This window comes from Fringilla coelebs, assembly GCF_963513975.1.
Source record: "Fringilla coelebs genome assembly, chromosome: 3".
Classification (NCBI taxonomy): Eukaryota; Metazoa; Chordata; class Aves; order Passeriformes; family Fringillidae; genus Fringilla; species Fringilla coelebs.
In genome coordinates this window covers 93,520,238-93,805,581 of record NC_140030.1, presented here as the reverse complement: position 1 = coordinate 93,805,581, position 285,344 = coordinate 93,520,238, and the positions used below count along the sequence as shown (strand labels likewise).

At 39.8% G+C, this 285,344-nt stretch overlaps 3 protein-coding genes across 4 annotated transcripts in view; 1 reads left to right on the top strand and 2 right to left on the bottom strand.

Annotated features, from left to right (window-relative positions):
* Positions 1-45,125, top strand: part of USH2A (usherin) — a gene marked incomplete at its 3' end in the record, with an annotated part of 372,555 nt that extends 327,430 nt beyond the window's left edge. The window contains exons 61-72 of the mRNA XM_084203202.1: positions 12,815-13,042; positions 14,067-15,583; positions 16,583-16,901; positions 28,593-28,802; positions 29,973-30,211; positions 30,781-30,998; positions 32,962-33,138; positions 34,749-34,832; positions 36,267-36,511; positions 38,128-38,199; positions 38,672-38,902; positions 45,036-45,125. Of these exons, the coding sequence (XP_084059328.1) occupies positions 12,815-13,042; positions 14,067-15,583; positions 16,583-16,901; positions 28,593-28,802; positions 29,973-30,211; positions 30,781-30,998; positions 32,962-33,138; positions 34,749-34,832; positions 36,267-36,511; positions 38,128-38,199; positions 38,672-38,902; positions 45,036-45,125 (3,630 nt within the window). The remainder of the gene's footprint in view (positions 1-12,814; positions 13,043-14,066; positions 15,584-16,582; positions 16,902-28,592; positions 28,803-29,972; positions 30,212-30,780; positions 30,999-32,961; positions 33,139-34,748; positions 34,833-36,266; positions 36,512-38,127; positions 38,200-38,671; positions 38,903-45,035) is intronic.
* Positions 45,126-46,104: 979 nt separating this feature from the next.
* Positions 46,105-71,086, bottom strand: KCTD3 (potassium channel tetramerization domain containing 3). Of its 2 annotated transcripts, none has more exons than XM_084202417.1 (18): positions 70,736-71,086; positions 67,219-67,272; positions 65,814-65,859; positions 64,883-64,956; positions 64,394-64,452; positions 64,121-64,201; positions 63,408-63,542; positions 62,457-62,547; positions 60,260-60,450; positions 56,327-56,442; positions 53,086-53,173; positions 52,845-52,961; positions 51,698-51,868; positions 50,383-50,538; positions 49,312-49,408; positions 47,849-48,033; positions 47,605-47,743; positions 46,105-47,278 (listed from the first exon to the last, which is right to left on the bottom strand). In XM_084202417.1, the coding sequence occupies exons 1-18, from the start codon at positions 70,807-70,809 to the stop codon at positions 46,696-46,698; spliced, it is 2,457 nt and encodes an 818-aa protein (XP_084058543.1). In that variant the 5' UTR covers positions 70,810-71,086; the 3' UTR covers positions 46,105-46,695. The 2 variants fall into 2 exon arrangements, with proteins under 2 accessions (XP_084058543.1, XP_084058544.1); XM_084202418.1 differs by having other exon boundaries at positions 63,435-63,542.
* Positions 71,087-156,545: 85,459 nt separating this feature from the next.
* KCNK2 (potassium two pore domain channel subfamily K member 2) lies at positions 156,546-261,039 on the bottom strand (the record flags this gene model as incomplete). The annotated part of the gene is made up of 7 exons (XM_084202013.1): positions 260,913-261,039; positions 229,916-230,226; positions 215,582-215,699; positions 181,862-182,022; positions 179,287-179,473; positions 171,105-171,244; positions 156,546-156,863 (listed from the first exon to the last, which is right to left on the bottom strand). Exons 1-7 carry the CDS (start codon positions 260,944-260,946, stop codon positions 156,546-156,548), a joined length of 1,269 nt encoding a protein of 422 aa, XP_084058139.1. The 5' UTR covers positions 260,947-261,039.
* Between the last annotated feature and the right edge of the window lie 24,305 nt (positions 261,040-285,344).

The following is a 285,344-nucleotide window of genomic DNA, read 5'->3' as shown; positions in this document are numbered from 1 at the left end:
CATGTTACAGCTTTTAGCATATCAAATATCACCTGTTACGCCTCTGGCACCTTTAGGCTGCTCTACTCCTACTACCCAAACTGTGGAAGCTGTTCCTTCCTCCCTTCTTTTCCCTTCACCAGCCCTCCTTCCTAAGAGCACAGTTTGATGATACAGTAAGCAGGAATTTCCATCCTGAGGGTCTAGTAGAAAATGACTTCTGTGTTTTTCAGATTTTTGTTAGGAACTTGTTTCTGTTTCCAGATACTCTGGGGGTCCTGCAGTCCTTACAACAGGCAGGACTCTGCTTCAGTCAGGTAATGTCCTTTAAAGGTCTTGTATTAATGGGGGCTGTGTGGCTACACAGGCAAAGCTTTGGGAGACAGCCACATAGATGTTCACTTAACACATCCTATGGCTGGTTCAAGAGCAGCAGCTGGACCTGCAGTACAACCTTCTCATGCCCTTTGACTCTGCAGCTGTAGCTGCCTTCTTTGAACTAATCTATGGCTGTTCCACCTTCCTCTTTTATGGTAGCATGTCTGTCTTCTAAACAGTTCTTTGCCCACACCACCCTAAGATGGAGATGATGTGACTGCTGGGGATTGATCCAGCCCAGGGAGACCCCTGGAGTGTGTTGTCTGTATGCCAAAAGGACACTGAGGAATAGTGTATTCACAATGGGAAGATGTACAGAGGTCCCAGTACCTAGTTAATGTACTGGGGCATAGCACAGATCATTACTTGTTTTGGTTCTGAGTTTTGCTCCAAGTGTTTTTCTAAGTCCATTTTCTGCAGGTTTGAATGCATCAATTTATTTTTTTCTGATCCACAGCAGAGTTCCTAGTGTGAGACAAATATTCCATTCAGTGTGGAGATGCTACTCTCGTGGCTGCAAAAAAAGACACCAAGTTTACAATTGTCCCATAAGATCAGAATTGCAAATGCACCTTTAATCTTGCAAGAGAGTGGGGGAAGTGGACTCCTAGCAGTAATAAATTTTCTGTATTTTTGCTATAAAGAAAACTTTACACTGCACAAACAAAATAAATGAAACTTTGCAGAGCTCTTACATTTCAACAGGCTTTAAAAAGGAATTAATGAGAAGTCAGAAGACATCTTCTCCCAGATGAAGTATTATTCTTGTCATTATGGTATAATAAAATTATTTTTTATTGTTTTCTCTTCAGGGGTTCAAGACAGATGATAATTTAGATTTTCTCTAATACTAGTCTGTGCTAGAAATACTAGACCCATGCTGTACCAATAGATCATGAGATTTATATTCTAGTTGTAGCTTAAGACAGTGACATATTTAAGTGCTGTGCTTAATGTTACTGGGAAGTCCAGGTCTAAAAAGACTAAATAGAGACCCTGAGAGCAAATGGGAAAGAAAACATCACCTTTTTCCACCAGGTAACAAAATAGTTTGAGCTCTAGTTGCCCTGATGTCAGATACAGTACTGCCTTTGAGAAAAATCAGAGTTGAGAACATGTGGCTTTTAAAATAAGATATTTTTGGGACAAAAATTTGCAATAGATCTTTATGATGCTGCAGTTTTTCTCTTTTTTGGTCCTGCATAGAAGCATCACAACACCTTGACTTGCTTTTTAAACAAACCACTGTATTGATATTTGGTTTGAGGGTATTAATGGCAATTTTAAACCACTTGAGTAACACTTTGTTCTCGACTAACATGATCTCATACTGAAGATCATGTCCAACATGCTGGCCTGTGCATGGAAATCAAGAAGACGTTTGCTTCAGATTAACTAAAGCAAATCCCTGTTCTGGTTGGATGCCCTCTACATTCACCATGTAGTTTTGTTCTTCTGCTTATGAAGACCCTGATCCAGCATCCTTGAAAAGGCAAATGGAAGCTTACATTGATTTTAAAGTCTTTTGAAACTGCTGCAGTTCAACTTCTGAAGCTATGAATGGTTTTGTGTTTTGTTTTAAGAAACAAGAAAGAGCAAACCTGTATGGTCTGTTGCTGTGTGCTGATTGAAAATGCTGTTACTGCCTTTATTTCTCTTTGAGTCTTAAGTGAATTTAAGAAAAAAACAAATCGCAGCTGTGAATTCTCTACACTTTGGATGGCACCTGTAGGCTAGTCTGTCTAATCTGTCATGAGAGAGAGTGTGGCTTCTCCAACAGGCCATTCAAAACAGAGGTTAGGATTCAACATCAGACTTTCCCTTTGGAGAGACCTCCTTCCCTCTGTGCAGAGTGCAGAGAGGAACTGAGGATAGTAGCTACACAAGATTTGGGTCATAATGTAGGAGAACATTGTGGCTCTTTTCCAGAGTGCCTATCCTCATATTTGGGCACTTAAGTACATTTGCAAGTCTGTCCCAAAACGACTAAATTGTGGTAATTTCTCCTTGGATTGCTCATTTATAACATGCATACATGCAGCTAATCAATAGACGAGACAGTGAAACTGGTGGATTTACAACTTAATATGCTGGCGTCAATAATGGGCTGAAAAGACATTTTCAATCCAAAAATCAGCACAGTGTGTTCTTTACTAAGCTTATGTGATCTATTTTAGTTCCTCAAGTAACTTAAATATCCAAGGAAAATACAGAATCCAAACTAAACTTGTTATGCTTCAGTTTTCAAGTAATATTTCAGTATTTACATATTTCATCTCTTCCCTAACTAATCCATCTGGCTGGTGAAAGCCACAAGCAGCTCAGACTCTTCTCTTTTGGCAGGAGTTTTGCACTGAGATGCCCAACCCACACTAGGAGGGACTAATGAAAGGACATGATGAAAGTCTCTGTTTTATTTAGGCATTAGTGTTTCAGTGTGAAGCTTAGCTAGCTGCTTTCCTTGTTCCCACTGCAGCAGACATAGCTGTCTGCTGTTCTGTGTATGTATATGAATTCAGTGTTCACCTGACAGCATAGAAAATGGGAATGGGCAGTCTGCAGACACAGCTTCATACGCTGTGTCAAGGTGAGTTTCTTTCCAAGAGTGTGCCCTGTAAGCTGAAAGTAGAGGGAATTGTACCCAGGTGATCCTAGGAGGATCTGGATGTTCATCCATCCACTTTCATTTTGGCTTACCTGGTTTCAAGTCTTTAAAACCTGAAAGCAGATTCTCTTCCAGTTACTCTACCAAAGTCCATTACCACTCTTTATTCTTGTTTTCTTTTCAAGCCTTTTCTGACTGTGGAGTTGATTCCGAGCCTTCATATGGCAAGACCCAGCTGCTAAGGGACATGGAAAGACAGAACTTGTTCTTTGTCAAACACTCTTATTTTCATCAACAGGGCAGTCCATGGCAGCTGGAGTGGGAAAACAAAATCTGTGTTCCTTTTTACCATGGGGACTTTTCAGGCTACTCATTGGGGCTCTCCAGTAGCTCATACAACCACCAGGGGCAGGGATCCCCTGCAGCAATCCCCTACTCCAAAACTAGGGGAACATTCCATAAAGATCTGGAAGGAAAGTCTCAGATGTCTGCTCAACCTCTCAGTATTTTGATGGGAAGCTGTGCTTTGCTGAGGAATATGTCCCTGAGTGTACATCAAAATGTGTGTCTGATCAATATCCCCTGCTAATAATTCAGAAAATAGGTTGAACTTCCCTCCAGGCACAGAAAAGAGAGAAGTCATCCCTCCCTGCATAAACAGTGTGCTTCTGGCCTTCTGCTGGTGCCTGCTCTGTACAAAAAGGTGCAGAGCAAATCCCCTTTCCCTGGCTTATACTGGCATAATTGGGCTGCACCTTTCCCAAATGGCTGCCTGCACACTTTGCTTTACTTTCAGCCAGTCTCTGCTTGGAGAGCAGGTATCTTCATGTAGAAAGTGTAGAGCATTGAGGAAAGGAATGGAAAACCTGGTGAAGAAAAAAAGTCTTTTGAGAGATTGGGGTTTGTACTTTTTGGCCCTTAATTTTTTTCAAATACCAAGTTCATTTTAAAGGTGAGTTTTTAAGTTCAGTCACATACTCAGACTAAACGCTGGCCTTTATAATGTAGCTCCAAGTAAATTGTTTGTGCTTACCTTTTAATGTCTCTCAGAAGTGATTACATACAGAGCAGGCAAAGTTGGAATGAAGAGCTAGGACTGCTCAGTACAGGGCAGAGAAAATGAATAAAAAATAGGAAGTAAAAACCTTTTAGTCTCCTTTAAAATGCTGCTTTTATTTCCCATTGTGTTGGCAGAAAGCAGGGATTTAAAGCTGTGAATTGCCTGGAGGCTGTGCTATCTTCCTCTACTTAGCAGCAGTTAGAACTGCTCTTTTTTTGCATGTATTGGGTGAGAGAGACAAGGACTCAGAATGATTGAGAAAAGGGAATAAACTAAGCTTGCATTTAACAATAATATAACACATCTATTGTACCTGTGTAAAATGGGATCTAAACCAATAACTATAGTTTCCTGAAGCTGCACACAGGAACACAGGGGGATATCCTGAGACTTAATTAATTAATGTTTGTAACATGATGTGAGATCCTATGATGAAAAGTCATATATAACAGCAACAACTGAGCACAACTGACATTCAGTGGCATTTTCAAGGAAACTGATGTGGGAGTTCACCTGCAATCTGTGTTAAGATTCAAACTGCCCTTGTACAAGTCCCCTTAAAGATTTTCTTCAAACTCTTTTTTTCTCTTTACCTTTCCCTGTTATGGCTGTTGAGCTGTGCAAAGGCAAAAACTGAAAATAATTGCTTTCATAGAGGAAAACCAAGGAGTCTTTCCTCTCTGTCTTCAATTCACCAAAACTACAGCCAAAGTCTCTTTTCAAATTTTACCAAAAAGAGAAATTTTGAGATACTGCACCCAGGTAATTTTAAGATCAGGTGGAAAAGGTTTTAGAGTGTTCAGAGCTACTTTTCCTCACGTTATCATACATGTTGTTATTTGGAAGGACATGAAGAAGGTCTCTCATGGACTACATATTTGAAGTCAAAAATGTAATAGGGGCAATGTGAATTCACGTAAAACAAAACTTCAGATGAAACCAAAAACCAAGATATTTGGTCATGACAAAAGTACACTCTTTCTGCAACAAAGTAAAACTGTGTGCCATAAGATACCTTGAGTTGAGAAGTTCATGGACATAAATTACCCATTTTTATGGATAAGAAAAACATTTATGGTTTCATTACATAGTTTTATAAAGCTCCTACCACTCTGGACAGTATTAGGGAAAAAAAAAATTGAGCCTAAGAAGACTGATGTGGCAGTCCAGATTTTGTTTGTTCTGATTCTGGCCATCAGCCAAAATATCAAATGGAAAATACGGTTTATGGCATTAGGAAAAAATATAACATTAACCCCCTAATGCTCCATATTAAGGATGTACCCCCTACCATTTGCAGGTTTGAGCCCTTAGGCTCTAGCTGCTGTTTGACAGCAGCAGTGGTTTTTTTTTCCTCTTGCCATGTCTACAGACTATGGAATAAATGCATGAGAGAAACCCCACTCCTAAATGTTAACAAACAGTGGATGGAAAGTCATTGCTCATCAGGAGCCCTGCATGTGGTACTTATGTTAAACATAATCTTGGAGTTCAGCTGGGTGAGTGCACCTAGTAATGAAGAGGCACAAACTCCAACCAAGCTTTTTACCTTCCCTGAAGGTGTTTTTCTACCCCAAATTGTAAAGCTCCACCTGAAAGATGCTTCATTCGTATTCCCCTTGTGACCGAGGCAAATTGCAGGTTCTGCACTCCCTGATGTGTTTATGCAGATTCCCCATTATGTGGTGGGTGAGTTTGGAGCGGCACACAAATCTCCCAGCTCAATTCTGTAGGGTTTGGCATTGCTTTAATATCGTGCTGCACTTTACATACCATGAAGTCTTTGCTGATGAAGCTGCTCTCTCCTCTCTCACTCCCACCAGCTCTCCACAAAGCACGCCCCACACAGCTAAAGATCAGGACATACACATTTTTCCAAGGGTGACACATAACTGGTTTTTGTTGTGATTCAAGTATCTTATGTTATGCTCTATTTTGTCTCAAATAGTACTATCTTTTTCTTTGAGATGTAGCCTGTCCTATTTTGAAGAGAAACTTAGTCTAGTTGTTCATATTCAACATGATTATTGAATGCAAAAGTACCATTTGGGATAAGTAGTGATGTCAGCTTTGAACTGAGTAAACCCAAAGAAACTGTCCCATCATCTATCCAGTTTATAAAAAGAGCTATTTCTTTCCTTCTACCTCACTTTCTAGCTGTGAGGAGTAATAAACATAGTTTAAAGTGGAAAAATATGGGTGGAAAAATAAGGTGAAAAACTATGGTTTATTATACAGTAAGTCTTGTGAGTGTTGTTAGAGATAAAATATTCATGTTAGGAAAACATGTCAACATTGTCCTCTAGATGGTGCCTATAGTGGAGTGTCATGTCATTGATATTTTGGTTTATTTGATTTATTTAGTCATGCAGAAAGAAATCTTTTTTTGGCTTTCAATATTTCTTAGTAGAAATTAGACAAATACAAATGGAAATAAATTTTTGAGAAGGTGCCATTTGGTGATGTTTGATGAATTTTAAAGAAATAATTATGAGAGAACAGAGAAAACAAGAGAAAAGCAAAAAATAGGGGAGGGGAGGAAGAGAATCTCACTGAAATAGCAATGTTGACTTTGCCCAAAGAGGATTTTTTAAGGTTTTACCATCAAAAGTGTAACATCGTTGGTGTTTTAAAAGTGTACTGCTACCCACAGGCCAACTTGATTTTATTTGATTTCATTTTAATGTGCAATGCATCCTAGTCTTCTTTATGTTGCTTTACTTTCAAGTCAGAGCTGGGGATTCAGATGCCTGGTGAGACTGCAGCAGGTCCCAGGTATGCCAGGAAAGAAAACTGTCTACTGTAAAAATAGGCAACAACTCCACGAGACAGATTCAGCTACATGCAATCCACATGGCCTGCCAGGAAGGAGGAAAATGAATTGCAATGTAGTAATTTTCTATCAGGTATTAATTGTTGTTATTTGCAGGTTATTTTGAATTTAGATTACTGCTGTTTTTAAAGGTTTCTTCCTGGTCCAGTCCACAAGCCCACATAGGACACTTGGCACAGAAAATGATTCAGTTATGGGGCAAGTGAAACAGGGTGTGCACATTAGGGTTTTTATTAACAATGCTGCTAAAATGGTGCTGTTAGGAAAGGATAATTGGGTCACAGCGGAGAGAAAAGTTGTGTTCTCTGGTGTTGATGGCAAAACTACAGCTTGTCTCAAAAATAAAGTACAAGAATATTCTTAAAGTTGAAAAAAAAAAAAAAAGTATTTTGCCAGGATTCTCAAGGAAACAATATTTATATGATCATGTAATCAATGTTTATGTTTTCATAAGAAGCTATTTTATGTGCTTTACTTTGTGGGCTCAATTTATTCTAATCCAATCCATTTTTAAACTAAAATTTCCTATATTTATTTATAGAAAAGCAGACTCAAATATAATGAATTTTTGAATGTCATTTCCTAGCCACTGTAGAAGAAAAGACTGCATTGATCCATCTCAGGGCTGGGAAAGGAAGTGTGTCCTTTCATCCCAACAAAAGACAATTTAGATGAACATGCCCTGGGCAAAAATGTTTAATAAAAGACTATCTGGATTTACAAACTTAAAATTTTTATTTCAATATTTGTCTAGTTTTATTCTTTGGTTTTTTATCTGCCATAAAAATTATTACCTATGTACATTTTGCTGCTATTGAAAGCCTGTTGGGTCATATCAAATAATCAAATCATTATTTAAAATTAAATATATGTGTTGAAAGGCAATTTTAAAATTCTGAAATGAGATGCAAAGTTCTTAAAATGTAAAATTTGAAGAGTGAAATTTACCAAAAAAATGTAATGAAAAATCAAATATTTTTTTTAATAAAATTGGAAGGAAAATAAGTAGTGCAACGTTAATTTCTGGTAAAAATGGAAATTCTGGTTACCTGTAGGCAAGATAATTTCTGGTTAAATGAATAACATGTTGGTTTCTGTTTGACTAACCTTTAAGATTTTTCAGTACTACCATGGGAATAATTTATATTCCAGTCCGCACTGCTACAGGAATAGACTCATAGATTACCTGTGTATCCATAAGTTATATCCTTGTGAATCTGAGCATAAGGCTTTAGGAATAGAGTAGATTTTTTAAATGGAAAAGACAGCGTGTGCATGATATAAGCCTGAGGAGGAAGGCAGCCCAAAGGACAAGATAGTGTTTGCATGTGAATATGAGCTCAGTGCAATGTTTAGAGGGAAGGCAGGGGCTAGGAATTGTCTGGGAAATAAGAGTGAACATCAGAGTCAAGGCAGAAGTGCTCCCAGTGCTTTGCAGAAAATGGCAAAGAGTCTGGATTAGGCAGGGAGCTGGATAAGACAAGAATGGCAGAGGTGAGGATAAACTGAGTATCTATAAACTCCCAAGCATTCCCCCTTGCTTCTGTCGTGTGTGGAGGAATCTATTTGATTTCCTTGATGGAGAATTTGAAAATTTTAGTCAGACAATGGTTAGATTGATGTTCTGGCTGTCAGGAGACCATAGCTTTCTCCTCCCTTGTCCAGGGAGAATTCCCCATCTCTGCCTCCTGACAAGGGGATGTTCTACTGAACTGCCTTCCCATTGTTTATGTCCATGGGTTATGAAAGAGCTGGTTTGGATCCCTGTGCCACTAGTACAATTAGCAGTGTGATAGTGTCTGATGCCACTGGGTTTAGTTAGAGGCTACAGAAAGAATGAGCTAGCTTTTTATTCAGCTATTCAAGATACCTGCCAAGCAGAAATTATGGTACAAAGAGAAGATAGGGAGGGAGAAGAAACCAGAGTGTAACCTTAACATGACTGGTGGTGACTTGCTGAGCTTTGATGATTACCCCTGAAGAAGGGACAGATACTCAAACTGCCTGTTGGGCTTCAGTGGTTCAGAGATCTTCTGATGTGTCTGTCACAGCTTGAACTCATTCCCTGAGACCTAGGCAACTGGGTAAGCTGGCCTGCCTTGAAAGAAGAGGAAAAGCCCAGAGTGACACCCCTGGAAGAGCTGCTTCATCAGATCGATAGATTCAAAGATGACTAGGTTGTGTAGTTGTATGCAGTTTAAACATTTGTGCAGGGAGTCCACCCGTGCAGAGTATTATTGACAGCTACAGATCAATGCTAATTTTTGATCATTTTCAACCTACAAAGACCTCTTGACCCTGTTGCCACCTTAGGGGCACTTCAAGTAGTCAAAAGCAATCACAGTAGGCAGTGTAAAATCATCAGACCCTTGAAGGCTGCACAGCCTTGCCTGGGAGGAGGACCAAGAGGTAGTGAGGAAGGCAGGCACCTTGCATTATGGATGCCACTGCCTTTGAATGGCATGAAAGACTATGCTAATTTGTTTCCAGATTTTAAGTGACTTCTGTGTTCATGAATTAAAAAATAAACAAACAGAAAAGGCAATCTGAAGCAAATCTTGATGAATGCATTATTCATGATTCGTGTTCTCTCGTTTTATGTTTGGAAAAATGTGTTAAAACAAGGTTTTATTTTAAATAACTTTTATCCTAATTTACAGTGAGAAGAATGGAATTAGTGGAGGAGTGTATTTGTTGCTGTTAACAGCTTGTGCTGCCACTGGCAGCATGTGAAGCACTTTACAGAGCAAAAACAAAGGTCCTGCCTGGAGTAGTGGTGGTGCTGCTAGAGCTGTACCAGGGGAGGAGACCAGGCTACCAAAAGCAAGGACAGTGCCAAAGGCTGGGCTCTGGGCTACAGGGTGTGATCTAGTCACAGTGGCTTGTCACAACCTCCCTCCTCTGTCAGGTGTCCCTCTCTGTAGTGCTTACAAGGAAAGAATGAAGGGGACACAGAGGATCAATGTGAGACTGCACACACTTAAATGTTTGCTGGAATATTCTTAATTTAATGACTGATGGAGTGTGAATGTTTCACAGTTGGGGACAGAGAAAGGAGGGCATGGGCTTGAAGTCCATTGGATTTCATGGTCAGCCAGTCTACGAACATCTTAATGTTCACATTAAAATTTTATTTTGTTGGCTTTCTTTTAATGGTGAATGAAATCTGGACTGTTAGCACATGTAAACATGGGAAATATGAGTTTATAACGTTGCAGAGGAAGACTGGGAGAATATTCTGGACAATGATTTTTTTCCTGCATCTGTTTAAGGCTGTGTCGCTGCCCACTGAAGCAAAAGTTACAGTGCTATCAGTGCAAGGTATATTTTACAATTTATATTTGACCATTCCAGCAGGACAGTATTTCTAGGCTGAAAATGTCATGGGAGGACATAAAGTGATTCTTGAAATGAATCACCGAGTCTGCCATCCATACTCTTTTCAGCATCAGCCTTTGAGCTGAGCAAATTCACGGCTGGCAATGGCAGCAGTGCAGGGGGAGAAAGTGTGGCTCTGTATTCTGGGAGTACGTCCCCTGAGCTTACTTCAAAACCAAACAAAACAAAAATACATGTAAACCGTTTGCTCTTCAAGAAGTATCTGTAGGAGCCAGGGATAAAAGTCATCCCTGGAAGGAATGGTTTAGCAGTCTCCAGAGAACATGATGAACTGCAGGCAAGGAAATCCCTCCATCCTTGTTTCATTTCAAAGTGTAGTGAGGATTGTAAATAATTAAATCTTGGGGTTTAGTGAGAAAATGGTAGAGAGTGATGAAAAATATGCCAGTTTTCTGTTTAAAGATAGAAATCTGGTGTTTTGTAGCCTTGCTGTCACAAAAAACCCACCCGATGATGCAGCTCATTAAAAAACAGAGCAATTGCTTTTTGTCTGATGTTTTTAATAATGTGTTTGTACCTTCAGAGAGCCTCTGTGTAGCAGTTCAGGGGCAGTAATTTAATGTTGCATGCTCCCTTCCTCCCATCCCCACCCCCGAACCATGGAATGTAAATTTTAGGCTTTTAAAAGTTCTGTTTTGAAAACCTAATAGATAACTGTCCTCATAAAAACTATTAATACAGACTACATCCAATTGTAAAGCTAATTTTAATCATGTTTTGTGCCAACATAATTTCTGATGCCAGATTTTTATGCTAAGCATGAGCCTCGATTTAAACGTGGTTCTTTAACCTGCAGTTCATAATTTTGCAGTCAGCTGTATAGGTTTTTTGGCTATGGCAGTTTAAACGCTTCCACTTTCAAGGATCTAAGCCATAAATGTTTATTAAAAGAATCTATAATGAAATCAGGTTTGTTATTTTTTTAATGGCTGCCTTGAGTATGTTGGATGACTGAACGCACGTTGTTAATCATTAAGTACTCATGTTACAAAAAGTGTTTGATAGTATTGCCATCTAGGGGCTGAATGAAATTCTCCATACCGAAATAAACTGTAATTGAACAGGTGCTGCTATTGACAATATACATATGTTTTTGCTTTATAGCCCACATGCTTTCCATGTTTCTTATGACAAAAGATATCTCTAAATGTCCCACAGCAGCCAGAGCTTTTTTATATATAATCTGTTCGAGGTGATTGCTATTTGCATTTCAGCTTATGCTTTTTTGGCAGTGATGACTGGGAATTCCTAACAAAGAATTATACTTTTTTGCATTATTAATCTTGCTAGTGTTTGCCCTGTTTAACAGAAAAAAGGAATCATTTATCAGAAAAGTATGTTTATAATCTGTACTTGTGGCATCTTCAGATTTAATATTCATAATGGTCATTCGAATGCTGTGCTATATTTATCTAAAAGACTAACTCATTGTTTTGAGGAAATAACTATTTAAATATTTATGATCTAACTTTTAATATTTAAAAAAAGAAATTAATATTTCTTTAAAATTTGTTTCTGAGTCTGATAGCTTAACAAATGTTTAAATATTAAACAATTGGAAATGTTAGCATTTAGCAACTTAATATGACTTACTGACACAGGGAAATTGACTTCAGCTCTTTCGATCACATGAAGGCAACTGAATCCCTGCACTCCCTTTCTTGTGGTCTATATAATTCATGCCAAAGTACAGGTAAAAATGAGATTAATATATCAGGATCAGCTGAACTCCTTTTTTCTTTGTTCCTCTGATCTGACACATCTGCACAGTCTCCTGCTGGAACATGTTACTCCGGTTCTTTGTTGGTCACTGTGCCTTTTGTGACTGTTCAGAACAATTCCATGGCTGTTTTGCCTTCCTGCCTAGATCAGATTTGTGCTGAGGCTCTCCTTGCCCAAGCAGTGTCAGGTCTGTGTCAGAAGCTGTCTGGGGTGAGCTGGGATGCCAGTAGCCCCCTCCTGGCCATGGCTGATGTCCATCAGCCTGCATCCCCACCATGCCCCTCTGCTGAGCTGTGCTCTGGTGTGGTAGCAGGTCAGCCCCGGTCCTCTCAGCCCTGGCTGAGCCCGGTGGGATTCACAAAAAGTTTATTCAGATTACCATGGCCTGAGTAGCTAGAGCAGGACAGCATGCCTATGAAATGTCACATGTACACACAAGATGTGTAAGATTTCTGTAGAGGCAGGCATCACTTGTGTACCACAGGTTTTTACATGTTTGAGTCCAATTCCAGGAAGTTTCATCCTCGCTGAGCAAGCTCAGACACATGCTGAATGAACTGTAAGTTGTGTCCTAGCTGAGATTCAGACTGTGGAGGACTCCCAAGGAATTCACTCCAAAGGCTCCATCATAATTATAGATGATTTTTTTTAAACCATAAGAATTTCTTCTTGAGGCTCAGTCATAAAATACCACCAAAAAAATTCCTAGTAACCAGATGGGGTGTTCTGCAAAGCAGTCAGAAGTGACCCAGAGCTGAGGCCTCATTTTCCAAGTGACATAAACCACAGATGCTGATTACTTTTTTAACTAACTCAAACATCTGTATTCTTGCTTCAGGGAACAAAGCATCAGGCTCATTTATTTGGATTGAAACCTTTCACAACATATCGTATTCATGTCGTAGCTGTAAACAACGCCGGGCAGGTTTCAAGCCCCTGGACATCTGTGCGCACTTTGGAAGCTTCACCCAGTGGCCTGAGCAACTTCACAGTGGAAAAGAAAGAAAATGGCAGGGCTCTGCTGCTAAAATGGTCAGAGCCCTCCCAACCCAATGGCATGATTAAGGTAATATTCATCTTGACAGTTCACTGGATTAAAAAACAGAAGGGAAATGCTGAATATCAAATTAAAACTCTTTTTTTTTCTGAAAAAGGCCCAATGTAATGCATTATAGTTTAAAGAAAGATGGAAGTCTGATATTACCCCAAGACACTCTGTGAGTTCTCTGTGCTTGTCATTATATTAAAATGAATAATAACATTCTTGTGCTATTCTGTGACTGTAAATTTTCATGTACACTGAACCAAATTGTTCATTTAATGCATAGAAAGCTGCACAAAAGCTTGTAATATTACTCATTGTGAAATTGGACATGACCAAAATGTGTTTGTAGAAAACCTGGGTTTAATAGAATGTTGTTCTGAAATTTGGGACGTCTTAGCTCAATGGTTTCAACTGAATGTAAACCTTTACCTGCAAGGTTTGCAACCAGATGGGTTTATTTGGCAGTTTTTCCCTTAAGTGATATTCTTTAGAGTTAGTCTGTGAGAAGCTTTCTGCTGGCCTGTGAGAGCCTTGCAATGAAACTTGATAACAATCAAATATAATGAAAACTGTCACTAAGTGATTTATTACTGCATTCAAAATGAAAAAAATCATGAAAATTTGATCAAAACATTCCTTTTGTACCCATGATCTGTTTGTGAGTTGATTGTTACTAGCAAGAATAAGTTTCTGAATCATTGGTTAATAGTCCTTTCCCTATTGTGAACATTAAGGGTCTCATCTACTGGTTATTGATAAAAATTGTTTTGTTTTGTTTTGTTTTGTTTTGTTTTGTTTTGTTTTCCTTTGCCTTCCTTTCCTTTCCTTTCCTTTCCTTTTCCTTTTCCTTTTCCTTTTCCTTTTCCTTTTCCTTTTCCTTTTCCTTTTCCTTTTCCTTTTCCTTTTCCTTTTCCTTTTCCTTTTCCTTTTCCTTTTCCTTTTCCTTTTCCTTTTCCTTTTCCTTTTCCTTTTCCTTCCTTTTCCTTTTCCTTCCCTCCCTCCTTCCTTGCCTGCCTGCCTTTCTGTTTCTTCCCTAACTCACCAGACCTACAATGTTTTCAGTGATGACCACCTGGAGTACAGTGGTTTATCTCGCCAGTTCCTCTTCCGGCGCCTCGAGCCGTACACCCTGTACACACTCGTGCTGGAGGCGTGCAATGCAGCAGGCTGCACTCGCTCTCCACCCCAGCCAGTCAGGACAGATGAAGCTCCCCCAGTGTCCCAGATGGCACCTGTAATCCAGGCAGTGAATGCCACCAACATTGAACTGAGCTGGTTGCAGCCAATTAATCCGAATGGAAAAATAATTCGCTATGAAGTTATTCACAAACGCACAGAAGAGACTGTTGCAGGGCACGGAGCAACAACAGAAGATGAGAAAATTGTTTTCACAGAATATAACACTGAAAGCAATACATTCACCTATAATGATAAAGGTTTACAGCCATGGACAAGGTATGAATATAAAATACGCACCTGGAATGCAGCAGGCTACGCTGACAGCTCCTGGACAATGGCAGAGACTAGTCAAACTGCCCCAAAAGGTCTTGCTGTCCCCAGTTTATCTGTGGTGTCAGCCAACCCCCATAAAGTGCTCATATCCTGGACGCCCCCAGCACAGCCCAATGGCATTCTCCAGTCATACAGGCTGCTGAAGAATGATGTTCTTTATCCTTTCAGCTTTGACGCTGCTACTCTCAGCTACGTGGATGAGGACTTGCTGCCCTACACGGTGTACAGCTATGCAGTGGTTGCCTGTACCATGGGGGGCTGCTCTACCAGTGAGCCAGCTGCAATACGGACACTGGAAGCAGCTCCTGCCTTGGTGGACCCCCCATCTCTGCAGGCTGTCAGTGCCACTCAAATCAGTGCATCCTGGGCACCTCCCCAAATACAAAATGGAGATATCACCAAGTACATATTGAAATTAGGCAATGAAGAGTATAATCCTGGCAACAGCTTGCAAATGCTGGTCTCTAACCTGCAGCCTTACACGCAGTACGATTTTGCATTGGTGGCCTGTACTGCTGGGGGCTGCACCTCTAGCACACCACAGTCTGTGATCACCATGGAGGCTCCACCATTAAATATGGAAGCTCCCAGGCTGCTGGTCATGGGCTCGGAGTCCATTGAAATCACATGGAAACTCCCAGATAAGCCCAATGGCAAAATCACAAGCTATGACCTAAGGAGGGATGGTGTGCTTGTTTACTCCGGTCTGGAAACTCGGTATCTTGATTTCACCCTGATGCCAGGCATGGAGTACAGCTACACTGTCACAGCAAATAACAGCCAGGGCAGTGTCACCAGTCCCTCAGCTCAGATAAAAACCAACCCCTCTGCTCCATCTGGGATGTTGCCTCCTAGGTTGCAGGCATGGTCTTCCAGTGAGATTTTGGTGGCCTGGGATCCTCCTATCAAAGTAAATGGTGAAATTAGAAACTACACCATCTCACTCCACAAGCCTGGGGAAACGGGAAAGAAGACTTTTGACTTTGATGCATCTCATGTTTCCTTTCTGAGACGGTCATACATAGTGGCACAGCTACAGCCCTACAGCAGGTAAGTCTGGAAGAACCCAGTTGTTGGGTAAATGTTGTGGGGTGGTGCAGTGGGCTGGCAGGCAGCTCAGACATCTTGCTCAAACAGATAGTCAGACCCATGGTGTTTTTTCCTAAAAAGTAAATAATAAAACAAGGATTTTTTTCTTTCGAATTTTAAGTAACACCAACTTTATACCATCTTGATGAAGTGCATAGTGTTCACTTAGATTGTAATTTATAGAAGGGGTAATTCAGCACTCTGCTATAGGCTCCAAAACCTGCAATCTTGTACTGGTGTAGTATTCACATGGTGTCTGCTATGGAGAATAAATAGGACTTTAGTTGACAAAATTCAGGGTGGGGAGACCAAAGTCATGGTCATAGACCATTCACAGGGTAGTTGAGCTGAAATCAATGGATCACGTTTGAACCCTTGAGCTGGAAACAAGGGTTTCCACTTTGTGATCACTTTGTGATTAAGTGAAAGCTAAGTAAGAAAGGGTACCAGACTCTGCTACAGAAATGCACTTGATACTGAAGTAATATCTTCCTCACTAATTCTTGATTATTTACCTGACCTTTCCTTATATATTTGTGTAGGCATAATTTGTGTGTGTTACATGGTTGATAAGTTTGTCTACTATTTACATATAACTAATCTAAATCCAAAGAGAGTAATAGAGGAGCTCTACAGTTCTCAAATGACATCCAAATCATCTCTTACAATGAATCATCATTTTGGTTTATATAATCAAAATAAAAATTATTTTGATCACTTGACTCCTGCAGATGTTAACTGCTCTGAAAAAACCACACCCAAATAAAAACTCAGAAGACAGTGTTCTTCCTCTTTGCCACACAAGGCACAGCCCACATAACCCGTGTGTTAATGCAAACTGCGTGCCTATTAAACATTCCAAAGACCGGGAGAAATGAAGAGATCCGCCCGATCTCACGCAGGGTTTATATTTGTGTCTGCGGCGTTTTAATCACCTTGCTCCCCTTTGCGTTCCCCAAGGTACGAAGTGCAGCTCCAGGCTTGCACGGAGCTGGGCTGTGCCTCCAGTGAGTGGGCATCGGCGCGGACGCTGGAGGCGCCGCCGGCAGCGCAGCCGGCCCCTCTCATTGAAATACAAACAGCCCGCGGCTTCCAGTCCACTGCTTCCATCCTCTGGAGCGGCCCCAAGCAGCCAAACGGGAAGATTTTGTACTATGAACTTTACAGGAGGCGAACAACTGAAGCCCACATAAATTTAGACCTCTCGCTGGTTTACAATGGTTCTTCAACCTCCTTCAAAGATGACAAGTTGCTGCCTTACACAGAGTACGAATATCAGGTGGGAATTGAAGCTATTTAGCAGCTCTGATTATGATTTCAGTACACTTTGAGAACCTTACTTTACACTTACAATGAACAAACACATCTCAATTCGAATGTTCATAGCATTGTGGAACGCAGATGATTATTGTGAATGCATTTGAAAGGCTTGAGAAGCTGAAAATAATTCCATTCAAGCAATATATTCATTCAGCATTTGTTTACCTTAGCAGTAGGTGCCTGTGTATCTTATATGTTAAATGTTTCTGTACCCTCCAGAGCCTCTGCAAGTCTCTTGTTTTGGGAAATTCTAGCTCTTAAAAGGCAGCTTTTTTCCCATTATTTTTTCTTTCTTTTTCAATCCTCCCCAATCTATTATGAATTACTTTTAATTTAGATCTTAGAATATCTTTAGATCTTAGAGCAGTTTACATCCAAAGGGACTGTTATGTCTTTATATTAGTCATTAGAATGACAAGGACATTTTTTTGGTGGTTCAAAAGTGAATTTGCTGTTGATGGTTGGTTTTCTCATTTTGTTTAATATATACCTGAAACAGTGCATTCCACCTCTTGAGCAAGGTGGAGCAATCTTTCTTTTACAGGTTCATTGGCTTTATAGAATCACAAGATAATTCAGGTTGGAAGGGCTCTCAGGAGGCCATCCAGCCCAACTTGCTGCCCAAAGCAGGGTCAGTAAAGAGGTCAGATGACGTTTTGCAGGGCTTTATGCAGTTGCATCTTGAAAACCTTTGGGGAGAAGATTATAACCTTGCAGTCTGCTCCACTGCCTGACTGTCCTCATTGCAAAAAAGTTTTTTTTGTTATGTTCAGTGTGAGCCTTTTTTGCTTGAACTTCCACCTATTTTCTCTTGTCCCCTGCCAACATATAGCATAGTAAAGAAACAGGCTCCACCCCCTCATTAGCCTGCTGGGCAACTGCAATCAAGTCCCTTCAAAGCCATCTCTTCCCCAGGCTGAACAAGCCCAAGTCCCACAGCTTCTCTTTACAGGCACTTTTCCAACCCCCTGATTACCTTGGTGGCCTTCCACTGAACTCACTCTCCAATTTATCAATATCTTTCTGTTATTTGGGGGCCAAAACAAAACAGACACTAAATAAAGGCAGGTAATCATTTCCTTTAATTGTCTAGCTGGGCTCTTGTGAAACAGCTCAGGATGCTGGCCATCTTTGGTGCCAGATTACTCTGCTGGCTTGTGTTCAGCTTTCTACCCTTAGGTCCTTTGAAGCAGAGGTGCTCCCTAGTTGGTCAGTAATGCTGACCCTGTGATGCTGCAAGAAGTTATTCCTCCCCAAAAGCAGGACTTTCCATCTGTCTTGCTGAAACTCTCATTCTCTAGGGCCTCCTGACTGGCAGATCTGTCCTTCAGCATATCAACTGCTCTCTCCAGTTTTGTGTCACCTGCAGGTTTAATGAGAGCACACTGTATAGATCAGGTTCTTTGGTAGCTTTGCTCCACTGCTATTGCTTTCTCCTTTTAAGTAGCCAGGAACCATGAAGAATTAAACCTAAAAATTTGCTTTATCACATTAGTCTATCCAGCTGCTGCATGCACACGTGTCATAGACTCATCAAGTCATGCAGTTTGGAAGGGACATCCAGAAGGCATCCAGCCTAACTCCCTGCTTGAGGCAGGTCCAGATAGATCAGGCTCTCAGAGCTGTGTCCAGCTGAGTTTTGGATCAAGTTCTCTATCCTTGCAGATGCAAGGAGGGAGATTGTACAGCCTGTGTCAGCAGAACTATTGTTAGACCAGATTTCCTTGCTGCTTTAGGCAGGATCTATGGGGAATGGGAATGCAAGTGCAGATGGGGCTGAGTAGACAGTAAGCATTGGTAGCAGACCCAAACCACACTTTTTAGGAATCTTTCTTAGATGAGGAAAAACTCTCCAAGCTGGACGTTGTAGATATTGGCTATAGGATGTTCTCAGCTGGGCTAACTTTAATTATCTCGGTCAGAAGCTGTTTTTTGGGAAGTGGATAACACAGAGACTTTTTTCAGCCAACATTTTTAATGACTTTTCAGTGACAGATAAAAAAAAAAAGAAACCTCTTGATCGGATTCCTGTGATTTATTGTGCTGTATTCAAGACTTAGCTTTTTATCTTGGTTCTGCTCCATAACTAGGCTGAGCTTTTGATTGGAACTCTATATAATTTTTGGGTTTTTTCACCAGTGGCCATTTATTTCACCATGAGATGTTTTTCAATGCATGTGTTTGTCTTCTGTTTAAGTCACTTGCAGCAGTCCTCTGGGATGTATTCTGAGCTTCTCCATTGTTGACAATTTATATCTTGCCTGTGAGACAAGTTATTCATAAGTATAGGGCTTGGCTTTTGCCATTATGCTGATGAAACCCAGATTTATATTTCACTTAAACTGGGTATTGATTCTCCTGTCTCTGTATTTGAGGCTTGTTTGCTGGACATAAAACTTTAAATGCAACTGAATTTCCTCCAGCAGAATGCAGTTAAAATCAAAGTGCTGTGCCGGGACTCTCTCCAGCATTTTTGGAGATACTGAGATTTAGTTCAATGCTCTAATAGCTTCTTTGGACCTGAAATCAGGACTTCTGAATCTGGACTTTTGGGGAATTTTTTCATTGGGTTTTGTTAGTTTATTTTGTTGTTTTTAATTTGTTTGTGTTCCTGGAAACTTCAGCTGAACATTAGGTTTTATAAAACCAGGTGCAGAAGTTGCACTTCCAGAAATGATGATGTGAGTTTGTAAAGCTCATGCTGACAGAAAGGACTATGCCCCCAAGCTGCTTAGGTCACTGTTCTTCAAGGAAGCACGTTTATACTTGAAAGGGCCAGTTCTGCATGAGCTAGTTTGCAGTGGGGTCTTAAGTGGCATACAGTGCCTATTTCCATACTTCGAAACAATAAGATCTTTGAAATTCCCTCTGTTGGCCTAGCTGTACATTTAGATACTTGCATCTTCTAGAGCATGTTTTAGGTATTTGTTGGAATTCTGCCTGATATCCCCAACTCTATTAACCATGTACTACTGTGTGATCTCCTGAAAATCCCCCTGATTAAAAAAGACATTATCTCTCATGAGGCCAAATGAATTTGCAAGTGCAATCCTTTGTTTCCTGGAATATTTCTGAAACAGGAGTGTATAGGCCCTCCTTGGGAAGTTGTGTGCAGTGTTACCATATAGCATCCTATATGGAGACAAACCTGTTTTTCTTAGCTAAGGGGAAGCTCTTCTGGGCAGAGACTTGTGGCATTTAGTGCAAAGCAGAGCTGTCACAGTATGGTGTGATTTCCATGCAAATGCAGTATCACTCCTCCACAATTACACTTAATTGTGTTCTTAAAACTGCTTCTTTAGATTAATGGCTTAATGTCTTCCTGGTTTAGGACACATCCTTATTTCTATTTGGCAGGCACAGAACATGTAAAAGACAGAAAATTACAATTGTCTCTCTTCAGAAAGGTTTATGGCTCCCTGCAGAGGTTTATTCTCCAAGAGGACTATGCAATGTGCCAAGACAGGGCTGCAGTGCTGGAGGTGTCTGCCTCTGACCACTGTAAGAGGCACAGCATCCCTCCTGTGTGTGGGGAGTCCTTCTCACCCTCCTGTTACTGCAGCCAGCTGAAGGGTCTAGGAAGTACCTCAAGACACACCAGGGTAAATATGTATTGGGTCCTCTGAAAGAGAAAACAAATAATATTCTGACTTTTGAGAGATAAAGAGAAAAAAAATGGGCGCAAAGTCATGAAGACTAAGGAAGGACCAACTCCATGGGGTGTAGAATATGTTGGCCCTTGTGGTCACTTTCCAATGCTAGGAAGGACCCTTGGTTTACCAGCCTGTCTGTCACATTATTGGCTGAGCTCCAGCCTTTGCTGATTAGTTGCTGACAAACAGGTCAGTGACTTCTGCAGTTTAATATCAGGTAAAACTGGTTTCTGGTTGACCAGTGATGGATAGTTACCCATTTGTAATAGCCCTCATATCTGACTCCTCTTCATTCTTTAAATTCCCCATTTGTTCCCATCTCTCTGACAGAAAGATGCACTGCAAGGCAGTGACATTAAAAGTAGTTCTTTCTTCCATTCCCTTCTTGTTATTTTGTTTGTAAGACTGTTTTTTCTTACGAGGCTTCTGCTTCCAATTAAAGAGAATTTCTCATACTACATCTGCATTAGACTACCACACTTGACCTCAGCTTCTGAAACGTAAAGCAGGCATAATTATGTTGTTTCACTGATGCTGTGACAGTATCTACTCTAGATATCCTTTTGCAGAATAAAATACTTCCTTTCCCCTAGTAGAAAAGGGCCATTTGAAACAATGTAATTTTGTTCATTAAGCCCCACCTCAGGCAGTGTGTTTCTCTTGTCAACATAATCTTAAATTCAAGTGTGTTTATGCAATAAAACCTTGAATTTAGTTTTTCATTAAATTAAATATGGATATTAGACTGGATTTGTTGGCGTCCAGGTTTACCAGTGAGACTCTTACGGTGCCACTCATGCAGGACCCTTCTCAGTAAATTTTGGTTCCGACATATTCAAAACCATGGCAAGCTATCCTTTAAAAAGACATTAGTGTTAGTACCAGGGGAAAATATACTCCAGGGCTGTAGATATTTCCTTGATATGATTTCCTTGATTGTATCTTTTTATTTATGAGGCATAATTTATGACTGCTGAAAAGCAAACTAAAATGAGTGATGACTAACTGCAGCCAAAGTAATAAATCAGAAGCAAAGAAAGAAGTGGTGATTTTGATCGAATCTATTGAATTAGCTGTTGCCCTTAGCCATTACAGGTATTGGAAAGACCTTTTAATATCTGCTTATCTCTCTCATGGGAACTTGGTAACTATCTCATTATATACCCATAGGAAACAAATTATTTAATTTTCTATCTTTTAGAGTTAAACCTTTTTACATCTCTCATTAATTACTGGCATTATACTATGTTATATGGAATGAGCTTCCTTTAAAATTTGGTAATTTTTTTTAAGTCCCAAAGTTTTTGCCTATTGTCTTTCCCTTTTCCAGAATGGGTTTAGTAGTTTTATTATTAGCATTAGAACAGTGGAGATGAATTGCAATGTTAAGAGGTTCTAATTAACACAGTACTAGAAATGTGGATCTGAAATCTATCCCATTATATGTTTATGACCTCCATAAGGATAGTAACAATGTTGAAGAGGGAAAAGTATGGGGCAATCTGAGAAGGGGCAATCAGGAAGCACACATTTGATTACTAACTTCTTGTTCCCCTGCTCATGAATGTGATGCTTTCTTTTACCTTGCCTTTGCTCTGTCCATCATAAACTGCACCCACTTTTTCAACTCTCTGCTTTGCTAACACCTGCCTGATACTGAAGTGCCCAGATGTGAATACATTATCCTAATGCTGCACGCTAGATTTTGGTAGATAAGCTTTGTGCTCTGAGCTCTGCTGACATCACATAAGTAACTCCAAATTAGCCAGCCAGTACGACAGTCAGTTCACAAAGACTTGTTAAGGATGCTGCAATTGATGGTGAGAGGGAGGTTCTTTGGTTTTCTTTCATTTCAACAAGCCAAGATTGTGGTCTCTTCGATTGTCTTGAAGGTTGCTGTTTGAACATAACCAAAAATTGAGGGCTGTGTTTCTGCCTTTGCTGATGTCAGATCTTATATGACCCTAAAATATCTTACTATATTGGAAAAGAATGACGCCGTGAAAACTCTGCATTTATTTAAGTGTAAGGCTAGAAATGGATCAAATCTAAGAAATCCAAAGCAAAGTCTCAAAGTAGTGCTGGGTCTTTGAGGTCTCCATGAAACAGCTTTAGAAAGAGAGGAGCAGTACAAACTGCTCTGCTACCGTTTGTCTCTCAGGGCACGTGCCAAGCAGTGCCAGCATTGAATTCTTTTTGGAAAGACCAGCAGTCAGAGGTGTGTAGAGTCTTTGCTTACCAGAAGAGCAGAGATCCGAGTTGTAGCTGACTCTTACACGCAGAAGTAGAGTGTATGTGCATGTGTGAAAGGGCTGGCTTGGTCTGACCTTGTGGTTCCCAGAACCCACAGCCCTCCATAGCTCCCTGCAGCTCTGAGCAGTGCTCAAAGACAGGGAGAGGTGGTGACTTACTAATGAGACTTTTTCTAAGGCAAAAGGCTGTTTTCTGAGTGTCTGAAGGAAGTTGGTGCAAGCTGCTGACTCATTCAGAGCTGAGCTCTTGTCCCATCACACAGACACCTGTGATGGACCGTAGAATAAGTGCAGTGCAAAGTGGCACAAAGCACAGTGTCTGTTGGATATGGAGGGAGCCAGAAGCCACTACTGGCTCCAATCAGCTCTTTGGCTTGCTCTCTTGCAAGCAGGAAGGGTGAGAAGCATCTGGCCTCTGTGCTATGCATGGTAACCCAGCTCTTCCTGGCCTGGGAAGTCAGGAGCAGCTCAGGACTGCTGCCTTCATTGAGGCGAGCTGCCCCCAGCACCCTTCTGCCAGGTGAGATCTCTGCAGTAAGGGACAGTTTCACATTCTCCACAGGCTGTTCACTGCCTGAGGGTTGCCTTTGCAGGAGTTTGAGTTCAAAACAAAGTTTCCTTGATACAAAAATGGGGTTTCAAGAGTGTTATAGCAGATGAATCTGTGTGGTTCAGGGATGGAAGTCATCTCATGGGCTTCTTCCACTGTCAGCATCTACAGTAATAACATCATTATTCTGTATCTATGCCCAAGGTGATTCTGGAGCCCTTGTTTCTGCCCTTAGTGCAGAAGTTGTTAGCTCTCCTAAGCCTGAACAGGCTCACTGTGGTAAGGTGACTCTTCTTAGAATGTCCTGTCCTTTTCCTCGTAAGTTTTGCCCCTTCTTGCCCCTTCGATGAACCTCGAGCTTATCCTGTGATCATTTTGAGTGACTGATCACAGGTTTCTTCCAGGAACAGGGATCTATGAAGGCTCGGTTTATGACCAAAAAAACCCCCAAGCTTAGTTACCTGTAACTGGAATTCTTCAGTTATCTGAATATATGCTCTCTAGAGAGTTTTCTCCTCTCTCTTCTCTCTCTGGCTCCACTTCAAAGTGCAGTCTGAGCCAGGGGGCCAGCAGATTGATAAAACATTAATTAGTAACCCTTGGTAGCTGATTTCAGAGCCCTCTCCTGGTTTTTTTGGGACAGTGCAGCCTTTAACAGCAGCACATCTTTTGGCAGGGGGCTGAGCCATGCACCATGATGTCAGACTTAATGCTTTTTGAGGCAGAATATTCAGAAAGTCAAGATATAAGAAACTTTTCTTGGCTTTCTGCTCTTTCTGCTTTGCCATTTAATACATCCCTAAGATGTGATTGCTTCTTGTTTGCTCCATGTGGTCTTTCGTAATTGTAAGAAGGTAATGCTGCCTGTTAGGCTCTTTATATTTCTGTATGAATGTGATTCAGTGATGCTGTTACCACAATTTATAAAGATTGTTTGTGACCCCAAAAATCTTTTTACAAAAGCCTAAATATAAAATTTCAGTTTAACCAGGTTTGCCAGGCAACAGCTTTCATCCATGACTGTTTAGTGGTGACTTCTTGAGATGCCATGACCTCTGATTTTAAAGACACTGCTCATTGTGGTTTCTGTTGCCATGCTGCCCCATTTTTTCCTGCAAAGTGGCTAAACACCAGCATTTCCATCTGCAGTCAGTTCTGTGGATTTACTGCCCCAGGTTTCCAAACACTGACCAGGATTTACTTGGACAGCGATTCTCACAGGGAAATATTTTTATAACCATCCATCCTTTTACAGATGGTTGAGCAGAAGCAAAGGGAGTTAAGGGACTCCAGCTTAGGTCAGTGTAAATCTGGAATTCAGATCCTCAGAAGTCCTGTTCAGCTGTCACAGCTGTCTCAGAAGCTGGCATTACAGACTCACAGACACCAAGGGGGTTTCTGCTGGACACATGTCTTGGCAGGCTGAGTAGCTGCTGTCTGTCTAGAAGGCATGCTCAGACCATGTCTGTCTGTCAGCCCACACAAACATGGCCATGACCTCGGCCTTTTTTTCCAGACAGTCGGGCACGTGGCGTGGTGTGGATGTCACCTCCACCTCGACCTCTACAGGGAAGCGTCCCAAGAACAGAGGGGTCATCCATGTGGCCATTCCCGCTCCAGAGGGGCAGCAGGCCCGACTGCCTCTGGTGGAGCATGTGATTGAACCTCAATTACCCGGCTCCTGAAGGAGTCCTTGAACCACTTAGCTGTAGCATGGAAGAGATGAGCACAGAGCCACAGAATCTCCTCAGTTTGAAGGGGACCCACAAGGATCACTGAGTCCAACTCCTGGCCCTGCACAGGTCACCCCAGTAGTCACACCATGTGCCTGAGATCATTGTCCAAATGCTCCCTGAACTCTCTCTGGCTTGGTGCTGTGACTACTTTCCTGGGGAGCCTGCTCCAGTGCCCAGCCACCCTCTGGGTGAAGAGCATGTTCCTGATATCTGACCTAAAGCTCCCCTGACACCACTTTGTTCCCTTGGGTCATGTCACTGGTCACCAGAAAGCAGAGATTGGTGCCTGCCCCTTTGCTGCCCCTCACAAGGAAGCTGCAGGCCACAGTTCTGTGTCCCTTAAGTCTCTTCTTGGCTGCACTGGATTGGGACTGTTCTTACAAGATTATTATTAAAACCCCAGACCGCACTAATGCCCCCAGACCTGGCAATGGGGTGACAATAAACTGCTATGTATGAGGACAGCACCTTCAGCTCAGGAAGGGTGCTTGGAAGGGTGCTCAGGTACAAGAGGCCTTGTCACATTGTTCTCAGCCAGAAAAGGAGATGAAAATGCATCAGGAGCCAGGCAAGGAGTATCTGCCTGTCACTGTCACCCCCCTGCTCACACAAGCAGGATGTTCCTTCCTCAGCTGGGCTCCCAACCCATAACTGGTGTCTGATAGAGACCACTGCAGTGGTGAGGAGGGAAGGCAGCAGTGCTTTTCCAACAACATTGCTGTTGCTTTTCTGGTTTCAGCCCATTCCCAGGCTCAAGGGAACCAGAGACTCATATGCACATCAGGTTCCCATTATTCTGTGCACAGTTTTCAGGGCAGGATTGTCTTTGTCTCTATTTAAGCATCCAGTAATTAATGCAGCTGTGGAAGTGGAAGTCGGCACTGGGACAAGAGATGGCCTCCCCACTGTCATTATCCTACTTTTCTCTCTTTCCCAGGAGTAACTGCTCTGACAGTAGAAACATTCAGAAATTCCAAGCCTTCTGTTTTGCTCTTCCTCTGAAATGCACATCAGTCCTGCACAAAATATAAGACCAAATAAGATAATGGGGAACAGAGGGTCCCAGGGTCAGAGAGACTCGTCTCTGCTATAAATCTCCTAGTTCTGTGGCACAAGAGGACCACACACTGCTTGGGATGGGGAAGAAATCCTCACTCTGTTCTGTGACAATGGCCTTTTCTGGCTCTTGGCCCTTTCCTAGTAACAGGAAGATGCTCCTTGGGGAAGTGATCACAGTGCCAAGCCTGAAAGAGTTCAAGAAGCATTTGAACTCTTGGGCGCATGGTGTGACTCTTGGGAATGGTCCTGGGCATGGCCAGGAGTTGGACTCAATGATTCCTGTGGATCCCTTCCAGCTCAGCTTATTCTGCGATTCTGTGAATTAAAGCTTCTCCTGAAAGAGGAGGTGTGGGACCTACAATAGGTGAGGGATTGGTGAAGGGAGGAGTCTCCATCCAACCTCGGTGAAGTGTTTGCTTCCCAAATGAGTTGCATCCCTCTCTCCTCCAAAATTCCTTGGCAATTCTATTCTGAAGCTGAATTCCTTTGCTACAAAGGAAGGCTCTGTTCCTAACTGATCACCTTCACTGTAGCTGTGAGCAGCTTGCTCAGCAGGTCAGGCCCGGCACTGTTACGCTCCGTGCTCATTAAGGCCACAGCCTGGATGTAACTGGAGCATTTGAGCCCAGGCAAGCACTGAGCCAGTGCCAGTGCCACACTCAGAGCTGCTCTTTCCATGTGGGTTTTATTCTTTCCAAAAAAAAAAAAATGACCCTTGAAATGAACGACTGTGGGTAAATCTTTGTAGCAGCTGGAACTGAACTGAGATACGGGGTTTGACCTACTGCAGTAAAGTGAACAGTTTGACTTTATGAATAGTTCACAACAGAGATGTATTACTGATTCCACTGAAATGAAAGTGCTTTGGCTGAGCTTTTTATTGCAGGGCGTCATCTGTACTTAGGATGGTTCTGTACGTTACTGATGGAATCAGGCAGGATCTTTGGGTTTGTAATTGGCAGAACCTCAACCTTCAAAGCCACTTTAGTTGTTTTTATCCATTTTCCTTCTCCAGGCTCCTTGAAAATGTCCTGTGTTCTTGGAAATTGTTATGGCAAGCTGGAAGGATTCAGGGTCAATTTTGAAGGCCTCTTACTTTTAAACTTCCAGGTTTTTTTCAAGATATAATCCCACCATTCCCTTGCCCAGGACCAGTGCCCAAAGTAGATCACATAAGAATGTGTTTTACTGTAGTTAGAACTGCTCAACATGAAAGCTTACTAAGGAATACTTACACTAAAAATCGCTCAGACAGTCCTCTTGTATTGCCATTTAGATCTATCATTCTGATTGATCACTGTGTGGTTGGCTAATATTGAGTCTAATTTAACCCTATATGCTCATGCATCCATCTATTCTGTCTATTGTTCCTGACATTCTACAAATTACTTACTCATGCAAATGATGACCTAAGGCAACCTTTTATGATATTCGTGTTTAATTATACAAATGCTTTTTGATAAATAAGATTATACATCCTTCCATATGTTTATTCAGTCCTTGATGAAAGCAAAATTTAATTTTCATGCAGATTTGTTGGAGAGTGTGTTTAATAAGTGCTGAGTTTTATGTAGTCTGCAGATCACTCTGGTTTTGGGTAGCTGACAAAATCAGTAGGCATAGTTTATAGAGACATGTGGGTTTTAATCAGGCCTAATTCAAGCTGCTAATTTTTGAGATTTTGGAACTGAAGTCATTGCCTTTGTGCTCATGCAATAAAGCAAATGTTGTTGTGAAAATAAATGAGATGCTGAATTAACACACTTCAGTGGGCTTTATTTATATTACAAGTTATTGAAAATATTGCCAAATAACTGATAGATTAATATTTTTAGGAGAGGGATGTTCCTGTAAAGCTCACTGGTTCTAAAGAGTAACTTGAGTTTGGCTTGTGTGATTCAGTCAAGGTGAATGCAACTTTTAAGTGTCACCCAAGGCCAGGTTGAATTCATCCAGACAACCTGCATACATGAAGATAATGTGCAGAAGGGAGAAATTGTCAGGACCAGATATAAGTATCTTTGTTCAGATGTCTTTGAAAACACTGCTCTTGTTGATTGCAGCTCCTCCAGGAGTGCTCTTGGCATGGTGTGACACAGACAGTGGTAGGAATTCAGGGTGTGGGGATCAGGTATGAAGAAGACGTGGGAGCACACACTGCCTGAGACATGACTTTTGCTTCTTTTCCCTAATTGTGGCAGTGGAAAATATTCCACCCTTCTGTTAAAAAAAGCACTGGGTGAACACAGGTGCTGACTGGCCATCAAGGGGCATTTTCCAGGAGTGCCATTACGCCGTGTTCCACCCAGTGTCAGTAGAGCTGCAGTAGCCCCTCTGGCTAACAGCAGATGTTTTGTAGGCTTGATTTCTTTGCTGACAGTTTGCTGTTTTGTGTGCAAGGTGTGGTCAGTGAACTCGGTGGGCCGGACGCCGAGCAGCTGGTCCCGCTGCCGGACAGGCCCTGCCCCTCCCGAGGGCCTGGGAGCTCCCCTCTTCAACACCGTGGCGTCCACTGTGGCTGTGGTGAGCATCAGCCCCCCTCTTAAGCCTAACGGGGTGGTCAGTATCTACAGGCTGTTTTCTAATGGTACCAGAGGGACTGATGTGGTGGTGAGTATTGTCAGCACTTTTTCTGTACTTGCACTTGTATTTTCTAGCTTTACCAATTTTGTTATTACAAGCTGCTGCTGTTGGTCACAGACTGCCTTCCTCTCCTGGCCTCCCATAGTTAGCTGCTCTGCAATGTACTGTCCTGTCCGTGAGTTTAAGCTGTCTACTGATTTCACATTACCCATTTATTCCTTCCAGTGCACTTGGCTGTGTCTGTGTCTGATTCAGCCAACTCGTCCCATTGGTGCCTGCATGGCCTTCCTTTTCCATTCCCTCACACCTGCCATGCTGCTGGCTTGGCTCTGCCTCTGCCTCTGGCATCAAGAAGTACCAAGTGCTTCCCTTTGCTTGCTTGACTCTCTTCTTATTTTTTGCTGAACTCTGCTGAATCACATGCTGCCAAATGAGAGCAGATGTTGCCCCTTGTTGGTGTTTTCTACATATTTTTATTTCTTTGGCTTCAAAAAAGCTATACCAACAAATGACTACAGCAGAAAGGTGAAGTGGCAGTTCCTGTGAGCAGTTTCAGAGCAGGGCACTGATTCCTTTGCCAGAGCTGCCAGGTCTCCCTTGCTGAGCTTAGGAAAGTTTTCTAACAGGCTCACCCAGCACAACATCTGTTGAATGCAGAACAGCATCATGTTGGCTCTTGACTGAGATGTTCCTACCAGAGAGCACATTCTCCTGTCTGGGAGTCACCTGACCCACCAGACACTTTGGTGTCATGCTGCCCAGCACAGTTTCTTGGATCCACATTGAGGAAACTGATGAGATATGCATGATTATTTGCTAGCACTTTTATCATGGAACTGTTTTCCACATTAATTTATTTTCTGCTTCAGTGCCACTTATCGCAGAGTCTTCCTTTAATGGCTTTCAGCTTCCCTGTTGCTGAGAATGACATTTGCAGTCGATGTACAGTGGTCACAGCTCAACTAAAGATGTCCTGAGGCCACTGATGGCATAGTCTTTTCCTTTGAAGAGTGTCCTTTAACTTCATAATGGGAGAAAAACACTAAGTTCCTATTACACAACAGCTGCATTAGTGTCAGACTACAGAACATGCAGAATCTTCTGCCCATCTTCTTCTGGGCTTAATTCACCTCCATAACTCTTATTTAGTACTTGTGGTGCTTGAAGCTGTGACACGTTCCCTCTTAATTTTTCCAGCTGTCAGAAGGGACTGCCACCCAGCAGACAATACATGGGCTAAAACCTTTCACCACGTACTCCATTGGTGTGGAGGCCTGCACCTGCTTCAATTGTTGCAGCAAAGGACCCATGGCTGAGTTCACCACGCAGCCAGCTCCGCCCTCAGAGCAGCCTCCGCCGCAGATCCGCACCGTGACCTCCAGGAACGCCTCTTTCCAGTGGAGCGCCCCTCAGTCACCCAACGGCATTGTCACCAGGTAGGAGCTGCCACCAGCTGAACCTGCACACCTTGGCTGGAGCTAGTGCCAGAACAATGTGAGCTGGAATTCCATGGCTGAGGGCACCGAACAGTTGTGGCAGTCACCCTCCTTCCTTGTCATGCTGGTGGTGGCATTCCCTGTAGCCTGAACACCTTCTGGAAAGTTTTTACATACAGTGATTGCTTTTCTCCTGAGCAGGGTACTGGGGAGGATAAAGGTGGAGAGGATGAGCTGTTGTGAGTGGAGATGATTGTCTGACAGCTGTGGTTGTGTAATGAAATAGTTGTGAGTTCAACTGGCAGTGATGAGAGAGCTGCAATCTAGAGTTACTTAGGCAAAAATCCTGACTTGCAGAAGAGGGCAGCAAGGTAACAGGTGTCAACAGTGAGTGTGACTTACCACCACAATTGCCCAGTTACCTGACAGTTAGGACCAAAATCTCCAAGAGAAAAACTGGGATCAGGTCTATTTTCTTCTCCAGCAGCCAGACAGACAGCAGTTAGGACAAAATGTGGGATTGGCTTATATATATATGTCCTTCATCAAAATCTCAACTTTGTTCTCAGTTATGAGCTCCATGTGTACGTGGCATGTCCTCTGAACCTACAGCCAGCAGTGAAGGCTTGCAGTCCTGGCCCAACTGAGGTGAAGTACACAGGGAAAGGACAGAGTGCCAACGTGTCCAACCTGGAGCCTTACACAACTTACAACCTGCGAGTTGTGTCCTACAACTCTGTTGGCAGTAGCGCCTCCGAATGGATCGGATTCACTACAGAAAAGGAGCGTGAGTATGAGAAATGGTTGACTGACCAGTCATTCCTGTTTCTGAGAGCCAAATTACTTCCTCACCTCTGGGAGAGAGGACATCCCCACAAACCTCTTCTTCCCTGTCCCTGGTCACTGTGTCTCTGTGAACATTCATTGAAATTCTGCTCTGGGGCTTAACTGTTCATTCCTTCAAAAATATTTCTTTGCTCATCATCTGATGTCACATCCTCTATCTTGAGAGCCTGGAAACCTTTTATTTTACTGAAAATGGGCAGCAAAGCTGCAGAACATAAAATGTTCAAGTATTACCAGAAGGCTGATGTGTAGTAATAAATATACTGCCATAAATAATCCCTTGGAAAAGTGGAGATCTTGAGAGAGACCTGGTGATTGTTTCAGGAACAATCTTATTGTCCTAATTCATGCCACACTTCTGCTAGGACTCATAAAAGTTTTCTTTGGATACCAGCTGAATGACTGTATGCTTGTGAATACTGAAGTAAGAATTTGTTGCTGTCCAACTACTGCAGGCATTGCTTTAAGGCCATGTGGTGGTATGCATGGAAATTAAACATGCAGGACCTGTGCCTACAGGCAGAATAGATTTTGCCATCAAAACTGAATTTGTAGTAGTCTAACATCAGCTTTTATTAAAAAGATCTATAGTGTTGTAGCCAGAGTCATTCTATAACAGATGAGATGGGCATTTCATCTCAGTCTGTCAGGTCAGGGCAAAGACGATGTTCACTTTTTATCTCGTGTCAGGATTTCAGAATCACCTTTCTAAAAATCCCTTTTGCATCATTTGATAGTTCTGCCAAGTAATTACTCAAAATCTGTAATCTGATACATTCTTAACTGAAAATTTCAGGTGGAACAAGCCCAGGGTTTTTTTTAATGTTACCACTGAAAAAAAAACCTACACCAAAAACAAAGGAAAAACAAAAACCCCAAAAAGACAACCAACCAACCAACAAAACAAACAAAAGAAAGATCCCTTATGTCCAAAGCTGTGTCTTATTAAATTGCAAGTTAAAAGGCTGGAAAATGATTATGAACTTTTAAATGAAGAACATTCATAAGGAACTGGTGAGACACATAGAACAAAAGGATTTGAAAGCAATTTTTAATCTCCCACCCGCTAGGTCCAAAGTCCTCTTCTTTCAGTCTTGCTTTTCTTGCCTTGTTGACCTCTTCACACCAGGTTTCCAGAGTCCCTCTGACTGCCTCCTTCCTTGAGTCTTTCTGACTGCTTCCTCTTGCCTCGAAGGCTTGCTTTAGTGACAGTGGGCAATTAGCAGCAAAGTGCAGCTGGACAAACAGCTTTCTTGTGAACAAAACAGCAAATACGGGGCAGATGGCTTAATGGCATCACTGCAAGAAAGGACCACCTCAAACTTAAATGAAGTTTTTTGTCAGCAAGCTGTTGAGCCCAACTGATGAACTCTTTCTCCCTGAAGTGAGTTCTGGGTTTCTTTTCTGCCTGCCTGCCATCTGTTCTCACTTTTCTGAAACCCCATGTTTTCATGTATGCGCATGTGTTTAAGATGATCTCAGCAATTTCTTGGGGCTTGCAAAAGAACCCTCTTCATAGCAGCTCCCACAGCCCAGCCTGCTGCAGTCAGGCTTGCACAACCTCCTGTGTCCTCTGCCTTAAGCTGGAACTTAATTTATAGGGTTTTAGTATCAGTAAATACACATACACAATGGCAAAGGGAGGGAGTTCAATATTTGATTTCAGGATGTATCTCTGCTTTCTCAGTGCAGCGGCTGGCATGCTACGCAGCTTTTTATTTTCTCCTTGTATCTTCCCTAATCATACACATGGATATGAGAGAGAGGGGGAGTGCATGTGGCAGAGAGCTTGTATTCTGGAGAATCTCTTTCTCTAGGCTGTATAACTAACCAAATCACTTCTAGCCTATTGGCTAGAAATTCACAGAATTCACAGAATTGAGCTCTTTTTCCTTGTTCTGCAGCACCTCGGTACATGGCTCCATTCTCTGTGGTCAGCAATTTATCCACCATCCACATTGACTGGAGCCACACCTTCGTGCTGAACGGGCGCCTGAAGGAGTACGCGCTGACGGAGAGCGGGCAGCGCATCTACAGCGGCTTCGACACCGAGCTCTACTTGCCAAGGACATCTGACAAAAGTCAGTTTCCACAGCTTCATCTCTGGGAGAGTCTGTTGAGTGAAATTAATAGTGTTGTATGCTGAACTTTTGCCGCGGTGCAGGATTTCTTCAGCACGACTAGTTCCCGACACCGACAGCGAGAGTGGGCCGCCCCAAGAAAGCTGTCAAATCTGGGTGCAGCTGTAGGGCACAGCTGCTCTACGGCACAGGTGGACTGCATTGGGGATAGGACTGCACTGAGGGAAGGGACAAGGAACAGGAAGAGGTCTTCTGTATGTTTTCCAAAGGAGTTTGTTCCCTGGAGGGTCAAGGACAGAAAGACACTGACTCAAAGACATACATCAATTTATAAATGGGGGAGGTCCCAGGGGAGGATGCAATCTTTAACCAACTGGGAGAAACTGGGGATGGAACACAAGGTGGGGAATACAATGTTTAAACCAATAGGGGACTACAGGGGAGGAGAATAACTTAAACAAACCAATGGGGTTTCAAAGGATACAACATTGATAGGGAAGTTTCTAGAGAAAGGGGCAGGCTTGGGGAGGGATTGACATTCAATGGGAGGAGGAACAGGAACAAAAGGGCAGGTCTTTGGGGAGATGGACAACTAGGGCAAAACCCAACAATACAGGGGGGAAAGGAACAAATTCATTCCTAATAAAATATGCTACAAAAGAACAAAATAGGAAGGATTATAAAACTGACTACTAGAACTGCATTACATTCAAAAACGCACACTGCAACAATCTTTAAAAAAAAATTCTCTGTTTCAATCCCAAGCTGAGACCAAAGGAGCATACAGCCACTCCAAAAAGTATCTAAGCAAATCCTTGGAAAAAAGTCCATAGACCTAAGCTTTCTCTTAAGCATTACACCTGACTGGGTGAGACTGTTTTGGTTCACAATGACCATCAAGTTTTCCCAAGTCCTGAAGCTCTGCTGCAAATCCATCCTTCAGGGCTACAGTCAGGGAAATGCATAGAAGTCTTCAGTTTCAGGAAAGACTGGAGCTTGAATTTTCATTTGAAATTAAGTCAGTAGGTCTTGGAACCTGCCATGTTTTAGAAATTTGCAGTCTTTAAAATAAAAGGAAATTATCAAAAGGGGCAAAAATGGAGAAGAAAAAGCAGCAAGCAAAATGTTTTCTGTTTTTCTGTTTTGATGACGTTGGAATGTCGTATATCAAAGAATTTTTTATTTTTTGTCTTACTGATTATTGCAATGGTGCTAATGCTTTATTTGTTTTAATTCAAATGTTCTTAATATGTTTGTTTTAGCCATGAATGAAGTATGAGGGATTTAGGACAAAGTGATGAAAAAATTGAAAGTTGCCAGTTACATTTGAAAAGGAAGAATTTAGTAGCAAAAGAGGAACGTAATTTGTAGCAACATCATGGTGATGATTGCTTATGATCTGCCATGATTCATAGTTTAGAATTTCAATACCAATGTGTAAAGAATTGTGAAGCTCTGATATGGGACTCAGGTGTATTATGATGGGTTATGTGCTATTCCTGCCTTGTTTGTTTAGACCTGGCTGTTTGCTGGTAAATAATGGTGAAAAAGCAGCACCTAAATAATTTTTATTTCTGCTGCTGACAGTATTTTCTAATTTTTTTGCTCAGCCTTTTTGTTTCAAGTGACCTGCATCACTGATGAAGGGAGTGCCATGACACCAGTTATCAAGTACAACGCTGGAGAGGGAGTTGGTAAATACATGAAGAAATTTCCTAGCACCTGTTCATTTGATGTGTTTGTGCTTGAAATTTGGTATTAGTGCATGCCAGGCAGGATGGCATCTTACTGCAGGAGCTTCCTTAGTGCCTTGTTTATGAGGTATCTAGGTACTGTGCTTTTTTTGCCATGTATGGATTTCTGTTCTTTACATCACAGAATTATTGAGTCCTTTAGTTTGCAAAGGACCTTTAAGATCATTGAGTCCAACGCCATAGAAACATAAAATGGTTGGGTTGGAACAGACTTTAAAGATCATCTACTTCCAACCCCCTGCCATGCAGGGCAACTTCCACTAGACCTGATTGCTCAAAGCCCCATTCTGCCTGGCCTTGAACACCACCAGGGGTCGGACAATTCTCATGGTTAGCTTCAGATCCTTTCCTTAGATATGTAATATTCTTTCTTTTATTTTTACCTATATATTGCTCCAAAATGTTGTGCTTTTTTCTGCTAAGTTTCTTGTTTGAGCTATTTCTAACTGAATTAATTAAATGGTTTCATTAAGTTATTTTTTATGTGGCATCTTGTTCAGCCTTTTAAAATAAATCTGCCTTATATTTGCAATTTGTCTTTACTCCGCATTTCCCTTATATCCCTTTTCATGCTTTCACTCCATTGTCCTGCAGAATTTCAGGCAAGGCTGCCTTAAAGGCATTATAAAGTGTTCCCAGTTGCTCTACATCCACCACCTTCCACCCTCCGCCCCTTTGTTCTTTTGATTGCTGCTTTTACCCAGAGTCTATTGAAAACTTGAATGGCACCGTGGGCAACTTGCAGAGGAGGCTTGCAAGCAAAGGTGTTGAAAATTCCTTGGCCAAGAGTTTGGTTGTACATGTCGGATTCCAAATAACCAGGAAATACTGTCACTGAGATTTCTTACACTTTTGTTGTGTATAAGCAAAGCCAACCGACTTGCTTGTTTTCTAGCAGGTGGGGGAAAGAAATGGTGAAATGTTTCATGTTGCTTGCTTGTGTATTAATGTATTAAAGCCTTCCTCCGTCTCTTTTGTTAACTGCACAGTTGTTCCGGAGAGAATGTCCTCTATCTGTACCGCTCTGAAATTACTGTAGTAATTTCCACTCTTCAAGGTTACTTGGAGAACCCTTTTTTCCTCACATTCCACCACCACCACCTCCTTTCGGAAGAGCTGCTGATGCAGTGGTGATTTCCAGCCTAAGCAGCAATGCCAGAGCTTTAAGCAGGGTCTCTTGAGGGTAGTAAGTTTTTTATTGCAGCCCGCTAGCATATTGAACCATTATGCCACCTTGAACATAAGTGCAAATAAGCACATGACGACAAAATTACTTAAATTTCTGCCTAATTTATTAGCGAGGAAAGGGATGGCATATTGTTAAATGCTTCTTGAAATAATTGTCCCTTTCTCCCCTAATCCCTCTTTTTACAGGTCTGATCTTGACAACACCTGGAGAGAAGGACAAAGCAGAGTCCAAACGTGCAAAATTCTACAACGAGTTGTGGTTTGCAGTGCTGATGGTAGTTCTAGGCTTGATTCTCTTGGCGATTCTTCTCTCCTTAATTCTTCAGAGGAAGGTTCACAAGCAACCCTATGCACGAGACAGGCCTCCTTTAGTTCCACTCCAGAAAAGAACATCACCAATGAGTGTGTATTCATCCGGTGAAACCCATCCGGTATGTTTGGAAAAATGCAACCAGTGTGTATCCACGATACCTGCCCTGTCAAACAACACACAGACTTTTTCTTCCTCCTTCCAACAGTTTGTTGCACACTTGGTTACCAAATGGAGGCTGTTTGGTGTAGGGAAAGGACTGTCTGGTCCCATGTGGGCCATATCTGTGGGGGCACAGAGAGCGAGGTTACAAGAGCTTAGTCCAAACAGAGCCCTGGGATGCCTGGTCTGCAGGCTCTGAAATGCTTCTGATGCCTAAGACAAACTTTGGATCTGGAGTCACAGAAAATGCAAAGCCATTGCTGTCACCTCATGTTAGCTGACATCTGCAGTAGAGCTGAGAAGTCTTTGGCATGCTGTGAGAAGGTAGATGATAAAATGTGCTTTTCAGGGGAACCTTTCATGTGTGCCCAGCTGCCTGCTGTGGATGGCTAACCAGGATCAATCTGACAGTCTTTGTCAGGTATCCAGGAGATGTGCCTGCAAAGAACAAGACTTAGGGAGAGGCTTTATATCTTGCCAGTATCCATCTACCACCCAGCTGGACGGCTCTAGGACAAGCTGCATGCCAGGAAGGTTTGGAGTAATCAGGGAAAAAGCTAGGGAACTTCACAAAATGCACATGTGCGTTTGTGCGTGTGGACCCACAGTGGGACCATCAGAGCGGTGGGAGCAGGGCTGCTGGGAAGTGATAAAGAGGAAGGCTTTTTTCATCCTGAGAAGTTATAACTCTGAAAAAGAATACATAAAAAACATGTTCCGTCATGTAGCAGAGTAGTAGCGCTATCCTACCCCTTGAGAAAGCAAAACAAAAGGAATATGGCAGTTGTTATGGGATTGAGAATGGGAGCAGCCATGCCTTCCATTTTCATGCTTCTTCCAGGCACAGGCCGTGAGGTGATTCTTCCTGTCACTTCTCAGCTTCTTTTTCCTGTGAGCGCTATCAAGCAGCATAGTGACTCCTGCATCCTTCACGCATTCTGTTTCTTCTTGTCTCAGTGCCAAGACACTGCATCTGTGCCTCAACCAAGAAGCTCTTGGAAACAATGGGATTTCCAGTGTGCCCCTTCTCCTGGCAAAGGCTAAGAGCATAAGAAACTTTTTTTTCTTGGTCTCATGGTTTTGATTCCTTTTCCTCTACAGTCTGTCGTCTTGTGTTATTCCTCTTGACTTTAAAACGTCTTTGCTGTTGGCATGCCTGCACAATTTCTTTTCATGTTCCTGCTTTTTCTTTTCTTTTCTTTTTCTTTTTCTTTTTTTTTACTTTTTTTTTCTTTTTCTTCTTCCAGCAGCTCATGGACTTGATAGAAAGGAAGATTTTTAGTGCAGCAATTGAAGGACTGATCTGAGAAGTTAGGACAGAGCTACTAAGGAGCAGCAAAATTGCTTGTTTTACAATTGTTAGTGAGGTTGTGGCAAGCAGTGCTGGCTGCACACACAGTACTTGACCACTTGAAAATTAAATAGTGCCTGGTCTTTGCCAGCTCCCCTACTCCCCCACATCCTGCTGCACTGCTCTCCCTCACAGAGCTGCAGCTAAGTCACACCCTCTGTCAGGTACACCTGCACTGCAGCTTGCCCTGCCCTAATGCTTTTCCTCCCTCTCTTTAATCTCAGTTTGAAACTATTGCTGACACGTCCGATTCATCAAGCAGCGTCACTCTCAAAAGATACACGATGCACCTTGAGGTACAGTCCTCAGCTTGCAGAGTGGCCACACGTGTGGTGTGTCAGATGACCCAAGCATGCACAAAGGCATCTGACACTGCGTGTTTCTCCTGGCGGGTTATGATTTTTCCCCTGGTTATGAAAAGATCTGCAAACATCCTCTTGCTGTGCAAGTCTAGGCTATCATTCTGGTAATCAAAAATCTTTGGACTTCTGCTTGTTGGTACTTTAAAAAAAATTAGGAAGAAGAAAAGAGAAAAAATGGGGAAAATTTTGGTTTATCATTGGTGGGGTTTTTGTTTGTTTGTTTCTAATTATATGATCGTTCTACAGGAGGGAAAAGTCTGGGCTTTTTTCTTCTGTTTATAACTGCATGATTTTGAGGCACGGTTTTCTCTGTTCTCTTCCACTCCTGCTTTGGTTTTGTTCGGCTAAATTATTTAAAACCATGCCCTTAATTTTTTTTATTTATTACTTTGTGTCTACCTCACAGGGACTGGCAGATACAAAAATCCCAGGGGCTGGTTCTCCCACGAGCAGCCGCAGTTTCCGTCTGGCCGCTGGGGGGAGGAGGCCGAGTCAGGGCCAGCTGAGCCGCCCGTACTCCCCCGCCTCTCTGCATCGCAGTGTCAGCCAGCTGCTCAACCTCTATGACAAGAAGACTTTTGATGAATCACCTTGGGATGCCATCCTGCACAACCATCGCACTCCTGGCCGTGGCTTGGTAAGGGCTCCTGCTCCCCTGGGATGCTGCTGGCGTCACCTGCTAGAGATTTGTCTGTTCTGTTGGAGTCATGAGACAGTCTAAATGTCATGACTTCCTGGAGATACGGCCAAAAGGCCTAGAAGGACATGGCCATAGCTTAGATCCTCAAAATTCTTCAAGTCGACTGTGCTCTTCTAGAGTTGCAGGTGATCACACACTGCTCTTGCGGGATACAAGTGATCCATGTGCATCTCTGTGGTTTCCATTGAACCATTGACTGCATGATTACCAAGGAAATGCACCTCAAAGGATTCCCTTCTATTTGGTGCTTTTTCCTTTCCATGCAATTCAGCAAAGGTACAAGTCTGAGGTGGGATGTCTTGGCATCCTATGCACATGTAGAGCCAGAGGCAAGAGCTTGTGTTCTATTGACTCCTGTTCTGTTAACTGGGACTCAGGTGCTGATGAGATCTGCTCTCTGTTCTCTGCTCAGTCACCATGCAGAGATTTTGTGAATGCTCAGATCTCCTGGCATGTGTGACAAATTGATTCAAACTCTGCCCACATGGGACTAGAATAAGGTTGGGGGGCAGGCAAAGTATTTCTCTTTTAATATAGGACAGAACTAGACAGTGTCATCAACAGGGATCTGAACACACAGATACAAGGCATGATTTTAAAGCCAAGGACAGTGATGACCTCCCTTCCTCTTTGTCACCAGGAAACTGGCTTTTTAACTTCCAACCTTCCTTTCCCTTCCAACCAAATGCATGAGAAGGGCTTCAGTGGTCAGTGAGACATGAATTTGCTTCCTAAAAGATATGAAAATTAAGGTTCCTAAAAAGAACACAGAATGAAGGACCTATGAGGTAGTAACAAAATTAGATGGTTAGTGAGTGCAAGTTAGTGAGTGGATGTGGTCTAAAATGCAAATGAACTGGAGGACAGTCTGGCACATAAATCTAAGTAGCTTCCTCAGACTTTTACCTTCAGTACACCAAACAGCTGGAAGGGCTGGAACATACAGGCTTACCACAGAGTAGGGGTGTTGGTTAGGGGTTGGTTAGGAGGGGTGTTCCATCACTGTCAAACCCACTTCGACCCCAAGAGCAGCACCAAGGAGGCCAACAGGGTAGTGATAACTCTAGGCAAAACCCCTCTAGGTACAGCTTAACCTCCAGCCTGCACTGGAGCTCTGCAGCTCATGGACTTGCCAATTCATGAGCCTTGCCATTTTCTCAGAGCTATCAAATCCTTGTGATTTAATTCCCTGGGGACTAGCAATTCACCCAGGGTGCCCCTTCCTGTGATCTCATTAGCCAAAAGAACAGCTTCCTGCTGCTCAGAGGTAGCTCTTGCTCTAGCCACTTATCTTAGTTTAGGTTGCAAACCCTCCTATGTGCACGTTAGAATGAGTTTAAAAATACTCCAGTGAGTTTCAGGAGTGGCAAAAGCCAGAAAACAAAAATTTTCATTTCCTTTTGGAGGCAGACAACCCTCACGGCATGAGCTCAGCTGCTTTATCAAGTCAGCAGCTCCTCTGTCCATCAACCTCACATTAGAGGTGTACAGAACAAATACAAAAAATGTATTTGTTTTGGTTTAGGGTAAATTCAAGAGAAAAATTTTAAAGGGGGTTTTTTAGAAAGTAGATTTAGGTTTTTGGTTTTTTTAAATTAGTTTGGGAAAAGATATTTTGGAGAAAAGTGGAAAAATTGCTTATTTAATAGTAAAGTATTTATTAGTATAAAAAATTAATAATAAATTTTTTTGTTGCTTTAAAAGAGATTATAAATTTTGAAAGTTTTTTGTGGGTTGTAGTTTGGTTTATTTAGTTTTTTATTTGTTTTTTTGGTGTTGGAAATGTTTTAGTTTAGGTTTGGCTTGGTGAGTTGGTGTTTTTTTGGGGTGTTTAGTTTAGAGTAGGTTTAAATAGTTTTAAGAAAAGGAAAAAATATAGTTTAGGGAATTTTTTTGTTTTAGTAAAGGAGAGTTTTGTTTTGTTATTTGCACTGTAGATAATATAATTTAGGAGTTGGAATGTGGAGGAGTGAGTGCAGTTTTTGAAAATAAATTGCGTGGGGTATTTGGTTTGGTTTCTTTGTTTTTAGAATTAGTTTAAAAGATGTAAAATTTATTTTTGGGTTAAATAGATGAATGGGGTATGATTTAATATTCTAAAGTTATTTTAGGAGATTTTGTTTTTATTTTTATACTGTTAATTATTAAAATTAATATATTTAATTAAAATATATATTATATATACTATATAGAATATTTAGCTATATATTGATATTGGTAGTAATACTTAGTAAATAGTGATATTTATATATAGTTTTTACTTAATAATTAGATTTTTTTGGGGATGCATATGTTGTTCAATTTTTTTGTCTTAGTTATTATGTGTAATTTGGGTTTTGAGTAAAGATAATTTTATGAATGGCTCTGTTTGTATTTGAGGTAGAATTGATTTAAACTTTTTTTAAAATAAATTTTTGATATGCGTTATTGGGATTTAGTTTTTGTTTATTGTATATACGGGTTTAGATTGGGTAGGGTTTGGTTGGTGGAATTTTGAGCGTTAATTAATTAGGTGGTTTTTGTTAATATTTTAAAATTTTAAAAGATTTTTTATTTATTGTTTTTAAGGTTGTTTTTAATAGTTTATTGTATATTTTAAATTTTGTTTGTAGTTGGTATATGGTAGGGGTTATGGTATATTTATTTAATGTCATGATTTTTAGTTTAGATGTTAATATGATTGGTTTTGAAATCAGTTTTGTTGTTTGATTCAATTATTTGAGGGGTATTATATTTTTAAAGGACTTATTTTTAATGTTTAGGGTGGTGTTATGGGCTGCAGTGTGAGGTATAGGGTAGGGTTTTAGTTATTTTGTGGTGGTTTTGATTATTGGGAGTATATAGAGTTTATTGTGGGATGTTTGGGGAAGTGTGATGTGGTTACTTTATAAGGTTTTTTATGTTTATATTTGGATTATTGTATATATTACAGAGATTTTAATTGTTTGGTTTGTTTGGTGGTAGAATATGTTTTATAGTTATAGATAATTTGAGCAATATTGTTTATGTTAAATTTATTTTTTGGTTTTATATTTAATTATAGGAGGTATTTTTTGAGGATTTGAGGTATTATGGGTTTATTGAGTTAATAATTTTTTTGTGTTGTTAATTTAAGTTTTTGATTTTTTTAAATTTGTTTTGGTGTTTTTATTAGTTTGATTTTTAGGGATATGGGTATTTATATGGTGGACTTTTATAGATAGTTTTTTATTTTAGTAGTGATTTTTTTTATTTTTTAGTAATTAAAATTGGGGTTTTTTCATGTTAATTAGGTTTTTTTGTTATTTTTATCAAGTATTGCTTATTAGTTATGAATTAATGTAGAGGTAGAGTTTTGGGGTTTTTTTAATAATATTTAAGATTAATTGAAAGATTTTGAGTTTAGTAAGTTGGTTTGATTTTATTTTTTTAGTAGTTTTTGTAATTTGTTGTGTGGGGTTTTATATAGTTTTATTTTTATAATGTGATAAGAATTTTGTTTTATTTTTATAATGTAATAAAATTATTATATCAATAAGAATCCATTATCTTTATAATGTGATAGGAATTATTTGCACTCTTTTAGTAAAAAGAGTGCAATGTGATTTTTTTTGTTGATGGTTGGTTGTATGGTGGAGTTTTTTTAGTTTGTGTTATTTCTTTGGAATTTTTTTTTTTGTTTATGAGAATAAAGTTTTTATATTTAGGTTAATTTGTAATTATTTTTAAAAGCTTAGGGTGATTTAGTATTTTAATATGGGTGTGTTGTGTGATGAGTGTAATTTATTTGTTTTATGTGGTGTTGGTATACTGGGTAGAGGGAATTTTTGTTTTGAATATTTATTTTAGTATTGGCAGTTGGAGTATTAGGAGGAGTTGTATTTTGATGTTGATTATTTTTGAGGTGGTTTGGATTTTTTTATAGGTTGTTAATTTTTTTTTTTTCTTGGAGTGTACTTGGTTTTACATTTTTTGTAATTTTGGTTTTAGAATTTTAATGGTTGTTTTTGAGTTTTATTAGGTATTTTTGTTAAAGGTTTTAGGATAGATTCTGGGTTTTGGTTGTAAAGTAGAGCATGTTTTTTATATTTGGTTTTGATTTGACTGGGTTAAGGGTTATTGTATGAGCAATTTTTTGTTTGATTTGGGTAAAGGTTTGTTGTTGTTTAGGGTTTAATTGGAAAGTAGGTTTTTTGTGGGTGGTTAGGTAGAGAGGGTTTATAATTTGGTTATATTTAGGAATATGTATTTTCTAAAACTATATCTGTTTAGGAAAGTTTGTGGGTTGTTTTTATTGGTTGGTGGAGCTGTGAGTTTGTTGACGTTGGTGGGAATTTGATGTTGTTTATTTTGTTATTTTTAAGAATTTGATTTTTTAAAGTTTTTAAATGTTTATTTTTTGATGGTGAAATTGGTGTTTTTTGGAGAACCTGGATAATTTTTTAAATATTTTTGTTGTTGTGTTTTTTTATATGATGTTATTGATGTATTGATGCTTTGGAGTTTTAATTTTTTTTGTGTAGTTTGGATTTGTTTATGATAGATGGTGGGATTGTGTTTTTATTTTTGAGGTAGTTAGTTTTAGGTGTATTGTATATTTTTCATTGTAAAAATTGTGTGTTAGGGATAAAATTTGAGTTATTTTTGGATAAGAGACTAAATTTAGGGATTAGAAAGGTATTAAAAATTCTTGAAAGTTTAGGGATTACAAATATATGAAGGGTTTTTTTTGAGAGATTATGATTTTAAGTAATATAGTTATTGATTGCTTTATATTATTATAGAGTAAGTTTAATTAAAATGTAGTTAGTATAAGGTTTTTTTTTTGGATTATGTGTTGAGTGTTAAAAAATGTATTGGCAATATATTACTTTGTTATTTTGGATTTTAATTTGGAGTTTTAGTATGTTTGGTAGGGTAGTGCTTAGTGGTGGAGTTACTTTATTTAAGGTATGGTAGTCTACAGGTAAGTTTTAATTTTTAGATTTGTATACAGGCTAAAGTGTGTTGAAGGGTGAGTGGGTTTCATTGATTTTTTTTTTTTTTTTTGCTTTTAGTTTATGGATTATTTTGTGGATGGGGATTATGGCAGTTTGAGCTGTTTTGTACTGTTGGCAGTGCAACTGGTATTTGTTGTTTTTTTATTTTTAGGAGTTTTATTGTAGATGGGTTTTTTGATAGTTTAGGTAAGGTATTTTAATTGCTTAATGCTCTTTGTTTTTATAGCCCTATCTCAAACACTTACTTGAGGTTTTTTTGGGCTTTTGAAATACTTACTTTGGAGGAAGTCTTTGCCTAAAATGCATGGGGCTTCTGGGCTAGTTACAGTAGGGTGTTTCTTTTATTCATTTTCAGTTAGGGTTGTGTCAGTACATTGCTTTACATTGCCCTGAACAAACCCAGGACTCTGCTCCTGTGTTGCTCAGCTACTCTCTTGCAAAAAAACCTCCTGCAATGTTTTTGAGTCAGTTCTTTCTCTTTATTACACGCAGTAGTTTAGGAATAGTGGTTTCAAAGTTTGGTTCACCCTTTTGTCCAGCCTGCAAATCAATCTAGTGAGTGGCTGTAGTGGCCCAGGACACAACCTGCAGTAACACTGCTAGTGCCCTCCTTATGATATGGAAATGGTTTATTTCTCTCCTGCTTTCAACTTTCTCCTAATGCAGGAGTGCAAGTGGAAAGTCAGACACTCCCTTGGAGGCTTGAAGAACAGAATTTTACCCAGATCATGTGTGATGGGGTTGTTACACAAAACAAAAATGTAAATGTGTTTTTTCTTTTCATGGCTCCAAGTTCCCCAGTACACTGTAACAAACACTATATTATTGACCATTTGTCAGATATATAGAGTAATTGAAGGCATTGATTGTGGGGGTTTTTTTAACTTACTGCTTATTGTGAAAATCTAATTGTCTTGGATTCAGGTGCTTGAATGGTTTAGGCTCTTATCTCATCCTGGGAGGAAAGGTAAGACATTAGAAAGCACTTATTTATCTATTTTAGAACCAGTTTTAGTGGTTAGGAAGAAAGAGAAATGAGAAAATCACCTTTAGTCTGATGCTGATATGCTTCTTTTTTCTCTTCCTTACAGTATGTAGATGAAGAAGATCTTGTCAATGTCATCAAAGGCTTCAGCACCGTCACCAAAGAGCACACCACATTCACTGACACCCACCTCTAAAGAACAAAACCAGCTTTTCTAGAAAATGGAAGTGGGTAACTTGCCAAAAGCAGCCTGCATGGCCTTTGCAGGCAGGGATAGGGCTGCTGTTTCCCCACCCCTTGCTCTGGAGTTAATAGATAAAACTGGTTTTTGGGAGGGGATTGGGGAGGGAGGGTAAGTTGGCCTTTTTTTCAACATCCCTTTCACTGTATAGTAAAAACTGTGTGCTAGCACTGACACCTCAGAAAGGTAAGAGAATAGATTAACAATCCCTCAGTCATACAGTAGTAGAAGACTGTGAAGGTAGAGGCTCCCATCTTTGTCTCTCATCCAGCTTTCCAGGCTGAGGGGGGTTGTAGGGGCAGGGGAGGGAGGGAGGGGGGCAGGGCAGCATGTTTGGTAAGGAAGTCTTTTACATGTCCAAAAACCAGCATGTGGCTAAAAGGGGCCTGCATGGCCGGCTGTCCATGTTTTCTCCTGGCCTGACAGAGCTCCACCACAAAACTGTGTTCATGCGCAGGTGAATAAACAGCACTGAAGGAATTCTTAAGAAGTTGTTGTAGCCTTTGTGTTCTCTCACTCCCTCTTCCCCTCCCTCTCAGCTCAAGTTAAAAAACCTAACAAAACAGGTCATTAATAAATGCTGAACTCCAAGCACGCTTTTTCACTTGCTGTCACATCCTTCCTTTCTGCTTATGTATTACTAATCCACAGGCAATAAAACTTGTTCACCATCCACAGTAAACTAGGTGCAAACAGCAAGCAGCCAGTGTGACACAGGTATGAAATACCATGTCAAGGCACTTGTAATTGAGAATTATTACACCATGACAGTAAACCTACTCCCATATTCATCTCTGTCCTTTTTCCAGAGAAAGTGACAAAGAAGCCCTCAAGAGACTGCCAGCTGTATGTATTCTGCCAAGCATATTTTTATGCATTCTCTCAGTCACAATCAGCAAAATCCATCATCTTATACCACACATTTTCAGAAAGTACAAGCAACACTCCTCTGGCAATTTATTTAGACTAAGAGGCAAAATCATATGCTTTTTGGATAGCTTTCTTCTTAACCTGCACAAAACATTTCAGATATCAGACAGCAGCATGAAGAGCAAGGATCCCATTCATTAAACAAGACTACAGAGGCAGCTCTGTGAATTAGGCAAAATCCACCCAAGACAGCAGCAGTGCTGTAGAACAATGTGCAGCTGCATCTAAAGGGTGTCCTCTGCTCAGCCACCAAGTTTTCCTTTAGCACTGTCCCTTTCCCCAAAACAGAAATAATGACAACATATCACATGCCTGACCACATTTACGCAAGAATGCACAACAATACTTTGGACCAAGTACCGTACTACATTTTGGAGCATTACATAAAGCCACACATTGATGTGGACAACCCTTCAAAGCTTTGGCAGCAGCTAGGAACTTTCTCATAATCTTACAAGTTTTATTCTGAATAGAATAAAACAGAATATTTATATGAGAACAAAATCCCACTCAAGAAACAGCCCACACCATGTAACATCATGCCTGCTACCAGCCAGAGGGCACCTGCACCTTGTTTTTGCCACCAGACACATTTTCACAAGCCATAGTCTTGGCAGGATGAGTCATTCTTCCGGTGTCGTGGTGAAGCAGCTGTTTTTGTAGGTGATGGAGAAGCTGCACCAGGTAACTCAGGCCCACCTTCAGCAAGGACTGGTGCCGAGGCCAGGAGAGGCACTTTCTTTCTTCCCAGGAAACCAGCTCCTTCAAATCCCATTTTCTTTTTGCTTTCTGCTTTGGTTTCATTCTCTTCTTCTGGTCCTCTTCTTTTGAGATCCAGAGAATTCTCTGGCAGGCGGTGAACCTCTGTACTGCAACACCCACCTGCATCTGTCGCGCCTGTGCCTCGCACTTCAAGTGTTGTTGATTGGACTGCCTTCCTCTCAGCTGCACTGCCCTCAGCTGTTGCCTTCCTGGCCTCTGTCTGGCTTGAATTCCCATTTGCAGCAGCTGCCTTTTCCGTTGGGCTTTTGCTGGATAAGTTAAAAGCCTGGAAGTCCCGGTAGCTGTGAAAGCTCTCTGTCCGCCTTGCTCTTGCCAAGAGGGGGCTTTCTCTGTATGGCCGCACAGAACCATACGTGGCCGTTTCGTGGATTGTTTCATGGTGCTGCAATTGGAGGCTTCAGAAAATACAAGAGCAGATGTTAGGCTGCAGCCAGTTCTTCTGTACACCATTGCTCCCACCTACTGCAATTAGCACTACAATAGCAATACACTCATCACAGCCACCACACAAAGGCTTCCAGATCACTTCAGACTCTCAGAGGATACTTAGGTCTGCACAGATACAAACCAGTAGAAATCAAGGAGTATGTGTGTGTAGTTTAAGCCACTTAAGGCATGAATTCAGAGGCTTAGCTACAGCCTTCAATTCACCAAACCTGTTTGCCTACTTGAAAAGCAAAACCTTTGGTGTCTGCAGCTGGTACCACCCTTGGTGACTTACCTGGAATTAGACTCCCGAAGCCGGTTTGGCTGAACAACTGAGGTGGCAGGACTGATGTTGGGTGTGGCACAGCGAGATGTACTCAAGTCACACTGGTCAAGCAGCTTGAGCAGCTCTTCCTCTGTTGGGCCACCAACATCTGCAAGAGAGAGGACTCTTAGAGGCCAAGTCCTTTTACTGCAGTCAGGCACATCTGAGGACACGAAAAAGAACCACAGCACAGTCCTGGCCTAACACAACCTACCTTTGTCTTCACTCTTATTAACCATGTCCATAGCTGTGGTCAGGTCCCACATCTGGATGCTGCCATTGGAATGTCCAGTGAAGAGGTAGCGGCGTGGCCGGGAGCCCATCCTGCTGGATCCTTCACATTCTCGCACAGTAAATGACGAGATGGTAGTGCAGTCAACTGCCTGGATCTCACAGATCCTGCAGGAAGAGAAATCCCACGTTACCTGCACCTGGCAGAGTTTGGCCCCTGAAGTCAGTACTGGTTCATTCATTTTCTGAGAAGGCACCAAACTTGCCATCAGAAAAAGAGCTTTTCTCCAGATGAAATTCCTTCCCCTGCATGACTGGCACACTGCTCAGCTGCAGACAATCCCTTCCCACCCCCAGTCCATCTGCACTCTAACTGATTGTTTATTAGGCAGCCCCCACATATTCTATGTCCGTTTGCTATTTGCAATGATAAGAAAGCTAAGGCTCTCACAACAATGACAGAAACCAATCCTTTCACATGCTAGACACTCTAGGAAACTAACCCGCAGAAACAGCCCATTTAACCACAAAAGTTATACAAAAAAGATATACAAAAAATTCCAAAGATGATATAGCTATAATGTAGATGTTATCTATAAAGATAACTTTTGTCATATCGCAATTGCAATTTCACTTGTCATGGCAGACCTCCATTGCTTTTTTCCCCTTTATTTTGGAAGCTTATGAGGAGTGATAAGAAGAAAAGGACTCCCAAAACTAAGCTGCTCATGCTCTGGGTAATTTGTTTTACTGGCACTTTGTAGTGAACTTTTCACCCAAGCAGTGCCAAAATAAGTCATAGTGTTGAGGCATTAATGTTTTCATCCAGATTCAAAGTTATTAGGCAAGAGTTGCAAAAATGAAGCATAGAACTGAGATGCATTGTCTTTTCTGATCTCTTGTCATCTTCCTAGCCTAAGAGGAACAAAAGCAGCTGGGGATTTGACAACATGTTTTTTACTATGTTGGCAGCAATGTTAGTAGAATATTATGAAGTCAAGCCTAAGAAAATAATTGAATAGATGACCTACAAAACAGTACCTCCATTTTAAAGGTTCTAATATCTTCAAGGCCAAGTGCAAAGAAAGAGAAACCCATTTGTGAGCAGCATAATCCCTGCCACCAACAACTTCAGCATTGGTTTTGAAATTAAATGTTAAATGGTACCATGGTTGAGAGTCACATATTCTGTAGAAGCACAGAAATGTTTGTTTTTTGAGCTCCATCATGAAGAGAGTCTCTCATATCAGACTTCTCAAAAAGCCTTTGAGGTTATAGTAATTGTTAGGTAACAGTTCTGTTACTGGCACACAGAGTTCAGTCAGAGCTGTCAAGCATAGTAGAAGGCTGTTATGTGCAACTGCATGCACTCAGCATGGAGCAGGGAGACATCACCACCCAAACAGCCCTAGTCCTGCCTCTTTCTCACTTAAAACATGGATGTACCTTTTCCCAGTTGAAGACAGCCTTACAAACAGCTTATTTGTAATGGGAACAACTTTCTGGATAAACACCTGTTGATCATCACGTTCACCAAAAGGTCCTAGAAGAAAAAAAGGAAAGATTACTTGTTTGTTTCAATCCTCTCAACTTTCCCCCCAAACAGTTCTGAAGACCCAGACTCATATGATTATGACCACTGCAATTTTAAAGTATCAGGAGCAGGAAGCCAAAGATGACCAGTAGCTAGCAAAAGCCATCCAATGGTTAGCAGTCTCTACAGATCCAAATCAGTTTTTGTTGTTCTAAGGGACACACATTCTTAAGTTTGTTGTGTGTTCCTGGAGGAATTACTATGTCAGCACAAACCCTACGTTAGGTCTCTATAATAACAGTAAGTAATTCGTTATTTTGCAGCTCCTACATGTCTAAAGGCTTAATCAGATTTCTTGCAACTGACCCCAGCCTGTGTTCACAGGGCACCCTATTCATCAAAGGTTCATTTGCAAGGCTCAGACCACCAAGGAATCTAAACTACCTGTCTACCCATATTTACCAACACACATTCCTTCATACCTTGCTACAGCAATGTGCTAGCACCCTTTGCTTCTGCAGTTGCAAGGCTTCAGTGAACTTTGTCACCACTTCAAAGTCATTTAAGAATTTTTTCCATGCTTTGTTTAACTCCAGCTGAACAGTGAACTAGAATTTGCAGTAGACCAAATGTTTGCTATGCTCATCTGCTTAATACAGTCTCCTGTGCTTTCTCTCATTCTCTAGTTAAATCAGAATTGAAATGTTACATCAGTTTGTTCAAGGGAGAAGTATAGTATCTGTGTTCTGAACACTTTTTTGTCTCTTTTTCTGTCATTCAGAGTAAGTCCTTTAAGTGTACTCACTCTCTACAGCCTAAATAATAACCCAAGTGAATCTTACAGATCCTTGCCATCGTTTCAAAGGGAGAGCAGTGCATAAGAGCTCACACCCATCATCTTGCATGTTATAGGGCTGAAGGTCTGTTAAACCATTATAAGACTAGTGAAGGTACAGGCACAGCACAAACCAGAGACATCCTACCAATGTCATTTCCAGAGCAGTAACTGCCATGACTCTCTGCTTCCTCCAGGGATAAGATTTTGAATGATGCAAGAGGGGTTGAGCCTGGCTGAGTTGAAATCATACCCCGGAACCGAGTCACAGTCCATGTCCGGACATGGTTGTTATCAGCACAAACTAGAAAGGAAAAGATGTGCATTTACAAGGGATGACAAAACATTTAGATAAACTTCTCTAATGATCATCTCTATGATAGTTTTTCCAAGACTGAGCCATCATCAATTTAGTCAATGTGAGGTCACACAGCATCTCCAGACAATTTTCTAACAGTCTACAAATTCTTGCTGATGTCCTATTTTCTAATAGTTTTGTTTCTTCACTCAGAAATTCAAAAAACTGAGATAGGTGCAACACCAAACTAAGGTCTGGTCTAGCAGCCATAGCCTACAGCCCCTCTCAATCCCCTGTGTGCAGATGCTATGACAAGATGTCATGAGAGCAGCCTGGCAGCAGAACCCTCCTCACACAACAGCCCTATTCCATTGAATTCATTCATTAACTCAGTTTTGTATATAGAGATGTGCCCTCTCCTGGTACTGAGGATTTAGCAGCAACTTTCAGGGGAACAGATGACCTCTGGGCTGTTTATTTGCAGTATAATTGGATAACATGTTTCTGTTCCTTTTTTTTAAATAACGGGATAGCAGCAGGATGTAAACCAGTTCTCTGCCATGGCCTGGCCGCTGGATTCCAGATGAAATAGGTTTTTACAGAGGAAGGAGTGACTGCATCTTCTCTGCAAGTAAGACACGTTCCTAAGCATAAGACCAGGACAAGAAGAATAGCACAACAGACACTGGGAGACTGCAGAGAAAAGAGACAGAGACAGCCCTTTGAAGTCACAGGAAGGCTTTTTCTAGGGCCAGGAGGAGATGGTGCACATTTTGCTGCAGCCCAGAAGGCTCCTTAAAGGCTGTTAAAAGAAAACTAATGCTGAAGGACCTGCACACGGCAATAAAAGTTGACATAGATACATTTGTTTACAAGCCCTTTTATTTCTACAAATGACAACCTTGGAATAAGACACAAATGAAAGAGTGAGTTGTTCTAGTATGTGGTCAAATAAAACTTGAGCCTTTCAACTGCTAAAGGCTTTGAAGGAAGCTTACTTTAAGAAAGAGGATCCAAGCAAATCTAGCCCTTCCCTTATCCCCAGATCTGTCCAATTCATTTCCATTACATGTGGGAATCACGCAAGTTATAGAGCACAGCATACAAATACTGCATTGCTCAGGAGGAGGGGAGAACCACCAATACCCATCTGTGCACGCCTTACCTGACACGAGGTGTTTCTCTGAGAGCATAATCTTTGTGACAGGGCTTCGATGAACCGTGAAGGTCTGAAAGAGCTGAGGGCCAGACCCAACAGTCTCAGGGTGCTGCACAATCACCCTCACTGCTCCAGAGCTGGTGCCATATGCAATCTCAATCCAATTGCCACTTACACCTACAACAAGAGCACAGTTGTTCCCCCAGGAATAAAAGCTAGGCGTACTGGGGGCCAGGGAAGGAGACAGCAGAAAACAGTATTTCCAAGCTTCCACAGTAAGAAAGCTATGGTTTTTAAACACTGTTTACTCATTATTTTCCCATAAACACTATGCAACTAAAATGACCCCAGGTTTGTTGGATTCCATACTACATGCTTCAACATTGTCTTAACAAAAGCCTTTTTTCCCATTGTCTCCTCCCTTCTGAAAGAAGAAATGGATGGAGTCATACAGTCAGAATATTTTGGCACTCCTCACAGTGCTATGGTCTATAGGTGCCATGTAACATTTATTTTTCTGCTTTAGTTGGAGACAAATGGGAAAGCAAAGCAAAACAGAAAGAATTACGGTTTAAAAAGTCACTGTGGTATCCATATTATTATGTGAAAGTAACCACTTTCTCCCAGTCTGGGCTCTTTTGAGTTTTACTTTGCTTTGGGTTTTTGTTGTTGCTATTGTTTCTCTTTTTAATTTAAAAGAGAACTGCACCATAATTAAAAAAGCATCATCAAGCTGCTGGAAATGTTTCTTAGCTGATTGGTTATTAAGCCAGACACAACAGCAGGGTTGTGTCTTCCCCTTGCCCAGTTCAGCACCAACTATTTCAGCAAATACAATTCATAACCTAAGTGCCTCTCTGGTGCAAAAAACTTAAAACCTACGAAGATACATTAGGCAGAAGCATTAATATAGGAATACATGTAAGTATATGTACCTACTTATACAGATTAGAGGAGTAAGGGAAAACAGCTATGCCTAGTGTTCATCATTCATTTGAAGATGATAAATGAAGAAAAATTCCTTCTTTATGTCAAGGCCTACCTTTAACCCTGCTAAGCATCAAGGAAAAGGAAATAGGAGAAGTCCATTTAGAACACAGGAAAGCACATTTCTAACAAACTCTCAGTGAAGAAACAGTGGTAGAATACTGACTTGTTTTAGGTGTGAGGTAGACACTGAGAGCTGTTATAGCATCATTGGAGGGATCATGGTACAATTCTGTCACAAGAAGGTCATTGTCTTTCATTCGAAGTGGGAATTTCTGCATGTCTGTGGGGAGGAGACATTTACTCTCATTAGACAGAGTTGTTCCGATGCAACTTAAGTCAGCTAAAGAGTGTAACAAAAAAACAGTAGCACCTCCTTTTTATTTCACCTTGCTCCCATTTCTTACCTATATAGTAGATAGAACCATTGTTACAGCCCAGCAGCAGGAAAGACCCAGCAGTATCATAGCTTGTGATAGGAACAACATCCTGAACCTAGCAGAAACAGAAAGGAAAAAATAATCAAATCAAGAATTTAGGTTGTTACTTAGTTTCCAGACATTTTTGGTGTATTTTGTTGAACACCATTTGAGTTTGGTACTGGACTCAAGCTATTGTGCACACGCTTGCATGTACAATGGCATTCTTGAAGTACTGCATATTCCTCTACCAAACTGGATCTGAAGTCCTGGAGTTCAGCAAACAAATCAGCACAACTGCTCTGCAAGATCCTTCTCTGTGTGAAGGAACAAAGCTTCGAGAGTTGCATCTAAACCATATCTTCAAAAGTAGATCTTTTCCCATATACCAGTGAGTGTGTTTCACCCTTTCTGTCCTTTCCCTTCTTCCATTTCTGACAAGAGATTTCTGGACCAACGAACTAGGTGTTACCTCTCTATGCCTTCTTTTATCCCAAGTTTTGTCCCTCTGCCTCTAGCAGATATATAATGAGGGGTAAAAATTATTGTTCCATTACAATTTCTCACTTCCAACACATAATGACACCAAGCAAACTGGAAGACAGCCCTGTCATATTTTACCTACTGATCTACAACTCAAGGTGAGGGATTACATGTGCCCTTTCTTTGCCCTCTAGGGTTAAAAGGAGTGCATATTCCTCCAAGTGGGACAGAAATTTCAAGCAAAGAAAAAGTTTAGCTTCTGCTAGGTAAAGTGTCTTATTTCAAACAATTAATTTTTGCTTTAGCACTGAGGAGGAAAAAGCCAAAAGCCATTTTATCCAGAGCACTCAAACATGTACAGTGTCATGGTATTTGTCGTGTACTCTATGTTTCAGTCAGTTCACTTAATAGACCTTGAATACTAATTAATGGACATTTCAGCCTAAGTTCTCATTTCTCTCTGACCAGCATCATCCTTCTAATTGCTACAGACACTTGAAAAATCATTTGCAAAATACTTACAATGAATCAGCTGGATAAAAGCAAAACAAACCAACCAAAGAAACTTCCCCACATCCCAAAGAGCTTGGACTCTAAACCAGTACCCCTTCCTAACTTAAGGATGGTCTGTAAGCCCCTAGATAGAAAAGATAAAATCTTTTCTTCTGCAACAGAAAGAATTGCTTAGTGTTCCTAGATAGGAACACTAGAGGTGACTCAGCAGCTGCCATCTGCCAAGATGTGAACTTTCATTAGGAAACAGAGCAATCCTGTACAACAGGCACTGGTAAAGCATAGCCAGTGAGAATCCTCACTTTGCCTAGTAGGATTTTCTGTCCCACTCTACTGCTTTACATTACCTTTTACTCCATAGCACTTAATAATCTGCTTCCTTTAAGCTCTCCTTTGCTAAGAATTCCATTACTAATGTATCTAGCATCCACACCCTCCTTCTAGCATGCAACTGAAACACTGCCAGAGGAATAAGTACTAGGGAAACCACACCACCCGTCTGCTCAAATCTCCAAGAAGGGAAGATGCAAGAACCAATAAGATGCAGAGATTAGAATCACATCTTCAGGGTGTAATACATCAGAGATCACAACACAAGGAAGAATAGATTTGCACAAATAAAAGTAGACCTTAGAAAGACATCAGCCTGAAAGAAGATGAAGTTGTTGCTCTGAAATGGAGCATCAGCACACTGTTCTACATAAACCTCTCACTGAAGCAAGTATGATTGCATCCTAAGTCCAGAGCTGTGGGCAACTCATAGAAAGCAGTCAGTCAAATATCAGATATTGTCATTAGCAATTTCAAGATCAACCCTGCCACTTTACATCTTTATGGGGTTCTTCAAGAAAAGAATATGGTCTAAAGGCATATTAAGATCTACAGGAAGACATTTGTGGGTTGTTTTTTTTTTTTTTTTTAAGCAAAGGAGCCCAAGATACAGAAAGCACCTTGAAATGGTATTGGTTTGGGTATTTTGTTTGTTTGGTTGGTTTTATGTCAGTGGGTTTTGTTAGTTTTGTGTTTTGTTGACTTTGCTTGTTTGTTTATAAAAAGAGCTATTCTCATCCCCTTGAAAAAAAACCATCCAAAATGTTTAATAGACAATATAGACCGGTGTGTATATATATAGACAATACAGACTGGTATATAAGCCTCTCGAAGATTTCATACTCTTCATAAAGAAATGCTTCCACCAAAGGAATAGTCAGTCAAACTGAGGAACTATTCAGGTGATCAGAAATATTTCTGTGGCTCCTCCAGAAATAAAGATGATGAATGGGATATCAGATTTTATTTCTTATGACTTGCTCCTTTAGAAAATACTGTTAAACACCAGCTTGCCACCTAGCATTAAGTTGTTCCTTAACAGAAGATATTGAAAGGCATCAGTAGAACTTTAAATAATGTTTTGTTTAAATCAAGGCCATACTAACCTGTCTGTCTCTGATGCAGAAGCAGTTATCCCACACCTATTATCTATGTTATTTGTTACCAGTACTGTCACTTAAGAGTCAAATCAGAACTTAGTCAGCAAACAGTGCAGCAGCCTCAGGTCAGTTCTGCCTCTTGAGATTTGCAAGACATTTTTGGGATTTTCAGTGCATCCAGGTTTTGTGCTACAAAGGTGTACATCCAGCTGCATTACAAGCTTTGTTATTTGAATGCTCAACTGTTTCTCAGACTCATACTGACTCCATGGATCTCTCTATTTAATGTGCATTCTTACAACAGGAATCAGTGCAGCCAGAAGCAACTACACACAAGACAGGCATCATTAAAGTACAGTCATGTATTTCTGTTGACAAACAGTCTCCTATTGTAAGGCAGCTTTGAAGATCCTCAGATACCAGCCTGCCTTCTTGTTTTCTTTCAGATGGTCCAGAAATTGCTGTCACACATTCCCCACGATTTTATTTCCTATGATGCTAGTGAACTTTTTACAAAGTTAGCAATCCATAAAGAAGTTTAAATACACTGGTACTTGACATTTATTTCCCCAAATTACACCACATCCTTTCATTTGAAAGCCTAAAAAGCATGCTTCTTAGCAACACCAAACAAGGCAACATTCTGCTCACAGGCACAATATCTAGGTGATAAACTCCATAACACAAGTTCAGGCTGAAAACCCTGTGTTGAGCATTTCTCACATGCTTTTAAATGATTTTATTCTCTTTTTACTAGAAAGGCATTCCAGCTTGTATAAAGTGATGTGGAACATTGAACAGACCTGCCAGTGCTGAGTCACAGCATTCCATACTCCAACTTTCCCTGTATGGCTTGTAGCCACCAGCTGGTTGCCAATGAAGAAGAGAGCGTCTACAGGCACTCCAAGACTGAACACTCCTGCAAAAAATAAAGAGGCTGTGAAGTTCATCTAAAATAAAGAGAAAAACACAGTAACAATGGAATCTCTCCATTATTATCAAATCACATTTAGTCCAGTAGCAAGTAAAAACTGGGTTTGCAGTGTGCTAGGTGAGGCACCACGCATGCAGCAAACTGGGTTCCAATGAACGGCAGTGTGGTGTCATCTCTGCTAATACCATCGTTGTTTGGAAAGGAGAAAAGAGGCAAAAGAAGTTAAAAGAGCCCTTATGAAATATACATTTTCCTACAGCCATCAGGTTCTCAAATGGTTTTAAAATAAATTTAAAAATTATATTACAGCGAACAGGAGTTTTTGTTGTTTTGTGGGTTTTTAGTTAGCTGTGACTATGAAGCCTCATTTAAGAAGCAGTAATTTCATGGGTTTTGCAAATTTGTGCCATACTTGTTTGCAATTACCTGTTAAGATATTACAAATTCTTGATGCCTTTTCTTTTTGTAAGTCCAGTCAAGTAAAACTATTTTGAAAATGGATTTCAGGAACTAAATATGACTACAAGGCTTCAGCCTTCTTCTTTGGAAAAGACCGAACAACTCAAAAGTGACCATATTTGAATACATTCTAATTTCTCTTTTAGTAGAAATACTTGAACTGAGAAAAATAAGCAGCCTGCAAAAGCCTGCTTCTTCCTTTTCATTCCCAGATCTTTTATTTGGTTGCAGTCCATAAGCAGAGAGTACAGGCTAACAGGCTCTTAAAACTTGAAGCTATACAGGGAAGCAGTTTCACCAATCGTCACATACTATTCCAATGTGGAAGATAAAACCTACCAGCAAATAAATGCTGGCCTTCCAAGTAAAGGAAATATGCCATTAAGAACATTTCACTTAATAAAAATCAGCACAGTGAGCTCTTGACAGGCATTGATGTCTGTGGTTGTAGTTGACCTTAACATCTGAGGCCTTCCACAAAATTGATCCTTTGAGCTTCCAAGTCTCATCATAGATCCAACATGAATAATTTTAATTGAATGTGGACTTGGATAGCATACCACAGTTTGTACTACTTATTGGCCATGCATTTAAAAGCTACAGCACACTCAAAAGGTCTGAGGTAATTTCCAAGTTTGCCAGCTATGAAGTCCAGCAAACTGGCCCGGTAATTAACTTGGGTTGTAAATAATTCTGGGCTATGTTTTTCTGCCTGGTAAGTACAAAAATACTGGGGATACATTACAACACCAAAGTGTCAAGCTTCATTCGCAAATTTCCTATTGCATCCTGCTCACTCTATATATTTATATTACTGCTCACTAATATACCTTAACTGCAGCAGATTGATGTTGTCAAAACAAGAGTATCCAATAGCTGGAAAATTCCTCAACATTGTTTAGGACAAATTCAAATGAACAGACTGTCATTGCCACACAAGTATCAGCCCTCTGTAACATCAAAGAAGGAATCTGAGGAAGTTGTTTTAATTATGGTGCTAAACCATTTTCCAGGGCAAAGTACAATCATTCAATGCAGATAAGATTCAGCAGTACAGGGCACATGAAAAAGGCAATAATAAAAAATCCACAGAAACAACTAGAATTGATTACTCCAGAGAAGGACGAGGTTCAAGGAAATCAAGGAAGACAGCTTGAATGGGCTGGAGGAATTTGAAGTGTCAGTCCTGCTTAGGCTCAACAATCTTGAGACTTGTCCACAGGAGAGACAACACTATATGTAATGACAGGCTCTTGTCCTAAGGGTCCCTCTCAGTAAAATAGTGCTTACAGCAGCAAGCCAGCAGCAGTGTCTTATGTAAGTAATATGGAAAGGGAAGAAAGCGCTCTGGGAGAGCTCTATCACAGAGATGCCAGCCCACACAATTTGCTGGGGATGGTGTTGCCAGGCTCCAGCAACTGTTTGGAACAAGTAGTTTCTTTCACAAGATGACAGCAATGTACTGTATCTCAAACACAAAGCAGCACTGCGAGCATTTGTCTCTACAAGGAAACAAAACAGCTATGTTCACGTTATAGCTATTAAACACAAGCAGTTTTTTAAACCAATCAACATGACCTATTATCCAAAAGAACAGCAGTACATTTTGGTCAAAGTCACTCTGACTGGGAATTTCATCCTGCAGGCACTTTCTGTCTGCTTCCCCCCTCCTCCTGCCCCAAGTGGCAATTACTCTGTTTCACAGTGTCACTTGAATGCAGTACAGCCTGGTTAGCAAAAGTCCTTGCTTCAGTTTTGTTGCCATTTTCAGTCATAGTCTAAGCTATCAGAACTTTATGATTCTGGCATATTTTAGAATTTTTATTTGAACTAAAAGTCCACTTATGTTTTTTTGTGTCTCTTTGCACTTGATTAAAAAAAAAAATCTAAGATGCTGCTTCTTGTATCTAACTGCAAATCCCAAGGTAACACAAGCAGCTAACTGAAACCTGAAAAGGCAGGAGGAATGTAATGGCAGCGTGCTTAAAGCAATGCCTGTTACAGGAGTACAGCTGTCACACCAACTCTTCCCTGTCCTTAAGATTGAGTCAACGGGAGCAAAGGAGAAGAAAAGGCTTCTCAGATCTGATAATTACTCACTGCATTTAGTGGAGATAATTTCATAGTCAACTCTTAGACACACCTTTTGTGGTTTTTTTAAAAATACAATGGAATCTCCTTTTCCATTTTGCTGACCATGATTATATATAAGAACTCTTAAGAGTCACAAGTAAAAGAGCAGTACACAGCTCACACAAGACCTTTGCCTTTCCCCATCTTCAAATATGACTTAGTGTTGTCACACATTCATGCAGGCAAAAAAAATGCAACATACATTAACATAGCTAGAAATTGCCTGAGAATCTGTCAAATAAGCTCTTCTTTAAAGGCACATGGGTCAAAACTTGAATTCGGTAATTTTGACTTTAATTAATGGCTACCATAATTCTCAAGGCTTCAACTCTGGAAATACATCTAATAATAAATTAGCTCAGCATTAAGTTTCAGAGAAAAGTGCTCACATAACCAGACTGCTGTCATACTTTGTTAGCAGTATCTACTGCCAGAGGAAACAGACATTACTGGCATAGCAGTGGTTATTCAAACACCAGGGATTAGGCTGGAGGAACTTCCAAATACTGTTCCCTTCAGTGCCTCCCAAATTTGCCCTATATTTGAACAGCAATGACTCAGACAAGCCATCAGATAGTACCAGGGAATATTTACTTCAGGAAATGTCTTGCTGTTTCTAAAGTTTACAATTGTATCCTTCAGTGCCAAGGTGCATAAGGAGTAATTCCTGTATGCTTAAAGGAATAGTGTGGGCTTTTTTTCCTACCCTGACACCCAAGTTATAAACTCAAGAAATTTTCATCTTCCAGACTCCATTTATGAACCACATTTGACAGAGAACTGAAGTATTTTTGTCATCTCTATGCAAAAATGTGGCTTTAACAACGCAAAGAAAAGGAAAGAGCAGAATCACTTTGTATCTGTAGGTTTCCACCTCCAAAGCTTAGTTCCTCTGTGTTAAGGCCTAGATTCAAATGCAAGTCTAGGGAAATCCTAAACTCTTAATTTGAATTTATACACAGAAACCTCAAACTGAACACTAAGTATTGGTTACTCAGTGCTCTTTTATTCTCCATCTCTTTGACTTTGAGACAGGATTCCTGGTGCAGAACTGAAAGAAGTTAAAACACTCTAACAGGTTGCTGCATTACAGCTTGTTTTTTCAATCTGTGAAAGGGAAATCACACATACCTCAGAACAAGGTCTCAGACTTCCTTCTAGTTAAACACACACACACAGAAGAAAAAACAAAACAGGTAATGATAGGTACCAATTTCACTGCCACTACCACCATCTTGAATGCTCCACAAGATAATGCTACTCTCCGAGGCCACTGCAACCATCTTGTCCTTGTCTCCATGAGGTCCTCCAACCACCTTGGCATTGAGAGCTACCCGCTCAATGGTCCAGTCCAGATAGGGACTGGTGAACACCTGCTGCCACCCAGATGACTCTTTGATTCTGGAGGGGCAAAGGGGAGAACAGGGAGCAGATGTCAGAGATTCAGGAACAGACAGCCCAGGCTAATCCTGAACCAGTGTGGATGATTCAGTTTTACAGTCTAAACCACAAACTTCAAATTCTAGTTAAGAACTACAGTCTACAAAGCTGCATTTTTTCACATTTTGAAGGCTGATATTGCATATTATTTCAGTGCTTTGCAGCTGCTGGGCTTTTTCTTAATATAAGCACATATGATATGAAAGTTATAAGATGAAGCCAAAAAGCTTGGGCTAACAAACACTAGATAATGAGGTTCAGTGTAAGACTTTAGAAGAAAACTCTATTAATCTCCTTATATATCATGCAAGAAACCAAATCATGCTTTAGCATGATTTGCATGGTGTAGGCACAATTTATCTTACTTAAATTCAGGCAATAATTTAGATACTTTGCAATGGAGCTAAAGCAGACTAGATCTCTGCAGTCAAGTTACAGAAAATTAAAAGCAAAAAGATATGTGTACTTTTTAGCATTGTTGCCATTATTTCACTTCAGTGTTGCATCCTGCCTGGAGCTGAAGCACCCACCCATGCAACATGCAGAAGTTGTAGTGAATAGATTTAAGAGCACAATTGCAACAGCAAGATTTTGAATGCAACCAAGACATTCTCACAAACCTTATGATCAAATTTTAAAAGATTTTTGTCATACTTCAACATTTAAAAAAAAATATTATCTTTAAGATGCCCTGTACTTTGCTCTAGAAGAATGGAGGAGGGAAAATTCCAACATTGTCTTCCTAGAGGTCCTTCAAGTTTTGGAAGAAAAAAAAGAATACAAGACTGCTACCTTGAGTCTCTGTGAAGAAAAGCAGCACTTTAAACTGGCATGTTGACCTGCACCCTCTCTCACCAGCCACTCAAGTCTGACATGGTTTATCAAAAGCATCACTCATGACATAATTTCAATGGCAAAAAGTCTTGTTAAGTAGTTTACCAGTAGTTAAGAAGGAAAGAGGCAGAATCTTTCAAAAATGACCTAGCAACCAAGGAAACAGTCAGAGATAAAATCCTAAAAAGGGACAATAAGCACAAAACCAATTGCCAATCATTGCCTCTTTCTCTGTCAGACAAAAACATTAAGCAGAGCAAGGGAATCCCCATTTAATACAAATTAAAGCCAAAAAAATTGCAGTAGTGAATATAAGTTAGATGTGATTAAAGTTACAAAGTTTAAGCAACTGAGTTAGTATTCTAAAGAGTGAATAAGCAGCAAAGTATGGCTTTAGCTTGGCAGTAAGCAGAAAGAAGCTGTTTACATTACATTCTTCTCCCCTCTTTTTCTGAGCCACAGTATGACAGCCATGTTAGATTGGTCTGGGCAACAGCTCTTGTTAAAACATTACTTTCCATCCAAAAGACAGCCACCAATTAAATCAAGACTATGAGATGTGAACTAAAGACAGCTTCTGTAATGTGGAGCTGTTGCTTATCTTCACCTGATCTTAAAAAATAGCCAGTTTGTTTTCAAGACATTGAAGACATTTCTCAGCAATCCAAGTGAAGCAGCAAGTGTTTAACAGATCTGCTCAGCTAAAAAAAACCTGAAGACAAGGTAGCAAAATTATGTAGCAAAAATTCATTAATTTTCAGCTGATAAAAAAATTATGTAGCAAAAAATTCATAACTTCAGCTGTTTCAGCTTCCTTGACAGTGTAACATCACAGATTGTTTCCAAACTAACAGCAGGAAAATTTTTAAAATTAATTTTCCATTGAAAAGCTTGCTTTAAAACAGTTGTATTGGAGTCAATTTGCAACTTTCCCAACAGTATCAATAAGTGATATCAAAGCAAAATTTGAGTTCCTATCAAGCTTTTTATTTTCACCAGAAAAAGCGCAGCAACTCACATTTATAGGATGAGACTGAATGCATTTATCTACTGCTATTTCAGAGTAAGCATTTGGCTTTGCTCTTCACCAACAATAATGATTTTTTTCAGCTTCCTGTAAACTCTATTCCTACCTGTAGCAAACAGCAAAATGGGCATAGGCAGCTACTATCCAATTGTGGTGGCCAGCTACTATTAGGACTTTGCGTGGGTCCACAGGAAATCCTAAAAACAACAAAGCAGAAGTCAGGCAAGTGACGAGTATCAGATGAGCAGCGACATCTATAACAGGATAGAGCTCTCTGCTAGGATGTGCAACAGAAACTTTGATAATTAAGTTTTCAAGAATCATTTTCAGCAAGATTCTAGTTCGCACTATTGCTCCTCACAGCTTTGGTATGCTACAGAACTAATGCTTGTAGAATGTACCTTTTACCTCCTTTTACCCAGGACTGCCTGCTTCCAAACCTCTAGCAGCTCACTAAGAATCAGCAATTCATATCCTTCTTTTATATTACATAGACTTTAACATAGTCTAGATTTTCCTAACAGCGCTATGATTTACAGGATTATGACAGAAATACGACACTTCTAACAGCATCATTTTGCTTGCAAAGTCAAAAGCTGGAAAATGACAGAATTCAGGTCTATCTCACTTACAATTTTTCTCTGCAGACTACCTTTACTCTAAAAACTTGACTCTTTCAGGGCAAATGAGGCACCAAGAACAAGGAAGAGGTAGAAGAGCAGGAATTAGGCCCTGAAAAAAGACCAAAGAGACAGTGGCCACTCTGGTTTTTATTATGGTTTTAGTACAGTATAAGGCATTTGTCTTCATGCAGTCTTAGCCATGCTAAGACTGCATGAAGAACTTTGATTTGCCTTTCTCTCAAGCCTGGCACCTGGACTGTGAAGCAGAGAGCCTTCAATACTCTATAGGGAGTAATCTTTAACTAAGTATTCAACAATTTTAACCAGGCAAACACAGAATAGCAGATATAAACCAGATACAGCCACACAGTTCTTATTTCCCAGGGAAAAGCATCTTTGCAATTCGCTTTGGTTTTAAAACTGACACTCCTCACCTAGTCTGACTGTACTTTCCCCCGTACCAGCAAGTGTAGGCTGGACACCACCTCCGTGCATCTCACTCTCACTCTGACCCGTCCTGATGTCAGTCGGTGGCCCAGTAGTATTATTTATCTTACGGCTGGGAATGCCTATTAAAAAAAAAACAAACTGGTTTGTGTCCCTCTTTAAACTTTAGCAGTATAACAGACATTAGTTCACTTTAGAAATACAGGTTAACACTTGTGCATTTTGATGAAAATTTCATTTGTCTGCTACAAGAAACAGGCAATGCTGTAACACTGAAATAGGAAATGCTTTTGCTCTCTATGTTGGCATTCACCATCTAAGGAATTACCTTCAGAAAACCTGTCAATAATTGGCAAGATATCCTTTCGACTTCAGGTTAATACATGAAATGTGTTTATCTCTACAGGGAATTTTAAAAGTCTAACAGGTACTCATGTTGGTAAAGGAAAGCTCATTAGTGGTGATTTGTCACTAGGCAATAGGACACCCAAGGTAACTCTACCTTCAGAAAGAAGAAAGCACCCCATGCTGATGACACTAAATTGAAAGGCTCCTGAAGAGCCTCTGGTCTAGTCTACAACCAAACACAGCCTGCCACCCCCTGCCCAGTATTCTAAACTTGCTGTTTGTTACAGCACAGAGATCAAAGTCCTAGGTTTAAATCACAGCAAACAACATCAGACCATGAATACAAGAATACCTGGAGGAGGTAGGTAGCCATGAAAAAGGACACTGCCACAAGATGAGCGTTCCAGTTCTTCACATAGTAGCAATCTTCTCACTAAGGAGGAAACCCAGATATGACCACAGCTTTCACTTCCTCGGAAGCGTTACATTATCTCAAATGTTCTTCCATTTTTAAAAACTTTTACTTTGCAAATCTTCAGGGTCACAACTACCCGGGATTTGTCAGTAGACCATTACTACAATAATAATTATAAGAGGAGCTCACATTAAGAAAAAATAATGTTACCTAAAGGAGTGATTCCATAGAATTCAGCTTCGTGCCTGAGAACATTAATACTCACTCCCCTACAGAAATAGGAAAAAAACCAAAAACCAACAAGAACAAAGTGAGCCAATACTTTGAATATGAATGCTTGCATACAACTGGATATTACAAATCTAAATATCAGGCTACCTAACAGTTTATAGAATTACCACAAAATGCATTCAACATGTTGATGTTTGAGATTTCAAAGTGATCTTAATTTGAGTCAATTTTCATTAAAATAAAGATATAGAAACAATAAAGAAATATACTGCAAGAAGTGGTCTACATAACAAGAATCTACTAAGAAAACAATGTCACCATTTCTGTTTCCACCATGACATACATATACTCTAGGCCTGGCCCAACATCTCTGAGGGAGATGAGCCACATATCAGACACCCAACTAGATGAGTAAGATGAAATATTCATCTCTTGAACACACACTTTGGATTGCAATGAACTTCTTACCGTAAGTCTAACTCCTTTGTGCGAAGAAAATTTAAAATGGGTGCAAATGCTGCTGGATCTCGATCAATAAATATCTGCAAAGAAAAATTTCTGTCCTTGAGTAGTGTTATGGAGCAACCATCAACTAAAGTGCTATTTTATGCTGAATGTGGGGAAGAGGAGTTGAAGATGAGGAAGTGAGCCGACAAACAAAACTCAAAAGTTTTTGAGCATCTTCTTCTCATTATTCTACTGCCCACTAATTAAACATTCCTATAGGACGTATACACAAACACCATTGCAAATAGATGGCACTGAATAAATCTGTTCTTTAGGTTCTAGTCTCCACAAAGGACAATGGATGCTTTCACTTTCTAGCATGTGTTCAATATGCAGTAACTGTAATAAGATCTTAAGACAGGTTTTGACTTTTTTAAGTTCAATTACCACCAAAACTACCTCTACACTTTTAGCAAAGTACTGTGTGCCTAATTATTGCTGGACAAAGAGTACTGTAACTATAGTTTCCTGTTTAAGAATACCATACCCACAGACTGAAATGGCCGTGGCTACATGTTTTTGCCAAAAAAAAAAAAGTGACATTTCCACGCTGGATTACTCAACTACACATGCAATGCCTGTCTAATGAAAATCACACCTCGCTGCAATACAGCAATTAGCATTTGCTCTCTTTAAGAAAAGCAGAGTTGCTGTTTCTGCATTACCTGTATAATGCATAATTAGCATAGAAGTATAAACATTGTTTCAAGCTAAGGGAAACTGAACAAAGATGAGAAGCAAGAAAGCCAGAGGTTGCACTCATTTTCAGTGAAAGTTTAGCCTGACTCAGGCAGTGTAATTCCATTAGCACCCACAGTGAAAATGCTTTAGGAGAGAACCTAACCAAAAGCATAACATTGAATTAATGAGTTACAGCACGTTCATTACTCACAGCACCAGTTTCATCCTTTAGTGTTGAAATTCTTCCGCTCAGCAAACTGAAAAACAGGAAATCTTCATCAGATGTCCCCCAGAAATGCACTGACACAAACATAGTGTAGGAACACTCTGGGTCAGTTAGCTCTCTTTGGTTACTTTCTGGTAACACAGAAAGTTTATCAGAGCAAACAAAACAGCTAGAATGCTGGAGGAGTGAAATATCTCTCCTGGACGAAGGAGAAGTGTATGCACACCTAAGGATGCATCATAAGGGCCTTCAGATTTCCAAAGAAAATGGACACAAGACCTAGCCTGAAAGGATGTAAAAGTTTTCCCAGGCCCTTAGAGGGCTGTGTAGTTTGTTAAAATCTAGTTAAATTGGTAAAAGCTGCTGAAGCAAAAATGATGAGTAAACAACCCAGTCTGTAAGTACAAAAGTGGCGTGGGTTCATTTTTACACAATTCTACTTCAAAGTTCTTCTCCCATCAGATCAAAGTACTTTTTCTCCAGACCAATATAAAACACAATGTCAAAATCTCATTTTACAGGTAAGATGGACACCAACAGCTTTCACTTAATTATGGACGACAATTATCTGAGATTTTCCAGTATTGGATAACTTCCGGAACAACCTCCTTAGCATATTTTGTGTTGAGGGACTGAGGAGTAGCATGAGACTTCCTCCTTGTGCCTTTCCTTGTATGCCTCAAAGAAGGTGACATTTCCCTGGCATTTCATTTATCTGAACATTTCAGTAAAATAGGAACAGGAAATGCTGCATATGTCAGCTGCTAGGCTTTTATTGGGAAAGACATCTAGAATATAAAAATTAAATGTAAGGAAGAAAAATTGCCAACATTCAGGTCTTCCTCTGTGGCTTTAGGATTAACTGGGGTCATAGGGGTACAGCAGCTGCAGAACAAAATACAAACCTACAGAACTAGTAATGGCACTGATGTAAATAGAGGATATTCAATAATTCAACAGCTTCTGCATCACAAGTCAAAACCCTCAAAACTTTGAGGTGACTCAGAGTAGAGCAATAACTCAAAAAAGGCGCAGACCAAACAAAACCAAAAACGTTAAAGGCACTGCTAATGCATATGGCCAGTAAGATCACAAGTGGTAACAGAGTCACAGTCAGTGGCATGCCCCTTTCCTGCAGAACTGGAGGTTATTTCCACAATACTCCATCTGAAAAGTGACAGCTCCTCAGCACATAGAAGCTGCCATGGCTACACTCAAGCAAGAAGATGCCTCTTGGGCAACAGCTTACTTCAAATGAATCTGTCCTATGGCTTGAGATGAGGGAAAAAGCACTAATACTATTTACAACATAAATTAAGAACTGAGAACATTTTTTTTTTTAATGACTGTTAATTTGTGTTTGTTGAATGTGATGATATATTACAAATACCTGGAAAAAAATGAGTCTGGAATCCACATCAGTGTTTGTCTTGATGTGCTGAACCTATGAAAACAAAGTTACAAGTTCAGAATCAATTGTAAAATTGAAAGCAAGACTCCTTTATCTAAAATTCCTTGATTTGCCCTACAAAGCTAATATCAAACAGGTTTGGGAAGTCTGAGATGTTTAAAATACCTGCAACAAGTCAGAAGTTACAGACTCTTTGCACAGATTGTCCTAAAGCATGAAGCAAGACCATCTGGAGACCACACAAGTAACATTCCTTATATGTTTGTAACACACTGTCCCAAACATCCTGTATTTCCTGGTTCCCACACTTCAACATTAATGCTTGCAAAAAACCTTCCACAAAACTCAAACACTGCTCCACACACAAAACCCTAACAGTAAAATATATACTTATCATCAGTGCGCTGTATTTGTCAATGACTGCATGCTACTCTGCTGCTTAGGACTGAAAGGGTGCTGCATTATGCACTGCAAAAGACTACAGTGAGGTTCAACTTAATATTTGGTAGGAACATGAATTATTTGCCATTTTGGTATTTGGGCCCCTCTTGGGGAGGAGGGAGGGGTAATAACAATAACAGTTAAAAGAAAAAAGCATTATTTACCCTGAATCATATTGTGAAATAATACAAATTATAATATTATTTATGATGCCAGACAATACTTTACATAATAAATAACTATGGATCATTTTATACTACTTCTGATTTAACATGAAGGAAGACAACTGAACTGGCAGCTTGGACAATGAGCTCATGCTCTGCATCACTCACTGGCTGCATATACCCTCTTACTAGTGCCATGACTAAAAAAACCTCTGGTGACCTCTTCATTAATGGAAAACAAAAAGGATATGCAAAAGTAAAATTCCATTGCAACTTGCCATCTAGTACATGATTACAAAATACAAAATTTTTTGAATAAAAATACTTAGTCATACTTTATATAATTTTCACAGCTAGTATTTTCCAGGTTTGCAGGGGGGAAATAAAAGTAAACAAACCCCATTACTTTATGCCCGCAAAGAGGCAGAAACACGGAGGCTATGTGGAACTATATAAAACATGGATTGTGCATCTGCTCACTGCAAACAATGGCAAATCTGTTCTTAACAGAAAAGCTACAGTGTCAGTATGCACAAAGCATGCACAAAGCCTTTTTAAAAAAGAATAAAAAACACTCCTCTAATATACTTCTAAGTAGTTTTGCTCAGCTTATCAGTAATACAGGTCACTACCTCTGTCTAAGAGTATGAGATGATCCATTTAACTATATTACAGCATGTGAAAACAATGAATTTCATTAATTCTATCCAGAATTAATCCAGACACTGCTTGTTACTATAGGGATTGATGCAGCATCACCATCATCCTCTTTCAATTTTATCAGCGTGTTCAGACAGCCCCAGGATTTCCTGTCTATAATTTAGCACTATGGTACCAGCTTAGCAAGCAATAGCTCATACTAACATATACTTTAGAACTTTCAACACATAGGCATTAATCTATGTAAACAACCAGACAGAGTCCTCCTTTCCAGATGCAGAAAGAAGCTTAGCCAGCAACATTTACATGCACTGGTGTATCTGCAGCTCCATGCAGCAGTCAGACAGGCCTCATAAAAGGAAAACTAGGCAAACCCAGGGCAAAATCCTCAAAAGACCCTTAGCATATACCAGTTTAAATTATTTGAAAGAAAATATAGGCAACTGGAAACAGATGTGACAAGTGAAAGCTACAAAACAACAATTTTCAAAGTCTATTTTCCTCGCAGAGTTACATTATAACCAGAGAGAGATACAGAGTCAAAAGAATTCACCCAATTTGATACAGTAATTTCTGTGAACATTAACTTCAACAAGACTTACACTCACAGGAAAGGAACTCACTGAAGTTGTGACCAGGGAGTGACAGAGCCATCACACACAACAGAGAAGTCCTGACCGTCCCAGGGGGCAGTGGGGACCTCGTGTCTGAGCATGGAAAAGCTGGGGTCTCTGTAGTACGTGCTCCACAGTATAACTTGTGTCAGAAATAGAGGAGAGTGCTCATTTCCTCCTCTTTCTAGTGAGAGTAATGAGAACTACTAAAGAGGAGGAAACATGTACAGTACCCTACTCTTACCCACTTGCTGTGCACATCATCCACTCCATCATCAGCTAAGAGTCACCTGCCTTTGCAAACTGAAAAACACGGCTCAGGTGTAGTTTTCAAAGGACATCATGGGTACTACAAGGGAAGCTGAGCTTGCAAAAGACCAAAACTTCTCACACAGAAGTACTACAGTGCAGAGTCTCTCCATTTAAGGGGAAATATCCATGCACACATTTCCTTTTACTTATATCCAAACGTTGACTAATTTGCCTCATTCTTCCCACCTCTCTGTATAGGCAAGCCCTCTGAGGGTGTGTATTTCTTCCCTGATTAGTGCCCTTTCCATAATTCTCTCTTCTCTGCAGAGGCATTTAATAAGGAAAGCAGCTTTAAGCTTCCACAGGTAATAAAATCCTAAAAGTTAAACTGGCCTGTAATTTCAGATACAGAGTTCACTGAAGAACCTTATGCAGCATAACATGAAATCTCGTCCAAGCCTACATCAAAGTTATCCTGAAAGTAGTATTACAGGTGAGTTTCTCCTGTCTAAGTTACAAGCAGTTTCTCTGGGTTGAACCAGGTTCTTAAAGTCTTACTAAAGCAAAGGAATTCTGCATCGATTTCTATGGCACTCCGGTTTAAGAAAGGCTGCAGCACACAATTTAGTTACCAGATCAAGCCCATGCTCTGAGTAATGCAAGAAAATTCTTAAAATAGCAGTAGTAGTTCTTACTACTTATAGCTGTCTCCACGTTGTGCATGATACTTGGGAAAACACATTACTTCAGTTTCCACGAGCTACAGTAATCTGAATGATTTCATGCCTGAGCATTTTGACAGGAATGTTTGCACTGTTTATCACGCAGATTCTGACTATAGCTGTCCCACAATTCTCTGCCTCAGCCTGCCAAAACCTCTAATCCGCCAGCTTCCACACTTCCAGCGTACATCTGAAAACAATACAGCTCTTTATTCTCGTTGATGCCAGCAGTATCACATCAGCGATTTTAATATCTTACTCTCTGAGGCTGCTACACAGACTGTTCACTAGAAGCCTACGGATGTGACGGCAAAGCAAAGCTTCTATCCCCGAAGAAGCAGCATTCCAGGAGTCTCTAAGCTGTCTGTAGAGCCGGCTGTCCTGGCGGACACGCGGAGCTGCCAACCCGCCCCGTGTCCGCCTCGGCCACCCCCGGCCCGCAGAGCGCTGGGTGAACGCTCATCCCGGCCGTGCCGGGGCAGCGCCGGCGCGCAGAGCCCCGCGGGGCAGTCCCAGGCGGGCCGGCACCGCCGCCCTGCCGGCCCGGGCCGGCCGAACCCCGCTACGGCCGGCGGGCCCCGGCAGGGCCGCCGGGCGCTGCCCCTCGCCCGGCACGCCGGCCCGGCCCGGCCCGGCCGCTCACCTGGTGCCGCCCACGTTGAGCTGGATGATCTCCCCGCTCCCGGCGCCGGCGAAGCCGCCGCCGTTCCCCGCCATCTTCCCCGCCGCCTGCTCCAGCCGGCGCCCGCCGCCGCCTCCCGCCGGGACCTCGCGGTCGGGGGAAGCAGCGGCGGAGCCGGGCGAAGGCGGCGGGGAAGGAGGCGGCGCGGGATCGCCCAGCGGCGGCCGGGGCAGGGTCGGCGGCAGGCCGGGCTGCGGCCCCACGGGCTCCCGGCGCTCAGGCGCGGCCAGGGGCGGAACGGGCCATGGCAGCACCGGCAGGAGGAGCGGGGCCGGCGCGGGCCGAAGGGCCGCGGAGCCGTGGCGGAAGGCGGGCGGTGCGGGAGGCGGGGCCGGGCCGGCTGCGGCGGGAGGAGCCGGCAGCGCCCGAGGGCAGAGACGCGCCCGGAAGGGGCCGGCAGGGCCCGCCCGGCCCGGCAGCCGCGTCACGCCCGGGGCACAGGGGCCGCGGCAGCGGCGTTGTCGTCTGGGGCTGTTCTAAAGGAACGGGGAGCCCCCAGCGACCCCCGCCTAAAATAAAGAGAAGGGCAACGGAGCCGGTGAAGGATCTGGGAGCGCGAGTCCTGTGAGGAGCAGCTGAGGGAGCGCGGTGGTCTAGCCTGGAGAAAAGGAGGCTCAGGGTGACCTTATGGCTCTGTGCAGGTCCCTGAAAGCAGGGCGTAGCCAGGTGGGGTCGGTCTCTTTCAGGCCGCCAGTGACAGGAGAAGAGGCCACAGCCTCAGGCTGCAGCAGGGGAGGTTAAGGTTGGACCTTAGGATGAATTCCATCACAGAAGGGGTGATCAGACATTGGAATGGACTGTTCAGGGAGGTGGTGGAGTCACCATCCTCAAAGGTGTTCAAGGAAAGACTGGATGTAGCACTTGGTGCCTTGCTTTAGTTGACGGGGTGGTGCTCAGTCACGAGTTGGACTTTTCCAACCTAATTCTGTGAAAGCCATGACTAGAGTGAGATCTTACTTGGCCTTGCATCCTCCTACCGACAGGCACCCCAGGCTTAGGAGCTCAGGCCCCTGGTAAATGTCAATTCTGTATGAGAGAGGCATGGAAAAAGAAAGTTCCTAGAAAACTCAATGAGAAGGCAGTGAGCAGACTGTAGAGTTTAAAGCCTGATGGTTGCAGCCTGCAGTCATCAATCAAATTCACCAATTAAAGGACAAAAATATTAGACATGACATATCCAAGCCGACAATGCAAGCTTTTCAGGAAAAAAATCCATCACATCACCCCATGAAGAAAAATTGAGGTGGAAATAAAAGATAGTGCGGTTAGTAAAGGAAGTCATAAAATCATGGTTTATATTTTTGAGGGCAGGCTTTATGATCAATTCCTACACTCAAACAAGGAAAAGAATAAGCATTCATGAGCCTAAATTTTCAGTGAAATTTGCCCCAGACATTGAAAAACCACAGGGAGGATCCAGGCTCTGTTTAAACCTAATGTTTTTCCATGGGACTGAATGGATAGACTTCAAGCATGCTCAAAAATTGTGTTTTGAAAACACTGTTAGCCTAGAAGTAAACTGCTTGAAGTTACCTGGCTGCTTCCTCACTTACATACCTTGGAAATTAAAGGTTTGTTCCTCTGGTCATATTGTAGAGCCAAACTGACAAAGGCTATGAAGATGCCCTTGTCAGACCCTGGAGTTTTTTGGAGGAATGACTTCTCTTCCACAAGACCCTTGTCCCAGAGCAATAAGCTGTGCTGGCTGTCCGGAGCTGTGTTCAACCAGCATAGTGTGTAAAAGTCAAATACTTCTGTAATGCATTCTGAATATGTTCTGAATATGTTAGTGCAGCTGCTTCTGTGGGGTGTTTTGCCCTATAGCCCAAGAGAAAAGGAAAATTAAAGAGCACCTGAACGTGTCACCAAGCCCCAGGCCTTCATGCTTTCTGTGTGCTTTGGAGTCTGGCTCTAGCTTGCATTTCTTCTTGAGTTCAAGAAGAGACATGCGTTCAGATTTCTGCTGAGTTGTCCTCTTCTTTCATGGAAATTATAATAATTGGAAGTAATAAATGTTCTGGTGCGCTATCAGGCACAGAAGGAGATTGAGCTTCTCTTACGTCCTGCTGGAGTCCTCTAACCATTAAAATACTGGATAAAAGAGTGGGAAGGGATATTTCTTTTCTTGTTGTTGGGAGGAAGACTGACACTCCCTACTTCAAGCCCTCAGCTTGGCTCCTAAACCATGTTTGCCTCACAATGTCTAAATACCATGAAATTTTAGTTTTGCTTTTTCTTAAATAAAACTTCACCATCACTGACATTTGTCACTCAGTTAATGAAAGTCCATCTGGCAAGAAGTAATGCAAGAAAATCAGCTGTGCATTGATGCATTCTCTCACAGCTGCAGTCCTCCAATGCTTCCAGTAGATGCCTCTATTGTTATTAAACTTCCAAAATGTAATTCCTGTTTAGTCCAACCATTCAAGGCATGTTATCAAGATCTTTTCTCTTGATATTGCAGCTCAAGTACATGATTTGCAATCACTAAAAAAATCCTTAAACCTATTTTAAAGCACACATCACGTCAGCTTTATACAATATTAATATACAAAGCAACTGTGATCTTCTAATTAATTCATAACCCTCTCCCAGCAACCAGGCATAGAAGGGTCACACGTGGACCCATACAGAAAAAGTAGACATCAGAATAAAATATATGTACTTCTGAGTAATGATTGTACAGTTTTGGAAATAAGGAGGCCCGTGCAATGGGTTATTTGCTCTCTGGTGGGGCACACTGAAATTCAATTTCTTTAATTGCAATAATTCAAACTAAGGGTACAAGGAAGGATTTCTTACCCTCTTTTTTTACTTGGGTGTTAGTGCAGTTTTCTTGGGAAGCACCCTGTATCCTGGCTAAGAAGCTTGTTATTCTGTTCAAAAGAAGGCAAATTCTGATGTATAAATTGGATTAAGACACACCCCCCCAGTGGTACCCATGCCCTTAAAGCTCCTTAAAATAAAAGGCTAGGGAGGAATTGCTACTCTTTGGCAAGTTTGCCAGGTACCTGTTTTGCTAAGATATTAACTGAGAAGCAATGTGGCTCCCCAAGAAGCCAAGGGAAGTTTGGTAGTAAATTCCTTCTCTGCCTCCTAAGTAGACTGGGAGATTTTCTCACGAAACCTGAGACCTTTGTGACAGGGATCTTGTCTCTATAGCTTCCTGTAAATGGTCAGTCTTGATTGCCAGTGTTACACAATAACAATGCCAAATAAAAACATTTCTACCATCTGCTCTAAAGGGAGGAGCCTTGGAACCTCCCTAGCAGAGTCACTCTGGAAAATGATGCCATGAGTCACCAGGAACAATGGTTCATGCATGCTCAGTTTTTCCTCAGCTTTGCTTACAATCGCTTTGCTTGAAGGGCCTAAAGTTTGAAGGGAATTCACATGGTGGCTGCATCCAGTAAAGAGTGCTAGAATAACTTTAAATAGGCCACAGGGGAGAGAGGAAGCTCATGGGATTAGGTGGAGTATGCATTTCTTCATTCCTGAACATATGGTTGTTGCTTGCAAATTAGGAAACAAGCTTTATTTTCAGCATCCAGATGCAGTGCTGCTCAGTGGGTGGCTACCAAGGACGTTCCCTTTGCCCAGAGCAGCTCCACCCCACAGCTGAATAAAAGGGATGTTAGCAGAAATGTCTATAAAGGCCTCCTTTTCCCATCTTAAAATAGAATGAAAGGAAGGAGATGATCCAGAATCAGGTCAGAAGGAGCTTCCTAGAAGGGGAAGAAAGATTCATCAGTGTTCTGTAAAGAACTATGTATCTGAGTGTGCTGAATTCCTGGAAAATTATTAAAATCTTCATTTTCAGAAAAAAAAAAAAAAGAAAAAAAAATGAAAAAGAAAGACTTAATATCTTTGGGTTCAGTAATTTAGGGGAGATTTTTATTTTGGCCCCACACAGCTTTTGTTCTCAGTTACCAAGTGTGGGATGTCCAGTACTCCTGCTACAGAGCACTACTGAGTTCTGCTCTCCATCTGACTGCCAAGACTACATGCCACTCAACAGCTTTTCAGCACTTGATATGTTCCTCTGCTAAATAATAAAAAAAAAAAAATTCAATTCTACCATCTTTTTGAAAAGTTCCTCTTCTTTATAGTAGTCTACACAAATTTTCTATGCAAGTAAGTGTTAAATTAATCACAACCTAATAATTTTCAATATATTCTGGTGGGGCTGGGTGAGCTGAGACAGTAAATTCACAAGTGATTTTGCTAATACATGCAGTGTCCACAGCGTGGGGCTGTTTGCTAGTACATGTCTGTTGTGAAAGCCCAGGCTTTTTTGCTTTCAGGGCAGTGGAAGAACACCACTGCTGCAGATTCTGGTTTGATTTGAAAACCCCTTGAAGTTTGTGTGCAATGGATGCATTTGTATTCATCATTTAAGTCATTCAGCTTCAGTTTTCTGCATTTCTGTATGGAGTCGTATTCTGTTAATGATCTGGATGTAGTTAGTAATCAAATATCTTCCCCAAGACTGCAGTCTATCCTAGACAGACAGGGTTAGATTGTAGTAAAGGGGCAGAGCTTCATTGATGTTGGACTGCTGTGCATTAAGCATCCCAGTTCTTCAGTCAGTGTTTGTAAGAGCCACAGAGAGGATTGAGCAACATGAGGCTTTTTAAAGAGCAAAACACAAATGTTGAATATAAATATATCATATATATCTGTGAAAAACTTGATAAGCTCCGTTATGTTGTTCTCTTTATGCTCCTTCTGTCATTTTTCAGCCCATCAAGGTCGATTATGCTCAAGCATTTTAACACTTGTTTTGTGGTTCCTTGTTTCAATTGCAACAGTTGAAGTGTTAGGGACAGACACTTCATATTCTGTATGTGAAGTTGATACTGGAACACCAAAAAGCTTTTTGCCTTCTGTGAGCTAAAAGAACTGCTGTCATTTGGTCTAAACTACCAACAAGTAACTCTCTGTAACACCTTCCTCCTCAGTTTGACTCTTTCCCTATGTTTGTAATAGATCTGGATGTCTCTCTGAAAGGCTGATGGCAGCCATTGGAATGCAAGCCACTGCATCAGCAGGTGATCTGTCTAGATTTTAATTACCTCTCCATGTGAAATTTATGCCATCTCTGTGATACCTTCTTGTCCACATTAATTTTACAGCCGTCAGATTGCCTCCTAATGAAGAAATGTTGAAGTGGCTGTTCAGCTGGGTATTTGTGGGCTGATCTACTCACTGCTATTGAAAAACCAAAGTCTCATACCATGCAACAGCACAAGGGGGCACAAGTTTTCAGAATATTCTTGTCTGGTTTTCATTGCTAGCTTTGCTTGAAGGAAGAGATACCTGCTAATTCCTAGAAGTCCTTCCAGCTTGATCCTCTGTATACTCACCCAGTTGATGGGTACTTAAACTGAGATATCCAGAAAGCTCACCTGTGAGCAAGGTGCCCTGAACTTACCTTGCCTCATTTACTGCAAAGAGTTCAAAACTGTGCTGCTTCCATTTTTACTCGCTGATTTTTTGAAATTACACATATCTATGTGAACACCTTGGTGAAGCTCTTTTTGAAGGTTCAAAATACAAATTTAAACATCAACACCAATCAATTCTTCATCACTGTTAATATTTTATATGGTACCACCTATAATGTCAGCACCTTGCCTAAGTGACTGTCAACCAACACTTAGCAAAACATATGTGAGTGTATGTATATGTGTGTATATATATATATATATACACTTCATGCTTCTTTATACATGGGTAAAGGAAAAGTAATTTTACCCAATATTTTATTTACAATAATTTTAATAGCTAATTTAGTGCCTGAATTTTTTGTCTCTGGAGTGGAAGTCTGCTCTTGCCTGTTCTGCCCAAAATTGTTAGAGGAGGAGGATTGTTTGTACTCCCTGTACATGAGAGCTTTTTAATTATGTCGGCTGCCACCTGCATATTCTGCTTTTCCTTGAGTGAACAAATATAACTTAATTTCCTTTTTCAAAGGTGTGTTCAGTGACAGGTTCTTTGATTTACATCATTTTAGCAGAATAAACCTCTGAACAAAAAGCGAATTAAGCCATGCTTATGGCTGTTTTACCAAAAAGAGTTTGAGCAGTCATTTGAGCAGAGCAGTGGAGCTGGAGCACAGCAATCAGCTCACACAGCCCGACCATCCTTGCTGTTGGTGCATAGGCTGCATGAGCAGACAGGGAGGTGCACTGACAAGTGGCTGAACAGCCAAGCCCAGGGGATGGTGATCAGTGGCATGAAGTCTGACTGAAGACCAATTCAAAAGACATTTGGATATGTCCCAGAGCAACCAGCCATAGCTGGCCCTGAACAGGGGGGCTGGACCAGATCATCTCCAGAGATCCCTTCCAACCTCAACCACTCTGTGATTCTCTGAATATGGCTGTGTATTTTAAGAATGGCTTCGGCTTTTCAAACCACAGAGAAGTGTGGTTTCAGAGCTTCCTTTGGTGGCTGGTGGACTTCCTTACCATTCTTTATGACAATGCATCTTCCTAACACACATTTTAAAATCATTATCCTAAATAATGAGGTTTAGGTAATGTTGACACTATTAAAACCTTCCATACAATTAAAAAGAGAATGTGGCTTTTTCTGTAGTAGCCAGGTACAGCATCCCTAATTTCACCTTACCAGATTCTGTTCCTTTCAGGATGATGTTCTCTAGTTGCTTATCATATTGCCGGTCTTCAGGCATTTAGGCTGAAATTTTCCAGGTTGTGTTTTTTCCATGGTCTCTGTTTGGAAACTGAGAACACTGACAATTGTTCTGGATATATAAAGTAGGGAGGAAAGATCTCATTTTAGAGAGGCTAACAATTCTTGGGTTTACTTGAAATATTTAAGCATGACTTCAAATTTGTCAAGATAATCTTCTTTTAATATGGGGGAATATAATCTAATGAACAGGCACTGAAATTTGACCAAGGTAAAAACCTAAATCCAAGCTGTTCAAAAACCAACCTAAACTTTAAAGCATACTCTGAGAAACATCACTTGGAAAGACTTGTCAAATTTAAAAATGTCCTTAGCACATTATTATTGGACCAATAGATATTTCAATGCATTTTAAACAAATTTCCATTTATGAAGCAACTATTCCTTTCTTCCTCCTGAAATAAAGTATAATTAAGAGTCTTCCAGGGAGGAAATGGGAAGCAGTGATTAGACCTTTACATGCAGGTAGAGAATTTATCCCCAGCTGCTGTGCCACACAGCTGCTTCTTCCAAACAGGCCTGACTGGTCCATAAGAAGTAAAAAGACCCAGAGCAAAGAGAGGGGGGAGAGCCAAACTTTTGCAGGCCACCTGGAAGACTACTGACAATTTTACCTTTTCTTTATGTGTTCTTCCTATTCTCATCTTCACTGATGATGATTTCCAATGGTGGGGTTATTTCATTGTGTGATATGATTTCCTTTGTCTCTCATATCTCAGAGTTGCATGGCAGAAACCTCTGTTATTTTGGCATGGTTCATTAGCAGTATGTGAAACAACAGGAATGTAAAATACAAAATCCACTTCTAACAATGTATAAAGTAAAAGGCAAAACTGCATTATTTTCACACCTTGCCAGAACAATTTTTTCTTACCACAGAAGCAATTAGTGTTACATCATCTTTCTTTTCATATTACAGTCACAGTGCTTGACTCAGGAAAGGTAATTTTCTGTTTTCTGTGTTACCATTACATACACACATGAAGTCGTATTCATGGAAAAAAAAAAAAACTAATTTTGAACAAAACTTCTGAAATCTCTTGAGAAGCTTGAAATGAATAATAAAGAAACCACTCACCACTTCTTGAAATGGACTCATTACAATGAAGATTGCCAATATTTTTTTCTTTTCATGTTTCTGGAAAAAATAAATCCCTAGAAATGCTGCAAAGATAAAAAGAGTCTTCCATAGCGTATTTCAACTTTGCACAGCAGAACTAAGACTTCTGTTAAAAATCTATTAAAACATTATCTTAGCTAATATTACTAGAGGGACAAAAAATATTAACTATGGAAGGTTTTTCATTACACAGAAGTCTCCAGCCATGGCTCAGACAGAGACCATTACTGTCATTTCACATTTATATCAATTAGTGTTCTATCCTTACCTTGCCTACTGCTTTTCAACTTGTCATCAGATATTGAAATAGAAATGTGGAAGATTTCCTTGGGGGTATGGTTTAGGGAGGCAGAGAAAGTAATTTAGAGAAGATGTTTGAGGGAATGAGTTGTGAAAGAGGGGAAGCCACATTTGGGAGAAGGTATAACAGTTAATATTGAAAGCTCCCTGGTTTAAGTCAGTATTAAAAAAAACAACTGAAGGGATCTCTCCAACTTTGGTGATAGCAATAAGAATACAAAGACATAAACTAGCAAATAAAAGAAAAGATGACTGTTCTCATGTGCTGCCTGTGATCCAAGTAAACAGAAGAAAACGCATTTGAAATATAACAAAGACATAAAAAATAATTTTTTATTTTGATTAATATATCCTGCCTTTAAACAAAATTTGCCATGCATGTGCATGATGAAAATGTCCATAGTTACACTACATGTTTAATATAAGCAAAATGTCACCTCATGGTGGTAAAGAAATGCATAATTCTGTTTAATAGATTTCTGATACAGGATTTCTGAATTGCTCTATGATAGATTTACTTTTGAACATTGGAAATCATTGAATTGGCTTAACCGGGCCTCACTTCCAACAGGAAGGAACCTTGCTGTTTCTAAATTTGGCTTGAAAATATCCCCATCTGAAAATCCAAATATTTAGTTATGTAAATTGGTATGTTATTTTCAAAATCATGACCATAAAGTCCAATATTCTTTAGCAGTGACCCAAGTCAGAGTTAGTAAAATTCTTGCTATGGATTTTTCACCCCCAGGTTGGCAGAGAAATGCTGTATAATTACAGGTTACAAACTGGTTGATGGTGACTTCATGAGTCACATAAAAGGATAATAAGACATTTCTTTTATAAAACACATTTTATGAGTAATGTTTCTCCTTATTCTTTTCTCATTTAAATGGATACTTTAGCTTTATATCTTTGATTTTCTACATTTCCAGAAAAATGCTTCACATACTACAATATACATGCCAGTTAATGAATCATGGGCTTTTCTGATTTTTGTTAAATTGTCAGTTTAATAACACAAGATGTGAAAAGACATTCAACAGTACATCAGATAAAAGGCCAGTAGCAGTTCACTGGGAGTAACAGCAGCAGTGTGGTTTCACTCCAAACTTCTTCATAGAACTGTGTTCCTTAATGCCATTCAGTAATCTATTCCTGTTTAAATGAAATTCACACCTGATATGGAAAATACTTAAATTTAAAATGCTTTAATGCAATAATATATAAATAAATAATACATAAACTATATGTTCACCTAATATTATCTGCATTTGGGTCTATTTGTTTTCATTCTTAATTCACAGGACTATGAAATGAACTTTTGTTTTCAAACAGCTGGGGATGACATTTCTGGTTTGTAAATATTCAAACTGATTAATTAAGCACTTAATACATTAGCACACTTCTAATCTCAGAAACATATTTTAAACAATAACAAAAAAAGTATGTTGCACTTCTCCAGGCTTGCACCTCTGTGTTTCTCCATTTACCCTGTGCTAGCCTATTTATCAGACCACCTCTTTTTCTCCAGCTGCCCATCCAGCACAGGCTCCCCTCTCAGAAGGCAGTCAGCAACCACTCCAAACCTCTTACTGGTATATGCCACACACAGACATTCATGTTACTGTTTCCTGTGGCCACCAGGTTGTGTTCCAGAGAAAGAATCCAGTTTCCAACCAATAAAATTATGATTTCTTTCTATTCAGGATCACAGAGCTGAACTGGGAGCCCAAACTGGAGCAAAGGGATTTTGTTAAGTCTGATCTGGACTGAATGTCATGGTTATAGTGGGTTTGCTAACAGCACAGTGCAGGTGGTTTAATCATTTTCAGGCCTCCCTTAAAGACCACAATATCTCCTTGTCACCCTGCTGATGACAATGGTCATTGTCGTGGTCCTTCTTTATGTCCAGGCTGTAGTGACCACAGTTAAACAACAAAAATGTGTCTTCCTAAAACTTGTCACTGACTGGATATCTTATGCCTCGAACCACAACCATACTTTAAAATAAATATGCTGTTTTGGGGTTTTTTTTTCTTCATGTCTAACTCCTGTGGAGCTTCCTTTTCTATGAGTTACATAATTTAGTGGCATCAAGAGGTTTTTTCCCTCTATTTCAGTCAAGCCCAATGAAATGCATGCCAATTAGTAAGGGAAGACGTAAAATTCTTCCTCCTGTGTGTGGTAAATACGTCATAAATCGCTTCATGATAGAAGTAATATAAAGTCTAAGATATTGTTTGTTTTTTAGTAAAGATCTGAACTTGATGCCTACTTAAAAGACATTGTTTTAATTTCATTAACAACATTTTGTGATGATGAGTCTTCTTACAGAAAACTCACTGCTATTTCTTATCGTGCTAAAGTCTCTTGAAATTGAAAAGAAACTTAAAATTCTTAAAATTAAAATTGGGAATTGTTCAAACCACAGTACATTAAAACCTTTACAGAATTAGTAATATGTGAAGAAAAAGAAATTTATAATATATTTAAATTTTATATATTTATAATAACGTTTTTCTTTATTGAAAATACAGCAAAAAAGTGTAAGTTACCTAACCATATTGAAATGCTGCATACTTGCTGGGTGCTGATGTTACTTAAACCAAATCTTGTGAATTCATAGTTGAATTTTTTATACCATGACCAATATATTGCTATTTAAGACCTACTCTGTTCAAAGTAAAAAGGATATATACATAAAAGCAAAAAGGACGATCAACTTAAACCAGTCAAAAGATAAACCCATTTTAATGGACCAGCAGTAACATGAAAATAGGCAGCATTTATGATCCATCTAAATGGATATGGAGAGAATGATTAACTATTCATCTGAGAGCCATATGACATTGAGGTGGGTTTTCTTTTTACTCCCTAGGAAAAAAATTAAATCTAATGGAAAGTAAAAGCTCTACATGCTTTGAGTGCGCTTTTTGGAAACCTGGAAAACAAAAGTGTTTAAGTCAAGAGGGTGATAAAAGAGGATATGGGGAGTTGAGTGCACTTTTCTTCTATCTCATTAGTTATAGTGAGACTAGCCAAAAACTGAATGACAGTTTTACTTAAATTCTGTGATTTTCAGGGACTTTGAGGATTTGGCTATAGCATTAATTGTAACATTTTAATGTACTTCACTCTAAATAATAAAATATTAATACTGTTCTTTCCTTCTTTTAAAAAGGAGAATATGTCCTCATTAAGACATTGTGTAAGAGTGTAAACAAAATTATTGTTTGTTGTGTTTCCAAAAAACCTGCATACATTCTATTTAAATTTGTTTTCCTATCTACTTTTCAGGCATATACCCTATTATTCTCTCATAAAACTGACAAATCATAAAACTGTTTTCAAAGTTTAAAAAGGACTATTTTGCTACTGTTTATATGGCAATTCATATCATTCTCTCTTAAAAAAATTTAATTTAAAGTGCTTAATTGGTACTTTAATATCCTGAGACCATGGAAACATACTCTCTATAGGACTATCTGAAGGAAAAGATAGCTTCTCATTCTTTTTCTATATATAGATGAATATTTCCAGATTTGTAATACTGCTCCTTATCTAAGTCTTCATTAGGTACCTATAGTGATTTGTGTAAACATATTGCAGGTAGCAAGAGATATTACAGAGTTATGTATTTAAACAGGAAAAAAAAAAAACAACCCACAACTAAACCCCAGAGACTGATAAGAATACAGTAAGTGTAAAATTCAGGGAGTTTCTTTATTGTTAGGTAGTATTAACCTATAATCTTAAATGCTTTTTTAAGGTATGTGTAGTCCTAAAGGGATGATCATACTTGCTTCTCTCTGATGCCCTCAAATGCAAATCCACAGAGATGCCAATTTACAGCTAACTAAGGGGGCACCTTTAACTTACAAACCTTTCTTCAAAGTTCCCCAGAAAGTGAGATCCTTTCCTGATCACAATCCATGGTAAATGAGAAGGCATTTTAAAATAAGTGATACTCAACTGTGCTTGTCCTGGAGATTAGGGCAAGTCATCGAACTAGACAGTTCTAATTCACTCAGCTTGTCTTTCTCTTGTAGTGAAAATCAGCTGGGATTCTTTATGAAATGTTAGGACAGTCTTAGAGAAGCCTCCCTTTCTTAGTTCTGGCAGCCAACAAGCAGTGAAATGCCCCTCCATGAGGAGGAGCAGAGAAAGAAGTCTCCTCTTTCAGTTTATTCACCACTGAAGAAAAATTATTGGCTTTGATTTCCAAATATTGCCAAAGTTTATATTCTTAGATTAGCAGTGATTAGTACTTTGGGCCATCGGTCTCAAATTGAAGGAGAAGCAAGCAGTTTAAGGTATTCCCCCTAAAAAACAGGGAAGAAACTCTGCATTTCAGTCTACTGGTTTAGAATATTAATAAATTTGGAATATTCAAAGATGTGTTTCCCCAAAAAGTGGTCTTTAAAAGCAAAAACATAAAACATGATGTTTCTTTAAAATATAAAAAAGAAGAAAAAAAAAGTCTGCTGGTAGGATTGAGCTCTCCAAGATCAGTTTAAGGTATCTATTCATAGGGAAAACTTTCCCCACTATTATCTATCCAGTATGGATTGTGGTTTACCTTTTAAGGTCCAAAAATTACCTCTGTAAACCAAGCAAGGGTCACAGTATTTGATTTCTGTTAGAACAGCTCTTCAAGCTCAATGCACATAGAAAGCAAAACGTGGACAAAAAGACAGTAGTATTTCGATATAGATTCAGAGATAATCATATTTAAAGCATTGTATAAAATAACCTTGTGTTTAGAAGTGTTGGTCCCCATTCCCTACCTTTGCTTCAAGTAAACCATAACTTCAAACTTTGAATTCCATGCAACTTAGGATAAAATGTCTGAATCTTTTACCTCTGTGTCACCTGAATATTAGCATTAGTGGAAGTGATGCTGAACACATACCCCTGAGAGTACCCCCTTGGGTTTTTAAACAGACTCTTTTACTTGCCCAAAAATTGATTGAGTTTTCAGATCTCTTCTGGGGTTTTTAAATGAGATAAAAGCATGGCTCTTTCCTACCCTTCTTTGCTTTTAGAAGGATTACTTCCTATGCTCCATAATGTTGATCCTAAGCAGGACGAACAATAACACAAAAAACATTAATAAAACTATAACTAAGCTTTATGAGAACATGTATTTAGCAATGGGATAACCTCAAGAGAAACAGAGACACATACTCTGAAACCCTGAGAAGAAAATGGTAGTCTATAATGATCTTACACATCAAAGTTCTATTTGGATTTACTAACCCCCCATCTAGAGGCAGGATCTCCTTTATTCTCAATGGTCACAGTTCCAGCAGCATTTTTATTAGCAGCCTTGAGAAAAGGCCCTGAAGCTAAAGCATTTTTGATTTAGACTGTTACTCTTTGGAAGCCAAATCAATTTTATTCCTCCATATAGACACCTTGTCTGAGTTCTTATGGCCAAAATGATTAATTTTAAACCTCTTTTATGTAACATAAAATTCGGTAGAAAACTCCTGCGTTTGCTAAATTTTAGGGGTCTGCATGAAAATCCACGGGAACAAAAATATCCTTTTTTTTCATTGCTATAAGACAAAAAGTTGCTCATTTTAAACTCAGTAATAGTTTGGGGGTTTTGTTCTTTTCAGATGAGCACACAAACTTCTGGAAAAAAAAATTATGAAAGCAAAACGTTTTTGACTCTGGGAACAATTTTATGAAGAAATAAATCCTTTCAAGTGATATCTGCTGGGCATTGTAAAATATGCTAAGAGAGACAGAATACAGACAGACCTCTTGAAACAAAGTGGTGTACAATAGCTGTGCTGCCAGGCCCCATCAGCAGGTTGCTAGTGACATGGAAGGGAGGAGTCCCAGCTACTGAGTCACTAAAACCACTGCTGTAATGTTGTGTCCTGGCACTCTTCTGGCCACATGATGAGGTCTGATATTGCTCAGTTTTTAAAAACCAATTTGATCATTGGCTCGAAATAGTAAAGTCCCAGCTGGACCATACCTTGCTTTTCATTCTGGACTGTCCAAGCCATGCTGCATGGGTAAGGATCAGGAAGAAACCTGTGTAGGAAGAGAGGTCATTAGAGAGCAGAATCACTATAGAAAGTAGCAGTGTTGTATAACATCATCTTTTTGTCTAGGAGAGGCTGGAAAATGTCCAGAGAAGGCAATGAAGCTGTTGAAGGATCTGGAGTACAAGTCCTGTGAGGAAGGACAGAGTGAGCTGGGGGTGTGCAGCCTGGAGAAAAAGAGGTTCAGGGGTGACCTCATCACTCTCTACAACTCCCTGAAAGGAGGGTGTATCCAGAGGGGGTCTGTCTCTTCTCCCAAGAAACAAGAAATAGGGAATGGCCTCAAGCTGCACCAGGGCACATTTAGATTGGATGAAGTGTTGGCAAGCATTGGAACCAGCAGAACTTGTTGAGTCACCATCCCTGGAGGTATTTAAAAGGTATGCAGGTTGTACTTAGAGACATGGTTTAGTGGTGGACTTGAGTGTTAGGGTAATGGTTGGACATGATGATCCTAAAGGTCTTTTTCAGACTAAATGATTCTACAAAAAAATCTCCCAGAAGTGTTTTACCTGCTCCAGAAGTTTGACAAGTTCTCTTTTACAGTTTTTCCTGCACCAAATTACTGTTCCCTTGTTTGCCAGAGTCAAGTGCTGCTAAAACCCCAGAATTAGTTTAGCTTCTGTGATATTGTTCTCAATGTTAGACATGTATTTTTATGAAGTTAGAGAATTACACTTTGGTTGCAGGAACTTGCAACTTGTAGAAACTTTCTTAGATTGTCTGTTCAACTTTAGAATATTTAATGAAATTTGCCTATAGCAAAGAAATAAATTAGGGCAGTGATACTTGATTACTCACATAAGTACTGTAACACTTAAATATTGACTTTGGGTGAATAACTTCAAAAGCAATATCGTGATCCCAGGCAACTGGAGACAAGGTCTCTTTAACATTTCTATCCTTGGCTTATGGAAATAATTTCAGCAAAATTTTGTTTAGAGCTCTCCTTGGAAAGATGAACAGGAAACACCCTCTGTTCTGATCAAACACAGGCAATTCATATACTACCTTCTCACATAGTTGAATAACAATTCAAACAAAACCAAGTCCTTCTGAAAGCATTAATCACACATCTATGCACATCTAACTAGAGTGTATGTTACTTACAATAAATTAGAAAATGCAGAATCAAATGTCAAATCCACCATAGCCAAAATTAATGATATATCTGTAAGATAAATCCTGTTACTTCAGGGATACCTGTACTCAAAGTGTTTTGGCCCAGCCTTGATATCTGAAAATGCAGAGGTAAGTAATATCAGGGGAAAAAACCCAACAACTCTAATGCTTAATCATTTGGGGTCTTTTTTAGTTAAAATATGTATTTATTTCTAATGTACACTTAGAATAATTCCTTCACTTTTCTATGTTCCTAACTTTCACAAGGACCTTAGTGTAGTATTAGAATACATTTCCATTTTTAATTAAAATAGGAGAAAAAAGCAGCCCATGCAGACCAGACCCCAAAATACAGTACAGCTTCACAGCTCTTGGTGTTGAAGCAGTATAAAGTTCTAGTAATCAACATTATACCTGTCAGTGCTGCAGCTTAAACTAAGCTGAAAGTTAAGGACAAAAATGTGAAAAGAAAAAGGAAAGCACATCAGCATGGTATAGATTATGATGAGATAATAGCCATTCTCTTATCCAAAGGGATTCATAACTTTGATCATTAAAATATTGAAATAATATCAATTTTTCAGTTATAAAATTTCTGAGGTATATATACAAGTGTATTTAAAAGAAAAATATGGGAGATAAGTTTATAAGCAAGCAATAAGGTTTCCTCAATGCCTTTTACAACACAGGCTTGAAAAGAGCAAGATGACAGTGACATTTTAATGCACTGTGCATTGTCTCTTACTGTGTCAGATTTATTAAAATGTGAAGTATGCAAAAGATTGGAAAATCCCAATAACCAATAGAAAGCAGACCAGTGACTATAAGAAGAATCTCTTGTAATCTACTTCTCACTTCAGAGCTGTTACCAGAAAAGAGCTGACAAGAGTGAGACTTCTGCATGGTGTCTGTAAATCCAAGCCATAAGGTGCCGGATCAAATTTTTCTTAATTAGCAAAAATCCTTCACCAGAAATGCCAGCTGTCCATATCCCAGTCAAGAATATTCTATTACACAATCAAAGGAAGCATTTTATTAAACACAGAGCAGCCAAAGTTCATACTTTGTTTCAGTTTCTAAATTTGAGATTGTAACCAATATGTAATAAAAGAGATTGATCACCAAGACAAACTCTCAGTAAGGAAAAGTGGAGTCTTTTTATAAAATTGTTGTTAAACTATGAAAACATCCTTGAATCCACCGTAGCTTTAATATCTAAAGCTCAGACCTTTCTGATATATAATGCAGTTCTTTATACTGAATGCTCACTATTAATGATGTCTGTCACATAAAATGTGAGTTTTATAGATCAGTATAGACAGATATTAATGATTCATCTGTTAGGAAAACAATGATGTAACAACAAGTAGTTTTATTGAGTGCATCATACTGCATTACAAATCACAAGACAAAAACAAATTCCTGTTCTGTGACAGGATGAGGTATCATTGTCAGCACAGATACTGCCCTGCCTGCATACTTTGCACTGAACGATTGCTTTGAAGTAAATACATTATTTTCAATAACTGGTATATCAGTAGCTAGAAAACACACCATTGCAAGTGTCATGCCAGCTGTGAAGCAAATTGTGGCAGGTGCAGGAGGGCAGTCAATGCCATGAGCTACAAAATGCCTCTTGATGACAAGCAGTTGTCTCTTCTGTGCTCAAAAGGTGTAATGCCCCTACATCCGTGTTGGTCAGCAGGTCAGGTATATTTACTCTCACATTCAATATTGTCCAGACATTCTGGATCTCCTAATCTGTGCTGGATGTTTGTGAAAAATATTTTTATATGTGTATAAATAGGGAATGTCTTGAAAATCCTTACTGAGGTGAATAGCTCTTATTTGTGGGGGAGACCATGGAAACCCATTCCTCTGTTAATTGTAGACTGAGTTAGTATGTGGCATACAGAAAAATGCTGTTTTGCTTTAAGTTATTTCCTAGTTTTAAAATGCTGGTGCAGAACAGCAAAATTGCAGGAGAAAAACCTGCTGGTTATAAACTTTTGACTACAGCTCCTGGAGGAAGACAAGGAACATTGTGACAAAGCACAAAACTTAACTGAGGAAAATAAAGCAAAGCGGTAAAGCACAAAAGGGAATTAAAGCTAAATTAATACAAACACCTTACCCTGAGGTCTTATTCCATCAGCAAACCATGGAACACAGTAGTGCACACTAAAACATGCCAGCTATGTTTTATTATTTTGTTTTCCATCCCTTCATGTAATGTAAAGCATATATCACAATGGCATTGTAATGCAGCTGTATATCAAAGAAATAACTTTAAAACATTCTGGTTTCTACCATCTCTTTCTGAAGAGAGCTTATTGTAGAAAGAGGGGAGAAACTTCTAACATACATTTCTTCTTCCAAGGAGCAGCAGAAGCAGGGCAGCTCCATGATGGGGGATGAGGCAGGAGCCGAGGGTGAGCCTAGCAGGGCAGTGTCCTCACCCACCAGAGTACAGTCCCGCAGGGGCTCACCTGGACAAACAAAGCCATGTGCTGCAGACCCAGGCACATCCGGGCATGAATCAAGTCCAGGGATCATTCAGGGGGAGCCCAAGCACCCTGTCAGGCAGAGGCAGCAGGAAACAGGGCTAAAAATAAGGGTAGCAATCACCTTAACCAAAAACAGGTCAGCAGCTCAGGGCTGGCTCAGGCAGAGATGCTGGAGCCCATGGGCTCCAGGATTGAAGGGTCCCTAACAATAAATGCCCACAGGCATCAAAATAGGCATCAACCAAAGATGCAGTCATGAATGGCATGATGGAGAGTCCCTGTAGCTTCAGACTCCTGCTGGGCAAAATGGCTTTTTTTGAAGTATTGGTCTAGATTAAATGTGTCTCCAGCAAATTCATTCGGGACATCCTAGATTGGCTGACCTGTGGTGTGCGGCAGGTGAGGTCACCAAAAAGAGCCTCCATGCTGAATGTGCAGTGAGAGCACCAGTCCTGTGGTGCAGGTCTTAGAGAGTTGTTCTGAGAATGGGAAAAGCTATCTCCACTGGGATGGAGAGGATATAACAATACTCATTGAAAAACAGTGCAGAGAAGTCTGATGCCTTTTTTGTTCAAAATCTGTGCCTTCAATGACATGGATATTGCAGCACAGGCATTTCCAAAGTGCAAAATCAGCTCTCAGTTTGCTCTTGTGCAGACCTCTAAAAGGTACATTCTTTCCTTGAGTACGTTGACTTTCAAGGTATTAATCTCAATTTATATGACTATGAAGACAGATAAGATTTAGGTCCTTAAATTTAATTTTCAGTTGTCTTGAGATTACTTATGATTAATACCTGTTTCAATCTAAGTAAGCCCAGTATTGCACAAGCACATGTAATTAAATATGCAGGGCACAGTGAAAGCTTCTTTGGCAGAATGATAATTAACACAGAACAGCATCTGAGCTTTTTATAAGATCCAGTGACACTCCATCTCCCATTAATATAGTGACCATAACACTAACAGAGAACCAATCACTAATGTCTATTTTCTCTTCTGTGAAGCTGACCAATAGAACAAATTTACCTCTTCCAAATGCCATCATTTTGCTACTAAACATGATGACCAAAAAATTTCTCATCAACATGAACCTAGTTTGGTTTCGTCCAATACTATTTGTGTGTAAACACCATGGTTATTTGACTAATGCAAATATGTGTACAACAGTGTAAATGCATAATTTCTACATTATAAAACCACAGCGCTGCTCTTTGTCTTACATAAAAATTTCTGACTTGCTTACGGCCTGAAAATGCCTTGGCTTTATCCTTTAGACAAGGTGAAGTATAAATTGTACCTTTTGTGCTGTCATTTCACATCTCAAGCTTTTCTCTTCCATTATCACTTTTGTTGTAGCTCTTCACCCACTTTTTTGAAGATATTATGAGCAGTATGGTGGGAGGAGTGTTACATAAATGATTCAGGTGACACTTTGTACTAACTAGATGTCACGTTTTTTCAAAGTTGCCTTTTGGGTAGAAGATTCTCAGAGAACTGCTGATCTGTTAAACAATCAGGTTTATCCTACTGTAAAAAAGAAGAGAGGTTTTAAAAAATTATGAAAAGCTTCAGCTCTATCCTGAAAGCTGTATCAGTCTTGATGACTGGAGTATAGGATTTACTGAATGTAGTTGAATCTGATTGCTAATGAATGGTCTTTTGACTCATCAAAGAAATCTTGGTTCTTACTTGTGACACCAATGCAAAACAATAATTAAAAGCTAAATACAAAATTAGCATGTAGATGAAACTGCTTTTTTTTTTTTTTAAGACATGGTCTGCTCAATACAGACTTGCTGCCACAGCACAGCTATGACAAGAACTGAATTTCTCATCAATGCTTTTCTAAGGCTTCTGTAAACATGTAAAGGGCTTCTGGCCAAATTCTCCAACATCCCTGCCCACTTTCTTCCTTACAAATCAATTAGAATGAGGTGCTCAAATACCTTGCATTTAAAATACTGTCTTTGGGAAAACAAGTGTACAACCAAATAAAAATTAAAGTAAATTACAGCAAAAAAGAATGACACTTGAAACATGAATATTTAAATGAAAGTCGAGATTCTACTTAGATACAACATCACATAAAACTGACTATATTCTTAAAGACTTGTCAGTGAATTCTGGTAGGAAATAGTGAGATTACAAAATGAAACAATAATGCTACAGTAATAAATAACTTACCCTTTATTGAATACCCAGCCAAGTCTTGATTATCCCTCACAGATTGCTGGGTTGCTCTTTGGTTCATTCTGGCTTGAGTTTATGGGCAAGATTTGGGCCATGCAGTTTGCTGAGACCTATGGGTACCTTTGATTTTTGAATCATGAGTTGCAATCTGCTGCAGCTTTGTGATTACAGTGTAAATGAGTTATTCATGGATGATCAACTTCTTCTTTCTTGATGGTAATGAGGAAACACCTATCAATTCAAACATAAACAGGAAATTAAGAACCAAAGTAATGACTCTTTTGCTAGCAAATATTTTCCTTTCCAATTACACAGGCAAATGAAGGATTACCTCTTAAAGGAATATCCATTGCATAAAAGCATAAGCAATATTTCTATAGAAGTATATAAATAAAAGCTCTAATAAAAATAATAGATGTAGTTTGAAACACCTGAATTTTTTTTTTACATTCAAAACCACTAACTCCTAAATGAGTTAACTGGTTCAAATCTCCATGTCAAACAGACATGCATCCATACATATTTTGGAGCCAGATTCCTCAAGTTACATTATAAAAATTTTCATTCAAAAGGGAATGAGGAGTAAAACTTAAACATTTATTCACTCTGAGCAAAGTAAGAATATGCCTATAAATACAATGAAGAGCATACATTAATATTTGATCTAACTTTGATACATTTAGTAATTATTTTCCAGCAAGATGAAACCACTGTTGCAATAAGGCAGCTGCAGAATGCCAAGGAAGGAGAAGAGGCACAAATCTCTGTTTGCAGTAGAAGAATTAAATGCTGTGTCTCTTCTGAAATGCCTCAACCATGAGCTGCTTCAGCAGATACTGAAGGCATGGGACTGTTTTTGGTGACTTTTGCATGTTCAGAAAGAGCTCTTATTTTCATGTATTCATCTGTCCAAAAAGGCAATATTTTTACAGGAAGATATTCTGAAACATCTGCTTGAGCCTACAAGACTGTCAGTAGTTGTCAATCACTGACTATTTTTAACAATTTCTCTCTCATTTCTGGGTCTTAAATTTCTGTCTGAGCTTTTTCCTGTTAAAGTAGCCATTCCACCAAAAGATCTCATACAAGGTAGCATAAATGGTGAATTCATAACTCAAAACATGACAACATACTCCCCAAATATCACAATTAATAAAATGAAAGTAATGTTTCTTTTTTATTGTGGCTCTTATTAGATTTATAGCTACGTAAATTCAGAAAATGGGAAACTGTTCTTTATGAATTTACCATGAGCTTTTCAGTGTGAGTGAAGATTCATAACAAAAAAACCCCATTATTCAAGATATTTGGGGAATCTAGAGGGAGTCTTTCATTATATATGAGGTGTTTTCAGTATCATAACAAATGCATGCCACATACCCTCAAAATGAAGTGACCTGAGCTCCAGCAGAATAAATAAAACTTGTTTAAAAAAGAATAGGGAACTGAATAGCAGAAATTTCTCCTTCCCTGACAGCTTTCCCCATTTTAGCACTCCAGTCTAGAATATCATTTTTAGAAGCAATGAAACTAAACTTGACAGAAGCTTAGACTGTGAAAAGTTATAAATAATTTGAACCAATCTAGGAGTTTGCATGCTCATAATTTTTATCACACTTCCATCCTCAAAAATATCATTAGACTAGCTACTGTGTATTAAAGCAGTTCATCAGTTGAAGAAGCTGAGTTTAAGTAATATGTATGACATTCATGAGAAGCCATCTGGCTTTTGTAACATCAAGGCAGGATGCCTTTTTGCTGCCTGATCTTCTGAGTGACAGCCCATGTCCTCCTTGCTTCTCAGGGTATCTGCTTGATGTTAATTTAGATCCTGACTCTTCAATCCTCCCCTTCCCAGTTCCAAGTGATTCTTAGTGGTTTTGAGTACACTGGCACAGAAATTATCTTTCAAAACTCTATATTTCCATCTTCTCTCCCACAGCTCTAGTGTGGGGACACCTGCTAAAACAGACATTTCTTACACTTTGAAATGAAGAAGTCTGAGGAGAGGAAACACCAAACCTGGGGGCACAGCAGGGATTTACACCCAGCCAGGCCAGAAGTTGCCGTGGGCAGCACACCTAAGAGGCACCATGCACACAAAAATCACATCTGTGCTGGCCACTGAGGAGCAGGGATCAGCACACAGCTGCACAGGGAGATATGTGCTAGATTGAGAGGAGGGGAAGAAGGTAGGAAAGATTACATTTCTGATGTGGCTTTGGAGTCCTCTACTCACCAAAGATTATCTGAATGCTTCAGGAAGTTTTTCTCAAAACACCACACCGAGGCAAGAAAAAAAATCTGTGCTTCTGGTTGAAGGCTCACATCTCACCCTTGAGGCTGCTGACCACTACACACAGCCAAGGATCAGATGTCATCTAACATGATAATTTGGCTATTGTGATGGATTCTGCCTTTGGGGTAGCAGGGATGAGCATGCCTACGTCACTGGGCAGGGTAGGAAGCCCTTGCTTCCAGTCTGCTACCTTGAGGTAGACCACTCCACCAGATAGCAGCACAAGCCTGGGAATCTCCTTGGCTTTAGCTTATACTCCTTTTAAACCTGCTTGCTATGTCTACACAGACATGCCTTTTAGTAATTGAAGACAAAGTCTGTTTTGGCTTGGGGATAAAGCAATTTATGTCTGCATCCATAGCTGGTCATGGGTTAAACTGCCCAAGTGCCAGCTGACAACACGCTCTGTCAGTGTGCAAAAAAAGTGCTCCCACTCTTCTCTCCACAGTGTGCTGGTCTGTAAAAGTTTGGTAGAATTTAAACATATACCAGCTATTTTGATAAGATACATCCTTAGAAACTAATGAAGGGTTGCTGGCATTACTGGAGGGCGGATTCACACTGTGTGAATTTGTTATTTACAAGTATTTTTACTTTTACTTGCCTCTGGGCTTCAGAAAGGAGAAGGGGAACTGAGTGGGAATTGTAGCCAAGAGGACATGCTGTTTGCAAGCCTGTGTTGTCTCTGAAAAATGCATTAAATACTTTGCTTGATAAGTTTCTCCCAGGCAATGAATTACAAAAAAAGAAAAATGTAATTAATCCCGCCTGTGCCTCCTCTTCCCTTCACCTTTCTTTCTTGTCATTCAGGAAAAGCACATGAACTGAAGCTAATTTTGGTACTCAGGTCTTGCCCAGTAGTTTCAGAATGTCAAAACAAGACTTCATGTTTAGACACAAGAGCACAGATTAAGGACTTGTCCATGAACTGTTCCCTTAGGGTGGACTGGAGTCCTTGTCTCTTTATCCTGGTGCAGGGAGGGAGGGGTTACACTCGGGAAAAGATAGAGACTCAAAAAATTGTATCTCTGGCCATGCTGCCTCTTGTCCCACAGGGTAAATTAGCTACAGCAGCCACTCCACAGCCTTTCTGTGCCTCTGGTGACTGAGCCCATACTGAAGGCCAAACTCTTATTTCTCGCATTAGACATCAAGTATTGTCACGAGGAATGCAGACAGGTGAACTAATGGTTTTGATCCTCTTACAGGGGACCCAATTCCTAATAAAACACTTGCTTTGGACAGGAGATTTAAAGAAATAAATCCACTTCCAGACCTACAAAATGCATCATCAGTACTCACTTTGCTAAGTCCTTCTCTATAATTTCCAGCAATTGACTTGGCTTTAGACAAGATGGAAAAGGATGGAGTTAAGGGATATTACTGTGGAGCATGTTTCTCTGTAGACCAGTTTATACAAATTAAGAAGTGACAGGCCCTTCAATAACTTTTGAAGTTTCTATTTACTATCACTTTTCTTCCCCCTGACTCCACACACAGAACTAGACTGGTGCAACTCAAGACTTTATATTTTATTGAAAGTATTTTTATAAATTTTTCAACTATATAGATGCTGAATATGACAGAATACCATGCACCTAAGTTATGAAAATCGAAGGACCTTTGGTTGCATTTTACCATGGGTTTCATTGTTTAATATTTCAGTTAAGGAAAGAAAGATACTATTTTGCAATATCCATATTTTATTCTCTTCTCTAGAGTCTTCTACCTCAAAAAACCAGGAATTGAAAAATATGCTTTTAACCATTGGAGCACTTGTGTTATTTTTTAAAAAAAGCCCAAACCCCCCCCAAAAAAAGCCAAAAAAAAACCCCCAAAAAAACCCCAAAAAAACCAACCACTAAACAAACAAAAAAAAAAAAAACAAAACAAAACAAAAAAAAAAACAACCTTCCAAACACACAAAAGAAACCACAACAAAAAAAACCTACCCCCAGGAAACCAAACCAGAAAAGATAAAAACCCAACAAAATACCAACTAACCAACACCATATAATAGCAAATTTCTACATTTCCCACCAACTTAAATATTATTTTAAGTACTCTCCTGCTAGAAATTTATTATAGCCCAGCAATGGTGCATTGGAATTATGGGGAGAACTCTGGCAGCCCCACACTACTGGAAAGTCTCAGCTTTGTCCTTGTTCTAATTCTAACCCTAACAAACACCCCTGGCTTATCTCAGAGCACCCAGCCATGGTCTACATGAACAGCTCCTGGGGGGAAATCCTTCTGCCACCTAAACATTCTTTGGCAGCCCCCATGGCAGCCCAGCTCCGAGAGCAGCGACAAACAGACCAGTTTCAGGGGAGAGCTCTTACAGGAGCCTGTGCTCTCCTCTGCCAGGCTCCCTGCAGCCCTACACCACCTGAGGCTCTTGACTTTGCTGCTCCCCAATTATTTCCTCAGCACCAAGGGCTAGGCTTTGACCAAGCCTCAGCCAAAGAACAGCATCGTGGTTCTCAGGAGCATTGTTCTTGCAGTCTGCAGCATCCTTTGTCACCCCTGTGTAATCCAGCACCACTTGGAGCTGTAGGTTTGCTCTCTCTTCCAGCCTTAACCCTGGCCCTGTGCTTCAAGAGTGTCACCCTGAAATGCCCATCCAAGCACCACGGGAGCAAGTTCTAACAGGAGCAGGAGTGGTGCTTGTGAAAGCGGTGGTGTTTGTTTTCATTAACAATATATTTCATTTAATGCACAGTGCTATAGATAAGTTATAACTGTATATTTTTTAATCTAGGATATTACCCTGGAAGAATATTTTAGCAGGTTTTTTTTTTTCTGGAGTGGCTTAAATTACAGGAGCTGCTTTGCCTTGGGGATGCTAACATTTTATACTTATATTAAAATATGAATAAGGTGAAATAGTATTTCATTGTTAAAACTGGCTTTAATTTAGATTAAATTTAATAATTGGTGGAAAATGTTAATTATTCTCATTTTATGTGCTGTTGCTTTATAGCATATTAATATAGCAGAAGTACGTCAAGAGCCTACTACTGAAATCTAAGGTCATACAAATACAAAATTACATCAAAGAATTTACACCATGAAATAAATGTAGAAAAGAATCCCTGTTACACTTATTTCACTAGTGTGGAAAGTAAGCAAAAAATATCAAAATCAGAGCTTAAAAAAGGAGAGGTAGGTGTCTAAACAGGGCCTGAAGCAGATTTTAGACAAAGTCAAAGTTACTGTCCTGCAGTCTCCAGTCCACCTGGATATCTAACCTAGAATCATTCTGATCCTGCTGCTGCAGATATCTGGCCTTAAAATATCCTTAACACCCAAAAGTTTTACTTTCAGACACACAAAGAAGAGTCCTACTTTTAAGAGTCTTGTGGTGGCAGATGATCACTGCAGGTCTAAACCAAGGCACAGAAAGTAGAAACCCCTGATGAAGAAAACCGCCTTCAAGCTCCCATCTGGTTATTCATTTATTAGACCCTACTCAAAGGACCACTCTTTTACTTTATCCTGTGGATAATAGAACAGAATTGAATTGCTGGCATCTTCCACACACTGAAGTGCTATTCTTCTTTCAAATCTGTTACAAGGCTTGATGTTAGCAATGAAATCACTCTTTCAAGCCTGATTTAAATACAAAATTCTGAGGTTGAGCTGCCAACATTTGATCGCCTTCAGAAATAAAGGTTTTATGCAGAAGCTTTTGTGTAATTTGTTGTAATTATTGTCAGCAGAAAATGCCACAGATGTCTCAGTGTTACACGTTTGGAAAAGAGTAGTTGGAGAAAGAAAGTTTGGGATGAAGCTGTACACAGATCCAAAAGGTTTTTAGCAAAGTTATAGACTTGAGACTATTAAAAATATATTCTTGAGAAGGGTTTCTTCTTTCTAAATTTGTGTAGGAGACAATAGACAAGTTCTTTGTAGCAGGCATCAAGGCAAACAAGGGGATGACAGTCTTCTGCTCTTCTCTTTCCCACCGTGAGGACACCTTTGTTAAATAAAGTATTACTCCCTCAGTTCTGATTCTTTTTTCTTCTTTTTTTAACACAAAGACTGACATAACTTAAGTAAATGACATATTTCTTTGGATTAAATTATCAGTGCTCTGCCTCTATCCTCTTGTTTGCTAGTGCTGCTTTTGATGCTCTTGTGGTCAGGGTCAGAGCCATCCAAACCCCCAGCTCTCTGCTCAGACCTCAGTTCTGCTTGTGAGTTCTTGGCAAGGCTTGGTTATTCTGCCATGAAGTAGATGACACCCAAGATAGGATCTGACAGTTCAGTGTGTTTGGAGTATAAAATAATACACAGAGCTTGAAACAAACTATTTGCTTGTTTGAAAGAAAAAATTGTTATAGAAATTGCTAAAATGCACATTTCTGAATAAAACTATCTGGCATTGTTTAGGTTGCAGTCAAAATTTCCTCATTAAGTGAGGAACATGCTTCACTTAATCAGCTATAAAATCTCCCAAACCCATGGTCCCCACCAGGAACATGCTTCATTTGGTGACATCAGGGAACCTTCTTTGGGACTAAAACACTTCTGCTGGTGAGCCCACATGCAGCCTTTTAACCAAGGAGACATAACCAGCAGCCACTAAGCTTTGTGGGGATCACTACACTCAGCCAAATCGTTGATGAAATGTCAAACCAGGGTGCAGGTCAGACCTGGGTGCTCCCCCTCAGTTTTATTCCTTTCTGCAGAAGGGAGCTTTTATTGACAAAAACAGCAAATGGGGCAGAAAAGGAGGATCAATAATCAATAATGGATCTGCATATATAAAACAAAAAGCAAGGCAATATTAGCAAAAGAAGTCAGTAATGAAAAGCAGAAGGACCAGTCATTTCCTGATAGGCAAGCAGTATTTTAAGTGATGGAAGATACATTTTACTTAAGCAGTTTCTTTTGTTTAGTTTAGGTGGCTGCTGAGCATCCTGACCTTTACAAAATAACGGTTTTGTTGCCTAATTGTCTTAATGAACCACGCAGGGACCCAAATACCAAGCTCAAAGGTGCTGGTTCAACCTGAGGGTGAGGGAATCCAGTGTTCACAGCTTTAGCTCATTTCAGACCCCTGCAGGAATTGGTAATAGAGGGCAAGTCTCCAGAAATATTTCAGCACATGGTCCTGAAGAAATCTAGTGAGAATGTTGGTGCCTATTACGTATTTTTATATGTTGAGCTCTAAGTCACTCAGTGTCCTGGTTGTGGAGGTGGGGGAGGAGCTTAGGGTGGTGTAGGTGCATCTAAATTGTTATTCCATCCCACCCACAGCATCACTGGGAGCTGTGGTTTTGGGATGAAGCTAAAGAAACTCCACAAAAAAAATCTGGGATAGGAAAAAGTCAGAGGTAACCACAACTTGACATTGAAAAAAAGGAACTGCTTTTCTCCTTTTCTTCACCCAAAAATTCTCTTGAAAATTTTCAATTTTGTCATAAAATACATGCCTTATGAAATAGTTTTTTCTTCCTTTCTCCAATAAAGTGTTACTATTCAATTTTCAGCCTAAAAATTCTCAAAGAAAACTTTGAATGCCTGTTTTTCTATTAGACAAAAAATGTCACTTTCCATTTAGATAGTTTATTTGGGCATATTAGAATGATGGAGGAAAAGAGAAACTGTCTTGTATGTGGATAACAAAGGGGAAGAGAGAATAGCTATACATGCAAAAAATTTGGAGTCATGTCAATCATCAGGAATTTGGATTGTTACATAAACTGACAACATATGCTTTCTCTTGGCATAGATAATCATTAATTGTTATTATTCATGCAAGATGAAAAGTCTTCAATAGAGTTAGTGTATGATACCAGCTGTGGGATTTTTTTCCACATTTCGCCAGTCAATACATCTCATCTGTTAAGCCAATCTTGATCATGATATTATCAAAAATATATGAAAATTCTTTGAAATATAATGTTTTAGAACTAAAGTGGCACAGGAAATTGAAGGATGCTTATGTGAAACAAGAAAATTGCGTCAGTGCATCTTCATAAACTATATATTTGAGCCATTATTCATATCTTCTGAGAAACAAGATTGAGCAAGCAAGACAAGCTAACTGGCCTTCTCCAATACTATTGGATATGCCATATATTTAAGACAGAGATACAAATTTTGATGCACTAATACTGATAAAACTAATTTATATTCCCATTTCCTCCATCAATCCCTCTAAAAATAAAGAAGGTAATTCTCAGCTTCTATCTGCCTTTTCATCCTCTCTGCTCAGCCTGCAGTAATGGAGCTAACCCTCATGTCTGCATTGGGGCAGGGATTTTAAATTGGCAGTTAATTCCTACTCTTTAAGTCAATTTATGGTTGGTTTCCTATTATTCTATGTATCATGTGAGAGATGCATATCATGATTAAACTGGTAATTTTTCTGATTTCCTTCATTATATTGGTGCTATGGTATCTGCATTTTTGCCCTAGCATCATGAGAAGTCAGGATTAAATTGCACATTATAAAGAAAAAAATATCAGAAAAATTGCAAATGAACTTTAAAGCACTCAAAAAAGGATGATGCTTAGTATTATTCATGAGAAGATCACTTTCTCTGCCAGAAGGATGCCTCATTCTCAGCCCATTCTCAGAATTCATTTTGTCTAAAGGGTTGCTATTATTCCCTTGCATAGTAAAAACAACATTCCTATGTGACTGAAAAGCATATTATCAATTCCTATAAAAATAAACATTCAATTTGAAAAAAATATTAACTCAAGATTTGCAGCATTTCCATTTCAGAAGAATTTTAGATTTTCTGGATAAATGTCAGAAACACATTTCTGTGTTTCGACAGCACTACTTTATTCAATGCATTTTTGCTGAGGTATTGGTGAAGAAGCAGCCTGATTTTAGGCCAGCCTGGTCCAGAGAATGGTCCCAGTCTTGTATCTAAATCCCCTACACCACAATCTCCCTCTGCAGGACAATCCTACATCTCACAGGGCCAAATTCATATTTATAAATAAACAAGAATTTTAGAGGGTCTGCATACAGTGAAGATGACATAATCAATCAAGATTTAAATCTGAGCAGTTACACAGTTACCATGACTCTGAAACTGGCAGAAATTTGCAAATGAGTTTTTTAAAACAAATTTTAAAGATCAATAATCATCTAGTGGACCTGACAGAAGCTTATTTTTGCTTTACAGCAGATGTATGAACCATTCTGCTCATTACAAAGAAGTTCATCTTGTTCTATTAGGTGGTAAGTGGGGTGTTAAAATTTATGTCAAAATATGCAGCAGCTTTCTATCTTTGAAACACAAGCCAAATTTACTCTGATTTAAGCTAATGCACACTCCTGAAAACCCATTGACTGCAAATAAGGGCAGAACTTGGCTTAGCACATTCCCTCTGCATTGATTACAGTTTTCATTGGTTTATTCCTTCCACTTTTTTAATAGTGTTTGCCTACTATTGCTACAGTTGTTGACTTCAAAGTCCCAGAGAGTAAAATTATTTGTTTACTACAGACTTCCTTCTGCCTGTTATCCTAACAATGTCTGTTAACTTTTATTGATTAGTGAGACACTAATAACTTGGTCTAGTGTCTAGCACAGGAGCTTGGATTCTCCTGTTTCTCTTTCCAAAGTGTGGCACACCCCCTGGAATTTTTACTTTGTTTGTGATCTATTTCACTAAATCTTACCAGAGATTCATGGGTCAACTCTACTTACATTAGTAACCTACTGACAGTTAGAAAATATAGTTAGCCCTCACCCCAGAAAACCCAAACCCTATACCTGATGCCAAGAACTAAATCTGTGAACAGCCTTAGGCCACCAGTTGACCTTTATTGTGACCACCTTCACCCTGATCTTCCTCCCAGCCAAAATCTCATGTTTATTTGAGCTCAGGCCCCAGAACTGTGCTGTAGGTGCATCCACACCTGGCCTTGTCCTTCGCTGTCCTGACTTGCTGACTGGATTTCCTGGATTAACCTCAAGCTCTATGTTGTATGTCCAGCCTCATCTCCTCTTGCTCCTGATTGGTTTCTATCAATGGACACTGGATTTATTTTGCTTACCTCACCATGGCTGGAACTCTTAATAGACCCTAAGAGCAACCCATCCATGTTCCCTGATCTTTTGGGACTGCCCTCTTGTGCCACCCTTGGCTCCCAGACCATTCTTTCTCTTGAAGCTCTTGCTGACATTTGGTATCTTTACACCTCAATCTTGAGCTTTGAGCCAGGAACTGAGCTCAAATGGAGAGCACTTACAGAGGGCAGCACGTTTGGTTAGAAGCCATCCCATGCAGACCACAGGGAATTATTATTATTAGGAAAAGAAACCTAGAAAACATGGTAAGAGGCACACTGGGACAGATCAGAGTCATCCCAGCCCATTGTTTTGTCTCCTTCAGTGACAAACAATAGATGTTCAGAAAAGCATTCCAAAACCAGCACATATCAGAAGATTTTTTCCCTTACTTCTGAAAGTATATAGATATAGAAACATGTGAGACAAGGTGACATCAAGTCACCTTATTTCTGCATATAATCACCTGGAGTGGACACACCCTCTGTGACCTTTTCAATCCATGTAGATGCTAGACCTCTTCAACATCCCACAGTAACCAGTGCCACTAGGACATTGTCCATCGTGTGGACAAGTGCATCCCTTCATGGCAAGCCCACTGCATGGATATTTTCTGCCTCTTGCACCAGCAGATCAGAAACCAAAACTCAAGCAAAGCCACAAGAAAACTCAAGACAAAGCAGATCAAGGGGGGAAAAGGAGCAGCAAGCACAGGTGACAATTCTCAAGCTGCAAAGTAGACAAACAGCACAGTGTGGGTCCTCTTCCACTTTTTATAACTGAGGCAACCTGACAACACCTTCCAGAAAATGCACTGCACACAGCTCAAGAGCCTAAATAAGCCAAAGCTCTGAGCACGAGCAGGCCCAAGCCCCTTGTTTTTTTCCTTTTTGGCCGAATCCAAGTGACAAGAGTTCAAATCTGGATGTGCTTTATTTGGGCACGAGGTAAACACTGGAGCCAGGGAGGGTTCCTGGGTGAAGTCAGCATAAATGCAAGGCATGCCTTCCCACGGAGCAGGCTTTTTTGTCAGAGCAGTAAAACAACAAACAGCGCCGCGAGAAATAACAAGAAATAAAATACTTTGTGTTCTAATCTACCACAAATGTTTATCTAACAAATACATAGTTCAAGTGCCTGAACTATCCAGATTGATTTAATTTAAAAAATAAAAAATCTGCTGCGCTGACCGTGTTCTGGGTGGAGGGGGGGTGGGGGCAGGTTTTATTATAATCCATGGCACGTCTCTTCCCTGGCTGCACAGCAGAGCTTTCAAAGAGAGCTTTAAAGACCCTGTTTCCCTGGGAGGAGCAGCCTGCTCCCATCTCCTGGGCAGCAGAGCTCGCATCACGAAACAAACAGGAGCCTGTCCTTCACGCAGGGCTTTAGTATTTATTTCTTTGGAGGTCTAATCACGAAGGTTACTGCAAAGTGCTCACTCTGATGAAAAATATTTTCCCTGTTCAGCCATTTTCAGTTCACAGTCAAGATGTGACAGGCTCTGATAGCTTTAGAGAGTAGCTGGTGGCATTTCAGCAACTGCTGGCTGTCAGTCCATGCTCACCTATCGGCACCTGCTTGCAGATTTGCTTTGAAGTGAGCAGACAGGTTAAAATGACTATCAAAGAAACTAAAAATTCTGCACTCCTAATTATCAGGTTTTTCAGTGAAGCCCTGCCAGGGGTGCCAACAATATTTCTTCTTTAATCTAAAATATCCTATTTTTTTCTCTAATCTGAAGAATATTCTCTCTGATGCTAAATGTCATTTAGCACATTAGTAATGGATTTTGTCTGCACATATCTCACGTTTAACTATTTTCCTCTTAGTAAGTATTACCTAGTTAGTCAGAGGACTTGAAGACAACAGACTGTAGTAAAAAAAATGCTTTACTAAAACCAATTGAACATAAACGATTATAAAAGTATGAAGACATATCTCTCCCCACTTACAGCAAATCTTTTAGTTAAATAATTAATTCAAAAATACATTTGCCTCCATTTCCTCTTAAAAACTTAGCTATTTTCCCTTACAGGAGGAGAACTAAAGCTTTCATAATAACCCTGTGAATTGCTTACTCAGAATGCTGTTGTTTTTATGTTCTGCATTTTTATAGGCCAAATTCCTGCTTTAGCTCTCTGTTACTGTGGCATTCCATACAGTCAGGGCTGTTGAATTTTTTCAAGTCTGCAAGGAATAATAATGTCTTGGATTAGTGTTCTGCTGATATTTAACTTTAAAGGCTGTGTTTCTGAGAAAACACTGATATCATCCTCCTCCCCTCCCAATACAGGGTGCTTCTTTTATTGGCATAACAAAGCAGTAGAAGATAAAACAACAGACAAAATCTGCAGTTTTTATATCTGACTTCACTGCCTCAGCTCTGATTTCACCCACACAAATCTACTGTCAGCACTATTTTGTCCTCTGATAAGGCCTAACAGCACCCAGTTTTTTCCTACAGACTTGGGGAAAAAAAACCCCAGACTGCTGATTTACTGTAAATTATTACTTAAATGTTTTTGTCACTTAAAAAAAAAGGCATAAAAAATGGTAGCTTCTAGTTTTATTGATTTTTAAAAAATTCTACTTGCCATTTTCTTCAGAGGTCAACAACACATACTAATGTCTTTCATCACTGTAATCTCCAGATCAACAGGTAGGCCAGAATGATTTGATTTATTTCTCTGCTAGATTAAATGGCTACATGCTACCTTGAAATGCTAAAAGTTATGCAATAAATCAAGGACCAAAATTATAATAATTGTAATTCAACTTCTGTGAAGATCAGAGTCATGAGCTGCCTGAAGCTCCTGACTGAAAGAATGGGATTCTTCTGTAACTTTGTGTTGTAGTGTAAGCACAGGCGGCAACTAACAAGCACACAGCTGCTCCCTCACCTCCCCTCACCCCCATGTAGGATGTGAAGGAGAATTGGGGGCAAAAAAAGGTAAACAAGGTAAAATAACAACTAAATTATGGAAATAAAGTAAAATAAACTCCTACTCCTAACAACAACAATATGAATAATTGCAATGACAGGAGACAGAGAAAGGGAGAGAACTCACCCCCAAGACAAACAAGTAATTCACAGCACAGTTGTGCACACAGCTCCCCCCAGTTTAGATACTGGGCATGATGTTCTGTGGTCTGGAATATCCCTTTGTTCAGATCAAACAGATTCAGATCAGCTGTCCTGGCTGTGTTCCCTCCCAGCTTCTTGTGCACCTCTGTGCTGGCAGAGCATGGGAAACTGAAAAGCCCTTGACACAGAGCAAGCACTACTCAGCAAGAACCCAAACATCAGTGTGTTATCAACATTATTCTCATACTAAATCCAAAACACAGCAATGTACCAGCTTCTAAGAGCAAAATTGTCCCAGCTAAAATCAGGACACCTAGTTTAGTGCAATTCTAAATCTGGTCTTTCTCTGATTCTGTCCTACCTCAGTGGTTTTATTTATGCTGAGAGTCCACTTATATGTGAAATCAAGCAGCCTTATTACAAATAAGTCTGAGTTTCAGCAGCCTCTGAGAGACAAAATCATGCATCAGCCATAACCCAAGTATGTCTGCAGAGCCATCAGGAAACATCCATCTGCATTCAGTTCAAGCACACACCTCCATGCAGGCCTTTGTTTGCAGGGCTTCAGATCCCCATGTGTATTTATTCTTGGCCATTCCTAAAACCATTTCCCAGAATGTCCAAAAGATCACAGTAACTTGCTAATCCTGGCAGAAATTTGCAGCCAGAGAGCACTACAGGGTCCTGAATTTTAACACTGATATCTCTCTGCAGTACCAGCAGGCACTCAGGAAAGCCTATGGAAGCTACAAGACTCCTGATTTTTTTGGCCAACTTTGTAAAATTTACATATTAATATAGTAATTTGTTAGATAAAATGCTTGCATGTACCACTCAGCTGGTAGTAAAAACAGGGCAGATTGCCTGATGGACTTTGGAGCATCTCATGCTCAGGAGGCACAGATTTGATGCTACAAGCTCTGTCTGGATTCTACATGCAGGACAAGCACTCTGGCCTGGAGTATTTTTCTAGTAGTCCTAAAGGATTACAGCTGGATTCACACTTGAAGAGAGCAAAGGACTTTCTTCACATTATCACACGAAAATTAGAAATGCTTCCTAGAGCTGAAGAGCTGGCAAATCTGCCATAAGATACAGGTTGCATCTCACTCAAGGCAAGCACAGAAGCCACACCATTAAATCCTTATGATTGTGGAGGGATAGAATGCAAGAGAATAGTGCAGAAGGCAGTCTCACACCTGAGGAGTTGCAGCTGTACTAATCACCAAAGATTAGGAATAAGCCTGCCCTTAATAGGCCACAGCTGTGTCCATTAAGAAGAGTGCTACAAAAGAAAGTTGGGGTTTGTTGGCTGTGCTGTGAAGAGAGATGGTGTTTGTTGGTGAAGAGGAGGAAGAAGAAGATGTGAAGATGTGAAGAAGAAGACAAAGAAGAAGAAGAAGAAGACATAAAGAAGAAGAAGAAGACATGAAGAAGAGGAAGAAGAAGAAGATGTGAAGAAGATGTGAAGAAGAAGAAAAAAACGAAGACATGAATGAGAAGAAGAAGAAGAAGACGTGAAGAAGAAGACATGAATGAGAAGAAGAAGAAGATGTGAAGAAGAAGAAGATGACGAAGAAGAAGATGTGAAGAAGAATAAAAAGAAGAAGACATGAATGAGAAGAAGAAGAAGATGTGAAGAAGAAGAAGAAGTGAAGAAGATGTGAAGAAGAAGACATGAAGAAGAAGAAGATGACGAAGAAGAAGATGAAGAAGAAGACGTGAAGGAGAAGAAGAAGACGTGAAGAAGAAGAAGATGACGAAGAAGAAGAAGAAGATGGGAAGGAGAAGAAGAAGAAGATGTGAAGAAGAAGAAGATGACGAAGAAGAAGAAGAAGAAGAAGAAGACGTAAAGGAGGAGAAGAAGAAGACGTGAAGAAGAAGAAGAAGACGTGAAGAAGAAGAAGAAGACGTAAAGGAGAAGAAGAAGAAGAAGATGTGAAGAAGAAGAAGAGGACGAAGAAGAAGAAGAAGACGTCAGTGCTGTGAGGAGCTGCCCATGACAAATCACCGAGAAGGTATGGAACTTTTGTAATAAGATGACAGCATGTCATGGTTTGAGCTTGGCACACTGCCAGTGCCTCTATGAAAATACTTTCTTTTTGGTGTCTGCTGTGAGATGTGATCAGAAATAGAGCAAAGCAGGCTCTAACTGAGGAATAAAAGAGGAAAAACTTTTTAAACTTACAATTATATATAAAGAGAAACACACAGAACTTGGAATGAAAACTTTCCAAAAACATTCTTCCTCTTCTCTCACTAAATTTCTAATACATCTACTTCTCAGATCATCAACTCTCAGTCTATCACTACTTTTTAGATAATCAATTCTCAGTTCATCAAGGAGAGAGGAGTCTCTCTTGTCCCATAGGCTTCTCCAGGAAACACAACTGAAACATCTTGTGTTTCCATGTTACACATGGCGCTGCCCGGAGATCATCTGCTACTGTGACAATCTGCCTTCCATGCCCAGTGCTCTCACCACTGCACATGGACCAGAGCTGCTTCCGGGGTTTTCTTTTTAAGGATGCTTTGCCCAGTTCTAAAAAAAGCACAGTCTCTCACTTTTGGGACACTTATCTCTTTAAATTTCACTTCTTGGGGCCGAGGGGTCTCGAGAACAGCAATCTTCTTCTTCCTTGAAGACGGAGGGCACCACCACCACCTTCTTCACCCGTCGTCTCTGTTCACACACACTTATGGTTAGTCATAACTGCCGCCTCTTAGCAGATGCTGTAAAACTTTCAAATACAGCTAGCATGAAAGTAAATTTCAAGAATAATCTGTGTTGAACAAGTTATTTTCATTGGTTGTTTTAGCTTTGTATTTCATCAGCTGAGATCAGCTAAGACAGGCAAAGTAATACAGCCTCAGTTTCTAGAAGCCTGAAAATAATGTTTACCAATAATGTTTAATCTGCAGCCCTCTAAAGGATAGAATCATGGAATAGTTTGGGTTGGGAGGAACCTTAAAGATCATCTAGATCCAAGCCTCCTGGCATGGGCAGGAACAACTTTCACTAGACCTAACTGCTCACAGCTTCATCCAGCCTGGTCTTGAACCAGGGACGGGGCATCCACCATTTCTATGGGCAACCTGTTCCAGTGCCTCACCACCCTTCTCTACATCTAAACCTACCCTAGCCCAGTTTGAAGCCATTCCCCCTGGTCCTACCACTACATGTCCTTATGGAAAGTCCCTCTCCAGCTCTCTTGTAGCCCTTCAGGCACTGGAAGGTGTTGTAAGGTGTCCCTGGAGCCTTCTCTTCTCAGCCTGTCTCCATAGAAGTGCTCCAGTTCTTGCATCATCAAGACCAGGTAATGTCACAGAGGAATTCATCTCAGATCAGAAGTATCAGCCCTTTGAGGCCTCATGAAAGAGAAGTGCTGAATTTTGACAGAACTCTGTAAGCCCTGGAGAAGCAGAGCTGCCCTCCAGCCTCGTGTTTGAGCTGCCCAGCTCTGGGACACCCCAGGCTTACAGGGTTCCCTGCCATGTCAGTCTCCCATCATCGACCACCTCAGCTTTGTTTTTGGCCTAAATGCCACCAAAATCAGACCTCCTGATCTGATTAGCAGAACTGGAATTCTGCTAATTCTTCCTTTTCATATTTGTACATTTTCTGTGAGAATGTATGTAAAGCAACATTAAAAGTCTAGAGATTTTCTTTTATGTTTTAGAAGGGATCAGAGTCCATCAAAATAGAAGTCCATTCCCTCATGTTTTATTAGAAGTTCAATAAATTTTCATTAGTTCAATATCACTTTGATATCTCTGAAGTGCCAAAAAAAAAGATATTTGTAAATTGTCTGAATAATCAAGATTATTATTAAAGATTATGGGGGGTTTATACAAACTATCTGTTAGCACCTCAAAAAGATGACATGTACGTTTTCTGAATCACTCAAATTTATAAAATAAGGTGATTAGAGATGCATAGATTCCAGACTAGTAAAAGACTGGGAAGTGAATCACAGAGAAAAAACACACATTCTGCATTGACAGCTATTAATGATTGTTGTTATTTCCAGCTGGAAATGACTCTTGAAGAATCAGCAAAGAATTCCCTTACAGGAATTGTTTGTGCCCAAATCATGTTTGATCACACAGACCAAAGAAGAGCAGATTTTTGTTTATTTTCTCAGGCATTGAACCCAAATAAGTGTTGACAAACAGTTTTGTTTGTATTCCTAATAAATCTATACTTCAGGGCTGAAAAAAAGTACTGCAAACCACATTATATGGACATAAATGAAATAAAAATGCAGAGGGGGTGACAGAAATAAAGTCTTTGCTGAAAGAATTTAAATATTCATTGGAAAGAGGAAGCGACAGATTTACCTAGTGTGCTTGTCTAGCTGTGGGTTCCCCAGGACCCTGCATGGAGGGCGACAGAAAGGGCCACCAAGACAGCCTGGGGCCTGTGGGGCTGCAGAAAAGTCTGCAGCTGGATTTTATTTATACAAAGTGAAGCATCTCCTACAAGAAGAGAGACAGTGTCTGTTTGGATGTTCATGCTGTGCCCCAGCTTCTGCTGAAACTCTTGTCTCCGTCCTCTAGAACCAGCTGCACTTTTGCCAGCCAGGTCTCTGAGGCACCCACCTGGTTTCAGATAGAAAAGCCAGGCACAATCCTTTATTGCATTTCCACCTGAAAATAATTAAAAGCTTGAGGGTATTTTAATAAGAATGTGCATTTTTTAGGCCCTCAGAGACAGCCTTAATTAGTCTGATCTTTTGCAGACACTTTCAGTTAAAGCAAATTGAGCAACAACATCGTCTTAGCTTGCAGTTCACGCTAAGATTTTTCTATAGTTTCAGCAGATACAAAACTCAGCCCACAAACTTATCCTCATAGTCAGCACAATCTGTTTGCAAGGGTCTGGGTTTGCTAAACTGTTTCCACTTCAGTTAAAATAGAAATCAATTAAAAAACCAAACCAAACAAACAAAAGGCCCCAACTAAAACAGTGCTAAACTCAGGGTCTGTTCACAGAACGGAACAAAACGCTGTTTTAAATATCCTGGATGTAGATCTAAACAAGCTCACACACTTACATACACGACCATACTGTCACACAGAGATGCTGCAGCCCCCTCAAATGTAACAGAGCTGAAAGTAGCACAGGCTGAGCCTTGGAGCATTTCTCAATACACAGCACCTTCCCAGCACATCGTACCAAATGCTTTAAGTGCAGAAAGTCATCTGCTACAACCATGTCAAGGGCACTGCCACACTTCAGACCCCCTCAGATTTCCTAAGCAGAGTTCCAGGAGGACATTGGGAACAGATGGCACCATGGCATCTAAAGAAGTGTTAAAAAGAAGCAAAAACCTTCTCACAATCTTTGCTCGGCTCTTAGGGGTGTCTGGGGAGGCAGTTTGATCTTGGCCCTAAATCAGTTTAACCATGAACATATAAGCAAAAATCTAGCATGTGGTGCCACAAGAATGTGGGGACACTCTTCCTTGTTTTATCTGTGGTGGGTCTGCAGTAGTTCACAAAAAGTCAGCTGCATGTTGGATCTAGAGGAGAATGCTCCTTGTGCACAACCATTCTCACCCTACCTCCAAACAAGACCAGCTGTAAACAGAGGATGAGAATAATAAAAATATAGTTAAAACAGAGTAATCTAGTGTTCTTCCAATGAGGAAAGTTAATTTTTTTGTATACCAGACTCCTATGTTGTTGCTACTTCCAAAATAATTTCATCTCCCACTAGCTTTGGGATTGGTTTATCTACAAGCAACCCGCAAAGCAGGGGTTTGCATAACTGAATTGAACCCTCTTAAAGTCTTCTACAGGATGAACATTCCTGCAGAAGGTAGTGCTAGGGCAATTCACATGTGAAAAACCTTTCCAGGCCAAATAGAAGATCAAAAAACTCCCCTTTTTTCATGGTTCCTGTATTAACAACTACCCGGGGACGTATTTCCTGGCTGACACAAGATGTGTTTTGCATGTTGTAGAGTTTAGCACATGTTAAGCTGGAAATTCCAATTTCTAAAGAAATAGCAAAAAATGAAAAGCAGTTCTTAACTCACAAAGCCACTGGGGAAACTTTCTGGTTTTGCCAGCTAATGTCTTTCAGCACCCAGACTCTTGTGCGTGTGCGTGCACTTCCCAATACATCATTTGTTTTTTGAAGAAAAAAGAAAAGAAGAAGAAGAAAACCCCAAAATTTCTGCTTTCTTCCTTTATTTTGCATCTGTGCAATGTACAAGCCACAGCCACGATCAGCATTACATTGTACTATGAACTGCACTAATGGAATGAAAAATATTTTCTCTACCTTAAATAATTCATAATTTAAGCTTGTAGGGCAAATGATAGTGAATGTTGAAGTATCTGGCTAGACAAAAACATAAACAACTGCAAATATGTTTGGTTCCAAATCATCTTGTGTTTTCACTCATTCCTCATTTGATGAGAAAAACACTCCTGTTGCCATCACTGAGAACCCTTAACTAAATGAGGAGAGAGTTAATTTGCCTTCCTTCAAATCCCATACAGCTTGTGAACAAAATCAGGGCCATTTGTCTTGCTTGTCTCTCATGTCTGCCTGCTTTTCAAGGCTCTTTGCCTCTTTCCACCAGCCTGTTAGAGGGAACTTTTCTTTAGGCACTAGAAACCAGTTTAACTAGCTCACACAGAAAATAAGTTGTTCATGTGCACCAAATCATAATCAGAATTGCCTCTATAACAAGAGGCAAGGTAGAAAATACTCCAGGAGACAATAAAATAACTTAAGAGTGAACGATGGAGGAGAAAGGACCCTTTATAAAAAAAAAAAAGGAGACAAAATGAGGTCAATGTGAAGTCAAGGCTTGCTAGGAAACAGTGGTGTAAATATGCCTACGTGCAACATGTGAAGGGAAAACAGAGAGCTGCAGAGCAGGGGAGTTAATGAAGGCAGCTTTCTTATTGATTTCTGTCTCCTGCTTGCTGTCTTAGCTACAAGTTCTGACTGAAACTCTCACTACCAGGGGAGCTTTTGTGAGGTCTCCCCTGTCTGGACTCCCTAATGAAGCAGGAGCTCCAACTGAGCAGTAGGAGAACCACAGTTACTCTGCATCTTCATCTGCCTACCTGTTTTCATGGCCCTTAGAGAAACCTCACTATTAAATTGTACTGAAAGTAACTGATGTACTGAAATTGCAACTGAATTGTACTGAAAGAAGCTAAAAAAGCTTCTCAGAAAGGAATGGAAGCACAGAGAAGCCTATCAGTCCTGCACAGCATGGTTAAGGCACAGATAAGCCTCCTACCTCTCAGAATGGGGGAGATAAAAAAGAAAAAGGAAAGGAAAGAAAAAACCCTCAAGACTGGTAGAATAAAAAACACAACATCAAATGAATTAGGTCATCCTCATCATATCATGTAGAAAAGCACCCAAAAACTTTTAAATGCACAGACATCCTCTGCTGTCCATGTCCCATTTCACACCCCTTTGCTTCTGTCCCTGGTTGTACCCAGGGGGACTTCAGTGCAGGATTCCCAAAGATCATATGACAGTTTGGATCTGGTGGCAATACAAACTATCAAGCCTAAGCATTTGCTACGTAGATTATTTGAACTAAGCATTTTTACACAGATAAGCATTCTGTCTTCTTTAAAGGATAGCACGGTAAATCAATAAGTGCAAGATTTTATTACATTATAACAGCAGAAAGTATATGTAGATCACTGCCTGGACTCTATTAGAAAGTTGAAATTGTCATATACTGGACATTATTAAAAGGATCTACTTGTAAAGAAGAGTCCTGCTGCTCATATGCTGAATTAAAGAGCCCTCTGAACTGGCATGAGTCCTGTACCAGCAAGCAGCACTTTTTTGCAAGCAGAAGTGTCCCCTCAACCCCCTTCTGCTGTCCCTGCCTCCTGCCACACTGCTTGCTCTAACCACGGTAGAAATCACAGGGACGAGAAGCATACACACATTCCCCTACATTTTATTTTAAAGGTGCTGCTTCCTTCGTGTTTTGTCCCTTGCAATCACATGAATCTATCTCCTTGCACTGCTACAGTAAATCTGCCTCTGCTTAGCCTGGGAAAGACATCCTGGATGTCCTGCTCTCTGAGGGAAGGACGAGCAAGCCAGCTGCCAAACTCCTGCAGGGGCAGCAGTGCTTATTTAGACACGGTGCTGGTGCAGCAGACAAGGGATGAGCCAATGCACACTTGCTGCTTCTGTCCCATCCCACCCAAAATAAGAAGGACAGGCTGGCAGCTGCCCTGGAGATGTGCCCTGGCAAGGCTGGAGCTCTGCAGGGCAAGGGGTCAGCAGCAAGCTGCAGGGGCATTGGAGAGACCAGGCACAGCTCTGGCAGCGTGCGAGACACCACCACCTCTGCAAATGTTAGCTGCCATCAGAAACACCCCCACACAGAAATCCCTGAGCCAAAATAATGGAGTTCAAACAACTCAGAGGGTTTGGTTTGGTTTGGGGGGATTTTTATTCGTTTGCTCTTAGTTTTTTTTTCTTTCTTGAAGTACTTTGATCTAGCGCCTCAACATCTCTCAACTCTATACCACCTTGAAGTTCTGTCATCTCCCCTTTGCCAAATGACAGCTGAACAGTAGCACAGGATCTTCTGAAGAGCCAGTTTCTTCTCTGGTTGTTTGTGGATTGTTATTGAGACTTTCTCAAACATATGCTACCAGCAGAATATGCAGACAAGCATTCTGGCAACACAGCTGATGCATTTGAGGCAGAAAAAGAAAATATGTGGAAAATGTGAAATCAGCCCTGCAGCAGATCCATTCATAGAGAAGATTTTTTTAAAATTCACATTAAATCAATTCTAAAGTAATTACGTAACAAATATCTGAAATGTAGCATGCTACCACTCAATTTTTGCAGCCAGTTGCCTGCCTCCCATGCTTGAGTTTAAGGATAAGAATTTAGGCATTTTGTTTCAGGTTCAAGAGGACTAGCTGGAACTGGTTTATAGCACTAAGCAACAGCCCTGGGTCTGCTTACAGGGTTCTGGTTCTCTCCTCTGGCACAGGCTTACAAGCATTTTTGAGAAGCTGTTCAAGCTTCAAACTCTGTACAATCATTGCTGGGGGGAGCTGTTTGTCACCTCCTTTACTGTGAGTTGTGAGCAAGTTGGTAGCATAAAGCACATAGACAATTTTGAGTAGTTACATACTCTGATCTCTGGCCCCTTTCCCAAGTCATATATCAGTCACAATATTTTGTATAAGCTTGCAGTGATTTTTTTCCCCAACCTGTCAAATTCAGTCTGTGTGAGAACAAAATCAGGAGAAGGAAGAGATCTCCTTATTTTGTTTTCAATTTAAGATAGTGCTGCATGACGGACAGCTCATTTGCATTGCTGCCCATTGGCAAATTGTTATTACACTATTTAGACAAAATTGTCTTTTTGGCAGCTGTTCATTAGTGGTAACTGCATTATGGACAAAATAATTTGGTTTAGAGCTTCTCATTTTATTTTTGTAGGAATTAAGGAACAGAAAAGCTTCCAAATGAATCAGAGTATGGATACCTAATTAGCAGTAATCGAAGTTCAGCAGATTATCCAGTACTTCTTTGTCAGTAACCAAGAGTGTGAGGCCTCCTGGTAGCACACGATGTGCTCACAGCTCACATCCATCAGAACCATGCAAGGCAGCTTCACCACCTCTCTGCTTTCTGGTCCTTTTCTCATGCCCTGCACACAGGAGACAGCTTCTAATGCAGCCACAGAGCTGCCAGCTCTCGGGACTGAGCAGAAAGGAAGGGGATGAGAGCCCTCTGACTCTCCCCTCAGCTACAAATCCTCAGTGGAAGCTTCCTTCAGCAGCCTGGGGTGCTCATTCCTGGGCAGACTCTGAAGCAGGTCCCGTCTCCTGCCCTCACCTCCTTCTGCCTCTGCCATTCCCAGCCCACCAGGAAGCCCTGTCTGCAGCTGTGGTCACTAAAAGGGGCTGCCAGGCATGTAGGCAGGCTCCTGACTGCTGCCCTTCCACCCTTCCTCAATATGAAATAGGACGGACTCATTCAGCTTTTACCTTTTGGAGAGGGAAATACAGCAACCAGAAAAAACCTCACCTTACCCAAAAAATCAACCAAACAGAACCTCACCTCTCCATTTGCACTGAGGCCTCATGTACTGTCATGGTTTCGGGAACTCACAGTACTAAAGGCTGGATTTTCCCCTGGGCTCTTTCCACACATCTCTCAGGAACTCTTTTTTCCTGGTTTTCATTCACTTTTGATCAACAGTGCTCAGTAACCAACTGAGGGAAACTTCTTTGGGAGGTTTGTTGCTATATTAGCTTTTTCTTTTATTTTTCTTCTTTTCCAGGCTGCTTGCCTTGGTGACTAAGTGCTAGATTTGGTCACACCTGATTGAAATCTCCACCAATTTCCTTTGTGCTTGTTTGGGCAAAGTTTCCCCACTAGTGTTTTCAGTTTTCTAGACTAGCACAAGCTGTATCCAACCACTTTGAACTTCTGTCTACAAAGTCCATGGCCAAAATTGGCATCAAATAAAAGTAAATTTTACCATGGAGAAGGTAGAAGCTGACAGAGGTGGCAAATTTATATTAGACTTTGTATTAGACAGAGCTGCAATGCCAAAGGGGACTATTTGTAAAAGTATGATAAATTCTTGCCTCCAGGATGATCGATAGGTAAAAATATTGTTTTAGCATGCTGTTTCTAATCTAGGACATCTGAAAGGGGGCATTATTAATGACATCTCTTGTGGTTCATTACTTCTGCGAGGAACAAAATTACTTCGTAATTTAAAGACAAGAAGATTCTGCACATATAGAGTAAGCCTGTTTAAAATGATAAATCTTATACATCTGCTCACATAGGAGCACAATTTCAGTCAGTGAAGGGCTTTCTGCAGCTCTGTCCCTACAATAAAGCTGAACCTTCCTTAACTAAAAAAAACCTGATATATTTTTTGTATATACCACGTGTGCTTCTTTCACAGAATATATAGAAATGTGGGATAATAAAGGGTCCTCTGTAAATCATCTGGTCCAACCCCTGCTCCCCTCCAGAGTTTGATTAGGTTGCTTAGATCCTCAACCAGACAAATTCTGAGCATCTCCAGGTTCTGAGTCTCCTTGCCCCACTCCCCAGTGTCATTGGTGACCTTGTAAAAGTTGGCTCTGTCCCACCATCTAGACACAAAGACAATGCACATTACTGCTGCTAAAACCTAGAGCATCACTAGTGTCCAGGCAACAGCTGCAGACCATTCCTTGTGAAGCCCAGCAATCCAGCCATTTGCCACTGGCCTGGCTGTTCACCCATCCGGTCTGAGTACCCTGAAACCATGGGAGATCATTCTGGAAGCTGGATTAAAGTGGAGCTTTGCCCACTGCTCCCACCTCCTCCCCTGGAACAGACACATCATGATAGAAGGCAGGGAGGTTTGACAAGCAACACTTTCCTTAGGAAATCCACACAGGCTGTTCCCAGACATGTTCTCCCTTAAAGAAGGGAGAGTTTGCTCTGCCCAGGGATCAGCTGATAGTTCCACATCTTTTCCTTCTCCCTCTTTTTCTGAACATGGTTGTTCTTCTGCAGTGATGGGAAACCTCTCCTGACTGCTACAGCCCATCTAGGACAATGGCAGTGGCCTCACAGTGACATTGGCCATTTCCCATGGCACCCCCATTGTGCACTCTGCCTGTCCTGTGTGCCTCCCCCAACTCTCCCTGGGCAAAGGGACCAGCAAGAACAGGGTACAGACAAAAGCAGGGAGGATCCTTTTTGTCCCCAGGGCTCCATGTGATCCAGCAGCAGGGCCACCCACACAGAGCAGTTTCCCATGCCCCAACTGATCAGGCATGTCAATATGAGCACATCATCTCGTGGTGCTGGGCATCCTCCAGCAGATTTCTGCTGCCTGCTCACTACATCACAGGGCCCCATAAAGCACAGGCAATGGCACAGCCCCTGCCTCTGCTTGCCAGTGCTGCCTGCCCAAGAAGCCCAAACAACTTCAATGAAATACGGGCTTGAAGTGTAGCTTTATATAATATTTCATTTTGAGTGAAAGGACAAATGATATTTTTTTTTTAATTTTTATGTGATTTCTTCATAATTGGAGCTTACATTTTTGATTGAAGTCTTAAGGTCTAGAGGACTAAAAAAAGGGCAATCACAGATTACACAGAGGTCAGAATCTATCCAAAATTAGAGTGATAGAGCATGGAGAGATTTTACTGCTAATTTTTACCACTTACTCATATTTATTCCAGACTTTCATCTCAATGGAGAGCAAAAGCTACATTTTCAAAAGATACTAGTACTTTGTATGCAATAATCTCTTTCTTGGAGACCCTTGTGAATTTAAGCTTTAAAGATGAAAATAATGAAAATCACTCTGAACAGGTAATCTGGCACCACTCATCTTTGGACTCGATTTACACTAGCCTGCTTGACGATACACAAAATTTGTGCATAATTGCTTTATAAGTTAATTAAAATTTTTGTGGAGATAAAGAGACACTAAGTAAGTATCATTGCATAGTTTGGACTTTGCCTTAGATGTAGAGAGGTTTAGGAGCAAACTGCTGCTGAATGGGAGCTATCAGAAGGCAGAACTCCTCTTGGTGGCACAAAGAGAAAGAATGAGGGGCAATTTTCGAACAGTGCAGCAAGAAAAATTCCAGATGGACATAAAAAGAAAAGGTTTTGGTGCAGCCTTGAAACAAGATGCCTCATAGAGACAGAGAATGCCCATCCCTGCAGACAACCATTTAAAGTTTATGGTTGTTTCTTGAGGACCATTTTATGGACAGAATTGCTGTCTGCTGCATCTTTCCCTCAGCTCTGAGATACTGCATTCTTGAACCTGGACCCACATAAACCTTCAAGGGCCACCATCACATCCAAATGGAATTTCCCTCTAAATTATCCCCTGTTATCTGGGGAGAGACAAAAGCATCCATTTGCAAACTGAACAAATGAAACACTGGGATTTTGAAGGAAATTGATGGCAGGAGACATTAAAGGAGAGTCTGTGTGACTCCCTTTAGGGTGGTGTTGTCTTTCTGTGCTGATGGAAAGCGCTCTTCCCTTTCTCAACAGTCCGTGGGAGTGAGACAATAAAAACATTTATATCACTGTTATGCTTAAAAATATGAATTGTAAGTGTGGACAGGACTGATCCTCATTTACACTTGGACCCCATTTTTATTTCACTCACAAATAAAGATGATCAAGCATTCAGAGTTGGAATCTGTACATTTTTGATACACACTGGTACAGAAGGCCAGAAAAGGCCAAATGAGGTATTCAGAACATCCCTTCCCTCCCACACTACCTCTGCCAGGATTAATCAGACTTTGGCCCTCTAAAGATAGAATAGCAGCTAGCCTAAGGCTCTGAAAAGGGGCTAATTCTTCCTTTCACTGAGATTGCGACTTGATCGGTACTTGAAATTGTATTGCTCTTCTTTTGTTTTCCATCTGGAGTAGCTAAACTGAAAAGACACCACTCATTCATATTCTGTGCTTCAAGGTTCTCCCAGCAATCAGGAGGATTGAAACTTGAAAGCAGCACATTTAAGGACATGGCTAAGGGTCCTGGATTTATTGCATTAAAACTCTCACATGCTGCATGTTCTATTACCTCTTGTGCTGTCATTACAGCTATTTTCAGGTTGTAAGGGGTTTGGGGGTTTTTTGGTTGTATTTTAATTATAGTTATTCTCCTCCCTTCAAATAAATTATCATTTTGTCTTGAAGTTCCTTCTAGCACATGGTCAGCCTCTCACACATCATTTTCTGTGAGACAAAACACATCAACAATGCAAATTGCTGCTGACAATTTATGGACGCCCTTGCCTCTAAAGATCTTACTCCTTTTTGTTTTAAACCCATGAGAAAGAAGGCTAATTAATCACTGTGGATAGAAAAGTCCTTTTCATTTCCAGGAAAGAATTATAGAACAAGTGAAATATACTTTTCACCTTGTGCCTCAGCCATGCCTGGTACAGACTTCTCCCAGTTTGATTTTATTCAGCCTCCCTGGTAAGGGAACAATTAAAACCATTCTGTTATTTGTCATAGGTACAATCACTCACTAAAAAGTGGCTAAATATCAGCTTGTTTCCTATGTACCTGTACAGTAGGAAGTCCCAATAGTATCCTAATTACACATTTGTAAACACAGAATAAAAGTTTAAATAAATAGAAGTACCTTCTGCGTTCCATCTGTAACAATGCAGATGCAACATCTGTTGCTGGATCCACAGCTTCTTAATCAGTGTATGTAACTTAAGAGCAGCAATCCACAAATACCACAGCATATATCAAAGTAAAAAATCCTACTTCAGATAAAAGTGAGCTCCAAATCAGAAATAGCACACATTATTAACAGTAGCATCTCCCATTTTTGCCCAAATTGCTTCTGCTCTGTCCTGTTTCCTTAGTTTTGTCTTGGAGTGTTCTGGATTTGATTTCAAGGATTACAAAAGCAACATAATTTTATTTCATTCTCATCCAAATTTCAAAAATTTCATTATGTTTTCATTCTCCTCCATGCTTAATGTGAGGAGGATTTTTCCTGAAGACAGACATTTTAATCTGCCCACATTTGCCATCGTATTCACCGGGGTTTTCTGGTGGACATGCTAATACAGAATTGGTTTAAAACTGCCCTCCAGATACAATCTCTGCTTTCTATTTGCTTTGCCTTGTCCTGCTGGTGCACGACAACATCACAAAGTTTGTATTCTTTGCCCTCTCTCAAATAAGTAAGACTTTGCCTTGAATTCATCACTGAGGGATGCAGTGGTGCCCTGAAACTGCATAACATTTGTTTGATTTTAGTGCCACCTTCAAGATGAGAATAGAGTGGTGTTTCCTGGTTGCACTTCCCATCTCTCTCCTTTCCCAGCACAGGTTAGGTGTGATTGAGATGGAGATGGAGCAGCACACCTCACCACACAAGGCAGCAGAGCAGCACTGGGTCCTCCCATCACACCCTGGAGGCTGATATCAAGCCAGGAAAATGTGCAAAACCACATGATGACTCAAAAGATGAATGTTTGCTGCTGAAATACAGAGGAAGGTGATAGATATTTATAATACTACTGCCTTAACTTCAGGCTCTAATGTGTGTTTTTAAGCCATCCACAATGAAATGTGAGCAATACAAAACCTTACTGAGGGGTTATGGAAGTTTACCATCTACTAGTCACTGACTCATGAATTTTTCTCCTACATAAGAATGGGAAGTCTAGCATTTCACCTAGGGTTTCAGTTTCCCTTTTTAAAACTACACCAACTCAGCTGCACAAGCCTCCTTTTACTTTCCACACCAAGAACCTGGGAATATACACAACTGCCTTCCTGCTTCCAGAAACCTTCTTTCACTGAAGATAAAGGCATGTTCTACGTTTTCCTGAAACAGGAATTCTCTGTGAATTTTGTCTACAGATTATCAATCCTCCAGATATCCTTCACAGGCTCCAAAGTTTCCTGCTTTCAGCCTCCAGGGATGTAAACCTGATGAGATCTTCAGACTGCCTTGCAACACCGTTTTAAAAGCACCCAATGGTTTCTAGTTATAATGTGAAAGTCAGGCTGCTTGCTGAAAATTAGCACAAAATTTTGGCTCATAAAATGCACATAAAATCCAAAGAAACTGCTTTCATCTCTGAGATTCTTCCAACAGAAATGTACTTGTTCCTGTTGAATAACTTAATTTTGAAAACTGCAGTGTATGGCCTTTGAATATAGCTCCCTACCCAGCAGTTATTAATGAACCGTATTTCATTATTGGGTTTGCGGCAGTCTGGTGGATGAATCACTGTGATTGACTGCAAAACCTGCAAGAGGCTCAGAAAGGTGAGGATTTCACTTGATATGCTGCCAGTGAATGGAATATTCTTGATTATACTGTGGTAAACTCGGGGACACTTTCATGGCCTGTGTACCACTGCTGGTTATCACACTGGAAGACTGTTTTCTTTTCTGGTAACTCTTTCCTAAACTCATAGAAACTGGGCCAAAACATTGATTTGGGGGGTAAGAATTAATTTAAACATATTTAAATTCCACATTATTACACTCTTTTATGCATGTAAGAGTAGAAATTCTGCTGCTGATTTAGAGCAAAGAGTTCATTATTTCAGATATTTCTATGGAAAAGGTTTCACGTGGAGCTGGGGGCTTTGTCTGTGCTGACAGCCCCCTTTGTACTTGATTGTTGGCACCAATTCTGTTCCCTTAGCACAATATGAAATGTGAAAACACTTGAAAGTTAAGCAGCTAAGCCCAAGTGGTTCTCAGGGTTTGCTAAATCAGAAAGTAGAACTGTGCTGTTTTCATGGTAACAATACATGCACAGCATCTCAGGAACAGATGGGATTGCAAGGTGTCATCTGGGGACACTGTCCCTATTCTGGGACACTCACTGTGGAAGTTACTGATGGCCACCTTGTGGGCCAAGGATAGATGCTATTAATCCATCAATGGATGTTATTGTGCATGACTGTAGGTCGTGTTTAATATTTAATAAGTGTATGCAAGCTATCCTGGACCACAGGGCTCATCCAACAATTGTTATGATTCACATTTTATTAATTGTAAAGAACTGCCAACACAACCTGGCCAAGTATTAAATGATGCATATATTGGTGCAAGGAGAGCAGTTAAGAAAATGAGATTTGTGCTGGAACCCACATGAAAAATTAGAGGTTGAGAAGTAATCAAGTTTATTATGTTATCACCAATATACCCACACCATAATTTTATCAGCTACAGTATTGTCAGCTGACTACTCTTAGAGGGGTGGTGAGCATCCCTTAATGATAAGACTCATTATTTATTGCTACAAAGACTACACAAAGCATGCTTTATCATAGTTGTGTTTGTTTCCTACCAGAGTTAAGCTCCCGTTTCTTAAGTGTTATGAAAAGGTGCCTGCATATCATGACTACGAGAAACCACATTTATATGGATATAAAACAAAAACAATGCCAAAATAGAATACTCAAGGTCTAAGTGGATTTTAACTCAGGAAAACCTGGGTGGGTTCTCTCTCCTAAGGCTCAGTGAGATCACTGAGTTAAAAAGGAAGTGACTAAAAAGGTTCTGAACTTGTCTGAATGTATTTTCATTGCTCTTACGTCCTGTGCAGCTTCAATTGTGCATTGCAGATGTCCAATTATATTAACACTGGATACACCGCTTTCCCAGGAATGCAAAATTGCTGGATCTCCTATGAGCTTTTCTTACTGCTTTTAAAGACAGCAGCATGAGACATTAATAAACACCAGATAGCCAACACCAAAAAAACCCAACTTGCCAGCAGGGAATGTAATTGTCCTGATATATCCAAGCTGACCCACTGGCACTTCTGCGGTTTCCATACCAGGTGTTCCGGATGTCTAAACTGGGTTAATAAGGACTGCCAGTTACAAAATGGGAAAAAACCCCATCTGTTTATGAGCTCTCAATGTCCAGGTGCAACTCTTAGAGTGAAATACTCCCACATTTTTCTACTTTATCACTGAGGAGCTTGATAATGGTCGACAAGTCCCTTCCTGTTTGGAAAATTTCTGATAAAGCATTCATATCCTGGACCCTACAAGCTAAAGACCAGAGTGTCAGGGATTACATTTCCTCACGGTAAAGTAAGTGTTGGTAAAACACATTTTCCACTGAGCTCTCCCACAGGCAGTAACAGCAGTTTTAGACCATGGAGGTATTGAGGCAAGCAGACAGTTCAAAGATGGGACAGCAGTTAGGAAGTTTTCCTGGTGTCCTCTTGGAGATTGTCACATACAAACGTGGCAGACTGAGTTCTACAGGATTTCTCAGCAGGTGCATCTACATTGATCCATCCCCATTGTAAACATGTAATGTGTTGTCATCATCCAGCACACCTGAGGAAAAGAACTGACGAAATAGCTAGGCAATAGCTCTCAAAAATAGCACACAGGAAACATATTTCAAAGAAGCAGGATCTTGCAAAGACAGCTTACATCAGGAGACTATAAAATTAGTATTTCCCTAATCAGGCTTACCCTGTATGCAAGCATAACAGAAAATTTGAGGCCCAAAATAAACAAAATATTTGGAAGGGAGTTAATTTTAAGCAAAGAAATAAGCCTCATTCAACATTTAGTACTAAGCAAGTGTTTATGTTCATTGCTACATCCAAATGTTTTGAGCAATCAATATATTTATGCTTTTGCTGTTTCAGAACTTTTACAATATTAATACAGGACTAAATACCATGATTTTGGGTGAGACAAAACTTCCTTCCTGTTCATACACAGAAATACTTTCAAGGATTCTTGGTCCTTCAAAATGCTCAAGGTCTGGCATAGAACCATGTGTCAAAAATATATCCCCATCTTATACCTAATCAAAATTTGAACCTGTTTAGCTAGAGGATGGTCTATTGTTAGCAATCCACTTTCCCTTTTTCTTTGACCTCAGAGAGACCTCCTGGCAAGTTGGATTTTTTTTTTATTATTATTGCCTACAAGACAAAAAGGTCAGGAGCTGTATTAAGAAATTGGCTTCTTGGAAAAATTCGTAGCAGGGCTCATTGAGAGAGCATTAAACAAGATTTGAAGGGGGTTGGGGATGTAACCATGACAGAGACAAGTAACCAGACCTGACAGAGATAAATTGTGCAAAGGGGAGAACTGCAGTGACCACCCAAGCAGCAAAGGAGGCTTTGGAGAGGACACCTTCAGTGAGTACAAGCACCCAGAGATGCAGCCACATGACAGGACCGTGGGATACTCCTTGGCAACCCTACTGGGAAGCAAACAGTCCAATGCTTCTGTGAAGCTCCTGCACACCAGCACGTGTGGTACGTGGAGCAAAGAGGAGGAACAGGAGCTCTGTTTGGGTGTTTGCTCCAGGCCACCCAAGCAGGAGGAGGAAGTGGGTGACAACTAGAAACAGCCTCACAGCCCCTGTTCTTGTGGGGAAATGTCACTGCCCTGACTCCCACTGGAGAAGCACAAACAGTCCAGGTCGTTCTGGAAAGCACTGAGGATAACTTCCTGACACTAGTAGGGAAGGATCCCACAAGGAACGGTGTGCTTCCCAACTTCACATTAACAAACACGGAGGGTCTTGTTGAAGATGTGCAGGTTGGGGGAGTCCTTGGCTGTAGTGACCATGAGGTCGTGGAGATCAGTATTGGGTGAGGAGGAAGGAGGGTAATGAGACTGGAACTATGGATTTCAGGAGGGCTAACTTTAGCCTCCTCAGGAATCTCTTGGAGTAATCCCGTGGGAAAAAGTTCTTCATGGAAGAAAGAGAGTTGGTTGATATTCAAGGATCACTTCCTTCAGAATTAAGAAGGATGCATCCTGATGAGCAAGAAATTGTGTAAAGGGGGCAAGAGACCTACATGGATGAATAAAGAACTTCTGTCGTCACTCATGTGCAAGAACTTCCACTCACCAGATCAGTCTGAACATAGAAACCTCTAAGGGAAAAGGAGAAAGTCTTAGAAACTCTCTATCACAAGCTCTTTATTAACTTGCCATCTGTGTAGAACACCAGAACAAGCCTAAGGCTTCCATAAAGCCACAGCCTCAGAAAACAATTCCAACTCGAAGCAAGACTGACACTTTGATGCGTGAATACCATAACACTTAAAGTTATTTTCAGATTTTAAATCACTGAAGCTTCCCATTTAAAGATAATCAGGACTTCTCAGAGCTGGTCCTTGGTCTCTGAAGCCCGTGGCTCAGGCCTCTGTTGCCCAAGACCCATCTGCTCAGACAGCTTCCAGAGCTTGCTCAGCACCTCTTATCCCACCCAGCATCTCTCTGTCAATCACAGCCCAAAGAACTTGGGCCCTCAGGACAGTAGAATGAACTTTTAACCAAATACACAAGCCAGGATGTGATTCCTGACTTCTGCAGCCTTCTAACTGGCAAATAATCTTTCAATACTTTTTCATTATGATTTATTCTGCCAAAAAAAAAAAAAAGCCTGCCTGCTCTCTCCTCTCTCTCCTTCAGTTTTCAGAACACCAAATGCTATTATATGGCAGAAACTTTATCCATGCAAAGAAATAACATTTTAAAAAAGAAAACCCACAACAACTCAAAAAAGACCCTTTGAACTTAAATATTTTACCCATTTAGGTAGCTCCTTACTGAGGAAAAAGCTTCCTATGAATGGACTTTGATTCAATTTCGAGAAATGTATCAGAAAACTGAAAGTAAACAATAATTTTCCTTCTGTCACCAAAATTTCTTACTTTCAAACTGCATTACTGTCTCCTACTTAATTTGATAATTTTATCCCTCCACTTTTTACCAATGGAAACATAATTTCTTCATCTTTCTAGAAGAATAACAAATCATTTCCCTTGCACTTTCTAGTCAGCTTGTCCTATATTCTTGTGGCATATTTTCCAAACCTGTTCAAACCTGCCCAAATACGTTTTTTACTGTATTTTCAATCCTCAGTTATCACTCTATAAAAACCTAGCAAGTTCCCACAATTAGACCTGTCACACTAATTGATTAATTAATTATTTTTCTATAGCACAAGAGCCAGTTGAAGTATTCTAATAATAAGGAGAAAAGCTTGAGTATCTCTTCCTTATAGTAACAATTCATTGATTTAAGTGTCCTGTTTTTTGACAACAAATTGAAAGCTGAGTAGCTTCAAAGGTATCCTTGATGTTTTTATTTTTCTCCATAGCAAATGATATGCTAATCCTTGTCCAATAATTTTTTTCCCAAATACTCACTTTTTGTTGTGAATAATCTACTGAGGACAGTGTTGCTCCTTATGGAGAGTAGCAAGTGTTATTTACTTTGGATATGAATCTGAGAATCTGGTCTGAATTAAATTATTTCTGGATCTCTGACTTGTTTGATATCTCATGCAAAGATTGTTTATCAACTAAACTCAGTGGCTACATCCCATACCAGTGGAAGCTGGTAACGTGCAGGAGGGAGAAAACACCTTGAGTTGTTCACGTGTGAAGATCACAACAGCATCACAGGAACATGGGGAAGAGGGGGACACAAACAGAGAAAACATGTGGAAGTGACAAAGTGGGGTGGATTTGTGAGTGCCACGAAGATCCCTTGATCTATGCTCTCCATGTTCTTGAGCACATGCCAAAAACAAAACAAGATTATTTTTTAGTTAATTCTCTGAACTTGAAATAAGGACATCTGGGCTCTGCTCTAATTCCTGCTGCATACAAGATTTGGACCTTTTTTTTTTCCATTGCTCTTCACTTTAATTTCTTTCATGGAATGAATGTCATAGTTTGTCAATTTCAGTTCAGATTACATATTCTCCCTGCATTTACAAGATGGTCTTTCACAGCATGCTTCTGTGACTTCAGCCTGTTTCTTCAGAGCCAGCATTGCAGGAGATATTGCCAAATGTTTGCATTATTTCACTGTCATCCCTGTGATCTTTTGTACTTGCTGTTTCACAGAGGGTTTGCAGAGGAATCTCAGTCCTCTCTCAAAGACTGTTCTAGCTTGCATTGCCATGGAGGAACAATCAAAGGATCAGAAAGCTAAAAAAGAAAGACTGAAAATTGAATGTTTTTTTCATTTAATGATTTATAAGTCAACCCAAAGGTATTTAGCAGACACTACTGTCACCACCACCATCATCATCTTCTCTCCTTCACCACCAGAGCTAGCACATAAACAGAGGGGCTCTGGTCCATGGTGTGCACAGCCAAGGTGGGCACCTTTCACACTTTCCACAGTGAGATACAATAATGAGTGAGTGTGACTGAGGATCCTCAAGGCTCCCTCTGCCCCTTTCCATGCATTGCCCCTGCAGCCTTAAAGTCATGCAGCTCTGCTCATAAAACACCCATAATCGCCCTTAGGCAACTTGTTCTTTTGGAAATAATTGAGATAAGAATACCAGGAAATTGGTAGATATTGGCAATTAAGACATTTATTGTAATTGATTGTATAGCATGCCTTATGTTATTATAAGGTTTAATAATCAGAAGCCCATAACTAAGTCATCTCTGGCTGTGGAGAACTATGACCAATATGTGCCATAAAAATAGGAGCATCTGTAGCCATTGATGTTCTCTGATCTTCTAAATGCGTGCTGGAAATTATATTATCCAAGATAACAGAAAGGGAAATGTCTTGTTTCAGAAATAGTATGAACATAATCAGATTTGAGAAACCAAATGATTTTAGTAACATGGGGCACTGTGCACTGAGAGCAGAGAAATGGGTTTGTGAATTGTAGTTTGCTACTCAGTAAATGACAGAAAATAAGCCTGTTAGCATGTTTGCTATTTCTGACAATTCAATAAAAATTTCTGTTTTCTCAGGTACCCCACATAAGAAATATGACATGGGGAGACTGCTCAACAACTCCAGAGTTACTGGAGTCAGCCAGTTGCACTGTAAATTTACTTTGGAGGAAAGAACTTCATGAAAGTAAGCCAAGTCAGTGAATGTCTGCTCCAGGAGTCATGCCTTCCTTCATCAAGTCATTGTGTTCCTGCACTGTTCATCTGTGAATCCTTTGTGGATTTTAAGTGCTCTTTTCCCAGCTGTGGTTTTGTGCGTCATATGTGTCCCCACACATCACTGCAACTTACACCTGTCAATCAGCACCTCCTGCCTATCTTTTATATAAATATCAAGCTTTCTGGGGCAGAAAAACCCACTTTATTTGATGTTTACAAAGCTCCTATTGCAGCAAAGATCTGGTCCAGAACTGGTTCATATAGGCAATGTGGCAATTCAGATAATTGGCAATAAAACCATACTTCACAAACACTGCATCTACAATTCAGTTGCAGTAGAAGGAATCAACTGTTTTTACTTAAAGGTAAATCAGTCATAGCTACTAAAGCTTGGAACTCCAAGCCTCAGGATAGCTATGGATTGTAATGATGTTATAGATTCAAGACAGAAGAAAATCCTTTTCTATACTGGAACACTCTGCTTGGAAGTAAGAAGCAATGGCCCATCACAGGGGTAGGATGCAGGGCAAAATGGATCTTGAGTATTCTGACTACAAAATTACGTATAAGAAAAGGGTTGCAACATGAACACAATTGTAAGAGAAGACCAGGACATGCCCAGGCAATGCTAAATATCCATGCCTTATGTTTTCCCATCAGTCTAGTTTTGTCAAATAAAGTTCTTACTAATTCCTTGTCCTTTCTGTTTAACAAAGCAGTGGCCTAATGTTCATGCCACTGAACACCATATTTTCCTTTCCCAAGGAAGCCATTAATTTATAAGCTGCAGTTTAGATCCTCAGCTGCTTGGAAGATTAACACTTATACACCCTTGTATATTATTCATAACTATGTTAAAATAATTGCCATATTAGAAAATTTGAATTAATCTGGAAGTTTATGTAGTACTAATTTTACATTAGGCTGTAAAAAGATACTTTCAAAGACCTTTTAGGACAAAAGATGCTAAAATGATATTTGAGATAATTTTCTATCACAAAATGGTAGAGACATTTAGTCTATCAATTATAACTTTGATATTATTAAATAAGACTCCCTCTGAGTAAGATGAAATTAGTAGAGATATAGAATCAGATTTTAGACTTGCAGCCAGGAATTGTAGCATACTATTGTTTATGTTCATGGCACAGGAAAAAAAAAAAGCCATTTCTGCAGCGATGGACTGCTCCAGCTCTCCAGCTAAAATATTTACAGACTATTTAGCAAAGAACCTCTTGATTAAGGTGGAATGTAATTTAATATATTTTGCATTCCATTACTACACTTCACAGATTTTCTCAATTCAGTAAGACTTTCTAGTGAGGGATTTAAGACAATAAATCCAGGGATTTGTAATTCTGTGTGGGTATGTATTTTTAGCTACGTATTACAAGGTAACTTTTTCTTTTGTGTTTAAAACTGAAACCCTGTGACAAATGGCCTTTCAGAAGATTATCTGGTTGGGAGACACTTAACACCCCCATGTGCTGATGTTTCACTGAGCAGGCTTTCAAAACAGGTTTTAAATTACATATTTTTCAACAAGCTGATTTTTATGAAGGAACAGCTGTTGAGTAGAGAAGAATGAGCAACAGAAACAATGTGAAAATGTGGGAAAACTGGCAGCATGCAAAACTAAATACACTTTGGTGAATGCCACCATACCTCAAGGGACACATTTGTAAACAAATGGGTACAACCTCTTTTGGTTATTTATGCATCAAAATATAGTTTCTCTAGAACCTGCTCAAGTAATTTCAGGTCGAAGTTTCAGCAGAAAAAGAATCGGACAAACTCAGCACAGTTTTCTGCCGGATTTGCTACCTGGTTCAACCTGTCCAAGCAGCTTTAGGGAAAGCTCAGGTCCACAGAAAAGCACACGGACTGTGCATAGGGAGAAGTGTTCTGAGGTCAGTTTGTGAAATCTCAGACCAATTCAAAGGCTGCTGAAACCTACAGGCAACTTTGTCATAATTTTATATATAAAGATTAGAGCATCATATTCACAGAGCATCAACAGGTAACTTGCAAAGTAGTCACTCTACATTGCTCTAAGTGTACATGAACAAAATTCCCTCTGCAGTTACAGAAAGGGGTTGCAATAAATAGTTTGAAGGGATTTTAGCTCCCCTATATTAGTATTTTTAAATTCTAGCCCTGCTAGTCCAAAAGGGTGGGAGGGTTTGTGACTGGTTTGGTGGGGATGTGTGATTTGGGGGTTTGGGGAAGGGGAAGTGTTTGATTGTTATTTGTGGCAGTTTTGGTTGGGATTTTTTGTGATTCCAACGTGGCTCAAAGATTTTTATCACTAAACAAAATGACAGGATGGTGAAATCCATTAGGGAAGAGCAGCTGCTCAAGCAGTTTGCCTCACCATCCCCATTACCACACGAGCACCCTGTTGTTTCCTACCATGGGTAACTGAGCAAGGGCAAACTGATTTAAGGAACAGCAGCCATTTCTACAGACAGTCCAAAACACACCTCAGACGCCTTTCCCTCAAAGCCACTTTGGGTCTCAGGTTGTGCAAGACTTTTTGGGTGCCAGTAGCCGCTCTGGGCAGGGGAAAAGTGGGCAGGGCACGTGTTTGCTGCACCAGAACAACAGAGGCAAAAGTTCCATCTCCTCCCTCACCTTGCCCTGGCACAGCAGCCATGCCTGGCAAGGGGCAGGTCACCATTTGGGGAGGGAGATTTAAAGACCATAAGCATTCCTGGCTCCTTACCAATTTCATGGCATGGGAAGAAGGAAGGTGAAGGTTGTCAGCCTTAATTAATGCCTGTTTTAAAAGCACTTTAATTCCTTGCCTGATGTGTGCTTCACAAAAGCCAAGAGTTGTTGTTGTTATTAACAACTTACAATACAAACACACTTGGCCTGATTTTCCTCTCCCACACAAAAGGCTTCATGCTTGTTTAGGTCCTGGCTGGGATGGAACAAGGAGGCTTTCTGTGGTCACTGCAATGGAGGGCCCAAGAGGTGCCATACAAGAACCTCCAGAAGAAAAGCCAGCAGAAATATAAAAAATTATCTTGCCTAAGTGCTCCATTTCTTGAAGGCTGAGCATAGAATCAAAACAACATCAATTGTATAAACCTTTGCTTCTGTTAGCTTCTTACTTGGTTGAGTGAAAAATTGTCTTGTTTGGAAAATTATTTTTTTCACAAAGGCTTTTTTCTTTTTTACTGTGTCAAACTGCTTATGATACAGCTAGGGCTAGGGAGACATCAAAGAAACTCTGCTGAGATGCTTTGATCAGGAAAAAAATGAACCACAAAAAAAAAAAAAAGGAACGAAAAGAGGCAGGGCTCGTCAGCTTGGATCCTGAAACACTTTTCTGTAAAGCATTAAGATATTTGGAGAGAAAAAAAAATCTCCACCAAACCCTATCCTGTTCTCAGATCAGTCCCAGAGGTTATAAGCTTTAATGTTCTGCAGGTCACAGGAGGCTCTTTAGTTTGTCCTTGATCCTTTCAAGTAGCTGGAAATGAAAACACAGCGCAGAAGCTGAGGCTTCAATTAGACATAATACCAAAAAAAAGGTTAATAGCTCTTCCTTGCTAATGAGGAAAAAAAAATAAGTGCTCTGGAAGAACACCACCCCACCCTGCCAGCTGACGTCAATAGAGCAATCACAGACATCTCAATATTATAAGTCAGGGTAGCTCACAAACACATTTTACACCTCTTTCCTTTACTGCCTGACTCCTTCAGAATGGAGCTAAATCTGTCCCTTTTCTAACTTTTTAATGTTTTCCTCTCATCTTTTTGCACTTCAGAAAAAAACAAATCAGCTAAGAAAGAAGGTGCTGGTTCCTTCATTTTTTCCTCCTTCTCCTCTAATTTTCAAATTGCAGCAAGGAACCAAAACAGCTACCTCTGAAATCACTGTTATTCTGACCAGTGTGCCTTAATAGCAGAGAAGAGGTGTCTCAGCTTTCCCTGGAGAGATAATAATAATTTTGGAGAGGAGACAGTTGAGGGAGTTTAAACATCAGTTTCAGTCCTCATTCTGCTTAACATGGTTTGAGTGTGTGCAGGTGTTCAGGACTACATGAGGCACCTCTGCCTTGGTGCTTTTTACATAACTCAGTTTACTGTTTGAAGAGCAGGAGGAGATCAGCATTAAAACCAAAATCAAACCAAACAAGCAAGCAATCAGAGAAGCTATAGAATTGGGAAGAAAATGAAATGATCCTTATAGATTTAGACCAGATTTTAATACCACAACAGCTTTAACTCCTGAATTAATACAATGAGCAATACAATGCAATACAATTAATACAATGCCAGCTTGGATCTAGGGATCGTCACCATCCATATCCACAGGATAAGAGGCAAGGCTGATGCAATGAATGACTACTGAAGCTCCTTATGAAACATTTAAATATCCTGGTCTGCAGCAAATACCTTTAAAATATCCCTCCACTATGCAATGGAACTCAGAAAAGGACCAAGAATGTGAGCATATTTGTGGGGCTTTTTTATGATTATTACTGTAGCCCCTAGTGATCAAATCTCTTTCAGTAAAAAGATGTTACTTGTCCTGCATTTAATGAAAGAGTGGTGGATTCAGTTCTATTGCCCTTCTACATGTGCAAGAAGCAGTCTTTTCCTTTCATCAGCCCCTGGGAAGAAATAGTGTATTTGCTTGGGCACAATTTTGCTTAGAGTTACTTGTAATTTAAATAATGTATCAGTTACTTTTACAGACTACTGTTACTGAAGATATAATGTAAAATGTACAGAATACAGTGCTACCTTCAAACAGTAGCTCACAGCCAGCATTTCTCACATCAATGTAGGGTGAAGGGCAATTTGATACAAGGTGGGAAACTGAGCTTAGCCTTCCCTCCCCACCTTCCTTGATTGTTTCTCAAAGATATGTCTGGAATGAGTCAGGTCTGGTTTTTGGAAGGCAATAGCTTCAAGCCCAGCCCCACAGCAAGGCCTTGCTCCCCTCCATCACTGCTGCTGCCTTCTCTGGTGACCAGAGACACAAGTGAGAGATCAAAAAATTATTTTCTAACGAGGCAAAATAATGGCAATTTCCTCAAGTGAGACTTAACTAAAATAAAAAAAGCAAACAACTTCTCAGAGCATTATTTATTTTAACTTCTTCAAATAATTTTTCTCCAGTCTTTAGCCCTGTAGGTTTTTTTTTTACAAGCCTCCTAACCCAAACTGCTCATGGAATTGCATAGCTCTAGCTGTTCTGTGGAAAGTGTCAGCAAACCTTCCTAAGACCTTTCTTTTGGTTAGTTATGACTTTGAAAAGCCCTAATCACTCTATGGATTTTGTGTCAAGGAGGCAGGCTCCCCAGCTCCTATTAATAGTACCTTTGCTAACCATTTGTTTGCAGGTAATTACTGGAGACTTGCTGGTCCTTGACAGCCACAATGTTTAAAACCTTGCTGAGTGCAGAGTGACCATGCAGAGCCCTTCCTGATGAAGAGCTCTCACATTCATTAGGATAAAACCAAAGCTGAGCATGCCCTAACCCTGTACAACCCCTTCATGGCTCTTCCCAGAGCAGGGAAATGTTTGTGCAGTTTTCAGGCTTCTTAAATGAACTTTCACAGTGCCTTGTCATGTAGATGTGCTACGAAAAACAAAAGTAGGAAAACTGGTTCTCTGGAAAGCTCCAAGCTCACAGCTTTCCAAGCACATTTATTCATCTCCATCTCCTCCCCTGTGCCATCCAGAAGGGATTGTAAGCACAGCAGCTCAGACTCCCAAATGGCAGAATTTACAGCACTTTTAATTGCTAAGGCTTTGAGAAAAAAGCCTTTTGCCCACAAAACTCAGGCCCTCATTCTGTACCACTTGTACCAAAAATCAGTTGTTATGATTGGCACTTTCACAAATGAACATGAAATTCTGGCATTACAGCCACTCATTTCAGGAAGCATCACTTCAGAAATGTTAGTGCATCTCTATTAGTAATAATAACCTCCTTCAGTGCATATCCCTTGCTTTTTATTCTTTTGCATAAGGTGGAGTGCTTCCAATCAGACATTTCAAAGTTTATTGTCACCACTGCTCTGATGGCTCTTTTTGGGATGGCCAATGGCTACACAGGTACAGTGACTACAGACCATGCTTTTTAGCCTATTGAAAAAAATAGGAACTGGATGGTAAGAAACTTGCTCCTAAGGGAGGCTGTCTTTGAGGAGGGGACATTTAATTTCCAATTTAATCTCAGATGGAATAACTGGAGCACTTCCATTGCTCCCTTTTCACCACTGCATGTGGCAGAAAAAGAGGACAATTATTAGGCATTCTATTCCAGGAAAAATTCCGAAGTGAGCTGCTTGAAATTACACCTTAACTTTTTACCCCTAAGGATAAGATCACCACCATCTGTAAAATATCTGCATATATGTGGGTGTAAAATTCTGTAAATGAGTTTTGAAAATAAATCTGCTTTCAGAAATAATTAACCTTCCTTCATCATTCTTTCTTTTCTGGGTTAGAAGACAAAAAAATAAGAAAATGTTTTAGCTACCCTCAAGCAAAGGTGTGGGGTTATGCAGGTGATATTCTTATGTTTTGATCTCAACTGAATGTCAGCAAACCTCAAAAAAAATTAATATTTCAAGGACTGAAAATTATAGAAGACAGGAGGTTCATGAAACCCTGGAGAGCTGCACATTCTCTGTTCATATGCTAAAAAAAGCAAGTACAGAATGCCTTTTAGTAAATCCTTAATTGTTGAAGAACAATATAATATAAGCAAAATATATAAATCTGCAGCTTTATTTTTTCTTTCTATCTAAACATGGTGTGTTTAGCTCCTCAGCTGACAATCAGCAGAAGTTATGGTTGACTGCAAAAGAGCTAGGCTTACTGGTTTGCAATGAGTAGTCAGCAACTAAGTTAGTAAACTGTCTGGAGGGTTTTTGGCAATTCTACAAGGGAAATAACCAGCTTGATTAAGTGGTCATCCCTGAAGGACCTCAAGAAATACTACTTTAGCAAAAAAGCAGCCTGAAACAACCCAGGCCAACCATTAGAAGAGCTTTAATTAGAAGCAGTTATTCAGCCTTTTAAAATGTTTTGTATTTCAAGAAAAGCTCTAGAACTAGATCTAAAACACATTTTCCTATTTGTATTGTTTCAAAATTCAGCAGAATTCAAATTTAAATCCAGAAACATCCAGGTAAGTTATCTATCCAAACAAAGCATGACCTTTTCCCACAGAGCAAATGTAAAGGATTGGAATTTTAACTGTGCGAAGGGGAGAGAATTCTTCTCTTCTAGAGCAAAGTAGAACATCTTATGTTTTATTTCTATGTACATTACATTAGTATTGCATGCTTTATTATAACTATGTCATGTATTGTATGTTGTGCATGTACTGTTCTATTTTTAAAAAAACCCTAAATCGCTGTTATAACATATGGTATAGGTAAAATTTGCTCCCAGTTCAATTTGATGGGTAATTCAAAATAAGCCTCTCCTCTCCAGCATTTAAAAAGAAAACCATGTAACTAGATTAGTACAGTTAAGAGGTAAACTCTACCTGATATAATAAATACAGACCAAATAAGTGGCATTGTCTTCCTGAGAAGAGTTTTTCCCAGCTTTCTTTCAGATTCCTTTCCCTCTGTGAAGAAGAGCACAAGGCTTTTTTAAGTCCTTACTTCAAAATATACAATAAATCTTCAAAAACATAATTTTTTATAGTACTTCCATATAAGATTAATATCTTATATGGAAGTACTATTTATTCATTTACTGTTGGATAAACCTTGGTGTAATTTTAGAGAATTTCTGGAAAGCTTCTATCTCCATATGCACACCCGAAAGTGAAGCCCTCTTTAATTCACAGATCCTTCAATGAGATCCACGGTGCACAAATGGCCTTACCCAGCTCAGATACCAAAATCCACTGCTTCCTAGCAGGGTGGGACACTTGCCTCTTCCTCTTGCCACCTTCATCTCAAATCTCACATGGGCAGACTCTTGACATTATGGATCTGTTCTCTAAATTTGTACCACAATCAGCAATCGAAAATACAATTTCCCCAAATAGGAAACCCTCGCTAACTAAACTTCAGTTTTCAGAAATAAACAGCTAAAAGTACACTCGCTAAAAATTATTTCTAGAAAGAAATAAATCATGTATCTAGGATCCAAAGCACTGATTTAGAAAGTTTAGATCACCTACCACTCAAAAAATGGCTGGAATAATTGGATTTCTTTGAAAGGCAAATAGGGTATTTCCTTACTTGAAGAAAAATGAGAAGATGCCCAGTTTACTTGAAATTTATCTCCAGGGCACACACTTCTAGAACTCAAACTAATTTTTAACAAACAAATACAAATTATTCTACTGGCTACTTAGAAAAGCCAACAGAAAAAATAAGTCACATATAAAATTGTCAATACCCACTTTAATTTAGACTTCAAATTATGAAGAAAAGGCCTGCATATCCTTGGAGAATCCAGCTCTTAACATTACCAACTATAAATAGAAAAATAGAACCCCAAATTTAAATTGGACTTCTTTTCCCTACAATTAAATTAAAAGCAGAATTAGACCCTGAATTGGTAAATCCAATGACATAAAGTCCCTGAGTTTAGTCAGAGATGATCATTAGGAGGCAGCAAATTATTTTCCATCTCAATAGCAACAGAAATGTTCTCAAAACTTATTTTTTAATTGTCAGGGAAAATACCCAAAAGCAAAAAGAAAAAAAATGCAGGCATCAATACTCTCTTAACCTTTCTAAAAGACCACATATGTTCTGGGCTTTATCCTTGATTATAGCAGACATGCCACCCATGCCACAGAGAAAAGCACGTACTCTCAGCTGAACTTTTCCTCTTTGGTTCAAAGGATGATATCTTGACATTAATCAGGGAAATGCAAAAGCATAACCAGTCAACAACAGCAAAAACCCATTGTCACCTGAGCAGGATTTTCAAGTAAGACAAGTTTGGCTGGCTTGGACCAAGCTGTAGAACGACACCTCTATCTGCAGCACAAGGTGAACACTGAGATTCTTTGCTGCTACAACAGCAAACCAAACCCAGCTACAAAGGGATGGGTGCTGCCACTTTGAAGACAGAACTATGAAAACACATTAAGGAGCATTGGTCATTAGAAAGGTTATATTTTTAGGCTGGCTATGTCCAGAAGCACTGGGAACATGACTCAACTCTCACTAACTACCCAGGCTACCTTTCAGATCAAACAGGTGCCTACACACTTACATTACCATCCCCTCCTGGAAGGAGCTGAAGATTCAAAGAATAAGAAGCAAGTTTGAAGAATACCTTTAGTTTCTACCCTGACAGAACACTGATACTCAGAGAGATGAAAAACCTCATTTTATCCAGAGGGCATGAATAGCTCAGGCAGGTGCTGGAAGCTTCCTGTGTTGTCCTACTCCTCAGAAAACACTGAAACAGCAAACAACTTTGAAAAAAATCCACTTTGTTCATTAATTCCAATGGATTTCAACTTCATCTTCTCCCCACTCAAATCTTGAGTGCCCAATATAACATTCTAAATAATGATGATGATAAAAATAATGCACCCTCCATTCCCAAAGCACTATAGACAGCAGTAAATCACAGAACAGTACTCCTGTCCCCAAACACCAATGTCTTTGTCTTTCCTGTCTCAAAGATCTTTTTCTGGTAAGGGACTAAGAAGGGTTTATAGTCAATCACATCATTAAGAGAAATTTTGGTGGTGATTTCAGAGGTAGGAAACTTTTGCTTGCAATGTTTGATATCCTCAGATCAGATATACTGAACCTAAATAATTTCCTGTATAGCCCTTAATTTTTAAGAAGTTGTCTCTTCAGGTAAGGAAGACTGAGAAAAGTAATATAACAGTTAAATGTTCAGAACAGTCAGTGTTCTCTATTCCAGTACTTCTGTACTCAGAAATGTTCAACTGTTTTAGAAAGCAGCTCCAAGAGCACTAAGGGGCATGATACAGTTTGTCTCTCCAGTCACTTGCTTCAGCTGTGGATGTCCCATGAACAGATTTGCTCTCTCATCCAGCTTCAAAAGTTTCTCTGACAGCTATAAATGATATACAGAGGCCAAGCAGATTGGGTAGAGCCAAGAGCCTTCACCACAAAAAAATGACCAGTTTATCTAGATATTTTCACAACATTCAGGAACAACAAAATTAAGACTAGGTAAAGATAGAAGTGACTGTTTATAACCTTAGTTTGGGTTTCACCTCATCTAATCTATAATGGTAGGATGAAATGATCAGATGTCTCTCTAGTTAGGGTTCCATCCAAGCACTTGTCATTTCAGATTGAGGAAAGTGGGTGAATAAAGATATAACTTGCAAACAAACGGACTGCTGCTTTTCAAGAGTCCTTTCCTGGTGCTGGTTAACCTAAAAGTAGCTCCAAATGAAGGTGCAGATTTCCCAGAGGCATTGCAGATTTCCAAAAACTGATGTAAAGCTCACAGACCTGAAAGATGTCTCGCACCTATTGCCATTTGACCCACATAATTCATAATAGATTTTATCAGCACTTTTGAATACCCAGAAATGCATTATGTAACTGATCTCACATTTAATTCCTACCAACTTGGCTGCTAATAAAGACAAAAATTGGAAACCAGACTCAGCGTGCCAGGACAGCAGCAAGCAGAGTAGGTTTTCAGTTTTCATTATTACTTGTAGTGAGTTCAACAGGATAATTATTGCAGAGCATAAGAGTGTCACTGAGATTTGGATGAAACTCTGCCAAGCTTCAGGTTATACAAATAAAGAATTAGCTGGATATAGTTTAGAAAATGAAGAGACCATAGAGGATGTTGTTTACTAAAAGCTTCAGTATTTCAGTCTTTAACACCCTCCTTGCTATTGGCAGAAATAGGAATATACAAAGCTACATTTAGGGAGACTGTCTGCTGAAAATCCAACGAGTACAATTACCCTCTTAGGTAGTTCAGTTACAGTGAATTCTAGTTACTGTTAGAGTCTGTGCAAAGCAGATACACTTAGCACAGCTGCAGCCCCTTTTGGAGCTGTGCTGTTATTGAGACCATATGGCCATTTTGGTGCTGGTGTTTCCTCTTTTATTCTCTTCTCTCGACAAATATTATATCTTTAAATGTGCTAACATCCTTCAGAGCTGGCCTGAACACTGCTGTATTTTTATCCTGAGATGCTAACACTTATACAAAATCAAAAACCAAGGGAAAAGTGTGCAGGTGTTCAAAATCTACCCCTCTTTTTCTTCATTAACATCAAGATTACAGCACAATTTGAAAATAAACTACAATCTTTTTTACGATGCACATTTTAGTTCTAGAGCCTGTTGCTTGGAATCCCAAAATCATTAACTGCAAGAGCCACCGAATTCAAAAATTCAGGTTTTATTGTTTAACCTGACCCTGCTGAAGGATTTCCCAATCAGGCTGTGCAAGTAATATGCAGAAATTAAATTCACTTAATCCTGAAACTAAGCTCTGTATGACCACACAGTCTAAGAATATTTAACTACCTGACACAGGGTTGGGGGCAAAGCAGCCCCATGGATATCAGAAAGCTGAAGGCGGGGGATTTCCTCAGGTCACTGCTACAGAAGGACAGAGTCAACATACTGTTTAATTTCTTTACAGAGTGCAGCTCTGCATAGCCTATTCTAAACAATCTTGATTTAATTTCCAAGTCCTGTTTGCCAGCAGTTTGACTACATATTAAGCCTAATATATGTGTCCTGCTTTCCACTGGGTTCCAGTTAATTTTCTTCTTAGTGGCTGGTGCAGTGCTGTGTTTTGGATTTAGGATGACAACAATGCTGGTAACACCCTGATGGTTTAGTTGTGGCTGAGTAATGCTAAAAAAGAGTTCCTAAAAATACTCGTAGAAATAGTCTAAATCAAGGCACTTTCAGCTCCCCATGCTCTGCCCCCAACCCAAACTCACCAAGGGGATGTTCTATTCCATGGAGTGTCACCCTGTGGTGGTGCATCCTTCTCCCTGTGCCTACAGCACTGCAGGCAGGCCTTGGCTGAACCACCTGAGCCCTGCAGTGCCCCTTCACCAGAGCAGCTGGGCAGCAGGGCATCCCTGCCCATCACAGGGAGCTCCTGCAGGATACAGATAGTGCAGGAAACAGCCCTGACCATAACAGGAGCATCAGCTGCCGGACCTAGGTAGGGAAACAAAGGATAATCAGACATTCCCTGGCAGCCCCGGGACATTCCCTGCCCAAATCATAGCCCAGGTGAAACAGGACCGTTGTTTCCAGTAGTTCCCAACTTGGGATATGGTCAGGATGGAAACTTACTGATGGCTGAAGCTAATCATCTCGAGATTTTATTAACAGCAGTCCCAGATGAGGCCTGTGGAGCTCTCCTGGATTGCAGCTGGCTGTGCCAGCACCTCCCCCTGACTGGAACACTCTCAGAGCCCGGGAGCCTCTAGTCTGCCACACTCAAAGGACCACCACTGACAACAGGGCATGGCTGATAGCCCTGCCACACAGAGCCTGCTCCAAGTGCAGCTCATGCCTGGTGAGAAACACCAAGGGACTGGATGTGAGTATTCCCCGAGCCCCAGGGGAGTTTTGGATAGGAGCCTTTATCTTTAGAGAGATGCATACACACCTCTCTGCCTAGGATTTGATTATGGAATGAGTGTTGTTATTGTGAATCTATAATGAAGTCATGGTTTTAACTGTGGCAAATCCTATAGAATTGCTTTTTTAAATGCTAAATTTGCTGATAATCCCTTTTGCACCCTTATCTTTTTGTACCCATATTCTCTGCACCCTTCCCTTCTTGCCTCCCCCGTCCTCGTGTAAATCATTCCAAATCAATTCTAATTCAATTTTCTTATGTGTCCTTCCTCTGTGTAGTAAGTAATAGAGTGAGCCTGGACGTGGATTCATAAATTCATATTAGAACCTGCTTTTTGCCAATGCTTTTGATGGTGATTCTTTAAACAGTCTAACTTCTCATCTGTGAGACAGTCCAATGTATAAACTGGAGGGAGATGGCCAGGAGCCATTGATTGCTGCTTGGGGCAGGCTGGGCATCAGTCAGGGGGTGGTGGGCAACTGGGTCATGCTCCACTTTTTTCTCTTGAGTTTTTTTACTCTCTTTATCACCTTTTCCTTATTATTACTATATTTTACTTTATTTCAATCATTAAGTTTTTCTAATCTCAACCCATTAGTTTTATCTTTTTTCCCTGATTCTCCTCCCCATCCCACCAGGGCCACAGGAGTGAGCAAGTGGCTGCATGGTACTTAGTTGCTGGCTGGGGGTAGACCACAGGAGTAAGAAATATAAATACATATATAATATAAGATCAAGAAAATTGCCTGAAGGAGTATTGTAGACTAAGACCAACTAGCCAAAATCAACAATAACAAAAACCCTCAGCTCTTCTAAAATTTACCAGAGATACACATAAACACCTGCTAAGTTTATAAATACCTTAAAGTTATTTGCATGTTTTTGGTAAGAAGTCTAGTTTAAGATGCTTTTGATTAAATGCAGAAGAGATTTTGGCATGTGACAGTGGCTCAGTGGTGCAGTCAAGCATTTTACATCTGCCCTTGAACGGTCCTCTCTGAAATGAGGGGAAAGGACCATGCCACAAAAACCAGCAAAATTTACTGCTCAAGGGTTTTCTTGGTAAGGGGAGAGAGGGATATAGAAATGAATAAAAAAAAATAAAATAAAAAAGAAAAAATAAAAAAGAAGGAAAAAAAGCAAAAAAATTTAGAAAAAATAAAAAGAAAAAAAGGTGAAGAAAGAGAACCAAGGCAGCAAGGGTGGGGAAGTGCTTGTTTTATTGTTTAGCTGTCATGGAAAAGAATGCCACATGCCTCCCGTTGTTAGGATCTTTCACCAAGGAGTCATCTGTGCCGTCGTCTTGCCAGCACAGTGGCAACATAAAAACCTCATTTCTCAATTTTACTTTTGGGAACAGCAACCTGGCAGCAGCATGCTTCTTTTTGGGCACAGGCCATTCTTTTAGTCCTTGGTCTGATGCCACTTCCAGCACTTTCAGAGACACGCTTTTATTCTTATTTCACTCATGCAAAAATGCAAAATTTCTTACAAACCTCTACAGGCAGAGATTAGAATGTGGTCAGACAATCAGCGAGTAGTGATGCTAGAAATATTTTGCAGGTTGACATAAATGTGAAGTTGCCAGTGGGTGACACAGAAAAAAACTCCCAGACTCTCCAAGGGCATTCCCACAACTCCTGGCTCCCTGTGCTGGTGCCAGGGATGAAGGTGGATAAACTGGGCCGTACACATGCCCGAGCAGCTGAATTTGCACAGAGGGAGGCTCTAGCCTGGGGCTAGGGGAGAGCATTTGCAGCTCCCAAAGCCACCACAAACTACAGGGCAGTCAGCACAAAGAGAGCACCCGAGTGGAAGCAGGCTGAGGCAGGATGGAATAACGGGAGGAGGAAATGCCTATTCCCCCGAATGCAAAAAGGAAGATATTATAATCAAGCACACGCGTCTGGCAGATGCAAACCAGAACCTAGCAGTGTTTGCTTTTTAATCCATTTCTGCGCAGGAAAAGTAAACAAAGCATTTCTCACTCTCTCTGCCCACAGTGTCTCAGCTGACACTGCAGTGTGGCCATCCAAAAGCCCTCGATTCCAGACACTGGGATCTCCTGCACATGGGTTTCTGTGTCCTATTGCATGGCTTGGCACCAGTGTCAATACACAGCCCATTCAAAGGCAGGACTGGAACCTTCATGCAAACATGAGTGTGAGAGCTGGAGTGCTCTGAGTGAGGAGGAAACACAGCCTTTCCCAGAGGAGGGATGTGGGACAGAACCAGGGGATTAAACCAGCACAGCAGGACAAAGTGACAAACAACAGTTGTTTGGGGGAAAGTTTCAAAACTAAATCTATATATTTGTTTATCAGGACCAGGTATTGAGTTTTCAAGGCCAGGTTTTGGTAGCAGGGAGGTAACAAAGGGTGGCTTTTGTGAGAAGTTTCTAGGAGCTTGTCTTGTGTCCCATATAGCTCCAAGATGGACACACCACTGGCCAAGGCTGAGCCCATCAGCAATGACAGTGGCACCTTGGGGATGTATTTTGGAAGGGAGGAGAAAAAACCTGTGCAACACCAGCTGGAGCTGGAGAGAGGAGTGAGAATAAATGAGAGGAACAGACCTGCCAAGACTGAGCTCAGTGAAGGAAGGGGAGGGGGTGCTCCAGGCACCAGAACCGAGATTCTGGTGATGAAGACCACAGCGAGGCAGCTGCAGCCCTGAGCCCATGAAGATCCATGGAGGAGGAGACCTCTACCCTGCCCATGCAGGAGTCCCACCCTGGAGCAGGTGGATGCCTGAAGGAGGGCTGCAACCCAGTAGGAAGCCTGTTTGAAAGCAGGTTTTCTGGCAGGACTCTCTGGGAGACCCACAGAGGCACAGCCTGCTCCTGAAGGGCTGGACCCTGTGGAAGGGACCCACACTGGAGCAGTTCACAAAGAACTGTAGCCTGTGGGAATGACACATGCTGGAGAAGTTTGTGGAGGAGAATCTCTTGTGGAGCAGGGGAAGGGTGGGAGGAGTACTCAGGACTCCCCCTGAGGAGGAAAGTGCAGCAGAGACGAGTGATGAACTGATCACAACCCCTATTCCCCAGAGACCCTGCTGGGGAGAAGGCAGAGAAAATCAGGAGTAAGGTTGAGGCCAGTAAGAAGGGAGGCGTGGGATGAAAGTGTTTAAGACTTATCTTTTATTTCTCATTATCCTGCTCCAATTTGATTGGCCATAAATTACATGAATTTTCCCTTGAGTCTGTTTTGTCTGGGACAGTAATTGCAGACTGATCCCTCCCTGTCCTTCCTTATCTTGACCCACAAGCCTTTCAACATTCTTTCTCTCCAGCTGAGGAGGAGCACGATGGAGTGAATTTGGTAGGCACTGGGCATCCAGCCAGAGCCAGCCCACCACAGTCCAAAAAGGGAGGCTTGCAGTGTGGTTTTGGTTTTTTTTTTGAGAGCCAGAGCAACAAAGCCATCTAATATTTTGGTTGTTTGCAGCGATTGTCCCTGAATTATCTCAGTATTGCTTCTGTATACCCAAACCTAGTATCACTTTCTTCAGAACCACATTTAACTTTTCCTAGTTTGATAAATTCAGCAGAGAGCCCTACAGTTTTCATTTATTTAGAAAACACACACACACACAAAACCATTAAAAAAAATCTCCCCTGAAAACATGCAAACATGCAAACAGAGACACAAAAATAAGACTGGGAATAATGATGTATTTTTAGGTATCATTCTTCACACTGCATCAGTTCAGATGAATTTGGAGCAAAGGCAAAAGAGAATAGAAAACAAAGGGCCATAGAGGGAACTTACAGAAAAGCCAACTCACACAGAACTTCTTCCTCCAGGAAAATGGACTAAAACGTGGGCTTGCTTGACTCCTCTTCTGAGAAGCAGAAGCACACAATGATAATTACTTTGTTATTGTAATTATATCTGGCAAAACCCCACATTCATTAAGTAACCTTCAGCAATAAACTTGAAAAAGCATTTTTTTTCAGCAAGCTATCCTGAGGAACTGTAACAGGCAACTCATCTGATTTTGCACAGCATACTTTCTTTTCCCCTAAGCATTTGATTAATGTGCTGCTTCTGTTCAATTTCTCTCTCTGCAGCAGGGTTGCTGCTGGATTCCCTACCATCTAGTTTACTTAATATCGTTGGGACATTTTCTATAGCTCTCCCGGAATGCCATAATTGTAGGAAGAATATTAACTTGTCACCACCAGTCATAATATTTTCTGCAGCAGGCATCACTAACTTGGCTCAAGTACAAAGCAACATCAGACCTAACAAAATTCTCACTTCTAGGTTGGGAGAAAAGCAGCAACATGGTGTGTTAGAAAATATTACTTTCTTGAATTGTGGAGCAGTATAGCTCCCCACCACCTCTCCCTCGATTCCCCACCTGGATAGAGTTCACCTCTGCAGAGGCCCCTCCACTTGGCAGCCACATAAACCTACAGTCCCTCCAGTCATGGGCAATCTCAGTGGGAAGCAGAACAGCAGCAAACCCTCATCCATCTATTTGAAATAAAAGCAAGCAAGCAAACAAACAGGAAAACCAAAGCAAAAGAGCAAGAGTCAAGACAGACCTTTCTCCAACACGGCCTGAAGTCAGTCCCCTCTCAAAAGAGGAGCCAGTGACCACACAACCGTCCCCAAGTTTAACTCACTCACCACACTTTGTTGGGATGCAGCAGTGATGGTCCAAGGTCATTTCAACTCCTGATACTTCTCTGAGCAGGCTCAGGCTCTCCATGCAACCCCGTGACTGAGAGACCACCACAGCCACCCTGACCCCCTGATATCCCCCCTACCACCACAACCAGCTCCAGCCCCAGCTGTGTTCCACCACAGCTCCCAGAGCAGAGGCTCTCGAAGCCTTGCTGCAGGTCCCAATTCCACCCTGTTTACCAGAAGACTTGGCTCAACCCTTCCCACCCTGGAGAACTGTATTTTTGGGATTAGGCTGTTTTCCAGAGGCAGCCTGACCCCTCAGGCTGGTACCCAGGGATGTCTCTCGGGCTGGAGATGCTGTCTGGCCGTCTCTGTCCCCAGAGCTGGTTTACTCTGCATCCCTTCTCTCACACGGGCAGTGAGTCAGCAGCAGGGCTCAGCTGTGTGGGGCTCACTACCTTGCACTTGAGCTGCAGGTTCTCCAACCTCTCAGCTCCATCCTTTGCCATCTTCCACTTCAGTTTCAAGCAGAAGTAAATCATCCACTCCAGCTAATGAAGTTCAATCTCCCAGAGAGCTCTGGGGTAAGAGCTATTGTGTAAAAAGAGACAGTAGCAAAACCCACTTCAGCCTTCTTTGGCTGCACAGAAAAAATCCTGCCAAGTGCTTTGAGGGGGCAAAAACCTCAGCAACACTTTAGTTCAAGGACTGTGAAGAAGCATGTCCCAGCATCCTCAGACACGTCTTGGATATAAGGCTTCCTTCTGCTTTTTTGGCATCTCTGTTGTTTACACCAGGTCTGGACACGAGGATTAAATGGGGAGCTAAAGGAGATGGCAATTTAGCAAACCCTGATGTTTCTTATCAGAAGGGAGGAGAGCTGAGTCGCTGCTCAGCCCCCCCTCACTGCCACATCCCCACATCATCAACCCAGTCACGTTTAGCCTGGCTAATTGTGGGCAGGCTGAGGGCACCAAGCTTAGCCCCCATCTGATGAGCTGAGAAATTTTCTTGACTGCTTTGTTGCTCTAGGGCCTCAATAATATGCACAGGGTTCTGGGTCCCTGTCTGGGGACCAAATGATGGAAAATTAGGTTCTGTATTTACTATTTTTAGGTACATAAATTCTTTATTGGACCTAAATCTCAGAGCTATACTGAATGAAGGCATCAATTATTAAGTCTCGCTTCAGTAACTAGTCTTTCATGTTAGCTGAAAAGCTTAGCATTCCCTCATTTGATCAGAGGTCTCTGTCTCTGTCATTTCAGATTTATTTATGTCAAGCTTGATCTTTTAAACTTGAGGACTTATGAATTGGAAGGAAAATGTTCTTTAATATAATGAAAGTGAGGGCTAAAAGTTATTCTAATGTATGCTAATGAACCGTATATTTTATTCCACAAAAAACCCCAAACCAGTAGTTGGCAGGTGCTTTTACATACTGTAAGAATTCAGCTGCACAGAGGTCACTCAAAAATGGGGCAAGACTAAATAGATCAGTCCCACCACATGACATTCCAGCCTCATCTCTTGTGCTCATCATCTCCATGTGACTTGCAAAGCAAAATTTAGACATACTGTGTCCTTTCCTTTATGAGTCTTAGGTACATAAAGATTGCCTTAGAAAGTGTTTTCTTAGAGTGGGTGTTTTGTTTTTTTTCTTTTAGTCAAGTGATACCATGACCTTTTTTTTCCCTCTATGGGCCTGGAGCGTTTGACAACATTTTCAGGTGGTGTGAGGAGTGACATTGGAGAAGGATGAAGATAAAGCTGAGTTCCTCCCCTTCATCTACTTCCTTTTCCTAACTTAATTTATAAAAAAAAATCCAACAAAAAAAACACCAAAAAAAAAAAAACCAAACCCAAAAACCAAACAAACCCCTCATCTGTCAGCCCATCTAAGCTCCTCCATATGGAATAAACCAAGAGTGACAAAGAGAGGACAAGCACTCCCTTGGGTGGAAAAAGCATCTTTAGACAGTTTGGCTGCTCTGCGGAATGAGGAAACTCAAGAGAACTTTGAGGCAGCTCAGGACACTCACTGTCAGTCATTCAGAAATCTGCCAGTTGAACCAGCAAATGTCCCAGAAGCTCAGGTGATTGGAGGAGCCACAGTGACTATTCCGCTCCAGCCTGAATTCCTGTTTGTCCCTGTGATCCACAGGGTGCCTTTCCCGTACAGAGCCAGCAGAAGAGGTCTGGAGGGAGCAGAGGTGCCCAGCTTAGGACAGCTGCAGTTCAGTGCCCCTCACCACCACAGGGATGCTCTCCACCACAGCAGCTTTGGCCCTGCTGACACTCAGCCACAGGGACAGGGAGCTGAGGTGGCTGCAGGTCCCCCACCAACCTGGAAGTGACTTGGGTTGGTAGGTTTGATTGCCAAGCTGAAGGAACATTTGGGCAGATTAGTGATGTCATTGCACCTAATTGCACTGGTATTAAGCTCCCACTCGCTGCGTAATAATTGCTTTTGCAATTATTGAGCCTTGGTGTTGGTTTAGAGCAAAGCCTTTCCTGCAATGTCCTCACTCTCCCACTTTTTTCTGAGGACAATATCTCTCTGTGGGTTATTGGAGCAGAAGCAGCTGTGATATTTATATGCACGGCTCAACTGCACAAACAAGTGAGAAGAAACTGCAAGAAAAGTCTTTTGTTGGTAGTGCCCCTATTCAGAAACTACACAATTGCATAATTTCAAAAACAGGATCAAAGAAAATGGTTGGAAAGACATTTTAACAGCACTTTTCATCCAAATTTTAGAACCCTGGAGAGGCACGCAGCATTGAAAGGCACACAATCATTGTGTTCCTATTTTTTTGCCCAACCCTTCCGTTCCTTTGGGTAGTAACCACCCTGTTTTACCCTACCCCAGGAGGAGACTGGGGGACAGAGTTAGTCAAAGAGGTATAGAAATGAGACTGTGGCCTCATATTCTGCTCAGATGGAAAGACATCCATTTAAATAACTGCTTCCTGTGAGAAGACGCTCATGTTGCCTTTAGTGACAGCTTATTTGACATGAAAAACAGGACTCTGCCTCCTGGGCTTTTGATTCTTGGAGGCAACACTCAAAGCAAGACTCTCCTTTTATATTTTCTCTTGTATATTTTTTTTATTTCATGTACCTGCCAGTGGACTCAGATTTTTCACCCCTGAAGCACTCCACCAATCTGGCTGCCTCATGTATCAAAGCAGATTCATGTCCAGCATTTCGCTGAAATTTGGCAGCACAGCTTTTAGCAAATTAATAATTGCTGTCACCTCCCATGAAAGGGAATATGGAGGTAACCATTGCTCCAGCCCAAAGCATGGGGCCAAGGTCTATTCCCCTTCATGCACTTTTCAAAAGTCTGTACTCAAAGGTTTGCCTATTCTGAAGAAAAATTAGGATATTTAATGAGCGCTGGTTTTCAGGCTAACACTAGGAAGTTGCAGTGAGCCAGCAGTTCTCCTCAGGGGAAAAGTCCAAACCCCAAGTGCTGGTTTTAATTTTACATGCCTGTCATTATGATGACTAGACAGATGTTTCGAGTGCTCTCAAATAAACCTTCCAAACAAAATTTACATACTTAACTGCAGCTCCCATACATCTCACTGCTATTTATTTATTACATAGGCACAAATCTTTCCCAGTAAACTGCATTAGTTAAGAATTATAGCATCATCCTAATTCCATGAACACACAGCAATTTTTTTTAATATCCTCATTCTAAAAGATTTCTTCTAAAAGCAACAATTTTCCTTTTTTTATAGTCACCCTGCACTTCACTAGATGTCCAAGGCAAGGAACAAAGCGAGGAATCAGGGGAATATGAGAAGTTCCTGGGAGTCTGCATGATGGGGGTATTCAAGATGATTCCTTTGTCTTGCCACAAGAGAGGAATGAGACACTTTGGTATCTAAGCCAGTGAAAAGATAACAACTGCATGATCACATCATGAATCTGCATTTTCACAGTATGAACCAGCCATGAACAAAGAACCTCTTTGGGCAGGCCAGAGAGGGGAGCAGAGAGCAAAGAGGTGACTCTTGTCTCCAAATCCCAGGACAAGAAAAGGATTCAGAGAGATGTGGAATATCTCAGCAAAATAGAAACAAAACAAAATGAGTGACCACAAGAAATTTGCTCTGGGCATGCCAGCAGCCATAAAGGACTCTTTATTTTACCACTGTAAAAGGGAATTTTTTAGAGATTGAAGAAAAGGGGATAAAATGCTTGTAGAGAGTTTTTCTCAAGCACAAAGGGAAGAATGTGCTGGAACTCAGAGTCTGAGATCAGCTCAGTTGGTTGGACCATGCTGCTAATAACACACACAGTAGTGGGCTCAATCCCCAGATGGAACACCCCCTTAAGAGATGACTTTGATGGTCCTTGTGGGTCCCTTCCAACTCACAATATTCTGTCATTCTGTAATCTGCAACAATAAAAAGAAAACAAAAAAGCAAATCCAGAATGCTTTCCATGTTAGGTTTTTTGTTTGATTGGATGTTTTGTGTTTTGTTGGTTTTTTTTTTTAAAGAGATATCCCAATGCAATTGTTACCTATGCTACAAAAGTTAATCTTTCTGCTCCCTGAGTAAGCCCCAAACTGGAATAGAGTACACAAACCTAACTGTCAAATTCCTCTCTGTCTGCTCAACAGCACAAAAAATGTAAAATAAAATGGGAAAAGGGGAAAGATGGAAAAAGTCACATTAGGGTAGGGGCACATTGCTGGAAAATACTGAGGAAAGAATGAATTTGCCACTGTTGGACTGTTTTAGTTTTGGGTTTTGTTGTTTGGGGATTTTTGTCAGGAATTTTCAGGCTAGTGATTTTTAATTCTAGTTTTTATCATTATCTGTAAGATGTCAAAGGAATGCAAAGTCAGGTGTAAAGGACCTGACTTTATAGTAGCCTAATTTTTCATGCCAATTTGTAATAATCCCTTACCTCAAGTATAGCTCAAATACAGACAGAGCATCAAAAGCCCCCAAGATAATAACCATCTCCAAAAAATTGCTATTATTTCTTTGAAATCATTTTTAGTTTCTTTATTTCTGAGTTAGTGGAGGCTTACAGACAGTTTCAAACCCAAGCTATATATCTGCAGAGATGAGACAGCACTTCAATTGTCAAGGTATGTCTCTCACACAGCTCCCAAATAGCACAGGTGGAGAAAAGGACACTTGAGAACTCTATATAATCACCACAGCTGTCCCCATTGTTCAGGTTAGTATCCCCTGTCTTCCTCCTCTTCTAACTGGCTTCAAAAAAGAGGTTTTTTGCTGCTAAATTACCAAACTGACAGGCAGACAAGCTGGAAGAGGTAGGAAAGCAGCTTTATGCTTGTTGCATGCAATTCCAACTGCTCCCTTAGGTACTGCAAGGCGTGGCAGCCCCATGCTGATCTGCACATGATCATGTGCTGTGGCCTCCACAATAACATACCTTTTTTTTCCAAACTTTTGGCATATTAATTGGGAGAACACTAGTCAGATGCTTATTCCTTCTTAACCATTTTCCACACATGTTTTTTCACAAATAGCCCTTTTCACTTACCCTGGAGAATGTTTTTTAACTTCTAAAAGGACCAAAATGTGCAAACCAGAGGCAAACAGCACATAAATTTGCTTCAATGAGCTACATTTAATATGCAAGATGCCACATTAAAATGTATGAAGTCTTTTAACTCTAGCCCACAGACAAACAGAAACAACAAGAAAAATAATGAAAGGAAAATATCCTGCCCTATCTTTGTAGCTAGTGGTGCATTTCTGCACTCTCCTTTTTCTGTGCAGGAAACCGTCTTTGGATTTGTAACAGAAAGGAAGAAAGGTTTATGGTGTGTAAAGGCTCTGTAGTTAAAGGCTTTACCTGCTCTCCATTGTAATCCTTTACTCTCGGATCAGGCAGCTCTGTTAAAGGACAGCAAGTCTGGAGCAATGTGCAAGTGCAGCCCTTCCATACTGACAATAAAATTTTCTTTTCTAAACCTGATTCCATGATCACCAACCAGCAGCTTGAATTTGGGGGAACAGTTTAATTTCTAACTCTTAGGGAAAGGTTTTCTTGTAGTTTCTGCCTACACAAGCAGAAACCACTTCCAGTGCTAATGCTGTGCTAGTCTTGCTCATTTAGAGACAAGACAAGCTCAAAAGCAGCATGCAGCTGCAGTGATAAAACAAAACTGCAGCTTCTGCTCTGGTCTTGGTAGAGCAAATGGGAATCCATTTTTCCAAAAACATTTCTCTACATAAAACAGTTTCAAGGACTTCATGTCAGAGAAAGTGAAACTGGTCCAGCGTTCAGCTGTGTCCTGCCTCTTTCCAAAGGACAAAGTTATTCCTACTACAGCCCAACCCATCTCTTCTGACTCCACCTGTGCTGCACAAGCAAGAGAGAGTGAACCCTTGTGAAGCCACCCCACCACTGCCAGCCAAGTGGCACCCAGGAAGGTACAGTGAGTACAGTGCCTCTACAGCTGGGGCACGTTCAGAGCTTGCAGAAGAGGAAAAGCACAGTGATATAATGCAGGCTACACTCTGACTCTCTCCTGACAGTCCCTGAGGACGCTGAGGAATGAAAAGGTCTTTGTGTCTGTACCACCTCCACTTTATGAAGTACAATGGTATGTGACACGTTACTCCCACTTTCACTTCTCACAGCAGAGACTAATTTTTTATGCCTCTTTTTGCTACAAGCCACTGTGGTATTCTCTATTAAGAAAGCATTCAGACTTTGTGACTTATCAGTCTGCAGTTCAGAAGTGCCCAGCCTGCAGCTCTTGGGCTGTTATGCTGTCCAAATGCGCAACATGATGCTTTCAAATCTGTAAATTCCTTCTCTTCTGTTACAGAACAAGCAAGGTGACAAATGGTTCTGAATGCCAATGCATTACAGAGAAGGATATGCTAACTACAGCCGGGATGGTTAAAGCAGAACCTCCCTTTATCACATTTCATACCACATCTAGTGGGCTTTGCACGCTTGAATGCATGAATACTGAATACTATAATTTTGCAGAAAAAGCAAAATCCACACAAAAAAGAGAAGCAGACCTGCCACTGGTATAAAAGTCAAAATCCACAGTACAGTGATGTATTCTGTCATGTTCCCATAAGAAAGTTTTCAATATATATGTTCACTTTTCTAGTCATTCAGTTTCCCCTGAGCCAAACAAGACTAAAATACATCTTTCACAGCAAGTGTATTGCTTCAGCAAAACTTCTCAGAACACCCTGTTAAATTTGAAGGATCAAATTAATAGTAAAAGAAAAAGAAATGGAGCCAACACTAAACTGCTGTTTGAGGAGTCATTTCGGGCTATTATCTTCTGAAGAATATTGTTATTTATTGCTAAAGACAAATAGTATGTTCCCATCAGGATCTCTTTATACATGTGTTATATGCCTTTCTCTGGAGGATGAGGATCTGGCTGCATATAATTAGTCTTGAGAATTAGCTATTATTAACAATTGAATTAACACAGTCTTCTAAAGCAGTTTCTCACTAAGTACATTTGTTTGCCAAAGTCAAACTAGAGAGGTCTGTATAAACACTCTCGTGACATTCCCAGAAAAATCAGTGCACCCAGAGAATTTAATGAATGCCACTAATAATAATTAGTAACAGTGCAGGCAGAACAGAATATCTTAGTTTTAACCACTAAGAATTCTCATACCAGCAGCCCAGTCATAGTGTATTGGTCACAAACCATGGAGATGAGTTGCTTTCTTCATAATGATCTGTCTCCAGCAACTGTGGTAGGAAAACAGCTAATATTCAGAAATAACTAAAACAGGCAATCAATAAGATATTATTTATTACATCACCAGTGCTGATAGGCTGTTATAATTAATAAAAAGTTGTGAAGTTTATTGATTTTCTAAGATACTGACTTAAAATTGAGCTATATTTTCAAACCACTGATTTTACATGAAACTATAGTCATTATACCAAAATGGGTTTTTGAGACAATTTAAGATGCAACAATGTCAATACGTATTAAAGGCACAAATATATCTGGGTCCAGAACATAAAGCTGCATATGCTACTATATCAGTTGTTATGCGTGAAGGGGACTTCTTGCTCTACGATAAGTAATGTACTTGTTTACAAGCCTATTCAATATATTCCTCTGGAAGTTCATAAAAGCATGATAAACAATGGCCTGAAATTGAAAAACTCAAGTTTTCCAAGTGCAATAAAACTAAACCTATCGATTCTCACAAAGGCTCTTTACAATTGTAACAATAATTTGGCAAAGCAGAGGATGCTTGCTCAAATGAAAAAGCTGACATTTTTAACTTCCATGTAGCTCAACAGCTCGTTATTTCCAATAACACTAAATCAGCATTTTGTCTACTTTTCCCAAAAGGAGCACTTTATTCACTATAAGGTTTTGTTGGTCATTTAAATCTGCAGGGCAACAGAAAAAAAAATTTAGGGATGAAATAATTAACTGTGGAAGTCATGCAAAATGTGTATTCCTTCATATGTATAAAATCCTTTCAAACAGTACTGCAGGGTAGGAAAGAAAAGTTAATTATCACAGAACTGTTTCCCTGACAGGAAAATCTCCTTCCCAGGAATCAGTTATAAATGTACATCCACTTTTGATGTGCATGTAGATTTGACTTTGCTGTTGAAAGTAGAGCAGCCTCCTTTCTTCTTCTGCAGGCTGTGTTGGGTTCCTCTTTAGAGGTCATTGGTGTCGGAATAATGCTGGAGGAGGAAGAGCTCCAAACAAATGTTCAGATCTCCCATCTTCCATCCTGGTCTCACAGAGTGACCTAAGGAAGGTCCACTGCAGGTCAAGGGTGGGAACTTTAGAGGTTTAGCTTTTCTGTGGGTTTCTCTTACCCTCAAGCTTTCCTTCCTAGGAATCAGGAAGAGTTGGAGAGAGAGAGAGACTTGGCTGGGATGCTCATGAGATTCTGCAAGCTTCTGGGTTTGACCCTTCCATGCTTTTCACTGCCCTGACAGTAGCACCTCAAGGCTCCCAAAATATTAGAAAAAGGGGGAGAGGCAGTTTGGGGCTACAAAGCACATGGAGGGGATGCCAAAGAAAGTTCTTGCTGGGTACTCAAGCAAGAATGGGGCATGGTACAAATTCTCTGCAACTTGATCTCCCTGGCTCTCTGCAGGGGTACCCAAAAATTGAGGGTTTCATCAGCATAGACACTTTATCAGGTACAGCACACCGAAAAATACAAAGAAAAAAAGTTACAAGATTACCACAGCCAACAGTAAACAATACAGATCACCTCTAGCTACCACTTCAAAAGATTTCAAATTGTTTTTTTAATGAAGTGTTTACTGTAATACTGAGAAATAAATTGTTCTGTTAGGTGGCACATGCGTCAATTTGTCTCTCATCCAGAAGATATTTTTCCAATGCCTTTTTTTTGGTTTTTTTTCAATATTAAAGAAAACAGCCCCTTACCATTTTCACAAGCTTGCTAAGTACCAAGCATATTAGCACTCTGAAATGTTTCCATGTATGGGTAACAGAAAAGAAGGTACAAATGGATCCTAATTCATGCTTAGGTAGCTCCATATTTGGAAGGGAAAATGAGCTTTGCAAGATTTCCTGAGGCAAGAAAGACAGGGTTTTTAATACAAAAATCAGCTCTTATGGGAATAAAGAGAAAAACCTTTGAGGTCATCAAGTATTATAAATTAACTGAGCCATCCTCAGACTTTGTGGTCTATCACTGTATGTGGAGAGGGAAGAAAAGATTTTCCAATAACTTTAATGACACTGGACATGTCAGGATCATGATTACCTATCTATACCATCTGGGCTGTGATATCTTCTCTCCTTCAATTATTAAACTTCCAAATAAAGGATTTTATTTATTTATGCTTTGTTCCCTACAGGTAAATCAATTTTGATAAGGGAAGATAATTTAGATCTGTTACAAAAGTGAAAAAATAAATATAAATAAATTAACAGGGATTTTTTTCCCAGAGATCATATTCAAAAGTCAAAGCAAGTAAAGCCTGAATGAGTTTAAGTATGTGTGCTTGTATCTCAAACATTGCCACAGGATCTCCAAAAAATGTGGTCTTTTCAGCAGGCCCTGAGACTCTTTAAAATGAAAGAAACCACAAAGCCCAGCACTTCCATAGGCTGGTAACTGGAAACAAGCTGGTTAGAGGTTGGCAACAGGAAACAAGGCTTTAACCTAAGATATCTCAGGGAATCAAGGACAATAAACTTCGAACATTACCTTTCTGAAAAATCAGCTCCAAAAGGCACTAAAACATACCCCACACACATCAGATTGAAACAATACAAAACCCCCAGTCTTCCTCACTTACCACCAGGCTGGTGTGGGCTCTCATTCCCTTGGCCAAGACCTAATTAAAGAGGACCCTAGAAAATATTGACGGGAGGAAACACTGCTGCAGTGTGAAAGGCTGCTGTCCTTAGAGGTCCTTGTTCACACTCTCTGCAGAAAGGCACCAGCAACCACAGGGGTCCAGCAGCACAGAGCCCCCTGCTCATCCCCCAGGCAAGGATGGAGCAGCTGCCAGGAGCTCTGGAGCACATGATGGAAGAAGCGGAATCCTGATGAGTTGTTGAAACAAAACAGCAAGAAACACAACTTAAGGTATGGCAACCAAAGAGCATATTTTTTAATATCAAGGAAAAAAAAATAGTAATTTCTGTGCTGGGTAAGTCAAGCCTTTATTGCTAAACCAGCTTAAATTAAAGCAGGTGGCAAACTGCTATACTCTGTAACCAATGAAAGCATAAAAATCAGTTTCACAAATTATTCCTTAGCATTCCAGTTGTAGCAAGCAGGAGATTCAGGAAAACTTACTTTAATTAAAAACTTTATTTTTCATTACAATTCACAGTTTATACATGGCAAGAGGAACCCTTGCCATGTGGACATTCAGAACACTGTGCTGGGGAGACAAGGGTCTTTGTTATAAGAGCATTGCTCGGTGCTGTGTCATGGAACTTTCTTAATTTTAAAAGCGTACTCTCTGTAAATGTTAATTGACTGATATTTACACTGAATGTACATATTAACTTATATTTATTAGAAAACAAGCTAAGCATCCAAAAAACATGAACATTCATATCTCGTATGTTATCTAATGGTCAGAGATGCTGTAAGATTTGCCACTTGAATCATGCCCAATCAGCAAAGTCCCATTCGTTTTTAATTTACAGAGCCTAAATTTTTCTTTAAGGCCTGTTCTATTCATTTTATGTACAGCCAGGTTACAATAGACTAACATAAGGAAAAAAATGCAAAATCATCCATTCCATCCTGCATTTCTTCTGAATCTCATGTACAACCTATAAGCAAAACAGAAGGTACAAAATTAATGTGATTTTCTTAAAACCAATAAAGAAAACCCACAGTCTGGTTTAGAGCTGCTTCTTGTCAGCCTATCCTGTCTGAACAATCATCGGTATTCAGATTGTGCTATTTATCAGCTCTTCTTCATGCCTGCATTGATATTCAGAGCCATTTCTATTTGAAATGTAGAAAGTCACAGTGATACCAGTTTCAATTGCATTCCCACGTTAGCCACAGCTCTGGCACAGGCAGCCCACGTGACATTCAGGAAAGCACTCCACCAGGATTCCTGGGTAAAATATCATGTAGCCTCTGGGGTAACTTGGCTTAAAAAGGAAATTAAGAATCTTTTTAATACCAAATATCTGGCAGAAGGTTTATGTTTATTAAAAATAGCTGTATTCTTCTGCATTGTTTTTTTGGACGTGATTATTAGAACACAGCAATTTAAAGCCTCCCCCTGCCTCTCATCAAAACAGCAATTTTTACTTGCTCTTGTCATCTACCAAATAATTTAGTGATAGATAAGCTGAAGATTTTTTTGGTACGTCTGATGCAGAGAAAAACAACTGCTGAACACTGCTTGGAAAACTAAGACCTGAAAAGGGTCTGCAAATCCTACAAGACAGCATGAACGAGTATCAGCTGGACCTGAGTAAAACAAAATGCTTCTGGGGGACAGGTTTGCAACTTTTGAAACTGCAGTGCCTTTAAATTTGGAGCTAACAACATCAATTGATGATTGTTGAGTTTTGGCATTCATTCATGCTGGTTGGTATCTTCACAACAGACACCTTTGAAACACCACCATTTCAAGAAGAACGAAAGGCTTAAATGAAATACACCTCTCATGCAAAAAACCCAAACAAACAAAAGTTGTACAGGAACTGTAGAGGTTCTGGTTCTTCAAAAGATAAGGCACTGACCAAAATTTCTTAGGTAAAAGGCTGCATAAGAATTTCTTGCCATTTACAAATGTGTTGTAGTCCAGAAATTGTCCATTCCTAGGCTCAGTAAGGTAGACCCTGAAATTTTAAGGACTGATCCCTCAAAGCTACATTGTTACCATAAACAAGTGAGATTCATTCGTGAGGCCATATGGCACATTAGAAGTGAAAAACAGTCTGGGCAGATAAAGGCAGAAAACATTGCTTGTTCCAGCATCTTTCGGAAAGAGCAGTGCCATTCATCTATGTGTCTCTGAAGAGATGCGATGGTAACTCGGGACTGGAGTTTTTCTGTGGAACTCATGCACACATATAAAATGCTGCTAGCACTGGTCATCGACAGGGTGGAAAAAAAAAAGGTGTATGGCTAGTCTAAGCCAAGAGCTTCCCAAGGGCTGGGATCCAAAGTCACGGCTACTTAATGTTCTCGATCACGGCTATCTCTTCTGCTGCACAGTGCGGCGTCAAACCATTCATGTAAATGCTGTCCGTCTTTGTCAGAGCTGGCAAGAGGTCCTTCTCGCTGGTCAGGTGGTTCACTGACAGTGTTCTCTTGCAGGGGGTCAGGTCTTGGTTGTGGTTGACAGCAAGTTCTGCAGACAGCTTCCTTTTGATGGAGGTGGCCCGCTGGAACTTGTCGTAGATCTCCACGCTCAGGCGCCTTCGAGTCTCCTTGAACTCGGCGGTGACGTTGGCTGTCCACTCTGCAGCGTGGGCTCTGAACTCCCCGACCTGCAGCAAAAATCAGCAGTAAAAAGGAAGCATTATGGCACCAAGGACTTCAGACACTGTTTGTCTTCAGGAGCATGGAGAGAGGGCAGGGCTGCCAAAGAGCTGCCGCTGCCGCTGGCACAAATTTCTCATGCCAAAGACTCACTCTTTTATTGACAGCAGCTAAAGAAGGCACGTTGCACTAGTAGGAGTTAACAGTTCAAAAAACACAAAAATCTTTTCTGCTGATTTTTTTTTTTTTTAATTATTGTTATCATAGGCAGTCAGCAACACAGGGAAGCTGCAGAGGCTTGACATCTGCACAATACCCAGCTGGTCAGGGGATGTTCAAATCCCAGCAATCCAGGCTGTGTTATGTATTGTTACTAGGGTGAGGGGTTATTCATGAGCACTTTCACTGTCTCTGGAAAGATCCTTGGGAGACTTGGCAAAGAATTTTCTAAATTTAGACAGAAAAGCTTTTTCAAAGGAAACCATCGACTGTTTGCATCTTTTTTCCTGTACCTGCTCAAAGATAGCACCAACACAGCAACAGTTAAAAGTCACCTCAGTGGCATGTCTGCTTCCCAGCCTGAATCCCAAATCACCCTTATTTTTCCTCAGATATGGCATAAGGTAGACTAAGCAGATCTAATCTGAGGTAAACTGTAGCCTGTGGTTTATTTATTATTTCTATTTTTGGACTTGTATTTCAGTCAAACCACTATTACATTAAATAAGTTATGTAGGCAACTAAAGGAGGCACCTTTTGTTGATATTATCTCATTGTAACTCAAAATGAAAGAGATTGTTTCTCTTTAAATCTCTTCTCCCTCAACAGCTTAATATTGGGAAGGTACAGCACAGGGAATATAGACTACTCATAAATATAGCTCCAAAAGTGAAGCATTCCAGGAGAATTTTACTCACATTAATTAGTCTAATTGGTACTGTTCAGTCCAGAATTTCAATCACTGGCAAACAAACTTTGACTTGGTAAGTACAGAAATGAAAAAAGAATTTACACAGAGAAATATAGGGGGCAAACCATTACAGAAAAGGCCACAAGTTTATCCATGCTTTGCAGTGCAGTGGAAAACAGGAATATAATGAAGGTAAAAATTAATCAGCTCATTCAGGAGTGAGAGAGTTTCAGGAAAACTTCCCCCCCTCCAGAAACAAAACAAGATGATCTCTTTACCCAAGGGTCATTTTATTACATTCATCTCCACTTCAGTGAATTACACAGATGACAAATGTGGACAAAGGTCTGTTTTCTAAAACAAGGGTATTTATCTGCAATACACAGAGGACTCACCTAGCTGAATGATTATTAGTATTTAATTTGTGCAGCTAGGATCAGACACATTAAACTTCAGATCTGAAAATTATGAAATCTTCAATGCTGAAACATCTCAGCTACTCCAATATTTTACTTGTAGTAAACAAGTAATAAAAATATGATAAATAGTATCAGTGCACACCCTGGGGCAGTTTTTTCCTTTTCCTAAGCCTTACTAAAGGCAGGTTGCCCAGGTCCTGGAGAATGGCTCTGTCTAGGGGAGCAAAGAGCCAGTACACAGGTTTCCACTTTCCTGTATATATATGTGTCCCTCACCAGTTGTGTAAGCATTTAACAGACCAGGTATTTTATTTAACAGACCAGGTATTTTATTTAACAGACCAGGTATTTTGCACAGGCACACATATCTTGCATTTCATGTGGTCACATTCAAGAGATGCTATCAGGATTTAAAATTAATATTTCAACTTTTTCTTTTTTTCTTTTTAAGTTCCCACATAATTTCATATTTCTCCAGGACAGAAAATCAACTGGCCTTCCTTCTGAAGAAAGCAAGTTTATGTGATAAACTCTAGGATAGGCTCAAAATGTTCCTGGTGATGGACCTGTCTTGCACAGGGCAAGCTGTTCTTGGGCATTCAAGTTTTTCAGGAGAATCTTAAAATTGTAGTTGTTGGGATATCTGATGTCTGAATTCTAGTGAGATTTCTTTGGGGAAGCAAGTTTATGCAGCCAGCTGAAGAGCACCAATAAATGTGCCTTTGGAGATAGGCTCAGTCCAATTAAGCTGGTGTGGAACACTAGCATGGTGAACACAATTCCACCTGCCCATACACCAAAGCTGTAATGTTGGTTTATATTAAAATTGTAGGAGAAAAACACAAATTGAAATATGCCATTATTAATGCTATTGCTAAGTAGAATCAAGATGCATAGGTAGAAAAACAGAGAGAATTGGAACACATTAAGAACCAGGAGTTAGTGCCATTTGAAATATGCATGCCCCGAATCACTGCTTTTAGTCCCTATTTTTCATGTGAACTGAAATGCATCGAAAAATATTACCTATTTGAAACAAACCTCTTAATTCCATAGCACTTACAGACTCAAGCAGGGCTGTAAGAAAAGGATTATAAGAAAAGAAATGTGCCTTTTTAACTTCCAGTGCACATTAGTAACTTGCTTATATAATTTAATCCCTCCTTGATCCATAGGGACATATCTGTAATATGTTCAGGTTCTTTCTGTCCTTGGGTTATGACATTTTAACACACTGCATTACAGCTCCTCTTCATCTGGGCTCTGACAACCAAAACATGTCTCATGCAGAGAAAGTGAAATGCCAGTTGCCTGTGCTGCTCAAAAGAAATTAAATTCTTGGCATAGCTACATACTGTAACAAAAATTTACTTTCCTCCAGATCTCTTGCCTCATTACAGCACAGCTCTGTAGACTCTGCAGCTGTCATAGTTGGGGGCAGTGTGACATGAGGACAAGGCCTCTTAGTCACAGAAATTATTGACAACTACATACTTAACATAAGGCTGAACATCACGGAATATTTCAGAAGCAACAGGAAAAACATGTCACAGTGATAGCACCTGACTCAGCCATACAAGAAGCAGCACTAATTTGGTGATGCTTCTCACTTTAACCTTCAGGGAAGAGAAATGCTACTAGTAATGGGGACATGGCCCCTATCCCAGCTCCTGAATTCACTTCCACCACATCAAAATCCAAATTAGACTGCAAGGTGTTAGACATATTTCACAAGGAGTATCAACCTAGCTAGGCTGAACATCAACAGCAAGCAATTGCATTATGTATTTAAGAAGCAGGAAGCAGCACCCTACTGCCTTATGATTTCAGGGAAGACAAGTCTCAATAACAAGTTCTCGAGAATTATGGTATATAGTAACACAACTAAATACTCCACACAGCACACTTCACCACAAAACAAAACGAAACAAAAATTAAAAATAAAAAGACACCAAAAAACCAAAACAACCCCCAAAACTCAACACCCACAACTTTTCCAACAAATGAAGAGCATTGACCCAATTCCTTGCCCAGCCCAGGTCATCTGGTCTCCAGCTACCTCTGCCAGGGTATCCCATATGATCTGCACCATATCCAACAACCCTATGAGGATGTCTCAAATAAATACCACAGGTCATCTCCAGTAACACCTCCCAACGTCTGTGCCAATTTATGTCTCTACCTGTGGTGGAGATGTCACATTTACTCGTTCAGGATATAATGAGAAATTGTCTCTGAACCATTTGTGGAGAGTGTTCCACTCACTCTTGTTAAAGTCACTACTGGGTTTTTTTGGGGGGGTTTGTAGTGAAAAACAAGCAGACATCAATGAAATACTGCATGAACTTCCTGAATGACCAAACAGCTCCCAGGCTGCATGATCACCAATATAACTTCAAAACAGATATACTGAATTTGACAGAACTAGAAAAAAACATGGACATTAAGTCACCACCCCTTCCCCTACTCCTGCCAAAATCCATCTAAATGAATAATATCCTAGAACTGGCTCTCAGTCAATATCTCTAGTAGGGTCAAAAGTTCCTATGCAGCTTCATTGCTACTGTGTTTTAGCTTTCTGTCCAGCCGAGCTCCACACTTGGGTAAAGGCCAACAGCATAAACCAGAATGCAAGAATGTCCAAGGGGATGCTACTGTTGAAACTAAAAAAACATTTGAACGTACTGAAGCACCTGCTTCATGCTTCAGTACATTTGCTCTAATTCCTTATCCTTGTCAAGAGTTTGAGAATCTTTCTGGACGCTCACAAAATTATCCAAATACTAATGCACTCAAAACTGCCCAGCATTCAGGAAAACCACTCATCCTATTAAGTATCTGGAAAGCACAAGCCATGTAGCCATATACAAGTAATCTGTACTTTGAATTAAGCCACATCTGTGCTCTAGCAGAAAAACAAACAATCAAAAGCATAATTAAGGACATCCTTAAATAGACCAAGACAAATGCACTTGCCTAACTTAACTTTGCCTTAGTTTTGCTCCTCTGTCACAGGGATATTCTTGAAAAACCCCAACATCACAGTAAAATCAGTTAATCTACTTCTACTTACAGAGGGGGAAGAAATATATCCTGCTTGGATGGAGCTCAGATATATGACATGAAAGCTATGATATACTCAGGAGGAGGTATACCACTGAGTAGAATATAAGAAAAAAATAGCATTATATATATGTCATGCAAGAAAATGAAAACATATATTTCAAAGTAATGTGTGCAGCTTTTTCTGTCATAGCTGAGCATTATGTTGTTTCCCTTTGGCATACAGGGCTCATACATTTTATGATGAGCATGTTAGTGCAAGCCAAAAAATTGAATTTAAAAAGCAAGTAGATGAGCTGGAGGTACCCATTTGACTACATTTTAGGGTGAAAAACAGGTGCCCTTCCTTACAGATATTCTTAATGGTCTAGATGTTGCCCAGTATATAATTTCTCGCATTTATCCCTAATGCATTCTCCAAATTTTCATAGCTGCATTTTTCCTCTCCAGTGTACTTTCTCCCGCTACTTAAAAATAACACATCCAATTAACCTCTCTATGATATGCTACTCAGACAAAACTAGAAAGTGCATTACATGTCAAATTATGCAGGCAGCAGAATACAGAGCATAACATTTTGTCTTAGCTCTCAGGAAATTCAGCCAGTGTTCACAGAAATTGTTCACGAAGCTCATTTTAAAAAATGTAGGTACAGAGAGGGGTGATGGGATTTAACAACTCAGCTGCTGGGTGTGTTTATCCCTGAGTGCATCAGAGGGGTTTCCTACCTGCCATCTCACTTTTCTGCAGTTCTGGGCAGGCATATGCTGCCTTTTCCCATGCAAGTTGCTTCTGGACAAAAATTTCTATTCACCACCTCAGTTTCTATAGGCTAGAGAAGACCAGAGTGCAGAAGAGAAAAAGAGAAGCTTCACAAAATTTTTTAGTGAAACCTGTGCATTTGCTGCACATGAAGGGAATCGCATTTATATTCCACCTAAAATTCCCAACCTGGGCTTTCAGTATTTCTGCTATTATAGGGTTATTAGTAGATACCCAAAATACCTGTGGAGAGCTGTTTAGAAAAGAGTGTGCTCTACTTGTCTTTAAAGGTGAACCACCACAAAAAGCAAGAAATACCACAGGCATTAATGAGATGGCTATGCTGAGCTTTCGCAGGCACACCATGTTCTATGATGAGCCACCCTCTTCTATGCCTTCATCCTGTCTTCTATGCCTTCATCCTGTCAGGATCTCGGTTCTGTAGCAGGCAGCTCTCCTTCACCAGGTCTTCAAGGTACCAGGCCTTGATTTCAAGATGAATGGCACACACGAAGCAGTAAGTGATGCCTTTTTTGGTTCCACTCACTGGTATACACTTCCCTCTGTTTCTCAGATAAAAATCAGAGGGGAAAAACTCTCTTTTGTGAAATTGCCATCTTCTGGAGTAAGGCTTCAGTTACATAGACAATTGCATTTTTGTAGCCATGGCGGTCAGAAATTTTTGGGAACAACTGGGAACAAACAGGTCTCCTGATAAAAACTGGATTGTTGAATCCCATAATAAGCAATGATTGTGAGTTCATTCTGGTGAGCATGATTGTTTGGTTTCACCCACACAACTTCCATGAACACATCTGATGTCTTGGATGAAATAAACCACATTCTCCAATGGGAATGAAGAGACCCCATGAATTTTGATCATTTTATTTGTGGAGGAACATTTATGGTGGCAGCTGTGGGAATATGTTTTGTGGAGATGTAACAGATGGCAGATGCAAGAAATGGCCTTTTCCTCTGTCACGGTTTGATTCAACAAAATAAAAACAGCCTAAAAAATCATGCCTATAAAACAGAAGCAGATATACTAAGAGTCAACACAGTTATTTTGTTTCACCTTTCGTTTTTCCATAAATATGAAGACTGCTATGCTAGGTATTTCCTCAGAACTATTACTGAATATTGCCCATCAGATATGTTTTTTATAGATCTGCATGTGTGTAGTCTCAGTAGTGTAGACAAGTTATGGGCCTGATTATCTCACTCTCTATTGTTCTGCTTTATTATTAACTTCCAATGATAAAGATTAAAAAAAACCCAAAAGATGTTGAAATTTTCCTTTAAAAATCATTTCTATTTAGTGGTTTCAGCTGCCTCAGAGAGCCATCCAACCCCTCTTTCAACCTGGTGAGAATGAATGCCATGCACCTATATTAGCCACAAGAAACTACTTAGGTTTGCATAAAGCTCTACCAGCTGAGCCTGAGGTGGTTCAGGGGAACAGTGTGTCTCCTCTGCCGTGCTATACAGCCAACCACTTGGCTGCAGCCAGGAATAGCAAACATTTTAAGAACTGTACTGGAAGCATAATGAAACCCAAGCCACAGGCAGTTGAAAGACTGCCTAAACTTTCTCTTAGAGGAAAGAGACAACAATTGTTTCATAAACTCACTGGACTTTTTTTAGCTTATAAAGATATGCTAAAAAAGAAGAAACATAAAAAAGGACTTCTAATTTTTACTTGGTAATAAGGAATGTTTATATTAACTACTTGGTCAAGTCCCAGAAAGAACTGTTTATTTCTTAACTTTCTAGTGTCAATATCTGGAGTGATATTTGTCTGAAATATTAAAGCTCCACTTTGGCTGTTCAACACTAGTATTACAACTGCACCTATCCCTTGTGAAAGGCAGTATTCTGTAGCTTTTTTGGTCCCTTTTATCTGCAATTGCAGAGCATTTTCCTCAACAGCAACACACCTACTTGCAAGGGCATTCTGCTGAACTTGCTTTGTCTGGGAACTCATCCTCAAGACAGCTATCAGATTCATACACTCAGCATTAGTAACGTTCTGGAGAATTTTCCTAACAATATCCAAGCACTGAGATTATCCTAAAAAAAAAAAAAAAGTAAGGTTTTCAGGAATATTAATCATGAAGATATCAGTGATATTTAACCTGGAATATTTTCAGTCCACAATAAAGCAAACCGCAGATACAGTTTTTGCTGTAACAAAGGATCAATTACATCTTATCTCCAAAAATTAAGATTTCTCAATGTAGATCATCATAATATACATTCTGGGAATCTTCATGGGTAATTAACGCCAAGAAATGCCATTGTTATAACTGATCTCTCTTTAATCAATTTCTCTTATTATGAAGTATAAGTCTCTTGCTCTAGTTTTATTTTTGCAAATTCAATAGCTCTTGCCTTTGCTCCCTTGCTGCATGGAGCCTTCACTGGAATAATTCTTCCCTGAACACTGTGGGAGAGCCGGGCCAGGCACAGGCGCTGGCATGAGAGACACTGACAGTGTTCCCATGCCCTGGGCCATGCTGCTCCCTAAGGAAGAGTCCTTGGCAGCACATCTCCTGTAATCAGCACCCCAGCAGGACCTGGTACTCAATATGCAGTAACAACACAGCAGTCTCTAAATGCCTGGTATGCCCAGCTAATAGGCATGACACAAATAGAAATATAACCACAGCACAATTGTGGAGATGTTATCTGTGTGCATGCTGAATCTGAAGTGAAGCCAGCTTCACATGTCCAAAGTACACAAAGCCACGAGGAAAGATCTCAAAAAAGTGTCAAAAGCCATCAGCTGTTTAGTTTTCCTGGAATTCTCAGAACAAGATGTTCTTTCCTATCCATTATTGCACACATTGCCACAGCAGACTTTTAAAAGACTGATCAATATAGAAAGTTAGTATTACAGACTGTTGCTAGGGCAGATCCAGGAACATCACCAGGATAACCTAAACTCATAGAAAGGAAGAGAAGAAATTGCATTCAGAACCAGGCCAGTCATTTCCATCTCCTCCTTACACCAAAACCACTCTTTATGCATCCCTGAGATTCTGGGCTGCTATAGAGAGACTGTACTCCCACCTTTTATTTTGGGTTTGTTTTGGTTGCATTTTTTGTCCTGTTGCTAGTCAAATTTGACTGCAGACATGCAGTTGTTTTGACTGTAGAAAGATTTTCTATTTCTCCCCATTTCATAGAAATTACTAAAAACAATCCCCTTTTAGAACACGGCTGTTCCTTCCCAAATAGACTTTTCTGCACATCTTGGATGTACTGGGAAAAAAAAACCTGCAAGACAGGTTTCTCTTCAGATGCTTCCCTCGCATTTTTGTAGCTCTCTGCATTCTTCCTGAAGTTTAGACCACAAATCTAGTGTCTGTTTTCCAGTAATATACCTTTTAACAACATCTGCAACAGTACCACCACTTTCCTACAGAAACTTGATTAATCCCTGCTTACACATCTTAGAATTGTCACCTTAGAATTGTCATCTTAGAATTAATCACTGCCTTGCAAAATTACTTGGCACACCATGGCTTTGACACAGTATTTGTCTCCCACAAATATTTCCAATTCAGTGCTTTCTAGGAACAGACTTCCATCACATCAGCCTGACCAATTCAGGAAACTTGTGGATATAAAATTGGCAAAACTGCTGCAGTTTGGTTTGGTATTTTGGGTTTTGGTTGGTAAGGGTTCTAGGTTTTTGTTTTGTTGGGATTTGAGGGTTTTTTTATGTTTTTGCCTATTTTTCTTTTATGTTTCGGATTGTTTGTCCATTTTCTTTTGACAGGAGGTGGGAGAGCTGGTTGGTTGTGGGGAGTGGATAAATAAAAAGTCCAAACAGTTGTTTTCTTCAACAGAAGCTGACCCATCTCACTTGAAATAATGTAAAATGGACCAGCAAGTGACTCTGATCACCACCTAAAGAATTATTCTCTACCATCTTCATTTCTAACTGAACAGATTTTGTTTCTTGAAACAGGGAGAGCCAGGTCAAGAGTTCCTTGAACAACTGAAAAACTTCTTCCTCCTCTTTGGCCATACACCCTCACTACTCAGCCTCTGAGGACAGCCTGCCTGCCTGGAGGGTGAAAACCCTTCAAAACTGTTTCTCACTTGCGTCCACTAATTTTTTTTTTTCATTTTTTCATGCATACAAGCCTACATCTAGGGTCTCTCTTTGGGGGCTATGAGAAACAAGCTCAAGTTCTCTTTATGCTGGGTCCCTTATGCTGGGTGAGTGCCTTCAGCCTGAAGCTAATAAAAAGGCAACAAAAATTATAGGGAGTGCAATAACCTCCACAGCATCATCATGACAAGTCTAATTCTGTTTTGACAGACTTGAGTGACAGCTCTGTCACTGGTGCCATGAAGATTAAACTGAATGATGATTCAGATGAGTCAAATTTGTTGAATTTGTTTATAAATATCAAATATAGCATCTGCCTCTTGAATTTTCACAAGAAGTGAATGTTCTACTTCTCATGAAATTTTAGGCTTGGTCTTTAAAGCTGGCTGCATGTTACTCAATTCAAAAGACAGATAGGCAGCATGAAAAAATCACTTGTCCAAACTGAGGTGATATCTAACATAAGTCTGTCACCTGGACTCCTGATACTCAGTAAAGGGAACAGACTCCTCCAGGATCTACAGCCCAAATGCCTAAGATTGTTGGTTGGGCAGGCATTTTTTGCTGAAAATTCTGGAATTCAGAAGCTCTGCATACAGAAGTAAAAGAAAAAAATCCTGCTGAAAATTTACCTTTCAAAGAGACTAAAATCAGAAGACTTTAAAAGTGCTCTGAGTAATCAGAGTGCAGAGAATAATGAAGAGGAGGGAGTTTAAGGCAAGCTAGTGTAGCTGAGGCTGAACTTCAGAGACAGATCGCCTACTTAAGATTACAGCACACAGCATGTTCCAGTGACTTTCTGACATTTCATCTATCTTACTGTAGGAGCTGCTTCCAGATCTATCCTTCTAAAACTCCCACTTCTGTCTCTACTTGTCTTTCACTTCCCTCCCCATTTGATGCATTCAAAGTTCTCCAGAGTGTTTCAGGAGACAAAAGCCACCAGAGCAACTGACTGACATACTGGCTATCTGGATTTAAATAACAAAATATAGCAGTTCTGTGCATGAGTGCATTTCTGATCAGATTTTTTTTTTTTTTTTGTCTCAGATCCACTTGCATATGGCAAACTTTCCTGCTAGAATACTGAAAAGAATATAGATGTTTTATTTTGTTGAAACAGTGAAATGCATTGTTACCTCAAAGTTTTATGTAAACTGCATCTAATAACAACACCACTTCATTAAAATATATGAATATACAGATTTTGGGCAATATCCATTAATAGCATGGTTTCTCCCCGGAATAAGGAGAATTTCCCTTCATGCCCCAAATATGCTGGTGTTTATTGATACATTTTACTTTAGACTACAGGAAAAGGCAAAAAAGAGATTACATCTGCCTACCAAAAGAGATACACCTCTGATTATATTTAGTTTTGGTTGTTGGGGGGAAGTAAAGAAACAACACTCGCAACCTCTCTGTCTCGCTCTGGACTCAGGTAACATTCTCTAGATTTTGCTACTTAGACTGCTGAAACCAGCACAATTGATCACTACTGAGTGATCTGCTCCTTCCTGTACCTAAAACATGTTAGAATACTGTTTTCTAGGAAAGCAGGATATAAGTCCTATACAAAACCTTGTTTATTTGTTGATACCCATAACAATCCCCATAAGTTTCAGGAGAGTTTTCAGCATCCTATCTTCTAGGAAATACATTAAACTGCTTCAGCTTTCAGAGTGCACTGATCACAGTTCTGTAGATTTTTTCATGGGCTCTCTCTCTCAATAGGTTTTAATATATAACATTGTTTCCCACTTCAAAGGCTACTTTTAGGTATAAGGGGCTATTTCCCCAAGGACTGACAGTTAAAAAATACACTCCATACTTTGAACTAGGTTTTTTCATTGCACACATGGATATTGGAACTCTAGAGGTTCCTCTGCTATAATCTGCATCCATAGAAGCTGGAACAGCCCACCATAAATTTGGGTTTAACTGGAAAAAAGACAAGAAATTCAGTCTCATCTGGCTTCTGCTGGCACAGAAGAGAGTTGATAACTGCATTTCCACAAACTCCTTCAGCATCTTCTCTCAGATTTTCACAGGAAATAGCAAGAATGGGCTAAGCAGTTTTTAATCATAAAATGAAACCTGTAGAAAAGTGAATATTTGCAAAATGCTTTTAGCCAATCTTATAACAAAATGCAATATATTTATATTACTTTCTTTCTGCAAAGTATCATCAGGATAGAAGATGGAATATTTTTTTGTATTTTCTAACTACCATACACCTTAAGGTATGTCATAATTCAATTCTCAAACTGGTCTCTGCCATTGTTAAAACTATTGAATTTTAAACTGCTAAAGCATTTTATTCCTGCTATGAATTCTCACACATGCCTGGGCAATAGCTTAAGAAGTAGGGAGGGAGATTTCTGACCATCAGAGATAGGATTAATTGAACAAATGGCACCAATTATGTTATGTCTGTCTTTAATCTAACCTTACACACATGAGACTTGTATACAGCAGAATTCCCAGTACCTGCTTCAGCCAAGAGAACTCTGATATATCTGAATAATGAAGCTTTCCTTGCTGTAGACAAAATGAATATGCTTGTTTAGGCTATAAAGGTGAGAAAGAATGAAAAGATGGACTAGGTTACACATTCCCAGTGCCTGAGAAAAGAAAGCTCAGCACTGCATAACCTGGCAAAGAGTTTTCCCTGATAAAAATAGGAATGCTTTTGATGTGTTAGAGGTATTCTTGGGTTTCTTCAATTTATGTATCTTTAAATCCTTTCCAGAATTAGTCTATATTGAAATAACTTCACAAAGAGCTACAAATTTCAAGCATTCTTAATATATTATCATCATTATAAGATTAAAACCTCCATGTGTTATATATTCAACTACATAGTTAAGGTACTAAGATCTCTGGATAAGATGCTGTCTGGATAACAGAAAAGAATATGAGAAAACTGAGGTTAAAGATCAGATTAATTCTAGGAAGTAGTGTGAAGAACTAAAATGTGTCAACAGCGTATAAGAAAATACAGCAAAAACAAGCCTGGAGAATATTTTTGCACAGTCTGAAGTCATAGTGCCTCAGTCCCATCACATTTTTTCCAAAACATCCAGGCACAAGTAACCCAGGGAAACTAAAGACAACTTAGGAAATGCCCCAGGCTAAGAAGAGTTAGACACCAGGAGACTGCCCAGAGGAAACAGCGCTCTTAGAGTCATGGAATATCCTGAGTTCAAAGGGACCCACAAGCATAATTGAAATCCAACTCTTGGTTCTGCACAAAAATTCCAAGGTGTGCCTGAGAGCATTGTCCAAATGCTCTGTGAACTCTGGCAGGCCTGGTGCTGTGACCTCTTCCCTGGGGAGCCTGTGCCAGTGTTCTCCTACTTCTTCCTATTGCAGAGGGGAAAATGGGCGAGGCCAGCCTGATTCTGAATTTCTGAATAACCAAATACAGCCATGCAGGTTGCTGGCATTTGAGGTGATGCACTGGTTTCCCTGCAGCCAGAGTAAGCCATGTAAGGCTGGCTGTTAAAGGCAGCCTCAGTGCTTTTCTAGAAAACAGAAATCCTGTGGTCCTGTCAGCTGTTGAACCTGCAAATGAGAACACTCAGATGATCCCTGCTGCTCCCTATCTGTGGAAGGCACTAGTAAAGCTCATCGTGGAAGGGAAGTCATAAATACCCTTTCAAATTTACAGCATGTGGCAAAAGATGGCACTCTTGAACTGAAACTGTTTGAATAAATATTGTCCTCTGCATCAGGGCTAAGTGGTTATGAATTGCCTGCTAAAAGTGCACTTAGAGCAGACCTGTCACGGCGCTGTCTCTAACCATGAGCACAACAAGGGCAATAGAGAAGGGCTCCCCACCCCACATTCCTCACAAAACCAGCTTAATCCTGCCCAAGATCCCAGCTCCCACCCTCCTGCCTGCTGCCAGCAGCACCCCTGCTCTCTCAGAAGGTGGCAGGCACCCTGAGGGACTGCAGCCAGTGAAAGCAAGCAGGGGGAAGCTACCCTTCAGAGCAAAGGCTTTGGGAACTCCAGGACTGCCAGGAATACATCCAGGCATTGATGCCATGCCCTGCAGCTAGGAAAACTGTTCAAAACAATGTAAGTAGCAGGCCACTGCACAGTAGCCAACATATTCATTCCATCAAAAACAAATTAGTGTTTTTATGTTTGAGTAGCATAAATCAACTGAAGCGTGCAAGAGAACTCAAGCTAAATTAGAGGGAAATAATATGTTACTTCAAACAAAATTAATTTCTCAGACTTCCAGTAAAACCTGAGCTATGCACGCTACAATTGAAGTAAATTTTATTTACACTCAAACATTTTCAAAACCAGGACATTTTCTTAAATGACAAAACTTAAGGTAAAAAGTTGTATCATTGGGATTATAAATACAAGTGGAAGCAAGAGAAAACAAGTGAAATTTACAAGTGAAAACTTATTTCAATTGAAAGCAATGTACTTGACTACAAATATTGAAAAATTATGTGGAAGATATAATGGTAAAATACACCCAGGGATAGTTAAACAATTCATTCCAATACCTTGCATGATATTAAAAATTTATTTATTTTCTTACCACTTTAGAGTGTGGTATCTCAAATATAACCACTTAAGAACTTTCTTAACATACCTGCATCACTTATAGAAACAAAACAATTATTTTTACCTGAAAAATTAAGGTCTATATTCTACTACCTAGAGCAGCAGTTTAGGATTTTTTTCCACATAAACCAAGTGCAACTATTCATATACACTTAATAATACACTTAATCTCATTTTCTATGCAGACATATGAAAATAAAACACTATGTTTTAATTGATTGCTACCTAGTTTCCTGTAGTTTGAGCTGCAGTATTACAGTTTATACACAAACAGCTTTGACCTATGCACCCTAAGAGCAAAAGCAGCCATAAGCTCCCCTGGCTCCTAGTCAAAGTTTTTAAAAAGGAATATTTCTTCCATTTTCAAAATATTCTTACCTCTTCCTTTGTCTTTTTTGATATGACCCTTAGCCAGTCTCCAATCATGCTGAGGACAGCTGCAAAGTAAGCCAGCCCAACAAGGATCCAGAACCACACCACTGGCTTATAAAAATCTAGGTATTCAATGTCTGATCCCCCTGAAAAACAATACAGTAAAAATTAGTTCATACTTAATAGCTATAGATGCAAAGACGCGTTTAAATTAATTTTCATAGAAAAAAAAATTAGGATTGTTCCACCTTCTGTATTTTTACCCATGCAAAATATTTTATAAAATTTGAACAAATTATATAAATTAGTTCACTCTTAACAGTAACATCAGGAGTTTGCAAATTTTAGACAAGGATTGTTAACAATTCATAATAACTATTGAATGAACACAAATGGACTCAATTTCTGATACATTGTCATTTAAGATAGAGGTCACTGAGGACAGCTTGAATGAAATTAATTGCCACCTGCTCCAAAAGATGATGCTGTACTAGAGTTTAAAGTATTGTTCCAAAGAATGCAAGGTGTTCATATCCTGAGAAATCTGTTTTTGCAAGAACTTTAAAACACCTCAATACTTATATAAAACCTTTAGCCTCGGTAAAGAAAGAGTAGCACCAGCATCAGCAAGTGCCCCTGGTGGGTAGGCAAATATTATCTTCTCCATTCTGCAGAAGGAAACCAGAGTGCAGGGAATTGAGTTGAACTGATCACACCACCCACCCCCCCCCCAAAAAAAAGGTGGATAAAAGAAGTGTGCTGAAGGCAAGTTTTTTGAATCCCACTGCCATAAGCACCAGTCACTTCTTTTCAGTGTTAAAGTACAAAAAAGTATAAATTTCAGAGGTGTCTGTAATAGAGCTTTCAGGTATAATACAGCTATAAGGAACAGATGTCTTATTTCCACACAAAAATAAGTTATGTTCATCCAGAGCTCTTGACAACACCAAATTACTAACATTTCACATCTTGCCGTGCAATAAAACAGAAGCCATAAACTTGTAAGTCAGCTGTGTTACAAAAAATAAAACCAGACTTCTAGTTTGGACTGCTGCAAGAAGTTTATGTGTGTATCTGCCCATAATTGAAGAGACTCTGCAGTAAAACCTTCTCAGGCACATTAAAGTAGCCTGTGCAGGTACACAGTACTTTGTTTTATGTATCTGAAGCCTATACTGAAGCAAATCAAAGGAAAATTGCCCCCAAAATATCAAGCACCTTGTCATGGTACTGAGATTGACTCTCATAGAGAATAGTGTTTTTATTTAGCTTTATTATGACTGAGATTACATGCAAATAACAAAGGATTTTACTGATGGCTAGGTTTGTATGGAACGCCTCCCAGAGAGAAATTTTATTTTCATGTCAGTTACAACTTTTCATAAAAAAAATTTAAAAAAGCATTGAGCTGCAATGGCTTGCTCAGCTACCCAAGAGATGAATCCACTTTGTGAGAGTAGATATCCTTTGATGCCTTTGTAGTCCCAAGCAGAGGTAGAAGACAGGGCTCTGTTTAGAACAGAAGACATCCAGCCAAAGGGGCTGAGTTTGTCACAGCACAAGACAAACAAAACCCCAAATCATTTGTTATCAACGTCCACCTCACATCAATCTAGTCAAACAGTATTTTAGGGATGAATCACCCAAAATTCGTTGTAATTCAAAAAAATGGTTGATTACCACGTGTCATTGCTATAGTAATGGGCCACTCTTGGTGGTTCATCCTCTTCTTCAGCTGTTCATACAATGCACAAGAAAGTATCTGGGGCAAGAGTTAGGACATATTCGTGTTCAGCCAAGTTTTCTGTGCTGTCTGGCCAGGAGATGGCTCCATCTAGCCATGCCCAAAGAAGCTCAGCCCTCCTGAAGCTGAAGGGACAACAGGTATCCAAAGAAATGCTCTAGGATAAGGCTTGGAAGCTAGAACCATTATTAGCTGCTGAGCTTCTAAATTTCAAGGACTCCTCGGATGATTTTGCAATTTAATCAAATCTTAAGGGAGGGAGAGACACACCTGAGGATGTTTGTCCTGACATATCTGTCTCTTGTGATGCTCAAACTGCCACAATGAAGTTACCTGGGAATGTCATTAAACAGGATTTCATAGAGAAATGTGATCACAGCTCAACTGTACTGAATTTAAACTACAAGAATTCATTAACTACCAAATTCAGTTAAATGGATATGAATGCATTTGGGTATAAGTATGCATAGCTAAATGTACTTTTACTGAAGTATATGAGATAATCCAATGATTTTATGGGCAACATGGTAAAAAGCATATCAGTATGATACACTATCATGTTTCTTTTGCAAAGAAAATTGATTAATGGGTTAAAACCACAATGAAGAACTCTGGCAGTCTCGCTGCCATAATCTGTTACCAAGAGCAGCCACAGTTTACTGCCAAGGTGTTTTCTGGTAAAGATTTGATCTAAAGTTGCTTGAAGACTATGACAAAAACACTTTTCCCATCCATCAACATCACAGGCTACTGTATTGCTGCTGCCATCATTCTCACATCTGCCAAATAAATTTTATTTGGGATTTTCAACACTTTGGAAAACATAAGTTGTTCTATGGCCCAAACATATTCCTATACAGTCAAGAACTCTGTTTCACTGAAGAAAGTGAATATCCCAGGCATGCTTTAGGACAGATTCTGGTTCTCAGGTAAGAGATCAGGGTTACAAGTATATATTTTTTACTTATTTATTTATGTAAAACAAGCCCTTTGAAAGTAAATAATTGTCTTCATTTTTGCCACTCATTTCCCCCATTCTTTCTACAGTAACTGGCTCAAAATAGAAACATGTAATTATTTCTATAAAGTTGGTTGGCTTTGCATTTTCACTTCAAAATTAGAAGGAGAGAATAGAAAGTGCTGTCAATATTGAGTATCTTAGTTCCATACCAGCAAAAATTTCTGGGTTATTCAAAAGTTGGCACTGCAAACAGGGAAATGTCTATAATTTTTCATCAGCAGTAAAAATTACTCCGGATATAGAAAAATTATATAATCTGGTTTTAATTGCAGAATAACAAGTAGCTGTCCACCATCCCTGTTGTGACAAACCTGACGAACATGTTCAATCCAGAAATGCAATTTATCCCAATCCAAGGACACATGGAGGTTCAGCCCTGCAGCTTGAAAGGAATTACCTCTGAGGACTGCAAAAAAAGGGGGGGACAGAGGAGGACTAGCTCGTGTGGCACCGCGGAAACGCAGAGCGCTGCGGCCAAGACAGTATTGCACTGTCAGAGATGGAATGGAAGTAGGCCAGAGAAGCCACTTGGTGCCACTCAGTGGAAAATGGAGAGCTATTTCACAAAACAAAGCACAGATCTAAAACACTCCTCACATGCCATCTTGCACAGACATCAGGCAAGTCAGTGCTGCATCTTCAGCTCGAAGCACAGCTCACAGCAGAGAGCCCCAATTACAGACCCCAAGCCCCGAGGGGGCAAAGAGCTCCTCCAAATGCCAAAAAGGGACTCAGAGTCTGTGGGAGGGCACAGGGCTCTCCTCCTGGATGCTGGACACACCCCTGGCTCAGCACGACAGCAATTTCTCTCTGCTGGTGCGTGGTATCACACAGTGCCAGCAGATCAACTGGGCTGCTATGACCACCGGGTCAAGTGCCCCAGTTTGGTGACATTAAATGAGACTAAAATATCTCATTTCTCCACAAACTGGGTCTCAGGCCAAGCAACAGAGTGCAGAGCCAGGTACGTGTCACAGTGGCAATACAGCAGAGTTGATTACAGAACGAAACAGTGAAAAAGCAGAAAGTTAAAAATTAGGGTTTAAACATGGAAAATAAGCCAAGCCAAAAAAAACCCCAACAAAACAAAACAAACAAAAAAAAACTCCCACAAAGGCAACAACATTTTTAAAGTAACATTTTCAGAATTCTGTGATCTGTTTCACCAAACCAGTTGGGACAATCTTATATCATCATTATGCTCCACTGTAAAACAGACTACTGATATGTTATTTATATTTTTGCCTTCTACTTAATTTAGTCAAGTCTGGGACATGTCACCTAATTTAGATTTTAAATTAGATTAATGCCATTAGAAATATTTGAATATACTTTCCAAACTGCACTGCCAGATAAGAATTTATCTGTGCATATGAACAATGTATTGCCAATTATACAGATATATTCATGTGCCTCAGTGCAAACCTTAGTACCCAGAAATATATTTCATTGTACTGAAATCATGACACATTCAACATGAGAAGATTTCTTTTTCTCTTTCACAAGATATTAATAGTTTTGGTTGGGTTTTCTTCTGTCACGTTAAAGTCAATATTTTCTCTTGAAAACCAGAAAAGGGATGTTTGACTGTGTCCTGATATTAGTAAGGCAGTGCAGGCTGTAGTACAGTTTTTCTTCTTTTTTTGCAAAAAGCTACAATAATCTTTCTTCGAATAAAAAAATATTTCTCTCCCTCCAAAGAAATGAAACCATTCTAAATATTTTAAAAATCAAGTAATTTCATAAGACAGAGAAGCAGTCAATTTTTTTAAAATACTATTCATATATTTTCTGGAACATGAATTGCCAGGGCTTTTCATCTTTTCCTTCCTTGCATGCACCAGGAGTGATCAGTCTATTGTCTGCCTTAAGGCTTTTCTTGCTGATGGGAACCCCAGCTGAAGTTTCCACAGGCTCCAAATAACACCTTAGACTCTGACTAACAAAGGGAACCTTTCCTTATTCTGGTTTCTGTGAATAGAGTACATGGTCTGCATGACAAAAAAGAAAGTTCTGAAAAAAAATCCTGGAGAACTAAAAGAATTTCTAATATGACAGCCTGTACTACAGTCAATGATACCATTACATTCCTGAATCCCGTGTTCAGCTGCTGGTTCCCTTTTGGTACAGCTGTTGAGTAACACTCTGTTCTTTACCTCCTGAAAGTTCTTCAGGGCTTTTTTACAGCTCTTACTTGCAGTGGCACCAGAAAGCAGAAAGTTTCAGGTTAGTGAAAAATGATGGGTATTTCAGAAATGTTTCCCCACATAGCAATACAAATGTTAACACAATCATGGGATTATGTAGGGCTTGTAAAATGATGGGTTTTTTCCCTGAGATGGCAGTTCCCAGAAAAAAATATTTGAAAGTTTTCAAAAATATAGGAATTTGAGGGTTTTGAGAGAACTTTATGGGCCAAAACTGACACACATAAATGGATTATCACGTGGGCCTCCAGAGTGCTAAAAGAATTATCAATTTGACTTTAATTGCAAGAAGTACACTCTGATATAATTGAAAATCAGACCATCACTGCCCACCATTACGCTTTAAGTTTGGCTATAATGCTAAGTGGAAGAAGGTAATTTTCACTGTAAGTATTGTTTAAGGAAAAAGAGACAAAAACCAAATAAATTAATGCCAGTGTGAGTAGTTTTTCAGAATGTGCTTGCATCTAGGCACCAAACAGACTGAAGCATCATTCTGTCTGCTGGCTTTTGCCTCACCATGGCAAACCAGAACCAAGACCAGCATGCTCTAGAACCACAATATTCTATCATGACCACCTCTTTTACAGCCTCATGCAGAATTACAGGCCTTAACTCTTCATGTTTCTCTCTTTTTTGAGATACCCAGTTTTCCTAAACTTCAAGGAGACTTATCCAGACAAAGCCTACCACAAAAATATCAGTGGCCCTTAGTGTCCACTCTGGAGTTTTGACTTATCTAAAAGAGAAGCAAGCAAACCAAAAACTCATTATGAAAAGGTAGTAATTTGTTGGGGTGCAAAAAATTCTGCATACTTCCTCAAAATTAATAAGGAAGCCTAGCTCTTAAGACAAATTCTATCAGCTCTATTGAGAATTGCAGTGTCAGTTTCCTTCAAATAATTTTGTACTTATATACACACCAATGACTGAAAATTTCCACAATGCAAAGCTCAATCAATTAATACCTTACCTATTATTCAAAATTTTTATTTAACTGGCCAATTATGTACTGCAAAGAAAACAAATTTTTGAAAAATCCTTCAAGTCACCGGCCAAAACCAGAGTATTTTAGTTCACCCAAAGATATTATTGACTTCAACCCAGTCAGAATATAGTCCCATGGGAATGTTAACCTCCCAGCTGTGATGGAGACAGCCAATTAACCCTGTTCTCTTGAGCATTGTCTCTGCAAGTACAAATCCCATTGCCCCTTTAAGTCAATAACATGTTGCTGTTCAAATACAAGTCTTATGCACAGTGCTCAAAGAAACTAGACAACATTTCGGATGCTTTGAAATAATGGACTTACAGTAGGATTTGAAATGAAATAAAGAACATCATTCAAGTGATCCTTAAAAGACCATCAGCTATAGAACAATATAATTCAAGGACATTCTGTAGAAAGAGAAAGTGTTTCCTGGTAGAATTAAAAAGCAGACAATGTAGGAAAAAAATTATGCCATCAAATGGTCTACAAATAGAAAAGTCTATGGAAATTTATAATGGGAGTAATGATGAATGTACTCAGTGTTCTAGTTAGAGCCAAGTGGGCCATTTCACATAATGCTTTACAGTAAATATAACCAGGCCTTTATACACTATCGTTTTTATTCCCTGTCATACACGTACCCTTCAGGAATGAAAGCCTAAAACACCCAGATTCTTGACTTAGAAACAGCATAAATTTTTTAATTTCATGCTAGTTGTTATCTGACCAGAATCACAAATTCTGAAGACAAAATGGAAAATAAGAAAAAGAATACGGGGAAAAAAAAATGGAAAGGCAGAAGTCAAGACACATACAAAGACATCACAAATAACATCACAAATAACTATGTAAAAGTCAAAAGGAATTTGATTTGCTATTTTACAGTTCAGTTCTATAATTTACAAGAATCTTTGGCAAGTTTGCAAGCAGTATAAAAATGAAGGCTGCCTGAGTAGCTTAGTATCTTCAACAACAACTAATTTTACCCCCATTTTTCCCACATCATTTATAAATATGTCAAGCAGTTCCAACACTTTAGAGGTCCTTGTTGGACCTCACCAACCTGAAAAACCTCTGCCAGTGACAAGACCCTTTTCTGCCATCAAGGCAAAACTTCAGGCACATCTATAAGAGGAGTTACCCAACCTGAGAACCTCAGCTTGGCACACCTGAACTCGCACAACAGCCACGGGCACAGAAAAGACACAGGAGGAGCCCAGAGCCTGTGAGTGTCCACTGAAAACAATTCCCTCCAGCAGAGTCTCTCGCTGAGAGCAGACCAAAAGGCTTTGTGAGCCACCTCTGCCTTGCACAGAGTTCAGAGGTGGGAGAGAGGCATTTCATGAGAGAAATGATGGTTCTGTATCAGCAGAAGGCCAAGGAAAGCAAGTCTCAGGTTTGGAGCCCAAAGCTCTGAGTTCCTCATCCTCACCTCTACGCATCACTGACTTGGATCCATGTGCTTTCTCAGCACAAACAGCATATACTTACACAAATCTAAGAGGTGAACTAACACCTCTGACATATTTTCAAGCAAAAAGTTGACACAGAGAACCGGCCCAGAGTTTTTTTTTAGCTCAGTATATCAAAGTTATTTACAAATAATTCAGCTTAATGGAACCATAAGAATTGGACATGTTATCTATGGGTTGTGCTAAAACTTCTCCTGACATTACAAAAACACATGGGCAAATGCGTACTGACAAGGAGTCACAGAGGAGGATGCAGCAGAACACAGAACACAGACATTCCCTACAGATCCTACAGAATACAGACAATTCAATGGCAGAGAGAGAGCTCTGGAGTATTTCAAAAGTAACGGATGCACACAAAACTTATATCACTTCACAGGGTGAGGCATTTCAAACAAGTCCAGCTGAAAAATATATTCAGATTAAAATGCTCTATTAGTGCTTGCACTTTGTAACCTGTAAGAAAAATAAAACAAAACGCTTACCTAAATGATACTCTACTTAATTTTTAATAATATAGGGAGAGAAAAAAACAGTAGGCAGAGGAATGCACCATGAATTTCACTGTCCCACCTCCTGTCTTTACGCTGTCACATCAACCAAAAGGAGGACAGGCCCCATCACATGAATGATAAAACTAGGAGAGGGGTACCACAAGAGAGAGGCATCTGTCCAAAAGCTAAGAAAAAAAATGCAGAATAAATATCACCGTGCAAAACATTATTAAGACAGAGTTATGAAAAAAAATCTTACCTGCAACATAGTCACCAAATCCAATGGTAGTTAAAGTGATAACCACAAAGTAAATTGCATCTAATGTGTTCCAGCCTTCTATGTGCTTGAATATAACTGCAGGAAGGGCAACAAACAGCACGCAGCCAAACAGAATGAATATTATTGTTGAAATGATGCGAATCTTTGTCTGACTCACATTCCATTTCTGGAAAGGAAAGGGGAAAGAGAAGAAACCCATTGATAATAAAACTGCACCCATGCACATCAGCACCCATCACCCCCCAGTGTGCACTACACAGCTCTAGAGCACACTGCATTATAATTCTCAAATAAACAGGAAAACTCAAGCAGGATTTTGTTCTGAAAAGGGTTTCAAAGCAAGCATGACTATCCTAGGAAACGTTTGCCAGCAGTAAATGCAGAGCAGGGCTGGACTCCACTGGGGAGCAGGATGTGTAGTATTCAGTAACACCAACAGCTGATGATGTAAAAGTTTTGAGGGCTGTCTAGATATTCGAGTGAGTTACAAGTAGTGCATGCACCTGCAATTTCTCTTATTTTGTACATCCACAAATAATCAACTAAATAAGGTGAATTTTAATCATACTGTTCCTGCAATCAAATAATCAGCTAAACCATATCCTGCAAAGCAGAACTGGAAGGGATGTAAGAGAGCCAAACCTGTCCAAGGACAAAATAAATCTGCCTAAGCCACTGCAAATATATTACTGGCCAGGCAACCTGTGATCATACTCTTGTAATCTGATAATTTTCCTAATGCTTAACCTACGTCTCAACTCCTTCTGTTTAAGTGTCCTGTTTACGATCTTATCCAAGACAAATACGGAAATTGTTAATTTTCACTTTCCAGCAAATTTTCACAGGTGTGCTCTTTCAGTTACATGTTCTTTAAACCAAATTTATTGATTTCCTTTTCTTCCCTTTCCTATTTTTCTTGCAATCCTTTGGCACCAGCAAACTAGACCATGTTTCACTAAGTGTTGCATTCAAAAGTAGATATGAAAAAATAGCACAAAATTGAATGGAATGAGCCTTTCTTATGCTTTGCCTATTTTTCATGGCAGTATGACATTAACCCATGTTAGCATGTTAACTTCTGGAGTCCACACAACATTTCCATAAAATTATACCTAGACAACTGTTTCCTGACATCCAGCTGCATATTTTATTATTCCTTCATATATTACTTTGAATTTGTCCTGCTTAAATTTAATCCTATCTAGTCAGACTGCTTTTCAAAAATTAAGATCATTTTGATCCTCCAAGTTTTAGTTGCCTCCCCAGCTTGAGACCATCTGCAGATTTAATGAACCACGTCATTTAGCTGTTGTGTATGCTATTAACATTTTTCTAAACTGCACTACAGCTAGAACAGACCCCTGCAAAATTCCATTTTGCATGCCCAGCCAATTTGACATTTTTCATCCATCCAATGCATGTCAGTTCAACCTAAAAGAAGGGATTATACAAGAAACTTCCACTGAAATCGACTGAAAATGAAATCCTGTTGTTCACAATGAATGTTTTCTTGTTTTTAAGTTTCAGTGGGAACTGTGTTTACAGTCAGCATGACCAAGGCCGAGCTTTTGTAACCCAAAACAGAGTAATAGCTTGTGTTATGGCAACGCAAGCAATTACACCTGCTCTGACCCATCAGCATCTCCCAGTTCTTTAGCCAAGCTAATAAACAGAATTAGAGAGTGTTCCAGACTGCAACATCTAGATCAGATATTGTCATAAGAGGGAATGATACTGCTTTTTACCTTGGGGCATTTTTCTTGTAGGGATACACCCAGAATAAAAAAAAAAGGAAAATCATTATCTCTGCAAGCAAAAGAGAGGCACAAATTGATCTCAGAACTTCTATACCTTTAAGAAAAAAAAAAAATCAGCTAGGAAAAACCAGAAATTATAAAATGTTCTTATGGAGTGTTGTTGCCTTTTTCAGACAAATCTCAGTGGGATTATACGTTGTTCACCTGGTCTGGACACAAACTGATGTTTCAAAGCTGAAAATGCATGCCTTCTCTTAAAAAGCTTTCAAGCTTGTGTTTGCCTATTACATAAGGCTACTTAGCACAGGCCCAGTTTGCTTTGCTTCAAAAACAAAGCCATGTCAGACCTTTTCCATAAAAAAAAAGGTGCCCTGCATTCAAGGGGAGGGCTTGGTGTGGAAAACCAGCCTTAACACTTGCAGTGCTGATGCAAACAGCTAAAAAGTTGTTTTCTAAGCATTCATTGCTTCAAAAATCTCAGTGAATACATTTCTTATCACAGTCTAGATAAAAACCTTAAAGGGTAAGCATTACAGCAGGCTTAGGAGTAACAAGGACAGAGCAAAACCAAAATTCTTTGGGTCTTATTCCTTCTCCCAGCCATAACAATTGTAGGGAAAGTGTCTTCACCCAATTCTCAGAGGTGTTCATTAGCAAGTTCAGACTGTGCCAAGTCCTTCCTACCTTTTCCTGTACATCTGACAATGAGCTACACCCTGTTTTTCACGCCTTTCATTGCACTTGTGAGAGTCAGAACAAGCAGCCAAAGAAGAAAATGAGGCAGTCAGCATACTCACAACAAAGGTGTCTTCTACTTTGGCAATTCCTTTTCCAAAGATTGTCCCGAGTTGATCTCCAACACCAGCCAACAGAAAACCAAACAGAGGAATTCCCAATAAGGCATAGATGATACAGAATATCTTTCCACCTTGTGTGCGTGGGGAGATGTTTCCAAAGCCTAAATTGTAAACAACTTGAGATGTTTAATAGGTTACACACAACACATTATAAGTTTTAAAAGAACTGTGGGACCAGAACAGTTAAAAACAGGCTAACCAGGTTACCCATATAACACAGCAACCATTGTGAGAAATTAGATGAAAATGGAGGTTGTACTATCCTCTCTGAGCTACTCTCTTATCATCTGCTACATGTAGTTAATAGCAATTGATTGATCTATGCCTTAGACTGCCAGTGTCTGTCACTGGGCATTTACCAGGCTGCAGCACCTGTGAATTACACAGGTGTAAACACAACACAGCACCTGTAAGCAGCACAGTTTTCCTTTACATGGGCCAAGTTTCAAAGTGAAGCAGCTTTAAAAGAGCCCAAACCACTTGGATGAGCAAAACAGGGATTTCTACCATAAATGGGACTGCCTAGATTCTTCATTATTAAAGGCTTTGGTTCCTTCAAACAAAGCTTAGAGATACAACTCATGGCTCTGTCCATGTGAAAGTGGAAATCATTTTGTCTTCACAGGCTTGTGTAAAAGAGCACCCCAAATTCCTCTGACAGCTCAATTGCTGCTGGCCCACTCAGAACAGACAAAGTGAAATACAAAGAGCACAGGGCCCAGCACCTCTGGAATGCCCTCAGGATCCACATCTCCCAGGATCAGTATTTAATGACTTGGACAAGGTCCCACAGGCAGAACCCGACCAAAAAGTTTCACAAGCTTAAGTCCTGAGTTTTAATTCAAATGTTTTTCTCCTCCAAAGGATCATGTTTTGAGGGAGCAGCAGCAGTAACACCCCAGAATTTCTGACATTATTTCACTTTTTAGCAGAACAACATGTCCTTCAAAGGAGGCAAAAGAGAAAACTTGTCATAAAAAGGCTTATCTTCAGAAATTAGACAAAAGCTTCTTTTAACATTACCTTCTTGCTAGAAAAATAACTTGCAAATAAAAAGCAAAGTGGTTTGACATGTAGTTGAGAAATTTGTCTTAGTGTCTTAAATTTTTCATAAGAAAAATATCATAGGTACACAAATATCTCAAAGAAAATTCATTTTTCTGGAAACAACATGACAAATTTTATTTTTAAAGTAGCTTAACATTTTTTTTTACTACCTGACAAAAATTCCTACAATATAGAGCACATTTAATGAATGTCTTAACTATTTATCAGCATTTGTAATTAAAGATTCTGAGCATGAAGTTTTAAAATGTAGATTTTCTTTATGAAACTTATTATCTTAATTTCTGCTTCTGTTCCCATGTAGGTAAGCTACACCAAAGCTCTGTTGCTAAAACTACTTTTTCCTTTCAGAACACACAAGACAAAACTGTCCCTCACTTAACTTGGAATGGAATGCTCAGAGAAGCTGGGGATGCCACATCCCTGGAAATGTTCAAGGCCAGCTTGGATGGAGCTCTGAGCAATGTAGTCTGGTGTAAGGTGTCCCTGCCCATGGCAGGGAAGTAAGAACTAGATGATCTTTAAGATCCCCTCCAACCCAGGCCATTTTATGATTCATTACCACAAATTTAAATGACAATGGGAATATATTTTACTGCTTGATAATTCTCTCTGAAATGAGTTTTCAGATTGCACTTCTGTAAACAACAAATGCAATATTGATAGAATTCAGTCAGAGAGAAGAAAGTTGATATTTAAATTTTCCCTAAATCTTGGCTCATAAACCTTGTCAAAAAAAAAGAAAAAAAAAAAGGAACAAAATCACAGGAAATACCAATTACAGGTTGCAGAGTCCTACAATCTTGCAGATGTTCCCTGCACTAATATGTGAAAGAAAGCCTGACTTAGAAAACTGGGAAAAAGTCACAGCCACTTTAGACCAACCCAATATGCTTCCTTAAACCAGAGTCAGGGTTAAAATTATAATTCAGGAAATTTCAGCTCCACTGAGTTCACTCTGTCCCTTCGTTCACCAAGGAGCAAAGTTTCAAAATAAAATTAGCTCATCACCAATCAAAAAGGGACAAACAGACCCAAGCTACTCTGTTTTCATAAACATGCCTATTTATGCATCAACAGAAGCTTGAATTGTTCCAGGTTATAATTCCTGGGAGGTCTTAATGCAATTCAGAATCAGGGGTCTGGATACACCAGATTTAGAAAACTCATGCTAGGGGATTTGGCAGTCACGTTTTATTTACTTCTCTACAAAAGCAATGTCTTGCAATGGTGACAAAACACCAGCCCAGTGGAGCACATGCCAAGCAGGCAGTTTTGCTTGGCTGGCCCCATAAAACAAGCAGGCACTCTGTGAGCATCCCAGAGCTCTTACAGAGGCTGCTGCTCTGCAGCACGCTTCTCATCTGCCGCTAATTGGTACGAGGACACCAAGCTCACATTCAGCTCTGGGTGTTCTCCCTAAGTCAGATTGAAATCTTCCTTGAAGGAAGGATGGTGCTTCACTCCTGCGCTCAAATTCTTGTTTTTTATCCTTAAAACTGCCAAATGCTTTCCTTCCATAAACACAGAAAAGGTATTGTGTGATAATTGCATGATTCAATCACACATTACTGGATAAAATAGCTCTCCACCAGGTTGCAGTTCATTTCTGTCCAGATGCTCACAGAGCACAACACAAACCACGGGTAGGGTACATACTTTAGTGACCTGATCTACCAAGGGGTTTCCATCACACATTAATCACATTTCCTACTGTGTCATGTTTTATAACAGTCTGCTGCTGTACACCACAGCCTACTTTGAGAGTTACACAAGTTGTCCTTAAATCCTACTCTCAGCTTCTCCAGTGAAAACCTAATCCATTATTTATACAACGGGAGAGAAAACGTATTTATATTTCATATGGTTGATGTAATTCCCAAGAGGTTTGTGTCAGAAAAGTATTATTTCTTTCTTTAAATAATTATAATAAAGACAAAAAAGAAGAATTCTGTTGCTAGGTAAAAACCAAGGAAACCTTAATTTTGGGCACTGTGCTGTGGGAACATGGTCATAGGAATTCTGGGGCATATCCCTATGTACCACAGAGGTCCTGCATGTGGAGGGCAGGAATGTCTGGCCCCAGTAGCAATGCAGTAGCTCCCTGGCATATTTTCACTTCAGAGTTCCCCTTTCCACTCAAGAGGCAGCATAGAGTCTGGCTAGGACTGCCTTGCTCACAGACAAACCTTGGGGAATCGGCCACATGACAACATGGTCTGCTGGCTCTGCCCTGCCTCAGAGCTCCCTGCTGGGATGGGATGGGGATGGGATGTGCCCACTGCAACTGCACAGGCAGCCTCAGTGCCTTGCTGCTTCTTCACATTTTCAGTCCTGTGCAGCTCATCCCTCCCCCTGTTTCTGAGGGGGAAATTACTAGAACTGGTCCATTCCCCACTTCAACCCAATATACTTTGGTTTGATTGTGGAAATTAACAAGTTGCTTGATTTAAACTCCTAAATTCATTGGAAAGCTTCTCTCAAAGCTTTTAATCAATGCTATCTGCCATGAGCAGTACTGAGTACAAAATTTAACTTAAATGGGATCTGTTTCATCCAAAATACTGTCAGCATCCTTTTCAGACTGTCCTTCCCAATGCACCCTCCCCACCTCACTTTCATAACCAGGAGGATTATTTGCCTCCTAATTTCACCAAATCCCTTTCATGTTCTGCTAAATTCTCAGTATGCTTTTAATGAACAAAGGACTTGTCTCTGACAAGCAGCTGTGGACAAGAAATGCATTTTACAAGGAGCTTCCAGTAACCCCTGAGTGAATTCTGATTCTTTGATTCTGTGTGAATTAAGAATAGAAGCCCATTGTAAGTAGATTGTAACTAATTGCTCCACTCAAAAAAAGCAACATATTCCAGGGTTTCAGCTCCAAACTCCTAGGAGTCTCTGAGATTCAAATCAGGTTCAAAGGAAATCTGTATCCCTTTGGTCAGCTATAGAGGTGGAAGCAGGGGTATGCAAAATAAAAAGGATTTTAAAAAAAAACCCAAAACCAAAAACAAACCCAAACAAAGAAATATTTTATAGGATTCTTTACTTTCATATAGTCTTTTTTGACATATTTCTGGGAGAATGAAAGCATCTGGAACTTCCCCACGAGAAGCAGATTCACTGTTATGCAGATATAACTTTAATAACTATATATTACTGCTTTTGAGCAAAACAATGTTTGGAGTTTCAAATTCTAGTTGAGTCTTCCCTCATGACAAACAATAGATTATATTGCAAATGTGAAAAAGCTTGAAATGCTATAAATTCTCATACAATTGACATGATACTTTTGTTTAGGTGGCAAACATCTTTGTATTCAAACCTTCATAAAAAGGAAGACTGAAAACTAATTTAAATATTTTTTTCTGTTTTAACTAGAGAGAGCAATTCCTTTGCTTTCCAGTTAACCAATATCTTTAGAAAACTCTGGTGGATACATTTTCAAAGTGGAGTTAGAAATATAGAGACTCCAAATGAGCATGATTTTTACATAAAATTCCTAGACAAAGCAGGGCATCTACTTAAACTATCTAGCTGCAATTAAGTATTTCTCATGTGATAGATCATAGGTGCTTTTGAGAATTCTAAGACTAGATTTTACTTGCTAAATTGACTGGAAGAGAGTGCTACCACCTATGATTCATTTATTTCAAGTACCTCAGGTAGGATTGAAAGTTCTGGGGAAGTTCTGAAACAATTTGTTTCTATACAAGCAAATGTAAATTCAAGTACAAGCAAATATTTTTCCATGTTTATGACAAACCTCAGATTAAACAAGGCATCATTCATGAGCTATCAAAAATAAATAAAGTTTAAATGATCCCAAGTTAATGCTGTATATTTTAAGGTATGAGAAACTACTCTCAGCAGTAGGTTTGGATATGCAGCCCATTGATGGAAGAGTTCAATACCGAGGATAACTGATTTGGTGAACAGGCACGCTCTTAATTACACAAAAGTGGATTACAGAAAGTTAATACTGAGATTTCCCAGAGTCAGAGAAAAGGCAGAGCCCCTGGCTGCTGACTGCCAGGAGGCTGGAGCCACGGGAAGCAGCTGCCATGGCTGCCTTGGGCTCAGCCACCCAACTCTGTGTGCCACTGTCAGTGGTGTTTCCATGGTCCACGTCCACCCCGACCACCCCACTCGATTACAGGGATGGCCCTTCTCAAGGGGCACTCGTGGGTTCTGATACTGAATGTCAAATTGATTTTAAGAGATCAAAAGATGCTTTTTCCAGGCCCTGAGGAGCTATCTGGTGAAATCTTTATTAAAGGTACCTCACTGAATTTCTAGAAGACAAAATGCTTTTTTCCCTTTGGATCAGCACTTGGGCTCAGGAGATTAGCATTAAATACATCCCCACCCAACAGTGCCAAAGCAGAGATATGCACATAATCACAGATGAATAAAATATTCTTTTTAGCATAAATTATGGTCTAGACATAATGATTAAACAAAAAGGCAATGTTTGTACCCATACTGACTATGGGGAAATCCCTGCATACACTGCAGAAATAGCAAAACTTCCATGTTTGTGCTCATTGTGTGAAAAGCAATCCCCATTTTTACACTGATCCCTTTTCCTTTCCTTCTCTTGACTCTTCTCTACACTTCCAGTTTGACATGCTTGTGTATGCCTGTGCTATATATTTGCATACCTATAAACACATATTCCATGAGGTTTTAGGGCTTTGGATAAACAAATATAAGGACTTCTCCAGTTCTCCATGTGACTTCCCTCCTAACATTGCAAAGTAGGTTGAAAATTCCTATTCCCCTTTTTACAGGTAGGTAACTGAGCACAGAAGGAAGGAAAGTCCAAAGTTCTCTATATCATTCAGGTCCATAACTCACACCAAATCAGTGGCTGAGCACTATGCTTCACACTGACCTCTGATTAGTGAGAGTTTATCATCTGAAGCCCTCAAAGACCCTCAGGCTTGCTCAAGCTAGAGATACACAGAGATAGGTGTTACCAATATTTAAACACTCTGGACTCCCCTCCTGTCAGGGCCAACACATGTGCATGTACAAACATTCCTGAACATAGAGCAAGAGAATCTGAAGGTTGAACAAGCACAAGGATTACTTTAAAATCTAAACCCCAAATGAATTGAATACAAATACTTTTGCTTTGAAAGTACATCTCTGTGCTATATATACACATGAATTCTCTCACCCATGCACATACTACATGTCACAGCCCCTGCTCACAAGCTGCTGCCTGTGGAACCCCACCATAAGTATTCAGATAGAACTCCTCCTTCAATTTAATTCATCAATTGCATGTACAGAAAATAATTTAACTTTTCAATTTAAGAAATTCCTGCATGGATCCTCCTGATGGAAGAGCCCTGTGCAATAACAGAGATGAAGTTCTCTCTATTTTAGACCATGCTAAGAAACCAAAAATCTTTGCTTTAGAGAAGTTTGGTGTAATTTCTCCATAGAATTGTTTAGGGTGGGAAAGACCTTTGAAGACTGAGTCCAGCCATTAACCTAACACCACCAAGCCCATCATTAAACCATGTCCCTAGGTGCCACTTCCCCACATCATTATATGACACCAGGGTTGGTGACTCAACCACTTCACTCACCCACTCCAGCTTCTAGAAGCCAATTCTCACAGTTTTAGTCAGGGATTTGGGAACCATCTTGTCACAAATTGCTGCTGTTTATTGAGTGTTTGGTATTCTCTGGATCCCAAACTACAAGATTCTGATTTTTAGCACTAGCCCATAATTCTGTGTCACAAAACTGCAAATAGATTATTTAGAGGGTTTTGATGTTCTGTCTCAAAAATAAAATACATTAAAAATACTGATTTTTAATCTGTCTGAAAAAAAGACATTACCAATACTTCTCTTATAACTAGGAATAATAACAGGAAAGCCTAGACTGACATTAATAAAGTGTGCAATATTCAAGAACTGACAAGACAGAGGTTGATCTCCTTTCAGTGGTTTCTTTTCATCTGTGTTCTGTGGGAGCACTAATCAAATCAATAAAACTTCTTGTAAAAGAACAGGCTATAAATATTCATAGAAAGTAAGTTTCCTTCAAGTCAAAGTGCTGTACTGGAGAGGTGAAGGAGTATTCCAAGAAAGGTCTCTGTATGGATATGGCAGTATTCAACAGCTCACAATGAGTTGCTAAGGCAATTTCTAAAGGAACTGGGTAATGATTATTAAAATATTCTTAGAAGCTTAAACATCAACTCAGATGGCTCTGCCTCCCAGCACAGATTCTGCATTTCATTCAGCTGTCACTTTGCCCAGTAAAGAGTATCTACATCTCATCAGTAGTAGAACTTCTGTGTTTTTTTCAATTATTTCCTTTTTGTTGTTGTTGTTGTTGTTTGCATTAATTTTACCTCTAATTCTTATTCTAGCAAAATTGAATCAGCTCCAAAAACCAGAAATTCCCACTTGCTTATTTCCTCTGAGATTGTTTCATGGGAGCAAGATGCCAGGCTAACACAGCTAGCAAAAACATGATGCACTTTAAAGTGAAAAGTTTATCTTCCACCATTTTGTGAAACTTTTACTAGACATATATTCTTATCAAGTGTAAACACATATCAAATATGACAAAGCAACATTCATTCTGCAAAAAACTTCATTAGCAATATACTGATGTGTAGATAAAATACATTGTTCCAGTTGATCCACAGAAAAAGAAAAATGGTGAATTTTACATGTAGTGATAAAAACAACCTGATGCTACAACTTTAATGGAAATCTGAAATAACTTTTTTCTAGTGTTGGATGGCTTTCTTACAATCCTTTTGTTTCCTAGAAACAAGTTTGCATTTTTGTTTACAAGTAAATCAACTCTCAGTGAGTGCTGGGTGAAACAGGCTCTTGCTGGCGTCTCCATCCCAGGAGCAAGGCAATCCATATGCTGCCCTGCAGAACAGAAAACCACCCTGCCTGTACCTGTTTCTATCTTTACAAAAAAATAAAATGTGGTAGAAGCACTCACAAATTAAGCTATGCCAGACTTAGAACAACAAACTGTAAGCACACCTTGGTGTCAGTGAAGTCACAGATTTAAAACCAGAACTGCAAATCCCATAATTCTGCACTCAGCAGACTTGGATCAGACCATGACAAGCTGATACAAGTGGTCAAAATGACTGCAGGTACCCTGACCTGTTAGGTAAGCTACCATCCTCTGTCTGGTTTTAAACTATTCACACAGCCTGTTTCACTTCAAGAGGCCTTTCCCCAGGTCAGTGTTCAAAAATGCAATTATTTTGCCTCATCAGTGTTTTCTTCCTGTATCTATCCTTCCTTGTAAACTGCACATGTACAGCCCATGTATCCAGGGAAACCCTGGCAAAAACAGCAGTCCAGGGGAGATGGGCAGCAATGATAGAAATACCTACAGAGGTGTCTATACCAAGATAGAAAAATTCCTCATTTGCACATATTTAATACAGACTTGCTTAATATTTATAAGACAAATAATAAGAAAGAGAATATATGTCTTCAAGAGAAAATATATACACACACATTATTGTGTGCATAATGTCAACTAGCTGAGTATTTTATTACTGCTAGTAAAAATGCTTCTCTACACAGTCCTACCAGCATATTATAAAACAAAAAAGGTTAAGGTTAAAAAAGAAGGAATACTATCAAGTTTCTAAAATAAAAGACTCTGAAGATTTTATTCACATTATTATTTTCTTTTAAAAGAAAATTAATATTTTGCCAGTGAGCTTCACCAGGCACATGAAGGTGTGAAGTAGCCTCTTATTCCTTGTTATTCTCTTTTTTCTCCTCCAATAATCTTTGGAATCAAGACTAATACAGAATCTTACAAACAGAAAAAAATGAAGCATAAGTAACTTCCACTGAATTTCCCCTTTGACTTCAACTAGTTATGTGTTACATGCCTGATTCAGCAAAGCAAGTGACATGTTTAACTTTAAAAATGTTTAAATTTATCTCTCTTGAGGTTAAATAACTGAGCATGAGCATCCTCATTCTTTTAGCATATACATCTGCAAAGATGAACAAGCACATCGTTTGTCAAAGGAAATTCTTAACAAATTTTCAACTGATTTTTCAACACTGCCATGAGAGAAATCATACTGTCACCAGCTCCTTAACTTCACAAAATTCCACACCATGTAACAAAAGATTTTTGATAAAATGTCATTATCCAAGCAATTCAAGAAAGGGCAATTACAAGACTGCAGAAATATTCTGAGGAACAAGAATTAATTTCTGCTTCCAGAGCTTTCGGTTTTTAGCGACTTTAAACGATGCAGGTGTGTGGGATTTTCCTCTGCAGTGAGTGCTCCAAAAGGCAGTGGAGGATGAGCCCTCTGTGCCTCACCAGCACCCTAGCAATGCCTCTTTCACTGAGAGAAGGGTCTTGCCATGCCTCTTCCACACCTCCATCCAAGACGCTCAGTGAGCTGCCACTCTAGACATTCTCACAGATTCTCTGGCAAAGAGAGCAGTCTCAAGATAGGGATCTACAGAAAAGAAGTTTCTTATAAAAGTTTATGATTCTAAACAGAAGTTCCTAACAGAGAAGTAATTGAATGTAAAATTTTCTCTGTGCATGTTGTAAAGCCATTTAAATTATTATTGTCAGGCGGTGCAAAATAAATTCCAAATGTTTTTGCTTTTAGTACACTGAAGTATTTTGTTTATATTCCCTGCTTGCTTTTGAAAAAAGCCAGTATGATTTACAGTAGATTTACAGGAATTTCAGCACACAGCAAAATTGTGAGCAATTATTCCTTCACACCTTTTTTAAGTATATAGGCTGTGATTTTTGTTTTACAAAGCAAGTGGAATCTTTTAGAAGTCTCTAATCACCTCACCTGCACATATGAAAGTAGTTCAAATGGGGATAGAATGCTTCATGAGACAGAGAAGAAGGCTTTCAGCTAAAGATCTTATATTTATAAAATCTTGTATTCCAGTTTATGAGGGAAAGAAACACTAAAACAAAAATACATAAAAGTTGCCTACATGTAAAATACTTCCCAAGCATTATTCCACTTCTTTTCCTACCCTCCAAAGCCCTCAGCTGGAATAGAAACAGCTAAGCTAGTGTGGACTGAGCCATCTGCCTCTACAAACACAGCTTTGGGGCTTGTTTGGACTATGGGATAGTATTTACCCTCCTCTAGACCTGTGTGGAATATGGTCTCAGACCAATCACACCAACATAGAGTAAAAAAAAAAAGGAAATATTAAGCAAAGGGAAAATCAAAAGGAAAACAACTTGAACAACTTGAGCATATGACCTCATCACCAGCTCACATATTTAATGTTTCTCACCCTCACGCTGTGAGGCACAAGGTACAACTATTTCTTCTCTGGTCTTCCCAAAAGACCCCCAGGCATTCCCCCAAACCCAGCTTTAGATTCCAGTGGAGACTCTCAGCCTTCTGTTCTATTTAAATCTAAAGCCCTTGAGGGCATTTTGTGCAAAGTCTGACAGCACCTGAGAGCAAATGATGACCCAGGGAAGACACCAGAAGCTAATGAAGTTCTGGATTGCATTACCACTGCCAAACAGCAAAATGAAGGCAGAAAAGGAGAAGGGATGGCCTTTGAGGAGCACATATTGATGTTGTTCAATATAAAAGTTTTAAGTTTCATGGATGAAGGTTTGATCTAGCTCCTACATTGAATAAATAGTTCTGCCAATTTTAAATAATAAAAGCCTCCATTTACTTTTTTCTCCGTCTCTCCTTAAGTGTCAGTACATGTTCTGAAAGCCACAGCTCCCTTTTCATCAAAAGCACAATATCTCTTTGAACTGAAAAACAAGTTAAACATTTTCCTGAATATAAAATAATATTGTTTCTCTTCCCTTAGAACATGAAAGTACATATGGAGATATGGACAGCACAGCAATTATTCAAGCTAAAGACAATAAATCTTAATGACTTTTAAACAGATTTGTCCCTGCACTGAGAAGACACATTAATTAAAGCAAACCCTATGCTCTTTTCAGCCTTTTAAAGTGGATTAAAAAAAGGAGGTAAGAGCAGTAATATTTATATATATTCTAACATGAAGAACATTAATAGCATTTTCAGCAGATAGCATATATTGATGTTAATTTTTCTATTGTTATTATCACACTCTGAAATGTGTTTCAGAAAATAACATCTGCCAATTAGACGCACTGAAGGTCACTAATATTCTACCACTACCAGAATAAGCAAATAGTAGATCAGGCTCATCCTTAATTATAGGGGATCAACATTTTAGCTGCTGTGAATTCCATAAAGGGTCAGTTTGGAAAAGAAAATGCATAGAGTTTAAAATTTCCCACTATATATTTCAGGAAAAAAAATCTATATAGAGAAAGAAATCTGCACTCATTTTCTTTAAATGCCTTTGTATTTTCACTCAGAAGCTATTTGCCAGAAAAAAAAATTTAGATGTCATCTTCTCCCTTCAAAGATTCCCATTTTTTTAGGATTATGTGATCCTGAAAATCAAACCAACATGAGCAAGAATGTCTATCCAAAGGGTTTCTAAGAAGTCAAATGCTGCAAATTAGTTTCTTCTTTTTTTTTTTTTTGCAAATAGCAACAGCTGATTTTGCAGAAGCCTGCTTAACAACTGCTAACAGAGAAAACAATGCAATATATGCTTCCCCAATATTACTTGCTTTATACTCAGCTTGAACAAGGAAGCTAGAGTTACTAGCTGGTGTCCAAATATGAGAACAAAATTGTCTCCTATTTTAAATATGACTCCCAAACAGAATTAGCACGGAAAAATATTGCTCAGAACATTTTGCAACTCCAGCTGCTTTTGCTTATGGGATCTCATTTTCCTCAAGCAAGCAGAATGGAACCTAACTGGTATAACTGGGAAAACAGTTAATGTTTTAAAAATATCCCCCCCAATGCCTTCATTAATTTGTTTATGCTGCAATTGGCTGATTCTACTGGAGACTATTCAAGAGAATACCATAATCCTCAGATTACAAGAATCAATTTTCCAGCAAGGAATGAAGATATGAAGCCTAAAAATATTTAGCCCACTTTAACCAGGACTTCTTTGGGGACCAGAAATATTTGTGAGAGCATTTTGTGTCAGTTAGGTAGGTGTATCTTGCAGCTTAATCTGTCAACACCAAAACGGGGGGTGGGTTGGGGGGGAATGTTTGTTGCCATTTTGCTTTTTCAGTATGGCTCTGTGACTCTTGGCAGGAAAAGAGCCATCAAATGAATTATTTATGTTTACACACCAACAGATGGAAGCTAAATGACCAAGCAATATGTGCTGGCAGTCCAGAAAGCCAACCATATCCTGGGCTGCATCAAAAGAAGTATGACCAGCACCAGAGTGATCCTCCCCCTCTACTCTGCCCTGGTGAGACTTCACCTGGCGTGCCGCATCCAGCTCGGGGGTCTCCAAAAGGGGGATATGAAAGTGCTGGTGCAAGTCTAAGGAGACCACGATCAGAGGGCTGGAGCACCTCTCCAATGTAAACAGGCTGAGAGGACTGGGATTGTTCAGCCTTGAGAGGAGAAGGCCTGAGGAGACCTTACAGCATCTTCTGGTACCTAGAGGGGGCTACAAGAGAGCTGAGAGGGACTTTTTACAAGGGCTTGCAGGAATAGGACAAGGGAGAATGGGTTTAAGCTAACAGAGGGCAGGTTTAGATTGGGTATTAGGAAGATGTTTTTTGCTGTGAGAGCGGTGAGGCACTGGAGCAGGTTGTCCAGAGAAGCTGTGGATGCTCCATCCTTGGAAGTGTTCAAGGGCAGGTTGGATGAGGCTTTGAGCAACCTGGTCTGGTGGAATGTGTTCCTGCCCATGGTGGAATGTGTTCCTGCCCATGGTGGTGATGTTGGAAGGAATCAGAATTACATGTCTATTCATATTCCCAAAGTGGGAATATTCCTAAAGTGTAAATCTTCTGACTTCTTTCTTGAAGTGATCATGTACAAACATTACGATATTTATCATATTACATTTTAAATTTTTCCACACCAAAATCAAAATATCTTGAGGCTCTCAGCTGGCTACCAAGACATTAATAAAACCCTACTGCATCCTAGGTATTTAAGTTAAATTACTTTAAGCATTTAATAATTTAACAAATTTTTCTCCCCAAAATAAGACCACAAAACTACTGTCCTCTGTTTCTGTGGTCCAACATACGCCAGCCCCAAGCAAAAGGATGAATCCCTGGGACCTAAAGGTTTTCCCATACTGTAGTTTCTAAAATAAATCTAAAGTAGTGGTTTTGAATTGAGAACATAACAAAAGAAAGAAAACAAAAAGGATAACATTCCACACTGTAAGAATCATAAATGCTTGAATGGCCATAACATTTCTTCCAGAAGGGACTGCTGGTAATTTGGGTTCCTTGGTACCTGAAGCCTAAAGCACTACATACATTAAAATTACGAACAATCAGACTAGAAATATTTTTTCTAAGCAATTCTACTTTAATTTATACATAGTTCCACAATTTAGAAGGATCAATATAGATAAAAAAGTTTTGAAGCTAAATAAATCCTTAATGAAATGCCTACAGATGGAACCTATTCTCAAAAGAAATACTGTTCTCAAATTCATCCTTCAGTAGAATAAAATGGGTAAGGATGCCTTCTAGAGGAAGGCACACAAGTAGAGCTGAATGATCCAAAGCTGCCTCTAATTGAAATAGCCATTATATGAACAAGTAGATATAGAACTGGCACACAACCACACTCAGGAAACAGAGAGGACATAAAAAGATTCTACATAATAGTATCATATTCTTTTCATGTCTTCAATTATACTAATGTAGCATCCACACACAAAAATTAATTAGGTGCAACAGATGTGCCTCTCCTTGTTACTTATGTCAAGAAAATTGCTCCAGAAATTACCTCAAGCTAAATCAAAGTGTTCCAGAAACACAGTAACAGTAGCTCTTATGAATCCATATTGCTGCATTTATAGAAGCAAACAAGAAATGTCCTTCCAAAAAGATAGTAAGACTAAGCTTTGAGCACTCCTGCCCTCAGTATTCACTTATGCAGGTTACAAATTCATGCACACTATAATGAAAACAGACCAAATCATGAGTCTCCATAAAAATATGAGTCTCCTAACTGTTGAAGTGAAAAAGAGGAATCAAATTTAAAGATCAGAATCTTTAATGGTACATAAAACCCCTCAAAAAACCACCAACATGTTCTGGTCACAGTTCTGAAAGTGAAATTTTAGGTTGCCTGTGCTGATGAGATGCCTCAGAACTTAGACATCACAATATGTTGATGATGAAACACAAACCACCTTCCTTATCTTGAGAAGACTTTTACCAATTAAAATGTAAATCAACTACCAGAATAATGTAACAATTTTCAACAAATATCTATAAAAAAATAATCTGCCTTTGAGGTTAAATATATTTTCCGGTAAGTATTGACAAAAAAAAAAAAAAAAGAAAAAAGAAAGTAAGAATCATTAAAATTATATATTTATCTCTTTCTAAATAGGCAATGCTTCTTCCAATTCAAGCAAAGAACACAGTGACCTGAAAATAAGTGTATGCAATTCTAGAGAGGGAGTAACTGGCTCTATATACCAAAATTATTTCCCTGCACATCTTTAAAAAGGCTACTGGATATGACTAAGCCACTTGATGCTACCTCCTCTATCCTGAACAATAGCCTCCAGATGCTCATTTTCATATATCAGTAGAACTGGAGGGAAAAAAAATATATATCATAACTGTGATGTCTGCAGTGGAGAAATACAGAGGCCGGAATTGAACCTTCCATGGAGCCCTCTTCAGCTGAAAACTCCATGGTGTGCCTCAGCTGCACTGCTCAGCCCTGTGCTCATAAAGCCTTGGTACCCACTGCAGAGTCCTCATAAACATCCAGGGCACTGCCAGTCTTCCCTACTGCTTCCCACTGTTAGCCATCATTTTGGTCAACTGAGAATCTACAAATGACCACACAATTTAGACTAGGAAATGCAGGTTTCCACATAAAAATATCCCCAAACCCAAAGTTTTCTCTATTCAGTATCTAATGCACATGGCAGCCTTTAGCCAACAAAAAATTAATTTGTTACTTGGCATCAATATTCTTGGATGCAGGCTAGTCTGTAACAATGGTGCAAGACTAGGAGAAACTTTGCTCTCAAACCAGCTTGACAGAGAAGGAACTTCAAATCAATTTTTTAGGATGGAACTAAAAGCTACACACTTCTTTAAGCGGCTAATGTTTCCCTTTTGCTAGCACTCATTTTAAATCCTACCACTCTCAAGCTGATTCAAGAACAAATATCACCCTGCAAAGTTAATGTCATGCATATGAAAAATACAGACCTTGAAACTGAATGTATAGCCTGGCCTTTGGACTGTCATGTAATAAAATTAAGAATATAAATTATAACGCAACTTCTTCCTGTAAGAGCTCCCTGATGAACAAAATCAGCTATTCAAAATTTCTCCAGGTTCTTTGTGACAAAAAGTAAGCCAGACATGCTGCTAACTCAATTCCTCTTTTTCAGGGAAGCCATGAGCGGTGTCCTTCTGCCCCACTGCATTTCTAAGCTGGTACAAAGGCTACATCTGCTCACCCACCATCCTCAGATGTTACTCCCCACAACTGTTTCTGGCAGCAGCTACCAGCTACCCCTGCGCTGCTTGTTATCTTCTATAAAATGGATGAGGAATTGCATCTTTTATAGAAGTGACATGAGATGTCCCAGCTGAAGAGCCTTGAAACCTCAGAACATGAAGAGCAGGGAAAAAAAAGGCAGAAAATTCTTTTTCACCTACAGTTACCAAGTCAATTTTCTTTTCTTTTCTCCCACACTGCTTTCGTAACACCCCCTGCAGAGAAGTCTGACAAACTCTTGAACCCCACGGAATTTAGCTCCAATAAAACCTCCCTGACCAAAACCAAGGCCAGGATCCAGGGCTCAGCCAGAGGCACTGACCACAGAATGAAACCTCAGCAAAGTTGCTAAGACATTATCTTCTAGAAGATGAATTGATTTAGTTTTTCTACCAGAGATTAGACCTGCATAAACTAGATCCTTTCTAGGCCTCCCAAGACTCTTGAAAAATCCCTCAGAGACGTTGCATAACACTAGGCTGTTCTCGAAGGGACCGACGACACGCATCCTAGATCACTGCTGCTATCACTCAGAACCACAAATCAGAAACTCAAGCTCACCTGTCAGCCAAGAGCTTCAGAAGGACAAAACTGCAGAGCATGAAGTGCTGTCACCCTCCCACCACCCAGGGAAGTATCAGGGTAAAGAGAAGATCAAAATGTCACCACATCAACACCGCAAGTTACAGGTCAGAATTGGTGAAGGCATTTGGCTGTGAAATCATATGTCACCCCAGTTCAGAGTGGAACTTCAGGTACCAGAGGTTTCAAATCAGTGTCTACTTATATATACACACCAGCTGAGAGCATAATTTTTTGTCTTTGCATCCCAGAGACAAATACATTCAATAGACTTAATACAGCAACTACCAAGGTGTATCAGGTGCATGTGAGCTAACACATAAAACATCATCCAGAACATGATCTCAGGCACAAAATGCATGTAAGAGAGCTCTGATTTTTCACAGCTGTTCAGCCTCTCTCCTGTTTGTAGCAGAGCGACCAATTTGAAGAGAAATTTCTGTTTGAACATTAGCTGTTAACACTTATTTGTCTGGAGGTGGCTACAGTAAGGGACCATTAAAAGGTAAAGCCATATATTTCTTGGAGAGATGCCAATACATATATATATTTAAAAGACCTTGATGCAAACATATATGTATATAAACATATGTTTGTACCTTTATATACATGTATATAACGTAATATACATTATTTGTGCCATCAGGAAATAAAGAATTTTATTGTACACAGATTGTGTCATACTGTTCTTCCTATGGCATAGATGATCCATGCTATTGTAGCCAAATACCAGAAGTCTTCATATTCCTACATACAAAGACATTTTCTGAAGGTTTTTCTGTTTCATTTAAGTTGTTCTAATACCTCATTAGCTCTGAGGAAGCTTTTGGTTGGATTTGAAAAATCCCTCAGAGACATTGCATTGGACTTGAAATCTTTCTACATGAAAGGACAGATTGTCAAAGAATACTTCAGTAGCCCCAAATTAAATAATGAAAATCTAAAGTATAAACAACAGAAAACTAGAATGGCATAGAGTTGAAGAAATTAAGAATATGTATAGCCAAGAAACCTTGAAGTAGTTTCAGTAGAAGTACATTTACTCTCAACCCTGGTGGTATTCCCCAGATTGAAGGAAAAAAATGACACTATTTTTTTAGCCTATTTGAATTAATTTGTATTAATATTCCCAGAGTGCCTCTCAGCAAGAACAAAATGTCATAACTACAGAAAGCCTTGAGAAACATATGTCTCTACCACAGATCAAAACAGGAGAGTGAAGAATTCTGGGGTTAGGCATCCCTGAACTCATAAATACTGAATCCAGATATACTTCCATGCACATGTTGTCTTCTAGCCTCAAAATCATCCCTTTTCCACAAGAGTCCTCCAAGGCTGTGACTCACAGAGAACTCCCTCATGCCTCTCAAACCAGGCATACACACAGATGTTTGTTTGTAGGCTCAGGACCCAGCATTTTAACTACACCACATGTCACACAGGCATTATATTTAAATTTCCATAGTTGGATATGATTCTATCTGACTCATGTTTAGATTTACTAGCTGCATGTATCAATACTGTCAGATGTTAAATTTGCTTTTCTCTCTGGAATGTTTAGATTATAATTTCTCTAGAAATTTCTTTGTGATTTAGTATCTAGCTATATTTAATGATAGTGCTATATGCAATATATTATGTGACAGATTTATTACTAGGTGCTTATCACTGGACTAGCCCAAAAAGTGGGTGATAAAAGTGATAAAATGAAGCATCCCCAGATGGTGGCCCTGCTGTCTCCAGGTTCCCTCCTCATTCAGATGTAGGCTGCAGCCTTCCCTGGTAAGGTGGTTCTGTTACATCTGTGGTCACTTTTCCAAGTGAGTTCAGAGGGGGGCGGACAGAAAAGGAGACAGGGTGGGTAGAGATAAACCAACACAAAAAATGATGTTATCAAAAGATTTCAAAAGCTGGGGAGAGAAGGAAAGAGGCTGGAATAAGCAGCCAACACAGGATGATGAAAACCCATTTGGGCTTCCAGATACCTCAGAGGAACATCCCACTTTTGTATGTGTATCCTCTTTACAATTTTTCCAGAAGACGGAAAATGCCAGGCAGAGGCACAGCACCCCCAGAGACAGAACTCACTTTGCACCACTCTGTGTCCAATGGTCCCTTGTCATGGAAGCATTCACCGTCCCAGCTGCTTTCTCGGCTTCCCTTGTTATGAATTTTTGGTGTTAGTTAATAAGCAGATCTCTGTGGGAGCATTTTCACAGAGGGCTGCAGTTGAAGTTTCCATCATCTCTCTGTGTGACTACGTGGCAACACGCTGTTCTAGCAGGCATCTGGCAATCTTTCACGTCTTCCAACAGCTTTCAGTGCTTCCTTCCTCTGGCCCATCATTAAACAGGTGCTTTAAGCAGATCACAAAAAATTATCGTTTGGAAAACCTTGAACTCTCTGGGTGAGGGGGAGAATGAAGCAGTTCAGTCTTTGCTTCCAGTGAATGAACCATCTCACAACCTCAGGAGTTGTGAGAGACGGGGACAATGCTATGACATATTTGCCACTCGTCTGAAGCACAGCCCAGCGCGTGTCCTCAGCAGAGGCACGCTGCTCACTGCTGCAAGCACCTCTGCTGGCAGGGAGCACACCACCCCTGGGACTGACAGGCCACTCCTGTAGTGGATAACTTTTATATTTATATCCGTGCACATGCATTCGGATGTCTGTCAAATGTAGGGTTTACAGAGCACTGCAGTGTAAAGCCTCCCACTCCCACCAACTCATGAGGGGTTGGTTTCTCTGAAAGTCAGATACAAAATTTCTCAATGCTAATGAGAGCTGAATATGGCTCTCATCCTGCCATCAACATCTAATTTCTAGGTCTATGGGAATGTCTCTGCATTTCTTTGATTCCCACCTCTATTGCTCTCTGAAGGCTGCAGAGCACAGGACAGGACTTGTTCAGCTAGATGGAGCTTGGAGAGGGGATATCTCTAAAATGAAACCAAAGTACTACAAAATATGTTCTTGACTGAAAAGTAATTATGAATGCTTCGTTACCTATCATATATCCAAATTAATTTTTTCCTATTCTGATCTCTTATTTTCAGCAAATTACAGAAAGGATGATTGCTTTTAATTAGTCTCCATGAGTTACCACTCAGAGAAGTATAAGACAATTAATATACAAGGTTGGGGTGCTCTAAATATTAAATATAAAACATGGTGGGAGAAAAAAATGAGTAGCACAGATGGGTCTTTACACTTCCTCTGTCAGTTCTGTACTTGCTATTTTTATGATGATGCAGTATCATGTCATTATGGAAATCTGATTTTTAAAATTAAGTGAGAACAATACATATTTTAAAATGTTTTGTTGTAAGAGTGGAGGCATAAGCCTCTCAATACCTGCAAGATGGTTCAAAAAATTCATAGGGAGCCCTCTTATTATCAGGATGGTAGAAGAACATAAGTAGAGTAAAATGATAGGAGAGCAAAGTGTCTTTGAGTAGAACATTGGATACAATTAGAAAAACAACAGTATTTTGTGCAAATTAGGCCTTCCTCAGCCAAGCCCAAAAAGCTTATCTTTTCTTCCAGCTGTTTTGAGCAGCTCTAGTAAAAGATACTCTTTCGTTTTTACAAATCATACCTCTTCTGACAAAATAATCACCTGTTAGTGAATTCAAGTCATATTACAGCCATTTTTATCAATCATAATTTGCTATGGTTTTTATCAGTATGTAGCAAGATTTGCTCATAAAAAACAAATCCCTAAAAAACACATTCTTCCAAACTCTTAATCCATCACAGAGTAACAGTGATCTTACCCTACTGCAATCTATTCCTGCATACAACCATTCCCACACTTATGAACTACCTTCACTGGACTTGTCTGAGAACTCTTCATTTTATAGATAATTTTAAAAATTAAGTTTAAATTAATGTTTTAAATTAATGTTGCCATTGATCTCCAAAGGTGTTTTAAACTCTGTAAATCTCTCTCTGTATGGGATTGAATATTCTCCATATTAAATTATCATGTAGGTTCATCAAGCTCACTACCACTGGGGCAACTGCCAGGGCTGGTTAACCTGAAGGGTGGCAGAGCACAACATAAAATACAGAGCACAATCCTTGGTTTCTGCAGCACACTGATGATCTTTAATACAAAAAAAAGCCCTTGTGCACCAAGCTCCAGACAAACTGACAGTGTAGACTTTGACATAAAAGCAATTCAGCTTTCTCACCACAGCAGTGGGGTACTCTGTGCAAACATTGCCCTCTCCTAAAATAATTCAAAGAAAGCCAAAATAAAGAAGAAAAAGTTGACATTTTATGCTGTAGACTAACCCAAAAATCAGCAGGGATGACAGCATTTTTTTTCCTGTGAGACCGACCAAAACCACTCTGCAGCCTCAGAGTTACCTGTGAATCTACATATTTAACAAGACACCTAGCAATGAAACCTTTAATTCTTGCATTTCAGTATCTTCCCTCTCATCTGACAACTATCTTGATCTTAATACTCTACTTGCAGCAATTGCTCAGTTATAACATGTGTGCACTTCTGATAGCACTGACTCATTTCTTCTCTAATTACTGCTGCAGAACCACACTGGCTACTGCCCCGTTTACCCAAATCACAGCTACAGCCCAGCTTGAAAATTGCAAGATAAAACCACAGACCAAAGGGTACCAAATAACAACCTCTCCAAGTCTTCATTGACCAATAGTGGACAAAGGGTCTATTGGTTTAGCTGAACAATCAAATCTACATTTCATATTTGTCTGTAGATGTGAAAATTCTGAACAATTTAACAACAATGACTAATTAGCAGTCAAAAGTTCAGACAAGAGCATGAAATGCTCTCAAGTACAGATTTGAAAGCTATTGACGGAGGTGAAAAGTATATTCATCATAAGTCATTATAAATTTATAGAAGTCTCTTCACACAGATGATCTACAAACCATCTCATAGCAAAATAAGGCATTTTAGGCAAGTGCAAACCTAAATTACATTTTTATGTAGCCTAAGAAAACATCACTTCAGGGCTCAGATGGAGCTCAATAAATCTCATAAGGAGACAAAAATTAAAAATTTCTCAGTCTGGATGATCTATAATGGAGCAGTGAATCAGATAATGGATTCTTGTTCTGGTAAGAACATTTTCTCTGGCCAGTTTTAACTAGACAGTAGACAGATATATGGTCAGAGAAGTTCTTTCTCGGGCTGTTGAATTTCACTTTCCAATTGTGCTGTGAAAGCATGGACCAAAGTCAACAGTCCCTACTACATGTCCTTTCATAAATACCATTCTTTCTTCCAACCAGGAAAAAACAGAGCAAGACAGAGAGAAAAAGCTTCCTGGCCTTCACAAGTCTCACTGCCACAACACTTAGTGCCCTAGCACATGCCAAACTCCAGGAGATGTATTTTCATGCACCCATTACTCCAAGCAGCAACCATGGTTGTTCAACAAGCTCAAATGCTGGGCTTTTTGCAAGGAATCTGTGCTTTTCTGACCAGAGGGAATTCATCAATCTGTGGTGCAATAAATGCATGAATTGGCATCTGCAGGCCAGTCTGAAGAGAAGAAACAGTTTAAGCCAGCAATGATGCTGGCAGATTTCCAAAAGCATTTGATGATATCAGCATTTGATGATTTCAGTGTATTCCAGTCAAGAACTGGAACAGGCCACCCAGGGGAATTACTGTCCCTGGAAGGGTTTAAAAAACATGTAAATGTGGCACTTGAGGACACGGTTTAGTTGGTTAACAGTTGAACTACATTTCTCCCAACCTTAACTGTTCTATAATTATATGATTCTATATTTATGTCCAAACCTAAGACTATATTCAGACTGCCAACAGAACTTTAGAGTGGGTGCCAAAAATGTATAATCAAAGACCTTTTTAAGCAATTAAAATAAAGGGAATTCTTGCCTATAGAGGATGTTACCTACTTAAAAATTGAAATGAGAAGCTTTAATAGCCCCTGACATTATTTTATCTTATTTAACTAAAAGATTATCGAGTAAGAATGAAAGATTTGCCACTACAGTAGGATAAAAGTTCCAGTCTTTTTAAGTTAGTTTGTTGTGGAATTTTTAAAATAGTATTGAAATATCACAAAAATAGATTATGTAAATTAAAAGTAGTACAGCTCCTTAATCTGAGAGAACTTTGATGCCAAAATATTTTTTTTTGCAGAGCTAGGAGATACAGTTTTAACTTGAAATACAAGATACCTCTCTAACACATCATCAGTTAAACTAAGCAGTACAGACACTTGGCATGCTTGGCTCTGTTGTTACCTTTATGACCCAAAATAATTGCTTCCAAGAGTTTGTTATCAAAATAAACAAGACAGAAAACAACAGCACAGAGACCAGCACAGCAGATGGCAACCACCATGCATCACAAGCAAGAAAGCCTCAAGGACCTGCAAGCCAAAGTCATCCATCCATCCATCCATCCATCCATCCATCCATCCATCCATCCATCCATCCATCCATCCATCCATCCACATTTTCCCCAGTACCAGTTTGGTGCCACATTCTCCAAAGAATTCAGCTAAATTGATCAAATCCCCACTAATACATGATCCAATAACAAGACTTTAGAATCAAAGTCTGCAGAATTCACAGGTGAATGAATAATCCCCACTATGGCTAATGATGGAGGTTGAGAAGTTAAAAAGACAACTAAAATATTCTGAATTTTGAAAAGTAGAAAAGAGGAGAATTTCCTCCCTATGTAGCCTCTTCAGGCAGAAGATGTTTTCAGAGGTTGACAAAATGCTAACAAATACTAAAAGCAACTTGATCCTTTAAGTATCTGTTTTTACCAAAAAGAAAAATCCTTCCTGAACTAAAATAAACTCCACAACAAATGCCAGTGACAGAAAATTTTATTTGTTAGGCCCACAAGTAGCAAGTGTTGTCCATCCATTCTGGAGAGGTATTTCATTCAGATTATAAGGCTGGAGAAAGGAAATGAGATGAAAAATCTGTACAGCAACATGGGATGACAGCAAGGAAGCAATTATTCAGAAGTCACAGTTGGAGCCTGGCTATCAGAAACAAGGAAGAGCTCAGCCAATATATCGAGTTATTCTGTTTGGTTACAACCTCAGAAATCCTCATGACATTCTAGCAGGTACAAAATACCACCAGTGTTTTCAAATCAGATCATCTTTAACCAGATATAGATTTAAAACTGGATTCTAGAACTTAAAGCACACAATTTATAAAGAATACCAAATTCTGTGGCACGGAAACAGTGCTCACATTCAAAGCATTAAAAGCCACCTCAGCATAGCTGGATTTTTTAAAGCATTTACGTTTTCAAGATTGCAGTTCTTTTCCCTGCTCACATTGCTAAATGCTTTCATTATTATCCCTCTAAACATTAGAGTGATACTCCCATACCCACAGTATCTGGGCATATTTAATTACTGATTTCAGATAGACAACTGGTTTTGAGTAAGGATCCCTGCAGGTAAGGTAGGCTAACTGAAAACATGAACCAATTTCTGTCCAGGGAGACCTGAATTTGCACAGTTTGTGTTGTTGCTATGAAGCAACCACAGCAAAGATGTCCAAATGAAGTAGGGCCTTGTCTTTAATTACACTTGACTTTCTCCCTGCTCTGGTTACTGGTTCAGCAAAACTCATCAGAATCCCACACAAGTGCAGGAAAGGGAGGAAATCACACCTCCAGTGAAGCCATGAAGGAGCAACAATCTGCAGATTTGTCCCCACAGAACCAAAAATCAAAACACTTAAGATACTAATTTCTTACAAAGTATTTCTAACTGCATTTTAAAAAACCAAACCAAACAAAAACAAATTAAAAAAAAAAAACAAAAAAACAAAAAAACAAAAAAACAAAGCAGAAACTGTCTCACCTAGAAGAGGATGATTTTCACAAAGTACATTATCTAGAAGGACAAAGATGTTGTTCTCCCCAGTCCTGCTGTGCAAGCCCTGACTAAAATTTTAACCTGTAATACTCAATATAAGAACACCTTGAGCAAGAGAGTAACTAATAGTATGTTTTACAGGCTAATAGCTGTACTACCACACAATTTATTTGCTTTTAGCTGATAGAAGGTTGACAATTATCCTCCCTTTAGCTTACACCACATTTTTTCACACCTGGAAAAGCATCTATACATTGGTAAAACTCAGCATGACCAGAAGGTACGTAAGCACATATAGGACTTTTCTACACCATCACCTAAATTATGCATCCCTCAAGTGTTCCTTGATACCTAGCTTACTTTTAATTTGCAATTAACATGCCTTCTGTAACCATCTGCTTCTGCCAAATGAAAAATTGGAGTCATCAGACTGTAATGTTATACTGAGCAATTATATTTGCACTAGCAGTTCAAATCAGATAAATCAAAATGTATCAATTTTTATCCTCTTGATCCTGTGATATATCTGCATATGCAATGCTTGTTGCTGTAGAAATCAACTTTTACTCTTGAAAAATATGGATTTTTAACACACACTGAGATGCAAACTACAACTTTGCTTGCAGTCATACCAACTCATACAGCTCTTGCAAAATGATGACACCAGAGGGGGAGATTCTCCAAAGCACAAGAGGATTCAATACAGACAAAAATCACTGAAAAATGTTAATGGATTTTGTTAATTTCCCCTTTGCCTGTATTTCTACCTAGCTTCCCTTCTAGTTTTCAAGGTTTTTTTTTAATGGAATCAAGCTGCTGGCAGTAATGAGAAATCTATAAAGTATAGAGAGCTCTCATTGTATAAAAAGGAAACACTTTCATGAAATGCTAATGGATATTCCCATTTGCTATAGTGATACTTGAATGATATTTTACTCCATAATGCTGTTGGCACAAGGCAGCAGATTTTATACTAGTGGCAGTTCAAGAAATCTTTAAGGTTTTTTACACTGTCAGTTCTACATCCTTTTTATATTCTTGAGGGGGGAAAAAAGGTTATCTTTCTGAATCATTGAAATAGAATCAGCTGGTAACCCTGAGCAGCTGCTGGGAATGGCACAGCCAAGTGTGCATGAAAACATTTGGGTGAATACAGGTTCAAGGGTCTACCTGGCCCCTTCCTTAAGCAGATCTTAGCTCTCCAATTCAGCACACCACTGGAATACCCAGGCCCAGCTATGCCCCATGAGCGCTAGTGCCTACCCTGCTTTGACCAGCCAGAATGCCAAGGGACATTCCTGGCACTTGGGAATTGTACAGGTGATGTGTACATCAACCAAAGCCTCAATACAACACAAAACCTTCTTCAGATCTTAATTCCCAGGGAGATAAACCTCCTCATCCTACACTCAGATTAGCCCAACAGGCAAACAGAGAGTGATGTATATTAGGTAGGTACTTACCTGGTATAAAAAGCACATGTAATTCAGCCAGATCTACAAAAACTGCTCAACATCCAGAACCATGCTGGAAGTACCTAAAAAGTGTCTACTTTCTTTGGTGATCAGTAGGTAGAAATTCCAGCTAATAGTGAGCTTTGCTTTCAGGAGAGCTTACATGCCTCCATGCTAGTCTTATGAGTCCCCACTCAAAAACAACAACAACAGCAAACCCCAAACTAATAAACAAACTAACAATTCTGTGATGGATTACAGCTGCCTTTCCCTCTTTAAAAGCCATTTCTGCTTAGCAGCTCAACTACACAAACTGGAAACAGCAGTGAATGAAGCAGCACATGAAGATAAACAGCTTAACATGGTCAAAACTACCAACAGACCATCCTGAGGGGATACACATTGTGAACAGGTGCTTTTTGCCTCTAAATCTTACCCATTCAGTGATCCCGATGTAGAGGCAAAGCACAAAACATTTTGGTTTTTTCAGTGTTTTCCAAAATCCTGTGCCACTGTTTGCTTATAGGATTTGAGGTTCTTTCTCATGGGTGGTTGCACTACTCCTTATCCAATTACAAAAATAAACAAAAGGGAGCAGGAAATAATGCCATTCATCCTAGCATTCTGCATGCAGTGTAACCCTACTTGGCAATTCTTCCTTGCATCCTTTCCTTTATTGATAGCAACAAGATTTTGTAACCTAGGAATGGAAACAGACATGATCAGGAGGCTCAGAAACCCTTTTCTAATCAGCCAGTGATGAGAAATCTGAATAAAGAAAACAAAATTCAATTTCATTAGCACACTGGAATTAACAGAGCAAGCTGTGAAAACTTCACTGCTCATTTGCAGTGTGAATTGGGGACTGTCACAACTGACAAATTGACATTTTCACTCCACAACATGACTTGAAGTTCTAAGCAGAACTGCTTTAAGCATAGCCTGTTGTTTAGGAAATTACCAAAGGTAATGGAGTGATGGAAAGCTGCAAACCTGGAAATTTGTTTTAACACAACTGTTTTCAGGTTTTGAGAAAAAAAAAAGAAGATAAAAGCTCAAAAAGTGCAAGTACATCAAGCTGCAAAAATGGTACGTCTGCCTTCTTGCTTGGCAAGATCCAGCAATAAATAGACACCACACCAAAACAAAACTGTCAGTGCTGCCTAGCAGGAAGCTTATCAAAGACATTTAAAAGGATTTTTTATGAAAAACTAATTTTAATGAAATCACATCAGTGTAGAAGAACATTCCAGGTGGTCAGAAAAAATATTCCAGAACATAAATGCAGTCAGAAAGTGTTACAAGCAAAGAAAGTAGTTAGCAGAGCTCTGAATCTAAATTCTAAAAGAATAAAAATTTGTAAAGAGAAAGATCAGGCCAAAAAATATATGAAATGTCACTGTTGCCACCACCTTCCCTAAAGACAGCATCCCTTCACACCATCCATTGCCAAATTTCTTGCCCAGAATTCATAAGTTACCAGATAAAAAAACCTCCCTTGTACATTCACACAACTAAGAGGCTACATCACCCTAACCTGTTCCAGTAGCTGATAGCTAAAGTAACAATATCACCAGAAATATCAGACCCTGAATATGGCCCACAGAACATGCAAGTGCTTGCAATTCATCATATGACTGCACATCAGATTCCTGTGTATCAAATCAGAGCTGGTAGGAAAAAAAAAAATCACTTCTCTGTATAATTAAAGCTGTGTATCATTCCATAAACTTGCACTTTTTCAATTTCAGAGCTACCCTTGGCAATTTGGAATATTTTCTTAGTCCAAATCATTTTGGTCAGCGAGGCTCAATTTGTTTTCTGTGATTTGCTCATTCAATTGAATTCAATTTTTCTGATTTACAAGCCCTCAATGTCTCTAACTGAGCTCTTCATCTAATATAATCTCCTTCCAGCTCTTCAACATCGTCCTTTCTCCACCACTGTCCCAGGTTCCCTAGCTCTCAGCAGTCTTATCCTAATTGTTGCTCCTGTATCTTGTACAGTCCACGTATTATTTCTTTGGCATTCAAGTCAGATAAGCCCTCTTTCCCACTGCCTGTGCAAATGCAGGAGAAAATTGAGGCCATAGTGGTAATGCACTTTCAACTCACTCTTCCTGGGAGAAATAATTACAGAGGAAATCTTGTTTAGCCACTACTGCCCTGGGAGAGAGTATGCTCAGTTCAGTATGAAATATTTGGAGGATTGTGTTGCCAAATCCCAACAGGTCTCTCCAGAGCACAATTGAAGCACTATTTGTCAACAGCCAATAATTAGGTCAAATTCAGACACTTCTTCAGAAGTGCAACAAAAGAAGCAAAGGAAATAAATTAGAATGGAGCAAAGAGAGACTAAAAACCTAATTTAGTTCCAACAACTATTAAGGACAGCAGCACAGGGATGGGAAGGTAAGCACAACACTAACCTGGAGGAAAGAATGAGTTCTGAAGAGATCTCAGGGGGATTTTTTTAAGCCTAAAAATTCTTTCTGTTGACATCTTATCAGATGAGATATACACGTTTAACACACTTTCAGAGTCAATGTGGCTCTCAGGAGAGCGGCAGGAGTTTTCAATGGAGTCCTCTGCAGAGCAAGAGATGGAAGGAGCATTTCCACTCCATTCCCCAGTGACCTCTGCAGCATGTCTCTTACTGCCACATTTTCACAGACCATAAATTTTAACCACTTTTTTTTCTGCATTGCTCTGCAGCTGGTCTTATCTGCTGGTTAAACTCAGCCTTGCCACACACAAACTCCTGCAAGAAACTCTATGAAGTCTGGGCCTGTGCAGCCAGGCTATCAGTAGAGTCCAAGATCCATGATCCTGCCTTGATGAAGATTATTTCTAGTAGAGGAGCCCTGAAAGAAACAGGTCCTTGGAAGCCCTATTGTCAAATGTCCACCAAGAGTTAAGTTCATTTAAATAATGGACACAAATGCAGATTTAATTGCTGATATGATGGAGAAAAGTCATGTATCGGAATATTTTTCAGACAAATGTACTTTATGTTTTTTAATTTCAGGAGTTTTTCTCCAATCCCCTCCTCAATCACCTCAGCACTCACTCAATTTGCACTTCACTTTCTTTTGCTTCTTCTCTCTTCCCTTACAATTACATAAACAGAAATCCAAGTATTTACACTCTGATGAGCTGCAATCTTGTAAAATGAAGGTTTTATCTTCATCCTCAAAATCCTTGTTTCTTCTTTGGTGGCACAAACAAATATAAAATGTAACATGTTCTAAGATAAGCACGTGATGTTTCTCACTTTTCGGAACTAGGGGAACAAATTTTTCAATGTCATTTGCACATTTTTAGCTTTATGATTATCTGACATAATAGGTAACACATCTCATTATGAACAATATTTGTCTTTTTGTAATGTCAAAAGTGTTTTGTATATTTTAGTTGTCAGCACATTATTCTGTTACCTTGTATTTCAAAAATGCAGTGGAATGGTGCCAGAAGGGACAGTTTTAGCAGCAGGATTTTATTATTGTTTCAAATCAACAAGCAATGCAATAAGACTTTCTAAAATACCCTGCCTTCACAAGCAAATCTTTTGTCCAGCCAGTGGGAAAATGACAGAAGGAATGGTTCCTTAAAGTGAAATTGCATTTGAAGCTACATAACTAATGGCAGCTTTAAAAATGACAAATCAGGTTGAAATTTCTAGTCAAAAACATAACTCTATTTTTCAGTATCTTAGCTGCTTGCTATTCACATCTGTTCCTTAAAATGTAAATATTTACAAATTTATTTTCTTTTCTATTTCTTTTGGTTTGGGTTTTTTTTGTTTGTTTGGGGGGTTTTTTGGTTTTTTTTTTTTTTGTATTCACATTCTTTCGCACACTTTAATGATGGTTGCGACACTTTTGGACCCCAAAACACCATATTCCCATAGCTAGCTTCATGAACCTAAATTAAAGACTATAGTCATGAGTAAACTCAAGAGGTTCAGTTTCCAGTGAACACGAGATGTTGGGTTCAAAAATCAAGGGCTGGTGGCAACGAAAGTGGGAAAGGACAAGAAGAAAGTATGTGTTCTTCCTTTTTGGATTTGCTGGACCCATTTTTTGGCAACTGTTGGATTTGGACATCCATGGGGCTGTGATGCATCCCCAAGGGCTAAGGCACTAAAGGAGCTCTGTTTGAAAGGATGCTCTCCAGCAAAGCACAGCTACCAGCGAGGCTGCTGGCACTGCCACCATGCCCTCAACTTGCCTTCCAAGGCACTCCATCTTGCAGGAGGCTGGATAAACACTCTTCCCATATGTCTACCTTGCAGTGCTTGAAAAAATCATGACTGGAATAAGGCTGCCTGGAATGAGAGTGGAAATAATGCAGCCCTTTTAGATGAAGATCCATAGCAGGCTAGTAGAGGTTCTCGTGATGCAGTTTCTTACATTACAGAAGACACTGTAATTTTTTATGTGCTGAGACACCAGACATTTGGGAAAACAACTTGCTGAGCTCCAGGCCTTGGCAGGTCTGTTTTTTCATTTTACTAGACACAGGGCACAAGCTTCAAAATGACAGGTCTGCTTTTTTTACCCTGCTGCCAATATAAAATTTTCCCCACCCCTAAAACATAAATCTGGGGGAAACTGGGGTGTGTACAGGTTGTGTCTGTATGGCCATTTCTGAGTTCAGCTACCTATTGAAGGAAATGAACCAGAGGTTACAAACCGTGCACAGTATCAGCAATGAACTCAGAATGAAAAGAGAGGCAAAAAAAAAAAAAGGCATAAAGGTTATTTTCCCTTCCTCTTCAGCACTATCTCCAGCTTTATGATTAAGTTACCATTTTTCTTGCTTTTCTTCTCAACCCTCTTTTTTCTTTTCTTTGGTCATGTGGTCTTGGAGCAGGACTGACTGGATAATGACATTTTCAGGTAGACGAAAAGAGGTTCTTTTGTACTTTGCAGCATGCACAGTATCCCAGGGAACAATGCAACAATATTTTTCATAGATAATTTCATATTCCTATTTACCTCTGTTACCCTTTTCCCTCTAAGAGACTGTCTGAAACCATTCCATATGCACCGACTAATAATCATGCAATTTCACTTCTCTTTGTTGAGATGAGGTATATTTGTTCTGGAAACGTATTCACAAGCAAGAACACCTAACTAAGCCAGCCAAAGCTATAACCCTTCCTGAAACAAGCTCTGTGCTGTAGCACAGTAGTAAATTCGAAGCTAAAACCAAGGACCTGTTCTAAAGAATGCCTTGTGACTCTGTTTGATTATGACTCTCAACTAAATCCACATTTTAGAATAGATCCAGTAGCAGTATCACATCCTATTCTATTCAAACTGATTTTGCTAATTTTATATCAGGCACTGTAACATTTATTGAGTTGCATGAAGGATTATAACAGATTTCAAAAAATGTTACATAAATACTAAGCCACATTTTCTGAAGTGTTGCCTCTGTGTGAGTTGGCTTTGGAGCTCTAGAGACATAATGGCACCATAAGAGTGCCTTTCAGAAACCTCCAGGAGATCCAGAAGGTGGTTCTAGTCTGCTCCAGCAGCCACTGAAACAGACAGCCAATGTTTTTCATGTCAGTATTCACTACTGGGATACAACAAGAACAGTAACTGCAAAGCAGTTATTTATTGCTTAGGCAGATGCTACAGGCTTTATTTATTATCCTCTCCCCAGAAACCAAATATTTGTGGGATGCAAGTGCTACTGCCTGTAAGAAAAAACTTTGCTTTCATTAAAGGAAGGTTTGAAAAATTCTATTCATAGACTACTGGTTCCATTTGAATGTCTAAAATTCTTACATATCACCAGGAAGAGTGTGGGCTAAGTGATATGATAAAATTAATAGTAATACGTGGTTTGGAAAGCTACAAAATCTGCTGCAACAGAACCTGCTGGAAAGCCATCATTGTCTCTAAATGTTGGTAATCCCTTTTCTCATCTGCAAGTACTTCTTAAGGTATACAGACTAAAGGACGTAATATTTACAAATTTTATTCATATTTATCAAACCTCATTTACAAACTATTCCTGTAAAGTTATTCTATGAATTCATACAGTCCTGTCTTTTTCCACAGAGAATATCTGTAGTGTTTCTCTGAAACCTATGGCAGCTCTCTGGAGATGCTCATAGACCACATTTTGACTCCCTTGAGAAATCAAGTTATTATTACCATATGCCCTCTAGCCGGAAGGAATGCCTTAATTTTCAAAAAGTTACTCATATAGTCAAAGGTACTGTTCTGAACACAAAATCCCTTGCTGGCATGTAATAACCCAAAGATTAAGGGAAAGCACACCCAGCTGTTCTGCTCACCACCCTTTTCCCAGGTAATTCACTTTTCCAAGTGCTTTTCACCCCAGCACCACCTTCTGTCGCACCACAAGCCCTGTGAGCAAGGTGGCTCACAGCGTTAAGACAATGCCAATACACTGCAGCTTCCATATAATCTTGCTTCCCTTGGATCCTGAGAAAAGCTCAAAGGTGCAACTGGCTGGGAGCTTCTCACTAGAAAGGGTCCATGATGAAAGAAACCCAGCCACTCCAAAGCCAAAATATTTTATGGAAGACTTTTTTCCCCCGTTTTTTTCTCAGGCTGCTATCATGAAACTTGAAACAAATGTTTACTGTTGGCCTGTTTGACCTGCTTCTGACAACCCTGGTCTGCAGAAACAACCTGAAATATTAATTTTCGAATGTATTTCTTATTGGGTTATCTTTCCTCTTGGGAACAGAGGATCGCAGGCCTGGATGCCTTTGCAGATCTCTGCTCTCTTCTAAGATGGACTTACACATGGCTTGGTAGAATCAGGTCAGTAAATTAAATCCGAAAAAATTTTGATTGAGATAAGCCTTAGTTTTACTTAGAAAAAAAGATGGTGAGACAAAATGTTCCACTGCTTTAAAATAATTTTTGAACTTTGAATTCCTTGAACACTTTTCATATGTTAACTTTTATCCTTATTAGGAAGAGAAACAACTACTCTGCATTTTCTACAGGACCAGGGGTGCTCACAACACAAAGTTTAGTGCTGCCCAAAGAGGATAACATAAGACGGATCACAAACCCGTCCTTTCAAAGTTCTTGCTCTTTTTGGTTATAACCTTTAATTTTAATTAGATTTTTCAATATTTGAGGGTTTTTATCACCATGAGGAAGTGCTACTATAAAATCAGCAAGTTTGCTGCAAATCAAGGAGGTAAGACCTTCTCTGGTTTCACTAAACCTGTTTCAGTTACTCTAAATGTGGAAAAACATCACATAGGCACAATATTCATAGAAATAAACGTAGACATGTTTGTACTCAAATACTCAAACACACAAAAAATATGGTACTTATGCACTTCTACATAAAGAAAGAAGGTCCAGACAACACTTGAAAAGAACATACTCTTCCACCACAATATGCATATAAATATTATGTAGTGATAATTATTGCGAAGATGCTACAATTCCTTATATATTACTCTCAATTTTTTTTTCTCGTGATTTAATCTCCAGATTTCCATCTATTTTTGTGGATACCCTTTTGTGAGCTATGAGCTACATAAAATTTTTTAACTCCATACCATGTGTACAATATTGTAGTCAAAGGGAAGAAACTGAAATACCAAACACTGTTTCTTTTTACACCTGCTCAGAGGGACAGTGACTCTTTCAGTATTTAGATAAAATAACAATATCGAATGGGACAACGCAGGCTTTTAATTCCATACATCTCAGTCATGGTTTAATGCACATGTGCTTTAAATCATGCCCTATTTAACACTTGTGACTGTACAGTTGACCAAATTTTCCCCAGAAAATATTTCCACAACCTCTTCCAGTTACTTGAGAGAAATGTAGAGCAACATTTTTTTTTTTTACAGAAAAATCAGTCAGCTAGGGCTCCTTGACAGACAGCTATTACTGCTGCCCCTGCAGCTAGAAAATAACTCTCTACTTAAAACAGAAGATTTGGACGATTTACCATCAACAAATATATGCACACACTGGAAATCAAGAGTTTCAGCTCATTGAATATAAAAAGATAATAAGCTGTGTCCTACCTATGGTGGTAATAACAGTGCCAGCAAAGAAGAAGGAACTTCCCAAGTCCCAGTGACTGTTCTGAGCAGATGTGTTTCCTAAAGGTATGATTCCTGCATTTATTGCTGCCACTACTTGCTGCAAGTTTAAAAAGATTTTGTCAATATTCATGAAACAATTGTATTCATATATATATATATATATATATATTATACAGTAAATTAATTGAATCATTTATTTGATGCAAACATTAAACCAGAAAAGGATGTGTGTTGCTTTACTCGAGCTTTTTCACTCCATCAGGCTACAATTTATTCTTCAGCAACCACCCCAGGCAATTCAGAAGAGCTGTAAAGTCCAGACCATTGGGGAGAATGCAAAATTTGTGATATTATTATCTTAGTTAGAAGACAAACACAATTATTTTTACTGCTGTAACTATTTGGTGAAGAAAAACATGCATTAGACAAAATTTATGAGAGTTTCCCACAATGTTCCTGTGTTGTGTTAGGCAAGCAAATGGACTTCTTATAAACAGTCATTTTAAGAAATCAAGAAAAAATGCCCAAGCATTGTTCTGTATCAATTAATTCCAAAGAAAGAAAACACTTTTATAAAACAGACATTTCAATAATTAAAGCAATTACACATAAAATTATAAAACTTTCACTATTGCAGCAAAAATTGAGTCAAATATCAAACATGTGTCTCTATACAACTATATACTTCAGAAATGTTGACTGAAAAAATCAGTCCTAGCAAATGAAATCAACAAGCTTGCCACTAGTGACATCTTCATAGTCTCAAGAAATTGAGACACTTTTTACTTCTTTCAGCAGTATCTACTACTGTGAATACTTATTACAAAACATATTACTGTTTTGTTATATCACAGTTGCAGATATATACTGGTATTTGAGTTAAAGAAAAAGTATTTTTTTAACTTGTGATAAATATTTTTTTAATATAAGTTTTCATCTAATTATCAAACTTTAAAACAGGATTTATTTCTAAGTATGATACTTGTCATAAGTGGTGCCTAACAAAAGAAAAACAGATGAAGCAATATCACAAAGTGAAAATGAGCATTTCAACTGACTTGTAGTTCCTGCTTGGCAAGATGTACAACAATAATTAGGTACATAAATATATTCAGTGATAGGACAGACCAGAGCCATCTTCCCTTTATGCAGTCTGTTGCAGAGGAACGGTGTTGTACAGTAGTAAGAATTTTTTCAGTTCCGAAATGAAATTGATTATTTGGAAATTAAAACATTTCTGTTACTAAACTGTCCCCATGGAAGTCACTTGATCTGGACAGAGATTATGAAGTAGCAATGTGGGATTAACTAGGACATATATTTTTTTTTTATTATGGGACTTAAATCCAACATGAAATCCAGCTTCAATCCAACATTTCCAGTCTGCCATTTTCAAAGCTCAGATGCACAAAAGTAACCATTCTGAAGTCCACTGCTGCACCTCTGCAGCCACAGGGATCTTCTTGCCAAATCTAAACCATTTCCACCATCCAGGGTTGTCAACAGAAAACCAGCTGGGTTATCTTTACACAAATTTTTAACTTATTTTTTAATTTTTTTTTTAAATAACAGAGAGACAGACATCAAAGTGGAATTTTCAATCATACTGAGGAAGGAAAAAGGATGGGGAAAGTGAGGGGGATGAAAGTTTAATTTTCCTTCATGTTGGAAGGATAAATCTTCTACATTAGTACATGCTGTCCGGCTTGGCAGGAGCAAATACAGCAGCACTGATACTGACAGGTGTTTCCATCGTGTAGGAAGGGACACACCAGACTAAGAGACACGTGAAAATTGAATTGATTTTATCATTTACACAACACAGATATTCCTTTGATTTACAAGGAAGTGTGAATCAGAGTGCTGTGTTATACTGGGCTCACTGAGTACAGCCTGAGTGCTGTTGCATTTCAGGGGACCAAGGAGTGCCATCACAAGTCCTGGTACCTGCACATGGGAGGACACTCTCCAGTGAGGACATTCTGTGATACAGCACTGGATCCAGGTAATTTTTTGGAACCATTATTTTTTCGTTACAGTTTCTTATACTGGATGAAGGTGCTCCCAGAGCAATGCACCTCTTCCAACAGTCCAGCAAGACCAAGTTTTATACAAATCCAGATGTAAAATGGATTTGTAAAATTCAGAGCTTTTACCATCACTGCACGTTTTTGAAGCCATATGTACCTCAAGGCCTTTTATATGACAGTTGCTCCAATCAAAACTGCTCAACGACCCACTACAGCTATGCTTTTCCTGACTTCATCTACCACACCTACATTTTTCCTGGAAAAAAAAAAATACAGCTTAACCCAAAACTGTCCAAGGCACAACAGATGGCTACAAAAGACAATTAGCCACTATTATTATGTCTCTGATTTTATCCAACTGCTAATCAGAAAAATAATCAGGGCTGCTTTCAGAGATGCTTCCTTTTTGTACAGCCTCCTAAGTTCTGACTATGCACACTTCTAGGGACTTTCTGAGTAGGAGGCTGCATCTGCATCGTGGTGTTCAGATTGGCTTGGGTGAATTGCTTTGTCATTTATTTATCTAATTACTTTTGGAGCTCACTTGTTTTTTGGGAGCCAAGTCATTCTGTGGCAGTAAGATCTTCAAATTACTTGTGGATCATTTAAAGCATATTTCTCTTTTGAGAGTTTGTATGTACTTCAAAGTAATTTTTCAAGTTCTTATGTTATAAGGAACACTTCAATAGCAATTTCTGATTTGTCTCCTTCAAGAAATTAATGATCTTACAGACCACTCAGCTTCCTCTTTCTTTCCAAACTGAAGACTCTTTCTTATTAAATAATATATTCATCATTTAAACAAATCTGTTGTACATCACAAAAAAATTAAGAAGAAAATAATATATCTAAGTGTTTTTTAAATAAGTTTTTTTTTTCAATGCCAGTATTTCTCATTGACTTTCTTTGTACATTTACTGATTCACATTTGTAAATTTGTTGACTGTTTTCAGCATAGCTTTAGTCACAAAGGGCCAGATGATGCCTTCAACATCACTGGGCTGTTGTTTCCAAACACACAATGTTATGCTTCCTTCTGGGCTATGACCGTGTTGGGGAGAAGCTAGACTAGATACCAACAAAGCTGCTGCATTTCATTCCTTCAGAGTCACTGTGAGAGTCTTCCTGACTAACAGGGGCAACAGGTGGGTAAGGTTACTGGTCTGCTGAGGTCAGCACTACTGTCTCAAAGTCTTTGAATATTGCCTGGAGACTTTTCAGGAAGAATGGCTGCATTTTCAGTTCTTCAGATCAGAGGATGACTTTTCTTCTTAGTCTGGTCAGCAGTTATAAGAAGGTCGTCATCTAAGGCTATTCCCAAGAAAATTTAAGAAGAAAATAATATATTACATAACTCCTAACACTTGTAGATTTCAGGGTAATAATTTTAGGACGTCCACCACACAAACTTACCCTGAGGATTGGATAGTAACACTTCTCTAGCCCTGAATGAAAACCTGGGCTCCACTAACTTCACTAAGGGACAGGATCTCAGCCTTAGCCTTCAAACAACAGGCTTGTTATTCACTGTCAGAGCTGTCTGCCACCTTAATTCATGGTCTTTGAGCCTATCTTTTGATTGATGCCTCACTACTTCTGCAAACTGCATTTGTCATATGTTTGCCTTCCTTCCTTCCTTCCTTCCTTCCTTCCTTCCTTCCTTCCTTCCTTCCTTCCTTCCTTCCTTCCTTCCTTCTTCCTTCCTTCCTTCCTTCCTTCCTTCCTTCCTTCCTTCCTTCCTTCCTTCCTTCCTTCCTTCCTTCCTTCCTTCCTTCCTTCCTTCCTTCCTTCCTTCCTTCCTTCCTTCCTTCCTTCCTTCCTTCCTTCCTTCCTTCCTTCCTTCCTTCCTTCCTTCCTTCCTTCCTTCCTTCCTTCCTTCCTTCCTTCCTTCCTTCCTTCCTTCCTTCCTTCCTTCCTTCCTTCCTTCCTTCCTTCCTTCCTTCCTTCCTTCCTTCCTTCCTTCCTTCCTTCCTTCCTTCCTTCCTTCCTTCCTTCCTTCCTTCCTTCCTTCCTTCCTTCCTTCCTTCCTTCCTTCCTTCCTTCCTTCCTTCCTTCCTTCCTTCCTTCCTTCCTTCCTTCCTTCCTTCCTTCCTTCCTTCCTTCCTTCCTTCCTTCCTTCCTTCCTTCCTTCCTTCCTTCCTTCCTTCCTTCCTTCCTTCCTTCCTTCCTTCCTTCCTTCCTTCCTTCCTTCCTTCCTTCCTTCCTTCCTTCCTTCCTTCCTTCCTTCCTTCCTTCCTTCCTTCCTTCCTTCCTTCCTTCCTTCCTTCCTTCCTTCCTTCCTTCCTTCCTTCCTTCCTTCCTTCCTTCCTTCCTTCCTTCCTTCCTTCCTTCCTTCCTTCCTTCCTTCCTTCCTTCCTTCCTTCCTTCCTTCCTTCCTTCCTTCCTTCCTTCCTTCCTTCCTTCCTTCCTTCCTTCCTTCCTTCCTTCCTTCCTTCCTTCCTTCCTTCCTTCCTTCCTTCCTTCCTTCCTTCCTTCCTTCCTTCCTTCCTTCCTTCCTTCCTTCCTTCCTTCCTTCCTTCCTTCCTTCCTTCCTTCCTTCCTTCCTTCCTTCCTTCCTTCCTTCCTTCCTTCCTTCCTTCCTTCCTTCCTTCCTTCCTTCCTTCTTCTTGCTGTCACTTGAGACCTTTGGTTTATCCTGACTGAAACAGTAGTGACAGTAACTCTGTGCATTTTGAATCTAAAAGCAGAATCATGGAAACTCTATTATTTGTACAGTCATCATATGCTGCAGCCTGTAAACACTTTGTGTGATTTTAACATGGGAACTTCTTGACTTATAAAAATTATTTTCCATTATTAAAGTTAACTGACCTCCTCAGTGGCAATTTTTCCTAGTATTTTATTCCATATACAAAATAAATAATTTTAAAAATCAGTGTTGTTTCAACACTGCTGAATCAGTCAGCATTAGAAAAGGGATGTGGACAGATTAAATTTTTTAATTATGCAGATTATTTCACTTGCCTTACCTTCTTCCAGAGTCTTTGCCCAGTACTTGTTTCATATGAGGTGACAGAGGACTGAGCAGAGGGTGGGTCACCCAGCCCATGGCACCCACTCAAGGTCTATGCACAATGATTTTTAAAATGATAATATACAAGTTACACTTACAGTAATATGTTTTTCTTCTTTAATTATCTTTATAATGGTGAAAAAAAATCAGGCCTTTTTTTGGTAGTGAAGAGAATTGAGATAAAATTTTGACACATTTTCAAATTTTAGAAAATTCCCATTTTTTGAGTTAGGTGAATTCTTAGTCTGCCTCTGTACTGTATCTTAGGACAGACATGATGAAGTGTGTCTGAGATCAAGTCCTCACTTGCACTAAGCCTACAACTCCCAACTAGTTGGCTTTGCAGGCACATTTGGGAACAAGCTTTAGCAGAGTATCAGAGAAAAGAGGCAGAGATGATGGAGCCCAGAGTGGACAGGCTCCAAAAGCACATTGCTTTCACACCACACATCTTTTGAAATCAGAACACTGGGAAAAGGAGCATGAGAACACAAATCATATTTTAATTGAACGTCAGTATTTCATTTCCTATATAATTTAGAAACACTTTCTAATAAATACATTGTGCAGTTTTGTGTTATTCCTGTGGTCATGCACGCATCTCTCTGTAGAGGCCATGCTGAACTTTACTTTGCAGATTAAGACACAGAATACTGTGACTTTTCTCCTGTCAAAACAAGAGATAAAACAGTCTTTTGAACAGCACAGTCATTTTCTGAGAACAGAAGACAATTCTAGGTCAGGGATTTCATCCTGGTGCTCTGACCCTGCAAGGAGTCAATGGCATTGACTGAGAAAAGGCAGCCTGCTGGCCAGAGAGCTACATCCAGTAAGTGGATGCAGAGACACAGGAAAATAAGGAGAGTTTATAAAATATGAAGGCTGGCCTCTGGTAGTCAACTGCTGTCTCACATGGAAATCAGGCAGAAACAAGTATGTGTCAAACCAGTCACTCCAATGCTCATCTCCTTGTTCCACACCAGGCTCTGAATACATGTTTTTGTACCATCTTCCAGTCACTTCACTTCTATGAAATGATGTAACACAACAGTTCATTACTCTCAGCTCTCCTACTGAAAGATTAAAATAGAATCACCTCAAATTATGCTTCTGATAAGATCCAGAGCATGCTTTCTTTCGTTACCCAGCTTGTCAGGAGTTAGCTTGTGCTTCCTAGCAGTCACTTGACAAGTGGTGTCAAAAAGTCAGATGTGCCTCAAAGTTTCTGAAAACCATTTCTCAGCTTGGATTTCTTCCTTCACTGCTATGGTTCTACTGCCATCTGACAAGGGCACTCTCCCCTTACAGTACAAAGATACACCTCATATGGCCCAGCTACTGCACGAGTCCTGTGTTTTTATTTCAGCTTTGGTTTACAAGGCATGGAAATCCTAGTTCTCAGTTCAAAGGCACACCAGGATGCTTTTAACACTTAACAAACAACTCTTCAGCCTCAAAACACATGGTTTTGGGCCTTGATGTTGAAAGAGATTGCAATAATATTTGTATTATAATTCTGTGACTCCTTGTTTTTCTTTTTAGTTTGTATAACATATGAGGGTGTTCTACACTGGAGATAAGTACCCCACATACTGAAGAACTGAAGGATTCTTTCCACCCTCTTTCACAGCTACTTAAACTAAAAACATGCAGAAACATAATGAACAACATTTCTATTTCTAAATACGCATTACAAACCCCATGGGTTTCGATGTGTATAAATTCTCTGTGTGTACATACACATATATATGCATGTATATACACATGCACGTTCAGGGAAGAAGGCTTTTCTTTGCTCCTGGAGATTACAGACTGGAAGAATTATGCAAACAGCTGTTCTGCAGAACTGACTTACTAATGAGTCATATCTGCCACCCTTTCTAAGACAAAAGCTGGCATTCAGATGCAATCAGGCTAAGCTAAGTTCTAGGTCCATAAAACTGTTCATCTGAAGGAAATGTCATCTTTACGGGTCTCAACACCGGAAGCAGCAATAAAAGTTTGAGACCAATCTGCTTGAACAAAGAACTGACAAGGGCAGTAGGAATTTGTTATCCTCCCCCCAAATAATGCTTGTGAAGGATAAAAAGTGCTCAAAAAATCCTTTTGGCTTAGGGAGCTGTCCTGTCCCTGGAGAAGATGCTTCCAGGTAAGAGAAAGTTTGGTAAAAAAAGATCCTTCCTTCCAGTAGCTGAGTACAGAACCAGAAGAGAGAGAACAGCAGGAGCCTAAGCAAGGAGTGCACACAGTCCAGGGGCTGCTGCAACCCATCCACACCCAACCACAGCAGGTGGGTGTGAAGTGCAGGTCTGGGTAAGGGTGTGGCCAAAGGTCTTTCACAGAAATCTTTAATGAATATTTCTCTGATCTGGAGATTCAGGTAGAACTAGGGGGGGAAAGGGGTTCAAACTGCATTTGAACATTTATTTCTGACAGAGTGAAGCAGAAAAGAGACAGACACAGCAAGGGAAAAAGAGACACAGGATGTTACTGTACAAGTCAGGACTGCCAGGACACTTAGAGCTAAGAGTACATAAAGCCCAACTGCTCTGATGGACAGACATTTTACCAAGGACAGACACATGCACAGGCCAACAACTCAAACTACAGCTCCTGTGCCCCATGTTTTAACTGCTTTGGAAGTCCTTCATTTCTTTTTTCATTGATTTGAAAACATCAACAGGCAGCTCTGCTACTGATATTTGTAATTTGTCATAAGCTTCATAACTGAAATGCAGATGACACATTAAAAAACCTGCTGCAATCTTACTTTGGATCCTCAGATAAATAAATGAAATAGAATGCAGCCTCAATTTCTTCTATGCTGGTCTATTTCAAGGCTTTAAGTTTTACAAAGCATAAATGCTGCTTGCAGGTTAGGATCATGACATGGGATAGCTTCTGCTTTCTTTTGGAGAGTTTGGAAGGAATTATAAAAGGAGAGACTAAGAATATTTAGGGTTCAAACTGGTACGTTCAAATTACCTCCAAAAGTTTCTGCTTAGAGTACCTGTAAGCTACAGCTCATAGGACTGGGAACATCTACAAATGCTGTGATTCAAAGAATTAATAAAATTTGTTTCAAGCTTAAGAGTTTTAGTTACTAAATTTTAATCTTGTCTAAATAAATGTAGTATTTGTCTGAAAATGAGATCTTTGCATCTCTGCGTTTTCCTATCTTAAAAATTATACAGCAAACTCAAATACCTTACAATCTCTTGGAGAGAAAGGATTTACACTTCTTTATTTTAACAGTTTTCTACATAATCAGGGCTCAAAGAGCTTATCTGATTGAAATTAAATATATACCTAAATATATAGTTTCAGGCAACTATAATTTTCTTGTGGCTACAATGCAAATTGTAAAGAAGCCTGTGAAAGGGACAAAATCAGTTACTGATGGAGGTGTAACTTTATGTAGTTACCTACCTGCAACTATAAAAATGGAACCACACCAAATGCATATTTTAAAGGAAAATATTTTTACAAGAAATTAATCACAGAAGAAGCCATGATGACTTTCTGGTGATGCCAGTTTGAAAAAAGAAACATTGCTCCCGTGTCATTCATAATTATGTCAGGCTTCCCTCGAGAGAGACAAAGAGGGAAAAAAAAGCATTTGTCCTCAAGGGAGATTAAAATAAAATCCCCATCTTGGTCTCATTCATAATCTAAGAGATGAATGGAAAGAAAAGGGGCAATGCAGCTGACACAAATGCGAGATGAAAACAGGAATGGCACACAACTCTGGATCCCTGCTCTCCCCATGTTAGCCACAAGCCTGCACAGAACCCAAGGAGATCAACTTGTGGGATCCACGTCAGTTCAGCTAATCCTGGTGGCTCATTAATTCTTTTGGTTTGTTTGTTTATTTTAAATGCAAGCACATTTTTGTGGGCATTCGGTTTTCAGAAGAAGCCACATGCTCTGAAAGGGGCTGGATTTAAAACTCTACAAAAGTATTACTGCTGAGACAGCTTGATGCAGCACCCTGCAAACTTTTTCAGATTTCAGAATGAAGGTTTTATAAGACAAGAATTACCACACATCGCACTTGGAACACATTAAAAGATTGTGCTTTTTAGTGTAAGACTATTTTTTCCACTTGATAGGGTTTCAGAATAAATATATTTGAAGGATCTTTCTGCTAAAGGAACAGGAAATTAACGATGTTCTATTATTAACTTATGTTCCATTGTACCTTTACTTGAAAACACTTTATTAATTTTGAGAATTAACTCACTAAAATAATTATAATAATTCACACCAGCTTGCTGGGACATTTTAGGTATTTAAAATAATAGAACTAAAATTTTTCTTATTTCTCTTTTTAGTATGCAAAAATAATGCATTACACAACTAGCTTGGATATTAAAAGGAAATTTTTTTTCTATTTTGGTTTAGAAAGGTCAATGTGAACAAATAACTACTGAGCAATATATAATTAGGTAGTATTTACAAAAAAAGTTGTTCTCCTTTTTTTTTCCTAATATTTTTTTTTGTTTGGCAGGGGGACAAACAGTTCCTTCTAATTGCCAAGACATCCCACAACACAAAATATTGGCCACATCCCTGCATCCTAGGAAGAACATGAGTTCTAGGCAAGGAGAAAGCAAATTGACTGTTTTTTCATGCACCTTATTTCCTGCATAGGATCTTTGGGATCCACTAGAGGGAATGAGGTGTATGAAATGACAGTAATGACAATTTTATGACATTGCTGAATACCAAATTCAGTCAGGCTCACCTGTTCCAAGAGACAACCCCAGGAGATGCCATGAAGGAAGACACAAGTGTCTTGTGGCTGTACAGCACTGCATGAGGACATGAGTGCCACCAGAACATCAGCAGTGTAACCTAAGGTGACTTGACCATTTGCTACCATTCACAGGTGCATAAATAGAGCAGGAATTTATTCAAAGTTATTGGCATGACATTTTGTGCATCCGAGTTTGGAGGAGGTCTCCAACATTTTAAATGCTTAGTGGCAAGCTTGCTATAGGAAACAGTCAATAAACTAAAAGAAAATTAGAATTAGATCGAAATAATTAGATACAAGAGCTCCAGTTAGAGAATTATTTCATTCTTTAATGCTTATTGTTATTTGTCTGTATAGCTGGATCACTCCCAGGTTTCTATCAGCTTCTACCAACAAAAAGCTCAGTGGAGAGAAAAATTGTTGGACACAAGACAAAAAAAATCCTTAGTGTAAATGAAGATGAGGTTTATATACTTTGTCACACATTCATTAAATCCACACAGTCTGAACTACATTTACTCTTTTCTTCTGTCACCTGACAGTCACTTTGCATTGCATGTCAGGGCCAAGTTGAGAGCAGGCATAGACAGAGAAACCAAACCACCATTCATGATGAATTGTAGAGAGCTCTTCTCCAAAAGAGGAAAAAGTAAGAAAGAACCTGGCCAGATTCCTTTCTGCAGCTTTATAATGTATTAGATATCACAAATAACCTTTACCAAACAAATGTTCTCTCATCTGTTACCAAATGAGATCTCTGCAAGACCTTCCAACTGAAACTTTTAAAAAGTGAAGTTTAACACCAGACCATGCACAGCTTGCTGCTCTGTTGTATTTTCATTACTCACCCAGGTAGTGTTTGTATTTTTACAAGCCTCTCTCCTGGGGTATTTCTCTAGTTGTAAATTTAGATATGCCACCACTGAGTGCTGTGCACTGCCCAACTCAGCACCACTGGGGACAGCATCCAGTGATCCACTTAATGCTGTTGTTAATGCTGGCCTCAGGCTACAGCAAAAGGAGTTGGAATTGCCTGGAAAAACTGGTCTCTTGGGTGTACAGACATGCTCTGCATGACTTGTGCACATTTTTAATATGCTACTAAAATGGAAGTGCTCACAAAATATCAAATTATGTACCTGGATATGCCTCTCAAGGTCATGCATTGCTGTTGCTCATTTCAGGTATATTCTGTGACAGTGAGGAAACAAGTAACTGAAGTGCTTTCGACTGAAAGATTTGCAATGCTGGACCATGGAAGTCTGAGACAGAAGAAGTCATAAAGACCATGCCTTTTTATTTTTTTTGCTAGCACAGGAATAATGCTGCTGGGCGGGGCTGAAAAGGTGTGAGGAAAATATAGGTCCTTTTTCTGAGGCAGCTGAATTTACCTCACTGCCATCCTCAAAGTACTCTATACCTTTGCACATTTTCTAGGCTGCATAGCAGCTCTCTGTTGCCCCATATTTTACATCTATATAAAATATATGATGTCTGTAAAAGTATAATTCTCACCTAGTACACCCAGAGGAGCCACACAATCAATGTGACAATACAAAGTTTCAGGAATTCAAAACCCAGGGAATAAACTTGTTGCCTGCTGAAGAGTTGGCAACAGTATATATTGTTGTACCAGGACAGGTTCTGGGGATTGGTGAGATAAAATAAAGATGGAGAAAACAGAAAGGGAAAAATCCCTATCCTGTACTTATATACAGAAACACACAACAATGTTTTAAACAGCTTTGTGACAAAAGGAATATTTTAGCCAAGGTGCTAGAAACTCCACGGCTCCTGGGTGCTGGAAACCGGACTGTCATTCCACTTGTGCTTTTTTTTTTTTAGCTGAATTTGTTCTCTCCAGCTAGTCTCTCTGATGTGCTCACCTGAATAAGCTACCACATATTGTTCTGCCTGTGGACAGCCTTCGGGTAGCCAAGCCTGCTTCAGAGTAAGGATTAAACTACAGAGCAGAAGTTTGTGAAGATTGAAAAAGCACCTTCAGCAATGACTAGCATGAAAGAGCCAAAATAGTATCTGGATTCCCAGAACACAAAGTTCAAAAAGAAAAGTTGCAATGAATTTCATTATAGTCTGACTCAAGGTAAATACTTGATTAAAGAAGACATTACAGTCTGTAAGCTCTGTAATTTTCTTCACACAAACTAATCATACCAGCTCCCTTCTACTCTAGTACATATTAATTTTTGGTTTTATAGCTTTCAGTGAATTCTTAAATAACATTTACTTTTTCCTTGCATGCACTATTTATTTTTATTCGTACAGAAATCCGACAAAAACTGAAGAAACACTGCATTATATTGTAATAGCAGTCAGACATAATCCCAGGGAGACAAAATGTATTTCACTAATTTAGTTTTTGTGGCAAAGTGGTAACTAGGAAAGATATATGATGCCAGTGAGTAAGATGGTAGCCTAGACCTGGAAAAATGAATTTGAGACTCTCTTTTACCATTGCTTTTCCATTTTACATTGGGAAAGCAGAATTTCCCAACCCTTAATGTCACTGACTTGATGTCATTGACAAACACACTCTGCATAAAGCAAGGCACCCAAACAGACTCCCTGTGCCCCAGCTCTGCTCCTGTGAAAGGAGTGGAACATCCCCTTCCTACCTCCACATCATGGTGCTCTTTACAGAGAAGCAGATGGGATCAGGGGCAAATTAAGTTTTCCATTTACCCCCATAGCAAGCAGAGCAAACTCTTTCCACAATTCTCTCTCATCCATGTGCTGTGGGAGGCTGTGTCGCCTCCCCATGTTTCACACGCCTGTGTTTTTCTGGTTGTGGCAAGATCATTAGTGGAGATGGAAGCTAATGCTGATATGGTTATCTGTTCTCTGATGGTTGTACTGAAACTCATTTATTTTACACAGAACATCAAATGGGTGTTGAATGCTGATGAAGTGGTTTTTTATTATCAATCTGTGCTTCTGGGCAGAGATTCATAAATGCTAAAATATCTAAGTACTCCAGAGCAAACTTCAACAGTTTTTGCCTTAAGGTCCATCTCACAGATGATGTAAGATAATATTGCTTCGAAATTTCTTTTTTTATCTTCACAAGTACAGTATCTGACCTAAAAATTTCATAGGAGGATATTTATAGTAGCTACAAGAGTTATTTTTCATCAGAATGTGCTTGTGTATTTCTCTGAAAGATTGTCTCACATTCTGCTGGTCAAACCACTGGAACACAGTTATTACACAGCATCTGAATCACTATCAGCAGCATCTCCTCAGGCATGCCTGGTTGGACTCATTGAGAGAGGAACTGTCTGACAGGAATTTGAAGGGTAGCAGTTTTGGAATATGTTTTAGCAACAAGGCAGGGGAGAAATCACAAAATACAAGACATTTTCCCGGCTTACCTTTAAAATTCAGAAGTAGTGTACCATAAAAATAACTCAGCACACCAGAACTCTATATTTAAGACTGAAAAAAGAAAACACGTCCATGCTGATGCTCAATGCAGATTGGTCTAGAGAGGTAAAATCAGCTTATAAACTCCCAGCCATATCTGCTGACAAAAAGCACTTCCAGAATTTTTTTCTGCCCATGCATCTGGCATGCTCCAGAGTTCCTGCTCGCCATAGTCTGGGTGCCCAGCACCCTCTCCTGCTCTCCCTGTCCCATCTTGGGCTCTGTAGACTCAGATAGCCCCATGGCCACTGCTAAGGAAGGAGTCAATCCTTGCCAACTCTTGACTGTTCACTTGAGTCTCCCATTTCATTGTCCCATGCCCAGAACTGATGTGATTTGGCAGCCCTCTGCTATTCTCTCCAGTGCCACTGGATATTCATAAGAATATGGGAGTTAAGTTGGAAGGGGATTTATAAGGCTCCAGATCTAGTTCTGTGCTACTGCAAATAAGTATCTCCCATGGTTCCGAGGCAGGTGACCTGCAAGGGTAAAGTCATGTTAATAGGAACACACCAATGTACATCATTTGTGGATGTGCCTTTAAGAAGCAGAGAAAATTGAGATTTAAGATCAAAGTAGGAAGTCCATGGTGCTTTCCTGTACTTAAAAAAAAATCAATATAAAGAAACATACAGCTGGAAGGAATGCTGGCTTGATAAAATCACAGTAAATTAGGAGTCCTTTAAGGCAATGGATGGTGTAGTTTCTTCCCCAGAATTAGGCACTTCAAATATTGACAGAACTTGTAAAGCACAATCAATATACCAATTCCTTTGTGAACTATTAATTATATATATTGCTGATGAATAATCATTTAATTAGCATAATGGGAGGCTTCAGTGAAAAGGCCCTCTACCAAGCATACTGGACCTAAAAATAGCAGTATCTTTTCAACCATGACGCTTTGCATGAAAATGCAAATGCTCAGCTTCTGGTCTTAACACTTGTTACATTGCTCGGCCAATACAGAGCTCTGCCTATAAAGGTTTTGCTCCTTATCACTGCAGTACTGCCATGTATAATTTGATCCTCTAAGGCAAGGAGATGAGGGGTTTGGTATGGATTACCTGAATCAGTTCATCAAGCTCTGTTGCATTCACACAGGAATGCTGAGATACAAACGTCTGCTTCTGAATCACAATGGTGGTTCTCTGGGAGGTCTCATGAGGCTGCTCCAGGGCTTTAAATACTGTTGCTCCGATTATTAAATACACGACTACCACCAGAAAAATTGTTGAGACTGTCTTCCATTTCATAACATTAATGGCTGAATCGTTTTCCTCCCGTGAAGCGAGCACGGTAGGCTTGGTGGAAAATGATAATCTTGGTTTGGAGTTCTGAGTGGCCGATTTGGGATCCAGCAAGTCAGGTGCCGCCACTGGCAAAAACAGAAAAAGAAAGTTAATGTTTACAGTGCCACTCAGATTTCACTAACTCAACTACTTGCCAAGAGATTACACAAATTCTGCTGCATCTAAATGGAATTCTTAAACTGCTTCATCTTTCTCTTAATCCCATAACACCTTACAACTCAGATCTTACTCAGATCTGTTGCTCTGAATAGCAGTGTCCATCTCACATGTATAAGCACATTTGCAACATTTTCTGTGTCTGTCCCCGTATGATACTGAATCATTTCCAAAAGCATACTTCCCCTACATCCTTGCATTTCATTAAATTACTCTAAGGTAGTATTTTGCTGCAGAGATTTTTTATGTCTGCTGTTCTCTCAAGCACTGCTACGCAGCCTTCCAGCTGTGTTCCACCTCAGCATTACAGAAGTATCAGGAAAATACAAAACCTCATCTCTTTCAGCTATTTTGTCCTATGGTCCAACAAATGTTCTCGGAGAGCAGCTGTGTGATCATTTCTAAACTCTCCAGACATAATCGTAAAAATGAGACATTGCTCATCATACTGGTCTTAACGGGCTAATTGTTTATTGATTACACCTCTCAGAAAACAGTGGCACAACACATGTGTGCTTACTGGAAGAGTCGTGCATTTGTTACAGCAGGTACTTCTATTTACAGCTACAAAAACCCCATCGGGTTAGGAAAAGGGTGGCTGAGTGTGTTAATCAAGTACTTGGATAACTCATGTGACTAACAGTAACTACATGGGCACTAAAAACAATCCTCCACATCAAGTCCAGATAAAGGTCTCCTGCAGGAAGATGGTCACGGCAGTAACCACAAGCTATATTTAAATTGTTTTGAATAACCAGTACGTTTTAAATGGCCAAGACAGCTCTTCCAGCCGCTGGTGGGAAAAGCTCAGATCTAAATCTAGAGGAAAGTCTCCCACAGGACGGCTGACATGGGATGCGTCCCTGCAGGGAAGGCGGCGGTACTTGGCAGAGTCACCGCCTGGGAACCCGCCGGGCTCCGGCACACACCGCTGCTCCGGGAGAAGGGGTCGGGGGCAGAGTGGCAGCCCCGGGCCGGGCCGGGCGGGGACCCGGGGCACCCCTCGCAGCCCGCGGGGTGGGCGCCGGGCGCTCCACGGTCACGCCTCCCACAGCTCCGGCCCCCGCCCCACGGGCACCGGCGGCTGGGGCACGGCCCCCCCGTCCCGCACCTTGCCGGGGGAGCCCCTTTCCCGCCGCCGCCGCCTTCTCTCCTGCGGCAGCCCCCGAGCCCTCCCGATCCCACCAGGGCCGGTTCCGGGGAGCGCTTTCAGCGCGGCCGGGGCCGCCGAGCCCGCCCGGAGCAGCGCCGACCCGCCGCGGCCGCCGGCGGCGAACAAAGGAGCGGGCACCGGGCACCGCCGCTCCGCCGCCGGCCCCGCAGCCCCCTCGCCGCGGCCGGTGCGGTGCGCCGGGGGACGCCGCCGCCCCCGCGGGGTGCAGCCCCGGTAGCCCCCGGGAGGCTGCGGCCAGCTGGGATGCTCCGCCGCGGGGAGCGGCGCGGGGGCGAGGCGGCCGGCGGCGGAGCCGGGGCGCGGCGCGAGCGGGGCCGGGAAGGGAGGGGAAAGGAGCCAGGCAAGGTACAAAGGAGCCCCGGGCTGCCGCGGGGAGCATCCCGGTGTCCGGTGCGGGGGAAGCAGGGGCGCATGCAGCATCCGCAGGGCTGGGAGCGGGGAGGCACGCCATTGTGCTCGTACTCACTTCTTATTTACCGACCCGGTGCCCTCTCCTCGCTCCACGGGCAGGCATTTTTTCTATGCTTGGATAGATACAGTTAGAGCAAATTTAAAAAAAAAAAAATTAAAAAAAAAAAAAAAAAGGAAAGGAAAAGAAAGGCAGGAGCAGACCGATAGGAAGAGGCTGATGGATGGGTCTGGAGGAGAGGGAGCGGCAGGGGCGGGCGGGCTGGCAGCGCGGATCCCGCCGGCTCTCCCCGGCCCCGCGGCGTGCGAGGTGCCTCACGTCGCGCATCGCGCATCGCACATCGCGGCGCTCCGTGAGTGTGAGTGCGTGCGAGTGTGTCCGTGTGTGCGCGAGTGCCCGTGTGTGTGTGTGCGTGTCCGTGCGCGCTCCGGTGCGCCCGGCGTGCGGAGCAGCCCCAGCCCGGCGGTGCCTTTTGTGGGGCGGCGAGCAGCCGCACCGCTGCTCGCCCCCCCCGCCCTTCCGCGCCCCTTCCGCGCCCCCCGCCGGCGGGGGGGGCAGCCGCTCCGCGCCGCTCCCGGCCCGCCGGGGCTGCGCGCCCCTCCGCGCAGGCTGCCCGGCTGGGCGGCCGGCAGATGCTGCAGGGGCGCCCGGGGGGGAAGATGGAAGGGGAGCCCGGGGGAGGCAGAGAGGTACCTGCGGAGAGCAAGGTCTCGCCTGGAAACAAGCGAGGAGAGAGGAGGGAGAGAGGGAGGAGGAGGAGAAGGCACCGGCCAACCCCGCCGGCGAGGCTGGACCTGCCGGCCGTCCCCGCTCCGGCCCCACAACCCGGTCGCCTCGCCAGAGCCTCCCCGTGAACTTTTGCACTCTCCGAAATGTCACCCAATTAGCAGGAGAGGGGTGACAAGAGGGGACACCTCGGCCCTCGCCGGAGAACGGCGCGGGGCTGAAGGGCTAGGCGGTTCCGTCCTTCCCGGCTCGGCCTGATTTTAACCCGGTGCTTGGCAGCCCTGGTGTGCTGCTGCAAGGAGTTAACTAGGTGGGATCTGGGAGTCAGGGATGGTAGCTGCTCTCCTATCGCACGCGCCGCCTGCGCACCGCCTTCTTCCATTTCTGTCTGATAGATACATCAGAAATGCTGCTTCAACTGTGCTTTCTGCCACTAAAAAGCTTGAAATTATCCTTGCTATCTTTGCTGTGGGCTAACTCTCCTATTTCCCAGTAATCTGTCACCTGTGACACTATCCATGGGTCCGTTGTTCACACTGAGGTGAAGAGCATGAAGACAAACCCTAGAAGAGGATTTACCAAGAGAAACCAAAACCTGCTCCCACAGCCACTCTCTAAAAAGTCTAAAAAATTACTCAGTGTAACAAATGGGTATAAGTATCAAGAATTTAAAGCCAGAGGCTGTATCTGTAAAATGGCCAAAGACAGTCATACATCGGGTGTTTAATGGGCTATAATCCCACTTAAATCAGCAGCACCATCAGCAAACACTTTAGAAGTCACTTATTTTAACGCTTCTCCATATCAATGTGACATAATACAAATGAGTGTAATATTGAGTTCCTTAGGACTCCAATTTCAGCAACATCAATCACACCACTCTCACCCTGCGTGTCCACATGTCTCCAGAAGATGCAGCACAGGGCAGGAAGCTGCCCCTGCTATTTCGGAGTGAGCTGTAGCTCATTGCTGCCCATCCCTGGGAACCAGCAGAGCACTTGTTGAGTAACGAGAGCCTCTGGGCGCAGTCCCACAACCCCCTGCAAGCAGATCTTTGGTCACAGGGTTGGCCTCATCAACACAGACCCAACACTCCAACACAAGAGAAATGTCTGTTTCTGACTGCTGATACTCCCTCATTCAAGGAATTCTCAAAGATGTAAGATTCTCACACCTGAATATTTTTAATATAAAATACTCTCCCAAAAAAATCATATTTTCTCCTTTCTTTCCAGCAGATTTCTCAGTCATTAGCCTATGTAAACACTGGCTGTTCCTATCTCCTGGAAAAGAATAATTTCACAGGATTTCTTTGAACATCCTATGGAAAAACAGGCGTGAACATTTTTCCCCATGCTGCCCTGCGTCTCCATAAAATACTGTGGAAAATACTACATGCCTTTCTTTAGCAATCTAAATATTTGGAATGAGATTTTGTTTTCCTTTGAGTGAAGGAATTATTATTAAAAGCTTAAAAAGGCTCATATTTGTTGTCTACAAATTGAAATCCATGGGAAGCTTTCCAATAGCTTCAGGAGGGTTTGGAGCAGGCCTTAAATTTAGGGATTCCACCCAATGGGAAGAAACCATTTTGAGATCTGCTCCAGGAACGACTGCATTGGTGCCTTAAGACCTGAAGAGCTAGCTCTGGGTAAGCAGTTATTTCCATTAATTACTAAGTAAACATCTCCAATGTCTACTTTCAGTTGGTTGACATTTTCCACCTATTGTGATCCCAGATGCAATCCCCAGCTGGATCCTCATCTTACCGCTTACTTCGAGTGGACTTGAGCTGTGCATTCTCATTTCTAGCAGGGATATAAGCACTCCACATACAACATTGATATTCAAATTCAGCAAGAAAACCAGTAATTATTTTTGTAGTCTACAATAAAAACCATTGTGTACAGCAACTCCTATTTTCAGGAGGCCTTTTACAGCAGTAGCCTTTACTCTATGGAGTCGTGCCCATCTTTTTTTTTTTTTTGCAATGTACACCACACATTGTTTGAATATTGCGTTTGACCACTTTGCCCTCAAATTTGAAACTGACTTTCGACCAGCTTGACAGATCAGGCCTGAGCTTTGCTAAACAAGCACACGTAAATGCAGTGCTGACAAAACTTCTCACTAACCAACACAGACAAAATTAATTAATAAAAGGGACTAAAATACAGAGCTCCAGCCTTGCAAGCAAATGGATTTGCTGCTGAGCCAAGGAGATTTATCTGAACAAACTGGAAAAAAAATTTCTAAGATTAAGTATAAGCAGGTTTGTGTATTTCATGCTAACATGAGAAAAATTCACAAGGTACAGGGCTGTCAAATGCTGTCTAAAAATGTACTGGCATGAGTTTGGGATGACCACAATACACACAGACGATGGGTGCTGGAAGCTGCTCAACTCTGAAATGTTAAAAGTAGGCTCAGCCAAGATAGACAGGCATGCAGCATGCAGAGGAAGTTGAAGTTGCATGATAAACACAGCAATCCGTATTCATGGAAATAACAGCTACAGATGACCTAAACATAGCTTTGATAGGACACAAGGTCACTTGCAGGGAAATAGTTATTTCAGGGAAGTATTACCCTATAAAGACCAATTTGAAAGTCTCAAGTAAAAAGTACTCTTACCTGTCACTAACAGTTTATTTTCCTCTTTCTAATTCAGGAGCCATCCCCTCCTGGGGGTCATGAAGAACACTTGCTTTGTGCCCAGAACAAGAGGCTTCTGCTAAGCCCCCACCTCTGTGAGCAATAAATGCTCTTCTCCTTCAAGCAGCTTTGTAATGGGAGGCACCACAGGTTTCAGTCTTCTTCAATCTTGTTTAGCTGCTGAGAATTTCTACACTCCCAAGGGATTGCCATGACAAGGGTTCCAGTGAGGGTGTTTGCCTCGCTGACTTCAACACCAACTTATTCATGTGGGCACCTGGGTAATTGACCACAGGGAACCTGTGCCTCTGATCAAACAGCGTATTGCTATAGGCTTTGGGACCTCCTGAACACAGCATCCCTCTTCCTCATCACATGATAGCAGGAACCTCTGCCTCTCTTCAGAATTTGGCCAAACAGTACACCCAGTTAAAGTCAAGGATAAACCTCTGCTACTGCTAGGTTTTATTACCAGAAAGCTTTGCAGAAACACTACTGGACTTACATAATAAGTTAATTTTAAGGTTCATTTTACTTATTCAGCAGGACTTACAAATTACTTGTCTCTTGACTTCTTTGGAGACATTAAAAGATCTCTGTCAGTTCTTTATGGATAATTATGACATTAAGGCCATGCCATGCCGCTGTATTTCACCATAAACCATTAGTTGTATCCTGCTATGGGAATTTAAACGAAATGAGGAACTAATGGCACACAGCCTGCTTCTCTGTGGAGCAAAGGAGAAGGCAGACCATGTTCTTCACAGGCAGCAAGGATGCCAGGCTGCTTCGAGTGACTATGCTGAAAACACGCCCTCCCAGCACTGGGGAGAAGGCAATAGGCAGGAGACACTTGCAGCTGAGTGGTACTCAGCCCTCCTCTGCCTCTGAAAATGGTAAAGCCCTAAAACAGACCCATTGAAAAATATATGATCTCATTTAATTCACATTTTGAAATGAGTTAAGCATACATAGGGCAACTAGAATATGTACTGCAGAATCACAGAATCATAGAATGTTAAGGGTTGGCAGCGACCCTAAAGACCATCTGGTCCCAACCCACCTGCCGTGAGCAGGGACACCTCCTACTAGACCAGGTTGCTCAAAGCTGTGTCCAACCTGGCCTTGAACAGCTCCAGGGTTTGGCATTCACAACCTCTCTGGGCCACCTGTTCCAGTCCTCACCACCCTCAGAGTAAAGGATTTCTTCCTAATATCTAAATTATAATTCCCCTCTTTCCCCATTCCCTCCTGTCCTATCACTGCAGTTCCTGACAGAGTCCCTCTCCTCCTTCCTTTCAGATACCGGAAGGTTGCTATGAGTTCTCCATGCAGCCTTCTCTTCTCTGAGCTGAACAGCCCCCAATTTTTCAGCCTGTCTTTGTAGGGCAGGTTCTCCAGTCCTGTTATCAACTTCATTATCCCTCTGGACTTGCTCCAACAGTTCCATGTCCTTCTTATGTTGGGGTCCCCAGATCTGGATGCAGCACTGCAGGTGAGGACTCACCAGAGCAGAGTGGAGGGGGAGAATCACCTCCTTTGACCTGCTGACCATTTTCCTTTGGATGCAGCCCAGGATTTGGTTAGGGTTTCTGGGCTGTGAGTGCATGTTGAGTGACACCTCCCAAGCATGTCAGGATCCCTCTGGATGGCATCCCTTCCCTCCAGAGTGTTGACTGCATCACGCAATATTAATGAGTTCTACCTCACTAGCAAGTTATTACACCTACCAGGAGCGTCTGTCCTACAGTGTGACAAATTATTTATTCAGCAGAAAAGCCATTGTTTCTCACCTCATCAATTACTAGAAAAAATGTTTACATGTGCTCATCTATTTTTATACAGCTCAGTTGTCAGTCTTAATTATGTTCTAATTCTTTCCATTGCTAACAAGCCTTATCTATTTATCCACTTGCAGCAAGAGGGAAGTTGTTTTAGAACCTGTAAAGCACTGACTGTTGTAATTAATATTGTGAATGTCTATTTTTCTTTACTGACTTGCAAATCTCCCAGTGGGTTTCCTCCCTGCCTATGTCGTATTATCAGACGTAATGGGATTTATTTATCACATGTTCTGCCACTGGTTTTTTTTCATATTTGTTTCCAAAATCTATTATGCTTGGAGTGCTTCAGAAGCAATGATTATAACTAACTTACAGTGCCATTTTCATCAATGATAAATGTGAATGGCCATATGTCACCATTATTATGGATTATTTATGCACAGAAAATCTTACCACTACTTTGAATTACTGATGTCCTGGATGGACAGCTAGTAGTGCTTTGGGATGATTACAAAATGCTTTTCTGTAATCACCAAAATGTTCTACAAAATTGCTGGTTTGTAATTTGTTTTCCATTTTTGCCATTGTGGTCTCTTCAAATAAGGAGGCTGACAATGGGAATAACTAGATTTCATATCTGTCTGTCCACACCCAATAGTACCAACCATGGAACTGATTTTCATGGTGGTACCGGGTGAGATGAAATGGAAACCTAATCTCCATATTGTCTTTGCAGACTGGAAAAGAGCAGGGAATATTTTGAAAGAAAAACCATATGTACGACTGCACACCTCAGGCCTGATGAGAATTGCCAAAGTTTGTGCTGACTCTAAAGGGGGTTTTCCTTGAGTCAGTAAGCCTACTTTTAAATCATGCCTTGAGGAGCTGAGGACTTTCTGTATTTGTAAAGTACTATATCCACATTTTAGGGAGCTCTGGAATTAGTGACACAGACCTATGACAGAGCAATCTGAAAATAAAATAAAATACAGACAGGGGACACTGGAAATCACCTAAAATAGCATTAGTGCTTTTCTTTTCGAGTAATCCAGAAATCAAATTTGGAAGAAACAAAACAAAACAGACAAAGAGAAAACAAGAGAAAATAGCCCTGGCAATACTAAATAAGTATCATGCAGGGCTAATGAAAGAACTTGCTAGGAGAAATAAAGAATACAAATGAGGTGGTGAAAAAGGAGAACATTAAGTATCTATGCTTTAAAACCACCAGACTCTACCTGGCTTTAGCCATAAAGTGTAATGAAATCTATGAATTATTTTCAAATATGCACAAGAGACTATTTTCTGGCAAACTCTATGTTCAGCTACATAGAGATATGTCTGGAAAGGATGTTACAGGTTTTTTAAAGAAAGATAGCATTTGGTAGTATTTTATTTTTTTTATTCAGTAGATTGTTCTCGTGCTTGTTCTTTCTGCTGTGACAAAGATGTCACTAACACCATGCAGGCAGAAAGCTGGGTGAGCAGAGCCCAGTTTTCATAAGGTATTTGGGCAGCAAGAAACATAAATCCCTGCCATTCAGATGCATCATGCATTGGCATTGCTCAGCACTTCCATCCTTGAAGGCACTTCATTCTATTTTCTTTAAAGTGTGATCTTGAAATTGAGGGCTTAGTGGTTTAATCTTTGACTGGCAGTTATGGACTGTGTTGGCAGGAGAACAGGCTACTCATACTCATCTCTTCAGCTTTGAAGTGGCTTCTAATCTATGTACTTTTGCTGCAAGAAAGGTGTTTCTGTTGTGTCCTGCCACTGATGTTAAGCATGGAAGGAAACTCAGCCATGGGCTTGTACAGTCTTATATTTTATTTTCTTTTGGTAGAGGGAGCATTAAAAGCTGGACTCTGGCTCCAAGGAAAATATAGGTAGAAAATACAGAGCGAGATTGGCCCTTATTTTCCTCTTTGCACAGCAAATATAAATATACCCCAGATGTAATACCCCAGGCACCAAATAGAACCAGATGTGCTCAGGGCTGTGACTGGTGAGAAAGTTATTTTGTATGATCCCTTCACATAAAACAGCTAAAATTAATATTATGAAATTTCCATTACATTTTAGCAGCATGGACATAAAAGCTGTTCTATTTCTAAAATTCTCAGCAGATTAATATTTTTGAAATCATTTGCCCTAAAAGATTAATTGCCCCATCACAAAAAAGGCTGAGTAAAATTGCAAAAAAATCGTTATGTTAGAGTAAAAGGTACTCTTCAATAAAAATAATTATTTTTCTAAATTATTTATATTGGCAACAAACACAGCCCTAAGTGACCTCCTATAACAATTTATGTAAACTTTGGGTGATTTTGTGTGTGTTGTGTGTTAAAAAGGGGAGTATACCAAATTAATGAGCATGATTGCCAGGAAAAAGTTAATAGAAAATCCATAAAGAAACCAGTTTCTGAAATTATTGCTTTCTTAGCTTTTCATGTTCTCTCTCATTACAACTTCGGATATTAAGGGGATTATGACTCAAAAAATTTACCTAAGGCTTTATCCAGTAAGAGTATCTCAATGAAAGACATACAACAAAAGCAGTGAGTAAAGAAGCCTCAGGCTGAATATTTGAGCCAGATTCTTGGGGACTTAATGGCAATTTCTTTATTTTAGAGAGAAGATCTGGTGATTTTACTAACTCATAAAAATTGCCTACAATATTTTGAAAATTCAGCTCTGATCACAATATTATAACTAGTAAAGTAGATTTGTGGGGAAAAAAACCATCCCTTATTCCTAACTTACAGGGTCACAGGGAGTGGGTCCTTCATCCTGCTAGCAAATCCACAAAAATACATACAATCCAGATGTGATGGATTTCAGATATCTTGGATGTATCTGCTGTACGTCAGAGCAGAACCCCACATAAGGAGCTGTGTGGGAATTTAGAGGCAGCTACTGCATGCAAAGGATTGTGCAGCATAACAAAAAAGTATTTCCAGCTTCTGAAGGCAGGGCAGGAATCATCTTCCCAGCAGCACACTCGCACTGGGAACCCTGACCTCTCAGCATGGCAAACTCCCTTAGTATGGTACTTCCACGGCATGGAAGTGTTGCCTCCAGTTCTGGAGTTACCTTTTTGTCAGCCACTTTGGGAGGTTTTTATATAATTTTGCAGGTGAAAGATGTAACATCTGACGTGGACAGAGATGTCTAGAAGCAAAATAGTGATCCCCAAAGAAGGCAATTTATTTTAATTTCTGTGTGGCTCAGTTTTCACCATGGTGTTCTTGAGCAAGCTTTCTGCTTCTGGACACAAACACACTTCCCACCATGCTGCTCGGCATTATGCCCAATTCTTATGGCCAATTGGTCCAGAAAATAGCCCTTCACTTGGCTTGTTTGGAAGGCTAGCAGAACAAACTTTATGCAAACAGTAGATATGGTTACTGCTTTCTTTGAAAACATAAACAGAAGAAAAGCCTCCAGATTTTACATAATAGTGCAGTGATTGCAAGACTTTCTTAAGATAAGCAAAAAGAACTTCAGTTATTTCTTCTGCATAAAGGCATTTCTTCTGCATAAAGGCATTTAAATCCACATCTTTAACCTTCCTGGAGAGAGCCTATCACTCCAGTGTTCAAGTAAGCCCAGTTCAAGCAAGTCACACTCAGAGATCGCTGATCCTAGCACTTTACTGGACTCCAGGGCACTGCCCTGTGATTTTATCTGATCTCTAGGAAATATTACTGAGCTATATTTGTTGTTCTCACTTATATGTTCGGGCACAAGAGGTTTTACACTTGAGTTTTATAAATAGCAATACACTCACATGGGTGCTTAGCAAATTTCACTCAGCAAGTTTCCCTTGCCATCAGCAGAAAGAATTTTACTGAAAACAGGTAAATGACCTGTTTACCCCCAGAGCAAGTACTGAGCTTGTCAGGATGTTTTGCCATCCTATTGCATAAAGGGTTTCTTCAGAGTCAATTAGTTGCTGATTTCCAGCTGAGCTACAGTGTCACAGAAGGGCACTCCAAAGGCATCTTTATAGAGCAGAGACTAACCTGTATCAGGCAGGATGCAAGAGAACTGAATCTCAGCACCAGAGAGCTGTGGCAAGTATTTTGGAAATTATTTTGGCTCAAGTCCCTACTAGCTACATGGGAAAGACAAACCAGTTTGAAGCTTAGCTAGAATAAGATGTACCTACGACATGTTTTATTGTTTCATTTCTCATACCTCACTCCAGGAATACTCACTGATAATTTTTTTTAGAATAACATTTTAGCACAATAAATTAGTTTTCTTTTTGACTGAAGGCTAGATAGAGTGAAGACAGATTTCAGGATGGCTGACAAACCTGAAGCAGCTGTGTCCTCAGTATGTGGCAAATGTATATCAGTCTATTTGTACATTTCCAAGCACTCCAAATATCTCCTCTAGCTCATAAGATTCAGTTTGCTAACCGGAAAAAGAAAGGATTCCAGATAGGAAGTTATTCCTGCACCATTAATGTTAATCTGAACCTTCCCAGCAGGCACCAGGAATAAGGAGATGGCAGAAAACTTGGGGGAACACCCTAGATTTGCAACAATCCCATAGTCCAGCAGGCATTAAAGAACTCTAATGTAACCCCAGTTCTTCCTATAGGATTAAAGATTCATGAAGTACAAAATGGACAGAGGGAGAAAGAGGGAAAATATTCCTACCTTAGTGATTATGCAGAAGAATTGGCAGAAGAATTCATGAGTTCCTGCCCCAAGGACTGTGTATGTATTTTAAACAATGACAGTTTCAGTAAAAAAATCAAAGGACAGAAACAAATTACATCTGATTATTTCTACAGATATTTATCACTGATAGTCATGATCAGTCTAAGCCAGCAAACACTAGGTTGACATCATCTCCTTTCACATTCTTTACCAAGTTTTCTTGTTTGGCATGCAAGAAGGCAAACCATCAAGGATGCTGCAACACGCAGAAAATTCCTGCTAACTCAGTTCAAACAGAGTAATTAACAGAATTAATCAATTTCAATTGAATGAGATCAAAGAAATCTCCTATCAGTTGACTGTTTAGAATAACTCAAGGAAGATTAATTTCTATCCTAGTGTTCTCTTGATCCCAATAGGTTGTTGATGACAGGAGAGTAGAAAGCAAGCTTTTTATCATCAATCACTTTCGTTATTACTTGGCTACCTGCTGTGTACAAGGATCCACACATTCTTCTATTTTTAAACAACAAAGCAACCTGTCAATAAGTGCTGAACTGCTTGCCATTCAAAATGACCACTCAGGGAAGGACCTAAGCATAGTGGCTGCTGTGTAGAATATTTAACAGGAAGCTATATATGGAAAAACACAACTTACACTTCAAGAGTCCCAGCCAGCCATGTTTATCTCAAAGTAACACTGAAGCTGCACGTAACAATTACTGATATCTTAACTGCAATGCATGCTCAATATACCACTTGCACATACAAGACATCTGTTTTATCTACATATTTATCTACATGTAACTGCACTTACACCCAAGCTATAAGCTCTAGTTATTACTTATACAAAATGTACAATGTCAGGCTGGAGGGTCACCAGCTTGTGAAAGGAATTACATGGTCTAGTTGCCTTCAATAAGGGAGGACAAGGGTAACTGACCCTGTCTTTCTTCCAGTCCAGACTCATATCTCATCAGTTACTGTGTATTGATGCAGCACATTTTATTTACATCACTAAAATAAAATCAGCTATCATTATCTCTCTCTTATGGTCATTATCTCTTGTGATTTCACTTCAGCTCTTCTTCTTCAAGGCTTCGGGCTTAGTCAACACAGTAATTTAAGAGTCACCATGCTCTGCACTAATGCATTTAGTTTCAGTTAAACACAGCAGATGCAGACCAAAGTTCCTGAGTTCCTGTGTTGCCTGTGTGGGGAAAGTCAGTCACTCACAAGAGGAACTCACAGTGGTCTTCCAGGAGCTGCTAGCAGCTAGGCACTGAGCAACACCAAGGAAAGGAAGTGCACTAAACCCTGTTAGGCTCTGGGATTTAAACCACCCAAGGGAGGAAGTGTCCACACTTCAGATTCCAGATGTTGTTTTGGTGGGCTTTTTTAAAGTGCTTAACAAGGACAGGGTAAAAAATGGAAAGAAATGGTGGAAAAAGGGAGAGAAAAAGGCACCACTGAGTGCAAGTCAATGGCTGAAACATCCACTCGGGAGACAGGAGAGGAGATCTACGCTCACATCTTCTACCTCCCTGTGAACATTCTAACCAGCAAGCTGTTGGGTGGAGTATTCTTAAGCCCCAAATATTTAGCCAGCTTCTTATGATTTCAACAATGAAGCATTTTCTATCGACACCCATGTCCTAACAGGCCAAAACTGAACGTTTCTATTCCATTTTCATGTGTACCTCACTCAGGCGAGTTCCCATCGACTTCAAAGGAAGCCTGGAAACTTGGAGCAGTCGTTTCTCACATTCTGAGTGTCAGTGCCTGTGCTTAGGCTGCCCTGCATGCCTTGGCACGCCCCAGGGTCCTTCTGCAGGCATCCTGCAGACCAACGCCCAGCTACAGCATGCTGTGGCTCATCTTCCAGCTGGGCCTGGGCTTCCCTTGCCATGAGAACTGGGTCTGCAGGATTCAGGGACAAAGGATTGGTGCACACCCGGGTCTTGCCCCGCTGTACTCAGCAGTGACAGTCAGCCTGCACCTGCTTCTGAGCACCAGGAAATGGGAAGCACTCGCACACACCATGGCACAGGAGTAGCCTGCCCACTTAATAAGTTTCCATGGGTGTTCAGCAGAGCACAGGTCTTAGAAAATGCTCACTGCAGGAAAGCACAAAAGGCAAACGCTAATATAAACTGTGCCTGAAAAAAGTGTATGCATCCTGGGTTTGGATAAAGCAGAACTATGACAGAAACCACTTACCCTTCATATTTAAAATCAATTTATGAATCAAGCCAAAACACAGTCACATATTAACTTAGAATGCCAATTATTTAAAGTGAGTTATTAATTTATTCCTTAACACAGGTATTCTCCCTAGTACAGACTACCACGTTTAGGTAGTAAGATGTGTGCACTGGCCTCATTACAATAGCATATATATGCTAAACATTGTGAAGTGCTCTCTGTTTCAGTAATTCTTTGAGGTGAAAAATTACTGTTATTTCCATTTTTATCTAGGGGATCTAGAAAACAGTGACTTGAGAACACTATATAAGGAATTTCCTTTGACAGGTTGGGGTTAATCTCTTTGTGTGGTAAATGTGCACTGAGAGAACTGAGCCATTTCTTCCCTTTGTAACAGACATTTGTTTCTAATATCTCCAAAACATATAAAGGATATAATGATCATGGATAGAACATTACTTCCATCATGCACATCTTTAAATATTTATGATTTCCATTCTACATTTTCCTCAGTGTTCTTTTGCAACCATAATGACAATTTTAATTTTCTTTTTTGTGTATGTCTATGTGAAATTTCCCTCCTAATTTTTCCTTTGCTGCCTATATCTTATTTTAGAGTTTTCTAATCTGTTTTTCTTTCCATCTCCAGATTCCTCTGGCTTTCCAGCTTATACATTCTCCCTAGGAGAGGAAGCACCACACATATTTCCAGCTTCTATCTTCCTCAATAATAAGTAAAATTCTGTTTTCACGGCCTTGAAATTTCATTTAGTTTGTATACAGCTGTTATTGAACTGACTTTGTCATTGTACAACCTGGGCTTTTTTTCTGTATCCAAATTGATTTAAAGTTTCATATTGATCTGAGTATCAATATCCAGTTTGTAAGCAACAATACCACTCATGTTCAAGGGCACATTTCAGTCATCTCACATAGGGCTCCAGCTAAGCAATCTCCATGGGAAAAGCTTCTTTGCTGTGCAGAATACTTTTACTTATTTTCCTTTTAGGTAAAGCTTCCTATAGATAGCTTTGTTTCCTGCAAAGTAGTAGCTCAGTCAAAGGCCGGGCATTGCTTTGTTCCCTTTTGTTCTGACAAGTTGAAACTTTCACATTACTTCTTATACATTTGCTCCATATGAGAAGTTAATCGCTGAAGGGGTTTTTAATTATTTTGTCAACCCTTTTTTTTTTTACTTAGATTTGTCAGCCCAATCTTCTGTAGCATCACCTGTTTTCTTTCTAAAACTTGCATTCTCATGCAAAAGTGTTCTCCAGACTGGCACACTAACACAGCTGCTTCAAAATGTGAGTCAGAATCTCATTCCATATTTCTCTCTCAATTTTAATCTCTCTACTGCAATCTGATCTCAAAATAAGGATCCCATAAACAGCAAAATTCAGGAGTTTTTTTACAATATTAAATTAATTCCTCTTTGGGGTATTTCACTTGCAATTAACCCTCTCAGAATTCCATTCTTTCAAAGAGTGTGATTCTCCTGACATTTTTTTTATCACAAACTGGTAATTAGACTGTTCTTCTTTAATTGTAGGTTATTAAATTATATCCACTGCCTCTGGCCTAAGGTTAATGGAAGAAGAAGAGTAGCTAGCTTTTGCCCACCTCACTCTTTAGAAACTTTTCATTTTGAAGGGCAAAACCCGCTTCTTTAATCCCTGTCTGATCAATTTCACAAGAAGCCCAGAAGCAATAGCTATAGTCATTACCTGCTACTCCAATTCCTTCATCCCTCACATTTTCTTTTGCTGTTCTAACACCAAATGTATGTTCTTTTTCTTCTTCAGACACCATAGAGTGCTCTCAGTGGTAATTATTGCAAGTGCCTGGCTTGGATTTTATAACCCTGATGAATCTTTTTAGTCCTTAATGGGTAAACTAACAAATATTTGTCAGGGATATTTAACACTGGAGCTTGGAAGAAATGGAAGCTGATGCTTCTCTTCTTCCTCTTGGTGTTGATCTGTTCTGGTTCAAAGCAACACATCGCACAGGGAATGTTACACTTCTGACCCCGAGTATTCAGGGTCTAGCTGAGCTTAAATCCTTGCTTCAGCCTGAATCTAAGATAATCTTTGTGGCCACAGGTGACAGCAAAGAAATTTTTACAGGCAGTAAGTCTCCAATAAGTGGATGGGGAGATTCAGTACATTATGAACAGAACCCAAAGTGGCCAGCTCCTTGAGAAAAAAGCCACCAAACATCACACATTTGTGGTACTGATCCTTTCAGATGACCTATGAATAGCACTGCCCACGTGGGCCACTGTGTCCTGGTTCCTGATCCTCGTGCTGCCACTGTATAAATACAAAGATATGCCACATAATAATCTCAGCCCTTGTAGTCTGACTTTACCGAATTTATTAGAGGTTCTGTTAAATCCACCTTTTTGCTCATACTGATTACTTTTGTTAGTATCAGCAGTACATAGGAGGTGAGGTTTGGACAGCAAGTGCTACCAGAGTGCTGTGTGCCAACCCTGGTGAAGTGTCAGAGGGAACTTAATTGTTGTTGAACTTAAATGCACTTAATTCTAATCATTGGTGATCCACAAAAATTAATCCAAAGGGGAAGAGTAAAGATTTCTAGATGAACCATGTCAAAAGAAACTGGAAGAGCTCAGCTCACTTAGTCTGGCAAAATGAACGCTGAGAAGGCTTTGATTGCTGTGAGTAGATCAATCAAAGAGTCTTTTTTGAGCTAAGGAACCATGTTGGCAACAAAACTGGAATTTATTCTGTGAATAAATTTTGGCTGGGAATCACAAAAAAGCAAGAGAAGAGCCAACTTTTGGAGCAATCTCTCAATAAGGAGGATTAGAACAAAAACTTAACATTGTAAAATAGAGGGTGGCCAATTTATAGAAAAAATATTTATCTGACGCGCTGCCTGCAAAAACAGGAGTTTGGTCTCAGAGGCTCAGGGGAAAGATGGTCAACTTTCTTGAACCCATAAATCACATTCCCTAGTCAACACAGAACCACACAGACGTCAGAGAGCTGTGGGGGGAGACATAGCTCAGCAAGCCCCAGATCTTTTAGTGTTCCCTGGTGGGTTTGGGCTGGATGGCCCCTGTTCCCCAGCAGCCTCCAAACCAACGCAGCCCAGTGCCACACGAGAGCTGTAACCCCAGCAAGGGAGTTCATCTGGCATGCAGCTCAAAAAATCCCCCAAGGCCTTCATCCCAAATCCTGCCAGCCACACATAGATATCCAACCCACAGCTCTCAGGTACCAGACTGTCTCTTCTCCAGACTGAGAAGAAAAATCATCTGGAAGAATATTTTTCTGAGTAAGATTTTTCTCTAAGTACTTGTTCTCGGATCTGCAATTTTAGCAACAGTAGCGTTGAGAACTACAGTGAAGACTGAACACTTTTATGCTAAATTATTATCATCAGGGTTAAATGCTGTACTGATAATTTAAGAAGATTTGAGCTTTAAGATGCAGTAACAGTGTCCTGAACTGCATGTTCTACCAAAGCTGAAACACTCACAGCAAGTAAGTGTCAAGGCCAAGGGTATGTGCCATTTATTAATAGAAGATGAAGCTATTGCTGAATTAAGAAGTAGCCTCAAGTTACTAGTATAATTAAAAACTGTGATTAAATATTAAGATGAATGAAATAATTTAAATTGTGAGCTGTCAAAGTGCCAAGTAAATAATTTAAAGACAGATTTAAAAAGCAGGGGGAACACCCTTTTTCTGCTTTTGCTACTTCTTTATATTACTAGACTGTTTTTACCCTTTCTAATCTAATCCTCACGTTCTTCTCTGCTATTTGCATATGTTAGCAAGGTTACTTTCTGCTACAATATATTTCTGTTTATAGTATGTGCTTGTAAACTGCAGAAGAAGTTGTGCTTTGTCCTCTGTGAAAATGAAAAAAAATAATTGGGAATAGAAGGACAACCCTTTCTGGGGCAGCCAAAGGGAACAAAATAGATGTTTATGGATAGAGCAAGGAAGATGAATCAGGAAAAGTGGGTATGGGCTGACTCTGATTTCCTTGGTTATCTAAATATTTTCTTTTCAGGACTTTTCCATCTTTATTTTCTCCGCTGTTTAGAATTACTTTTCTCACTCTGGATAAATAATACCCTTTTTTTCTTTCATCAAAGGGCATCAGAGGCCAATGCTGATAAAGAGGGAAAAAAAGGAAGGCAACTGCTGGCACTAAAGTAAGAACGAAGTGTGTGCACTGACTGCACGTGTGGTCAGAAGATGGATTACTGCAGGTCAGGGCTCACCTGGAATATTGAACAGTCAAGAGACAGTTTTACTCTGCTTGATCCAGCACCTTAGCTAGCCTGGCAGTATCAAGTCATTGCCCTATTATCTCCAAGGTGGAGCTGAAATGCAGGTTCCCATGGGAAGCTTCAGTTAGACCAGTGCTTTTCTGTGAGCAAAGTTTTTTTCCTTGAAGAACTGGCTTCTGTCATCAAAGATATTTTAATACACCTCAAAAAAAACCTTCTCACCATCTCCAACTCAAGGCAGCAAAGAACAGAAACAGAGCCTTGTTCCCACTACGCCAGATGTGCGTCCTGATGCCTTGCTCTCTGCCACCAGCCAGGATGAGGGCATTGCTCTTTCATGAGTGTTGTAAATCCTCTTGTGCTCTCTCTGCAGAAAGCCAAATACACCCATAGCTAAAGCACAGGGTATAATTACATCCATGCAGAAAAACTGTGCATGGCTAAGGCTCTCTGAAAGGTTGAATAAGCTCAGTAAAAGCAAAGTTCCCATCCCATCGTTTTTCCCACAGATTATAAGAAACAGATTTGATGCCCATTTTAATGTTAGCTTAAAAGTGCACAGTGCCCAACAGATCAGTAAATACATTTTTGAGAAGCCAAAACAGAGGTTTCCAGATAAAAGCCTACCTAGCTGTAGTATTTTGAAAGAATGTTTGAGAGTTATGTAAAGAAAACAATAGACTTTCCCCCCATTCTTAACCTGTGCAAGGAAGGTTAAGTTCTTCTCTGCTGAAGAGCTGGTGATTTTTTGCCTAGAGATCTGTCATAGAGGCTGCTTTACAACACTCTCTAGTCATACAGCTGGAGGCATGCACAGTTCTGTTTGCCTATACCTTTGAATACACTTGAGTTTTTGTGGAGAAGCTGATCTCCACCCACACCTAAACCCAGGATTTCTGGAGTTTTTACTAGGAATCCCAAATACCTTAGCAAAGCTTGTTGATAGGAATATTTCCCGGATATAGAAGCACTTTTCTTTCCCGTCACTATATCTCTATTGAGAGACATTTCACATCCACCTGTTTTAAATATGATCTTTTAAACCACCCTACTCCATGCCTTTACACTTGTGAAGAGGATGTTCTCGTCCTTGCACAAGGGTTCAGTTTTCTGTGGAAGCAGCAGCATCTGTAGCTTATAGAAGACTTCTACACAGGACTTCATTCCTCTTCTGTGTGCCTTCTTTTTACCACACAATAGCAGTCTGGGTGAGCTTTTCATGGGGCTGTCCCCTTCAGCTGGATACTTATCTCAGTTGCATAGAAACCTGAATTAGATTCTTGAAGTATCCCAGCCTCCTTACAGGCTGCATAAAGGCAAGATTAATGGAATGAAGCACATAAAAGACCAAAGATGTGTATTTTGCAAAGTGGGTAACATATGGTTTCTTCTCACTGAGGATTTTACTTATGCTAAAACAGTTTTTTCTTCTTATTTATATAAAGAATAGGATTTTCAGATGCATTTTTTAATATATCATGTATTGTTGATGAATACCAGAAATAAACGGATTGCTACAAATTACTTTTTCTTTAAATAAATCTTTTATTACTTTTGGCAAAAAGGCAGAGGTTATATTCACCTTATTTTGGATTTTTGATATCAGGCTGTATTCATTCAGCAAAAGGACCAATGATTTTGCAGCAGCTGTAAGCAAGATTCCCAGAACACTTGCTGTACAGGCAAATGGCATCACAGGTCATGTGCAGGGCCCAGGACTGTCTTGTTAAATACCTGCAGTGAAATACTGGTTTCACTAAGCTTCAGCACTGATCTCAATTGAATTTTACAATTAATTTTACTTTTGTTATCATACACTTTGGCAACCGCAATAATTCTGCCCTACCTTGAAAAGGATAAATACTGTCACTTTCTCCTTTGGTTTTGTGGCCTTTATTTCAGAGGCTGAGAGTGGCCCTTTCTCAGTAACTCACAGAACCGCTGTAAAGCCACAGCTCTCCCTTCAAGTAGCAATTTCACAGGCTCAAAAAGGACTCAACTACCAGCAGCACATACAAAGAACAAGGGAAGCAGTAGCACGTGATATGTCCTGAGTGTCTTCTCCTTGTTTGCTGATGGTCTGAAGATACCCAATTGTGGCAAAAGTGTGAGAATGCTTGTCATTTTTCATCACATTATTTCTATATATACACCTTTTCACTTCAGATTATATATGCAGTGGTGGGGTTTTCATACTCTTCATGACTGATGGCTTTCAAAATTCCTTAAAACTGTTACAACAACATTTGAAAGTAGTCAACCTGAAGCACCAGAGCATCCTACAAAAGGCCTCAGGAAAAGTTCCGTAGCAGTAGATATCACTTAATAGAATCATAGAATGGTTTGCATTGGAAAGAGCCTTAAAGACCACATAGTTCCAACCCCCCTGCCATGGGCAGGGACACCTTCCACTAGACCAGGCTTGCTCAGAGCTTCATCCAGCCTGGTCTTGAATGCTTCCAGGGATGGGGCATCCACAGCTTCTCTGGGCAACCTGTGCCAGTGCCTCACCACCCTCATAGTAAAGAATTTCTTCCTGTCATCTAATCTAAACCTATTCTCTCTCAGGTTGAAGCCATTCCTCTTTCTTCTGTTCCTACATACTGCTGTAAAAAGACCCTGTCCATCTTTCTTGTGGGTTCCCTTCAGGTGCAGGTTGTAATTGGGTCACTCCAAAGCCTTTTCCAGGCTAAAGAAACCAAGTTCTCTCAGACTTTCCTTGCAGGACAGGTGCCCCATCCCTCTTATGACTTTGATGGCCTCCTCTGGACTTGCTCCAACAGGTCCATGTCCTTCCTGTGCTGGGGACCCCAGAGCCGGGTGCAACACTCCAGGTGGGGTCTCAGCTGAGAGCATAGAGGGACAGAATCACCTCTCTAAATCTTCAAATTCTATTTTGTTCTTTGCAATAGCCAAGGTTACTCTGGAAGTACATCTTTACCAAAATTTTGTAATATAAGTTAATAGTGATTTTCAAAATATTGCACTCAGCTCCAGTGTTTCTGCCTGCCCAGACTGCTTCAGAAGCAAATACTTATTCTGGGAGAGATCAGACTATGTACACAAGGCTCAGCCAGTAACATGCATGTTACAGATGGACCCTGCTGATCTGCCTGCCTTTCTTCTGGAGAGCTGTCCAGAGGCTGTTTGGGCAGCTGTGGCATTGCGATAACCAAATATAATCCCATACAAATATGTAACCACGAGTCAAAGTTCTGCCTTGTTCACACAAGAGGAACACTGGAGTGAAGGCAGACTCCCACCATGAGAGCTCTCCCAGAAGAGGTGAAGATTCAACCCTCAGAGCCATTGAGGCTGCACAGCCTCAGCCATGTGTTTATGGTTGGGGGTGTGACCTAAGTTCTTGCCTTCTGTGTGACAAAGATCAACCTGCACCACTTCTGGTACAGTCCCTGCATCCCTCCTGCCACTTGAGGGGTGGTTCTAACATCCCTGAATGCATCCCTGTCAGCCAAGGAATGGGGGCAGAGCAAGATTTTGAAGGGATCCTACAGCAGCCTCCAGAGAGCTCTTTAGAGGTAGAGTTACAAGCCTGAGGAAACAAAGCATGATGCCAACGCTTGCTTTACCATTCCACCAATTTTCCCATCTGTACATGAGTGCTCACAATAAGTCATTTTGTGAGCAAATATAAAGCAAATGGGAGGTGGGAAAATTGAAAGATCTATTTGAGGGAATTATGGCAATATTAGCAAGATAAAATCATTATGTAGGCATGTCTCCCAGTGAGGAGTTTTTGTTTTGTACATGTATTTTTGTTTAGAGTAGGAACAAAGGGAGGAGATATTAGATAGAGCAGAGGAAATCCAAGCAGGTGTTCTTAACTCAACCAACCAAGAATCCAGCACACATCTAAAGCCAAGTCAGTGGGAATTTTGCCAATGCTATAGTTCCAAGCACCCTTAATGACAACATTCTTAATTTTATAAATCATAGTGCAACCCATATAGTCTATATCTCTGGCCGTGCAATGTGGTTTCTATTTAAATTTAAGTTATTAATTTCACCAGTTTGCAAGAGATTTGACCTTTCACTTGCCTTTCTTTATTGCCTACCAACATACCTTTCAGATAGTGATACATTTCTGGTTTGGAACATGATGAAAATGAAAAGATAACAACACAACAGCAAGCATTTTTCAGTGACATCAAGGATAATAAAGCTGGAGATTCTGTGATTACTTTGCAACTCAATGAATTTTCAAATGATCAGTTCAGCTAGCAACACTCCATTATTCAAATGATTGTTAAGAAACTTCTTTTTTCTAGCATTAACATACACTCAGTTTATAATATGATACACCATATATTAGTCCAAAGCTGTGAGGGAGAGAATGAGACAAAATAATATTTCTCTTTAATAACCTACACATACCTTTTTTTTTTTTAGTATAAACATACAAAATTAACATATGAGCTCCCCTAAGTTGTTTTCCAGCTGATCTATTTGTGTCCAATACATCGTCCCAGTACAACAACAACAACTAAAACTACCAATTCATTTTGTGGAAAAAATGTTGTTCTTCTCTGGGCTTCTCTTCTCACCACATGCCATCAGTAAAACACATTATATTTTAATCTGAATTCTGCTTCCAAAGTAAATAAAATACTTTCCTAGTTTAGCCATCAAGCTTTTAAATAAGTGACTCTTTTAACTTGTGAAGAGTCCAAGATGAAGACAAAAACTTAATCAAGATTCAAAAAGATGTTAGGATATATTTGGGGTTTTTAAATTGCTTCATAGCCATGCTCAGTATTAAAGGGAAATTAGGTTACATGTGACCAGCAATAGGCATTCTTCATCTAAGAGAGCCAGGTAAATGTTTAAACAAGTTTTGTGGGATCTACTGATCTCCCAGAAAATCCTTTTATCAAGGATACTCCAAATGATGGCAATAGCTTTTAATTTGACCCCAAACCTCTAGGTTTTGATAACATTTCACTAACGTATATCTAATTTCCAGGCATCAAAATTCTTTGGGGTATTTTTTCAAAGAACAAATACCCTGTAGCAATGAAACCAACCTTTGATTCTATGTGACAAATTTTAACACATTTCAAAGGAGTTTCCCTTAGTTGGAAAGTGACGTCTGTGGGTCTATAAATGCATGATATAATTTGTTTAAAATCAAAACTTAAAATATCCTAATTTTCACTGAAAACAGGCAGAGCATATGAACCAGCTTTACACAGACACACTTTTGCTGTTTACACCCTCTGGCAGAGATTCACCAGCCCTGTGGCCTCACATTTGCACATAGCCCTACATAGGCAACACACTTCTAGAGCACAGCCTACACAGAAAACACATTTCCAGAGCATAGTTTCCTGCCTGCTGGAAGCAGACTTCAAAGTAGACTTTGGCCATTGTCACTTGTTTGTAAATCCATTTCATAAGCCAGAATTGAAGATGTGACTCCACACTTAAAACAAGAAAGAAAGCTGCCTGGAAATTCAACTTTGTGGCCCCTGGCCAAAAAATGTGAAGTTGTCTGCTACAAAAGGTCTCTACAAAAGGTCTATCTTTTGGGAAAATAAAGAAGCTCTGCAGTCTTAGCATTAATTCAAGGAGAAAAGAGGTACTCCATGTACCTTGGTTTTTATTGTGAATGCTAGGTAGGGGTAAAAACATCTTCCTTTTAACTTTAACATTAGTTAAAGCATTTTAGACATTGTGGACCAAAGAAGTGATGTTCTTTTTCTTTTAAAAAAGACATTGGGGATTTTTTAAACTTATTTTAACTTGAAATTTGCAAAATTTGATGCTTCAAGCTCACTAGTTGGTAATTTAATGTTTTTTCTGTTTCATGCATCTTGAGTACTCGTTTTAATTTCATATTTTTTCTGAAGTAAATGTAGTCATGAAAATGAATTTCTGCTTGAAACATTATTGACTGGCAAAAGAATTTTGCTTTTATGTATAAGAACAGCCTTTCTTTATTATTCTGAGTCCAGATTCTGGAAGGATGTGTGTCAAAGCATATTTTAGACTGCAATTATTAAAACCTCTTTCAGTGTTACATGACATAGAACCTGAGACTTTCTTAAAAAAAAAAAAAATAAAAACCATTGATTACTTAGATTCCAGTGTCCCTGCAATGCAATGAATTTATTTCAAGAATTAAAATACAGTTTTCCTTTTGGAATGCTGGTTTCACTAAAACTTAATTTAAAAAAATAATAAAATAAAAAGGCTTACTGTTAATGATGCTCTGCAAATTATCAGCATTTCAGCAAAAAGATTAAAGTAAAAATCCAGAAAAATATTAAAGTAAAAAATCCAGACTTTTTCTACCACAATTTCCTCCTATTTTACTGAAGTGGGATTGCTTTACTTTAGGCACAGAAAGAATACAGGAGTCAAAAGTTAGAGAGTTGTACAAAGGTCAGTTTGGTGTAGCTTGACAGAGGCAGGAGTTGAAGAGCTCCCTGCAGAAAGCTCTGTCTCTTATTGACAGATTAGTTTGCCTAGATAAGAACTCCATTCTTCTCTCTTTTTCCCCAGACCATACAGACTGAGCACTAAATGTCACAGCCTTGTCACCACTGGTCTGTGCCACTCACCTGGTGGAAAGAACCAGAAATAAGTGTGTTTTGGGTCAAACCTTCTGGCTGTTGTGGCAGGAAAGATGTAATGGGAGGAGGGGGTCCCACAGAGGTGGTGTTGCCCAGCCCTGAGAAGTTTGTTGTGGGAGTGGGGAGATTGTGGCAGTGTGCTGTTGCTCGTGAGCCAGGACCTCCAAGAAGGTTGCTGTGGAACTTCAGAGCTTATTGAAATGTACTGTACAAAATCCAAGAGCTTGTGGAAGTCCACTGTAGAATTTAAGAGCTAGTGAACCAACAGTTTTTCTGTCTACACATGGGCTGGGTGAAGCTATGGTGACTGCACAGCAAAGTACAAGAGCTCCCAGACGTGCGGTCCAATGTCTTTGTTCAGCCTGATGAGAATTTATAAGGAACATCACAGCCACTGCTGGTGCATCGGGACACCTTGCTCCCACCACCAGAACCACTTGCTTTGACACGGTATCCTCACACACCCGCAGGGCAGCACTTGGTCTGTCACAGTTACAGTCATTTACAGAGAACAGAGCATCCACTCAGTCCTGCTCGTGCCATTTCAAACAATAAACAGTGACCAAAAAAAGCCAAACTCCATCTCCTTCCAAAGCACTGGTCCTGAAGGTAGGCTGGTGTCCCACAACTGTTACCACTGATTTTGGTTCAGGAGAGTGCTAATGCAGCAATGCTTTTGAAGGCCAAAACTCAAAAGTCACAGGCAATTCTTACTCGGTACTTATTCTGAAAAATCACATTGGACAATTTTGCCCAAAGATTTTGGATTGTTTGTATCAACAGGAAACATCCTGCGCAAACATTTTGGGTTTTATTAGTCAACATGAGCCGGCAGAACAGTTAGGAAAAGAATTCTTAGTTCCTGGCCTAAGAATGGGGAAGCAGAAAAAATCCAAGAAAGTTGTGCTGTGGAAACCTGGACTGTATTCTATTACATTGCACCTTGAACATGCATTTTATCTTTACAGGAAATACTGCAGCAATAAAAATATCCCTCTCCCAATTCACTCTGACGCCCCTTTAGAAAGACAGGCTCTCTTTGAGTAAGTCAGAAAATTACAGATGGACAACTCTATGCACTGTAATGTTTCATGTAGAAAAGTATTCTCTCAAAACTTGAAACTCCTTAAAAGTGGTGATACCTCATGTAATTCTTTTTCCTCTCCCCCAGTGAAAAATAAAGAAGTATGTAATAAACAAAACAGTGGAAGGAAAGCAAAAAGGTATTTGTCTTCATGTTATTTTGTGGCTTACCACATCATACTGAAGATTTCAGCATTATACTGTGTTGAATGTTATGTCAATTTGCCTGCCAGCAGAGAGTGGTTCCTTTCTCTTCCAAAAGTGGATGTAGGAAGTAAATCCACTCTTTTAATTGCAGATTAGTTTAGATGGAAAGTGGTTATACAAACAAGTTAAACTACCATCTATTTGTCTATGTCAATCAATCATATTAAAATAAAAGTGTAAAAAGTCTCCTTAATCTCAACATGATACCTCTCAAATCCTCAAACATGCTTTGTCGGTAGTGCAGATCATTTTGACTTCAAACTTGACAGGTATTGGGAATTAATTTCTATCTGGTTTTTTACTCAGTCTTTTTCAAGCCCTGACACATTATCTTCTTCCAGACATTTTTCAGCTTTCCCCTGTTCTTGTACTTGGTATACTTCCAAATTCAAGATCTTGACCAAGTGGAATTCTCACCAAGGTCCAGGAGAAACATCAAAGACACATAGTAAGCATACATAAATTTAAATAATCTTTGAAAACTAAGGACAGCTGTAGGGGGCTGACAAATGCATGGCTGTATGTATTGATGCAGCTCCTTAACTAATCTAGAAAACAGAAAAGTTGAAGACCAATGAACAAAACATCAGGAACAAAAACAGGAACAAAACACCATTCATTTGGCTGGAGTATGATCTAGGCTGTTTTAAAAAATATTTGCAAGGTGAAAAATTAGAATGACTGCCAGTTCTTTGGTAGTCTTTTACTCTTTCTCCTCCACTTTCCAACATAATACTTATTTCTAAGGCATTTAGAAGAACCAGAAATATTTTTTCCTTCCATTCTCCTAAAAGACTTTTACTTCAGCTTCTTCAACATCCTCAGAGAAAGATGCTGAGTTGCAGTTTGTGCTATTAGACTGTTTATGATTTTTCCTTATTTCTATTCTCGGTTCACCTTTCTCATTTTAGAATATGCCTTTTCTGGAAACAGCTATCATGCAAATACTAAAATAGCATCAATAACCCTAAGGATATACATATTAAACGTTCATTACACACAACCTTCAAATCCCATCTGATCTCGTTGGCTTGTTTGCATTATGCTTTGTTTTTCATATTTAAAGGGTTTTATGGTACTTACCCTCACATTCCCATGGCGCAGCATGGGACTATTTTGACTATTTTGAGATATAGTCTAATATTTTAATTATTAACAAGTCTAATAATAGATTTAGTGCCACAGATAAAGAAAAGGCCTATGTTCCACTAATCCAAGCTCCTATATGAAACTTCCATTTCAGAGAAGACAGAGGTGCTGCTTTCTTCCCTTTACTTTTGAAAAATACTTTATGGTTTTGAACATTAAGTTGGTGCAATTTCTTCCAATAGGCAGCAAATAACTGAATTTATATTCACACATTCTATAAAATGCAGATTGCATAATACAGCATGATGGCTCTATTCCATTATGCTTCATTACCAGGTTGGAAATTACTCACACAGTATGTTTTTGTCTTTAGTACTCTATCATTCTAAATTATGGCTGCACTGTAGGTTACTCTATCTCGTAAATAAACACAATTCCTGCCTGGCACCCTACTAACAGTGAGCAACTCTTTCCTTCCCAGTGGTCCTGGGGCCTTACTTGAATTCTAGCTATGTAATTACATTCAACCTGCCTGACGTCTCCTTTAGACTTTGCAAATGTATTCTTCATTTGTCATGATTTTACAGTGGTGCCTTAAGCAATGGAACAGCTACACTCGGATGCTACAGCAATCTTGGTACTTCAGTATAGCTTACCTCAGCTGTTTTTCATACTTTCTAGAATCATCGGAAAAAAACTGATCATGGGAAAAAACCTATAGAAAACAACTGTTTTCAGTATTTAAAAATGAATGACTGAGTGCATTATCTTCCTAAAGAAGTAAAACTGCTCATTCTTCAGCTTTAATGCTCATGATTGATAGGCTATCTAAAGCCTCTGACATTGCTTGAGAAAGCAGTGCTAAAATAAATCTAGAGAAAAATATGTAATCACTGATAACTCAGAGACAACAGATCTGGAAAGAAAGTATAACAAGGAGAAATCACCAGCAGACTGTGACTTTTTGATCAGTAACTCCAAACTGAACATCCATCTCTGCAGTACACTCCTTAAAGCAGTAAAATTAGTCTAAGGTTACAGTTCTATTATTTCAAGGAGAAGTGATCCTTCAGTTAAGAGGGTTAAGTATTTTGGAAGGCATAACTTCAGCATGATTAAACATAAAGGAAAGACAAATTCTAGTTCACTTTCAGAAATTTTAAACAGCAGACAGTGATGCAAAAGAAGACACGAAACTCTGCAATCAATGAAACTGCATCAGAGAATAGAGCTCTCTTGCATGGCACGAAAGGTTCCACTGTGAAGGTACTAAGCTCTTCATGCCTAATATAAGATTATTTATTACTTGTTGTTTGCCCTTATGTGAGGACTGAAGACAAACAAGCAGGAGGAGAAAATTCCTGCTTACAAAGAAAAACCACATACATAACACTGGAAGAAGCAGCCTTTCTCTAAATTTTAGGGGAGGAAAAAAGGCCCAAAAAATCCTCAGAAAAGTAAGGGAAATATTCTGAACCCATCTCCTTCTTCTAGCAGTTCATAAGACTCATGTTTAACTCAGAAACTACAGTACAAATTACCATTCCTTGTCTGATAGAAATCTGCAAACAGGTTTTCCTGTTTCATGTGGTCTAAGCACTGAAGCATTAATTTTTTCTAAGATTTTGACTGAGATGTCCTCAGGGCCTGAGAAAACTTTGCAGTCCAAACTTACATACCTGCTGATAATTCCCACATAAAAACACAGACTTCCAATATCTGACTGCCACAGTAACTATTCACGTAAAGGCATTTAAATGAAAGAATTGTTTAAAGTATCCTTTTCTAGAAAAAGATCACTCTATTCATCAGTTTCTTAATTTCCAAGCTCCAAATTAATCATAACACTGCTACATATAACATATGCGCACTATAAAAGTGGTATTTGTGATCAGGGTAAAGTTACAGATCTCTCCAGCTTCCCAAATAGGCATTCTCAAGAATCATATACTGGATAACTGGTGCAATTTTTCTAAGTACCATGCAGATATAGGAAACATAAAATGCATACACAAGAGTTGTAACAAAAAAGACCTTCCTACAAAATTGACATTTCAAAGGAAACCCATCAACAAAAATAGGACACACATATTTAAAATTGATATGTATGTCATTGCAGCATTTCCTAAAATTTAATTCTTAATCAATTATCTAATTCTGCATTCTAGTTCACCATCTGAAGATGGTTCAACATCTACTCAATGATTACTGAGATGAAATTGGGTGTAGGGAAATAGCCAAAAACATGCCAAAATTCTTCCATTTGAAACCGTTAAAATCTGTGAAGAAAAGCAAAAAAGAGACAGAAAGGAAACAGAAAGAACTGAAATATTTAAAAAAACAAACAGAAACAACGTGAAAACAAGAAAAGCCAAAGGGATGATATGAAGGCCAAGAATATGTACCAAAGCTTGACCAATTTTATCCACATTGAAATCTTGAAATCGGAGGACAGAGTTGAACAAAAGCTCCAAAAAGGAGATCATGTCATTCAAATAGGAAACTGAAAAATACAGGAAATTTGAAACTGAGTGAGTATGACCAATGGTACTGAGAAGAACTGTGGTGCAGTGAGAAGGACCAAAACTTGCCAAAATTAATCCATCTAAAATCCCTAAACTCTGGGAAGAAAGGGAAACAAAGAGACAGATGTGAAACAAAATAATTGAAATTAAAAAAAAACCTGATAGGACAGATAAACAGTAAAAGCCAGTGGGAGGACCTGAAGTGCAGGAATATGGACCAAAGCTTGCCCAACTGATCCTCATTGAAATTGCAAGATTTCATTCCCTCCCCTGAAAGAAAATCCTTCCTTACAGGAAAGGTAATGGAATCCTGAAATCATAAGACAGAGTTGAACAAACACTCCAGAAAAGAGATATGGTCATTCAAAAATTAAATTGAAAAATCTGGAAAATTTGACATGAAGTGACTACAACCAATGGTACTGAGATGAAATGTGGTGAAGTGAGAAGGACCAAAACTTGCTAAATTCATTCCCATTGAAATCCCTAAAATCTGGGAAGAAAGGGAAACAAAGAGACAGAAGAGAAACACAAGAATTGAAATTAAATAGAATATTAATTGAAAATAAAAAATAGAATAAAAGCTTAGAGGGCATAAAGACAAGAAAAGCCAATGTGATAAAAAGAAGTGCAGGAATATGGACCAAAGCTTGCCCAAGTAATCCTCATTGAAATCGCTGGATTTCATTCCCTCTCCTGAAAGGGAATGAAATCTTGAAATCGGAAGACAGAGTTAAATAAGGAAAGGTGATATGGTCATTCAAAAATAAAATTGAAAAATCCCAAAAATTTGAAATGGAGTGACTACAACTAAGGGTACTGAGATTAAATGTGGTGAAGTGAGAAGGACCAAAACTTGCCAAAATCACTCAAATTGAAATCCTTAAAATCTGAGATAAAAACAACAAGGAACAAGACAGACGTGAAACAGAAGAATTGAAACTTAAAAAAAACCAAACAAACAAAAAAAACCACCTCAATAGGACAGATAAACTGGAAAAGCCAATGGAAATTCTTCCTTTCAGGCAAGGGAATGAAATCTTAAGGAAGACAGAGCTGAACAAATACTCCAGAAAGAATATATGATCATTAAAAAACAAAGGTGAAGTATCCAGAAAATCTGTAATGGAGACTGATTAAAACTGTTAATACTTAATTAAACAATGTATTTGTCTTTAGTAGCAGTACTTACAGTAAAAGTTATGTCTTGCTTGTGGGTTCCTCATTTGGTGATGCAATATTCTGGAGTCACCATGCTTTTGTTCTAAGATAAAGCATTTTCTTTATTGCTGTGTTTAAGAAGTCTTCTAAACAAGTCATCTCTTCATAACATACTCTCTTTTGAAGCACAGTTATTTCCTCTCTCTGTATTTCCTGTCCAAAATAGTAAATGTACAAATAAAGGTAAAGTGGCAAGTTGGCAATTAGGACACATGGCATTTATAAAATGTTGTAAATTTTCATAGTACTTTACAGATGGTCACTGATACAACACGTTAGGAAGTGCCTACAGACCTGAACCAAAATTACCTGAGTCTCAAACGATTGAATAATTGTACCTGAAATGTTCCAGAAGGTTTGAAAGAACATACTTTCTTTAAATTAGTAAATGAAAACTAGCATTCCCAATAATTCTTTCTTTCTTAAGCCTCATTCACATGAACCATATGCAGCATGCAGTCCAATTGTTGCTAAAGGTCCCCAGGATGTCAGGTGTGCCCCAAGTAGAAAATTTGTTTCACTGTTTATTGAAGGAAGATGGGGATTGGTACAATTCCTTTTCTTATTTATGATTTTCCTAAGGAGCCGTCACAAAATAGGCTGTTAAGCATCTTTTCTCAACTGTATTAATAGTTATTGATAAGGATGCTGATGAGGAGTTAGTGGTTTTAAGGAGGGAATAACAATCTCTAGAATTCAGTTTTCTTTTTTTTTTTTTTTTTGGAATTTGTCTTTCCCATCCCCTTCCATGTGCCGCAATATTATAAATATGTCAGAGACACATTTTGAAAAAGGATCCTGATTCATTTAGGTCCTTACCTTCAGCTGCCCACAGACTTGCCAAGTTCAGATCTCATTAATTTGAGGCATATTTCTTATCGTTTCATTGAATTCCTTAAAAGAAAAGAATGTGTTGCAATTATTCCTTATTCTAGAAAATCGTATCACAGAGCAATCTTACATAGAAAATCTGGTCTGTTAGTCACAATATTTGTGAAAATATAATTGCCACTACAGTCACGTAACAAAGTAGACAAAGAATAGCATTTTAAGTAATGTGGTAATACAGCAGTCACATAGCCTTAGTCCTAAACTTCTCACACAATTTTAAATACTTGAAGATGTCATGGGGGATTAAGAGAATGACTATAATCATCTTTCCCTCTCTCTCTTAAATATTCTATATAATCCATTTGTAAATATTTGCAGGCACAAGCAAAGGAATATCTTCATCAACAAAAGAAAGTCTAGCTTGACCTCTGGGATTCTAAAATGTAACCAAACAACTATGCATGCTTCATTTTCAAGCCACTATTTAATACCAAAGTCTTTTTGGCCAAGTGATGAACTCAATACAATCAGAAAAAACCAGCACCTGTTTCTGAAGGCTGTGTCACAGAGAACCCATTCCCACTCCTATTCAATGAAAATTGAACTTTTTCTCATTAATTTCACAGGTTGACTCCAGAAACAGAACCACAATTGATAGAATTAAAACATAGTGCTTGTATACAGTCATATGTAGTCATTTCTTAAGATTTTCATAGAACTTCTTAACAGGGAGAAGCACCATATGTGAGTCCCTGTGACAGATACTGCAATTATTTCACACACCTAAATTTCACAACTTTCCACCGGGAGCTCTAATATTTTGCTTAAAGCCTTGAAGTCAGGCAAACAATTTAGACCACTAGGGTTTTGTTTTTTATCTTTGATTGTTAGTCTTTTTTTTGCAGTTAAAAGTTGGAAGTATGAGTTGTAGTTGACAAAGACCAAACAAAACAGGAACTCAGCAGTATTTTTTATTGACTTTGAAACTTTGTTCTTACCAAGAGCCATATAGCTATGGTGGAGATGGACATGCAAATTCAAGGAAAATCTGCCTTGCAGCAGGACTTATTTGCGTGTTGCTACTAATTACTAGTGTAAGAACTTTAAATTAGAGAATACTTTCTACTTTTGCACATCTATAATACAGAGTCCCAGCTATTCTGTAAGTAACTCAACTGTTCTGATAGACAATGCTCCTCTGCTCCCATTTAATTTGAAGTGATACAGATCTTTTGATCCATCCTTCAGTCTCTGTGAAAATAAACCTGTACATGCTACTACCTAAAAACCAACCAAAATCAATACCACAGAAAACCAAGTCCCAGGAATTTCGGGTAAAAAAAAAAAACAACTAAATTCTTAGAACTGCAAGAACCACCAAAGGTGGTCAAAGCAAGCCTAAAAGCATAAATGATCATTAGAGATTTTCCACATAACATGAGTTTCTGCTCTAATTCTGTTTTGATTGCTTGTCTTTTTTTTTTTTTCTACAGGCAAACTCATTTGTCTGGGGTGCAGGTTTATGAAAATGCTTTCAGATGATCGATTCTCTTTACTGAAGCTATTTTTGATCATTTGGTTATTACTGAAGCACACAAATTGCCTGGTCTCATTTCTGTTAAACTGTGTATCTCAGTTCTGTGAGCAACTGCCACAACTCCCTGTAAATTTTGTGTGCCTGCACCTGGGGTCTGACAATAATTAGGAAAGTATGAATTACGTTCACTTCATATGAGACAGTTAATGAAAATCTTCACATGTAAATCCAGAGCAGGAGAAGAGTTAGACTCTACGAATAAGAGACTAATTGACAAGTTTTCTTGGAACTCCTAAGGGAATGGGATCTCTGGTGGGTTTTCCACTGAGAATTAGGGCAGATCAAATTAACTTTTCTTTGATTAAATATTGCAAATCTCATTCATAGTCTAAGACTATGCAGCCATAACTCTGACATCAAGTCTCTTCATGATCTCCAATTTTAGTTATTTGCATTTTCTAGAAACTGAAAAAAATATTACAGCTAGTAATATATAGTAATAGAGCCTATATTGATTGCAATCTGGTCCTTAGTCTGTTTCCTCCCTTTCTTTTCCCTACTGTTTTCTCCCCAACCCTATCACCAAAAACATTTTTTCAGGGATCTCTTTAATCTCATCTGTAGAATACACTTAGATGGTCCAGAAGATTTTCACCTCAGATAGAGAAAATTAGGTTTAGAAAACACACAAAAATTAGTTCCCTAAGTTTATCTGCTTTATGAAAAGGTTTTTGCCTTTTTTTAAAATTTATTCTGTATTTTTGTCCATTTATCTATATTTTTTTCCTGTGATGATTGCAATTTGCAGCCATGAATATATTTCCCCTAAAGTCCAAATTACGCATTTCAGTAGAGTTCAAGAACATTCTTAACCCCTCAAAATCACTTTATATGTCTCTCTTTTTCCATCAAAAACTCCATGGATGAATTCCAAGTTCCTCTTGGCAGAATTTCAGCACATGAAAACACACAGTTTTGACTGCTGGGCCACAACCACACACAATGCATGCACACAGCAACCTAGGCTTTGGAGCACAGCAGCAAAATGCACCTAACTGTTGCAGCATGTGTTGCAGTTGAGACAGCCACAATACACACAGCATCTTCATAAAATTTTGGAAAGCATCAACCCATGCAAATTAACATCATACCAAAAGGCACAAGCATCCCCCCCTTTTGCTTTTTAGCCCAGCCTTTTACACCCCTCATGTTCATGTATTGCACCTGTGGGCCCTCTGCTCCCTTTGGTGGTTGGTCAGCACACCTGGGCACTCCATGGCTCATTGCTGTCAGTGCTGCTCACCTGCTGCTCACAGCTGTGCCCATTGGGGATGAGGCTCAGCCACAGCCCCACTCCCAACGAGCACAAACTGTGTACCTACACCCAGCCTTGGAATTGACCCCACACCCATTTTCTGTAATGTACCAGAGAAATTTTTGCTGTGCTGTATCAGAAGTCAGAAAGCATTCAAAGTTTCTACCATGAGGTATGAACCTGTTGACGTATTGTAACAAAACCAATTACTCAAATTGCCCTTCTCTGAAGAAGGTAATAAAAGACTTTACTGCTGAAAAAGTTCAGCAAAGTTCAGATGCTTTCCTCACACCTAAGACAAGGAAAACGACCAAAAAAGACAGAAGAAACACTTGGATGTCCCACAAGACCATTCACAGCAGCAAGTTACTAAAAGTACTAGGCTAAAGATATCCCCTTACTTCATCATCTGGAGTAACTGGCCTCAGTGCCTAGTATCTGAGAAAATGGGCCAATTCCAAACGCAGTCCAGGTTCAAAGCCAGTGCACTGAGACACCTGAGCACACGAGAAAGTTGCTCCCTAAAAGTTTCATCCCATGAGCACATTAAGTCCTTGTCAAGGGGATGAAAACCCAATAATCAGACCTCAACATCTTCCTAAACATCAACATTTTCCTCTCTCTCTGGTACCTGAAGTTATGTCCTTTCCCCTTGACCAAAACCAGCTGAGTTTCAGGAATTGCAGATGTTGATTTTAACCAAACTCACAGTTTGTGTGACTCACGTGATGCCTTACAGTAATCAGCTTTTATTGAGCTGTTGTTTGCTGCCTCTTAGCTTCTAGCTATTACTTCTCACATCAGCCACAATGCCTGAAAATTGTCCCACAGGTAGGCTGTAAACCTGCTAACCCTTGAAATGGGCAAGTTTAGCATTTCAGCAAGCAAGACCTAAATGAGAGTGAGTAAATAAGCCAGGAGTGCACTCTTTTATTGAATCTGTGACTGCCTTCATTGAAATGACAAATGCTTTCCTTATTTAAATAAAGACATTGGCTATATTGCCCTGTGAAGATACAACTTTCCTAAAAGTGTATTGTTTTATACATTCATACCAGATATGCCATTTATAGGGATACACTGCACCACTGAAAGAGCGACATTATTATGTCATGAATAAAATAATCAAAGCAAGTATTTTTCTTATCAAATCTTATCAGAAGAATTGAATTCCTCTAGAAATCAATGACAAAGAGCACAAAGAGCACATGTGAAAATCCCATGTACAACTCTTTAGAGTTAGAACTGTAAACTAATTTTCTAAATAAAAATTTGTCCTCTGTTAAAGACATGTGGAGCCTAAATAACCAGTCCTCTACATACAGGTTCTCTTATAATGCTTCTGTATACAATCTCATTTTACTGGAGCAATACTGACTGCATTCTACTGTAGAAATACTAATCATTGGACAAAATAAGGTACTTTGTGCCAGACCTGGAAAAATTAGGGTTAAAAACTGCTCCTGCATAATCCTTCAATCCCTCAATTACACTGCAATTACAGAAAAGTCTTGCAATGCCTACAAAATTCTGATCTACTGAAACTGTTGGAGGATAATGGTTGGAACCTATGCACCTTCAGTAGCACCACAGGTAAAACTGTAGTGTCAGCACCATTGATTCCAGGTATAATTAAATTATGTGCAATGATGATTTTGTTTTCATCTAAGGAATAAGAAACCAATCCACAGGAACCAAATTATGAATTTTAGATGCAAAATAATATTTTTTAAAGGCATAAACATCTATATGCACCTGTTGGCACAAAAAGTATTATTAAAAAATAGGAATTTATTGTGTTTTCATATTACATATTATACTGACACAAAACCACAGCTGCAGTGAAAGTTAAAAGGTGATGAACCCAAAACTAAAGAGAAATGTCTTTTCACTCAGTGTGACAATAATTTAAAAGATCCAAATGACTGCAAGTATTTATGTGATTATTTTTTATGTAGAAGAAGATCCAGAATTACGTACTTGTCATGAAAGGTGCAGAAGAAATTAATATCATCTTAATATAATTTCTCTTTCTTAATTTAAATATTTATTGATATTTAGGATTATAAATCATGCAAAATGTGCAAGAAAGACACAGCTCAAAGGATGGGTATGGAAAAAAAGCACAAGAATGAGTATGAGGAAATAGCATTAGAATACCATAACAGAATCAGAAAGACTAAGAAGCAAAATGAGTTTTAAAAGCAACGATTGATAGAGGAAAAAAAAAAAAGCAGCCAAGGGGAGGATCAATTAATACTTCAAAATTCAGTGAAAAACAAAGGAAAATACAGACTCATTACTCCACAAGGGAAAAAGGAAACAACAGATGACTCAGAAAGGTTGAATTCTAACGAAATAAGGAAAACAGTGCAATTAACATCATCCTACTCACCTTACCAAGCTGGAGTTCCCCCCAAGAATAAGATACCCCATGTCTCCGTGGAAAAATCTATGTGCCCGCGAGGTAAGTTAATGGCAGTCACCAGGTTGCTGTTAAATTAATATTTATGCTTTGGCCATTAAAGTCTGGGAAGGAAAAATGAACTATTTCAGCCATTTTACATGGAGCAGCGTGGCATGAGAATGTATTTGGCTTTTAAGGGAAAGGATAGGAGTATGACAACTTGTGTTTCTAAGAAAAGCACTCTCATCATGAATGATACTGCAGCAGCTTTAGATATGGCCTCTTAGCCAACAGTTAGGGGAAGGAATGAGTGCTCATGAAAAGCCTGCCAATTTGGAGGAGAGAATGGAGCACAAAAAAAGAAATCTGGGTAACCAACAATCCAATTCTGTCCTGTTTTAATCTGGCACAGCTTTCAACTATTTACTGCATTCTTTATTCCTTGTAAGATCATCCTCCTCCAAAGAAGAGAGAAACAGTCTTTCCTTAAGCAGATGATCTCTTCATACACGCTCACAAACTCCCAATTTGAGCCCAGCCAAGGATGGATTTTGAAAGCTGGATTCTGTTCCTGCTGAAAGAACAGAATCAGATGGATGCTGTCTGCAGCTAGATCTGCAGCAACTTGCTATGCCCAACAGATCTGTGGAGCCAGGATTAATTTGAAGACTGTGAGACTGTATCACTAGAAAGAGACAGCATAAATCCATATCCCTAGCATGAAAATGGAGTTATTTACTGTCGCTTTCCAGAAACTGACTAAAACTTTGTTTCAATTATACAAGAGTACATTTCAGTTATAGAAAAAATGGGTGCTTTTGTATATTTGAGGCAGATGGATGGCTGCTCTGTCTTAGAAAAACAGAGCTCCATGTTAGGAAAACAATAATCCATAAGACATTATTTAAATATTTATACATAAAATAGGTAATGCCAGACACTCAAACATTTCACACATGTCGTTTGCATTCAGTTAAGCTGTTGTGTTGGATGATGGCAATGTGATATTAGGAAATTGTAATGAGCCTTTCTGATGAGTCTGACTGCCATCCAAGTGCATCTCTGGAGCAAGACTGGCTTCCTAAGTTGTTCATATCCCCACCACCCACTCAGAATTTCTGGTAAAAGTCTCAAATCTACATTGTTATAGTAGAGAGGCAAAAAATCTTACCCAAGAAACATCAACACTTAAATGGGTTGAACCAAGAGCCTGTCTAATAGCTATATTTCTCTTTCAGTGCTGTTGGGCAGTGTATTCCAGATGGTGTGGGTGCTGTGAACATCTCCCTTTGCCTTCATCTGAAGGAAGGCAAAAGCTCCATGGTCCTTTGGAAAGGTCAGTATTAGTAATTCTCTCAGTAACAGCGTTAAGAAAATCCAAGCCTGCAGGTTGCCTATTAAATACAATAATTATATTAATGGACATCCATTACAGATGTACCTCATCCTTTTTAATGATTTCATAACCACGAGGAACAAAATGATTTCTATTTCCCATGGAGTACATATGTCAGATTTAATGGTCTGAAAGATGAATAAGTACTGAGCTGCTAAATCCAAACTAGCATCCATGAAAATCAAAGTGTTCTCCATTGCACTGAAACAAAAGACATTAGATATTTTCAGGTCATGATCTGAAACATAATATGATCTCCTGACCAGCAACAAAAGGAGTAAACAGGAATATTTCCAGCCATTTCTATACAAAGCATAGAGAATCACTGCTAAAAAGTGAATATTTTTAAATCTGTACCCAAACCATTCCAAAGGACAAGGAACTCCAAAGTTGCTGTACTCCATAACAAGAAACCCTATTGTTCTTCCATGGACTTACAGATATTTGGGTTCTATAAATAGGTAGTTGAAAGTATGCATTTCCTCCGACAGCAATACAGGGAGATGCTGCTAACTGGTGTGCTTGAGGAAGGGAATTTACTCTATGCCAATTCACCAGGTGAGGGAAGAGTCATACCAAAAATGGATCCTGTTCCTACTTCCTCCTGTGGTGTTAGTTCTACAGTCAAGAAAAAGCCTTATGGGGATACAGAGGTGTTCTCCCACTCCTGTGACAAATAAATTTACATTTCAGGCCAGCAACAATCATACTAGATGGGGGAAAAAATACAGGCTAGGATGAATAAATACAGGAGAGGACTCCATCTCTACTGTGTGGACTGTAGCAACTTGGAAAATAGAGTCAAAGACATGAACAGGAAAACTGCAGAAGCTTTCACACCTTTTGCTCCTCCCAAATCCTTTCTAAGCTAAGATGTTTTCAACTGTCCCAGGGAAAGCTGAGGAATAAGTCAACAGGGCAATGTAAGTAAGCAAATTCAATTTCCTTGCCACCACTTATAATCATGACAAGGAGCAGTTAACCCAATTCCAGTCTTCATCTCAACCATTAACTTTTGCAACAGAAATAAATTTTCCTTCCCACATTGTTGGAAATCTTTGCAGCAGCTCTGTCACAACACAAGTAGCAAGAGAAAAAACTGTTTGACAACCTTGTTTAGCCTCTATCTTCCCTGTGATGTGGGAATTCTATCTCTCTGACCTTTCTTCTCACCAACCTATCATTTTACATGTTGTTTCTGCATTTCATCTGAATGTTGCCAGTTACCAGAAGAAAAATACAAATCATCACACATATCCCTAAATCCAGCTGAAGGCACTAAATGTAACAGTGTGATAAAATGATACCAATTACATTACATTAAAAATCCAAGCACCTAAAAGCATGAAAATGAATAATTAAGAACATCAAACTGCTGCCCATGATATCACCACATTATGCCTATTTCAACATAACACCATTAACTGTCACACCTTGATTGTTTTAAAAATGTATAATTTTGTTTTCTTGATGTAAGTAGCTAAAAGTATTCACTGAAAAGAGTAGGTTCTGGGTGGAATGTACATAGAAACAGGAAAAAAAAAGAAGGAAACATTACTTAGCTGTTAGAAATAAGTTGTATTGAGTACTGCACCGTGGCTTCTACTAATGGGGAATGAAAGACGTGAAGTACATCAACTCAAACAGATAATGCCACAGAGGTCTAGCAAAACCAGAAGCCCAAAATACAAAGACAACCAGAAGCAGGATGGTCATTTAGTCCAGGCATAGGACTGCCACAGAACAGCTTCTCCAGCAAAGACATTCTAAACTTGCAAATGACTATCCCCACCCCTAAATCTCAGCATTTTCCACCAAGTTTATATTGCATCTACGAAGTCAGGCCATGCTTTTGGAAGGGAGAATGAATCATCTGTTATTATTTTACACCAGGTCATTCAAAATAGAAAACTTAATCTGACCTCTTAAATGTAAGAATGTCATATTTCAATCACGCCAACCTGAAATTTTTGGCAAAAAAACTTATATAAAGGAGTTTGAATAAGCATTCATACAAATTTTTACGATTCAACCATTGCAGTTATCTTTGCATTCTCTTTCTTTAAACCAACAAGAGATATTCCATAGAGCTGAACATGGAAAACACATTTCAAAACTGTGTTCACAACTCCGAATTTCACATTCTCATGTGCAGGAACTGGGACCTAATCTGAAGCCAGTCTCTTTTACAAGTCCATGGGAACTGTGCCATTCACTTCGCCCATGTTAGAACATCACCTATGTTCCCATTTAACTCAGAGACTAAAAGAGCAGGGCTGAATTTTGCAGATTTGCTCTTGCACAACATTTTTTATTTGTTGCTGTTTAAGCAGAACTCCTTGCAGTACTTGAGGGACTGCTCATGTTATTTGAATCATTATCCTAAAGGGAGGCAGGAACAGCTTTCAAAGGATTCAGGTAGTAGCTGGAAAAATACATGAGAGATGAAACCTGAAGATGGATTTCACAAGCTGAAAGAGAATAGATCATACTGAATTATTCATCCAGCTCCAAACATTGATTAAATCCATAGCTGGTGGCTGAGGGCTCAAGCCAACACAGATTTACAACTGAACAAAATTTCATACCAGAAATAGTTCCATCAGTAGTGTTGCAGAGCAAGCTGCAGTTTCTCCTTCTCTCATTTTTGAGATACACTCAGTTAAGATCTTATTATCATGCTTATATAAGAGAGGGGGAGAAGAGGACTTACATTTTTCTAATTTGGAGTTCTAAGACAATAGATGCCTATTTGCTTTATAAGAAGAGACTCTTCTACAACATTATTTTGTTGTGATAATAGAAGTATATAATTTCAGGCAGTACATGGAGCTGGCTTTAAAACAATGTTAGCTATTGATTAAGGAATATGGATAATTAGTTTAAATTCTTGAAGCTGTGACTGGAGCAGACAGAAGTTTCTTTCTGTCTTTAAACTGGCAACATCGGAGTAGCTGCTATTTGCAAGTGTAAAGTGTTAGGTCATGGCCATTGTAGAAAGCAGAATATCTGACCTGATCTGCCAATAGGCAAGAATTTTTCAAAAAGTCATGTGTCCCTACATCCTCTAAAACTCATAGAAATAGAAGTGCTGCACAAGGAGGCTTGATAAAATCAGACTACTGTCATGGTCTGTTCTGAATGCGCAAGGCAGACCACTGCTGGTGTACCAAGCAGACATTCAATCATATCAGATGGTCCTCAAGATGTACAGCTTGTTGTTTGTGTTCTGCCTATGGAGAGTTTTGTTAAGGGAAGCCAAGTACTGATGAAATGCTATGGCTTTGCAGGCTCCCTTTTTCCTGATGACTATTTATTCTGAAGTTTAATCTGTCAAACTGGAGGAGTAGGAGGCAGCAGAATGCCCTACAAAGTGCCATGATTTCTGTACCAGTAGAGTGCATGCATATATGTAATTCATACTGAAATGAAATTTTTCATCCACACTTTCCTGTGTTGTTTAGGGCACAAAAGTAAACAAAGACGAGTCATTTTTGTTTTGATAATTTTCACGACAGTAATTAGAAAATGTTGGAGTTGACTTGTGCATAACACTTTCAAAGGATTCTCTAAGTCAGTTCTCCTATTTCATTTCTTTTTTCTATTGGCAGAATTATATTTGCTTGAATGGAATCACTCTTGATCTAGTCAAGCGTGAGAACAAAACAGTTTAATTCCTTTATCTTTTCCAAATCAGCATTGTTGTGATACTCCTAGTTCTTTCAAAACATCTATGATCTTCAAAAAATATCATGGCACAAAAGCTAGTCTTCTTTAATCTGGTCTATCTTGTTCAAATTCCAAGCTTCACGTCATTTTTGTTGCTAATATTACCTCATTTCAAAATAAGTCTTTGTACATTTTTTCAGCTCGAAACTTTCCTTAATATAATTGCTATAATTGTACTTTAACTACAGCACTTGAATGGTTGAGAAAAACATCTTATTAAATCTATAATAAAGTAGGGACTGAACAATTATATGCTGTAAGGGGAAAAAATACACCAGCAACCACACATGACAAAGGTTGCAAAGTGCCTTGGAGATCTGACTGTGGCTCTCTGATTGATGAACAGCAGTAGATATGCATGAAAGAGTGTGGGTGCCTTGAGCGTGTCTCTGCCTTCAGAGAAGCCAGGGAAAAGGAAAAACAAAGTGCTTTGCAGAAACCCACTCTCTTGCCTGGACTGATATGCATACAAAATAAAGAATATGCATTAAACATGAGTGAGTGGAATGCAGGAAGTATATGTCCTCATATATACTCAGTTTCAGCATATTCATCCAAATTAATCTCCTGTGCTATTTCTGTGCAGCCATTTAACACAGAAAAAATGTGGCTTGCTCTTGACTTGTGCTCTGACATGAAGCAAACCAGTGACAATAACTGTGAAAAACTAGGAGATACAGTCCCTTAATCACCTGAGAAGCGGCAATGTCAGGTGAAAGGGTATCCAGCCACTCTGCCAGAACTGAGCGGGAAGTTCACCACAAATAGCAGAAAATGTGCAGTGCCAATGGCAGAAGGCACCAACCACCTATCTGCAACTCTGTGATATTGCTGAGGCTAGTACTCCACCTTCTCCTAGACTCCATGGGAGAGACAGACATTAATCCCGCACTACTTCAGCTGCCACAAATGGGGAAAAATTTTAATGAGAATTCAGCAGGAAAGGAGAGCTTTGAGAATCTGCAGAACAAAAGAACCACAGTAAAACACTTCTTTCTATTTGTAATATCTGTATTCACCAGTGTCTAGTCTGGAAAACACTTCCACAGAGCATTCCCCAGGAACATCAGTATCTGCACTTTCTAGAAGAGCAGCCCAGTCTTTGCAGCAGGTGGTCTCTTTTAAGGGCTGCATGGCAAATATGAACACAAATTTTGACCAGTATAAGAAGGAGATGTGAAAAACAACAGCACATAGATTTTCAAGGTTCAGGGAAATAAATATTACAGAATTATGGAGGGTGGAGGGAGGGAGCAGGGTTTTGGTCGTTTGTTGGTCTTGGTAACTAGTAAAATCAGATGATGGAGAATTTATATTTGAACTCTTTTGTGGTAAACTTTCAAAGAAAGTACCCACTGACTTTTACCTACATTCTGCTGTTTCATAGCAATCCTATCACAATGAAATTCTTCTGTAGAGGAGTTCATTTTACCTTCTGTTATAGTGATAATTCTCCCAGTTTTCTCTCCTTCAAAAATTCCAAGAAGGAATCATAATTTTCAGCAACACATAATTGTTTTCTACAGTTACAACTATGGGTCATACTAATTACATGATGTTTTAATGACAAAAGTCCACTGACTGGAAAACAAAATTCACTGGACAAAAATCCACCTTTATGTTGGTAAAGAAATAATTACATCCAGTGTCAGTAGTTAAATCAGTATTAATCCTTGCTACTATATTACACAGAAATGTCTACAAGTAATTCCTGTGCCTTAAAATGTAAACTTTATGGTTCCTCAAGGAAATGGAGGATAAGTTTTCACAACTGTTATATGTTAGCAACCCAAGACCTATATTTGCTAGTTTTTTGATCAATATCTTTCCACTACTGTGTCCTTCTGAAATTATACATAAATCCCTGTGAAAAAACCCCACATTGAATATTTGCTCTTCAGGATTTTCCCATTTGCAAAGCTGTATAGAAGATTCCTTTCCTTTTAGCCCAGGCTGTTTCAGTGTTTTATTTTTATCTGACCCAAATATCCCAAAACCTAAAAGTAGCTGTTTTTATCAAAGCACAGTCATTAAGAAGCATCACACAAAAATAAACAACACATTTTCTGTTGCATCCTACCTTAAAACTCAAGAGACAAAGCGACTTTTAGACCATCACAATTTGGCGGACAACTCTTTCTCTCATGCATTCTGTAGTCCTTAGTGCTTTCAGTATGACCTGGAAGATGTTCCCACAGGAAGTTATCCTAGAGCAAGTCAATTGTCATCTAAGGACTTACACCTGGAACGTGGCCCTTTTGTGCATGGACACAGCTCAAGGAGGAGATCAGCACGTTACAGTGCAGCCCTGTCATCCAAGGAGCTCTTCTTCCTGCAGGGAGATCTAAGGTATCTTGACTTGGACATTTAGAAATCTAGAAACTGATTAAAATTCTGGAATATTCTGACAACAGCTGCTTTAAGCAGAAGTTACCAGATGGTAATATTTGTGTGGGTACCACGTCATCTGGCAAGGAACAAGCTAATGATGCACAAAATGCTTTGATGCGCAGCCTTCAAGCAGTAAACTTAAAGTGGTATGAGGCCATACAAGGACTCATCCACGCTGCTCTGCAATTCTGCATGATACAAACAATTTTCTACCAATACAAGTGCACAGGTAAGGAGTCACGAAGTTATTTGGCACATAATGGTTGTTGGTATTAAAAAGAGCAGCATTCCTCAAAAAGACTAACATTTGTGAACATCTATGGAGATTTGCAGGAAGCTATAGAACATAGTTTAGATATATGCAGTCGGGATGGTGGGTGTTTGGAACATAAAAATCCAGCAGTCACATGGAGATTAAAGCACAGGCCTCTTTCAGTCACATTTTGGAAATGGAACACAATGACAGCCTAAAACCCCAAAACCAACCAAGCCTGTCAAGTTTAAGGAAAACCACTGGAAAACTCAGAAAATGCTACTTATATGGGAATATCTTCAACACAGACAGGACTAGAGCTGTTCCCTGCGAAGAACAACTTTGTATTTCAAGGCAGCTGGTTTCAGAGCTATCTGCTCCATGTATATGTATAAGAGGCTCTGATTCAATTCTTTTGATATGAATTACATGATTGATAACAGAAAAATGACAGAAAGAGTAAGTGGATTTCTTGCACTGGTCTTGCAAGGATGAGTGAAGACTCTGAAGGCTCAAAGCATCAGTTTCCTGGGGTTTTTTATTTATTGAAGAAATCCATGGAGCATTGTTCATGCAGAAGTAAAAGTGTCAATATCTATTTAACCATGTGCTATTTTAAGAAATACATGGTTGTGTTCTGCATTTCAATTCTTACTCCAGAGTTCACACATCCCATTTGTAACCAACCCAGCTATGGAAAATGCAAAACTAAAAATAGGCCTTCACACACACCTTGATTTCACTCTTTCATTCAATCCTTGAGTACTTGCACTACAAAAATGAGAACCTTTTTAAAGTATATACTTTCACACATCAGGGCTCAGTTGGAATCTCTCTGAAAATCATGTTGAACAGGTAGCCTGCTGATTTAAATTGCAGTGTTGAAACCTTTACAAAAGAACACAAAATAATACTGAGTGATTAGTTCAACATTCTTGCGTGCTTGAAAGCTCTGAATCTGGGAATTTTGTTTGTTTCATTGAAAAAATGTAGCTGGCTTGCTCTGAAATAATTTATTTCTCAGAAAACACATTTTTCATAAAAGATGAGAAATCTTCTGATATAAACAAAGCTTGACCAAGGTCAGATAATTTTTGTTCATCAATATATACCTTTATAAACCACAAATATGTTATTCATTACTAATTTTACTTCTCTTAGGTAAGACTCCCTTAGGTATGCATACACTACACAATCAACTGTTTAAAATAACTAGAGTGAAATTCACTATAGATGGTCTAAGTCTGCTACTGATCTGTGACTCTGGTGGTTATCCTTTGTTCCTCTATCTTGCTATTTAGGACTTCTGAGAAAGTAATTAGAGTGATAATTTTTGTCCTTAGAAATTTAAGACAGAATAATCACATCAAATCATATAAAATTGTTTGTGTATTTTCTTATTTGTTCTGTTGGACAATTTCTCCAGGACAACTATTATATTCAATATCCTCAGTATATTAGCATCCTGCAGTAATGTATTTAGGTTGGGCATGTTTATTATATTTATTAACCAAAGGACAAAAATAACAGAATGAGATGTAATAGAACACATACATCTTCTGTGCAGTTAGCAAGCAACGTATTTAATTGCTTCTCATCCATAATTGTTGATTTAACTGGAAGTCAACAACAGATTCTAAATTCAATACTATTTACTTAGCACAGACCAAATTCTGTTCCAGAGGTTTGAACAACCCTGAACTTTCAAGTACTACTGTAGCCCTATAAGTTTCTGTGGCAACAGTTAGGAATTCCCACTAAAATGTATCTGGATATCTGCACTGGGAGGAGAGATATATCCTGCATAGCCCTGTGTCCATCAGCAAGGCTATGGTCACATAAGGTTCTGCCTACCTGTTGTGTGGGGCTCTGGCACATTAAGAAACCTGGACCTTGTTCCCTCTTCATTCTCCCACTCCCAACAGCTGAGGTTTGAGAGAAGCTCTTGTGTGATAGTGTAAAGCCAGAATTCAACCGTGCTGTTTGGAATGAACTGGGGAGTAGACAAGAGTGAGCAAGAGCTACAAATCACCTAAAATGCCAATGGCACAAGGCCAGGGGCTCAGGACCAGGGTACAAGCACCAGAAGCCACCTCCGCTCCTGAGGTGAAGCCATCAGGTGAAGGATGTGGAAGAGTGGCATACAGCATTGCCTATTCCCATGTGCAGAGGGGAACTGGTGCAACTTCCAATAACCTCCATATCCATCCAGACTAATGAGACAGTCAGCTCAGGATCTGAGCACCTGTCTCAGAATTGACACACGTATACACACAGAACAGATTACTAGAACAGCATAAACAAAAATCATCTCGCTTGGCAGACCCTCACAGATTCATCACACCATTTATCTCACAGACTTATCAGTCATCATCTTACCACGACTTGCTGCATCAACACTTCTACTTTCCCCAGAGCTGGGTCTTAACCAAAAATTTCACATGCAGCTCTAAATTCCCCTAAATTTTCAGATTAAGAGATATGCCAGAAATTTTAAGTTTATTTTCCCATAGCCAGGAAATTATTCTTATAAAACAATAGTTCTCTCCAGTCCAAATAGAGTAAGTGGGCGCATGCTTGATTCTTCTGCCTGCAATTGTACAATTATGTTTTTCTTATGCTGCTTATTTGTCATGATTTCACTTTGATCACATCTATATACTGAAGTACTCAGCTGATGGAACCACTGGCTTTCTTTTTGAATAGTGGATAATGAGTGATGAAAGTAGAAAAAATCTGCATCTGACATAATGTTGGAATTTGGATACACGATAAAATATCTCAAAGGATCTTATGGGTTAAGTAGCTGTTTTGTCTCCTGAATCATCACAGGACTAAAAGTGCTACATGGAGATGGAGCTGGAGACAACACAAAGGGTCATTTAGAACAGGCAAAATAAAATGTGGATGAAAACTGTAGAAACTCTGGAGGTCATTCTATTATCATTTAAACAAATTGCAAAATTGTTGCAAGGGAGAGGGAGCAGAAGCCAGCTATCTGATCGGTTATTAAATACTGAGCCCTACTTAAAAGTATGTAATTTCTTCAATACTCAGTCTTCAATGCAATTTGTCATCTACAATCTGTTTACCCTTCATAATATAAGAATTGTTTCTACATTTTGAAAATACAGTAACTACAGGGGAATTAGCGATCCTCCAGAAAAAGTAGGGTAACTGTGCCTCAGGAGCTACCTCATTCTTTCTGGCTATGAGTAAGTGTCAGTATCAGGATTTAAAAACAGAATCTCTTGGCTTTTCTTCTCAGGACAATATCCAAAACGCTGTGTCACTTTCTATGCTGCATGAAAACAGACTTAAAATAACAACAGCATTTTCCACCTTGTACTATGTATATCCCTTACTTTTGAAAACATTTCATGTAACTCTATCCAAGCTCAACAAAAAGAACCCATGATCTGAATCTGAACGTACCAAGTATAGAACTCCCCAAGGTCACACCCTCACTAGCTTTTTTACACCTTCACTACACTGCCTGCAAAAATAGTTACCCTATAGGCTGACTTCTGGAGAAATTCCTATTTTTGCAGATCCATTGTTGTTAGGATACAACAATATCAAAGCCATATAAGGCTTGCCAACTGTTTGATCATCACTTCACACCTTGTGGGCAGAAAACAAGTACAATTAATGCAACTCAATCCCTTAAGTCAAAAGTGCAGAGATCCAAGAATTTCATATTTTTTCTAATAGTTATTCTGTCTTTAACCCACAACACTGCAACCTGAATTGAATATAGAGTAGACATAATGCCCTAGTAAATATTCTAGATTAACATTTCAATTACTTTTACTACCTTTGTAACACAGACAAAATTAATTAAATCATTGCAGGATTCTGTAGTTACTATCTAATGTTTCCAGTCTTATTATGATTTGTTCAAACCCATTACATGTACTTACATATAGCACGAGAAACCTATCTTTGTTCAAAACTAACATATTTTAACAGGGAACACTCCTAGTGATGCACAGGTCCTAACAAAACCAGCAACTGAATTTGGTCCTAAAAGACATTTAACAAATGGGATTTTCATGTCAATCTGGGCCTGCCATTTTTAAATGGTACCTCCTAACCCTCTGCAAGAATGGCCAAATGGTGTTGGATGCTTCCTAGGTTTTTTTGACATGTGTGTCTTCAGGAGAACATAACCATGTCAATCATATTTCTTCTAGCACACTAAAATAAAAGCATGATCCTCATTGAGTCTATAAAGATATTCACAGGGTTTTTTATTTTACTTATCTCTGTTATCAAGTACAAACTCAAATTCAGCATGAAGCTGCTATGACCAATTTAGACAATGTCTCCTTTAGATTACTTTTTAATGCTCTCTTTACACCAGTAAGTTGTGTTTAAACATGTCTTTCAAATGGGTATATTCCATGTATTGTTTAAAAGCTGTGATTCTAATAATTTTGTCCACTTCAAGATCCTTTTATAGCTTCCTGTATAGGTAAGCAGGATTAAGCACAATAATTAAGTCCAAATATAGATGGTTGTGTTTATCACAGTGTTTGTTGCCACATTAATTTCCTGCATTCCTGTTCCAACATGAATATAATTTCCCAGTGCAGAGAAACCTCAGTTGTAGACAGCTTGCAGAGATCAGCCTCAGGCCACAAGTACTCTGGAAGAGAAAAGTTATTCTTCCCTTGGAGACACGTGCCATTTCTGGAATGAAGGCTGATTTGTCAGCATAGAAACAAGGATGTCAAGTGTACTTCTTGGAGCAGGCATACCTGAAATTTTCCCAGGGATAGCAAAGATTACACTTTTCCTGATACCAGTACTGGAATTATATGTTTTCAGAAGCAAAGGAATGAGGAGTGACCACACTTTGCAAAGTGATCAATTTTTATCCTTCTTACTATCACCAAACATTTCCAGATCCTTTTCCCTGCTCTTGTCAGGCTGATCACTCTCTTTACCCCCCTATTTAAACTCGTGAGCAAGGAATGAATGTTTTATTACTGTCATGAAGGAGTGGTTACACAGGGAGTAGAGAAGTGAACACAAATGCAGGAAAAAAGGTACGTAGGTAAGTTTTGGCTTGGTTTCCTATCTACACAATAGTCCATAAAGATTAATGGCACTGCAGCATTTCATAGCACATATTGCCTTGTGTACAGTTAAATCATTTTTTTAATTTGGAAACTTAACATTCAGCAAGAATGCTGGCTGGCAGTACACAGCAGCTCCTCCATCCAAGGAAGAATTCACATCTCCAAGAAGGACATATTCCTTCTGCTGTCAGTGAGCCATTTTCTACTTTCTGCCAGAGTGTCTGCAGAAGTCTGTCAGTCAAGACAAAACACACAGACTCAAAAACTTGGCCATGCCATTCCTCACAGTCTGCTACAGACCCAAGAGCAAGCCAGACAGCATCTGTGGAGGATACAGGAGGAAAGGTGACCTCCAGTTCACCAGCGGGTGTGAACAGATAGGAAAGATGTATTGATTCTGCTATTCTGGGTACATCTCACCCCAACACCCACGTTCACACACATCCATACGAAACACTGCTGAAACCCTCAACACAATGTGGTGCACTCCATCCTTTGCACATTCATTCAGGACATTCCAAGAATGATGCCTATCCATCCCACTTGTACAGCATCCTTCGTAGGACTGTCCCTCTCTCACACTGCCATTACTACAGTTCCAGCCTGTCCTCAGCCCTCCTGCTTTTCTCAGCCCCTGTGCAGATATCTCTGTATCATTGCAATTGCCCCAAGGCAGCCGTTCTTACCTTCACATCTCGCACCAGGGTCCTCACCAGCAGCAGCTGACATAGATCCTGTGACTCATGGTCACAAGCCTATGTGTATCCTATGTAGTGCTGGTTAGGTTGGGAAGAAGCTTTGGTTGGAAACAGAAGAGCGAAGAGACAAAGATGGATGTACCATTCATCTCTCAAATATGACTGGAGGTACATGTTGCTGCAACAGATTTACAAGTAGACCAACACTTTTTTTCAATTTGTTTTCAGTGCTGAGAGTTATTTTTGGCCAAGAATGCTATTCTTTGAGTGTCTGAGCTCCTCTGGAGGCTTCTTCTTCCTGTGAACTGTGGACTGGTTCACTGAGCAGCCTCCAAGTCCTGTGTGGTAAGCTATCAGTTCCAAGAAGAATGAGTCAAGTGTTTGCCCACATGAAATTCATTCCCTGTTATTTTAGGAAGAAGCAGAGAGGCTCATAACTCATTCTCACCATTGCTGGGAAGCAGTCACCAGGTCTCTTGCACAATGCATTGAACTGTGCTTTCATAGTGATTTAGGCAATATAATGTTACAGCCAAGGTAACACATGACATGGCAATGCCGTGGAATGTGACCTTGTAACAAATATTAAATATTTCAGCAGATATCCCTGCATTTCAACAAGGATCATCCATCTATATCCAGATTGAGATCTGTTGAAAATATTATAAAACAAATTCATCTAATTATTTTTAAACTTGTTAATGAAATAATTGCATTACTAACAACAAAAGTAATAATTTGAATTCTTACTAACACCGTAAATTAAATCTCATGCACGTCCATCAGCATTTATATTGTTTTTCCTTTGAATGTGAAGGGCTTGGAATCACTGGGTCATGAGTTTTATTTTGGAAAAATGAAGCTCAGTCTGCAAACCTATATTTGATCTTGCTTTTTTTTAAAACTGACTGAATCTGTGTTCATCTTTCCTTTCACTGTGCAGATGCATCTTCTGCAGTAAACACAGAAAAGCAATACTCAGCAGAGTCTCAGGTGAAGATATTAACTCCTCCACTCCAAGCCTAACTCGACACATGGCCTCAAGACACTTTCCTTTATCGGACTGAACATCTCTATCTTGAGTGCCACTCCAGACACAGAATTCCTGCAGTGCTCCATGGGTTCACCCAGGCTGAGGAACTTCATCACTGTAATGCCTAATTAGCTCCATGACTTCAGGACCTGTAGAATCAACCAGCCCTACCTACAAAGTCTATATCACGACCTGAAGGTACTGATGGTGTATCCTCAAACAGGCATAGAGAATAGACTTCTTGCACCATTCCCAAATCCTGCCCTCTCTTGTGGTGCTGAATTCAGCTGTGTAGTTTTCTTTGAAGGCTCAAGGCACAGTGTCTGCTCTATGGATGTTTGATGAACCAGTAAAAAGCACAGAATAAAATGCTATGCAAAACCAGAGCGGCAAGTGGTCACTGTAGCTGAGATTGAGGTTAAATTTACTTCTAAATCTTCTCTGTCAACAGGTTATTTAAGGCTTGCCTTTATATTTTTATCCTTCCTGATGGTTTGAGTTTCTGGATCATTATTGCAGATTAATGATAAATATACTGGTAAGATAGACTTCCTCCCAGAGGTTGGAAACATGTATTTTAGAAACTTGTTCCTCTACCAGTATATTTCAGTGAGAATTCAGGTTTCCAAGAAACAAATCAGGCTATTTACATATTAGATGAGAAATGGTAAGGATAGATTTTACTTTTTAAATTTCAGCAAAACCAAGATTAACTTATAACTGTGCCATTAAGATGTAGTCTGGAGAAAAATGAGCAGATGTAAGTACATTTCTAAGTACCCATCAGTTGAGCTTGGTGGTGAGTGAGAATGCAGATTTTTTACATTCCATATATTTAAAAAAAAAAAAAAAAAGCTGGAATAATCTCAGCAGCATCTTAATTCTGCAGACTTTATGGTGTGCTTGGAGTTGCAATATGCACAATCTCCCCTGATGTTCACAGGGTAATATAAGTATTGACAGTTGGTAATTTCTCTAAAGAAGTAAGACCTGTGCTTTAGGGAGCCCCTTAAAAGCATGGTCTCCTCCCTGAGTGATAATTGAATATGGCAACAGCAATCAAGAAATACTTTTCAATTTTAATCATTTGAATCTCACATTGACTCAAATGTGACCCTTTGCTACTGTGACCACTTCGCAATGTGAGAGAGGTATGTTGGTTAAACTCATGTGACTGCAGCTTCCTGGAAAAAAAATTTAGAATAATAAAGCCACAGACAACTGCAGAGAAAACTCCAAACATATCGCGGTACACCCAACTTTTAACAGTATCCACTAAAAGAAACACAGAGAGAAAGAAAGCAGAGAATCAAAGGACGACATTAATTCATATGAAAATCCCAGATGGATTAAGGTTGCTAAAGGTTGGGATTATACAGTTATGTCTGATAGTTATGGTTCTATGGAAAATTAGGTTCTAAAGCATCTAAGGAGATTTTGCAGCACCACTACATTTGAAGTCTTAGATTTGATGGCATTTTTTTACTCCAGGACTCCTCTCCATGTTTGGATTTGCCCTATCCACCGAGATGGTCACTAACAAATGTAGTAAAACAGATAGAATTGCTCTTTAGACCCCTTTTGGGGATTCAGCAAAAGGGAGACTGGCATAGATTGGTTTACAATTTAAAATGGAATGACATCACACTTTTGCCTTCCTTACCAATTCTTTTGGATATACAACCTGCAAGCAGAGAAAAATTCTGTGGTGTTGATCTGCTTGTGCTTTTAAGACAGAGGATGGGGGAAGAGGGAAGCAGATAGGAGGGAAGGAGGGAGGGAAGGACAGAGGGAGAAAGGGCAAGCTGGTTAATGTTTTTCTTTCAGCTTGTTTTCTATGAGTCACACCACTAAGTATTTGCATTAGCAGGTCTCCTGCTGCTGCTACATCATTCAACTGTTTGTTTAGTTGCTGTGGCTCTTGAAAAGTCCAGCAACACTGAATTTTTATACATCCTTCTTGTACTTCATTAATGAATTGAATCTTTAAGAAACAAAATGTTCTTCTACCTGTAGAAATAGCAGTCCCTCCAGTCTCAGTGCTATTACTCACTCAAATAAAAGGTTACAGAACCAGACCAATATTTATTATTACTTCATTTTATGTTGTCTCCTGACCAAATTGTATCAGAAAAACTGAAAATAACAACACAACTGACATGTCACAATAATCAAGTTTAACGTTCAAAGCTTCTTGTTCCCCCTTGTGAATTAAAATAAAAAAGTTGCTTAATCTTAAATGGTTGCAAACCCAAACACTAAGTATAACTTGACCAAAACACTTTGAAAGAGTTGTATTTCTTTCTTTAGGTATGAGACAAACATTGTCCAGAAACATATCAAATCAGAAGTTATGTAAAGCAAGACTGAGATTGCCTTATTCTTGCAAAATTGGGTCTTGAAAAAAATCTTGTTACTGACTTTAACAAAAGTAAGGCTGTGAGCAAAACTCTGTCATGGTCAGCATGAAGAGAAGCTGCTAAGTCTAATTAAAGAAAAGGAAGAACTGCAGACAGCTTATTTTCTCTTTATGAGGATAAACAGCAATTTGCTGTTTGATGACCTCTCTTGCTTATTCCCCAACATTCTGAATTTCTTTAATAGTTTGCTTTCAGCTAATCTTTTTTTTTTCATTTTCAAGAGTGCCAGCATAAGATATGCCAATTAAATACAAGCCACAGACCTGCCCTACATGAAAAGGCAATAAAAGCACACAAACATACCTGTTCACAGAGAAAGGTAGCTCAGAATAGAGATCCACTCTGTGAGAGAAACGGGGTCTCAAGAGGAGCGCTTGTAAAGGAAGCTCTTCAAAACAGCTCTGTATCTTCTACATAAGATGTTTGTTTTGGTTTTCCTCCTCTTTAATCAAAACAATGACTAGTGGGAGAAAAGCAGGTGTTTTAAGCCTTGTCTTGGTTGTAAAAGAAACAGCACATTAAGAGAAACTTTCCTTCATTGCAGGCGTGTGATCTACGCAACTTTCTCTTGGTTCAACCCCAAACAGTGTGTGGATAAATGGTATCTTCTTACTTATGACATCTGTTCCCTGTGTGAATTCAGACATGCGTGTCCTGACTTCAATAACAAAAATGCTTTTTTTCTAGCTACTTGTTATTCTTGCTACACCAACATAACTGAGAGAGTATGAGCTATAGCTCTTGTCTATCTTCAACAGAACTATGGGATAATTAAAGGACTACTCAGTTATTTCTATGCAAATTAACTGCCTAGGTGAAATTTAAAACATAGCTGGCTCTTTAGAACATTTGTCACTTGTAGTGATCTGCTAGAAGACAAGAAGTTAGCATACAAAAATGTTTAGTTGCCCAATTTAATTAATCTGGAGATTTCTGTGTAGAGAGTCTGTCTTCCACTTGCCACATGGGCATTTTTTTTGAAGCAATTAAAAACACTGAACAATTCTCTGAAGCTGGAAGTTTAACCTCCCTGCTGTACAACTACTGCTTCATTCTGGATCCATTCTTGCCCTATATGCCACTTGGGCTGAAGATGGCTTTCAGAGAAGGACTTCTAGGATGACTCTGGAACAGCAGGTCACTCTCTACATAAAAACTGGCAAGGCGCTGCAACAAGTTATGTACTACAACTTAAACTCCTTTCTGGAGCATGGTATTGATGTTTAAACCTCTTTAGGTATACACAAGGAGCATGAATGATCAGTATGCTCTACTCAGAGTGCCCTTCCTCATCTCTTATTCAGGT

Coding starts and splice junctions, on each gene's coding strand:
- KCTD3 (XM_084202417.1), bottom strand. CDS start 70,809: ATGGCGGGGAACGGCGGCGGCTTCGCCGGCGCCGGGAGCGGGGAGATC. Junction 51,869..52,844: donor CTACCTCACACCTAAAACAA/GTCAGTATTCTA, acceptor CTCTTGTTGTAG/GTGTAAGTGGCAATTGGATT. Junction 50,539..51,697: donor AGAGAAACACCTCGTGTCAG/GTAAGGCGTGCA, acceptor TTTCCTTTCTAG/TTTGTGCTGATAACAACCAT.